General features: G+C 52.8%; 21 protein-coding genes and 1 long non-coding RNA gene across 48 annotated transcripts; 11 read left to right on the plus strand and 11 right to left on the minus strand.

Moving 5' to 3' along the window:
- Positions 1-13173: 13173 nt before the first annotated feature.
- C2 (complement C2) lies at positions 13174-25595 on the plus strand. The gene is made up of 18 exons (XM_061196040.1): positions 13174-13251; positions 13413-13622; positions 14873-15058; positions 16883-17056; positions 17137-17235; positions 17429-17562; positions 18672-18810; positions 19676-19816; positions 20638-20727; positions 23199-23339; positions 23453-23547; positions 23644-23755; positions 23873-24038; positions 24148-24224; positions 24366-24457; positions 24658-24784; positions 24955-25004; positions 25155-25595. Exons 1-18 carry the CDS (start codon positions 13206-13208, stop codon positions 25329-25331), a joined length of 2256 nt encoding a protein of 751 aa, XP_061052023.1. The 5' UTR covers positions 13174-13205; the 3' UTR covers positions 25332-25595.
- A 400-nt stretch (positions 25596-25995) lies between these two features.
- CFB (complement factor B) lies at positions 25996-32149 on the plus strand. Its single transcript, XM_061196041.1, has 18 exons — positions 25996-26207; positions 26304-26537; positions 26966-27151; positions 27299-27472; positions 27693-27794; positions 27906-28042; positions 28347-28485; positions 28804-28935; positions 29215-29316; positions 29407-29544; positions 30056-30153; positions 30290-30407; positions 30627-30780; positions 30889-30965; positions 31172-31284; positions 31385-31517; positions 31598-31647; positions 31949-32149. The coding sequence occupies exons 1-18, from the start codon at positions 26144-26146 to the stop codon at positions 32093-32095; spliced, it is 2298 nt and encodes a 765-aa protein (XP_061052024.1). The 5' UTR covers positions 25996-26143; the 3' UTR covers positions 32096-32149.
- A 2-nt stretch (positions 32150-32151) lies between these two features.
- On the minus strand, positions 32152-38151 carry NELFE (negative elongation factor complex member E). 2 transcript variants are annotated; one of them, XM_061196045.1, is made up of 11 exons: positions 38049-38151; positions 37529-37611; positions 36093-36162; positions 35846-35991; positions 35302-35376; positions 35141-35178; positions 34642-34955; positions 34375-34519; positions 34161-34215; positions 33810-33912; positions 32152-32464 (listed from the first exon to the last, which is right to left on the minus strand). In XM_061196045.1, the coding sequence occupies exons 2-11, from the start codon at positions 37601-37603 to the stop codon at positions 32367-32369; spliced, it is 1119 nt and encodes a 372-aa protein (XP_061052028.1). In that variant the 5' UTR covers positions 37604-37611; positions 38049-38151; the 3' UTR covers positions 32152-32366. The 2 variants fall into 2 exon arrangements, with proteins under 2 accessions (XP_061052028.1, XP_061052027.1); XM_061196044.1 differs by lacking the exon at positions 34161-34215.
- A 135-nt stretch (positions 38152-38286) lies between these two features.
- Positions 38287-48264, plus strand: SKIC2 (SKI2 subunit of superkiller complex). Its single transcript, XM_061196046.1, has 28 exons — positions 38287-38349; positions 38427-38530; positions 39374-39483; positions 39583-39700; positions 39792-39906; positions 40011-40085; positions 40382-40435; positions 40538-40728; positions 40896-41024; positions 41243-41388; positions 41744-41890; positions 42022-42106; positions 42288-42394; positions 42731-42877; positions 42952-43048; positions 43233-43445; positions 43528-43638; positions 44749-44979; positions 45335-45472; positions 45623-45760; positions 45902-46006; positions 46348-46495; positions 46589-46715; positions 46835-47045; positions 47193-47303; positions 47380-47598; positions 47777-47917; positions 48013-48264. The coding sequence occupies exons 1-28, from the start codon at positions 38328-38330 to the stop codon at positions 48211-48213; spliced, it is 3741 nt and encodes a 1246-aa protein (XP_061052029.1). The 5' UTR covers positions 38287-38327; the 3' UTR covers positions 48214-48264.
- A 47-nt stretch (positions 48265-48311) lies between these two features.
- Positions 48312-50659, minus strand: DXO (decapping exoribonuclease). Its single transcript, XM_061196047.1, has 7 exons — positions 50424-50659; positions 49814-50215; positions 49415-49650; positions 49108-49327; positions 48849-48984; positions 48609-48703; positions 48312-48523 (listed from the first exon to the last, which is right to left on the minus strand). The coding sequence occupies exons 2-7, from the start codon at positions 50167-50169 to the stop codon at positions 48373-48375; spliced, it is 1194 nt and encodes a 397-aa protein (XP_061052030.1). The 5' UTR covers positions 50170-50215; positions 50424-50659; the 3' UTR covers positions 48312-48372.
- A 147-nt stretch (positions 50660-50806) lies between these two features.
- STK19 (serine/threonine kinase 19) lies at positions 50807-57312 on the plus strand. Of its 2 annotated transcripts, XM_061194955.1 has the most exons (7): positions 50807-51050; positions 51209-51345; positions 54919-55014; positions 55306-55445; positions 56295-56392; positions 56504-56651; positions 56855-57312. In XM_061194955.1, the coding sequence occupies exons 1-7, from the start codon at positions 50951-50953 to the stop codon at positions 56898-56900; spliced, it is 765 nt and encodes a 254-aa protein (XP_061050938.1). In that variant the 5' UTR covers positions 50807-50950; the 3' UTR covers positions 56901-57312. The 2 variants fall into 2 exon arrangements, with proteins under 2 accessions (XP_061050938.1, XP_061050939.1); XM_061194956.1 differs by lacking the exon at positions 54919-55014.
- A 604-nt stretch (positions 57313-57916) lies between these two features.
- LOC133095133 (complement C4-like) lies at positions 57917-72640 on the plus strand. The gene is made up of 41 exons (XM_061196048.1): positions 57917-58033; positions 58175-58373; positions 58578-58770; positions 58972-59042; positions 59127-59215; positions 59423-59505; positions 59689-59785; positions 59956-60061; positions 60175-60307; positions 61407-61522; positions 61634-61804; positions 61922-62104; positions 62235-62420; positions 62592-62750; positions 63017-63143; positions 63319-63393; positions 63673-63870; positions 63961-64072; positions 64165-64235; positions 64511-64650; positions 64759-64968; positions 65212-65263; positions 65365-65454; positions 65604-65813; positions 65993-66068; positions 66236-66392; positions 66493-66606; positions 66702-66873; positions 67093-67325; positions 67401-67568; positions 67944-68003; positions 68842-68935; positions 69013-69199; positions 69317-69407; positions 69542-69616; positions 71039-71141; positions 71277-71366; positions 71449-71547; positions 71718-71801; positions 72087-72219; positions 72365-72640. The coding sequence occupies exons 1-41, from the start codon at positions 57969-57971 to the stop codon at positions 72504-72506; spliced, it is 5214 nt and encodes a 1737-aa protein (XP_061052031.1). The 5' UTR covers positions 57917-57968; the 3' UTR covers positions 72507-72640.
- Positions 72641-75471: 2831 nt separating this feature from the next.
- Positions 75472-78056, plus strand: LOC133095134 (steroid 21-hydroxylase). Its single transcript, XM_061196049.1, has 10 exons — positions 75472-75679; positions 75766-75855; positions 75972-76126; positions 76212-76307; positions 76414-76515; positions 76618-76704; positions 76871-77071; positions 77332-77510; positions 77592-77695; positions 77791-78056. Exons 1-10 carry the CDS (start codon positions 75472-75474, stop codon positions 78054-78056), a joined length of 1488 nt encoding a protein of 495 aa, XP_061052032.1.
- A 27-nt stretch (positions 78057-78083) lies between these two features.
- Positions 78084-137717, minus strand: TNXB (tenascin XB). Of its 5 annotated transcripts, none has more exons than XM_061196052.1 (42): positions 137546-137717; positions 129204-129614; positions 127085-128680; positions 126499-126614; positions 121735-121891; positions 121288-121551; positions 119725-120477; positions 118219-118587; positions 116787-117080; positions 114856-115146; positions 114198-114503; positions 112209-112568; positions 111470-111817; positions 108174-108479; positions 100926-101225; positions 99354-99641; positions 98779-99075; positions 97926-98240; positions 97479-97802; positions 96725-97072; positions 94696-94992; positions 92636-92968; positions 91897-92244; positions 89418-89750; positions 87259-87582; positions 86520-86867; positions 85613-85900; positions 84970-85248; positions 83373-83660; positions 82034-82357; positions 81380-81715; positions 80974-81096; positions 80714-80857; positions 80401-80520; positions 80153-80296; positions 79927-80057; positions 79670-79802; positions 79423-79574; positions 79236-79332; positions 78983-79144; positions 78729-78892; positions 78084-78376 (listed from the first exon to the last, which is right to left on the minus strand). In XM_061196052.1, the coding sequence occupies exons 2-42, from the start codon at positions 129604-129606 to the stop codon at positions 78275-78277; spliced, it is 12405 nt and encodes a 4134-aa protein (XP_061052035.1). In that variant the 5' UTR covers positions 129607-129614; positions 137546-137717; the 3' UTR covers positions 78084-78274. The 5 variants fall into 5 exon arrangements, with proteins under 5 accessions (XP_061052035.1, XP_061052034.1, XP_061052033.1 ...); XM_061196051.1 differs by having other exon boundaries at positions 100926-101210; positions 127085-128824; XM_061196050.1 differs by having other exon boundaries at positions 127085-128824.
- On the plus strand, positions 136667-140462 carry LOC133095136 (uncharacterized). The gene is made up of 3 exons (XR_009701553.1): positions 136667-136914; positions 139675-140025; positions 140120-140462. It is a non-coding gene; the product is annotated as an uncharacterized LOC133095136 (long non-coding RNA).
- A 3296-nt stretch (positions 140463-143758) lies between these two features.
- Positions 143759-153649, minus strand: ATF6B (activating transcription factor 6 beta). The gene is given in 19 exon segments (XM_061196055.1): positions 143759-144250; positions 144253-144459; positions 144979-145063; positions 145205-145316; positions 145537-145607; positions 145811-145892; positions 146078-146185; positions 146347-146526; positions 146975-147066; positions 147159-147344; positions 148007-148140; positions 148302-148433; positions 148524-148659; positions 148800-148885; positions 151878-152013; positions 152537-152628; positions 152877-152955; positions 153095-153174; positions 153548-153649. Coding segments are annotated over 19 exon segments (2100 nt in total). The 5' UTR covers positions 153630-153649; the 3' UTR covers positions 143759-144230.
- Positions 153650-154204: 555 nt separating this feature from the next.
- Positions 154205-155588, minus strand: FKBPL (FKBP prolyl isomerase like). Its single transcript, XM_061194957.1, has 2 exons — positions 155490-155588; positions 154205-155327 (listed from the first exon to the last, which is right to left on the minus strand). Exon 2 carries the CDS (start codon positions 155240-155242, stop codon positions 154205-154207), a length of 1038 nt encoding a protein of 345 aa, XP_061050940.1. The 5' UTR covers positions 155243-155327; positions 155490-155588.
- Positions 155589-167140: 11552 nt separating this feature from the next.
- Positions 167141-170494, minus strand: PRRT1 (proline rich transmembrane protein 1). Its single transcript, XM_061194958.1, has 4 exons — positions 170366-170494; positions 168926-169461; positions 168378-168563; positions 167141-168199 (listed from the first exon to the last, which is right to left on the minus strand). Exons 1-4 carry the CDS (start codon positions 170382-170384, stop codon positions 168023-168025), a joined length of 918 nt encoding a protein of 305 aa, XP_061050941.1. The 5' UTR covers positions 170385-170494; the 3' UTR covers positions 167141-168022.
- Positions 170495-172247: 1753 nt separating this feature from the next.
- Positions 172248-179670, plus strand: PPT2 (palmitoyl-protein thioesterase 2). 6 transcript variants are annotated; one of them, XM_061196057.1, is made up of 9 exons: positions 172248-172868; positions 173373-173566; positions 173812-173965; positions 174433-174528; positions 174618-174725; positions 175525-175608; positions 175728-175812; positions 178627-178681; positions 178862-179670. In XM_061196057.1, the coding sequence occupies exons 1-9, from the start codon at positions 172730-172732 to the stop codon at positions 179003-179005; spliced, it is 1059 nt and encodes a 352-aa protein (XP_061052040.1). In that variant the 5' UTR covers positions 172248-172729; the 3' UTR covers positions 179006-179670. The 6 variants fall into 6 exon arrangements, with proteins under 6 accessions (XP_061052040.1, XP_061052039.1, XP_061052042.1 ...); XM_061196056.1 differs by having other exon boundaries at positions 172248-172864; positions 173351-173566; XM_061196059.1 differs by having other exon boundaries at positions 172248-172456.
- Positions 179671-180609: 939 nt separating this feature from the next.
- EGFL8 (EGF like domain multiple 8) lies at positions 180610-183445 on the plus strand. Of its 2 annotated transcripts, XM_061196062.1 has the most exons (9): positions 180610-180672; positions 181187-181315; positions 181529-181651; positions 181759-181871; positions 181972-182067; positions 182175-182345; positions 182436-182515; positions 182593-182746; positions 183046-183445. In XM_061196062.1, the coding sequence occupies exons 2-9, from the start codon at positions 181215-181217 to the stop codon at positions 183093-183095; spliced, it is 888 nt and encodes a 295-aa protein (XP_061052045.1). In that variant the 5' UTR covers positions 180610-180672; positions 181187-181214; the 3' UTR covers positions 183096-183445. The 2 variants fall into 2 exon arrangements, with proteins under 2 accessions (XP_061052045.1, XP_061052046.1); XM_061196063.1 differs by lacking the exon at positions 182593-182746 and having other exon boundaries at positions 183046-183444.
- Positions 183353-192919, minus strand: AGPAT1 (1-acylglycerol-3-phosphate O-acyltransferase 1). 7 transcript variants are annotated; one of them, XM_061196066.1, is made up of 7 exons: positions 192752-192919; positions 186394-186590; positions 186033-186166; positions 185542-185717; positions 185291-185386; positions 185094-185166; positions 183353-184581 (listed from the first exon to the last, which is right to left on the minus strand). In XM_061196066.1, exons 2-7 carry the CDS (start codon positions 186579-186581, stop codon positions 184397-184399), a joined length of 852 nt encoding a protein of 283 aa, XP_061052049.1. In that variant the 5' UTR covers positions 186582-186590; positions 192752-192919; the 3' UTR covers positions 183353-184396. The 7 variants fall into 7 exon arrangements, with proteins under 7 accessions (XP_061052049.1, XP_061052050.1, XP_061052052.1 ...); XM_061196067.1 differs by lacking the exon at positions 192752-192919 and adding an exon at positions 192290-192484; XM_061196069.1 differs by lacking the exon at positions 192752-192919 and adding an exon at positions 192290-192484 and having other exon boundaries at positions 186394-186626.
- A 306-nt stretch (positions 192920-193225) lies between these two features.
- On the plus strand, positions 193226-195645 carry RNF5 (ring finger protein 5). Its single transcript, XM_061196071.1, has 6 exons — positions 193226-193402; positions 194365-194383; positions 194480-194592; positions 194702-194756; positions 194833-194950; positions 195057-195645. Exons 1-6 carry the CDS (start codon positions 193263-193265, stop codon positions 195152-195154), a joined length of 543 nt encoding a protein of 180 aa, XP_061052054.1. The 5' UTR covers positions 193226-193262; the 3' UTR covers positions 195155-195645.
- Positions 195646-195801: 156 nt separating this feature from the next.
- AGER (advanced glycosylation end-product specific receptor) lies at positions 195802-198754 on the minus strand. 6 transcript variants are annotated; one of them, XM_061196074.1, is made up of 11 exons: positions 198687-198754; positions 198396-198502; positions 198062-198254; positions 197821-197885; positions 197615-197702; positions 197304-197519; positions 197063-197193; positions 196733-196874; positions 196431-196457; positions 196188-196314; positions 195802-196065 (listed from the first exon to the last, which is right to left on the minus strand). In XM_061196074.1, the coding sequence occupies exons 1-11, from the start codon at positions 198736-198738 to the stop codon at positions 195966-195968; spliced, it is 1248 nt and encodes a 415-aa protein (XP_061052057.1). In that variant the 5' UTR covers positions 198739-198754; the 3' UTR covers positions 195802-195965. The 6 variants fall into 6 exon arrangements, with proteins under 6 accessions (XP_061052057.1, XP_061052056.1, XP_061052055.1 ...); XM_061196073.1 differs by having other exon boundaries at positions 197286-197519; XM_061196072.1 differs by having other exon boundaries at positions 197337-197519; positions 198687-198753.
- A 1585-nt stretch (positions 198755-200339) lies between these two features.
- On the minus strand, positions 200340-204457 carry PBX2 (PBX homeobox 2). Its single transcript, XM_061196079.1, has 9 exons — positions 204237-204457; positions 203156-203229; positions 202670-202917; positions 202380-202570; positions 202051-202186; positions 201778-201931; positions 201304-201392; positions 201095-201181; positions 200340-200972 (listed from the first exon to the last, which is right to left on the minus strand). Exons 1-9 carry the CDS (start codon positions 204455-204457, stop codon positions 200880-200882), a joined length of 1293 nt encoding a protein of 430 aa, XP_061052062.1. The 3' UTR covers positions 200340-200879.
- On the minus strand, positions 203237-207202 carry GPSM3 (G protein signaling modulator 3). Of its 2 annotated transcripts, XR_009701556.1 has the most exons (5): positions 207073-207202; positions 206757-206865; positions 206346-206545; positions 205770-206100; positions 203237-204206 (listed from the first exon to the last, which is right to left on the minus strand). XR_009701556.1 is itself a non-coding variant. In XM_061196080.1 (4 exons), exons 1-4 carry the CDS (start codon positions 207112-207114, stop codon positions 205963-205965), a joined length of 489 nt encoding a protein of 162 aa, XP_061052063.1. In that variant the 5' UTR covers positions 207115-207202; the 3' UTR covers positions 205331-205962. The 2 variants fall into 2 exon arrangements, 1 of the variants encoding a protein (XP_061052063.1); XM_061196080.1 differs by lacking the exon at positions 203237-204206 and having other exon boundaries at positions 205331-206100.
- A 1367-nt stretch (positions 207203-208569) lies between these two features.
- Positions 208570-231599, minus strand: NOTCH4 (notch receptor 4). 3 transcript variants are annotated; one of them, XM_061196082.1, is made up of 30 exons: positions 231407-231599; positions 230517-230598; positions 230038-230330; positions 228100-228447; positions 227878-228000; positions 227531-227767; positions 227251-227406; positions 226596-226790; positions 225030-225143; positions 223839-223952; positions 223630-223752; positions 222626-222785; positions 221863-222008; positions 221302-221454; positions 220964-221081; positions 220630-220717; positions 220116-220269; positions 218224-218408; positions 216227-216479; positions 215865-215977; positions 214351-214874; positions 213392-213775; positions 213107-213282; positions 212349-212568; positions 212086-212167; positions 211853-211991; positions 211043-211338; positions 210650-210797; positions 210028-210125; positions 208570-209856 (listed from the first exon to the last, which is right to left on the minus strand). In XM_061196082.1, exons 1-30 carry the CDS (start codon positions 231471-231473, stop codon positions 209167-209169), a joined length of 5979 nt encoding a protein of 1992 aa, XP_061052065.1. In that variant the 5' UTR covers positions 231474-231599; the 3' UTR covers positions 208570-209166. The 3 variants fall into 3 exon arrangements, with proteins under 3 accessions (XP_061052065.1, XP_061052066.1, XP_061052067.1); XM_061196083.1 differs by lacking the exon at positions 225030-225143; XM_061196084.1 differs by lacking the exon at positions 223630-223752.
- Positions 231600-251271: 19672 nt separating this feature from the next.
- LOC133095677 (butyrophilin-like protein 1) lies at positions 251272-255638 on the plus strand. Its single transcript, XM_061197423.1, has 2 exons — positions 251272-251740; positions 255301-255638. Exons 1-2 carry the CDS (start codon positions 251272-251274, stop codon positions 255636-255638), a joined length of 807 nt encoding a protein of 268 aa, XP_061053406.1.
- The last annotated feature ends 14603 nt before the right edge of the window (positions 255639-270241 follow it).

The following is a 270241-nucleotide window of genomic DNA, read 5'->3' on the forward strand; positions in this document are numbered from 1 at the left end:
TGCCAAACACCCTTTCCTTCCAGCCTCAAGAGTCCTCCTCTGCTACTCCCTGCCTCTGCTTGTTGCCATGAGCAACTGGCTTCTAGGCCTGCCAGTGTCCATGCAAATGACCTAATCCACACCCCAATTAAAATTTCTTTTTGTTTATGTTTTCATAGAATCATTTGTATGGTTCAAAATTCAAAAAGTATAAAAGGGTACATTGTCAAAGGCCTCCCTCCCACCCCGACCCAGACCCCTTCCCTATACTATTGGTTTCTTCAAAGCTTCTTCACTTCCTTCCAACAATTTTTATCTTAACTCCATCTCATCCACTTTCTTCCCAGAATCATACTCTGGCGAATATCAGCACCTGGAACTACATCCTCTCTGAAATTTAAAATGCCAGCATACCATTCTCTGAGTAGCCCTCAGATTGCTCCCTCCTAGAGGGCAGCGAGTTTACCTGCTTCGCTTCCCCAGGGGAACCTCCAGTCACCAGGTCTTTCCTTTTCTTTCAGGCCCTCCTCCCCCTCTCCCTCCCTCCCTTCCTTCCCTGTCCAGCCAAGGTACCACTCACAGTGCATCGCTTCAGCTGGGCTCTGGGTGCCACTTTGTGCACCTGGAAGAGCCCCTCCCCCTCCCACAGCTCCCTTCCAACCCTGTCCTCTCTCCTGAGTCCCCCACCCCACTCCGGATGCCCTTCTCTGCAGGCATCCCGCTCAGCAAGCGGCCCTGTCTCTTAACTGAGGCTCTTGCTTCTTCATCCTGGACCCTCTCCAGCTTCCTCCCCTCTTCCCAGCACAGCCAGCATTCTGAGTTCCTCATTCAGCCTCTTCGCTCTCTCTTCACACTCATCCTCTCTCCTAAAAATATTTGTTGTGAACATATTATACACATAGAAGCACGTATAGAATGAACATGTATAGTTAAGGATGAATGTAACAGAACCCCTGGGTGTCTGATCGCAGCTTAAGAAATAAATTCCCTTAGAGCTGAATCACTGTGCTGTACACCTGAAACCAACACTACATTGTAAATCAACTATACTCCAATATAAAATTTAAAAAAAATCATAATTCACATACACACACGCAAAATGAAATAAATTCCCAGGACCTCAGATGTCCCATGTGCTCCACAATGACTGCATCCCTCTCCCTCCTGGGAGAGTGAACTCCACTCTGAATTCCTTAGGTTCACTTCCTTTGTTTATCTTCATAGTTCCACTATCTATGCATGTTGTAAGTATTCCTAAACAGTATACTGTTCAGTTTTGCCTGTTTGATCTTCACAGGGATAGAATCATAGGAATCATACTCCATGTGTTTTTCTGGGGCTGGCTTTTTTACTCAACATTATGATTTCGTTGACTGTGTAGCTGTAATTCATTCACTTTCTTTCTGTTGCATGCTTACACTGCAATTTATAAATCCCTTGTCCTGTCAATGGACATTCTTTTTGTTTAAACTGGTGCTTATCACCACAATGCTGCTGTGAGCCCTATTTTACTCTTCTCTAGGTAACTTCCTCCAGGGCTACAGCCTTCAAACTAGGCATGTGTATCTCTGACGTGAGAGGACTGTCCAAAGGTCAGGTGGACCTGATATAAGGGAACCGTTCTCAGATCTGACACTCCCATGTGAGTTGGGACACTGGTGGGCCTGAGAGGGCCCCTGAGAAGGAGTAGGTATCCCTTTCCCCTCCCCTTGCCCAACCCTTCCTTACCACAGAAAGAAGGCCCAAGGGGGAATCCAGGAGGGTAAAAATGCCAGGCACCAAAGGGACAGTGTCAAAATCTCACTGAGAAAGTGAGTGACCTAGTGACATCATTTTGCAAGTCAGATACTTTTTCTTAACTTTCAACAAAATTGAAGGAAGCCTCACTGATGGTCAGCCGATTGGTTATTTTTTTCTACCCTTTATGTTATTGAGGTGAAATTCACACAACCTAATTTTTTTTGTTTTGTTTTTTGGCTGCATTGGCTCTTCATTGCTGCGCGCAGGCTTTCTCTAGTTGTAGCGAGTGGAGCTACTCTTCGTTGCGGTTCATGGGCTTCTTATTGTGGTGGCCTCTCCTGTTGAGGAGCACGGGCTCCAGGGCTCTAGGTGTGCAGGCTTCAGTAGTTGTGGCTCACGGGCTCCAGAACGCAGGCTCAGCAGCTGTGGCGCAGGGGCTTAGTTGCTCCGCGGCATGTGGGATCTTCCTGGACCAGGGCTCGAACCCATGTCCCCTGCATTGGCAGGCGGATTCTCAACCACTGCGCCACCAGGGAGGTCCCTAAATTTTTTAAAAATTAATTAATTAATTTATTTTTACAGTAGGTCCTTTTTGGTTATCTATTTTATAACACTATGTTTTTTTTAAATTTATTGATTTATTTATTTTTGGCTGCGTTGTGTCTTCGTTGCTGTGCGCGGGCTTTCTCTAGTTGTGGCGAGTGGGGGCTACTCTTCATTGCGGTGCGCAGGCTTCTCATTGCGGTGGCTTCTCTTGTCGTGGAGCACGGGCTCTAGGTGCACGGGCTTCAGTAGTTGTGGCCTACCGGCTTAGTTGCTCTGTGGCATGTGGGATCTTCCCGGAACACGGATGGAACCTGTGTCCCCTGCATTGGCAGGCGGATTCTTACCAACTGCACCACCAGGGAAGTCCTTATTTCTCACTAATGCTACCTATTGGGTCAGTGGAGTGGTGCTGGGGGGGCTCTGATGGTCATAGTTGTTCGGGGTCCAGATTAAAGGAGGCTCTGTCAGAAGAGGGCGCTGCAGTGTGTCACGCTGCATTGGCAGTGACCGCTTCTGCCAGTAGAAAACAACACATTCGGCTTGTGTTCACGCCTTGTTGGTGAAAGCAAGCTCTGTGGTTATGCCTAACCTCAAGAGCGCTGAGAAATTCATCTACTGTGTGCCTGGAAGGCAGAAAATGGCAAGACTGGTGAACAGCTTCAATGACTACCATGGCCGAGTGCAGTGCTGACTAGCTTACGTGTCTCTCTCCTTGGGGACACAGAGGGATCCCAAGCATGTCCCAGGGTCCCTTGCCTTGAGCAGTTTGTGCTGCAGCAATGTGGAGAGACCAGTAAATCGATGGATCCTAATTCTCTGTGTTAATGTTACAGTCCGGGGGTGACTGGGGTGTTGGTGGGGGAGCCCATGAAGGAAGAGCAATGGGATATGGGAGAGGAGGATCGGAAAGGGACTGTCTTAGTTTGAGTTCCCTGAAAGCAGAGCCTGAGATAGAGGTGTAGGCAGTCAATTTAGATGATTCCCGAAAGCAGAAGTGAGGGAGTGTGAGATCGTGAAGGGGGAAAAGCCATCTTAGGACCGTGACAGCAATTCGATTCCACTGGAACTTTCTGAGGAGAGAAACAGAATGTCTCCAGAAATTGTCCACCTGAAGGATAAGGAAGCAGGAGCATCTATCCTCCCATTTCCATTCTTCGACTGATTGCAGGTTGACTCTGGGGCTTAGTTTCCCTGCCTTTCCCACTCGCGTGTGCCCTTTGGGCATCGATGCGCCGGAGAAGGCCCAGGTTGGGATGATTAGCACAAGGTGAAACTGAGCTGCAAAGAACTGCACACCTCAGCCAGTGTGGAAAACAGAGGTGGGCGAGGAGATGCAGGGTACCGGAAGTGGCTGCTACAGGGGCCTGATGTTGCATGACGGCTTCCTGTCAGTTGCTGTGCTAGGTGCTAATTTAGTACATTTTACCCTCACTTAGTGCAGCAGCCTTATGAGGTAAGTTTTGTGGTAATTTATAGAAAGACAGTAGCATGTCATCTGGAGAAGGACAACAGGTGACTCTGACAGGGTGGTTTTACTTTTCTATGGTCATTTTCCAAAGGGCTTTATGAACTCAGAAACGGGATTTTTAAAATGCCCACAGAATGCCTGGTCCCCAGGGAACCGACTCATGCTAGTAAAACTCACGAAAGACTGACGTGTGAATGGCTCATTTACTAGTTTCAGTGGTAGATGTAACTTGCAAGATGATTCAATACTTATGTTCCCTGAGTTACATTTATCAGCCATTCATTCGATATTTTCGGCAGTGCCTATTGTGTGCCAGGGTCTTGGTGTCTTGTCTGGTCTTTTTAGTTCTGTGTTTAATCTTAGTCACTTAATGGTCAAAGAGTGTTTAAAAATATTTTATTTTTCACTTTTTATTGTGGAAAATTTCAAACATAACAAAAGTAGGGAGAACAATATACAGAACTCTCATGTACAGTCACCTGGCTTCAACAGTTTTCAACAGCTTGCCAACCTTGCTTCATCTGGCCTCCCCCTCCCACTAGAGAATTTTAAAGCAAATGCCAGACATCGTAACAATTAATCTGTAAATACTGCTGTTTGCACACCTAACATCAAAAGAATTTTAAAACAGTATCACCGTGCAGATGTAATATACAGCATAAGGAATATGGTCAATAATACTGTAATAACTTTGCATGGGGACAGATGGTTACTAGACTCATCGTGGCGATCATTTCATAATGTATGCAAATGTTAAATATTTATTTGTATGTGGTATACCTGAAACTAACATAATATTGTATGTCAACTATATTTAAGTTAAAAAAAACCCCACAATGTCACCATTGTACTGTAAGTGGTACTCCTACCATTTTGCTATTTCTTTTGTATAGGCTTTCTGACTTTTCGTCCCTCATTTCCTGCATTACTGTCTTCTTTTGTGTTTAGTTGATTTTTCATAGTGAACTGTTTAAATTCTCATTTCCTTTTGTGTATATTCTATAGCTATTTTCTTTGTGGTTACCATGGGGATTACTTTTAATATCCTAAAGTTATAACACTCCGATTTGAATTTATACCAGCTTACCTTCAATAACATACAAAACCTCTTCTCCTTTCCAACTCTGCCCCCACCCCTTTTGATTGTGGACGCCACAACATTATAAATGTATTTAATACCACTGAGCTGCACACTTAAAAATGGTTTAGATGGTAAATTTTATGTTCTGTGTATTTTACCACAATAAAAAAATTTAAAAAATAGATTTGAGAATGCTGATATTAAAAAATGTGAGAATTGTATTATGATTGTGTTTCAAAAAAGTGTCCTTATCTTATAGAGGTACATACTGATGTATATTTACAGGTAAACTGCAATATGATGTCTTGGATTTGTTTAAAAATAATTCCGGAAGGAGTGGGTGGATATACAGAGATAAACCAGCATTGTCAGTAGGTTGATGATTGTTGAAGCTGGGTGATAGGCACATGGAGGGTCATTATACTATTTTCTCTGCTTTTGCATATGTTTGAAGTTTTACAAAATAAAACTTGAAAAGTCTGCAGAGAGACTGCATCAGGTTCTCCTGTTATTAGTGCAGCAGGGTGCTTCTTTTGTTGCCTGGTTACTTGTAGGCAGATATTCAAGCAGCTTTTTTCTGTAAAAGGCTTTTACAGGGCTTCCACTGGAGACACAGATTGAGGACACAGAAGGTGCCAACTCCCTCAGAAACCTCCTGCCCAGTTCCAGAGCTTTCTCCTGGCCTCCTTGTGTTTCCCTCCATCTATTTAAATAGGAACCATTCATACCCAACAAAAAGCTCAAAGAATAATAAAGGGGATTTAACGAAAAGTAAATCTCTGAGAATTCCCTGGTGGCCCAGTGGTTAGGGCTCGACGCTGTCACTGCTGGGTTCAATTCCTGGTCGGGGAACTAAGGTCCCACGAGCCGCGCAGTGCAACCAAAAAAAAAAAAAAAAAATCTCAGGGGACTTCCCTGGTGGCGCAGTGGTTGGGAGCCCACCCGCCAATGCAGAGGACACGGGTTCGATCCCTGGTCGGCGAAGATCCCAAATGCCGCGGAGCAACTAAGCCCTTGCACCACAACTACTGAGCCTGCAGACCACAACTACTGAGCCCGCATGCCACAACTACTGAGCCCACACGCCACAACTATTGAAGCCTGCGCGCCTAGAGCCCATGCTCCGCAATAAGAGAAGCCACTGCAATGAGAAGCCCGCGCACCACAACGAAGAGTAGCCCCTGCTCATCACAACTAGAGAAAGCCAGCGCACAGCAACGAAGACACAACGCAGCCAAAAAAACAGAAACACAAAAACTCTCTCCTTGCCCCACACCCCATTTTCCAGCCCCCAGTTCTACCCAGAGGCAGCTTTCCTGTCTACTTTCCAGTTGAAACTTCCAGAGAAACGTCACACATATAAAGAGCATATATGGCTACATCCTCTTTTTCCCCCCTTTTGCATACAAGGTGGCATCCCATACACATGGTTTTGAATGCCTACTTAGTTAAAACGTATATGTTATATTACATATAATATCTTGAGACATTCCACTTCGTATGTACAGATAAGCCTTAAGCTTTCAGAGGCTGCAGAGTTTCCATTTTCCGAACCACAACATACTGTGTGTCAGTCCTCTGGTATGGACATGGGTTAGTCTCAGACCTTTCCTCTTGGTCACAGTGAATGCTGCAGTGGCTGTCTTTGTACCTCACCCTTCCACACCTGTAGGGGAGAAGATCCTCTCATTTTGTTAGTCCTAATTTAATTCTCAGAGGTACTCTTAAGGGCAGTGTATTCTGCTGTGTGTGATAGGTGACAAAATAGGGTGAGTAAGGTTATGAAACAGCTAATCAATTTTCCAAGCTGAACCTGAGATTCCAGGCTGTCTTCAATCAAAGCCTGACTTCCTTCCGCCACCCTGGGGCAGGGGCCAAAGGTGGGAGCAGGAGGAGTTCTGCTGGGCTATGACCTTTCATTTGAGTTTGGCAGGAAAGCAAAGCATGAATGTCTGTCCTTTTACACTGGAAAGTTCTCTCCCTGTCCCTTGGCAGCACTGGGGGGTGGGGGCAGGAGGCTGCCCATCTTCCAACCCCAGGGCTGCCCTTTTGGTGGGAGGGACCTGGTATCCAGAGGAGGGAAGGAGGCGGATCATCCTCCCCACACTCCAGGATACAGAGGAAAACATTAGAGAGGCATTTTGAATGAAAGGGCAGAGGAACTGCAGTTAGGTCTCCCCTGCCACCAAAGCTCAGTCCAGACAAGGGGGGAGGATTGTGGGGTTGATAAGAGAGGAACCAGGGATGTTACAGCCAGGGGCCATCCCTCCCCTTGCCCTTTTCCAGCTGACCCCTGACTACATGGGCCATGATCACCTTCTCACCTGGGCTACACAGGGCAGCCTCCCCGTAGGTGGCAAGAAGTGGGGGAGGGGAATGACAGGCACCACTGGCCCCCCAGGACTTGAAGACCCCAGAGGGGTGGGATGGACATGGGTAAGGCAGGGGCTGTATTGTGGGCAGACAGGCACACTGGCAGAACCCAGGCCTAGCTGTTCCCAGGGGCTAAGTTTCATCTGAAGGAGATGTGGCCCCTTATAGAGGTCAGGGACAGGTTTTCTGTTTCTCGGGAGGTCCCCTCTCCCCCCTTGCTTAATTCTCAGGCATTGTTTGTGCAATGGATGGGTGAGTAGAGGAGGTTTAGTGTCCCGACCTAGAGTCTGACCTTGTAGGGTGGCCTCCGGGCCCAGGGGCCTGGAGGACCCTGGGGATGGGGGAGGGGCCAGGGGCTGGGCGTAACCCTTTTCTGAAGCTCTAAGGATGATTTAAGTAAAAGGTTTCTCAAGGTCACATTTGGGCAATTGGTTCAAAGTAAGTAGGTCGATGCATGGTAGGATGGGGGTGGTTGTGTACCTAGTGCTCTAACAGTAGGGTGTGTTAGAAGAAGAGGGTGGGGTCTGACCCAAAGTAAATATTTTTATTCAAAAAGAAATGGAAGGAATAGAAACCAAAGACACTTTTGTTGCTGATCTAAAGGAACTTGGAGTGAGGATAGGGCTGGGGAGGAGGTTTTGCTGGGTATAATCTGGAGTCTAGGGTATAACCATCAGTCTTGACCTTACCCATGGAGCTCATTGTTTCAACAACTCCTGGGATCCTTCCTCTGGAGAGGTTGAGATAAGCACACACATAACTAGAAGGCAGTACAGCCTGTAGACAGGGCCGTAGGAATCTGGAGGACTGAGAGAGCTCCTTGGAGGATGAGGGATTTGAGAAGGATGGAGAAGGTGTTTCAGGAGAAAGGGTAGCAAGAGGCAAGCGCTTAGGGGAGAGAGGGCTGGGGAAGGCACAGAGCAAGGGAGTGGGGGTGGAACTGGGACTTGAGGGAAGTTTGGGGATCTCAGAAGAGCCATTGCAGAGAAGATGTTAGGAAGAGGCACTAAAGCACAGGAGCTGTGAGTGTAGACTCAGGAGCCATGCTGTCTTGGTTTGAATCCAGCTCTACCACTTAGTACCTGTGTGAATCGGTGCGGGGGGGCATCCTTTAACATTTCTATGCCTCAGTTTCCTCATCTGTAAAGTGGGGGTAATGATAAAACCTGTGTCTTAGGCTTATTTGAAGATTAAGTGAGCTCCTACATATAAAGGATTCAGAATAGTGTCTGGCGCACAGTAGTTCCTGTTAATATGACATCTTCCTCCCCCAGAAGCAGCCCCAGGACAAGGATTCAAGTGCACATAGTGCATTTGGGAAGCGCTCCCAGGAAACATGGGTAGAGGAGTGGGAATGTGGGATAGGGAAGGAAGGCAACCAATGAAGTGTGTGTTATCAAGCGAACTTACCATTGCGAGTGAGTGGAGATTAGTCCCACTCAGGAACCCTGGAGTCGTGCAAAATATCAGAGTTATCCTGTGGTGGGAGCGAGCAGGCTGGGATATTTATATACCCATTCCAAGCAGTCACAGCCTGAGGGCTGCTTTCAGGGAGCCTTAATTCTTTGGCATTTCCAGCTTTCTGTGCACACGTGGGACAGGACACGGGAGAAACCCTCAGGCAAAGAGATAGAGATGCTGCTATCGGAAGGCCGAGGCACAACCCAATGGTGAGGCCCAAGGGATGTGAGTGGGGCAAAGATGGATCCACTACAAACACAGAGAGGCTTGTTGAGTAACACTGAATCCTCAGCAGCAGGCTTTGAACCAGGCCAGGTCAGCCTAGTTTCCCAAACTGGGGGTTGATCTGGAAATGGGACTCAGCCCTGCAGTTGCCATGGAAGGTTGAGGGTGGCAGATCCTGGGAGGTCAAGTCCATGTCTAAGTGTCCAGACTGGACAAGGAGTAGACTGTGACCAAGCAGAGACTATACTACAGTAGCTCTGCCTGTCTTAATGACCAACCACTTCTATGAAATTTTCAGCTTCGAGGCACTGAGCTCTCCATGGGAGTAGTAAGGCATCCTGAGAGGCTATCACGCCATCGTTTCCTTTTTCTAACCTGTGAATAGCAGATGAGTTGCAGAATGTGGACGTTGCTTTCTTCTCTTTGGAATTGGTCTCCTGGAAGTAAATATTAGAAGCCTTGAACTGATAAGAAGAAATTTGGACGAGAGGGAAGAAGCTGGCAGGAATGGAAGGTCTGTCATTTTAGGCATTATTTACCTTCCTCCTTTCATCTGGAGTGAAAATACAGGCTGCATTTGCCAGGCTTTTTAATGGGGCAAAAAAATAGATAAGCCACCTTCACCTAATGGGGGTCTACTGAAAATCTACTTGGGAGCCTAGAGAGGGGAATAAAGATCTAGTGTCTTTAGCCCCAGAGTCTCTCAGGTCATGGCCCTTCCACATTGGACTGGGCCCCATGGAGAACTGGACCAGTGGACCAACTCTGGTGACGACTTTCCCTTTGTTCACCTTGATTTGCCACCGTGCAATGTGATGCTCCCTTGGACAGTTTCCCATCAAAGTTGACCTCCTCTTGCACATTGCTTGTTGTCTTCCCAAATCCATTCTCTTCTTATATAGTATCAGAGTTCTAGTTGAGCTCATGATAGACACTAGAGACCACATTTCCCAGCCTCCCCTTTAACCAAGTTTTTGCCAACAGAATATGAGTGGAAGAGTTAAGTGAATTTCCATGTCGTTACTTGCCCCCTGCTTCTTCTTTCATGGCACTTCCTTGGGACTGGAACGCAGACTTGATGGAAACGTGTTTCAGCCACGCAGACAAGGACAATTATCAATGGTTATGGCAAAGCCACAAGATGGAAGGACCCCTGGGGTCTTGAATGATGCTGATGAGCAACACTGCCCTTTCAGCCAGGGCCACCCTTTGCCATGTCAGCCCTGTCTGCTTACACTGAGGCTCTTATTTGAGAGAGAAGTAAACGTCTATCTTATTTTCTTTTTAAGATTTTTTTTGATGTGGACCATTTTTATAGTCTTTATTGGATTTGTTACAATATTGCTTCTGTTTTATGTTTTGGTTTTTTGGCCGCGAGGCATGTGGGATCTTAGCTCCCCAACCATGGATAGAACCCGCACCCCCTGCATTGGAAGGCGAAGTCTTAACCACTGGATCGCCAGGGAAGTCCCCTATCTTATTTAAGTCACTATATTTTGGGTTCTCTTTACTGCAGCAGTTTATTTTTTTTAAAAAAAATTTATTTATTTAGGCTGCACCAGGTCTTATTTGCAGCATGCGGGATCTTTAGTTGCAGCATGCGGGATCTTTAGTTGCAGCATGCAGACTCTTAGTTGTGGTATGCATGCGGGATCTAGTTCCCCGACCAGGTATAGAACCCAGGCCCCCTGCATTGGGAGCATGGAGTCTTACCCACTGGATCACCAGGGGAGTCCCTACTGCAGCAGTTTAGATTATGCCCTGATAAACACATGTCCCTGGGTGTTGCCTTTAGCTCCCATGTTGATTTCTGGCTAAGAATATTAGTTAGGTAAAGGTTTGGCTGCTAAAACAAAGGCTAGAATAACAATAGCTTAAATGGTCTGAGCAAAAAAGTTCCGGGGCATTTATGAGAGCTCTAGAGGACTGGGGAGCAGGGTTTCCGGAACTTTGTTGTTTGTCATTATCAACATGACTTCCACCTTGTTGTCTGGGGTGGCTGTTCCAGCTTCCACCAGTCTGTCTGTATTCCAGCCAGTGGGAAGGGGAGAAGAAAAATTGAGGAGCACACCCCTTTCTCAAGAGCATACTCCATGGGTCCAGCAAAAAACTTGAGAGTTTTATTACTTAAGAAAGAAGGGAGGGACTTTCCTGGCAGTCCAGTGGTTAGGACTTCGCCTTCCAATGCAGGGGGTGTGGGTTCGATCCCTGGTCGGGGAGCTGGGATCCCACATACCTTGTGCCCAAAAAACCAAGACATAAAACAGAAGCAATATTGTGGCAAATTCAGTAAAGACTTTAGAAATGGTCCACATCAAAAAAATCTTTAAAAAAAAAAAAGAAGGGAGAGTGGATTCTGACATGCCCTGCAGAGTTTATTTAACTCAACCAATATTGGGAGAAATTCATGAATTTCTGGCCCTTTCTTTTCAAGGCAGCTATTAGATATGAGCTGGGCGGACGTATTATCCTGCTTGGGCTACCATTAAAAAAAAAAAAGAAAAAAGGACTTCCCTGGTGGTTCAGTGGTTAAGAATCTGCCTGCCAATGCAGGGGACACGGGTTCAAGCCCTGGTCCAGGAAGATCCCACATGCCACGGAGCAACTAAGCCCATGCGCCACAACTACTGAGCCTGCCCTCTAGAGCCCGTGAGCCACAACTACCGAGCCCGTGAGCCACAACTACTGAGCCTGCATGCCACAACTACTGAAGCCCGTGTGCCTAGAGCCCATGCTCCACAAGAGAAGCCACTGAAATGAGAAGCCCGCACACCGCAACGAAGAGTAGCCCCCGCTCGCCACAACTAGAGAAAACCCGCGCGCAGCAACGAAGACCCAACGCAACCATAAATAAATAAATAAATTAATTAATTAAAAAAAAAAACACACCACAGACTGGGTGGCTTAACCAGAAATTTATCTTCTCATAGTTCTGGAGGCTGGAAGGAGGAGATCAAGGTGCCATTGTGGTCAGTTTCTGGTAAGAGCTCTCTTCCTGGCTTGCAGGCAATCCTCTGCATGGGGGCAGGCGGGATGTTATGTGTGTAGAGAGAGAGAGAGAGAGAGAGAGAGAGAGAGAGACAGGAAAGGAGGAAGGGCGAGAGGAAGAAAGAGGGAGGGAGAGAAATCTCTCTGGTATCTCTTTTTTTTTTTTTTTAAGATTTTTTTGATGTGGACCATTTTTTTTTTTTTTAATTTTATTTATTTATTTATTTATTTATTTATGGCTGTGTTGGGTCTTCATTTCTGTGCGAGGGCTTTCTGTAGTTGCGGCAAGCGGGGGCCACTCTTCATCGCGGTGCGCGGGCCTCTCACTATCGCGGCCTCTCTTGTTGCGGAGCACAGGCTCCAGACGCGCAGGCTCAGTAGTTATGGCTCACGGGCTTAGTTGCTCCGCGGCATGTGGGATCTTCCCAGACCAGGGCTCGAACCCGTGTCCCCTGCATTGGCAGGCAGATTCTTAACCACTGCGCCACCAGGGAAGCCCTGTTTGACAAATATTAAAGAGACTTCTGTGGGATGGGGAGGCTAACACACTAGCTTAGAGTTTCTTTGCTTTCTGCATTTCATACAAAAGGCAAGTTGTGATTTAAAGGCACATCCCAAATCCAAAAATACTTTCATTCCTTTGAATAACCAACCCCAGATTTATTTATTTTATAAGTTGGGGATTTTATCTACTGGACTTCCCGTAAAAACATTCTCAATATTTTTCCAGTCTCTAAAACTAAATGTTGATTTCATTTTTCTCCCTAGATTCTCTCTGCGGAAGGACTGCAGGGAAGAAAAAGATGGTGAATCCTCCTAAGTATCAAGAATTTCTAAGAATTTCTAGTTTAATCCCTTGGGGGTTTATGTTCAAGAAGACAGTACTACTCTAGACTTAGAGGAAGTAAAATCCACTTGGGAAAACCCAAAAGAAAACTGAAACTTTACTTAAATAAAACGTTTTGCAATATCTCGGTTGGTTTGTGGGTTTGTGTGCTTTAGGCTCTTTATGTAAGAGCATGCGTGCACCTGTGTCTGTGAGGCGGTGGAAGTGGGGAGCAGTGTGCAGAGCCTGTGGTGCAGATCAGCTGACTCTATGGATGTGTCAGGATTAGGGAGACAGACCGAAAGTTTCACCCCCTCAGCTCAGTCCCCAGTCCCCGATTATTTTTTCTCCTAACGAGAGAACATCCCCCCTACCTTCTGCCACTCCCTAGTTTTCTTTCTCTGGCAGCAAATGAAGCAGCTGCTGAGCCAGCTCTGGTTTTCGGGAAGTCAGATGACCTTTTCCCTCTCCCGGCTCTCTGTGGCTCTCTGCCTCTCCGTGCCCCTAAGGCAGACACCATGGACCCACTGATGGCCGTCCTTTGCCTGCTGCCCCTGTACCCAGGTAGGAGCAGGGGAGGGGGGATGCAGGGGTCCTGTGGGGCAAGGCCAGTGCTACCCAGATTGAGTTTCCATGTGTGAAATGGACAGTCTCTTCTGCTTTCCTTTTCTTATCCATGCCTTCCTTCTTTTCTCCATTTCTGTGTCGTGTCCCCATGCCCACAGGCTTGGCTACGACCACTCCCTCCTGCCCTCAGAACGTGAATATCTCCAGGGGCACTTTCACCCTCAGCAACGGCTGGGCCCCTGGGAGTATCCTCACCTACTCCTGCCCCCTGGGCCTTTACCCATACCCGGTGGCGACAAGCCTATGCAAGAGTGACGGACGGTGGCATTTCCCGAGATCCACCCAGCGGACAAAGGCGGTCTGCAAACGTGAGGCTCCCCGCCAGCGGCCACCCCAGGACTTCTATTTAGTCTGCTCAGGGTGGGGCTTAATATGACTAGATGGGGTGGCAAAGCTTCTTTTCCACAGGGCTTTTCAAAATAGTGGGAAAATGTCAACTGCCCAATAACAAGACATTGGAGGCAGGCTCTGATGTAGATTGTGGGGTACCAAAGCCAGGGATGATTTTTTTTTAAATAAATTTATTTATTTATTTATTTTTGACTGAGTTGGGTCTTAGTTGCTGCACGCGGGCTTTCTCTAGTCGTGGCGAGCGGGGGCTGCTCTTCGTTGTGGTGCGCGGGCTTCTAACTGCGGTGGCTTGTTGCGGAGCATGGGCTCTAGGCGCATGGGCTTCAGTAGTTGTGGCACGCAGGCTCAGTAGTTGTAGCTCACGGGCTTTAGAGCACAGGCTCAGTAGTTGTGGTGCACGGGCTTAGTTGCTCTGCAGCATGTGGGATCTTCCCAGACCAGGGATGGAACACGTGTCCCCTGCATTGGCAGGCGAATTCTTTTTTTTTTTTAAATAAATTTATTTATTTATTTTTGGCTGCATTGGGTCTTAGTTGCTGCACGCGGGCTCTTCTCTAGTTGCAGCGAGCGGGGGCTACTCTTCTTTGTGGTGCGCGGGCTTCTCATTGCAGTGGCTTCTCTTGTGGCAGAGCACAGGCTATAGGCACACGGGCTTCAGTAGTTGTGGCTCGCGGGCTCCAGAGCACAGGCTCAGTAGTTGTGACGCATGGGCTTAGTTGCTCCGTGGTATGTGGGATCTTCCCGGACCAGGGCTTGAACCCGTGTCCCCTGCATTGGCAGGCGGATTCTCAGCCACTGTGCCACCAGGGAAGCCCAGGGATGATTTTTAGAATACTGAACAATTAACTGCACAGTACTGACCATTCTGGATGGATGCTGAATGGTCCTGGCATCCCCTGTTGTACCAGGAGTCACCCCTCTAGTTATCCACTCATGGGACATCTGAGGACCCCAGGGGAGGGGCTGGGGTGGACATGGCCCTCAGGGGGCTGAGAGAAGTGGCTGTTTCTCAATCTATTAGGTTCAACTGTGTGAAATTGCCAATATTCGACCAACTGCCAAAAGTAGCAATTTCACAGGCATCAACCTAATATTTTGACAACCAGCTGGCTCTTCCCATGCATCCAAGCTGAACTTCACCCAGTTGGTGTCCAGCCCAGGTGTTATCCCTCCATCCTTATATTCTCATGCCCTTCTCTCCCTTCAGCTGTTCGCTGTCCGGCCCCTGTTACCTTTGAGAACGGCGTATACACCCCACGGCTGGGGTCCCACCCTGTGGGCGGCAACCTGAGCTTCGAGTGTGAGGATGGCTTCACACTGCGGGGCTCGCCCGTGCGGCACTGTCGCCCCAATGGCATGTGGGATGGGGAGACAGCTGTGTGTGACAATGGCGGTGAGTGCCCTGACAGATGGCTGCATGGGGGCAGGGGTCTCCCAGGAGGCCTGGAGCCAGATATGTGTGCAGGGAGCCTCTGTGGGGACAGGGGCCTGGTGTTCTGGTGCCAAAATCATATTCCTAGATTTTGGTCAGTTGAGGTCTATAATCACACATCTCTGGCCTGTGGGGATCCTGGCTCAAGGAAGTTGGTGCTAAGCTTCAGATCCAACATAAAGGCTCCAAACACTCTGTCCAGCTTTTCCAAATGCCTCAAAGCTAGATTGGTATTTGGGCGCCCTGGGCTACTGTAGGGAAGATATGATGAAGGGAATCAAGTGTTGCGCTTAGGTGCCTTGCCTCGGGAGCAAGTTTGGGTTCCAAGCCCGGCTCTGATTTTGACAGCCTTTGGGCAGGTTATTTAACCTCTCTGTGCCTCAGTCTTCACATCTGTAAAATGGGGATGGTAAGAGTACTGACTGATGGGGTTGCCATGTGGATCAAGTGAGTTGCATCTGGAACAGCCCCTGGAATGTGCTAAGCGCCACATATACTTTTGTCATGGTCATTACTGCCCCTGTGAAAGATGGGGGGCTCTGCTTGACAGAAGTGGGGTTCCTGGGATTCCCTGGAGCCACATTTGCCTGTGGGCTTTGGAAGCTTCCTGGATCACAGTTCTAAATATATAATACAGAAGATTCAGAGTCCACGAGATGGCAGGACCATACCCTCACCTGGTGCCCAGCTGTTGGCTCCCTATTTACATCCTTGATTCTTTGACAATAGCCATTTATTCAAACATAAATATAATTCATTTGAAAATTGAGGTTTAAACTACCTAAAGCGTACAAATCTTAAGTATTCAGCTTGATGAACTTTTATACCCTCAAGTATCCTTTTACGTGTATCCACCCACGTAATCACCACCCAAGACCGAGGGTCCATTCTCTCAGGAGGTTCCTTCCTGTCCCCTCCCACAAGGTAACCACTCTTCGGACTTCTGTCTCCACAGATTCGTTTAGCTTATTCTTACACCTCATAGAAGTGGAATCATACAAAATGTGCTCTTTTGCATCTGTCTTCCTTTATTCAGCATTCTGCCTGTGAGATGTATCCATGTTTTCCTGTGTATCAGTAGTTTGTTATTTTTTATTGCTTTGTAGTTCCATGACATATTACAGTTTATCTATGCATTCTCCTGTTGATGGGCATTTGGGTTATTTCCAGTTTTTGGTTATTATAAGTAAAACTCTATGAACATCCTTATGTGTGATTGGGTGCACTAGACACTTATTTCTCTTGAGCATATTATCTAGGAGTGGAATTACTGGGTCACACGTTGGCATATGTTTTCTTTCAGAAGAGGCTGCAAACAGCTTCCTGATTGACACTCCAGCAATGTAACAGTTCTGGTTGTCTCACATCATCTCTGACACTTGGAATTACCCATCTTTTTAGTTTTAGCTGTTCTGGCGGGTGTGTAGTGATGTCTCATTGTTTGCAGATATTCTCTGTGGAGGGGTAGGGCTCCTTCCCTGAGGAAGCCAGCATCTTTCCTGAGGCTCTGGGACGGATACAGGCAGAGTCCCTGGGTTGGGATTGGTATGCTTTAGCTGGCAACTGGGCCACTGAGTTCTAAATCTTTTTCCCTACTTCAGGATTTCTATCCACACACCTGGGAAGCACAGCTGTGGTGTCTCCCAAGGGAGAGGCCAAGGGACCCGCAGAGGCTCTGAGGGTCTGTAGAGGAGGAAGAGCCTGGCGGGAGAGGGTGTGTGAGCAGCACCCAGAGGCTGAGGAGGCGGGTCCCTGCTCACCTCCATCTTCCTTTGTTCCTCACAGCCGGCCACTGCTCCAACCCGGGCATTGCCGTGGGTGCAGTGCGGACGGGGTCTCGCTTCGGCCTTGGGGACAAGGTCAGCTACCGCTGCTCCTCGAATCTGGTGCTGACGGGGTCTGCGGAGCGAGAATGCCAGGATGATGGGGTCTGGAGTGGGATGGAGCCCATCTGCCGCCGTGAGTAGCTGCTCTGACCCTCCTGAGACTCCTGGGCCCCCACCCTTAGCTCCAGCTGACCCCAGTGGCTCTCCCTACAGAGCCCTACTCTTACGACTTTCCCGAGGATGTGGCCCCGGCCCTGGGCACCTCCTTGTCCCACCTACTTGGAACTACCAATCCCACCCAGAAGAAGAAGGGTGAGTGCTTGAAGTGGGGGTGGCAGGGTGCTGGGTGGGAGCAGGGGAGGGGCAAGCTTCCGAGGGGCCAGGAGCCTCCGGTGGGCTCAGCGGGGCTGAGATGACTGGAGGGGAGGTAGAGGGGCCTGATTGCCTTGGCAAGAGAGTGGGTAGGAGGTGGAGTCTGAATCTTCCCCTTCCACATTTCTTCCAGAAAACGTGGGCCGCAAAATACAAATCCAGCGCTCCGGTCACCTGAACCTCTACATGCTCCTGGACGCATCTCAGAGTGTGAAGGAAGAGGACTTTGAAATCTTCAAGAAGAGCGCTTCCCACCTGGTGGACAGGGTCAGGAAATAGGAGCTCGCACATACCAGCAGCCTTCCTGCACTCACGGTCTCTGTCTCCTTCCCCTCCTCAGAATACCAATCACAGCCCACCTCCTCCAAGAAGTCTTCCCAGATTACACACATGCCATGCAGGAATCACGGATTTAATTTAGAGGATCCTATTTTTCATTCCACAAGCACTGTTGGGGTAGCTACTCTATGTCAGGCACTGTTCTGGGTGTGGGGGGACCCCAAAGATGAACGAGGCTGAGACCCCACTTTCCAGGAATTCATCATCTAGAACAGTGGTCTTCACAGAGGGGTACCCAAAATAATCCTCTGGCGTGTGGCAGGAAAATACTGGTATCCATGGTGAATGATTGTAATTTAACTTAAATTAAGACCTTAATATTTAATAATTTCCTTTTAAAATTTCAATATTTTCTATATGTTTTAAAATGTGTATAATATATTTAAATAGTGATACACTTTATAAGTATGAGTGTACTTTATAAATACATATACCTATATTGAGGTACGTGCTCAGAATGTTTCGACTGACGAGGTGCATGAACAGAAGAGTTTGGAAACACTTGGTTCAGATTCCTTGCCAGGACTTTGCTTGGTAGTTATGCTTTTCACAATAGTTTGTGTAGATATATGTTTTCCCTCCCAGCTACATTTGAAAGAAGGCAGCTTTTGTGCTCCTTAGTGTCTCTCTTAAGACGTAAAGTTAGGTAACTCACTAAGCCGTGAGGCTGCAAAACTCGACAGACAAGGGCCGATACGTTTGAATTCTACCTCCACCTCTTACCAGTGGTGTGATCTGGGGCAAGGTAACAAGCCTCAGCTTCCTCATCTATATAATAGGGACCATCACGACCCTTCACAGCATTGAGGTGAGGATTAAATGAAGAGTGAGCCAGTCAAAGAGAGGAGAGGACCAACAAGTGTCACCTTCCTGGCTTCTTCAAGCAACCGTTTCCCAGGAAGGGACTCTCCAAGGGCCTTGCATCTGTCAGACTCTGTCCAGGCTCTCTGCCTCCTCCAGGGCCTTTTGCTGGCTCCCTTACCAACTCCCCTTTGGTTTGGGAGCCTTTCACACTACCTCTCACTTGTCCTTCACAGATCTTCAGCTTTGAGATCAAGGTTAGTGTCGCCATCATCACTTTTGCATCAAAGCCCAAAGTTATCATGTCTGTCCTGGACAACAAATCCGGGGATGTGACTGAAGTGGCCTACAGTCTGGAAAACACCCACTATAAAGGTATGATGTCATCAAATGAAGGTGATGGAAGTGGGGGCATGGGATGAGCTCTCTGTGCCTGCAGAGATACTGGACAAGTTTGAGAGAGAGTGAGGCTTCTTGGTGGCACTCAAGTCCCAGGGCTCTGGGACTAAGGTTCCTTAGGTGGGGTGGCTTCCAAGTCAGGTTCATGGTCGGGGAGTCCCAGCTCCTACCAACTCCGGGCTTACTCGCACGTGCTACATGTCCAAATGCATCATGCAGGTCTTTGGCTCCTCCCTGAAGCCAGAACCACATGGTCTGGTTTTCATAGTCTCCTCATGTCATTAGGAAACTACCTGGGTGGTAGGTAGCAGATGGCTGAAACAACCCACTTTCTTTGGAAACCCCATCTTTGAATCTTGGGACTTTAGGATGGCCTTTAGTGGGGTTAAGCAATGAGCATTTCTAAAGGGAAAGGCTTTTAATGTCTGAACGGGCAATGATGCCAAATCTCTAACTGGATATCAAAAGTCTGTGTTTACTACCAAATGTAAAATAGATAGCTAGTGGGAAGCAGCCGCATAGCACAGGGAGATCAGCTCGGTGCTTTGTGACCACCTAGAGGGGTGGGATAGGGAGGGTGGGAGGGAGGGAGATGCAAGAGGGAAGAGATATGGGAACATATGTATATGTATAGCTGATTCACTTTGTTATAAAGCAGAAGCTAACACACCATTGTAAAGCAATTATACTTCAATAAAGATGTTTAAAAAAAAAAAAGTCTGTGTTTATCAAATCTATTGATAAATGCATTTCCAGTGTTTGGGGAAAATAGAGTGATTTCCTTCTCCCAGGTGGTAGGTGGGAAGTTTCTAAGAGAGTTTTTCGCCTTCACATATTCCAGACCATGAAAATGGAACCGGGACCAACATCTACGAGGCCCTAAATTGTGTCTATATCATGATGAATAACCAAATGCAACGGCTCAGTATGAACACGGCGGCCTGGCAGGAAATCCGACATGCCATCATCCTTCTGACAGATGGTAGGTATCGTCGTCTCTGTGAGTGAGTCTGGCATAGTAGAAGGAGCAGCAATGTGGGGTCAGAGACCTGCATTCTGGTTCTCTCCCTGCCACTTCGGGCCTTGGTTTCTTATTTATAAAGTAGAAATAGTGTCGATGATGACGGTAATGACAACCACAACAATTATTGATAATGGAAGCTGCCCTCCTTTCCGTACACAGTTTTGTTGTTGTTTATTTTTAAAAATTTTTTTGGCCGCGCCGCACGGCATGTGGGATCTTAGTTCCCTGACCAGGGATTGAACCCTCGCCCCCTGCAGTGGAAGCGTGGAGTCTTAACCACTGGTCTGCCAGGGAAGTCCCCTTACACAGTTTTTATGAAGAGCAATTTAAGTACTTTGTGTAAAAGTGCTTTATGATTATAAGTGTTAGTTATTGTTATTACCTGGGAGGTCACATAGAGGGAGCTGGATGGGGAGGCGTGGCTCTGGACCAGTGATGTCGAGGTCCACCGATGGAAGGGCAGACTGGCTAGTGGATCTGGGCTCTGCCATTTACCTCTTGATTTTGTCCAAATTACATGGCTCCTCTAGAAATCAGATTTCTTGTCTATAAAATGAGTAGACCCACACTTACTGGGGCTTCATGAGAATCAAATGAGATAAAGTGTAGGATGCCCCTGGCCCAGTGCCAAAGAACTTCAGTAAATAATGTATCTTGAAACTCGAGTAGGGAGTGTAGGTGTTGAGGTTCCCAGAATGAATGCTTCCCTTCTCCTCCAGGGCTGCGGGGAATCGTGATACATCACCCAGATGGACAATTCTTTTCCTTCCTTGTTCTAGGAAAGTCCAACATGGGTGGCTCTCCCAAGGTGGCTGTTGACAATATCAAGGAGGTCTTGAACATCAACCAGAAGAGGAAAGACTATCTGGGTGAGCCTCCGCCCCCACCCCATCTGTGCTGCCCTGCAGGGGGCCCAGGGCCCACAGCCAGGGGTTCTAGCATCTTGGCTGTATTTCTATCGAGACCCCAGGCTGTGTTGTTCTGTATGAAGGCAGCCGAGTTTCACACTGAAGAGTAGTCAAACTGCCCGTGGTTTCAAACTTGGGTTCATCTTTGATTGGCTGTGGCCATGGGTTGTTTCCTTACTTGTAAGGATACAGTACAAGGACCTACCCCACTGGCCGATAAGGGCAAATGCTCAAACATTGCCTGGCACAGACAAACACAGTGTGCAGTAGCGGCCACCACCATCGTCATCGTTGTCGTTTTCATTCACCATCTTATGTTCCACAAACCTCTCCAGGAAGAAAAGGTCTGGATTCCTTATAGGGACTGTTCCTGGCCTTTCTTCCCTTAGCAGTGCAGATAACTAAGCCTCTGGCAGTTGCAGTCTCTGAAAGAACAGTTCCTCTAATTCACACTAAACAAAAATTGCACTGACCTTTGACCAGAAAAGAACTTCAAAGAGAAATGCTCCAGATAAGGGAGGGCAGTTGGTTTTGAGGCCCCAAGTTTTACTTTACCCCTGGGTCCTCTCATTTCTGTTCATGCCACCCACTTCACCTGCCCCTTGGAGGTAAGCGTATTCCTCTTGAAAACCCTGGCCTAAGGAAGGCAAAACACAAACTCCACTCCCTAACTCCTTAGCATCACTGGGCCAGAGTTAAATGCTTGAACACACCTCATGAAAAAGAGGCAGGAACTGCAGGGAAATAGAGAAAACACGTGGGGCGTGATAACTGTCCAGTTCCCATCATAACTGCAAAAAAGGCCCATGAGGGGTACAAAGGGTGGGAGAAGACCAGACTCTGTGGTCCACCCCAGGGCAGTTCTGACTGGCACCCACGCTGGCTCAGAGGCTGGTGTGGATGGCTGTGTGGGCCCAGGTTCTCCTGCGGGAAGAGATGGCTCCAGGGCCCTCTCCTAGAGCCGACATTTTGCAGAGGAAGACCAGATCTGAAGTTTTGCTTCCATGCTACATCAGGAGTTCCTTTTATTCATTTAGTCATTTGAAAGTACTCACTGAGAGCCTCTCCTGGGCCAGGCATCACTCTAAGAATACAGCTGTAAACAAAACAGAGGAAAATGCCTGTTACATGGGGATGTCATTCTGGAAGGGGGCAATGTATTAGTTTCCTAGGGCTGTGGCAACAAATTATACAAATTTGGGTGGCTTGAAACAACAGATATTTATTCTCTCATGTTCGGGAGGACAGAAGTCCAAAATCAAGGTATCAGCAGGGCTATGCTCCCTCTGGAGGCTCTAGGGAAGACTCCTTCCTTACCATGTCCAGCTTCTGGTGGCCCCAGGCACTCCTTGGCTTGTTGTAGGATCACTCAATCTTTTCTTTTTTTTAAAATAAATTTATTTATTTTATTTATTTTTGGCTGCATTGGGTCTTCATTGCTGCGCGCGGGCTTTCTCTAGTTGCGGCGAACGGGGGCTGCTCTTCGTTGCGGTGCGCGGGCTTCTCATTGCGGTGGCTTCTCTTGTTGTGGAGCACGGGCTCTAGGCACACGGGCTCAGTAGTTGTGGCACACGGGCTTAGTTGCTCCGCAGCATGTGGGATCTTCCCAGACCAGGGCTCGAACCCATGTCCCTTGCATCGGTAGGCGGATTCTTAACCACAGCACCACCAGGGAAGTCCCGGATCACTCAATCTTTGCCTCTGTCTTCACATCACCTTCTTTCCTGAGTGTATCTCTGTGTTGTCACATGGTTCTCTCTCTCTCTGTGTTTGTGTCCAGATTCCTCTATTGTTATAAAGGCATCAGATTATCCGCCCCTCCCCACCCCTGCCTCCATCCAGTGTGACCTCATTTTAACTGATTATATCCACAAGGACACTATATCCAAATAAGGGCATATTCACAGGTCCTGGGGGTTAGGACTTGAACATATCTTTTGGGGAGACACAATTCTACCCACACTAGGCATTAAACAAAATAAATAAGGAAACCATATGGCATGGTAGATAGTGACACGTGCTAAGGTATAAAATGAAGCAGGGAAGGAATCGAAGTGTCTGGGGCATTGCAGTTTTACACAAGGAGGGCAGGGAAGACCTCCCTGAGATGGTGACATTTGAGTCAAAACTTAAAAAGGTAAGAAAGTGAGGGATGTAGAAGTCTGGGAGGAGGAGTGAACCAGGCAGAGACACAGTTCATGCAAAGGCCCTGAGGTGGGAGTGTGCCTGTCAATTTGAGGAACTTCAAGGAGGCCATGTGGCTGGAAGAGAGTGAAGGGGGAGGAGTGGTAGGGAATGAGGTAGGTAGTGGGGGGAGGGAGGGGGATCCCGCTCATGTAGGGCTTTGTAGGATGCAGCGAGTTCAAAATTACAGTCTTCTGTCACGGAGTAGCCCCTCAGCCACAAGATTCTGGTGATTTCCTCTCCATCAGACATCTATGCCATCGGCGTGGGCAACCTGGATGTGGACTGGAGAGAACTGAATGAGCTGGGGTCCAAGAAGGATGGCGAGAGGCACGCCTTCATTCTGAAGGACGTGAAGGCTCTGAGCCAGGTCTTTGAGCACATGCTGGGTGAGTGTGCTTCGCCCTCTCCAGAGCGCTGTGGCCAGTGTGGAGCCGGCCAAGGGCACCGCTCACAGTGTCCCTCCCCAGCCTCCTTCACCGTCTGCTCCTCACACCCACAGATGTCTCCCAGCTCATGGACACCATCTGTGGGGTAGGGAACATGTCTGCCAATGCCTCTGCCCAGGAGAGGACACCCTGGCATGTCACTATTAAGGTACCAGGAAGGAGGGATGGGGCTTGGATCCCAGAGGTGACAGCAGCCATGAGCCAGAGACACAGCAGTGCCTGAAGATCACCTGTTCCCCTGCAGCCCAAGAGCCAGGAGACCTGCCGAGGGGCCCTCATCTCGGACCAGTGGGTCCTGACAGCCGCTCACTGCTTCCGCAACGCCAAGGACCACTCCCTGTGGAGGGTCAGCGTGGGTAAGGAAGGGCCTGCACCCGCTTCCCGACCCTGTGGGCAGAGCTCCCACCTCTTGTCCCTAGCCTCTGGCTCCTTCAGCAGCCTTGGTCCAGCCTAATCTGCCACATTGTTTCCAGGGGATCCCAACTCCCAGTGGGGCAAAGAATTCCAAATTGAGAAGGCGGTGATCTCCTCGGGGTTCAATGTCTTTGCCAAGAAGAATCAGGGAATCCCGGAGTTCTATGGCGATGACATAGCTCTGCTAAAGCTGGCCCAGAAAGTGAAGATGTCCACCCATGCCAGGTGCCGGAGTCTGGGATGGGAGGGTGCCCTCTGGGTGAGAGTGCTCTGGGGAGCGCTGGAGAAGGGGACGCCAAGGATGGGCCTCTGTGACCCTTGTCCTTCTCCTCAGGCCTATCTGCCTTCCCTGCACGGTGGGGGCCAATCTGGCTCTGCGGAGACTTCCAGGCAGCACCTGCAGAGACCACGGTGAGCGCTGGGCTTAGGGTGCATGAAGAACTGGGATCAGGGCTTGGGGGTTGATGACGTGGGCTGTGCTGCAGTTCCCAAGTCGGGAGTCTGGATGCTGGGTAAAAGGACCAGCACTAACATCCTTTTCCTTGACTGTAGAGAGTGAACTTCTGAACAAATTGAGCATTCCTGCTCATTTCGTGGCTTTGAATGGGAACAAGCTGAACGTTAACCTCAAGACAGGGTCGGAGGTGAGGGTCTTGGGTCCAGTATGCTGTGGGGGGATGGGATCCCCCTGTGGCAACTCCCAGAACGTCTCTCTTCATCCCCTAGCTCTGACTGCTTTCTCCATCTGACTCCAAGTCACCCCTCCTCCAGGCCGAGCTGCACTGCCAGGTGTCCCCTGGGCCTGCTCACTCCATCCTTCTGTCTTATTCCACCCCTACTGCAGTGGACAAACTGTGTCAAGGTCGTCTCCCAAGACAAAACCACGTTCCCCAACTTGACAGACGTCAGAGAGGTGGTGACAGACCAGTTCCTATGCAGTGGGATGCAGGGGGATGACAATCCCTGCAAGGGTGAGCCCCCCACCCACTTCTCACCCCCAGTCCCCACCCTGGAGCCTGGACTCCTGAGGGGAAGGCCACCTGTGTCCCTCTGGCCGGCTTGCATGCCAGGACACCAGTGCACCGCCCTGATGCAGTGATGAGAGTCAGGATGACAGTCTCTTGTCCCTCCTTTCTGGCAGGAGAATCTGGGGGAGCAGTTTTCCTTGAGCGGAGATTCAGGTTTTTTCAGGTGAGGAGAGAGGGGGGAAGCTCGCAGGACTGGAGTTACATGATCTTGGCCTTGTGGAGGCATGAGGCAGGCCTTGGAAGGAACTAAGGAGGTTGGGGCTTGGGGCTGGGACTGGGGCAGCGTCCCCACCCCAACCTCTCCTTCTTCCAGGTGGGCCTGGTGAGCTGGGGTCTCTACAACCCCTGTGGCAGCTCTGATAAGAACTCCCGCAAAAGCGCGCCCCGTGGCAGGGTCCCACCACCACGAGATTTCCACATCAGTCTCTTCCGCCTGCAGCCCTGGCTGAGACAGCACCTGGAGGGCGTCCTGAACTTTTTGCCCCTCTGATCATGGCCACTGAGCCCTTTGCTGTCCCGCCAGGACCCGCCATCTCTCCCATCTCCTACCACCGAACGTCCACCCTCAGCCTCCATGACCCATCTGCATGCCTTGCTCTGAGCGCATCCCTGCTTCCAGGATCCCGAAGCAGCGGCACATCCACACTGGGGAACCCCTGGTTCTCCTGCCAGTGAGGACCCCACCCTCTGCTTTACTTACCTCACTCTCCTTCCACTTTCACAGGGAATTACCCGGTTATGAAATTAATAAAAATCAATGATTTCCACATCTGTCTGTGCCTCTGCCTGGGGGCTGGCCTGGGGGGAGAGAGAGGCCAGAATGATTCCAGGAACGGCAAGAAGGCAGGTCAGAGACCCTGCTGGACAAACAATGGCTGGACTCTGCTCCATAACAGAGTCAACAGGGGAGCCAGTGAGGGCCTTATATCTAGTCCCCAAGGGGGAGGTCTGGGCTTGTTGGGGAGGAACTGGAGCTGAGAGGAGGTGTTGACAGGAAGAGTCCTGGACCTTGGGCAGCAAAAGGTGGGGTTTTGCAGTTTCTGTTTCCTTGATTGGCAGCTCAGTGGGGCCCTCCCGCTTGGACATTCTGGGAAGTGATGTGGGTAGGGTGCGTGGCGCGAACAGCAGGTGCCAGAACACAGATTGCATAAAAGGCTGGAGGCTGTGGGGGCAGGGGAAGGGAGTGTGACCAGGCTCAGGTCTGGAGTTTCAGCTTGGACATCGAGCCAAGCAGACACGCAGCAGAAGCCAGGAGAGGCCATCCTGCCACCAGCCCCCGTTTCTCTCCTGTCTTCCGTCACCATGGGGAGCAATTGCAGCCCCCAACTCTGCCTGGTACCCTTGATCCTGGGCCTCTTGTCTGGAGGTAAGTGAGGTCACAGCTCCCCTCCCCCCACCCCTGCTGCCCCCAGGATCCGTCCTTGGCCTTGTGAGGCTGGGCTTCACCAGCCTTTCTCTTTAGGTGTGAGCATGACGCCATTGCCTGAGGTTGGGCCCCAAAGCCCCTGCTCTCTGGAGGGAGTAGAGATCAAAGGTGGCTCCTTCCAGCTTCTCAAGGCGGGCCAGTCACTGGAGTACTTGTGTCCTTCTGGCTTCTACCCATACCCTGTGCAGATTCGTACCTGCAGATCCACGGGATCCTGGAGCACCCTGCAGACCCAAGACAAAAAGATTGTCAAGAGGGCCGAATGCAAAGGTTGGAGGGCAGTGAGGATGGGCATGGGCCAGCGGAGGGACGAAGCAGGTGGTGGCCAAGGTCCAGACTTGGATAAGATTAGACTTGTGTGGAGACCAGGCAGGCTGACAAGTTGGGCTGAGCAAGGGTAGGAGATGAGCAAGGGCTGGAGGTGGGATGGAGGGAGAATGAAGGGGAGCTAACCTTTACTAAGCGTTTACCCCGTGTCAGGCAGCCCTGGCAGTTCAAAGAACACTCAGAAATGGGGAGGGGGTAGTGGCAGGATTCCTCATGGGTTGAGGTACCCTCCAGGGGTCAAGGGTAGTAGCTGATCCTGTAGGACCGAGAAGGCGCTGTTTCTCAGTGACGGGGTCCCTGAGACCAGGAGGGATATCCTAAAGGGCAGCCCTTCCGTCTCAGTAACTTCTACTTGTTCTCCTCCCCCAAAGCAATTCGCTGTCCCAGACCACAGGACTTTGAGAACGGGGAGTACTGGCCCCGGGCCCCCTACTACAATTTGAGTGACGAGATCTCTTTCCGCTGCTATGATGGTTACAATCTCCGGGGCTCTGCCAATCGCACCTGCCAAGTGACTGGTCGGTGGGATGGGGAAACGGCCATCTGTGATGATGGAGGTGAGAAGCATCCCCTTTTTCCACGACAGTACCTTCTTCCTGACCACCCTCAGCCTGAGGAACTGGCACCATAGCTCTTGTGCTCTACCTTGCCCTTCGGGCCTCAGGCTTTTTTGGCCCTTACCTCCATGTCTCATGCTTCTGCAGCGGGGTACTGCCTGAACCCGGGCATCCCCATTGGCACAAGGAAGGTGGGCAGCCAGTACCGCCTTGAAGACAGTGTCACCTACTATTGCAGCCGGGGACTCACTCTACGTGGCTCCCAGCGGCGAACATGTCAGGAAGGTGGCTCTTGGAGTGGAACGGAGCCTTCTTGCCAAGGTGACCCTTCATCTGTACCCTCACGTCAGATCCTGCTCTCCCATCCTCACATCCCCACACCAGAGCACTGCCTTCTCCCCCTACTGCAACCCAGCTCCTTCCTCACTTCTAAACCTCCCTGAAGAACTTCTGAGCCCTTCCCACCCTGGAAACCCACCATCTCTCGTCACTGTGTCCCTGACCCTCCCAGACATTTGACCTGCTTTCTGACTTCTCCCAGACTCCTTTATGTACGATACCCCTGCAGAGGTGGCCGAAGCCTTCCTGTCTTCCCTGACAGAGACCATAGAAGGAGTTGATGCTGAGGATGGGCACAGCCCAGGTTTGAAGACAGAGAGGGGAGGCAGGGCAGGGAATTGGGGGTGGGGGGAGGATGGAGAAGGGGCAGGAGAACCATGCATCCTGGAGCCTGAGTCTCTCTGGTGGCACCCAGGGGAACAACAGAAGAGGAGGATTATCCTGGACCCCTCGGGCTCCATGAACATCTACCTGGTGCTGGATGGATCAGACAGCATTGGGTCCCGCAACTTCACAGGGGCCAAGAATTGTCTCAGCAACTTCATTGAGAAGGTGGGGCCCCCTCCCCCTGAATGTGGGGACCCTGGATGGACCTCACTGCCCTGCCAGGACTAGCTTCCTGATGCTTCCAGCCCCTCTGAGCCACAGGGTCCCAGAAAATCTCCAGGTCCTATTCTGTCTTCTTTTCCTTTTACTTGAAGCAGTTCCTTGATCTTTAACCCAGACTCCTCCATGAACCCCAGGGTGATGAGTCAGTCCTTGAGTCCTTCCCTGTCTGTCCCAGTAAAGCTGCTGAATTCTCCCAGCCATATATTCTACTTTCAATGCCATGACCCCTTGCTCCCCTCACCCACAGGTGGCAAGTTATGGGGTGAGGCCAAAATATGGTCTAGTGACATATGCCACAGACCCCAAAGTTTTGATCAGAGTGTCTAACCCAAAGAGCAGCGATGCAGACTGGGTCACAGAGCAGCTCAACCAAATCAACTACGAAGGTCAGAGTCAGGGAAGGGAATGGTGGGAGGTTCACTTTGGGGTCAGAGAGGTCCGAAGTTTCAGGAGTGTTGTGGGGAAGGCATTGAGACAAGGAGGACTACTTTTTAATCCATGGATGGGCAGCAGGGTCATTGGAAAATGGGGGTTGGTGGGAACCCTTTGGAACTGAGATGGTCACTTTGTTGTCAAAGGGAAGTCAGTGGGGTGACAGTTAACTCAAAAAGTTGACAGATGTGGATCTCAGTTGCTGCTAGGCCTCTGGGGTCAAGGATGGCTTGGAAGTCCAGGTGAGGTGATGATTTCTTCCCTTTCCACAGACCACAAGTTGAAGGCAGGGACTAACACCAAGAAGGCTCTCCTGGAAGTATACAACATGATGAGCAGGGAAGTGAACAACCTCCCTGAAGCCTGGAACCGCACCCGCCATGTCATCATCCTCATGACTGACGGTCAGAGGGACCTTTCTCCTGCCTCTGACTCCCCACCCTCTACAACCAGCGTGTGGCCCTGAAGTCCACGTGTAACACTGGACTCATGGTTGGGGGCCTGAGTGCTGCTCTTCCTGTGAACCTTTATGAGGAGGGACCCTTCTCTCCACCAGCTCTCACGTCCATCTCCTCCCCACCCTGCTCACTCAGCCGTATATGTCACTCCTTCCAGCCAGTTTATCTTCCTTGACCCTCTTCCTTCCTTGTCTCCCACCTTCATGGTCCTGGTCTCTCCTGCAGGCTTGCACAACATGGGTGGGGATCCAGTCTCTGTCATTCACGATATCCGGGACTTGCTGGACATTGGTAGAAATCGCAAAAACCCCAGGGAGGATTATCTGGGTGAGTTTTATTGCCTAGGACTCAGCACCCCACTTTCTTAGCTCCTGCCCCCCAGAGCCTGGACCCTCACTCTCCCTTTTTCCCTCTCAGACATCTATGTGTTCGGGGTTGGGCCTCTGGTGGACCAAGACAACATCAATGCTTTGGCTTCCAAGAAGGATAAAGAGCAACACGTGTTCAAACTCAAGGACATAGATAACCTGGAGGATGTTTTCATACAAATGCTTGGTAGGAAGATATCAGAAGGGTATAAGGAGATGGTCAGGAAACTCAGCTCTCCCCAGACCCCTCAAGGTCACTCATTCTTCCACCCCTCCTGAAGCCCTGGCAGTCTGGAAGTCCTTTCTCATTCCTCCTTCTCTACCTCCATGTCACTATTCTTGCTTCCTGGTACTGCCCACTCCCTGATCTTAGAATCACAGAGTTCTGAATGATGCAGAGATCTTTCTTAAGTCCCTCGTTTTACAGATGTGGAAACTGGGGCCAAGAGAGGTCAAGGAATGGCAAGTTAGCAAGAGTTGGGCCTGAAAACATCCAGGTCTCTGATCTTTGTCCCCCGTTCTTTTCACGATACCACAGTGGTTCCCTGCCCTCAATGTAAGGAAACAAGTGCCCCTGCCTTCCCTTTCCTCCTATGGGCATCTGGTCCCCATAGACATGTAGGTGTCCCTCCCCAAAAGGCTGCTGCCATTTGGAAATGATGTGTCCCAGCTTTCAGTACAATCTCCTTTCTTGCCAGATGAAACCCGGACTCTGGGTCTTTGTGGCATGGTTTGGGAGCACAAGGAAGGTACTGACTATCACAAGCAACCATGGCAGGCCAAGATCTCAGTCACTGTGAGTGCAGTGTCCTGGTGGCGGGGACTTATGGGAGGGGAGGTCGGGGCGAAACGAAAGTCGGGGGAAGGGCAAAGTGTTCATAGATGGTGTTGTTTGTGAAAGCCAAGCTTTCCCTCTGCCGCTCTCTTCCCAGCGTCCTTTGAAGGGACATGAGAGCTGTATGGGTGCTGTGGTGTCTGAGTACTTTGTGCTGACAGCGGCACACTGTTTCACTGTGGATGACGAGAAACACTCAATCAAGGTCAGCATGGGTAAGGATGCAACCAATCAATCCGGAGCTTCAGCCATGCCCTCTGGGCAGTACCTCCCACTCTTCAAGAGCCCACACTCCACCTGACCTCAACGCAGCCCCTTCCCTTGCACGCTGGACCAGCTAGGGATGGGGAAGACTTGAGTTAGGGATGACATGGAGGCAGCAGACTGCCTACAGAGAAGTGGGTGGTCTAGAGGTACCCACTCTCCTACTTCAGGAGGGAAGAAGCAGGAGTGGGAGATAGAAGAAGTCCTATTTCACCCAAACTACGACCTCAATGCGAAAAAAGCAAAAGGTATTCCTGAATTTTATGACTATGATGTGGCCCTGATCAAGCTCAAGAAGAAGCTCAAGTATGATGAGACCATCAGGTGAGCCACGTGGGTTCCCAAAGAGAAAAGGCTGGGAGAGGTAGGGCTGGAAGACTGGGGCAGGTCCAGGGTTCACCATCCCTGAATTTCCCCGTCTCTCCTCAACAGGCCCATTTGTCTCCCCTGCACTGAGGGATCGAATCAAGCTTTGAGGCTTCCACAGTCAACCACGTGCCGGCAACAGAGTAAGACATATTCAGGGAGAGTAGCATAAGGGTGAGGTTCTGAGAGACAAGGGGGGCATGAGAGGGAGCTGCAGGAAGAGCAGGTGGTGCCCAGCCCAGTCTCTAGCTCACAGGAAGGGGTGGAGGAACATTTGTTGAGTGACAAAGGACAAGGACAATGGGGGAAGGGAGAGTGCTGAAATGACCCAGTCTGTCCATTTGTCCAGTGCAAGAGCTGCTCCCGGCAAAGGATATCAAAGCTCTGTTTGTGTCTGAGTTGTCTAAGGATCATAGGAAGACACTGACTCGGAAGGAGGTCTACATCAAGAATGGGGAAAAGGTGAGGAACGTGGGATCCTGAGGTCCTTTAAGCCCCAATTCTTCCTAAGCAAGCTTTGTTCATCACTCCTCTCCTGCGTGCATCCCCACCTCACCTACAGAAAACTGGCTGCGAGAGGGATGCTCTACATGCCACAGGCTATGACAAAGTCAAGGACGTCTCTGAGGTAGTCACCCCCAGGTTCCTTTGCACCGGAGGGGTGGCTCCCTATGCTGACCCCAACACTTGCAAAGGTGAGAGAAGGCTCTTTGGTTGTGATCTAAGTTGCTGAGGCCCAAGAGTCTTTTCCCCTACAGCTTCTCCCTCCCTGTAGGTGATTCTGGTGGTCCCCTGATTATTCACAAGAAGAGTCGCTTCATTCAAGTGAGTTTCCCCTTTCCTCTCTGTGGGGAGATGCCAAGTGGTCAGCATGGCCCCCAAAGCAGGAAAGCTCACTTCATGTGGCTGGAAAGGGGAGGGTGGAGCTTGCCTCACCTTTGGACTTCTCCTTGAACTGGCCAACTTAGGGCTGTGTGTCTAATCTGTGTGCCAGGGGAAAGGACTGAGCTGGGCCCCTAGTCTAATCCTCCCAGGTCAGCTCAGATGCAGCTGGGAGTAGCTGTGCTCCCTGGGATTAGGAAGGAATTCTACCAAATGGTTCCTGGGACCCCCTCGCCCTCTCCAGGTTGGTGTGATCAGCTGGGGCGTTGTGGATGTCTGCAAGCGGCAGCAACAGGTACCTGCTTATGCCCGAGACTTTCACATCAACCTCTACCAAGTGCTGCCCTGGCTCAAGGAAAAACTCCAAGATGAGGATCTGGGTTTTCTATAAGGGGTTTCCTGTTGGAAAGGGGCATGAGAGCAAATTAAAACAACTACGACAACACCTGTGTTCAAGATCCTTTTGGGGAAAAGGAGCAGGGAGCGTGCACTGACCATGTTGTTACAACTGAGATCAAATCTAACAGCCGTTTTTAAAGGCTCAACCCCAATCCCAAGTGCTGAAAAACCAGAGGCTGAGGGAGATGTGTGAGCTTCCACCTCAGTGTTTTACTGAGACCAGCGTTGGGGCAGATGAGGCACACGGAATCCAGCTCCACTCCCTAGAAACCGTCCACAAGGTTTTCCTTATAGACGTCATCACTGTAGACAATCTGGGTCCTCTTGTCCCGGTGGCAACCCTTAGGGCTATTCTGGACAGCTAGGGAGGGAGGAGAGTATTCATTAAGGTCTGAAGGAGGGCACTGATGAGACCTGAGGCCCAGAGTTTGACCACCTCAACTCTAGCCTCTGGCCCTTGGATGCCCAGTTTCCATGCTGCCCTCTGGTGGCCGGGATGGCCTTTCTATTAATACCTTTAGCCCCCTTAGGCCAATGGCTACCAACCCATGGCCCCAGCAAAAAAGAGTGTACACTGTTATCATGGCACATGCAAATACCGTAATGAGTGTTTTGTTCTAAGAAAAATCCCGAATGTTATTGTTGAGACGTGTGAATAATGTTAACCCACAACTTTCAGTCAGTACACCAAAAATTAAAAAATTAGAAAATCTCTATAGTCCTTTGTTAACGTGCTGGTCCTTTTTGGTTCCTTCTTGTACAGAGGGCCACTCTTGCTCTGAACTCCCTTGTGCCCACTCCTTTACACGAAAATCTATTTCAGGTAAAACGGGTTATCCACTCCATCAGGAGAACTCATTCTGGGTGTAGCTTTGGCCCTCAGCATTCTCCCTCGAGCCGTCCCTTCCCCTCCCTCTTTCCTCCCTACCCCCGGTGTGTCCCTCTCTTCACCCCACCTCCAAGGATTCCATCCCTGCCACTCTGGGCCTGGAGTGAATCCCCCATACAAGCCCCCATTCTCTTGGAGCTTTGTATCTTGACGCCGCTGATCACTTCCTCTTTCCCAAAGCTTGTATCCTTTGGCTGCAATGACCCAGGCCCCTCGGGTGCTGCTCCCGGCCCCATGACCTCTCCTTCTGTCTCCTTTGCAGCATCCTCAACTTCAGCCTAACAAGTCAGGATGGCTGGGGACGTGTGGGGCACGAGGAACGCAGCCCAGCTTCCCACCATATCCTCTGACTATTCCTCAAGCCCAGTCCCGGTTCATTTTCTCTTGAAATTCAGTCTCCCCTGCCAACACTATCGTTTTGCAGCTACCCCGTGATAAGATGACTTTAGTCTACATTTTCATGCCTTACCTCACACCTGAGTTCCATATCCCTAATTTCAAAGGCTTATTTTATAAAACCAACTATACTGCATCTCAAAATGAATAAGGCCGCATGAGATGCTCACCTTCTTCACCAACCTCAGTCACTTCCACTTTTTCCCCGTTCCAGTCAGTGCCTTGGAAATTGTTTTCAATACTTTTCTCTCCTTCTCCTACTTCTAACTGACAGAAGGCCTGACGATTCTCCTTCCAATCCCCACAGCTGCCACAACAAATCCAGACCTCTATCACCTCTACCGAACCCAGGGACATGCAGGGGAACAAAAAGGGGTGAACTGTAGGGCACAGAATGAGAGAGGAAGAATCCCATTCTTACCCAGGGAGCCCCAGACAGACTTGCCAGTGGCAGCGTCCAGCATGGGCTGTTTTCGGGCAATGCTGACTTTGAGCTGTACGGACTCCACTTGGGTCCCGTTGAGCTGGGGCAGAAGAGGGGAGGGGGCAGAGGATGGGGGGAAACATTATAGACAAACCAAAGGAGAATTTCCAGGAGTTGCCATCCTAGGAACAGACTAAGTAGGGACTTGAGAATGCAAGGTTTCCTGCGTAAATAGGGAGAGACCGTCTCTGTCAAGAGGAAATGACTTCCTCCTGGCTCCCAGTATTTTAGAAAGAAAATATAAGGATGGCAGGAGGGATGGGAAGAACAGATCTGGGAAGTCCCAACCTCAGCAACGGCCTGATCTGCTGACTCCATCTTTTCATAGGTGACGAAGGCACAGCTGGGATGAGAAAACACAGGGTCAGTAGAGGGCCTACGGGCTCCTCGGGACCCAATCAAACCCAGTGTTATAGGCTGTGGAGACAGGCTAGCTTCCGCCCTCAGGTCTCATACCCCAGGTCCTCCAAGGACTATCATCCTGCCCCACTGTCATCCTTACTTTCTGGGTGGGTCCATGGAGAGGTCAATGATGTTTCCAAAGGGAGAGAAGGCCCCACGGAGGAGGGTGGGCGTCATGTCTTCTCCATACACATAGAGAGTGTTCCCCTTCCGAGGGGCCCGGCGTTCAGGGAACGAGTCCGACCCTACAGGACAGAAATCAGTAACGAGACATAGTCTAGCTCACCCTCCACTTTAAGAGTCCAGTTTAGTAGGACCCACCTAAACCTTATCTGAAGTCACTTTCCCACCAGCCAAGCTCACTCACTGCGGAAAGGGCCCTCTCGGTCCCGGTCCCTGTCCCGGTCTCGGTCCCGGTCCCTGTCCCGGTCTCGATCGCGGTCTCTGTCCCGCTCCCGCTCCCGGTCTCGGTCTCGATCCCGTTCCCGGTCTCTATCCCGGTTCCGCTCACGGCTGCGGTCCCGGCTGCGGCTTCGGGGAGGGGAGGCTGAGGAGTGGGCACCGCCACGTTCTTCGTAGCCCCAGTCAAAGCTTCGAGGGGGGGCATCACCAGCCCCTGGGCCCTCTGCCTCTTCTCCATCTGGCCCCAGTTCCCGAAGCCGATCACTGGACGACACAAAGCTGGGGAGAGGTAGACAATGAGGATCAAAGGGAGCCTCTACCTTGTCTTCCCAGAGCCTGGGGAGACTCAACAATCCCTCTGTAGCCCCAGCTCCTCCCACTCCAGTCCCAAACCTCCTAAGGACCCAGGCAATCCCCTCGCCCCCGCCCCTCGCCAATGGGACCCAGTCCTATCTTTCTCTAACCTCTCATACAGAGATTTCCTCTGTGGACGTCTAGACGACTGAAAAGGAAACCAAGGACAGTTAAGATGAGTCCTAGTTGCTGGCATGTGGTCCGAAATGTGTGGGTTTCTCATTTTTCTCAATCCCCAGCCCCTCAGAGACAGACAACTGGAAACCATTACCTCCTGCAGATCATCATCGGCAGATATGCTCCTCTGGAACGGTTGGAAAGTGGGGACTGGCCCCTTCTCAGGGTCCTGGGAAGATGGTAGAGACCCACCTCAGTGGGGGAGCAGGAGGCTGCCTAACCACGGGGCAGAAGGAGTTCCTCTTCCCTCACCCTCTTCTTGGCTCCCCTGGCCTATCTTTTTTTTCTTTTATTTCCTTTTACATAAAAGATTTAATACACACTTAAAGCAGTTAGTTTACTTAAAAATGTCTTAAACCTGATGACATTCTCAGCCTGTTCAACTCCTCAGAGCAACACAATCCAGGAGCTCTTCTACATGATGGATTAGAGTCACAGAATGCGTAAAACGGAGGAGAATCTAGGAGTCATCCAGTTTCTTCATTTTACAGATAAGAAACCTGAAGCTCAGAATGGTATAGCAACTTACCCATGATTAAACTGGCGTTACTTTCCCCCTAAACTTACCTCCACTCCAACTTGGAAGGATGCCCTCTGAAGTCAAGGAGTCCCTGAACAATCTTTCTGCCTGTGCTCACCTTTAACTTCCCCTCTAGGGTCCGAGAACGTTTGAAGCCTGAGTTCTTGGTCTCAGCCTTGATGGCACTGATGGCTCCTGACTTCACCAGCTGCTTTGCCTGCTCTGTTGCCGTGGCTGTGTCCACCACAGGCTGCTCTGACAGTGCTGGAGTGGTGAGGGAAAGAGGCATTGTGTTGGCCAGGCTGTGACAGAGGTCAGCCCGTGCTGCTCACTTCCAGTCTATCCCCGCTTCCCCTGTCACTCACAGCGTTTGACACCGCCTTGGCTGGCTGCGCTGCTGCTGCTTTGCTTCTTCAGAGCCAGCAATGCCTTTTTCTGGGAACAAGAGTGAGAAGAGAGGAGTTGGTGAGGGCCAATCCCTGGCCAGGTCCTCTCCCAAGGCCCCTGGGCACATCACTCCGGGGACACCTTTCTGAGAGAAAATAATGCAAATGGTGCCCCTGGAGTGGTACATTGAGGCTGCCCTGCCTCTCACATAGTCCCCCAGATCATCTACAAAGCCAGCCATACCTAATCTATCCAAACCATGGCCTTCAGAGGCTTTCCACAGTCTCATGTTTTTCAAGTTGAAAACAAGGCATTCAATCATAGACCAGAGCCCCCAGATATAAGCTGCAATTAAGTATAAGCCTCCGTGCCTTCTTAGGGACTTCATCCATCCACCCCTATATGTTTAATAAGAACACACCATTGCTTTGAAACAGGGATATGCAAAAGTATGAGACATAGATCCTCCCCTCAAGAAGCTTACAGTCTGAGAAATAAGATGACTAGGTTGAATTTTCAAGACTGATCATAAGTGCAGATTGTAGCTGAGAGCAAGTAAGATTTTTCTGATGCCAAATGGTTATTAAACTGGGTCCTGGATACAATCTGCATAACACAGACTGAGAGGAAAAGGCATTTTAGACAAAGAAAACAGGGTGGCAAAGATGCAGAGATAAGAAAGCTTTGGGAATGCATGTTTTGGGATCAAGGAATAGTTCTATAGAAAGGGATGCCTGATTAAGGCTTTGTTTTATAGACAACGTGAAACCACTGGGTTTTGAGAAAAAGAAGGACAGTGTTTTGTGTTTTCAATGCACCATTTTAATAGGAGTGAAGAAGTCTGTCCAAAAAAAGAAACTTGTTGAGAGGCCATTACGACAGGCTAGGTGAGCATCAGCAAAGAACTGATCTAGGGAATACAGAGGAAAAAGTAAACGGAAGAAATTACTTCAAGGGAAGAATCAAGACGACTTGGCAAATGTTTGGCTATGCAAATTGAGCAGACGACAGAGATAAGATTTTCATTCCAAACACGTGGGAGAAGTAAATGTAGTCAGCCCTATTTGGAAGACCAAGTTTAGAACAGACAAGATGATAGCTTCAATTTTGGATATGTGAAAGTTATCAGTAAAACACTAGATGGAACTGGAAAAACCAAGCTTGGGATCGCCAGCTCTTAGGTGGTACTAAAAGCCACGGAAAAGGAAGACAACTCCATGGCAGACTGCATAGAAAAGAGAGAAAAGAAAGTACACACTTGAGAAGGTCCATTCCTGAAGCTACACTGAGAGGTGGTATGTCTCCAGGTATGAGCTAGCTGAATCCCCACCCCCCCATCCTCTCACACTCACCCCAGGTGTTCTCAGTGTAGAGTCTTTGAAAGTTTGGGTCATACCCGCACACACTCCCTCACCTTTTTCTTGAGTTTGTTGAATTTCTTCTGCAGAGCCTCCTCCTCCTCGCTCAGTCCGGGGGGTATCACCAACATGGTGGCTCCTGGTTCAGGGGCAGGGCCCAAGACATCTTTCTCCACTGTCACCGCCCAGGGTTCACACGCCGTGCACACTGACCCCAGCCCCACCCCTCCAGGCCTGCCTACTCCTGTCTTCTGCCTCTCCCTACCCCTTGCTTAAACCAGGCTGCCGTCCAAACCCCCGCTCGTCGGGATCAACCAGCATTCCCTTCTCTCTTCAGGAATCACGGATACCAGCGCCTAGGGGCACCACGTGGCCCAGGAAGGGAGAAACACCTCCTCCGTCGCCAAGACGATCGCACCAGACCCCCGCTACCTCGCTGGGGTTAGTATGGCAATCGCGGGGTCCGAAAAGCAGAGGAGGCAGTGGAACCCGCGCAGCGCTTTCAGAGCAACCAAAGGGGCAAGAAGACAGAAGGAGCTCGGAAAAAAGGGACGAAGGCTGAGGAAAAGGCCTTACCTGAGGGGGCGGCAACCGGAGCCCCACGGTCTCGGGCGGCGCCCAAGCGGGCAGCGGATCGCGGGCTCGGAGCGATGACGTAGCGAAGGGCGGAGAACGCGGTAACCAAGGCGGCCCGCGGCGCACACACTTCCGCCCGGCATCCCACCAGTTTGGGCCCGCCCCTCGGCAGCGCTCATCCCCGCCCCCGGAGGGGTTGTGCCGGAAGTCGCTTCTACTTCCGCCGTTTCGGCTCCTCCCTACACTTCCGGGCTGCCGGGTAGCTGCCGTGGCTCCAGGATGATGGAGACGGAGCGAATCGGTGAGGGGCAGGGGGTGGAAAGGAGGAGTAGACAGGGAATGACCCTTGACCCCTGACCTGTGACCTTTCCCCCGTAGTGCTACCTCCCCCAGATCCTCTGGACCTGCCCCTTCGGGCAGTAGAGCTGGGATGCACAGGGCGTTGGGAGCTGCTGAATGTGCCTGGGGCTCCAGAGACCACCGTGAGTGACTTTTGACCCTAACCTTGACCCTCATTGAACTTAAAACCTCCTTCACCCTCCTCACAGTAGGATCTAACTTGACCTGGCTCTCCTGTCTCTGGACGCCTGTCATCCGGGCCTAGACTGGTGCTGGACAGACTCCCAACCCAGTGGACCTGCTGTGGGTCAGAGCCCATGAGAGGACAGAGCTGGAAGCCCTGGGGATACCTTAACTCTGAGAACTGCTCTTTCAAATGTGTCTTTTCTCCTTGGAGTCTTTTTCTCTCTCCAGGGCACTTGTTGGTGGCTGAGATGCTAGCCTTTGAGCACCTGGCTCTTCATCCTTAGGTCTGGGACCCCTTTTCCTAAAACTAGTGATTCTGAAATATCAATGTGCCTCATGATTAGTAGGGGACCTTTTTCATTTTTTATTTTTTTTATTGGAATATAATTGCTTTACAATGTTGGGTTAGTTTCTGCTGTACCACGAAGTGAATCAGCTATATGTATACATATAACCCCTCCCTCTTGGACCTCTCTCCCATCCCCCCCCCCATTACGCCCATCTAGGTCATCACAGAGCACCGAGCTGAGTGGGGGAGCTTTTTTAAAATACAAATTCTTAGGTCCATAGGTTCTGAAATCCAAAATCTGTATTATTAACCAGCACCCCAGGTAATTCAGTTGCAGGCCGTTTGTCCTGTAAAGCAGAACCACCTTTGGAAGATAGTCCTTCAGCCTGATTGTCCTAGTCTGTCTGGGACATCTCCCATTTCTGATCTAAGTATGAATCCTATCACCTTCTCTTTGCTGTGTCTTACTCTCTTCTCTTACCTCACGTGTCTCATCTTGCCCTTGTTCCAGCTTCCCCACGGCCTCCCTCCCTGTGCCCCAGATCTGCAGCAAGAAGCAGAGCAGTTGTTTCTGTCATCTCCAGCCTGGCTGCCTCTGCACGGTGTGGAGCACTCAGCCCGGTGAGGGGTCTAGAGGGGCCTGGACTAGGGAGATGGGTCCCTGAAGAAAGCTGGGACAGAGGAGAAAGAAGACCTGAAAATTACTTTCTTTCTGTCCAGAAAATGGCAGAGGAAGATGGATCCTTGGTCTCTCCTGGCCACACTGGGGGCCCCAGTCCCCTCCGACCTACAGGCCCAAAGACACCCAACCACAGGCCAGATACTAGGCTACAAGGAGGTAAGAGGTCACGGGCCACGAGAAGCAGGGTTGGGAAAAGGGGAGTCAGAGGCAAGCTCAGCCTCACTGGCGCTCTGATCTCTTGCGTCAGGTCCTGCTAGAGAATACAAACCTGTCGGCCACTACCTCCTTGTCTCTTCGCCGGCCACCCGGGCCCATCTCCCAGTCCCTGTGGGGGAATCCAACACAGTACCCTTTCTGGCCAGGTGACGCTTGTGGAAATGGGATGGTAGGGAAGGAAGCCCTTAGTCTCCACGCCTCCTGTGTCACTCCCACCCCATGAATCCCTGTTTGTCCAACCTCTCCCCAGGTGGAATGGATGAGCCCACCATAACAGATCTGAGCACTCGGGAGGAGGCTGAGGAGGAGATAGACTTTGAGAAAGGTGAGGTGGTGCCAGGATGGACCCTTGGGAGGTAGGGCTCTGAGTCTGGGCCCTGAGGAAGAGGGGCCCGAGCCTGTCACTGGGTCCTTGCTAGCTCTTCCATTTCTCTGAGCAAATCAGGAAAAGGTACCCCTTCCATAACAACCTTTACTGTCATCTGTTGGAAAATTGTCACAATAAATATCCGCAACTGCAACGTCTATGCTGTGAAGGATGTCCTTTAGGTTTATGTACCATGTGACTTATACAGCAGTGTGCAAGAGCCCAGATTCTCTCTCTCTGTCCCTGTCCTCCAGGTCTTCTTACTGTTCCACCTGGCTTCAAGAAAGGCGTGGACTTTGCACCAGAGGGTGAGTTTTAGTTTTGAGATGGGGGCGTAGGGGAAGTGGTGCCCTTCTTCTTCAGAGCAGAGGTGGACATGACCAGGTCTCCATTTTTGCCTTGCTCCTCAGATCACCCAGCTCCAGCTCCCGGCTTGCTCAGCCTCAGCTGTCTGCTGGAGCCCCTGGATTTGGGCGGGGGCGATGAGGATGAGAGTGAGGCAGTGGGACAACCAGGCGGTCCCAGACGGGACACTGTTTCAGCCTCTCCCTGCAGTGCTCCCCTGGCCCGAGCAAGCAGCTTGGAGAACCTAGTGTTGCAGGTTGGTGGTTCTGGGCGGTTGAGGCAGGAAAGAAGGGTCTTGTCGCAGACAGGGTGGGCTGGCCTGGTTGGGTCCAAGGGGAAGACTGGAGCATCTTTTGGGAGGAGTGGTAACAGAGAGCTTTCTGACTGTATCTTTATTGACCCTACACCCCTTTCCCCTTCCAGGAAGCGTCCACAGCTGTAGCTCCCCCAGAGCCTCCCAAGCCCCCCCCTCAGGAGCAGTGGGCCATTCCCGTGGATGTCACCTCCCCTGTTGATGATTTCTACCGACTCATTCCCCAGCCAGCCTTCCGGGTAGCGTGGCCCAGTCCTCACATGCTCCCCAACCTCCTCCCAGCCCACTCCCTGTCTCCTCTCCCCACCAGAGGCCAGATGCCTTCAGGCCAGCTTGGACCTCAGTCCCAGACTTGCCTCACTCTGGCCTTCTCCCCGCTGCCCTGAATGTCCCATGAGCTGGAGGCAGGAAGACCCCTCTCCCTTCTCCAGCCCCCATCTATTTCTCTCTCCCACAGTGGGCGTTTGAGCCAGATGTGTTTCAGAAACAGGCCATCCTGCACTTGGAACGGCATGACTCGGTCTTTGTCGCGGCTCACACGTCCGCGGGGAAGACGGTTGTGGCTGAATACGCCATTGCCCTTGCCCAGAAACACATGACGCGGTACAGTCCCGTCCCCAGCTTCCCCTTCACCAGCCCTGTTCTCTCCTGCAAACTTTCTAAGTCTCATCTCTTCTCCACCTCCCTACTTCATCCTTTTGATGAGAGTTTTGGGGGAGAAACTGAGGCAGGGGTCCAGAGGGAAATGAGAAAGTGTGGGGAGTTTAGTTAGTTTTGGAAGGGATTGGGGGACAGAATTTTTCCTGGGTAATTCCATGAAGGGGAACATGAGGGAAGTTAGGGTGAAGGGGGGCGCCTGAGCTCTGTGGCATGCTTCTGGGAAGGCTCACGGTGGGAGAGGAGGTGCTGACCACGAGTCAGTGTGGAGGGACCGGCTAACTTCATGCTCTTCTCCCAGCACCATCTATACTTCGCCCATCAAGGCTCTGAGCAACCAGAAGTTCCGGGACTTCCGAAACACATTTGGGGATGTGGGACTTCTCACCGGGGACGTGCAGCTGCACCCAGAGGCCTCTTGCCTCATTATGACAACAGAGATCCTTCGGTGAGAGACGGGCACTCAACACGGGTGGATTTTTGGTCAGGAAGGTGAGGCTGCTCTGTAGAGCATGCTGGCTGAGTTGAGGGTAGAGACAGGAGCCACTGGGAAGTCAGCCTTGGGTCTCTTTCTTCCAGCTCCATGCTGTACAGTGGCTCGGATGTCATCCGAGACCTGGAGTGGGTCATCTTTGATGAGGTTCACTACATCAACGATGCTGAGGTAAGGGGACGGGGTCCCCAGGTCCTGGCAGTCCTCTCCCGTGGGGCTGGTTCAGCAGCTCCTCTATTCCACACACCCCGCGAACCTCACTGTCTCCTTTGCCCCGACACGGAACCCTGTGCCGCTTCCCAGGGGCAGAAGGGCAGCCCCCTCTGAGCTTGTCTGCCCTCCCTGTGCGCAGCGCGGGGTCGTGTGGGAGGAGGTGCTTATCATGCTCCCTGACCACGTCTCCATCATCCTTCTGAGTGCTACTGTCCCCAACGCCCTTGAATTTGCTGACTGGATTGGGTGAGACGTGTGTCCTGGGGTGCTTGGGTGAAGGGGGCTGTAGCATTCCTCAGTCGGGGCGGGGGGCGTAGACTATCACAGCAGGGCGAGTGGTCAGGCCTTGGGGTTGGGGATGAGAAAGGGGTGCGGCCGGGGAACATGTCCAGCTTGGGAGGCTGAGGGATCCCACTGGGTCCAGATCACTTTGCAAGTTGAGAGACAGGATGACGGGGACAGCCTTCCAGTCCGGCTCCCAGAAAAGACTGGGTGAAGCCAGAGTGGCGGAAGATGGTGGGGATGTGGGTTCCTTCCCGCACTCCCACCCCTGATCTTCTCTGTCTTCTCCTCCTCACTCAGGCGGCTAAAGCGTCGCCAGATCTATGTGATCAGCACTGTTGCTCGCCCAGTCCCCCTGGAGCATTATCTCTTCACGGGGAACAGCCCCAAGACGCAGGGGGAGCTCTTCCTGTTGCTGGACTCCCGAGGCACCTTCCACACAAAGGGGTAAGCCTGCGTCGGGAAGAGGCAGGGCTCGGCCCAGCTGGGTGTGACTGATCGCTGCCCCTCCCCTGCCCCAGGTACTATGCGGCTGTGGAGGCCAAGAAGGAGCGGATGAGCAAACACGCCCAGACCTTTGGGGCCAAGCAGCCCACGCATCAGGGGGGGCCTGCACAGGTGAGAGCTGGCAGGCTTTGTACCTGCCACCACCTGTTTCTCCCGTGTCCTGGCTTCCCTCATCCCCCAGGTGTTTGGAGTTGAGCTTTGAGCACTGCCCGCTTTGACTCGGCTTCAGTTCCCGCCACTTCGGCCCCCACTGGTTCAGGGACTCAGTCTCCACTCCCTTCTCCCCACTTCCCAGGACCGTGGTGTGTACCTGTCCCTCCTGGCCTCCCTCCGCACCCGTGCGCAGCTGCCCGTGGTGGTGTTCACCTTCTCCCGTGGCCGCTGTGATGAGCAGGCCTCGGGCCTCACCTCCCTTGACCTCACCACGAGTTCAGAGAAGAGTGAGATTCACCTCTTCCTGCAGCGCTGCCTCGCTCGCCTCCGAGGCTCTGACCGCCAGCTGCCCCAGGTATGGAGGGGGGACTCAGAGACTGGTGGCAATTGGGTGTTCCATGACCCCATCCCTGATCTTGGGCCTCGGCCCCCAACAGGTTCTGCATATGTCTGAACTCCTGCACCGTGGCCTGGGTGTGCACCACAGCGGCATCCTGCCCATCCTCAAGGAGATCGTGGAGATGCTTTTCAGCCGTGGCCTGGTCAAGGTGCACATGCTGGTGGGAGAGGGACTCCCCAAGGCATTCGTTGCCCACTTAGGGGAGGGGCAAGCTTTTAGGCAGGACAGTGCAGTGGTTAAGAACTTGGGCTCTGGATCCAGGCTGCCTGGGTATGAATCCCAGCTCCACCACTTACTCACTGTGTAACCCTGGGCAAATTACTTAAACCTCCCTGAACTGTAGATTTCACATTTTAAGATGGAGGTGTATGAAGTATGAACACACAGTATTCAGAAGAGAAACCCAAAAAGCTAGCAAACTTATGAAGGTCATTAGTCATCAGAAGAATGCAAATTGAAATACTCGCAAGATAGGACTTTACAGTTTTTAGACTGGTAAAATATAGGAAAGTGGCTAATGCCAAGTGTTGCCCAAGATGTAGGAGACTGCAGGATTACAGGAACCCTTGTACAGGTGTGGCCAGTCTGAAGTGCATCCTGGCACTCTGGAGGCAAAAATAAGTATATACATACTCTTTGTCCCTAAATTCCACTCCTGAGTGTAAATCACAATGAAATTCTCACCCTGGTCATTGAGGGAACACGCCTGCTCTTCCTTTGTTGGCTGTAGTCTTGTGGCAGGGTGTTGGTGGTACCCCTTCACTGGGAGAGCCGGTAGGTAGATGTACAACATGCACCCCACAAAGCGTTCTGCAGCAGTTGGAAGCAGTGGATTAGATATAACCACAGGAACGTGGATGGATGTTGAAAACACTACATGGAAGAAAAAAAGAAAACAGAAGGAGACATGTAATCGCCTTTATGGCAAATTGTAAATTATACATAAAACAAGACACATTTTATAAAACACGTTCACGCAAAAAGGTACGCGTTAAATACAGCGGGATGATTGATAGTGGGGGGATGGGAGTGGGATATAGGGGTAAAAGGAAAGGAATAGGTAGCTAAATAAATACAACAAAGAAAACAATAGTACATACTGTAGATTTGCCTTGAGAGTTAAATGAGGTCCTGTGAGTTAACCGTCTGGGACTGTGCCTGGTGCCTTCTTAGCCTTGGCTACAAAGTGAGGTGGGCTTGGCCAGGGCTGGGCCACAGCTGCGTGTAGCCCCTTTGCTGATCCTCTCCCCCGCCCCAGGTCTTGTTTGCCACGGAGACCTTCGCCATGGGTGTAAATATGCCAGCCCGGACAGTGGTGTTTGACTCCACGCGTAAGCACGATGGCTCCACCTTCCGGGACCTGCTCCCTGGGGAGTATGTGCAGATGGCAGGCCGGGCGGGCCGGAGGGGCCTGGACCCCACAGGCACTGTCATCCTGCTCTGCAAGGGCCGTGTGCCCGAGATGGCGGACCTGCACCGCATGATGATGGTGAGCCGGGGCAGCGTGAGGCCAGCTCTGGGCACCTGCTAGATTCTGCCGACCCTCTTCCCTTCTCCCCTCTTTCTACTTTCCTTTTGCCTGGGAGAAGCCAAGGTAGGAGTGAGCAAATCCAAGGATGAGATTGGATCTCCTCTCCTCTAGTCTTTTTCCACTGTGAATATGGAGCTAGATGGGACCTTGGAGAGTCTATTTACTTAGTGTCGCTCCCTTGTTCTGCAGAGGTGAGCGAGCAGTTTAGGGCCCCGTGGTTGCAGAGCTGGGACTAGAGCTGCTGAGCAGCGAGAGCAGAGCGGCCGAGCTGCGGGTCTCCCCTCGCCTCACTGGCGTCTGTGGCCCGGCCCAGGGGAAGCCGTCCCAGCTGCAGTCCCAGTTCCGCCTCACGTACACCATGATCCTCAACCTGCTGCGGGTGGATGCCCTCAGGGTGGAGGACATGATGAAGAGGAGCTTCTCTGAGTTTCCATCCCGCAAGGACAGCAAGGTGAGGAGGTGGGCATGACCAGGCTGCTGCGAAGGATGTGGACAAGGGAAGCCAGGCCTGGATGAGATGGGCATCCAGAGGCCGGTGGGTGAAAGTGGAGGGTTCTGGGCCTGGAGACTCTTGCTGCACACCCACACTGGCTTCTCCCAGGCCCATGAACAGACTCTGGCTGAACTGACCAAGCGGCTGGGGGCCTTGGAGGAGCCTGATGTAACTGGCCAACTCGTTGACCTGCCTGAGTATTACAGCTGCGGGGAGGAACTGACAGAGACCCGGAGCCTGATCCAGGTAAGTGCGTGTGAGTGTTGGGGGCAGGGGTGGCAGACAGGGAGGAAGAGACTGTGACACTTTGGGTACTCCTGAACTTAGTCCTAGTGTCTCTGTGACACTTCCTCCCTTATCCCCTCTCTTCACGTCCCTGCCCTTCAGCGACGCATCATGGAGTCTGTGAATGGGCTGAAATCTCTCTCAGTGGGAAGGGTGGTGATTGTGAAGAATCAGAAGCATCACAACGCACTGGGTGTGATCCTTCAGGTGAGGGCAATGGGAATTTGAAGCCCAGAGGCAGGGAGGGAGGGGCGAGCCCTATCTCCATCTTCCCCACTTGGCGAGGGGCCGGTTGTATTCACCAGTGCTCTCATTTTTCCCTCGAGCCCTCCTTTCCATCCCATCCCCACCACTTCATGCTCACCTCCTTGTCCTTCCCCCAAGCTCTGCCCCCAGAGTCTGCTCCGATCGCTTGACTTGGTTACCAGTCCACACTGGTGGGCTCTGCATGGCTGCACCACAATCCCTGCCTGAGGTTGGTGATCTGGTCTCTACCTTTGATGTCCACTCCTCACACTGCCCTGTCCTGGCCTCCCCGCCTCCCCTAGGTCTCCTCGAGCTCCACCAGCAGAGTATTCACGACTCTGGTCTTGTGTGATAAGCCCATGTCTGAGGACCCGAAGGAGAGGGGGCCAGCCTCCCCCGATGTGCCCTACCCAGATGACCTCGTGGGATTCAAGCTGTTCCTGCCTGAAGGTGAGTGGGACAGACGGCCGAGTTCCTGACAGCAGCACCGTTGGGACGCCTGGGCCCACGGCAAATTCTGACCCTGCTCTCCCCTTTTCACAGGGCCCTGTGACCACACTGTGGCCAAGCTCCAGCCAGGAGACGTGGCTGCCATCGCCACCAAGGTGCTCCGGCTGAATGGGGAGAAGATCTTGGAGGACTTCAGCAAGAGGCAGCAACCAAAGTTCAAGTCAGAGATGCTGGGGAGGGACCATGTGATGGGGGGTGGGGAGGTGTGGTTGGGCAGGCTCCCGCAGCCTGAGGAAGAGAAGCCTCTGCCCCAGGTCCCAAGACCTGCTCCTTTCTCAGGAAGGAGCCTCCCTCTGCGGCCGCGACAACTGCTGTCCAGGAACTACTACGTCTGGCTCAGGCCCACCCAGCAGGACCCCCTACCCTTGACCCTGTCAATGACCTGCAGCTCAAGGATGTGTCGGTGGTAGAGGCGGGGCTCCGGGTCCGGAAGCTGGAGGAGCTGATCCGGGGGGCTCAGTGTGTACACAGTCCCCGTTTCCCTGCCCAGGTAGGTCCCTGGATGCTAGCTTCCAAGCTGGGAGGGCGACTTTTCCTCTCGTCCCCTGTAGACAGGCCACCCCCATCGCAGCCCTTGTCCTCAGTGCGCCCCTGCTGAGGGCGAGGCTAACACGCTCCTGCCGGTGGTTCCCTGTAGTACCTGAAGCTGCGGGAGCGGATGCAGATACAGAAGGAGATGGAGCGGCTGCGCTTCCTGCTGTCGGATCAGTCGCTGCTGCTGCTCCCTGAGTACCACCAGCGAGTAGAGGTGGGAGGGCACAGATGGGGCTGGGGGGCTAGTGAGGAGGAGGTCTGCAGGCTCCCAACACCCACCATCCTTCCAGGTGCTCCGAACCCTGGGGTACGTAGATGAAGCGGGCACCGTGAAGCTGGCAGGGCGGGTGGCTTGTGCCATGAGCAGCCATGAGCTGCTCCTCACTGAACTCATGTTTGACAACGCGCTGAGCGCCCTTCGGCCCGAGGAGATCGCGGCCCTGCTCTCCGGCCTGGTCTGCCAGAGCCCCGGGGACCCTAGTGATCAGCTCCCAAGCACCCTCAAACAGGTAGGGGACGCCCACCCCCGTCCCACCCTCGGCCGTGGCACTCCCAGTCCCCATGTATTCCCCACGTGCCCCATCCAGCCCTGTAAGTGCCCCTAAGAGCTGGAATTGTTTCTTCCTTGATCTGGGCCTCCTTCCTGGAGTAGGAAGGCAGGGCTTAACCTCTCCTCCCCATCTGCAGGGGGTGGAACGTGTCCGGGCTGTGGCCAAGCGGATCGGTGAGGTGCAGATGGCCTGTGGCTTGAACCAGACAGTGGAGGAATTTGTGGGAGAGCTGAATTTTGGCCTGGTCGAGGTTGTGTACGAGTGGGCCCGGGGCATGGTGAGTAGCTGGGGTTTGGGGCTTTGCGGACAGCTGACTGGGGAGAGGCTGCCCAGGCCCTACCGTATTCAGTCCCCACCCTACTTCCCCCACAGCCCTTCTCTGAGTTGGCAGGGCTCTCGGGGACGCCCGAGGGCCTCGTGGTCCGCTGCATCCAACGCCTGGCCGAGATGTGTCGCTCGCTTCGGGGGGCGGCCCGCCTGGTGGGCGAGCCTGTGCTAGGTGCCAAGATGGAGACGGCAGCCACCCTGCTACGGAGGGACATCGTCTTTGCGGCCAGCCTCTACACCCAGTGAATGACCCCTGTGTAATAACGTAACAATAAAACAGCAAACCACCTGTGTGAACCTGAGGTGTTGGGCAGGGATGACTCAGCTCAAAAGACAGCAGGGAGAACCACCTAGAAATATGCCTTTATCTGTGCACACAGAAACAGGACCAGCCCCTGCGAAGCATCAGTCCTTGGGGGAGGGTGTCTTGGGGGGTGACAGGAGGTCCTGGGTCATGGCTTCCACGTACCACGTAGGCAGGAAAGCATGGGGTGCATCTCGATGTTCAGACACTGTGACTGGGCTGCCAGGCTCCCAGGAGAAGAGGTAGACGAGCCTGCGGGGCAGATGGAGTCCCGAGTTGAGGGCTGGAGGCCGAGCTTCTGGGACCCAGAGGGGAGGGGCAGAGCTGAATGCCTCACCTGGGGTCATCCTGGACAACTGTGTTCTGGGCAAAGCTAAGGAAGGCAGCACAGAAGTTCATGCACACGGAGGGATTCCAGCCATCACGGTCATTCTGGAGAAAGCCCAGGAGGAGGCAGAAGACTGGCAGTGAGGGCGAGGGTGGGAGAAGGGGAAGGTGGACTACAGGTCCCTGGACACTGGACCTGTGGTCTTGGCACAGGGGGATACAGGTGGGAGCTGTGACACCATTGCCTTACCCTGACGTATTCAAACATCTCCATGGTACGAAAGGTCTTGAGGGAACAGACAAAACCCTCTGGGTTACGGAAGCCAGCAACAACGTTTGGGACCCCTGGAAGGAACGACTGAGCCCACCATTTCAGGAGCTTCCGTCTGTCAGGAAAGGCGAGGGGTCAGTGGGACCCCTCCACCACCCTCCAGCCTCCTCCTCTTCCCCCAAGTCCCTTTCCCAGCTGTCAATCCTAGGCTCTCAACCTGCCCACCCCCATCCTGAACCTGTAGAAGCTCTTCCGTTGGCCGGGGCTGTGCATCTCCTTGGAGGTCTTGAGCTCCACGTAGCAGCTGGGGGGCTGTGCGGTTGGGGCCTGGGGGTCTATGCAGTCTACCTCCCCGGAGAAGAGCAGAGGATGGTTTCCCAGGCGGCTGCGTAGCACAGAGCAGAAGGCCACGTTGGTGTTGACCTCCCCAGAGGGATCTGTGGAGCCTCCAGGTTTGTCTGCACAAGGGGAGAAAGAGCAGCAGGGCTGGGGTCTCAATCTCTGGGGAAGGGGGAGTGGGCCACAGAGCTGGGGGCAATTCTCACCTGCACACATGTACTGCTCGAACTTGTACCCCATGTACATAAGCTCCTGGAGGAGGGGTGGCCGGGTAAGCCTCTGATCCCGAGCAGCCGGCGTCTCTACCTCACTCAAGTACAGTGTCCCCTGGAACCGGGAGGCCGCCAGCTGCCAGCCTTCCTGCCGCTCATATGGTGTCGTCAGCAATTTTGTCAGGTGCCCCCGCCACGTCACTATGGCCCCTGCCAGCCAGCCTGGACCCCTGAGAGGGAGGAGTTAAGGGCTGAAGGTCTGACACAAGCATTAGTGCACACGGCTCCCCCAAAGAATAGCACAAGGGCTGACCCCACTCCCGCTCTGGCTCTCCTAATTTTAGAGGGTAGGTGTAGGTCTCTAGAGCTACTTGTGTGCTATGCTTTGCTCACCCCTCTAGCCGGCCTCGGTGCTCCAGGACCCAGCATAGCAGGTGGTCCAGCCTCTCTTGGACCTCTTCATCCCGGGGCCGGTATCGATCAGGGTATCCGTCTCTGAGGTCAAAGTTGGGGCTTTGACCATTAGTGGGAGGTGGGCAGTAGTACCGCAAGGCTCGAGCATCTCCATGGTACTGGCGTTGTGCATCCAGGGAAAAGCAGCCCAGTTCAGAAGGGCGCCGGTAGAAAGGAAATGGTCCAGCGTAGAGGGCAGGGTTTGCGGGCAGTGAGGGTGCTAGGAGGGGGAGCTTGTTCCAAGGCTCAGCTACCTCTATCTTTCCGGCTCCTCTCTTGGTCCCTCTGGACTCCATGAGGTCCTGAGAGACGACGGGGAAGTTCCCTTTTTAAAGAGAAGGGCTGGAGAAGAGAGACTTCTAGTCAGGACTAAGCGAGCCTCCTGATGGCCAGGCTCTGGCTTTGAATCATGCAGGCCCCATGTCCTCAAACAGAACCATGGCCAGGTGCACATCACACCTTTTCCCTTGACCTATACCCCCACCCCCAGTTCCTCCAAACGCAGTGAGGTTAGGAAGGATGTTTGGGCTCAGATCAAGGATCTGGTTACCTCAAATCCCGCCAACCTCGACTTCCACCTTCACAGAGCTATGACGTCATGGCAGGTACGTCACATGTCGAAGAGGGACGCAAAGGTAGTCCGACCCCCGCTCTCGATGACGCAATCACTCAGCGACAGTGGCGGTCTAGCCCTTCTGGGGGTGGGGGGGGGGGTCCTGTGCGCTTTACACCAGGAGGGAGATCACAGCGTGGCCACCGGCGCCCCTCCGCACCTCCCAGGCCTCCCCGGATGTGAGGCTCTCAGAGGAAGCCAATCAGCAGCGGACATGGGGCCTCAGCCAATGAGGGTGGCGCTGGTATCTGCATTGGCACCGCCCCTCCCAGCAAGGGCCAAAGGGATGACAAGTTAACGCCCCTTTCGTAACCACGTCGGCCTACTAAGACCGGGCTGACTGGTCTCTAAGGAGGGACGCCCGGGGAGCCCGTGCGTCACTGCTCTGCGCCGGATGACTATTTTCGTGTTCTCTTCCTTCAATATCTATCTACCTCTTCCCCGCATCCATAGGATCCCGGGATATGAGCCGGAAGAGGCATCGCTTGGTCCCGGAGGCCTTCGGACAGAAGCGGCGGCGGGAAGGAGGGGATGTAGAGGCAGATCCTTTGCGGGGAGAGTCAGGTAACTATGGCAACCCCGGGGCGAGGCTAAAGACCCCCAGCCGGGAGCGGGCCTCGCCTCTGGTAACCCTGTATGTTGGGACAACAGCGCCCCCAGAGTCGTACCCCCGCTTCTCCCCGCCCCCGTTCACGTCTCAGTGACCCGGTCTCTCCTCCCAGGGTCTGCGCGCGCGGCAGTTGCGGAGCTAGTGCGGCTGTTCCCGCGAGTCCTGTTTGAGGATGCGCTACCGCCCATCGCGCTGAGGAGCCAGGTGTACAGCCTAGTGCCCGACCGGACGGTGGCTGACCGGCAGCTGGTGAGGGGCGTCAGAGCGACCGACCGAAGGCGCTTCCGTGCCTTGCGGGCACTTACGAGGTTCTCCCAATCACTCACTCGGTCCAACAGCTATTATGCCATTCAGCAAGCGTTGGGTCTTTCTGGGCCAGGCATTGTGCCAGGCACTGCGGTGCCAAGGAGAATGCTACAGAGAGCATGCCAAATCATGAAGGTGGAAGAGCGAAGCTTTTGGGGAAACTGAGTCACCCGGCGTGGTTCGAGGCTACAGCGCTGGGAATGCAGGCAGACGTCAGATTAGGACAGGCCTTGTACATCAGTATTTCCATCTTCCGTTGAAGGCGGTGAGCTGGTAGAGAATGTTCAACAGGAGAGAGAACGGTGTTTTGCATGGATTGGAAGCAGTGAGATGAGGTAGGGAGATCAATTAGGAAGATATTGCAGCTGAGAACAGGTGAAGGCCTAAATTAGGTCAGTGTATAGGGAGGGAGAGGATGGGTGAGGAATGTGGAGAGTGGAAGAGGGAGGAATCCAAAATAACTTTCGGATTTTCTGGATGACTGAGTAGTTGGTGGAGTGAATAGAGTAGGAGAACATTGAATTGTTGGGGGCAGATGATGTGTTTGATTTTGCACAAGTTGAGTTGGAGGTGCTTGTGGGGCATCCAAAGGCAACTGTGCAGTAGACAGCTGGGTGAGGGTTTGGAGAATTCTGGGCCACTGATACAGAACTGGAAGTCATCGAGATGTGAGTAGTTGTTCAGTCTGTGGATGTGGGTGAGATTGGTAGGAAGAGGGAGGAGAGGAGCGGTTTTTAACCTTTTCACAAACTTTAGAAGATAATGAAAGCTATGGCTCTCTCTCCAGAAAAATGCATATATGCCATATATATATATGGTATATGTACAATTTGGGGGGGGCAGGGGGTTGTTTCACAGATCCTCTGAGGCCAAAGGTTAAGGACCCCAGGTTTGCAGTGACAGATAATAGAGCCAAATTCCCAATGCTGGGAGATACCAGCATTTAAGGCAGTGTTTCTCAAAGTTTGTCCTGAGTTCTACATGTACCAAATTACCTGGACTGCTTATTCAAAACTACGGGTTCCTGGGACTCTCTCAGTGCGAATGAATTAAGATTTCTTGAGGCAGGACCTTGGAATCTACATTTTAAAGCTGCTGCCCCAAGTGATTCTTAATGTGCCTTAAAATTTGTGGTTCAGTGGCAGTGTTAGAACCTGTGATTCAAGGCCGTGGTCTGTGATGAGGTCAAGTAAAATAATATCCAGTTGGATTTAGCAATTGGCAACCTGTCAGGAAGAAAGAAGAGAAGAAAAGGAAGATGGAGACTAGCTCCAGTCTCTTAAGGAAGCAAGTCAGAACCACTCCTTATAGAGTATTTGTTGTTTTTAACCTGTTGGTGTTAGCTTAAATTTTAGAGAAGCTTTAAAATTGTACAAAAGAAAATATAAACACACACAATTTAAAGAATGTTTATAAAGCAAATACCCACTTAACCATCACCCAAGTCAGACTGTACAACACAGCCAACAACCCACATATATCGTTCTCTGATCAAAATGTCTTAAGTCCCTGGGAGGTGACATACTTGACTGGTATGATAATCATTCCCATAGTTTTCCTTATACCATCTATATGTTTATCCATAAACAATATAGCTTAGTTACCTACTTTTGAACTTGATATAAACAAAATCATACCATATGTATTTATTTACATCTTGTTTCATTAGATGAATATTTTTGAGATTCATCCAAGTTGTTACATGTAGCTATAGTTAATTCATTTTCATAGATTTCCATTTTATGAATATATCCCATTTTGTCCACTCTAGTGGAAGAAATTGTATTTTTTAAGAATTTGTCAATTTCATCTAAATTTTCAAATTTATTGGCATAAAGTTTGTAATCTCATTTTATTGTCTATAGAATCTTGAGTGATGATCCTTTTTCATTCTTTATATTGGTTATCTGCTTTTTCTAGGTTCCCCTTTCCCCCTTTTTTCTTGGTCAGTCTCACTAGGGTTTATCAATTTTAATAGTCTTTCAAAGAATTATCATTTAGCTTTGTTGCTCTCTCTTGCATGTATGTTTTCCATTTCATTTATGTTTCCCCTCTACTGTTGGGTTTATTTTACTTTTTTCCCCATTAATTTTTATCCTCTATTCTTTTCTAATAGATGCATGTCAGGCTGTAGTTTCCCCCTAAGTACTGAAACATATCTATATCATCTGTCAAGTTTTGGTATATGTTTTCATTATCATTCATTTCAAAATATCTTCTAATTTCCTTTGTGACTTTTTTCTTTGACTTACTGGGTTGATTAGAAATGTATGTCTTACTTCCTAAACATTTTCTAATTACCTTGCTGTTAATGATTTCTGGCATAAATGATATTATGGCCAGAGAATGTACACAATATGATTTCAGTCATTTGAAGCTTATTGAGACATGCTTTGTGCTATATGGTCAGTTTTGCTAAATATTCTATGTATTTGAAAAGAATATGCATTATTCAGTTACTAATTTCTTAGTAACTAAAGTTATTGAAATCTTTCATTTCCTCACTGATTACTGTTTTGTCTGTTCTATGAGTTTATACGAGTTGGATTAATGTACTTTTGTGATTGTGGTTTTGTTATTGGCTCTTCAAATATTTCCCATACCTTATTATCTCTTTTCTTTTATTTTTTTTAAGTTTTGTTTATTTATTTATTTATTTTAGGCTGCGTTGGGTCTTCGTTGCTGTGTGCGGGCTTTCTCTAGTTGCTGCGAGCGGGGGATACTCTTCACTGTGAGCTTCTCATTGCGGTGGCTTCTCTTGTTGTGGAGCACGGGCTCTAGGCGCGCGGGCTTCAGTAGTTGTGGCTCGAGGGCTCTAGAGTGCAGGCTCGATAGTTGTGGTGCATGGGCTTAGTTGCTCCGCGGCATGTGGGATCTTCCTGGACCAGGGCTCGAACCCGTGTCCCCTGCATTGGCAGGCGGATTCTTAACCACCGTGCCACCAGGGAAGTCCCCTAATTACTTCTGTGAGATCTTGTTTTCACTTAGATATTATATTAGTCTGGTAATTCCTTATTATCTTGTGAGCTCTTTAATGCTTAAACAATTTTTAAATAATATTTTATGCAGCATTTTACTTAATTTTCAGTGGGTGAGTTAGTCTTGCTATATTCCTGGAAACACAAGTCCTGGTTTATTTTTATTTGTTTTAAACATTTTATCCCCTATTCCTCTCCACCTTCTCCACCCAAAATGTAGACTGTTAATCCTTGAGGGCAGGGCCCATGTCTTAATCACTATTTTATCTCAGTGTCTGCTTATGATTGGTCTTAGAAAATATGTATTGATTGTTTAACAGATAACTGGTAAGGTGGGTGGGTGAAAGACTAATTGGAAGAGACTATTTGGTGATCCACTTGATTCTCTCCCCATAATTTTTCCTTTACTTAGAGAAAAAACTCCCCAATACTTGCAAACAAAATCTCCCTGCACAGAAGTGTCCAGAGTATGCTATAGCATCTGCTAGAGCATCTTACCCTGACACCCTTCTTTTCATTGTCATCTCTGTGGAGACAGAAGGCGCTTCAAGAGCAGGGGGAGATCAGAATCATCCAACTAGGCTTCGACTTGGACGCCCAAGGAATCATCTTCACTGAGGACTATAGGACCAGAGTGCGTGTGACTGTGTGTGTGTCATGGGGGCCAGGGGAGGGGGTGCAGGGAAATTAGGGAATGGAAATAAAAAGAAGAGAGACAAGTCCCCCACCTCACATCTCACAGAGAGGGCACAGGTCTCTGGTAAGTATTGGTATGAGGGAGAGGAAGAAGAGGAAGAGGAAAAGCATGAGAGGTAGAAGGACCTGAGCAGATGGAAAAACATAGGAAGAGAAATGTTGTCTTGGGGATAGAGGTCAGTGGGGGGTGAAGGTGGGACCAGACCTTGTGTCTCATTTCTGGTTCCAGGTCCTCAAGGCTTGTGATGGCCGCCCATACGCTGGCGCAGTGCAGAAGTTTCTGGCTTCAGTACTTCCAGCCTGTAGTGACCTTAGCTTCCAGCAGGACCAAATGACACAGACCTTTGGCTTCAGGGACCCAGAAATCACGTGAGACCTGCGGGACCAACAGAATCAGGCATCTGGCCCCTCCCTACCTCCCTCCAGTCCCATCCAGCCTTGTCCTCTTTCTTTTGGTGAACCTGTTAAAAACGCTGACTCTTCTTTTTAATAAAATGACCTAAATTTGTGCTCCGCCCCCAAGAGAAGAGGCCTATCCCATCTGGGGCCTTGGAAAGAGCCCTGGACTAAAATTTAAGAGATCTGGGTGGCTAATCAAACAGAGAGAGAGGCCTGGCAGGAGCCATAAACGCCTGATGGGAATCATGCTGAGACCAAGGGAATAGAGAATGGTAGGAGCTGTGATGCCCCAAAAGCATTCACATTCAAAGGAACAACAACCGGGCAAGGGCTAAATAAAAATATCGTTTCAGGCGGCTGGGTCTGGCTCCAGCTCCCTACTTTGTAACCCATGGTATACATGAAAGCGTTTTATAAACTTTTTTTCGGTGAGATTTAGGAAGAGCTATGGTGAGGTGTGCGTAGGTAGTGGCAGGAGCTTGGGAGAAAGGCCTCTGTTTCTCCCCTGGTGGTGGGACTGAGAGAGTGTCAGGGCATGTGGTCAAGGAGGGCTTTGGAGAGAAGGAGCTGTTTTAGTGAACACGTAATAATAACAGGAAAAGAAAGAGTCGGGGGAGGGCAGTCAGGTAGGAGAACAGAGCAAGCAAGGGCACGGGGCACTGAGCAGCGTGGTGTGAGCAGAGAACCGCTCCAGGCTGGGCTTCCATCATCCAGTCCCTTTGCCTGGGTGCCCAGGCTTCTGGAGACTCAGTGTCCACACATTAGTGGGCGGGAGGAGAGAGGGTTCTCAGAGCCAATGCCTCATCTCCCCCTTCTTAGGCAGCTGGTGAATGCCGGGGTCCTCACTGTCCGAGATGCTGGAAGTTGGTGGCTAGCCGTGCCTGGAGCTGGGAGATTCATCAAATATTTTGTTAAAGGTATCCTGTCTGCAGCTCAGGCCCGCAGCCCCTCGAGAACACATTTTGGTGACTCCTCAGGCCTCCAGGCCTTACTCACCTTTCCCCTCTCCCATGCCACCTCTCCTCCAGGGCGCCAGGCTGTACTCGGCATGGTCCGGAAGGCCAAGTACCGGGAGCTACTCCTTTCAGAGCTCCTGGGCCGGCGGGCACCTGCCGCGGCGCGACTCGGCCTCGCTTACCATGTGCATGACCTCATTGGGGCCCAGCTGGTGGACTGGTGAGTCTTGCCCCCCAGCCTCTGGCAGATGACAGCGCAATGACCCAAGGTTGGATCTTCTCCCCGCTCGTGCTTCATTCACTAGCAAAGCCCAGCTCCTCTCTCGTTCTCCAGAACCCGGGAACATCCTCGGCCAGATTCTGAGTTCTCCTCAGACCTTAGGCCTAGGTATCTGGCTCCAGCCTTGTCTTTCTCTTGCACAGTGTCTCCACCACTTCTGGAACCCTCCTCCGCCTGCCAGAGACATGAGGATTCTGCTCGTCGTTGCACAGCTCCCCAGAGTGGGGAGCAAGGGGCCCAGGAGTGCTGGCCGCCCTGGCTGAGACAGGGTCACCTTGGGAAGGCTTGGGAGTCAGGATGAGTGTTGGGCTCGCGTCTGTGCAGAGGGTCAGGTGTGACTGCTGCTGTTTACCTGGGCTCTGACCCAGTGGGGGGTTTGGGCAATGCTTCTCTGCCCTTTCATGGAAGTGGAGCCAGAAATGGTGCCAAGGCCATGGCTGCTGCCTTTCATGCAGCAAGGTGCTGCCACTATCCTGTCTTGGGATAGGAAGGAGGGGTTTCTGGTGAGGCTGCCGAAGGAGGACAGGATTCTTTTCCCTACATGTTGGGTTGAAACTGCCAAATAAAGTACTTCTGCCTGTGATATTTTCTGGATGTCTTTTGTTTAATGTGACACGTGTGTTCGGGCACCTCGTTTTGGGGGTAGAGGTAAAGCCAAAGGTGGGCCTGAGCTTTGCCTCATTGGTCAGAGATTAAAAAGGGACACTGAGGTCAATTACCCCTCTGGGGTGCTGAGGATGTGCCTGATCTCCTAAACTACAGAATTTCTGTTAGAGGCTTACAAAAAGCAAAAACCCAGCGTAGTTCAATTTTTATGGGGGTTATAGTAAGAGGCAAGTCTCTTAGTACCTTGTTTGGTGGGACCAACAAAGGAGCCACGTGTCTCCAGCCGCTTGCTGAGCCACGTGGGGCCCTCCTGCACCTATGTACGTGTGTATATGCTATATGCATACACACGCCCAGATACATGCAGTAGGTGGAGTTGCCCAGGGCGTTGGGATGAGAGGGGTTAACAGGCAAGGACTGAGTCTCTGGGCCATGATTTCTTCAGATTCCCTCAGAGACCCAGGTGTCCAGGGTGCCCCCCTCCCAATACTGGGCCTGGGGCCAGTTGCAATTCTTGGTTGTCACGTGGTTTCCCGGCTTAGCTGGGCCAGGGGAGGGGCAAGGTCCAGAGTCAACTCTGCTCCAAGCCCTAAGTTTACCAGAAAGGAGCAGGCGGACAGACGGGTCTGATCCCTCTTGGGTCCTCCAGCCATGAGGCTCCTCTGGGGGCTGATCTGGGCATCTGGCTTCTTCGCCTTGTCTCTGCAGAAGCCCAGGTCCTGGACACAGGGTGCTGGAGAGCTCGAGCTGGGCCAGGGCTGGCGAGGGGAGAGGAGGCGCAGAGGGACCTGATTCAGGGGTGGTGGTGGAGGGGCCTGAGGGGAGGCCGGCCGCTGACCCTCACCTGTTCTTCCCAGGTTGCTCCTGTTTTCTCCTTCTGTGGTTCACCTAGGGGTCCCCCTGTCAGTCGGGGTGCAGCTCCAGGATGCTCCTTCGGGACAGGTAGTGAGAGGATCAGTGTTCCTGAGAAACCCATCCACAGTTCATGAGCTCTGCTCCCCAAAGGTGGATTTCAGCCTCAGCTCAGACAAAGACTTCATACTCCTCAGCCTCCCGGTAACTGGCCGCCACTGCCTCCTGCTGCTGCCCAGCGCCTCCCCGCTCTCTTCTCCTCTACCTTCTTGTAAACATCTTTGTCTTTTCACCGGTCCCCCTCCCTTCCCCTCCTCCCACCCCAGTTGTCTTTCCTGTTTCTATCTCAGTCTCTGTCTTTTTTCTTCTGCTCTGTCTCTGACCCACTCCTGCTCCCTCTCCTGACAGACCTCCCTGAAAGGCGCGGAGGACTGTCGCCTCCATCTCCTCCACAGAGCCCCCGAGGTCCAGCTGGTCGCCCAGTCGCCATGGCTAACAAACAGACAGACAAACAGGCAGGGTGTCAACCTGTTCTTCTCCTCTCGCCGGGGACACCTCTTTCTGCAGACTGACCAGCCCGTTTATAACCCTGGCCAGCGGGGTGAGTCTCAGCCCCAGGGCCCTCACCTTTCACTTCTTCCCAGCCCCTTGAATGAGAAAACCCGAAGTGCCCCACAGGAAGGCTGCTTTGCAAATATTTGTTCTCTTCCCCATCGCTTCCTGGGAGGGATGGGGGGCCCAGGGCCCCCCCCCCCGCCTTGGCCCATGGCCTCCTGCTCACCTCCTCGCCCTCCATTTCCAGTTCGATACCGAATCTTTGCTCTGAATGAGAAAATGCGCCCGTCCACTGATACCCTCACGGTCACGGTGGAGGTGAGTCCCTGACCTCTGACCTTCCTGATCGGCGAGGGCTGCTGATCTGACCTCTGACCGTGACCCCTTCTACTCCCATCGCAGAACTCTCGTGGCTTCCGCGTGCGGAAGAAGGAGGTGTATGTCCCCTCCTCCATCTTCCAGGATGACTTTGTGATCCCAGACATCTCAGAGTGAGCTCCCCACTCCTGCAGATCGCCCCCACCTACACCTCCCCAGCTCCCACTTCCCCCAGCTGTCTGCCTCCAACACACGGTCCAATCCTGAGCTCCCTGAGCCTCTGGTTCACCCCCGCAGTCCTCTTCCTAGGGACCTGGGTCACTGACTCTCAGTGAGCCTCCTGCACAAGTGGGCTGAGTCCCTCCCTTGTCTGTCCTCAGGCCAGGGACTTGGAAGATCTCAGCCCGATTCTCAGATAGCCTGGATTCCAACAGCAGCACCCAGTTTGAGGTGAAGAAATATGGTGAGAACTGGAGACACGAGGGATAAGCAGCCTCTTTCCTGCAAGGAATAAGGGGTGGGAGGAGAGGAGGGGGGGTTGCAGGGCAGGGGCAGGGCGATGCGGCTGCCACAGCCCAAAGGGGAGGGGAGTTTTAAAGGGTCCTTTCACGAGAGTCTGACCTGCCCTCCATTCGCCCTGGGTCAGTCCTTCCCAACTTTGAGGTGAAGATCATTCCGGAAAAGCCCTACATCCTGACAACGCCTGGCTTTCTTAGTGAAATCCAAGTAGTCATCCAGGCCAGGTAACTCCCCCTCCGGTCCCTCACGCTGGGCCCTGCTCCCAGGGCTCCCCATTCAGTATGAACGTGCTGTGGAGCCCCACTTCCCTCCCTTGCCCCAGGCCTCCTCCCTCTATTCCATTATTTCCTCCAGCCCTCAGCCCAGCCTCCTCCGAATCTCTCTGTGGTGACAGGTACATCTACGGGAAGCCAGTGCAGGGGGTGGCATATGTGCGCTTTGGGCTCCTGGGTGAGGACGGTAAAAAGACTTTCCTTCGGGGGCTGGAGAGTCAGACCAAGGTAGGAAGGAGGGTGGGGGGTGCATGGGGTAGGTGAGGAGAGTGAGGGAGGGTGAGGAGGTGAGGTGGGAGATTCAAGTCTCATTCCCTGTCCTGTCTTCTTCTTTGCCCCAGCTGGTAGATGGCCAGTGCCGAATTTCCCTCCCAAAGGCTGAGTTTCAGGGTGTGCTGGAGAAGCTTAATATTAATATTAACGACCTCCCAGGGCTGCACCTCTATGTTGCAGCAGCGATCATTGAGTCTCCAGGTGAGTGGCTTCCCCTGATTATAAGCCCAGACCCTCGCCTCTGACCTCTGAGCTGACCCTCTGTTCTCCAGCACCAACACCACCCTTCTTCCCTTCATCTGAGACCCAAAGCCAGGAAAGACCCAGGAGACTATCTCTCTACAACTGATTTCTGGGTGGTTTCTGGGGAAGGGGGAACTTCCCCCATCTCAATGTATTTTTTTTCACCCATCCATCTATCCACCCACCCACCCATCCATCCATCATCCACCCATCCATCCACCCATCCCTCCATCCATCCATCATCCAACCATCCATCCATCCATCATCCACCCATCCATCCACCCATCCATCCATCATCCATCCACCCATCCATCCATCCATCCATCCATCATCCATCCATCCATCCGTCCATCCATCCATCATCCATCCATCCATCCACCCATCCATCCATCCATCCATCCATCATCCAACCATCGATCCATCCATCATCCATCCATCATCCACCCAGCCATCCACCCATCCACCCATCCACCCATCCATCCATCCATCCATCATCCATCCATCCATCCATCCATCCACCCATCCATCCCTCCATCCATCCATCATCCAACCATCCATCCATCCATCATCCAACCATCCATCCATCCATCATCCATCCATCATCCACCCATCCATCCACCCATCCATCCACCCATCCATCCATCCATCCATCCATCCATCATCCACCCAGCCATCCACCCATCCACCCATCCATCCATCCATCCATCCATCATCCACCCATCCATCCATCCATCCATCCATCCATCCACCCATCCATCCACCCATCCATCCACCCATCCATCCATCCATCCATCCATCATCCACCCATCCATCCACCCATCCATCCACCCATCCATCCACCCATCCATCCATCCAGCAGACGCATGTTATGCACCATCTGTGTGCTGCGTCCTGTGTTGGCCTCAGCAAACATAGAGATGGATAGGAGGCGGCTTGTGCCCTGAAGAGTTCAGCCTTGTGGGCAGGAAACATTTGAGCGCCAACCCCCGCCCCGGGCTCTCCTTTTCCTCTCTCCCCAGGTCTCTGTCTCCACCTCTGCCCGCCCTATGTCTTGCAGGAGGGGAGTTGGAGGAGGCAGAGCTCACATCCTGGCGTTTCGTGTCATCTCCCTTCTCTTTGGATCTAAGCAAAACCAAGCGACACCTTGTGCCTGGGGCCCCCTTCCTGCTGCAGGTTTCTTCTGGAAGGGGGAGGATGAGCAGTGGGGGGAGGGGGCGGGGGTGGTCAGGAGGGCACAGGGTCTCACTGACTGTGCTCTTCCCATCGCCCCTCCCACCTACCTAGGCCCTGGTCCGTGACATGTCAGGCTCCCCAGCCTCTGGCATTCCTGTCAAAGTTTCTGCTACGTTGTCTTCTGGATCTACTTCTAAAAACTTTCAACAGAACACAGACGAGAGCGGCCAAGTCGTTGTTCCCATTGTTGTCCCTCAGACCACCTCAGAAGTGCAGCTCTTGGTAGGATTCCCCCTCAAGGGAGAGGGTGGGCTAGGAGAGAGGGTTCCCAGGCTGGGGGGAGAAGCTGGGTGCCTGGGTCCTTGCCACTGACCCTGCCACCCCTGCCCCTCTTTCCAGGTGTCTGCAGGCTCCCCCTATTCTGCCATAGGCAGGCTCACCGTGAAAGCCCCCCTGTCCAGAAGATCCGGGTTTCTGTCCATTGAGAGGCTGGATCCTCGACCCCCTAAAGTCAGGGACACTCTTAACCTAAACCTGCGAGCCGTGGGCATCAGTGGGAGCTTCTCTCACTTCTACTACATGGTGTGCATGAGCTGGGTTGTGGAGGGGGACAGGGGCGCAGGAGGGTCTCAGGCAGGAAAGAACCCTTGGCGTGGGGTAGCGGTTTCAGGGCTGAGGATGTGCAGTGAAGAAGACACTGCTCTCGCCCCAGATCCTATCCCGGGGCCAGATCGTGTCTGTACATCGAGAGCCCAGGAGGGACCTGACCTCTGTCTCCGTGTTTGTGGACCATCACCTGGCGCCCTCCTTCCACTTTGTGGCCTTCTACTATCATGAGGGCGTCCCGGTGGCCAACTCCCTGCGAGTGGACGTCCAGGCTGGGGGCTGTGAGGGCAAGGTAACTGGCATCGGGAGAGATGGTGTGTGTATATGCTAGGGGGGTTAAGAGAGAAGGAAGACAGGGTGATTGCAAACAGGGCATGGATTTAGTTTGGGGTACACTGAAGTTGCACGAGACCGAAAGATGTTCTCCCCACTCTGACTGCCCCCCACCTCCTGCCTCTGCCAGCTGGAGCTGAACGTGGATGGTAGCAAGAAGTATCGTCCTGGGGACACTGTAAAGCTCAACCTGCAAACAGATTCTCCAGCCCTTGTGGCCCTGGGAGCTGTGGACACGGCTCTGTATGCTGTGGGTGGCAAGTCCCACAAACCCCTCGACATGGTCAAGGTTTGTCAAGCCCCTCTCCCTAATCCTCCCTCCCCTCCATGGCTCACCCTCCTGCTGCCCTGAGCCCTGGGCCCTGGACCAGCAGGTCGATCTCACTCATGGACTCCTCCCAGTCCTCCCTGAAGCCTTTGCCCCCGTGGCCTCTGTCTCCCCACTCTCTGTGTCTCTCGTACTTGTCCGTACCCTGCCCTCTCACCTGCAGCTGAGTGGCCAATCGTGCCCACAGCCACTCTTGTCTCTGCAACATCTCTGCCTTTTCTCGCCAGGTCTTCGAAGCTATGAACAGCTATGACCTTGGCTGTGGTCCTGGGGGTGGGGACAGTGCCCTTCAGACGTTCGAGGCAGCTGGTCTGGCCTTTTCTGATGGAGACCAACTGACCCCAGTCAGAAAGAGTGAGAACAGAGGAGGAAGGGGAGTGGGTGGTGGGAAGATGAAGAAGAAGGAGGGGCCTGAGGGGGTAAGACAGGAAGAGGAGGGGTGGGAAGGGCTGGGCAGGGAGAGGGGAACAAGGAGGGGAGGTGGGAGGCCCTGCACCCCACACCTGGCTGCAGTCCTGCTCTCCACCAGGTCTGAGATGTCCCAAGGAGACAAAGGCCCGGAAAAAGAGAAACGTGAACTTCCAAAAGGCGATTAATGAGAAGCGTGAGTTGTGGGTGCCTGTGAAGCTCTCCCCTTGGGCCCAAGGGTCAGGATGCGGGTCTGCCTTTTGGCTCCTCTGCTCCTGAGAGAGCCAGGATATGGTGTCGGGGCCAGAGATCCAAGTTCTGGGGTTGAAGGTGGGTGGGCCGGAGGCTCTCTCCTTTGGCCTCTCTTGAGTTCCCAGTCTCTCAGAGTGAGTCCTTGTGTATGTAGAGGTCAGGCTGGGCGAAGAGGTGTGTCTCGTTTTTGTTTCCTTGTGCCCACCCTCACCTGGCCCTGCAGTGGGCCAGTACGCTTCCCCCATAGCCAAGCGCTGCTGCCAGGACGGGCTGACACGGCTGCCCATGGCGCGCACCTGTGAGCAGCGGGTGGCCCGCGTGCAGCAGCCAGCCTGCCGGGAGCCCTTCCTGTCCTGCTGCCAGTTTGCTGAGGCCCTGCGCAAGAAGGCCCGGGCCAGGGGCCAGGTGGGCCTTGCTCGAGGTGAGGGGCTGAGTGGGGCCGGGGGGCTGGCAGGGGCACCTGGAGGGGCAGAGCGGCCCCCTCCTCATCGCCCTCCACTGTGGTCCCTAGCCATGGAGCTCCTGCAGGAGGAGGACCTGATTGATGAGGATGACATCCCCGTGCGCAGCTTCTTCCCTGAGAACTGGCTTTGGAAAGTGGAAGCAGTGGACCACTTCTCCCAGTGAGGGCGTGTGGTGGGCCTGGCCTTGTCTCTGGGCTGTGTCTGGGGCAGCTCAGCGTGTGACAGGGCTTCTCACCTTTCCCACCACGCAGATTGAGACAGCTGCTCCCGGACTCTCTGACCACGTGGGAAATCCATGGCGTGAGCCTGTCCAAAAGCACAGGTGCGGTCACCCTGCCTGGGCCTATGGCCTCCCTCTTCCGTGCCCCCTTGACCCAGGCTCCCTGCTTAGTCCTTTGCTCTTAGTACAGGAAGGAGAAGCAGAGACCTGGAGAAGTCTGCACCCCATGCGCCGGGGCTGCGAGGCCAGAGAGCAGGGGCGGGCAGGGGTGGGGTGAGGGGGCCGGGGGGAGCTGGGGCAGCTCCTGGCCCTGACTCCTGGGATCCCGCGGCTGGGATGCCCCCAGGCCTCTCATATGTGCCCCCTCTCTCCATCAGGCTTGTGTGTGGCCACCCCGGCCCGGCTCCGAGTGTTCCGCGAATTCCACATGCACCTCCGCCTGCCCGTCTCCGTCCGCCGCTTTGAGCAGTTCGAGCTGCGGCCTGTCCTCTACAACTACCTGGATACAGATATGACCGTGAGGCCCCTCGGGGGCTGAGCACACGGTGTTGGTGGAGGTGGGACTCGGGCAGGGGAAGGGTGGGGAGCCTAACTGGGCTGGCCCTTCCTGTCTTCCTGCCCCCAGGTGAGCGTCCATGTGTCCCCAGTGGAGGGGCTGTGCTTGGCTGGGGGCGGAGGGCTCGCCCAGCAGGTGCTGGTCCCTGCGGGCTCTGCCCGGCCCGTTGGCTTCTCTGTGGTGCCCATAGCGGCCGCTGCTGTGTCCCTGAAAGTGGTGGCTCGAGGATCTTCGGATTTCCCTGTGGGGGATGCAGTATCTAAGGTTCTACAAATTGAGGTGAATGGAACACCCCTGATCCAGGTCCCCGGGCTCCCAGATTTATCCCCCACTCTGGCACCCTCCCTGCTGGCCAGGCCGGAGGCTCAACACCCAAACCCAATGCTTTGGTCTGTTTGCACCTTCTACAATTCTGATCCAACTCGGCCCCTGAAGTTCAAACTCTAAGTCCTGAGAGTCTGCACTGGGAGGGGCAGGCTGTAGCCTGTGTGATCTCTCACAGCTATGTTTCCCCCGAGACAGAATGAAGGGGCCATTCACAGGGAGGAGATTGTCTATGAACTCAACCCCCTGGGTGAGTGACACCCACGCCCAGCCATCAGTGTCCTAAGGGGGTTGTAGGGGGCAGGGGATATGGACAGCAGGACAGACTGCCAACTTCCCTCATCTCCCCAGACCCCCGAGGCCGGACCTTGGAAATTCCTGGCATCTCTGATCCCAATATTATCCCTGATGGAGATTTCAGGAGCTTTGTTAGAGTCACAGGTGGGAGTGTCCTCCAATCCCTTCCCTGTGGCCACCCTTGGATTCACGTGAAACCTGCGGACCCCTGTTTGATCCCATGACTCCATGACCCTCTGACCCTGGGCCCCCAGACCTGCTCTCTGATCCTTAACCCTCTCCCTCCCTTACAGCCTCAGATCCATTGGACACTTTGGGCTCTGAGGGGGCCTTGTCACCGGGAGGCGTGGCCTCCCTCCTGAGGCTTCCCCAGGGCTGCGGGGAACAAACCATGGTCCTCTTGGCTCCAACACTGGCTGCTTCCCGCTACCTGGACAAGACAGAGCAGTGGAGCATGCTGCCCCCTGAGATGAAGGACCACGCAGTGGATCTGATCCAGAAAGGTTCTGGGTGCAGTGGCAAGCAGGAATGGGGGCCAGGAGAGGGCGATTAATGGAAGATGGGCAGCCTAGGTGGCTAGAGTGGGGAAGGGAGGGGGTACCCAGTGGAAATGGGGAGCGTGGCCTCGGCACAAGTAGCGGGAGAGTCAGTGTCACCTCAGCAGCTGCCTCTCCTCTCCAAGGCTACACGCGGATCCAGGAGTTTCGAAAACCAGATGGTTCCTATGGGGCTTGGTTAAAGCGGGACAGCAGCACCTGGTGAGGTTGGGAGAGAGGTTCTGGGTTTCTGAGAGGGGCCAGGGCTGGTGGGGGCAGAGGTAGGTACTATGGGGGGGGTAGGTAAATAACCAGGTACCTGGGGGAGCGGGGCCATGTCCCCTAGAGGGACCAGTCCCTATTCCTAGCCCTCCCTTCCTCCCCTCTAGGCTCACGGCCTTTGTGCTGAAGATCCTGAGTTTGGCCCAGGAACAGGTGGGCGGCTCACCTGAAAAGCTGCAGGAGACGGCCAAGTGGCTGCTATTGCAGCAGCTGGCTGATGGGTCATTCCACGACCCCCATCCAGTTATACACAGGGGCATGCAGGTACAGGTCTGGGAGGCTGGGCCACGGAGCACAGGAGGGAAGGCGCTCATTGCCCCTCCCCCTCCTGGTTGACATCTCCTTTTCTCCCCCCTTCAACCAGGGTGGCTTAGTGGGAAATGACGAGACTGTGGCGCTCACAGCTTTTGTGGTCATTGCCCTTCATCACGGGCTGGCTGTCTTCCCGGACAAGAATTCAGAGCAGTTGAAGAAAGTGGTAAGGCCCCCAGCGTGTGTGCCCTTTGCTGATCCCCTTTCTCCTCAGGAACCCAGGTGTCCAGGCCGCAGACCTTCCTCCCCACTTTCTTCTAGGAAAACTCCATCTCAAGCGCAAACACCTTCTTGGGGGCAAAAGTAAGTTCTGGGCTCCTGGGGTCCCACGCAGCCGCCATCACGGCCTACGCCCTGTCGCTGACTGAGGCCCCTGAGGACCTGCGGGATGTTGCCCACAACAACCTCATGGCCATGGCCCAGGAGACTGGCGGTGAGGGGGCCTTGGCAGTGAGCCTGGGGCTTGGAGAACCTTGAGACCCCTGAGTGTGTCCAAAGGGAGAAACTGAATGAGTGAAGACGCCCGGAGGGAATCAGAGCATAAGCAGGGATGGCTGGGGTAGAATCAGGGGAGCCTGATGGGGGGAGCGTCAAAGGGCCAGGCAACTAACATCCTCCCCCTGTTCACCTGTGGGTCTCCTTTCACTCCCAGATAACCTGTACTGGGGCTCAGTCACCAGTTCTCAGAGCAATGTCCTGTCACCCACCCTGGCTCCTCAAAGCCCTGCAGACCCCGTGCCCCAGGCCCCGGCCCTGTGGATTGAAACCACAGCCTACGGCCTGCTACACCTGCTGCTTCGGGAGGGCAAGGGCGAGTTGGCAGACCAGGCTGCATCCTGGCTCGCCCTCCAGGGCAGCTTCCAAGGCGGATTCCGCAGCACCCAGGTAGGGGCTGCCCTGGGGCTCTGGGGGTGGGTGGTCCTGAGACCAAGTGCCTGAGTCCTGGCCCATCCTCCCCAGGACACGGTGATGGCCCTGGACGCCCTGTCTGCGTACTGGATCGCGTCCCACACCACCGAGGAGAAGGGGCTCAACGTGACCCTCAACTCCATGGGCCGCAGTGGACTCAAGTCCCACGTGCTGCAGCTGACCAACCACCAAGTTCAGGGGCTGGAGGAGGAGCTGCAGGTGAACCATTCCCTCACCTGGGTTGCCAGGACACCTGCGCCTACCTCGGCCAGACCAGAAGCCATCCCCTGTCCCCCACCCCTGCAGAAGCCCCACGGCACCTCTTTCTGATATCTTTGTGGGAAGACGTACTGGCTCTGCTACCTGTAGAAAGTCACCTAGCCTCTGCGCTTCATTTTTCTGATCCGAAAATGAAACATGCAGAGTCTACCCAACAGGGGTTTTTAGGAGATGGCAGTGAGATAATGCAGGTGAAGGTCAAACTTTGTGGAAAAGCGAGCTGGGGAGAGGAGGTGGGGTTGTTTTTAGGGAGGAGATAAGTTGGAACAACAGGGTGCCATTCTGACATCTCTTTCCCTTTTCTGTTTCCAAAAGTTTTCCTTGGGCAGCAAGATTAATGTGAAGGTGGGAGGAAACAGCAAAGGAACCTTGAAGGTGAGAGCTGGCAGCACTGGCCGCCCGGGCCCAGCAGGGTGAAGCCGGGCTGTTCAGTGGGAGACCTACCGGCAGACCTCACGGCTGGGGAAGGAGGAAGAGACACCTGGGTTGGCGTTCCCTGTGCTCCGTCCTGGGCATGTCCCTCTCACTCTGGTCTCCACCCTCTCTGGGTGCCTATCGTCCCCTTCACCCCCTCAGTGCTGATGCTTGAACACCTGATGCCTCAGCCCAAGCCTCTCCCCTGAGCTCTGGGGCCCTGTGTCCCACAGCACCTCACACATGGTTGTGCCCCAAACTCCTTCTTCCTCCTGGGTCCCCTTGTCTGGCTGATGGGGTCCCTTCCCTGCAGGAGCCCAGCTGCCACTCTGGGGGCCATCTTAGTGCCCCCGCCATCCCGAGCCCCTCCTTATGACCCCACTAACTCCTCCTCTGCTTTCACCCCAGCCCTGCCCACCTCCCCAGCCAGCCAGATCCACCCGTCTACACAGGTCTCCCGGCCTTGACTGTGCTTCCCCTGCTTCTTGTCCCACGTGACAAACTCATCCTCCTCCTTCAAGCCTCGGTCGGAAGCCTTTCCTGAACTTTCCATTCCAGCCTCCTCTGTGCACCACGTACCGTGCTCACCCCCAGGCCAGGTCCCCGCTCCCCACTCTGTCTCACCGTCTAACCCAACACCTGGGCCCACTCGTATTTCTGGACTGGTCCGGGATGGGGATGAGAAGGGGCTGAGGGCCTCAAATCCCTTAGCCCAGGGAGGTGCCCTTCGGTGTGGCTCTGGAGAGAGGTCTGTGGCCCCAGCTGTCCCGTATCCTCCCCCCACCCCTTGCTGAGCCAGGTCCTTCATACCTACAATGTCATGGACATGAAGAACACGACCTGCCAGGATCTTCAGATTGAAGTGACGGTCGTGGGCCACGTGGAGTACACAAGTGAGTGTCGGGGTCAGAGGCCGTGGGTCCCTGAGGGGCCGGTGCCAGGCCTGAGCCACAGTGCTGTCCCCGCGCAGTGGAAGCAAATGAGGACTACGAGGACTATGAGTACGAGGACCTTCCAGCCAGGGATGAGCCGGGGGCCCGTTCCCAGCCCGTGACGCCCCTGCAGCTCTTCGATGGACGGAGGAGCCGCCGCAGGAGGGAGGCCCCCAAGGTGGCTGAAGAGCAGGAATCCAGGGTGCAGTACACCGTGTGCATCTGGTGAGCTCTGGGGGCCGCACTGGGCGAGTGGGGTGCTGTGGGCTGGCCCAAGGCTGGGGCTGGGTGTCTGCAGCCCGACACAGGGCGACCCAGACGACAGGGCATGTGTCTCCACAGGCGGAATGGCAAGGTGGGGCTATCGGGCATGGCCATTGCAGACATCACCCTCCTGAGTGGATTCCACGCCCTGCGGGCGGACCTGGAGAAGGTGTGGCCAGACACCCAGAGGCGCCTGTGCCCTCAGGAGCCCCGCCCCATCCCCGCAGCACCCCGGCTGCTGAGCCCCCTCAGTGCAGGGGGGCCCAGGGCTACCTCCCTGTGACCAGCTCCCCTTCCCCACAGTTGACCTCCCTCTCTGACCGTTACGTGAGTCACTTTGAGACCGAGGGGCCCCACGTCGTGCTGTACTTCGACTCGGTGAGCAAGGAGGGTGACAGAGGGGGGCACATACGGCACCGGGTTTTCTGAGCTTGCGTTAAGAGGTTTCCCAGGAGGCAGCTGTATCAGCGTCTAGTGCGCTTAGAGAGAACTTGTGATGTGAGCAGGGAGACAGACAGGGAGCAGTGGGCCAGAGCAGAGGCCGGGGAGGCTCCCTGCTGCCTGTCGGCAGGCAGGGGCTGAGCCCCCTGTGGCTTGGGGGCCAGTGCCAGTGCTTGGGGCTGAGCCTTTTGTAAAGCTGAACTTACTCAACATGAGGGGCTGCTTTTGTTTTTTTGTTGTTGTTGTCTCCCTTCCCGGTTTTTGTGTTTGTTTGTTTTGTTTTTGATATTAAAGTGTATTCTGTTTTTTAAAATGATGGTGGTCCTAGACGAGTTGTTTTTGTTTTTCCACGGCCTTATTTGGCTAACACAAAGTTATCAACCCTCTGACGGCCCTCAAAAATTTTTTTTGAACATTTACTGTAACGTCTTGGAGAAACTGTGAAAAAGGCGTGTTAATGCTGTGATACCATTAGCCAAGTGTTTGTGGGTCAGGGGAGACCCTCCCTGCCCTGTGTGTGCAGAGGGGACAGACCCTATTAGCTTGAGAAGCCAGGCAGAGGAGTCTGGTTGAACACAGTGGAAAATGAGGAACCAGGAGGATTTCAAGTCAGGGAGCTGACCATGCAGCTTAGGAGGGAAACCCGCGGGATACCAGGCTGGACTGGACCAGTGTGGGCATGAAGAGAGGGGTCTGGGCCTGGACATGAACGGCTGGGCCACGGAGGACGGGCGGAGTGGTAGCACCTGCTGTCAGGTTATGGCAGATAAGGCAGGCCTCCGTTGTATCAGTGAAGGGAGGCTGTCAAGAGGGTGAGTGGGTTTGGAGGGCAGGCAGAGGGAATTTGGAGAATTTAATACATCCTGCAAAAATCCCAATGCAAGAGTAAGGCTGAAAGTTTGGTTCGGGAATCGCCAGTCTGAAGGGTTTGGGGGAGAGCCAGGGAGTGGTGAGACCTCCAAAGGGGAGTGCAGAGGAGGGGAAGGGCCAGGGCTGGGGACTGTGCTTCTGGGAGGGAGGGAGAGGGGCGTCAGAAGTGACCAGGTCAGAATCAGGGCTGGTCCGGAAGCTAACCCCGAGCTTAGGGAGCGTTTCATGGAGAATGTGTCCATGATGTGAGACTCTGCAGAGGGGCCCAGGGCTCTGGAGACTGGGATGAGGTCACCACGTGGGCAGTGAAGTCACCAGAGACCTTGGGGAGCAGTTTTTAGAAATCCGGAGGCCGGAAGGTAACAAAATGTGAAGGACACTGACGATAAGATCAACTGGAACTGAACAGGCCAAGGAAATACATCAGAGCAGCCTGCAGGGCCCAGAGGTGGGTGCCTGACCTCTCCCCCCTCCCCCCGCCCATGCCAGGTCCCCATGTCCCGGGAGTGCGTGGGCTTCGGAGCTGTGCAGGACGTGGCCGTGGGGCTGGTGCAGCCAGCCAGCGCCGTCCTGTATGACTACTACAACCCTGGTGAGCACACCGGGGACACTCGGGAGGTTTGGGATAGGTGGCAGGGAAGGGTGGCAGGGAAGTCCTGCGGCCCCATGGGACTGGAGAGCAGAGAGGGGGCCTGCGCCCTAACGCCCCGGTCTGCTTTTTCTCCAGAGCACAAATGTTCTGTGTTTTACGGGGCACCAACTAAGAGCAAACTGTTGTCCACTTTGTGCTCCGGTGACGTCTGCCAGTGTGCTGAGGGTGAGACCCAGGGCCCAGGGGCAGGGGTGGGAGGACGGTGTGGTTGGGGGCTGCACTCGCTCATCTGGGCCCCTGACTTCAGGGAAGTGCCCTCGACAGCGCCGGGCCCTGGAGCAGGGGCGGCAGGACATGGATGGTTACAGGATGAAGTTCGCCTGCTACTTCCCCCGAGTGGACTACGGTCAGTCTCCCCGCCTGGGCCCCGGCCCTGACCCTGACCCACCCTCAGGGTCTCTGTGGTTGTGCGTGCTCCTCTCAGGCCCATGGGCAGCCTTTTTGCTCTGCACTGACTTACAGCCCTCTCAGCCTCAGGCTAACTAACCTTCCCTCCCTTCTCCTAAACCCCCATAGGCTTCCAGGTTAAGGTTCTCCGAGAAGACAGCAGAGCTGCTTTCCGCCTCTTTGAGACCAGTATCACCCAAGTCCTGCACTTCAGTAAGAAGGAGACAGATAAGTGGGCGGGGCTGGAGGGATATGGAAGAGCTGAGCTCTGGCTTTAGGGCCTTCACGCCTGGAATAGTGAGAATTCAGCCATTCTGAGCTCAAATCCCCTCAGCCTCTTAGAAGTTCTGGGCTTGTCCATAAACAGGAAAGCAGTCACACCTCCCCATTGGGAGAGGTGAGGGTCAAATGAGAGGCTCGGCGCAAAGCCCCTGGCCCCAGTGCTGTCCAACCCCTTCTCTTCCCCTCTGACAACTCTTGTGGACGCTTTCCCCTCAGCCAAGGACACCAAGGCCACTGCTGGTCAGACCAGAAACTTCCTGGTTCGAGCCTCTTGCCGCCTTCACTTGGAACCTGGGAAAAAATATCTGATCATGGGTCTGGACGGGACCACCCATGACCTCAAGGGAGAGTGAGTTCTCTGGGCCCCTCGGTCTCTTGCTCTCCTCACACCTCACGAGGGAACTGATCCCCTGTCCCCTCAGAAGCCAGGTGCCTCGGGCTCTTCCGCCTGACCATCCTCCTGACCCCTGCTGCCTGCCCCTTCACCCCTGCAGCCCCCAGTACCTGCTGGACTCGAACAGCTGGATCGAGGAGATGCCCTCGGAGCGCCTGTGCCAGAGCACCCGCCAGCGGGCAGCCTGCGCCCAGCTCAGCAGCTTCCTCCAGGAGTACGGCACACAGGGCTGCCAGGTGTAAGGGCTGCTCTCCCATCTTCCCCGGAGGAGCCGGAGCCAGGGAAGGATCATGCCTGGATCGCGGCCGTGCCCGGCCCACCCCCGCATGCAGCCCCAGGCAGCACCAGGGACTCAATAAAGGCCTTTGGCAGCAAAGTGTCAGTGTGTAGCTCCAGGACTGAGACCAGCGTCCCCACTGCCCCTTCCAGGGTCTGGGGGGCCCAGGCCAGGGTTTGCATAATCTTAGGCTCTCAGAGCCTGGGTGACCCTTGCAGTGTCCAGCTCTGCCTGAATCCCCCCCTCCCCCAGATGACCCCCTGGGAGCTCAGTCCCTCATAGTGACCGCCCCAGGCAGATCACCCTGCACTCCGAGGATCCAGTGTCCACACCAAAGCCTCCCTTTCACTGTGCCTGCAGGGCACTCCCCGCGCCCATGCAGCCCGTCACTGTGGCCTCAGGCGGGGCTGGTGCTCAGCCAGCACCTCAGCTCTTCTGCTTCGTGAGCAGCTATCCAGCTACATGTCTCCCACTCTGTCCTCATGCAGTTGGCAGTTCTGGGGTCTTGCTTTTAGCTGAGACCTGGTCTGTTGAAAGCCCGTTTGACACTTGATCCCTTTATCAGCGGTATTAGGTAACTTTCCCAGAATTGTGCAATCCTCACATCTGATGATGTCTTCATCAAAAGGCCGACTGCTGTTCTACTGGGGTCAACCCTCCCCACCCGCCTGCCTAGCTCTCCCCCTTTGGCAGCACCCCTTGGGTCTGCAGGGCTGACCTAGAAATTCATCTAGAGAAATTTGCTGAGATCAGTTTTGATGAAAACTGAGACAGGTCAGCAGCCTGCCATTCAATCATTCAACAGAAATTTGTGGAACTCTCACTCCGTGCCATGCCCTGTGCCAGGCCCCCGTCCTCTGTGAAAGGTGTGATGACGGGGAGCTACATGGTCCTGTGGGGCACATAGTTTGGGCATCTGACCCAGTCTGGGGGAATGTGAGAAGTGGGCAGGGGAGGCTTCCTGGAGGAGGTGACATCTAAGAGGGATTCTGAAGGCTGAGGAGTCAAGCAAAGAGAGTAGGGGTAGATGAGGGTGTTTGAGGTAGAAGAAAGCATATAAAAGACCCAGAGGCTGGCGGCAGGACAGAGCACATTCGGGGGCACTGCATGTCATTCATCATGTCTGGAATTTGGATTTGGAGGTGGTGTGGAAAAGATGGGGCTGGCAAGGTAAATGGTGTCAGTTTACGAAGGGACATTCACAGGCATGCCAGCATTCCAGGTCACTCTCCTTTTGAATGGATCCCCTCCTATTCCATGCAACTTTGAGAAGTTCTGACCTTCCCCAGTATTTCAGAGGCTTCCGAGGGCTATTGTCTACATGCTCTGGTCGTTGCCCATCAGATCTCTCCCAAAAGCTGGTCAGCATGGTGGTGGCATAAACCCACCTATGAGAGCCAGAGAGTCAGCTATAGTTGTCAACCATGAGGAAGGGGCCAGCTGTTGCTGCCCAATCCCAGAAGTCCCATGTTTTCTCCTTCCCAGTCCTGGGCATGGATCCAGGCTGAGCCTGAGCCTCTTCCATCAGGACCCCATCAGAAGTTAACTCTTCAAGCTAGTGGGTAGCACAGCTGGAATCTCGACTCAGGCTCTCTGGCAGCACAGCCTTGCTCTGGTTAAAGCTCTGAGGTTGGTTCACAGAGCCAGGGATGGGGAATTGGGGGATGCGTGGACCTCAGGTCATCTGCCAGCCCTCACCCCATCCCCTAGGTGCCCCAACCTCTCACGGAGCCCTGCCTCCCCTCTTTAGCATGACCTCTCCTAAGCCCCTCAACTGCCTCCTCACCCATAAAAGTGGCCCCTGATAGCCCTACTTGGTCCAGTAGGACCCCACCCCTTGTGGCAACGGCTCCCAGAATAGGGCTGGACCCCTGATCCCAGCTGTGGCTATCAAGTTCCTTCCTGCGGACTTTGGAATCTATGGGGGGCATGTTCAATCATGCCGGGAAACCCCACTTGCCCTGGGGCTAAACCTGTAATCTGTGGACCCTAACCCGGAAGGCAGTCCTGTTCTGCCTGCACCTGGGAGCACAGTCAGCTTGACTGCAGAGTGGGAGGAGACAGCAGACTAAGAGGACGGAGGAACGAAGAGTGAGGAAGCAGTCCCGTCTCTAGGGCTTCTTTGTTCCCTATCCCTGGCCTTCCAAGGCCAGCGAGGTCCCTTCTACTTTCCTGCTCTTGGGTTCCGTGAGATACCCCTGTATTTGTATAACAATTCTTAATTTTGGCTCAAGCCAGCTCAAGTGGGTCTCTTTTCCTTGCAACCAAAGAGCATCAGGTACACGGTAAGAGCTCCAAATTAAGGAACCATTTACTCCTTCATCTTCAACTTTTGAGGGTGAAATGAGGCGCTGTTAGTGATTACACTGGGATTACAGGTATAAACTGGGATAACGCAGGCAAACCAGGACATCTGGTTCCCCTACCTGTAAATGAAAAGAAAAACACACAGACCACTTTCATCTCCTTTTGTTCTTCAGGCAATCTGGGAGGGCGTATTAGGCAGGGGTTGTCATTTTTCTCTCTGAGACAAACTCCGTGGCAGTAAGCTGGTCCCAGGTGGCAGGGTTGGGGGATGCGGTGGGGATCGGGAGAGGGCTCAGGCCCAAGAGTGGACATGTTTTCTTTCTTGCGTGGTTGATGTGGAGGCAGAAAGCTGGTTCTGGCTGTTGAAGAAGGTCAGGGCTGTGTTTCCCTTCCTTTCTTCTTGATAGATGAATGGGAAAAGGCCTCCTCTTTGATATGTGGATTTTCGAAGGCCAAGAGGGCTGGTGCCATTCCAGGAATATACTATTTTGTGGGCGGGACAGTGGGCAAGGACCTGAGGGAAGGAGTCAAGGGAGGCCTCAGAACAGCCCAAGTAGCCAGATGGCTGGAGGTCTCAAGAGCTCTAAGCGGCCAGGCTTGGGCCCCTGCCTGCGTCTCCAGCCATGGTACCCGCAGGGCTGCTACTGCTGCTGCTGCTGCCCCTGCTAGTCGGCACTCGCCTGCTGTGGGGCCAGTGGAAGCTCCGGAGCCTCCACCTCCCACCTCTTGTCCCCGGCTTCCTGCACCTGCTGCAGCCCAACCTCCCCATCTATCTGCTTAGCCTGGCTCAGAAACTCGGGCCCATCTACAGGCTCCGCCTCGGGCTGCAAGGTGAGAGTCCGCTCCCTCCCTCGCCCTACAGCGGTGTGGAGGTGGGGTCCTCTCCCTGCTGACACCCTGCTTTTCCTCTCCCCCAGATGTGGTGGTGCTGAACTCCAAGAGGACCATTGAGGAGGCCCTGATCAGGAAGTGGGTGGACTTTGCCGGCAGACCCCAGATACCGTCCTGTAAGGGGTGGGGGGCATTTCTTGATGGAAGAAGCAGGGGCTATGGGAGGCAGGGAAGGTCAGGCCCATGGCTTCCTTGGTCAGTTCGACCCCCTGCCCCCAACCCCTACTCACAGACCGGCTGGTGTCTCAGCACTGCCAGGACATCTCACTAGGGGACTACTCCCTGCTCTGGAAGGCCCACAAGAAACTCACGCGCTCAGCCCTGCTGCTGGGCGTCCGCAGCTCCATGGAGCCCCGGGTGGAGCAGCTGACCCAGGAGTTCTGTGAGGTGAGGCTCGACTCCCACAGTTGGCCCAGGTCAGCTTCACCCCTCCTGGCAGCCTCCCTATTCAGTTCATGCTCCTTCTCCTCAGCGCATGAAAGCCCAGGCTGGTGCCCCCGTGACCATCCAGAAGGAATTCTCTCTCCTCACCTGCAGCATCATCTGTTACCTCACCTTTGGAGACAAGGTCAAGGCTCTCTTGCCCTCACATAGGCTTGGGCCCCCCCCCACCCCAGCCCCTCCCTGACACTCTCCTGGTCCTGAACCGAAAGGATTCCCTCCTTTTCCGGCAGGAGGACACCTTAGTACATGCCTTTCACGACTGTGTCCAGGACTTGATGAAAACCTGGGACCACTGGTCCATCCAAATTTTGGACATGGTTCCCTTTCTCAGGGTGAGGAGGTGGAGCCCCGACACACCTGGTCCTGGGAGACAGGGTGGAGGTGGGGACGAGGCTCCCTTCCCAGCAGCTACACTCTCTTGCTGTCTGCCCCAGTTCTTCCCCAACCCCGGGCTCTGGAGGCTGAAGCAGGCCATGGAGAACAGGGACCACATTGTAGAGAAGCAGCTGAGGCAGCACAAGGTGGGAACCGTGCGTGCACCGGGCTCCTCCTCAGCTCACAGCGGTGATGCTACTGCCCCCGAGCTAGGCAGCTTCTTTGGCATCCCACCAGTTCTGGACCTGTTGCCACCCGCTGAACCCCGTCCCCAAGCCAGGCACTCAGGCTGGCTCCTCCGCCCCTCGCCAGGAGAGCATGGTGGCCGGCCGGTGGAGGGACATGACAGATTACATGTTCCAGGGGATGGGGAAGCAAAGAGTGGAAGAGGGCCCCGGACAGCTCCTTGAAGGGCACGTGCATATGTCTGTGGTGGACCTTTTCATCGGTGGCACTGAGACCACGGCAAACACCCTTTCCTGGGCTGTGGCGTTCCTGCTTCACCACCCTGAGGTGTGCCCTGGAGGCAGGTGAAAGGCTCCTTCCTGGCAGCCTGGCCAGGGCAGCGGGAACCCAGCTCGCTGAACCCCACGCAGGCTGTGTTGGGAGGGGGTTGGGGGGGAGTGAGTCTGGGGTGGGCTGGGAGGGGGTTCTCCTACTTGGCACAAAGTCTCCGGTGAGTTGCTCCAGAGAATGGTGGGAGGCTGGGCAGCTGTGGGTCGGCTAGCGGCAGGGCTTGGACCCCGGCCCTCGGGCTTGCCCCCCTTTCCCAGATTCAGCGGCGACTGCAGGAGGAGTTGGATCGCGAGCTGGGCCCCGGAGCCTCGGGCTCCCGAGTTCCATACAAGGACCGCGCTCGGCTGCCGTTGCTCAACGCCACCATCGCTGAGGTGCTGCGCCTGCGGCCCGTCGTGCCCCTGGCCTTGCCGCACCGCGCCACGCGGGCGAGCAGGTGACTCCCGAGGGGGGAGGGCCGAGTGGCAAAGGCCCCAGCGGGGTCCTGGCGGACCTCTAACTCAACCCTACCCCTCAGCATCTTCGGCTACGACATCCCCGAGGGCACGGTTGTCATCCCCAACCTCCAAGGTGCCCACCTGGACGAGACTGTGTGGGAGCGGCCGCACGAGTTCCGGCCCGGTGCGTGGCGGGGCGGGTGCCCGCGGCGCGGGGGCGGCGGAGGCCGAGGGCGGGCGGCCGCTGAACCCCGGGTCCGTCCTTCCGCCCGCCCGCAGACCGCTTCCTGGACCCGGGCGCGAACCCCAGCGCGCTGGCCTTCGGCTGCGGGGCGCGCGTGTGCCTCGGCGAGCCGCTGGCGCGCCTCGAGCTCTTCGTGGTGCTGGGGCAACTGCTGCAAGCCTTCACGCTGCTGTCACCCGCGGGAGCCCTGCCCTCGCTGCAGCCCCATCCCTACTGCGGCGTCAACCTCAAGATTCAGCCTTTCCAGGTGCGGCTGCAGCCCCGGGGGAGCGGAGGCCGGGGCGTGGGCGAGCGCCAGTGACCAGTGACGGGGCCGGGACTCACTGGCCTCGGTTTCTCCTTTTATTGCTCCCGTACAAACCCCTTCCCTCCCCCCTGTAAACATGGTGCTGTGAGATCGCGGGTGGAGAAGGCTTCCTCCGGTGGCTGGATGGTGAAGGTGGCCCCTGGCTCTTCTCTGAGCGCAACCCCTCAGTGCTCGGCAGTCATTAGTAGGGCGCTGGAGGGGTGAGCAGCGGCTCAGCCTCCCCTGCCCGGGGGCCGGTAGCTTCTTGGTCTCAGCTTCATTTCCGTGAAGGGCACGGAGAAGTCAAAGCCCTTCCAGTAGTACCAGCTCACTCCCTGGGAAGGGGGTGTTGAGAGAGAGTCAAAGCCTGACATCCCATCTGCTCGCACCTCTGCTCCCCTCTGGCGAGATGGCTCCCAGAAATCAATCAAGGATCCTCCCTCCCTTTATCCTTCTTAAACCCTCAACTACAAAGGACTGAGGCTGAACCCTGAGCTGTCCCTTTACATCCAATAAATCATCTTCTCCTCGAGAAAACTTGCAGAGATTGGCATTACTGTTCCATTTCACAGACGAGGGCCCTGGGGCGCTGGGCGGCTCAGTAACTTGTCACACTGTGCGTCACAAACACCCAGGCAGGCTGAGCCCCGCCAGCCCCAGCTCCGTGCTGCCTCCTGGACCTCTCACCTGGTGGTCCACTGTGCTCCCGTAGAGCCCGTTGAGGTTGGCATAGTGGCAGTTCCTATACCACCAGGCCCCTCGGTAAGAGACGGCACAGGAGATGAGCAAGTTGTTGGGGTCTCGGTCACGGGCAGAGAAGACACTGCCGCTGTGGTAGCTCATGGAGTCCCCTGGGCAGGGCGTGGAAGGAGCAGTGAGGGCCTCTCCTCCCCATTCCCACCCCGTCCCTGCCCCCCCCCCACCCCAGGCCCACCCCTCACCTGCAGTGCCATGGTAGCCTTCCAGGTGGAGGCGGTAGAACTCATCGGCCGAGTCTACTTGGAAGGAGTCGTACTGGGCAAACACGGCCTCGTCCCCATCCCGCAGGTCCACGCGCAAGGAGTAGTCGCCGGCTTTGGTCAGGCCGTGCAGGGCCTCGTTGCCTGGGGGTGGGGAATGTGTGCTCATCAGGGTCCTTGTGTCCACAGGGCCCCCATCCCTTCCCCGGTCCCGCAATCCCTATGAGGCACTAACCCAGCCAGAACTCCTCGGAGATGTTCCCAAAACCGTGGGCATAGTCCTCCCAGTCCCTCCAGAAGTCAGTTTTTCCATCCATGCGGCGCTGGAACACCTGGAAGCAGGTGGGGGCACCATCAGCCTATGGCCCCGGGCACAGCAACCCTGCCCTGTGCAGACCCCTGGGCTTCTGACTGCCACCCACCAGCCAGCCACCCCCATCGGTCTCCATGTCACAAAAGACGTTCAGGGGCCGCTCGCGGTTGCCGTTGAGGAAGACGGTGGTGGTCCTTGAGGTGCTGACCCCGTTCTGCATCTCCTCCCCACAGTCCCGGGGGAAGGGGATCCGAAGTCCACCTGGGGAGAGGAGAGTGAGGGGCCAGTCCCTTTTCCAGATTCTAGACGCCCACTACACACTCAGCCCCCAACCTCAGGTCCCAGCGCCTGAGTACCAGTGGTGAAGGAAGTGGACACGGGTGGAGTGAAGCTGTGGTCCCACATGGCCCGGAGCCACGCGCTATAGGGGGTGGAGGGAAAGAGGCCGTGAAGCTGGTGAGAGGTGACCCCTCCTGGGAGCAGGATCTCCTGTGGAACAGACAAGGGGCAGGTCAGGGGAGAGAGAGGTGGGCCCCACCTGGGAGGCAGAGGCAGCACTTCCCGGACTGGAGCCCAGGGAGGGAGCTGGCTGGAGTGGCAGGGGTGAGGGCACCTGGGTCTGTCCATCGGGGGTGTTGAAGCTGAGCAGGTAGCCAGTTGGGGGGACTTGGGGCGCAGTCCAAGTGAGCAGGGCTGTGCGGGGGGTCACCTCCTTGGCCTCCAAGTCCTGAGGGGCCTCCAACCCTGGGAGGGGGAGGAAGAGAAGATGGAGATGAGGCCCATCCTGGCTCTCTCGCTCCTTCCCCCCCCCGCCCCCCAATGCACCTCACAGACCGTACCTGTGGTGAAGGTGATGCTGGCTGGGGAGGTGAGGTTGGGGCCCCGAAGGCCATGCAGGGTCGCCGTGTAGTTGGTGTGGAGCACAAGGCCTTGCAGGGGGTACTCCATGGTGCTGCCAGGGGCTGAGCCCTGTAGCGAGGGGGCTGGGAGAGGGCGTGGGGCATCAGCGGCTGCCCTGCCGGAGCCCAGCCTGCCCTCTGCTCTCCCACCCTGACCAGTTCCCTCCAGAGGCCTCAGCCCTGCTCACCTCCTGGGGCTGTGACCTTGATGTCATAGGTATCCACCGGGGCCTGGGGGGGCTGCCAAAGCAGCAGGGCGGATCCTTCCGTCAAGTTCAGTGCACGCAGCTGGGTGGGGCCGTCAGGAACTGGGAGAAGGGAGGGGGCCCAGAGCTGTTCCCTGCTGCTCTCCCCACTCCTCGCCTTCCCAAACTCTGCTGGACCTCTCGTCTGCCATTGGCGCCTCCAACACCCCTTTTCCCTTTCCCCATTCACTCTCAACTCCCACCCGCGCCCGCATTTTCTCCCCCTACTTCCTGCCCGGGTCCCAGACTGTCTCACCTGTGGTAAGGAAGCCTGTGAGAGGCTCACTCTCCTCAAAGCCACGGACGGAGACCACGGTCACGTCGTAGTGAGCGCCTGGGACGAGCCCCTCGAGTTTCTGGGTCCGGGCTCGGCCATCCACCTGAACGCTCTGTGGCTCCCCTGAAAACACACCGGGCTGGGGAGGCGGCCAGGGAAGCAAGGAGGAGCTGCAGGGTGGGCAGAGCGCAGGGCGCCGGAGGCATGGAGCAAGTGACACACGGGCAAGAGGGTATCACCTCCATCTGCCAGTTGGTAGGAAACTTTGAAGCTGTCCACTCTGGACGGCGGGGGCATCCAGCTGACCTTGGCTGATGTCTCCCCGATCTCGCTGAACTGGAGGTCACGGGGGCGCTCCAGAGCTGATGGGACAGATGAGCCAAGGAATCATGGTGAGGGCAGAGGGCAGGGAGGCTCCTGCCCCGGGCTTCCCACCCTCTTTCTTCTCCCTGGGCCCCGCGGCCTCCGGACGTGCTCACCACCCCGCCTTTCCTCTAGGCCTAGAAATGGAAGCCGCTCCGCAGACTCCAAGCTCGCCACCACTCACCAACTTCCCCTCTGGCTGAGGCACTAGGTGCCACCCTAGGGAGTACAGAGACCCCCACTTTGGGGCAGCATGTGTATGTGCCCAGCACGGGGCCTTACCGGGGCTGAGGGTCCGGGCTGTGCCCTGGACGCCGTCGGCCTTGTGAGGCCCGCGCAGCCCATACAACGTAAGGGTGTACAGGGTCCCTGGACTCAGGTCCCAGAGCACGGCAGAGCGCCGTGTCCCCGGCACCGTCAGCTCCCGCTGCAGCGGGGAACGCGGATGCAGCTCCAGAGCGCTCGGTGATGGGACCCCAAAGCGGAGCAGGAAGGAGTCAAAGGCCTTGGGTGGGGCCTCCCAGTTGAGCCGCAGCGAATTGGTGGTCACATCAGTCACCGACAGGTGGGATAGGCGGGGCCCTGGCTCTCCGGGTGTCTGACCAGCAGGAGCTGGCCCTGCAGAGTGGGTGGGAAAGAAGGGTTTGGAGACAGAAGCACACCAGCTAGGTGACCTGGGGCTGGATCCCTTCCACCACCCCACCCTGGCCCTCATTTCCTCATCTGCAAAATGGAGCTAATGAGGGGCTGGCACCCACGGGTCAGACATAATGACAATATGTATGTGTAGAGCCGAAGGCTGTGCACGCGCCCCTTCCTCCCTCCACGGCACCCTCGCAGTGCTCTTTCCCTGTGGTCACCGCTTCTGGGTACCCCCTTTCGCCTCTTCAGTCCCAGACAAGAGGCAGGCAAGGCCAGGCCCTACCCTGACGGTACCTGTGGTGCCCTCGGCTGAGACGGGCCCCAGGCGCCTCCCTTCACGCAAGCCGTAGAGGAAGAACTTGTAGGAGGTGCTGGGCTCCAGGGCTGACACGAGGACCTTGTTCTGGTTGCCACCCACGAGCAAGGCCTGGGGCTCCCCACCTGTGCTCTGATACTGGACCACGAAGGAGTCAAAGGGGCCCTGGGCCACGCTCCACGAGAGGCGCAGGGAGTCCGGGGACACGTCCTTCACTGCCAGTGCCCCTAGGCGGGGCGCTTCGGGGGGCTCGGGGGCCTCCGTGGCCAGGTGCCAGGGTGCTGGCATGTCCTCTTCTGGGGCTGCGTGGGAGAAGCCCAGAGAGAAGCTGAGCGGGGTTGGGGGGGGGGCGGGGCGGCGGGGCCCTCCCACTCCATCTCACCCTCCAGAGAGGGGATCGGGGCTGGCCGAGGTGGGGGACCTCATGGTCCCAGCCACGGCAGCGTGGAGAGAAGACAGGGACTGAGGCTCTCCTAGCATCTTCCTTCTCTTGAATCTGCCACATCCCTGCTTGGGCACTGACTCCTGCCACCCCTTGGCCTCTCTGAGTGCCAGCCCAGTGGCCCCAGGACCTCTCTGTGGGGCTCCTTTGCTGTCTGAATCCGGTGCTTGCTCTCTCCTTCTTCACCCCGATGTCTCAGCGCGCCCCACTCTAGATGTCTGCACGGGCCCTGTTCCCTCCCCAACCTGCCAGGGCGCCTGGTGCCATGGCTTGAGGCAGGACTAACTCAGTCCCTCCCTGAGCTCAGGGCACGTGGTCCTCCCTGCTGAAAAGAGCTGAGGATGGAACTGGCTGGTGAACTCGAAGGGCGCATCCTGCCAGCCAGGTCGGCCCCGCCACCGCCAGGCTGATTTGAGGCGGGTGTTAGGAAATCTGGAAGGGAAACTCCATCAGTGCAGCCACTCCTGTTGGTTTCTATGCCCCTGGCCTGCTTTGTTTTCCAGTAATTTTCCATTTGAGAAAATGCTCCTGACTCATCCACGGGAGGGGGTTTGCCCTCATCTGGGCAAGGCCAGCGTGCCAGGAGGTAAGAGCCGCCCCAGTAGAGTAATGGGGAGCAGCTGGCAGCACTGGGGCTGGGCGGGGGTCGCAGATCAGGGACCGCTGCCAGGGCTTTGCCTTGCCACCTGTCCTGGTTCCTGCTTCTGACCGACCCCTCGATCACGCTGGTTCCGAGGCTCTTCCTCCCCTGAGCCCTGTGCAGGGCCCCCTTACCGCTCTACCTCGCCCACTCCTGCCAGACCTTCAGCACAGAGCTGTGAGGACACCCACTCAGGCCGGTTGGCTAGGACCAAGCAGGACAGCCTCCTGCTCACCTGTCATTCCCAGGACAGAGACGGGGCCCAGGTGCTGTCCTCTGAGGAGCCCGTAGAGCAGAAACTTGTATTTCCTGCCAGGCTCCAGGCCCTCTATGGTGACCTCCCTCTGGTCTGCGGCCACAGGCACCACCGAGGGCTGCCCATCTGTGTCCCTGTACTGGACCACAAAGGAGTCAAAGGGGCCCTGGGCCACTGTCCACAAGAGGCGCAGGGAATCCGAGGTCTCATCTGTCACTGTCAGCTCCCCCAGGCGGGGTGAGCGCTGCCGCTCCTTCTTCAGGGGAGCTGTAGGGAGAGCGGGGGCGGAGGGAGAAAACCTTAGTTAAGAGCTGCCTTTACCTCAGCCCTGGCAACTTCTGGGAGGAGGGAGGGTCAGCCACCTGGGGAGACAGGCAGGCTGCTCCAGCCCTGCCTTGTACGAAGGAGCCCAGTTTCCTCCTCTGGAGGTCGCTGCCCAAACTCCTTCCTGCCCCCACTCCCCCACTCTGAGATCAGGGTGCAGTAAATGCATAAAAGAGCACCTCATGAGACAGTTGTGGCTGGGATTGCAGGAAGGGCCTCAGTTTCCCTCTGACCCCCAGCCCCCCAGAGCAGGAGTGTGGCCAGAGCTGAGAAAGGGTCCCAGAGGGTGTCTGGGTTGTCAGGGAGATGCCCCCAAATAGTCAGAGCTGGGCGGGACAGCCAGCCAAGCTCACGGGCTCCCATCGCCCAGCCATAAACTCGCCCTCACTCACCATCAGCCTGGGCCCTCCTTTCCGCCTGCTTCCCCAGCCCTGCACTAACACCACTAGACCAGGGCGGCTGGGTCAGGCAGGGGGAGAAGCCAGGGGCAGAGCTGAGCGGACAAAGGGCAGAGCAGAGCACAAAAGAGACTTGTCTAGGTGGGTGTGGGTACTGACTGATGGGGGTTGGAGAAGCCTGTATCCAGTCTCCACAATGAAGGTCTAGGGAAGAGAATTACAGAGTCTGAGAGCCCCCAGGTCCCAACTGGCCGTGCGCCCCATCCTTGTCTGGCCAGGGTGACTCATGGTCCTGGAGGTGGAGTAAGGGTCAGTGACCCACCTCCACCCCTTCCTCGGGGGCTGAGTCATGGGCACAAGACACCAGATTTTTCCATAGTCTTTTTGCAGCCAAACCCTCCCATATTTTCCACTTCTTGCCATAGAGCTGGAATGAAGGGAGGAGGATGTGAACATTTACTGAACCCCAGTAGATTTTAGTCATAACCGTCATGCAGGTGTGGAAACCGAGGTTCAAGGAAAAGAAGTGGCCTGTTGAAGGCCACACAGCTGGCAATCAGAATTTGAACACAGGTCTGCTTGGCTCCAAAGTCTGAGTTCTTTTTATTATACTGCCAATCACTGAATGAAGGAAATAAATGCTTGCAACAGTGCCTGGCATTCAGTAGGGACTCAATAAATATTTGCTTTTGGTGTTAGGATTGTCAGGCCAAGGCTGAAGAGAGGAGAATAAACTTTGCGGGAAGGCCCCGGGGCCAACTCTGGGGGCTCAGATGAAAGGAAGCTCTGGAAAAGGCGGGGGGTGGGGGGGGGGGGTGGGGGCGGAGTTGGGTGGAGGCAGGGCCAGGGCTCACCCGTGCTGCCTTCAGCAGAGATGGGGCCCAGTCGTTTCCTGCCTGCCAGCCCATAGAGCAGAAACTTGTATTTGCTATTGGGCTCCAGGCCGTGGATGGTGATCTCACGCTGGTCTGAGGCCACAGGCACCACGTGGGGCTGCCCGTCCCTGTCCTTGTACTGAACCACGAAGGAGTCAAATTCGCCCTCGGGGACCGTCCAGGAGAGGCCCACGGAGTCTGGGGTCACGTCCGTCACTGTCAGCTCCCCCAGGCGGAGAGAAGGTTTAGTGTCTGGGACTGGAAAAGAGAGAGGTGCATGGAATGTGACAGAAATGAAGCCGACAGAGCCTCCTCGGGGTGCTAGGGCTCTGGGCGCTGGTTCTGGGTGCTGGGAGGGGGTGACCGGGTCACATGTCAGGAAGAGGGAAGGCAGAGGAGTAGGGATAAAAGAGGAGCCAGGCAAGAAAGCAAGTGTCCCTCGGGATGTAGGAGGAGTAGGATGGGAATGAGGGGGTAACGGGGGTACTCAGGACCTGGATTTCACTGGACCCAGTAAATAAATGGGTCTGGAGTGTGGAGCACAGAAACGTGAAATTCCACAAGGGAGTGGAGGATGGTCAGGGGACTCCAGGGTTAAAGGCGGCCTCCAGCCCTCACTCACGGGTCTTTGCGTCTGCAGAGACTGGACCGTGTTGTTTCTCATCCTGGAGTCCGAAGAGTAGGAACTTGTACTTGTGGCCCGGGGCCAGACCCGAAACCGAGACCTCTCGGAGGTGTCCACCCACGGGCACTGCCTGGGGCTGCCCCTGCACATCCTTGTATTGGACCAGGAAGGAGTCGAAGGGGCCCTGGTCCACTGTCCAGGAGAGGTGCACTGTGTCTGAGGTCACGGCTGCCACAGCCAGCTCCCCCAGGCGGGGTGCCACGGGGGGCTCCGTATTCAGGGAGGCTGGAACAGAGCAGAGGAGGCTGAGGTCAATGGCAGGACCCTGGGCCAGAGAGGGAGGGCTGTCCCCTGGCTATGAAATGAACATTTGTAGCAAACTCTTCTAACTGCTTAACATGTCCCAGGCATTGCTGTAAGCAGTTCACAAACAGTACACTTAATCCTCACACAACAGAAGAAGTAGATGCTTTTATCCTTATCACCCTCATTTGACGGGCATCTGCGGCATAGAGAGGTTAAGAAACATTTGAAAATCACACAGTGCCTTCAGAGCAGGATTCAAACCTAGAGAACCTGATTCTGCAGCCACGCTCCGAGCCACTAAAATGCTTGGCTAGGGAGACTGAGGAAGCCACACACGAACAATTGAGCAAGTTTGAGCTGCCAGATCATGAAGACAGGAAGAAAGCTGAAACGTATGAGGCACAGGCTACTTGCCCAGCTGACCCTGAACACACTGTCTCAGCCCTCACTCAATTCAAGGATGAGGCGGGATCGTCAGCACCACGTGAGAAAAGAAAGGGACCCAGAGGCCCATTTGTGAGGAGTGCTGAGATCCAAAGGGGGAAACAAGAGAGCAACAGAGGGAAACCTGGGAGTCAGGGCCTGCCCCCTCACTCACCGGTCACGCCCACGGTGGACACGGGGCCCACACGCCGCCCCCCGTGCAGGCCGTACAGGTGCATCTTGTACTTGCGCCCGGGCTCCAGGCCCCCAGCGGTCACCTCACTCTCCTCGCCCCCGACACGCACCACCTGGGGCCCGTCCCTGCCCTTGTACTGGACGGTGAAGGAGTCGAAGCGGCCCTGGGGGACGGTCCAGGAGAGGCTCAGCGAGTCCGGCGAGGATCCTGCCACCGTCAGCTCCCCCAGGAGGGGCTCCTCGGGGGCCTCCGAGGCCTCTGTGCTGGGTTCTGTGGGGCTGGGGGTCTCCTCCATCTCTGCGGGGCTGGGGGTGTCTTCCTCTGCAGCTGAGAAGGAGAGACACAGAGAGCGTGAGGCAGGGACCCCAGGTGATGTCCTTGGGTCTCCTCCCAAGCCTTGGCCCCGGCTCCGGGCCCTGAAGTCACTTCAGAGAAGCCCGTCCTTGGGGCTGGGTGGTCCTGCTCAGCTGACATCTCATAAACATGCCTGGAGCCTCCGGGGTCAGCTGTGGGGGACCAGGGCAGCCACCAGCATGGCTCACAGAGGCCCTTCTCTGCCCAGAGGGACACACTGGTCCTCAGGGAGCCTGGAGGAGGCACAAAGGGCACCATGGCTCAGCCTCGAGTGGAGGGGCCTCCTGCACCCCACTCACCCATCACCTGAGAGAGGGTGATCCTCCCACTAGGTCCCACCCTGGGGCTTCCACCGTCCACTCACTTGTCACCCCGATGACAGAGACGGGGCCCACGCGCTGGCTGTCATGGAAGCCGTACAGGTTCATCTTGTACTTGTGGTCTGGCTCCAGGCCTGAGATGGTGACCCCGTCCTCGTACCCCGGCACCCTCACTGCCTTGGGCTGTCCGTCCCCGTTCTTGTACTGGATCAGGAAGTGGTCAAACTGGCCCTCGGGGATGGTCCAGGAGAAGCTCAGGGATTCGGGGGTGGCGTCTGTCACTGCCAGCTCCCCCAGGTGCGGCTTGACAGGAGTCTCGGGGGCCGCAGTGGACGGGGCTTGGGTGGTCATGGCTTTGTAGTCTGGATCTGGACAGAGACATACAGGACAGGTGAGGTCTCCTCAGTCCTCAGTTCAGCATATAAAGTGGTGTATTACAAAAATAAAATAATAAGGAACAGGATGTGTCCACAGTAGCTCTAACTCTTATTCTTTCTGGTCCCTATAATGTCGGCCTTCCTGTCACCGTACCCTCATCCGCCCTGCCCTCACCCCCTACCTACCAGCACCCCTCCTAGGACACAGGCTCACATGGCCACTGTGCTCTGGGCGTCCCTCCACTGGGGTCTCGTTGGCATCTTACTCCCTTTGGCTAATGTCTTGCCTCCCAAACAGCTCAGAACCCCTGCCCCACTTCTCCAATCAGAAACCTGGAGTCTTCCTGGATCTGTTCCTGTCCCCAGCTGCCATCAGACTCAGAGCGTCCAATTCTCTCTCCCAAGTTCCTCCTGTGTCTCCTCACTCCCCACACCTGCAGCCCCACCGTCCCTGTCTGGGCCGCCCTTACCTGTCACCTGGGTTATCACCTCCCCATGGGTCTCTCTGCCTCCCTCCTCCAACTGTTCTTCATAGGAAGCCAGAATGAGCCTTTAGATGCACATCTGATAGTGTCAGTCTCAGCTTAAAACTGTGCAGCAACCCTCTTTATCCCCTGGAGAAATCCCTGGCTTCCTGAGCTCTCCACCCCTATCTCTTCCTACCTCTCCACCCCCATCTCAAGACTATCTCCCCCACTCAGAGGATTTCATACAAAATCCTCTCATGCGCCGTGATGTTCCTAGTTTCCAGGCTTTGTACCAGCTGTGATGTTGGTCTGATGCACCCTTCATCTTATCTCTAGGTGTCACCAAGCAACGCCTGCCCGACCTCAGGTCTCAGCTGTCCCGTGGGAACCCGTGGGCAGGCAGGTGGGCGTAGGCATCTCTGTCCAGTCTTGGTCTGGCCGTGGGGCTTCCTGTCATACACGCATCCCCCTTTGCTCCATTTGCTGGTTCACAGCCTGTCTGTGAGCCCCAAAGGATAAGAACGGGTTTCTCTGCCGTATCCAAGGTTTCTCTTAGTGAACTTCCTCAGTACCTTGGCTCAGGCCACCCACATCTTTGCTGAACCACAGGCGTCATAAGTCTGTTAATACCCAAACGATGAGGCTAGGGGGCGTTTCAGTCAAGACACTGCATTCTGAGCATGCTCTGTCTTCCTCCACAGCCTCCAGTCAACTACATAGAGGCTGAGCCTCTGAGAGGACTCAGGGATGCAAGTATGATTCTGTTCAATAGATTCTAAGAAAGTGTCCAATTCCTTTGTTGTGAGGAGCTTTAGCAAAGTGTGGTCCTTGGACCAGCAGCATCAGCATCATGGAGGATTTTATTTGCTTTTTTTTGGCTGCATCGGGTCTTAGCTCTGGCACGTGGGATCTTGTTGCGGCATGTGGCATCTTTCATTGTGGCACACGGGCTTCTCTCTCTAGTTGTGGTGCACGGCCTCAGTAGTTGTGGCACGCGGGCTCTCTAGTTGTGGCTCGTGTGCTCGGTAGTTGCAGCGCACGGGCTTAGTTGCCCTGCGGCATGTGGGATCTTAGTTCCCCGACCAGGGATTGAACCTGCGTCCCCTGCATTGGAAGGCAGATTCTTAACCACTGGACCACCAAGGAAGTCCCTCATGGAAGATTTTAGAAATGCAGAATCTCTGGCCCCAGCCCAAATCTGAATCTGAATCTGCCCTTTAACAAGATCCCCAGGCCATCTGATGTCCTAAAGAAGACGTGCTGTCTAGAATATTTATGTTTTCACAAAGATGGTAACAAAGGGAAACTCTTCCAGGACCTGTCTTCCCACCCTGCATCCCACTCCCCAAATTCACTTACCAGTCACGCCCACGGTGGACGTGGGGCCCACACGCTGCCCCCCGTGCAGGCCATACAGGTGCATCTTGTACTTGCGCCCGGGCTCCAGGCCCCCAATGGTCACCTCACTCTCTTCGCCCCCGACACGCACCACCTGGGGCCGCCCATCCTTATCCTTGTACTGGACGGTGAAGGAGTTGAAGTGGCCCTGGGGGACAGTCCAGGAGAGGCTCAGCGAGTCTGGGGAGGATCCTGTCACCGTCAGTTCCCCCAGGAGAGGCTCTTTGGGGGGCTCCGGGGCCTCTGTGCTGGGTTCTGTGGGGCTGGGGGTCTCCTCCACAACCTCCTGGAGGGCTGAGAAGAGAGATTGGGGGTAGAGGCTTAGATGGTGACTTGCTTTGCTGGTGATGTCAACAGGGACAACCAGGTGCATCCAGCAAAATACTCCTCAGGCTGCAGGATTGGAGGCTTGTTCAGCCTCTGGGTGCGCCATTTGGTGATTCCATGCTAGAGAGACTGAGACGGGCTTGACCCCATCACATACTGGCTGGCAGGCACCATGAACCTTCAGAAGGCAATTCAGACATACATGTCAGGAGCCAAAATACTGCTCATTTCCTTCGACCCAATAATCTCATTTCTGGGCAGCTATCCTAAGAAAATTATTAAAAAGCAGGAAAAGTTGTATCACAGGAGTTCATTTTGGGATTATTCATGACAGCAAAATGTGTCAGGGCTCCAAAGGAACCACAGAAGATTAATTTTGTTATGGCACTTTCACCATGAAGCATCAAATAACCATTAAAATGATGATTAATGCAGGTTGTGTAGCCACAGGATAAATGCTCTCAGTGTAACTTGCGTACAAAAAAAGTAAGAGCCAAGAATTATATGAATACTCTGCAACCTTAAAACATGCGCTGCATGGAAAATGCAGAAAGAGAGGATGTGTTACGTCCATTGTTATGAATGGTGGTTCTTGGGTCAGAAGGTGGTCCAATAAGAGATTTTTTCCCCTACCTTCCAAACTTTCCATCATGTTGCTATATTCTTTTCACAGAAAAATACAGACTTAAAAAGAAATCCTGGGGCTTCCCTGGTGGCGCAGTGGTTGAGAATCTGCCTGCCAATGCAGGGGACACGGGCTCGAGCCCTGGTCTGGGAAGATCCCACATGCCGCGGAGCAACTAGGCCCGTGAGCCACAACTACTGAGCCTGCGCGTCTGGAGCCTGTGCTCCGCAACAAGAGAGGCTGCGATAGTGAGAGGCCCGCGCACCGCGATGAAGAGTGGCCCCCGCCTGCAGCAACTAGAGAAAGCCCTCGCATAGAAACGAAGACCCAACACAGCCAAAAATAAATAAATAAATAGATAAATTAAAAAAAAAAAAAAAGAAATCCTGAGTTATAAAAATTAGTAAGCTGGTGGAGGATGTGGAGTGGGGACATGGGTCCCTCTGTACTTTGCATGTGCTTGTAATTTGCATGATAGAGGGTTCCTCTGTCTGGAGTATCTTCAGGAGAGGAGAGTGAACCTCACAGAGGCAGCGACTCCCCCCACAAAAGACTGACTCACAGAGGGGCTGTGTTCTTCCACATGCAGAGGAACTCTGGTGAACTACTGTCACCAGGCATAAGAATCTGGCCGACAGTGACTTAGAGAAGCCGGCCTGACTGCAATTTTGGAATTTAATTCACCTTGTGATTTTTTTCTCCTAATTTCGTAGAGACTAGAAATTGTAACTTTCTCATAATCAGAAATGAAATAAGTTGCAAGAATGATGAGGGGGAAAGACAGAAGGAATACAAGAGAGGAGAAGACATTTTGAAAATTTTTTTTTCCTGATTATAAAAGAAACGCTTGTCATTTAAGAAAATGTAAACGACACATAATGGAATAAAACAGAAAAAACAGTACTGGAACATTCTATCCTGTCTCACAAACCATGCATCCCACGAGCGTTTCCTTCCAGTTGTCTTACCATGCAAGTTATTTTCAAGTGGTTGTGATTAGCCTCCTTACAAAAATTTTAAACTCTTTCTTCATTGTAATAATATAAAGTAATTGTCTTATGCTGAAACATTTCAATGATGCCGTAATATGTCATTTTAGAGATGTTGTCTAATTAATCATCTCAATGTGGTTCGATGTTGGGTGGTTTTTTCTTCCTTTTTTTTTGGTTATAACAAAGAATGCTGTGATTTGTGATTAAGATGGAAAGAAAAGAAAACTCTAGTAACGTCACGCTTGGTCTGTGCCTGACACATTTCACCCTTGGAGGGAGCCAGTGACTGACCATCAGAGGAGGCCGCATTACTGTGAACAATGAGGCTGTAGGTTGGCAAAGGCCAGGGCACTACACACGGGTCATGGCCCAGGGCCATGGAGGGAGGGCATAAAAGGGGACCAAAGGCTGGTGAAAGAGCAGAACAGTCAACCAGCTCACCCATGAGGAAAAGGTAGCTCTCCCCCGAGACCGCCTGAGCCCCGCCCTCACTCACCGGTCACGCCCACGGTGGACACGGGGCCCACACGCCGCCCCCCGTGCAGGCCGTACAGGTGCATCTTGTACTTGCGCCCGGGCTCCAGGCCCCCAGCGGTCACCTCACTCTCCTCGCCCCCGACACGCACCACCTGGGGCCCGTCCCTGCCCTTGTACTGGACGGTGAAGGAGTCGAAGCGGCCCTGGGGGACGGTCCAGGAGAGGCTCAGCGAGTCCGGCGAGGATCCTGCCACCGTCAGCTCCCCCAGGAGGGGCTCCTCGGGGGCCTCCGAGGCCTCTGTGCTGGGTTCTGTGGGGCTGGGGGTCTCCTCCATCTCTGCGGGGCTGGGGGTGTCTTCCTCTGCAGCTGAGAAGGAGAGACACAGAGAGCGTGAGGCAGGGACCCCAGGTGATGTCCTTGGGTCTCCTCCCAAGCCTTGGCCCCGGCTCCGGGCCCTGAAGTCACTTCAGAGAAGCCCGTCCTTGGGGCTGGGTGGTCCTGCTCAGCTGACATCTCATAAACATGCCTGGAGCCTCCGGGGTCAGCTGTGGGGGACCAGGGCAGCCACCTGCATGGCTCACAGAGGCCCTTCTCTGCCCAGGGGGACACACGGGTCCTCAGGGAGCCTGGAGGAGGCACAAAGGGCACCATGGCTCAGCCTCGAGTGGAGGGGCCTCCTGCACCCCACTCACGCATCACCTGAGAGAGGGTGATCCTCCCACTAGGTCCCACCCTGGGGCTTCCACCGTCCACTCACTTGTCACCCCGATGACAGAGACGGGGCCCACGCGCTGGCTGTCATGGAAGCCGTACAGGTTCATCTTGTACTTGTGGTCTGGCTCCAGGCCCGAGATGGTGACCCCGTCCTCGTACCCCGGCACCCTCACTGCCTTGGGCTGCCCGTCCCCGTTCTTGTACTGGATCAGGAAGTGGTCAAACTGGCCCTCGGGGATGGTCCAGGAGAGGCTCAGGGATTCGGGGGTGGCGTCTGTCACTGCCAGCTCCCCCAGGCGAGGCTTGACGGGAGGCTCGGGGGCTGTGGTGGGCAGGTCTGTTGGGGCTGGGGTCATTTCTTGGTCTTTTTCTGAGGCTGGATCAAGAGACAAAGAGAATGGGTGGACATGCTTTGTGGGTTCCCTCCTAACAGGGGATGGATTTCTCCCAGACACACCAGGGCCCCTGCAGCCTGGAAGTCAGTGCCCCAGGATTAAGACATCATTTCCAGGACTTCCCCGGTGGCGCAGTGGTTAAGAATCTGCCTGCCAATGCAGGGGACACGGGTTCCAGCCCTGGTCCGGGAAGATCCCACATGCCGCGGAGCAACTAAGCCCGTGCGCCACAACTACTGAGCCTGCGCTCTACAGCCCGCGAGCCACAACTACTGAGCCCGCGTGCCACAACTACTGAAGCCTGCGTGCCTAGAGCCCGCGCTCCTCAACAAGAGAAGCCACCGCAATGAGAAGCCCGCGCACCGCAACAAAGAGTAGCCCCTGCTCACCGCCACTAGAGAAAGCCTGCGTGCAGCAACGGAGACCCAACGCAGCCAAATAAATTAATTAATTAATAATTAATTAATAATTAATTAATTAATTTAAAAAAAAGACATCATTTCCCTGGTTTGAATGTTCAGTTTCTAGGGGACAGAGCACACACTTGTGGAGACGTCAAGATGGTAGGGTGGGACCCCCATGACCTCAACATGCGCAGCATGGAACCTGTAGGAGCTGCTGAGTAAATTCATTTAGTGGGACAGGACTAATGCTTTGTAATAGCACCACACCTAACCGACACGTCGCATCAGGAGGTACATGTGCTCAGGTTCCTATTTTCCTTTAATATCTCCTCTGGTTTAGAAGGCTTTTCTGAGCATTTGAGAAACTAATTTAGATTTCACAGTTGAGGGCAAAGAGATGAGACCACACGAGATCATCTTTGTAGTTGGGTTGCTTTTGGACCTTGTATTAATTCTCTTGCCATCTTACAGCAGGGATGACCCATCACGCCCGCAGATTTTTTTTGTCTTTTCTGTTCTGCATAGGGTTTTATTCTGCCTGAATAGCTGAATTACAAAATCATCGTGTTTCATACCTCCATTGTGTTTGGGAACCAGGTTTTAAGCATGCAGGGGGTAACAGCTACAAAAGAGCTTAACAAAAGCAACCAACAGCCATGTTAGGGAGTAATTAATGAAGAGAAAATGCCTTGTTAAGTTGCACATATGACTAATATTAACTATTGAAGTAATAGTATCCACGTTAGCAGGATTCCATGTTGATACAGCATACATGGGTGTCAGTTCGGGGGTTGGGGAACAAATACAATTGTACCCACTGAAATCAATGATAATTATAAGAATTCACCCCAAGGGTTTTCAAGAACTAATCTTCTTCCTCAGAAGGGGGAGCCTGTAGTTACCAAACATTGTGTGTGAGACAAGCCACATTCATGCCCACCCTGCCAGACAGGTGTGGTTATTCCTTCTGTATGGATAAGGAAAGGGAGGTACAGAGAGGTTGAGTGACTCCCTCGAGGTCACACAGCTCTAACGGGCTGAGGCTAGGGCCAGCCCCAGGTCTGCCTGAGTCTGTGCTATTTCTCTGGCACTCTGCCTCTTCAAGGACTCAAAAAGCCCACGTGTAAAGGGTGAGACAGCTAAGGTGACACCAAAGGCTTGGAGTGCAGACAGGCACAGAACTGCTCCCAGAAGCCTGGGAGGCTCAGTCTCAAGAACAGTGGGAGAAAAACACCTGAGTACTGGCAATAAAAGGGAAACTGAGTCCAGCTCAGGGCAGGGCCAGTGTCCTATTGTACACTCACCAGTTAAACCGACAGTGGAGACAGGGCCCACGCGCTGGCCGCTGTGGAAGCCGTACAGGTTCATCTTGTACTTGTGGTCTGGCTCCAGGCCCGAGACGGTGACCCCGTCCTGGTGCCCCGGCACCCTCACTGCCTTGGGCTGCCCGTCCCCATTCTTGTACTGGACCAGAAAGTGGTCAAACTGGCCCTCGGGGACATTCCAGAAGAGGCTCAGGGAGTCGGGGGTGGCGTCCGTCACAGTCAGCTCTCCCAGCTGTGGCTTCAAAGGGGGGCTGGCAGGGGGCTCCTCTTTAGGGGCTGGGAAGAGATGCAAACAGAATCGTTCCTGTTGCTGGAAGGAACTGTTGAGGCCCTGCTCTCCTGGATTCAGGCCAGAAGGTGGGCCAGCTCTGTGGGCCTAACTTAAGATGCATGTCTGCTTATGAGCATCAAAATCTCTTTGTGGCCTCCTTATGGTCCATCAAATGTGCCAGGCAGCTTCTTGCCTCAAGGCCTTTGCATTGACTGTTCCCTCTTCCTGAATGTTCTTTCCCCAGATGCCTGCATGGCTCATGTTCACACTTCCTTTCATTCAAATGTCACCTTCCCTTTAGGGCCTTCCCTGACCACCCTATTTAAAATCCTAGTTCTCTCAATTGCATCCTATCTTTCTTACTTGGACCTGATTCCAACAACAAATTGCAAAACAACAATTATGACACAATCAGGAAACTGTAGCACTACCTGGATATCTGATTTTTAAAGGTACAATCATTGTATCACAGTTATTTCTAAATAGTCTTTTTGAAAAGAGCAGTACACTTAAATATGTAATAATGGGGACTTCCCTGGTGGCGCAGCGGTTAAGAATCCACCTGCCAATGCAGGGGACACGGGTTCGATCCCTGGTCCGGGAAGATCCCACATGCCGCGGAGCAACTCAGCCCCTGTGCCACAACTACTGAGCCCGCGTGCCACAACCACTGAAGCCCATGCGCCTAGAGTCCCTGCTCTGCAACAAGAGAAGCCACCGCAATGAGAAGCCCATGCACCACAACAAAGCCCACTCGCTGCAACTAGAGAAAGCCCACGCGCAGCAGCGAAGACCCAACGCATCCAAAAAAAAAAAAATGTAATGATGAAGTAAAGAGTGTATGGAGTAAGTTTAAAAATATTGCAGCAGTATATCCATACAATGGAATATTATTTGGCTATAAAGGAATGAAGTACTGCTACATGCTACAACATGGATCAACCTCAAAAACGTGCTTGGTAAAAGAAGCCAGACACAAAAGAACACGTATTGTATGATTCTAGTTATATGATGCGTCCAGAAAAGGCAAATCTACAGAGACAAAAAGTAGATTAGTGGGGACCGGAACTGGGCATGGGAATGGGTCTGGACACCAGGTTTCTTCTTGAGGTGATGGAAAAGTTCTAAAATTAGTTAGTGATGCTGGTTGTACAACTCTGTAAATACACTAAAATTGGTTAAGTTGTATACTTAAAACAGGTGAATTTTATGGTATGTAAATTATACCTCAATAAAGCTGTTAATAAAGAAAACATTCTAGTCGGGGAGGGTGGGAAGTGAGTGGGGTCTGGATGAGCTAGACTGGCCAGGAGTTGATTTTTGGTTGAGGCAGGGTGATTGACACATGGCAGTTCATTATGCTATTCTTTCTCTTTGGGTATATGTTTGAAATTTTATGTAATAAATACTTGTTGAGAATTAGCATTTCATGGCATTTGTCCCAACACCCAAAAAGAGCTCTTTTCAGAGTTCCAGGCAAAGCAGAGAGCCACAAACAGGTCAGTGCGTGACTGACTTGAAGGCCTCAGTCCCCAGTGGCCTCTCTCAAATGGGCAAAGCACTTCCCTGGAACTCATTCTTCCTGCCTCCAGATCACACCTGTCCTGAGGTGTTGAATGGACAATGGATGGGTTAGAGGTTCAGGAGTTTTAGGGTCCTGGGTCTTCAGTGAAAGACACTCAAGAGGCTCTACTATCAGACCTTTTCTGAGACCTCATCCGGAGGGCCCTCACTCACCGGTCACGCCCACGGTGGACACGGGGCCCACACGCCGCCCCCCGTGCAGGCCGTACAGGTGCATCTTGTACTTGCGCCCGGGCTCCAGGCTCCCAACGGTCACCTCACTCTCCTCGCCCCCGACACGCACCACCTGGGGCCCGTCCCTGCCCTTGTACTGGATGGTGAAGGAGTCGAAGCGGCCCTGGGGGACGGTCCAGGAGAGGCTCAGCGAGTCCGGCGAGGATCCTGTCACTGTCAGCTCCCCCAGGAGGGGCTCCTCGGGGGCCTCCGAGGCCTCTGTGCTGGGTTCTGTGGGGCTGGGGGTCTCCTCCATCTCTGCGGGGCTGGGGGTGTCTTCCTCTGCAGCTGAGAAGGAGAGACACAGAGAGCGTGAGGCAGGGACCCCAGGTGATGTCCTTGGGTCTCCTCCCAAGCCTTGGCCCCGGCTCCGGGCCCTGAAGTCACTTCAGAGAAGCCCGTCCTTGGGGCTGAGTGGTCCTGCTCAGCTGACATCTCATAAACATGCCTGGAGCCTCCGGGGTCAGCTGTGGGGGACCAGGGCAGCCACCTGCATGGCTCACAGAGGCCCTTCTCTGCCCAAGAGGACCTGCTGGTCCTCAGGGAGCCTGGAGGCGAGGGGTGGCGGGGAGGCACAAAGGGCACCATGGCTCAGCCTCGAGTGGAGGGGCCTCCTGCAGCCCACTCACCCATCACCTGAGAGAGGGTGATCCTCCCACTAGGTCCCACCCTGGGGCTTCCACCGTCCACTCACTTGTCACCCCGATGACAGAGACGGGGCCCACGCGCTGGCTGTCATGGAAGCCGTACAGGTTCATCTTGTACTTGTGGTCTGGCTCCAGGCCTGAGATGGTGACCCCGTCCTCGTATCCCGGCACCCTCACTGCCTTGGGCTGTCCGTCCCCATTCTTGTACTGGATCAGGAAGTGGTCAAACGGGCCCTCGGGGATGGTCCAGGAGAGGCTCAGGGATTCGGGGGTGGCATCTGTCACTGTCAGCTCCCCCAGGCGAGGCGTGACGTGAGGCTCAGGGTTGGTAGAGGGAGATTCTGAAGGTTCATTCTCTTCCTCATTTTGGGCTGAACACAGACACGGAGAGAGAAGGACCTGAGAGAGGGGCACGGTGTCCACGGGGACTCTGCCCTCCTCTGGGCCCTCACAGCCACCTGGAAGGAAGCCGAGTGGGCAGTTATTTTGCTCACCTGTCAGGGCCTCGACGTGCGCAGGACCCACACGCTGCCCATCGTGGAGACCGTACAGGCTCACCAGGTATCTGTGGTCGGATTCCAGGCCAGAGAGGGTGATGTCATTCTGGTTGCCCCCTAAATGGACTACTTGGAGTTGCCCATCCTCGTCTGTGTACTGGACCTCGAAGGAGTCGAATTCTCCCTCAATCACGGTCCAGGAGAGATGCAGGGTGTGTGGGGTGCCCTCCTCCACAGTCACCTCCCCCAGACGGGGCTCAGATGCTGGAGGGCTGGGGGCCTCAGTCTCGGCTTCGATTTTTTCCGTGGGGGCTGGTTCAGAGAGACAGGTAGAGATGGGTGACTGGTTTGTCACTGCACCAAGACTCTCCAAGAGGATGGAAGGAGGGGAGGAGGTGAAGACAAGAGGTCAGTAATAAAAAGGACCAACTACTGATACACAGTGATGAATTTCAAAAGCACTAAGTGCAAGAAAAACACAAAAAACTGTGTACTGTATGATTCTGTTAAATGAAAAGCTTAAAAAGGAAAATCTATAATGATAGAAAGCAATTAGTGATTGTTAGAAGCTGCGGGTGGGGAAACTGACTGCAAATGAGCATAGGGAAACTTCTGGAGTCAATGTTTTTTATCTTTGTTGTGGTAATGGTTTCATGGCTTATACATCTGCCCAAACTCATTGAATTATGAGCTTAAAATGGGTGAATTTTATTGTATGTAAATTATGCCTCTATGAAGCTGATCCCTTCCCCCAAAAGGAGTGTAGGAAGCTCTGAATTTGTGTGGCTCCACCAGACCAGGAGAGCCAGGCGGGCAGGAGGGACAGTGTGTTCCCCCCAGCTGCACTCACCGGTCATGGCGATGGTGGAGATGGGACCCACACGCTTGCCCTCGTATAGCCCGTAGAGCAGCAGCTTGTACCTGCGGGCAGGGTCCAGGCCTGGGACACTGACCTCCTTGAGGCTGCCCTCCACGGGCACCACCTGGGGTTGCCCATCTCTGTCCTTGTACTGGACCACAAAGGAGTCAAACTGGCCCTCGGGGACCGTCCACGAGAGGCCCACGGAGTCTGATGTCACGCTGGTCACCTGCAGCTCCTCCCCCAGACGTGGTTTTGTTCCAGCCTCGTCCACAGCTCTCCGGGTCTCTGAGATGGAAACACAGAGAGGAAATGGTTGCGTTGTTTCTGGAAGGCTGGGTGATGCTGAAGGGGAGGACTGAGAGATCTATAGACAGGGCTGTGCCATGGCTGCATCCTGCAGGGCTGGATCTTTGGGCTTGTGCAAGGAGAGGGGGCGCTGGATCCCAGCCAGAACAGCTGGAGCCAAACAACAACCGTGATGGCAGCCACCACAACTGACCACAAGGACCTTCCCTGGGGGAGCCTCCAGATCAGAGATGCCCGCCCGCAGGGGCTGCCCTCACCTGTGGTGCCCTCGGCGGTGAGGGGGCCATGGCGCCTCTTGCCCAGGAGGCCGTAGAGGAGGAATCTGTACTTGCGGCTGGCGTCCAGAGGGCCGATGGTGACTGAGCGCTCGTGGCCCTCTGCAGGCACCACCCGGGGCCCGTCCCTGTCCTTGAACTGGACCACAAAGGAGTCAAAGTGGCCCTCGGGGACTGTCCAGGAGAGGCGCAGTGAATCTGAGGAGGGGTCTGTCACCCACAGCTCCCCGAGGCGGGGTGGGGCTCCTGGGCTGGTGTCACCTCGAGCAACTGACAGAGAGAAAAGGTTCTTGTGTTTATTTTTTTTTCCAAAACGACTCCTTGACTGCCTCCCACTTGAGAATGGAAAAACCCAGAACTGCCCAAATGATCAGTGCTTCCCCCAAATATTTCCATCACCCTCCCATGCCTGCCAGCATCCCCAACTGGCCATGCCTCTGTCCACTTAACCAGCGCAGGGAGGGGTCTTCTGTCCTGAGACATCTCTGGGGGAAGAGATTCCCTAGCTACCTATTTATCTTATTCCTCTTGCTGTCCAGGCTCTAACCACCTAGTAGAGACTATTTCCTTAGCAGGGTGCAGCTTATCACAGACTTGGTCTGCTTATTTCCTATGACCAAGGAACCCACTCTTTGTGATCTGACTGGTCCCTGGGGAAATCCAAGGGTCCTGGGGATGTCAGAGGGGGCACAGGATCACTGATGGGGGCAGACAGCTGGTGGGGAGGTAGGATATTATGATGGAGGTGACCCTCATAGGACCCAGTGGAGGAGTGAGGGCTGCCTATGTGTGAGGCGGGTGTGAGGAGAAGAAGGGGAGCTCAGATGGGAGAAGGATCTGGTATCTGCCCAAGAAGCCATCCCGAGGCCTGAGAAGGAGCTGGCCTTCTGCATTCTTGGACAGCAAGGATGCTGACGGCATTGTTATTGTGAGAGTTTTCTGGCAACAGGGAGCCCCCAGGGGCAGGGGAGCGCCTGGACCAAAACCCAGGAAAGGGGCACAGCTGGGCTGGGCCTGACTGGGCAGCCAGTCTTGGGCTCCTCTGGTCCCCAGTTTCTGAGGCTCCAGGAAGAGGGCAGAGGAGGAAACGGGTCCCTCTGGGGAGGCAGATATGGGACCCAGTGTGTCTGGGCCAGTAGGTGGGAAACGGGGTGAGAGTCAGAGGGAAGACTCCTCAGGAGGTGATGGCTACACAGGGCTGAGGACTCACAGGCCAAGGGAGGTGGAACGGCTCCTGGCTCCCTCCCCCATATCTAGCCCTGTTGTTTCTCCTGTTCCACCTTCCAGGAAGGGGTCTGAAGGAGGCTCCCCCGTTCAACAGAAGTAGAAATTATGAGAAGAGGGGAAAAGTCAGCAGGGGAAACTGATCCAGGAACTGGCCCCATTTTCCTGGTTCTCATCTGCCTGGGATCGGGGCAGGCAGTGTGGCTTTTCAAATAAAACAGAAGAGGTGGATGAAGCGGAGACCTGGCGGAAGGGAGAGGTGATAGGGCAGCGTGAGGAAGGGCAGCAGGGCTGGGGCCTCAGGCTCAGCTTCGTGGGGGTCCCTCTCACCTGTCTTTGCCTCCACAGAGACGGGGCTGTGGCGTTTCCCGTCCTGGATCCCAAAGAGCAGGAACTTGTATTTCCTATTGGGCTCCAGGCCGGGGATGGTGACCTCACGCTGGTCTGCAGCCACAGGCACCGCCTGGGGCTGCCTGTCCCTGTCCTTGTACTGGACCACGAAGGAGTCGAATTCACCCTCGGGGACTGTCCAGGAGAGGCCCACGGAGTCCGGGGTCACGTCCGTCACTGTCAGCTCCCCCAGACGTGGCTCAAGGCGGGGCTCTTTGCCTGGGGCTGGAGAGAGGGGAGCTAGGATCCAGGAGGACAAAGAACATGGCTGAGACCTCTGGTGGGAGAAATTCCCCCTCACAGGGCTCCTGGGCTCCGAGGGCCTTAGAGGGCTTTGAACTGAGATGGGAAACAGTTACATCTCTTTTGCACTGATCTCTAAGTGAAATGTAGCATTTCTTTCAATGATGAATATAGGAAACCAACCACGGTGGTACTAGCAGTGCTTGTAACCCTGTCACCAATAGGAATCACAGAGATTGTCACATCACCTTAGAATTACTGCAGAAACTTCAAAATACTTTTTACAGAGATTGGTTCAAGATGGCGGAGTAGAAGGACGTGCTCTCACTCCCTCTGGCGAGAGCACTGGAATCACAACTAGCTGCTGAACAATCATCGACAGGAAGACACTGGAACTCACCAGAAAAGATACCCCACATCCAAAGACAAAGGAGAAGCCACAGTGAGACGGTAGGAGGGGCGCAATCACAATAAAATCAAATCCCATAACTGCTGGGTGGGTGACTCACAAACTGGAGAACACTTATACCACAGAAGTCTACCCACTGGAGTGAAGGTTCTGAGCCCAACGTCAGGCTTCCCAAACTGGGGGTCCGGCAATGGGAGGAGGAATTCCCAGAGAATCAGACTTTGAAGGCTAGTGGGATTTGATTGCAGGACTTTGACAGGACCGGGGGAAACAGAGACCCCACTCTTGGAGGGCATGCACGAAGTAGTGTGCGCATCGGGACCCAGGGGAAGGAGCAGTGACCCCATAGGAGACTGAAGCAGACCTACCTGCTAGTGTTGGAGGATCTCCTGCAGAGGTGGGGGGTGGCTGTGGCTCACCATGAGGACAAGGACACTGGCAGCAGAAGTTCTGGGAAGTACTCCTTGGCATGAGCCCTCCCAGAGTCCTCCATTAGCCCCACCAAAGAGCCGGGTAGTCTCCAGTGCTGGGCCGCCTCAGGCCAAACAATCAACAGGGAGGGAACCCAGCCCCACCCATCAGCAGACAAGTGGATTAAAGTTTTACTGAACTCTGCCCACCACAGCAACACCCAGCTCTACCCACCACCACTCCCTCCCATCAGGAAACTTGCACAAGCCTCTTAGATAGCCTCACCCACCAGAGGGCAGACAGCAGAAGCAAGAAGAACTACAATCCTGCAGCCTGTGGAACAAAAACCACATTCACAGAAAGATAGACGAGATGAAAAGGCAGAGGGCTATGTACCAGATGAAGGAACAAGATAAAACCCCAGAAAAACAACTAAATGAAGTGGAGATAGGCAACCTTCCAGAAAAAGAATTCACAATAATGAGAGTGAAGATGATCCAGGACCTCGGGAAAAGAATGGAGGCAAAGATCAAGAAGATGCAAGAAATGTTTAACAAAGACCTAGAAGAATTAAAGAACAAACAGAGATGAACAATACAATAACTGAAATGAAAGGTACACTAGAAGGAATCAATAGCAGAATAACTGAGGCAGAAGAACAGATAAGTGACCTGGAAGACAGAATGGTGGAATTTACTGCTGCAGAACAGAATAAAGAAAAAAGAATGAAAAGAAATGAAGACAGCTTAAGAGACCTCTGGGACAACATTAAACGCAACAACATTCGCATTATAGGAGTCCCAGAAGGAGAAGAGAGAGAGAAAGGACCCGAGAAAATATTTGAAGAGATTATAGTTGAAAACTTCCCTAACATGGGAAAGGAAAGAGTCACCCAAGTCCAGGAAGTGCAGAGAGTCCCATACAGGATAAAGCCAAGGAAAAACACGCCGAGACACATAGTAATCAAATTGGCAAAAATTAAAGACAAAGAAAAATTATTGAAAGCAGCAAGGGAAAAACGACAAATAACATACAAGGGAACTCCCACAAGGTTAACAGCTGATTTCTCAGCAGAAACTCAGCAGAAGGGGGTGGTATGACATATTTAAAGTGATGAAAGGGAAGAACCTACAACAAACATTACTCTACCCGGCAAGGATCTCATTTAGATTCGATGGAGAAATCAAAAGCTTTACAGACAAGCAAAAGCTAAGAGAATTCAGCACCACCAAACCAGCTCTACAACAAATGCTAAAGGAACTTCTCTAAGTGGGAAACACAAGAGAAGAAAAGGACCTACAAAAACAAATCCAAAACAATTAAGAAAATGGTCATAGGAACATACATATCGATAATTACCTTAAACGTGAATGGATTAAATGCTCCAACCAAAAGACACAGGCTCGTTGAATGGATACAAAAACAAGACCCATATATATGCTGTCTACAAGAGACCCACTTCAGACCTAGGGACACATACAGACTGAAAGTGAGGGGATGGAAAAAGATATTCCATGCAAATGGAAATCAAAAGAAAGCTGGAGTAGCAATACTCCTAACAGATAAAATAGACTTTAAAATAAAGAACGTTACAAGAGACAAGGAAGGACACTACATAATGATCAAGGGATCAATCCAAGAAGAAGATATAACAATTATAAATATATATGCACCCAACATAGGAGCACCTCAATACATAAGGCAACTGCTAACAGCTATAAAAGAGGAAATCGACAGTAACACAATAATAGTGGGGGACTTTAACACCTCACTTACACCAATGGACAGATCAACCAAACAGAAAATTAATAAGGAAACACAAGCTTTAAATGACACAATAGACCAGATAGATTTAATTGATATTTATAGGACATTCCATCCAAAAACCGATTACACTTTCTTCTCAAGTGCACACAGAACCTTCTCCAGGATAGATCACATCCTGGGTCACAAATCAAGCCTCAGTAAATTTAAGAAAATTGAAATCGTATCAAGCATTTTTTCTGACCACAACACTATGAGATTAGAAATCAATTACAGGGAAAAAAACAAAAAAAACACAAACACATGGAGGCTAAACAATACGTTATTAAATAGCCAAGAGATCACTGAAGAAATCAAAGAGGAAATCAAAAAATACCCAGAGACAAATGACAATGAAAACACGATGATCCAAAACCTGTGGGATGCAGCAAAAGCAGTTCTAAGAGGGAAGTTTATAGCTATACAAGCCTACCTCAAGAAACAAGAAAAATCTCAAATAAACAATCCAACCTTACACCTGAAGGAACTAGAGAAAGAAGAACAAACAAAACCCAAAGTTAGTAGAAGGAAAGAAATCATAAAGATCAGAGCAGAAATAAATGAAATAGAAACAAAGAAAACAATAGCAAAGATCAATAAAACTAAAAGCTGGTTCTTTGAGAAGATAAACAAAATTGATAAACCATTAGCCAGACTCATCAAGAAAAAGAGGGAGAGGACTCAAATCAATAAAATTAGAAATGAAAAAGGAGAAGTTACAACAGACACCGCAGAAATACAAACCATCTTAAGAGACTACTACAAGCAACTCTATGCCAATAAAATGGACAACCTGGAAGAAATGGACAAATTCTTAGAAAGGTATAACCTTCCAAGACTGAACCAGGAAGAAATAGAAAATATGAACAGACCAATCACAAGTAAGGAAATTGAAACTGTGATTAAAAATCTTCCAACAAACAAAAGTCCAGGACCAGATGGCTTCACATGTGAATTCTATCAAACATTTAGAGAAGAGCTAACACCCATCCTTCTCAAACTCTTCAAAAAAATCGCAGAGGAAGGAACACTCCCAAACTCATTCTATGAGGCCACCATCACCCTGATACCAAAACCAGACAAAGATGCTACAAGAAAGAAAATTACAGACCAATATCACTGATGAATATAGATGCAAAAATCCTCAACAAAATACTAGCAAACAGAATCCAACAACACATTAAAAGGATTATACACCATGATCAAGTGGGATTTATCCCAGGGCTGCAAGGATTCTTCAACATACGCAAATCAATCAATGTGATACACCATATTAACAAACTGAAGAATAAAAACCATATGATCATCTCAATAGATGCAGAAAAAGCTTTTGACAAAATTCAACAGCCATTTATGATAAAAACTCTCCAGAAAGTGGGCATAGAGGGAACCTACCTCAACATAGTAAAGGCCATATACGACAAACCCACAGCAAACATCATTCTCAATGGTGAAAAACTGAAAGCATTTCCTCTAAGATCAGGAACAAGACAAGGATGTCCACTCTCACCACTATCATTCAACATAGTTTTGGAAGTCCTAGCCATGGCAATCAGAGAAGAAAAAGAAATAAAAGGAATACACATTGGAAAAGAAGAAGTAAAACTGTCACTGTTTGCAGATGACATGATACTATACATAGAGAATCCTAAAGATGCCACCAGAAAACTACTAGAGCTAATCAATGAATTTGGTAAAGATGCAGGATACAAAATTAATGCACAGAAATCTCTTGCATTCCTATACACTAATGATAAAAAATCTGAAAGAGAAATTAAGGAAACACTCCCATTTACCACTGCAACAAAAAGAATAAAATACCTAGGAATAAACCTACCTAGGGAGACAGAAGACCTGTATGCAGAAAACTAGAAGACACTGATGAAAGAAATTAAAGATGATACAAACAGATGGAGAGATATACCATGCTATTGGATTGGAAGAATCAATATTGTGAAAATGACTATACTACCCAAAGCAATCTAGAGATTCAGTGCAATTCCTATTAAATTACCAATGGCATTTTTTACAGAACTAGAACAAAAAATCTTAAAATTTGTATGGAGACACAAAAGACCCCGAATAGCCAAAGCAGTGTTGAGGGAAAAAAACATAACTGGAGGAATCAGACGCCCTGACTTCAGACTATACTACAAAGCTACAGTAATCAAGACAATATGGTACTGGCACAAAAACAGAAATATAGATCAATGGAACAGGATAGAAAGCCCAGAGATAAACTCACACACCTATGGTCAACTAATCTACGACAAAGGAGGCAAGGATATAAAATGCAGAAAAGACAGTCTCTTCAATAAGTGGTGCTGGGAAAACTGGACAGCTACATGTAAAAGAATGAAATTAGAACACTGCCTAACACCATACACAAAAATAAACTCAAAATGGATTAGAGACCTAAATGTAAGACTGGACACTATAAAACTCTTAGAGGAAAACACTCTTTGACATAAATCACAGCAAGATCTTTTTTGATCCACCTCCTAGAGTAATGGAAATAAAAACAAAAATAAACAAATGGGACCTAATGAAACTTAAAAGCTTTTGCAAAGCAAAGAAAACTACAAACAAGACGAAAAGACAACCCTCAGAATGGGAGAAAATATTTGCAAACGAATCAATGGACAAAGGATTAATCTCCAAAATACATAAACAGCTCATGCAGCTCAATATTAAAAAAACAAACAACCCAGTCCAAAAACGGGCAGAAGACCTAAATAGACATTTCTCCAAAGAAGACATACAGATGGCCAAGAAGCACATGAAAAGCTGCTCAACATCACTAATTATTAGAGAAATGCAAATCAAAACTACAATGAGGTATCACCTCACACCAGTTAGAATGGCCATCATCAGAAAATCTACAAACAACAAATGCTGGAAAGGGTGTGGAGAAAAGGCAACCCTCTTGCATTGTTGGTGGAAATGTAAATTGATACAGCCACTATGGAGAACAGTATGGAGGTTCCTTAAAAAACTAAAAATAGAATTACCATATGACCCAGAAATCCCACTACTGGGCATATCCCCAGAGAAAACCATAATTCAAAAAGACACATGCACCCCAATGTTCATTGCAGCACTATTTACAATAGCCAGGTCATGGAAGCAACCAAAAGGCCCATCAACAGACGAATGGATAAAGAAGTTGTGGTACATATATACAATGGAATATTACTCAGCCGTAAGAAAGAACGAAATTGGGTGATTTGTAGAGACGTGGATGGACCTAGAGTCTGTCATACAGAGTGAAGTAAGTCAGAAAAAGAAAAACAAATATTGTATATTAACACATATATGTGGAACCTAGAAAAATGGTGCAGATGAACTGGTTTGCAGGGCAGAAATAGAGACACAGATGTAGAGAACAATGTATGGACACCAAGGGGGGAAAGTGGCGGGGGGGCGGGGTGGTGGTGGTGGGATGAACTGGGAGATTGGGATTGACATGTATACACTAATATGTATAAAATGGATAACTAATAAGAACCTGCTGTATAAAAAGACAAATAAAATAAAATTCAAAAATTCAAAAAAAAATACTCTTTACACTCATCACTGCTTCTAAATGTGGGTAGGTTATTAAACATGCCACTAAGTCTTGCTATTTAATGAACTAATTATGAAGTTACTATATTACTGAATCATAAATTCAAGTTTTAAAATATTTTTGATAATTGGTTAATCAGTAGAATTGGTTACCTTTGTAATCCTATGCGTTTTACTTTATGGATTATTAAGACATTGCTCTGAAAGGGGTTCACTGGTTTCACCAGGTACCATAGCACAAAACTGGTGGCAACCTGTGCCCAGGAAGCATGAGGGGTGGGAGAGGCTGGGAGCCAAGAGCAAGGGCCACTTCCCTGACGGAGGAAGATTCTGGCTTGGCCAGAAGGGAACACAGCTCAGGCCAGGGGGCTGAGGGCCCCTGAGAAGAGATTCAAGGGATGTGTGTTGTTTAACCCCAGTGAAAAAGGGCAGCAGGGGGAGGTGTTAGCTGGGTCCAAGTCACAGCAGGGTTGTAAAGAGAGGGAAGGAAACAGCTGTGGACAGTCAGAGAGATAGCGTTTGGCTAGACTCAGGTCAGATGGGAGGAAGACAATCCTGCCTGGGGGAGGAGACAGAGTGGAGATGGAGACTGGAGGGTAGGGAAGGTTCCAGTTCAGGAGAGGAGCCAAGGGCTCAGGTAATAGACTGGGGAGGACCTGCGGGGGCCACTGAGGCAGGACCTGAGAGAGAGGCTAGGGGAGGGGGTGGCCCCGGGTAACCAGGGATGGGAACTACCTTTACCCACGGTCACTCACCGGTCATGGCTACCACAGAGAGGGGGCCCACGCGCTGCCCACCATGTAGCCCGTAGAAGTTCATCTTGTATTTGCGTGCAGGCTCCAGGCCAGGGACAGTGGCCTCTCGCTGGTCTGCGGCCACAGGCACCGCCTGGGGCTGCCCGTCCCTGTCCTTGTACTGGACCACGAAGGAGTCAAACTGGCCCTCAGGGACTGTCCATGCAAGGCCCACGGAGTTGGGGGTCACATCTGTCACTGTCAGCTCCCCGAGGCGTGGCTCCGTGGGGGGCTCGGTGGCTGGAGGAGTCTCTTCTGGTTGTGGAGCTGAGATAGAAATGGTGGGAGGCTGTTAGGAAAAGCCCCTCTTCCCCTTGTAGTAATTATGTGCGTTGTTTTTGTGGTTCTGATGTAAGACCACACTGATTGGCGACATCTGTCTGGCCAACAACCCTTCACTAAGTCCCTGCCAGAATCCGGGGCTGTGCTTGCGGGGAGGGGTGTCAGCCACCACTGAGACCCTGGGAAAGTGGCTGAAGTTCCATCTGTGCATCTCTGGCTCCAAAGGCCTCCCATCCAGACCTCCCTGCTGACCCCCAGACTTGTGTTTGCTCAGCATCTTCCTTGGGTGCCTAATTGATGTCTCAAACTCAACAAGTCCAAAACCGAGCTCAGGGGCTGCTCCCACACCTGCTCCCTCCCCAGCTTTCCCACCTCAGCAAAACCACAGCTTCATTCTCCGAGTCATCCCTGAGTCCTCTCTTCCACCCCTCAGCCGGCCTGTGAGGAAATCCTGTCCGCACTATCTTCAGAAGCTGACCCCCTTCCCCCTGCCCAACTCCACCGCCACCATCTCTAAGCACACGTGTTCTTACTGGATTATAGCACAGTCTCCTAAATCCCCTCCCTCCTCCACCCTCATCCTCTTTGCTCTGTTCCCCACTGTTAACACATTAGTCAGAGTCTGTTCCCGCAATGGCTTCCATCTCACTCAGAGAAAAAACCAGGTCCTTACAATGACCTCCGAGGCCCCACCTGTTTATCTCTCACGTCACCCTCCCCATTCCAAAACATTCCTCACTGGTCCACAGACATTCAGGCACCTTCCCTCTGCTCCGGATGCTCTTCCCCAGAGGCCTGCGTGGCTTGTCCTCTCCCTCCTGCAGGTCCTTTTCTCAGGGAGGCCCTTGCCTGCCTGCTTCCCGCCCACTCACCATCTCACCTACTGGGCTTTGCTTTTCTCCCCAGCTCTTGTCACTGTCACATATGGTCCCACTGACATATTTGTGCAATTTGGTGCCTGTCTCCCTCTGACAGAATGTGAGCTCTCAGCAGGAGCTTTGCCTTGTTCACTGCTGTGTCCCCAGCACTGGCACCCAGTGGGTGCTCCACAAAGGTTTGTTACATTAATGAATGGTCTGCACGTCTGGAAAAGGCCAAGCTCAGGACCTGCTGGTCCCCATTGCCCCAGAATGAGCTGAGTCTGGGAAGCCCTGCTCATTAGTGACCAGCCTGGAAGGTGGTCCCAAGAGGCAACTGGCAGAGGGGTAGCTGGGTGGGTGAGGTTCCCAAGAGCTTGTTTCTTTGGCTCCTGTGGGAGGACAAGACTAGGCTCTGTACTGATAAAACCTGCTTTAAAAACAGGCTGGCATGGGACTTCCCTGGCGGTCCAGTGGTTAGGGCTCCACGCTTCCACTGTAGGGGGCACGGGTTCAATCCCTGGTCGGGGAACTAAGATCCCACCAGTCGTGTGGTGTGGCCAGGCTGGAGATGAGGCCTCAGGAGGACAGAAATAAGTCTGAGTGGGGAGGGCAGGGATGCAGGCAGCTGAAGGCGGGCCAGAGCAACCATCACGTACTGAGCTTCTCCCAGGTACAGGTGCCAGGCCACGCATTGTGTTCCATTTCATTTGCCTTCTAGCTCTGCTGGTTCCTTTAGCGTCCGTTTCCTGCGTCTCTGTACTTCTTTCCATGAGAGAGAGAAATTGTCCCTCACCATCAAGCCTTATCATTGGTGGTTTGACTTAACTGGGAAAGGTGGAATGATAACTACCCATGAGTACCGCAGGCCCTATGCTGCATTTGGCATAATCCTTTCCCAAGTTAGCCATGTTTCTAAAGCTGCATGTTAGTTCTTCTCCTAGCAACGGTTCACCACGCGCTGTGTGCCAGGGACCGGCCCTGGGTCAGCTCAGCGGGCTCCAGCTGCCTATCACCTTCCTGCTCGGATGATGAGCACCATCGCACAGCTAAGAACTGAGAAGCCAGGAATGGAACTCAGTTTCTCCGATTCCAAGATTCAGTTTTCCTCTACTGCACCACCTCAGTCAGCGCCCGGCACTGTCCATCCTTACCCGGGGACCAGTGTGGCTGCCCCGGACAGATGGACGGACTGAGGGTGACTCCAGAAGAAACCTCGGCCACATTTCCTGGGCCTGGCACGAGCCTCCATCCTGCTACTTCAGGCCTGCAGGAGAGGAACTCAGGGAGGATTTCCCCTCTCCCTACTCTCTGTGCTGACTAAAGAAAGAAGAGAAATCAGGAGTGGAAGCTTCTGGAAACTAAGCCAACCAAGTCCCTTTGAGAAGTACAGAAACCATGCTCTGGAAACCTGTTTCTCTGCTTTTTAAAATCTTTCCCCTTATATTAAAAGTTGCTTTTGAAAAAGCTGTGTCTTTGTTTCAGTGAACAAAGGGGAAAAGAGATGCCCCTTGCTGGGGCCAAGCTGGGCGGATTAGCAGGAGGGTCCCAGAGGCCTGTCTGTGATCTGGCCCCTCACGCTGGGGCTCTGGAGAGTAGGTGCCCAGGCTGGTCCTCTGTGGTGGCTGAGTGGCCCTGTACCCGGGTGGAAGGGACGTTCTTCCTTGCTATAACCACTCGCTGGATGAGTAGTAAAGAAAGCTTCCAGCTGCACTGGTGACGAGGGCAACGTCTCATGCACATTCTCAACATCGAAGCGGAACCAGCCAAAGGGGACAGAGCAGATCCCAGGGTAAGGACAAATACAGTAACCATAGCAGCAAACACTGCCAGCATGTTTACTTGGTGCCAGACCCATTCTTAGGTCTGTTAACTCATTTAATCTCACAACAGTTCTGTGAGGTAGGTGTTACTATCCCCATTTTACAGCCGAGGAAACAGGCACAGAAAGTTTAAGACTTGCTCAAAGTCGTGCAGCTGGTTGTAGCCCAGTCTCCCGTGAACTGTTCTTTCTAGGTCTTCCCCAGGCAGGTGGGGAAGGCAAGGGAGGGCAATGCCACAGGGAGGCTGGGGGCCACTGGTGGGAGGAAAACAAACAAGGCCCCCGCCCTCACTCACCGGTCACGCCCACGGTGGACACGGGGCCCACACGCCGCCCCCCGTGCAGGCCGTACAGGTGCATCTTGTACTTGCGCCCGGGCTCCAGGCCCCCAGCGGTCACCTCACTCTCCTCGCCCCCGACACGCACCACCTGGGGCCCGTCCCTGCCCTTGTACTGGACGGTGAAGGAGTCGAAGCGGCCCTGGGGGACGGTCCAGGAGAGGCTCAGCGAGTCCGGCGAGGATCCTGCCACCGTCAGCTCCCCCAGGAGGGGCTCCTCGGGGGCCTCCGAGGCCTCTGTGCTGGGTTCTGTGGGGCTGGGGGTCTCCTCCATCTCTGCGGGGCTGGGGGTGTCTTCCTCTGCAGCTGAGAAGGAGAGACACAGAGAGCGTGAGGCAGGGACCCCAGGTGATGTCCTTGGGTCTCCTCCCAAGCCTTGGCCCCGGCTCCGGGCCCTGAAGTCACTTCAGAGAAGCCCGTCCTTGGGGCTGGGTGGTCCTGCTCAGCTGACATCTCATAAACATGCCTGGAGCCTCTGGGGTCAGCTGTGGGGGACCAGGGCAGCCACCAGCATGGCTCACAGAGGCCCTTCTCTGCCCAGGGGGACACACGGGTCCTCAGGGAGCCTGGTGGAGGCACAAAGGGCACCATGGCTCAGCCTCGAGTGGAGGGGCCTCCTGCACCCCACTCACCCATCACCTGAGAGAGGGTGATCCTCCCACTAGGTCCCACCCTGGGGCTTCCACCATCTACTCACTTGTCACCCCGATGACAGAGACGGGGCCCACGCGGTGGCCGCTGTGGAAGCCGTACAGGTTCATCTTGTACTTGTGGTCTGGCTCCAGGCCCGAGATGGTGACCCCGTCCTGGTGCCCTGGCACCCGCATCACCTTGGGCTGCCCGTCCCTGTCTCTGTACTGGATGGTGAAAGAGTCGAAGTGGCCCTGGGGGACGGTCCAGGAGAGGCTCAGCGAGTCCGGGGAGGATCCTGTCACCGTCAGCTCCCCCAGGAGGGGCTCCTCGGGGGGCTCTGGTGCCTCTGTGCTGGGCTCTGTGGGGCTGGGGTTCTCCTCCACCTCTGTGGGGCTGGGGGTCTCGTCCACGCCTTCCTGCGGGGCTGAGAGAAGAGATTAGGCTTTACAGGTGATGTGCTTTGTGGTGATGTTAATCGTGACAATAAAGTACATTTGGCAAATATACTCTTCAAGCTGTCAGCTTAGGGGTTCCTGTAGCCTTTGTATTAGCCATTCAGCTGCCCATCAAAGGAGACAGGGCTGAGACAGGCCCCTAAACCTCGTCAGTGCTGGACGACTGCACTGTGGGGGTAAGGGGCCGCCTCTCACGTCTGAGAAAGGAGACGAGATGGGAAGAGAGGGAACACTGAGGGATGCTTCTCTGCTGTGTTCATGGACAGTGCTGACCACAGGAGAGCGAGGGGGCAGTAAGGCTTCTTCCCACTGTGTTCCTCCCTTTCAGCTCCTGCCCCTCCCCAGGGCTTTCCAGCTTCCCCCACCCCACTGACCAGGACAGGAAATGGGATGTGCTCCGCTAAGGCTTCCTGAGGCAACCCTGCCCCTCCCTCCACTTCAGACAAGAGTCGGGGTTGGGGGGTGGGCGGGGGAGATGTTGCGGATGGCGCTGGGGGCTGTGGAGGGCCGTGCTCGTCCGCGGCCTGGGCTAGAGTCACAGCCCCGAGGCATCTGCCCACCGTCTGCAGCAGCTAGGTCTTCACTGAGGCTCCATGGGGCGGGGAGACTGGCACAGGGAAGCCAGCCCTTCTGTGACCCACTCCACGGTCCATGGGGGACTGCTTAGGAGACAGGAGATTGAGGAGGCAGCAGGCAAGAATGATAACCCAGGCAAGGATGGGGAGGGTGGGGAGGTGAGGAGAGAAAAAGGATACTGGGAAGTGAGAGGGTCAGGGAGAAATAGTAGCTCACTCTTCAGTAGCAGTTTTGATGTGCCAGGCACTGTTCTAGGTGCCATATGTATACTAACTCATTTAATTCTAACAACTCTGTGAAGCTGTTACCATTATCATCCCCACTTGACAGATGAGAAAGCTGAGGCCCAGAGAGGTTCAGTAACTTGCACAAGATCCCAGAGCTAGGATTAAAATCCAGGCAGTTGGCTCTAGAGCCCATGCTCCCAACCGCGATGCTACACAGCCATGGAAATGGTGCTGGATGGGGGAGGCTGGGCCCATGGAGGAATGCAGGGCAGCGGGGCTGAAAGTGAGCCCTTTGCCCTGCTCCAAGCTGGATGGGAGTCAGGGAGTCAGGGGGCTGGGAGGAGGCTGGGGAAACACGGAGCTCATGTCCCTTGGATTTGCCAGCTCTGAACAGAGCAGCTATGGTGGGAGGGTGTGGGCAGCAGGCAACAGAAGCTCAGAAATGACCACAGCCTGAGCCAGGGGAAGAAGGCCAGCAAAGACCGCGGGGAAAGAACACAGTGGCTGAGGACATCCATGGGGAGGACAGCCCGGGACGAAGGGGTGATTCCCAGTGCTCAGAATGTGGGAAATGGGGTCTGTTCTTGGAGATGGAGAAGCAGGGCCAAGAAAGTTTGGTCAGGGGCTGGCGGCTGGATGCAAAGTCCTGGGATGTCGGGAAGTAGACTGTGGAGGTTTGGCAGAACTGGAGCCGAGAAAGAGAAGGTGGAGGGAAGTGTGAAGGATCCCGGGTCAGGTCCTGCTCACAGGGCTGGGGGTTGGCCACGGAGGGAGCCCCGTGCAGCCCTGACTCACCTGTGGTGGCCACCACGGACACAGGCCCCACGCGCTGCCTGCCATGAAGCCCGTAGAGGTTCATCTTATACTTCCGGTCGGACTCCAGGCCGGGGATGGTGACCTCATTCTCATGCCCCCTGATGGGCACTGCCTGGGCCCGCCCCTGCGCATCCTTGTACTGGACCGTGAAGGAGTCAAAAGAGCCCTGGGCCACCGTCCAGGACAGGCGCAGGGAGTCTGGGGTGGTGCCGGTCACTGTCAGCTCACCCAGCAGGGGCTGCTCAGGGGACTCTGGGTGGCGGGGCTCCTCTCTCTTCTCTGGGGCTGTAAACAAGAGGATCCAGGCAGGGCTGAACTGGCAGAACCCAGGATTGGGGCCTGGGGTTTGGACAGGTTGTCACACCTGTGGGAGTCTCTACGCAATTAGCATGAGTGATGAACTCTGAGAAATCTGGCACAGCCAGGGTATGACACACCTTCTGGGCCTTGGGGAGCAGCTGAACAGGATGAAAGGGTCCCAGCAGTGCGGGGGAGGCTGGCTGGCCCTGAGCCCAAAAGCAGGGCCAGGATTCGGAGTCAGCCATCTCGCTGGGAGGCCCCAGCTGGTTCCTGGCTGGGGGCAAGCATGTGGAAGACTGGGAGGGGTCACATGGGGGCTTAGGTGGCTGCTACTCACCAGTGGTGCCATCGGCCGTGAGGGGGCCATGCCGCTTCTTGTTGGCAATCCCAAACAGAGTGAATCTGTACTTGTGGTCAGGGTCCAGCGGGGAGACAATGACCGAGCGCTCGGGAGCTTCCACGGGCACCACCTGGGGCCGTCCATCCCTGTCCCTGTATTGGACCACGAAGGAGTCAAACTGGCCCTCAGGGACAGTCCAGGAGAGGTGCAGCGAATCTGGGGTGGGATCTGTCACCCACAGCTTTCCCAGGCGGGGTGGAGTCACCGAGCTGGAATCAGTCAGAGGCACTAGGAAGAGCAGGTAGAGAGAAGGGAGGGACACAGGTCAAAGGATAAGGAGGAATCCATCTCCCACCTGGGGATGCTGTGTGAGGCTGTGCAGGCTGTTCACTACACAAAAGGTGCATGGTGGAGGGAGCACTGAGGGACTGAAATCCAGCCAGCACTCTGCTTGCCAAGCTGTGTATCCTGGCAAAGGGCTATGCCCATCTGGAAGAAGGGGTGCTTTCTTTGATGGGGCACAAAAGCACCGTATGGACTAGTGTGGCCCTGACTCATTCCGCAGCCTGGAAAGGGCTTCAGAGAGAAGGGAGCCCAGCCAGCCCCTTCCACATCTCCATGGCCAGGGAAGTCTTCCAGGACAGCCTCTACTGTTTCCAGGCCTAACAACTAGTTGGTATCTTCTCCAAGAGAGGGAAGCTTGGTCCTTGGCGCGTTTTAACGTGGGAGAGCCCTCCACACCTGTGCTCTGGGCCCCACTTCCTCTTCTCCTACCCTCACTCCCTCGGCTGTGCCATGAGCATTTACACAAGCTCCTCCACTCAGCTGCATCGCCCTCCAGCCTCCACCCTCCCTCTTTGCTCTCTAGTCCCAGCCCAAATTCCAGAAGGAGATGTCTACACTGCTTGTAGTCATGTCCTCACCTACATCACCCTCCCAACCCAGCTCCACCCTCCACCAGCCGCTCTCACCAGGGTGAGTGGTGACCTCGCCATTGCTAAGTTCTGTGGACACTCTGTAGCCTTGAATCACTCTTACGGAATCTGACATGTCTGACCGCGCCCTTCATTTTGGCATCCCGCTCCCCAATTCACCCTGCAGGCACCCCTTCCTCTGCTCTTGCCCTGAGTGTTAGCCATCTCCAGGGTTCCAGTGGCCATGTCTCTTCTCCCTGCCCCCCACCCTGGCTTCTGCCTGTTGGGACACCCACACCCCCTCTTCAGGCCTTTCTTCTGCTCTCCAGGCCCATGAGGGCAGCAGGATGACCCTATGGCCCCATCACTTTCTGCTTGAGTGACCTTGCCCTCTCTGCGCCTCAGTTCTCCTCATCTGTGAAATGAGCATGCCTCACAGGGCTGCTTATGAGGATTAAGTGCGATGATACACTTAGAACATCTTGAACACATTTGACACTTAACGAATGCTCGAAAGATGTTTAACTAAGTGTCCCCCGCTGCACTGCTCCTCACATCCGTTGCTCCTTGCCTCAGGGAATAGGACTGCCTTCTGCAACTATCCTCTGCAGCAGTCTCAGTGTTATTTGTAAGATAAATATTGAATTATGTCACTCTCTCACGTAAAGCCCTTTGGCGGCCCCCTAGGGTCCTCAGATGAGGTCCAAGTGACTCAGTCGGACACATGAGATCAGTGAGATCAGTGCCCTCAGCTCCCAGGTGCCCTGACCCTCGCCCAGAGGAAAGAGACTTTGATTCTCTTACAGGGCCACACTCTCTCCTGCCTCACTCTCCCTCTGTTTGCTCTACCCTCCTCAACCTCCCTGCCTGACCACCACAATTTTCCCTTCGGGATTCATCTCCGGCACCACTGCCTCCAGGGAGCCTTCCTGGAGTTGCGGAAGCACTGGGCAGACCCCCTTCAGAACTGTGCAGAGGGCAGAGGCAGGGGTGTGTGTGAAGCCTCTCACTTACAGATCTTGGCTTCAGCCACCAGGGGGCCATGCCTCTTCTTGCCCGCGAGCCCGTACAGGACGAATTTGTACTTGCAGCCAACGTCCAGGTTGGAGATGAGGGCTGAGCGCTGGGGTCCCTCTACAGGCACCACCTGGGGCCTGTCCCTGTCTTTGTATTGGATCACGAAGGAGTCAAACTCGCCCTCAGGGACCGTCCAGTGCAGAAGCAGGGAGTTGGAAGTCATGTCCGTCACTGTCAGCTTGCCCAGGCGTGGCGGGGCCGAGGGCTGCCCAGGCTTCTCCCCATCCCTGTCTGGGGTGTGGGGCAAAGCAAAGCACATGGGCTCAAGCACTGCCTTGTCCCCAGTCTCCTTCCCTCTCCTCTGCCCACTGGCTCACTCCATCCTGGACAGCTCCCTTCCTGGAAGCCTCCATTCCCCGCCCTCTGTTCTCTGGGACCAGCCTTTCTAAGAAGGTGGGCATTTCTCCCCAATCTCTGCTCTGGAGTGAAAGCTTTGGCTCTTCCCTTGCGATAACTTCCTCCCCACTCACAAAGGTCCCAGTCCCTCTTCACACCAAGGTCTCTGGGGGAGTTTCAGGTCCCCTGTGGTTTTCCCTGAGAGTTCAGAACCTTGCCATTGCTGTTTCAGAGCAGTCTCAAGACGCCTCGGTCCACCTGAACTTCTCTCTCCCTTACCGCCCTCTCCCCAGTGGTGAGCTTGATCTGGAGTTGCAGGGAGAGCTGGCTACCCTAGTCCCATAAAGAGGGACCAGAAGGAAATGTGAGAGCCAGGAAGCCCAGGCTCCTGCACTGGTTCCACAAACCTCACCCGTCTCTGAAGTCCTGATGGCCGTGGAGCGCCCTACCACAAGGAACCTCCACCCCTAGTGGAAATGGCTAATGGGACCATGGGGTGCTGTCCACTGCAGGCTGGGCTCGCAGGGTGAGGGGCAGCACCACTGTCCTAGCCTGTCCAGTGAGGGGATGGCAGGGGCTTGGGAGAAGGGAAAGGGAGGAGAGGGCTGAGGGTCAGGATCCTCAGGGCCAGAGGCCTTCCCACACCCACCCTGAGAGACACACTGGGCGGGCTGGGGCAGAGGAGTAACCAGGAAGTGGGGGCAGGGCGAGTCTGCACAAAGAAAGCTGTAAGCGGAGAGCAAGGGGGCCAACAGCCTCTCTCCTTGAATCCTTGTCCCATCCTTTGACTTTTGCCCTCTCATCTACTTTGCCTGGAGTACTCCCCTCCCCGGCCCACCCGACCATTGTGCTAAGACCCCCTCGATCCCTCTTGCCTCTGAACCCTCAACTCCTTTTCTCTCCTTGTTCCTCCTACCACCCTGACCCAAACACCAGCCCTGCCCTTCAATCTCCACCCCACCTCTGAAATCCTAATGGCCCAGCCCCTCCCCCAACCTCAGGACATTGGTCTTGAGCAGAATCCAGGATGTACCCATAATGCCTTGGTAGATGAGAGGGGCAGAGGGCTCGCCCCCGGGGGGGACCCCACGAAGTGACAGCTCATAGGGGGATCCAGGAGGGGGTGAGGGCACCAGAGCCTGACGGGCATCCCCTGGCAGTAGTTCCTCATGTGCCCCAGGCCCTTCGGGCACCCGTAGGCGCAGCTGGAAGTGGGCAAAGGTGTCAGGCTGGGCGGTCCAGGCCACGCGGAGGTGCCCTGTCTTGTCTCTGCCCAGCACCCTCAACTCTGCCAGCTCCTGGGGTCGCTGCTGCAGGACAGGGGCCTGAGCCCCTTGAGTCGTTGAAGGGCCTGAGGGAGGAGGCTCATCAGTGGCCCCCAGGAGGTCTGAGGGGGAGGACCCTGGGAAGAAGCAAGGGGAGAAAAACAGGAGAGTGGAGTATGAGAGTCAGAAAGGAAACCCTGGCCCCCAGGCTCTGCCCTCTAGCCTCTAAGAGCCTACAGACCCTCCCTTTTCTGCTCCCGGATCACCCCCTGGGTCACCTCATCGTCCCAAAGGTGCACCACAGTCCTGCACAGACAGGCCCGCAGGTAATAAAGAAAAGAAATAAAGTCTGCCATCCCTCCTCCCACAAGGCTCCTGTGACCTCCAGCCCCGACAGACTACCATGTCCCTCCCCACAGGAACCCCTTCCCCACTGGGTGGTGGTCGTGACTTCCAGTAGTGCTGCAGGGACAAGCCTGGAAGAAAGGAGGAGACGGTAGTGTTAGGGGAGGAGGGTAGAGAGAGAGTGGCTAGTGAGAAGAGAGGGGAGAGGGGATGGGGGGGGTGGACATCCAGCTCAGGTGGCATCTGGGCCCTATGGGGGAAGAAGAGGTCCAGAACCCTCCCCATGACAGCCACAGAGCGCCCCTTCCCCGAGCCGGGACATCGTTCCTGTGGGAGAGACAAGTGTGAAGTGAGCCAGGAGGTCTGGAAAGGCAGCTCAAGAAGCAGTGGTTTCACCTCTCACACACACATGCTGCCTGATGGCTTCAAGGCCACCTGCAAGCAGTTCCGATGTGTCCCTTTGAGGTTGGGGCCAAATTGTGGAAAATAGTAACCACTGACCACAGTCTTCAGCCACTCTCACCACAGTGAGTCAGAGTGGGGAACCACTAGTTTCTCTCCCGACCCCACCCAAACTGCTCCAGACACTGCCCCTCCCACCAGATGCCCCTTCTGTTGCCTAGAACAGGATTCCTGGCAGAAGTGTCCTAGGAACCCAAGTGAAAATCAGACAGTCCCAAAGAACAGGTCTCCTTGACCTTGGGTATCCACCAGGACCCTGAGGGTGGAGGTGGCGTCTAGGGACACGAGAAAGTGCGCTTTGTTGGGGGGTTCTCTTGGAGCCTGGGCCAGGTAGGGCTTGAAGACAGAGCGTGTGGTGGGGTGGCAGCCTGAGCAGTGAGGCAGCGGGAGGAACTCATGGATGCTGACTCCAGTGGCAGGTGAGACTGGGCAGGAGATGGGTGGTCCCGCGGCCCCACCCACACTACCTGTGGTGGTGATGAAGGCGTAGGACTTGGAGGTCTGCCCTGCCCGCACCCCGTGGACCTCCACGTGGTAGGTGGTGCCGGGCTTGAGATCTGGCAGGCTGACGGTGCGCGTGGTGCCCGGCACGGTCAGCTCCCCGCCGGGGCCCTCTGCGGGCGGCTGGGGCCGCCAGCGCAGCACCACGCGCTCGAAGTGGCCGCGGAGCCCGTCGAGGGACACGAGAAGTGCGCCGTCGGCGGAACTGCCCAGCACCTCGGGCTTGGGGTGGCGGGGCGCAGCCTCCCGGTCGACGCCTTCGGGCGAGAGGCCGTAGGTGCCCTTGTTGGAATCCCGCTTCCAGGTGCCCGAGTCGGGGCTGGAGGTGGGGTGGGGGCGACGGGCCGGGGGTGCGGGGGAGCTGGTGGGGACGGCCGCCGCCAGGCGACGCCGCTGCAAGTATTCGTGGATGTGGCGCGCCACCGACGTGTAGGTCTGGTTGGCCCGCAGTGGGTAGCCGTGAGCCCGCAGGTGGTGCTCCAGGTCCTGCGCGGTGCCGCGGAAGCGGCCCAGCTCGGCCGTCAGGTTGCCCCACGCCCGCCGAGGGGGCTGGGGTAGGCTCGGCCCGGGCCGAGACTCCGCCTCCCCCTCCTCCGCCGGCCGCGAGGGCCGAGGGGGGACTGGTGGACGCGGGGGCCGCGGGGCCGGGACCGGCCGGGGCCGGGGCTTGGGGGACGGGGCTGGGGCGTGCGCCTCCGGGTGACTGTAGTGGCCTGGTGCTGCCGGGGCGGAAAAAGGGGGAGGGGGAGAGCCGGTCAGTGGCAGCCCCCCACCAATCCCTGCACTCCTCCCCGTGGCAGTTCCTCCCACCGTCCCTCCCACCGGAGCCAGAGGCCTCCTCCTGTGCCCCAGCCCCACCTGGAAAGAGAATCGAGAGAAAGGAGTTAGTGTCCCAGGACTCCCTCACCCCTTGCCCTCCAAGCCCGCCACTGTTGGTGCCCTAGAGAGAAGAAACCAGCGGGTGGGGCCCTGTGTCTGAAGGAGAGAAAGGGGCGTGGGAGGAGAGACTGTGAGCTACAGCGAGGTGGGCGTCCCTCTGTCACAGGAAAAGAAAAGAAAGATCCAGGCATCTGTTAAGAGACCTTGAGGGTTAGTGGAAAATTACTGCTGAGACCTAAGTCTCCCAATCCCCAATCCTAAAGTCAACAGGAGTGCTGATCTCTAATCTGCCTAATTCCAATCTCTCCAAGATCTGACCACTGACTGAGCTCAAGGGCTGTCCCTGTGTCCAAGTTTGGATCAGAACCTCCCCCATCCGGGTGGGTCGGACAGCATCTCCTATTTACTGCTTCTCTCCATGAGGCAGCTGCTCCCAAACTCCAGCCCACAGCCTTCCTACAGTACTCCAAGCACCTGAGAACTCCATCTCCGCAGAGCCCTTGGTGCACAGCAAGGGCCCCCAGCAGGTGCTTTGGGACTGCCACACGCCCTGTCAAGTGCGTTCAGAGCAGCCTGTGAGCCGGACATGTGGGCTCCCTAGGAAGTGGCTCCTACGCTCAGAAACTTCCCTAACCCTTGGCCAGCCATACCTGTGTTGGCCCTGACAGAAGCCGGGTAGCTTACTGCCCGGCCCCGCTCGGCAGTGACGGTCACCACGTATTCTACGCCTGGCATCAGGCCGGTCAGCAGCGTCCCGTCTGCCTCAGAGGGCACTTCCAGCCGCACCCTCTGGTTGCCGGCACTGACGTAGGACACCACGAACTGGTCCACCTCAGCCTGGGGGCGCAGCCAGTTGAGCTCCAGCGTGGTTGGTGTCACAGCCGCCACTCGGAGGTCCTGGGGGCCGTCGATCACTAGCCAGGTCAGAGAGAGGAGGGATCAGGTGGGAGTCTGGATCTGCAGTCACCAGCTTTCCTTCTACGAGCCTTGCCCCCAGCCAATCCCTCCCCTCTGCCCTCTTGGAGGGCATATTCCCAGCCACCCCTCTCAAATCCAGATCTCCACCCAGGACCCCACCCCACAGCCCCAGCTCTCACTGGTGGTGATGGTCTTGGAGGCAGGAGGGCCCCAGCTAGTCCCTCGAAGGGCACGGACAGTGACCTGGTACTCCTGACCGGGGGCCAGTCCTCTCTGGTCATAGGCTGAGGCAGAGCTGGGCACTCGTGCTGTGAATGGGGGGCTCGGCCCCTCTGTCTGCAAGAGAGAAAGCACCAGGTGGATCAGGGCTGCCACTCTCACCCCTGCCGCTCAAGCCCCCTTATCCCTTCTTTCTCCAGTTCCAGGCAGGGTCAACATGGGACTGTGTAGAACTGGGCCCTATACAGCTGGGGAGCGTGGGTGGTATCAGCAAACACATCTAGAACACCTACCCCATGCCACGTACTGTTCAAGGCGATTTATATACATGAACTCACGTAATCTGCTTAAGAATCTGACGAGGTAGGTCGTATTATTCCCAACGGACAGATGAGGAAACTGAGGTACAGAAGGATTAAGTGGCTTGCCCAAGGTCACCAACACCAAGAAAGTGGCAGGGATTTAAACCCAGGCAGTGTGACCTCAGAGTCCCCTCTCATGGGCACTACCTTTTTGAGCCTGTTCATCAGCTGTCTGCCAGAATTCTGACACATGCCAGGACTCTTCTTCTGGCTTCCCCCCGGCAACCCTGACTCCCTGGGCACGAGGAGGCTTCTCCTAAGCCCATTCCTGTCATAACAGGTGAAGTAGATGAGGGATGCCACTTCAAGTCTCACTTCCTCCTTAAAGCAGCTGCCCCAGCCTGAGCCTCCCCACAGACACCTGCCCCTGTGACCCACGTCATGGCATTTCCTTTCAGGTACTTTTCTTGGGTGTGACCCATGTCATGGCATTTCCTTTTAGGTACTTTTCTTGTATCCTCAGCAGGGTTGTAGGCCCCTCAAAAACAAGGCCCACCTGCTCAAAGTTCCACAAATATGTTCCCTGATTTTGTGCCTGGGATCATTCTGGGCACTGGAGACATAAAAATAAAAGATATGATCCCTGTCCTCAGATAGCTCATGCCCTAGTAGCTAAATGTGTGGCCACGTCTTAAGTTTTATTAGATCCCTAACCCAAATCTCTATGTGTAGTACATGCCTGTGAGAAAACAACCCTCCTTCAAGTATACATGTAAAGTATTATGATTATTTGTGGTGACCCCATAGAAAATCTGCCAGCCCCTGCTCCAGGCAGGGTCTCCTGGAGTGCCAGCCACTGGGGAAACAGGAGGAATGGACATTTGTGAGCAGTCTAACAGCCCAGCATTTCGCCGGGCTGTCCATCTAGGACAGCTAATAAAGACGTTCTGTTCTGTTTAGCTATGTTGGCAGTTATGGGGACACCTCCATTCAGCCAAGTAGGATTGGAAATTTCAAAAGGTACTCTCCTAAACCAAGAGAATTGTGGGGAAATCGGCATAGGAAACACCAAAGTATAAAACCAGATGAGAGTCCACGTAGAGACTTCTGGGTTGAGGATGAAGTAAAGCTTTGTCAGAGTTTTCTTGGCTGAGAAGTTTTCCTGGGCACACAGGATCCCCGTCCCTCTCCTACTCACTCTGCCCTAGGATACCCCATCCTGGGAGGCCTTGGACTGGTCTCAACTCAAGACCTGTGTGCTCCTCCTCCTTCCCAGAACTTATTCTCTGTCCCCTTATTCCCCCAACCCAACACACACACACACACACACACACACACACACACACTTTGAGTGCTCCCTGATGATGTCTGGTCCTTTCAGCAAGACAAGCCCATCCCCAGAGTCCTCCTTCTCCCTTCAGACCACCTACATGAACCGTTTAAACGCTTTGTAGTCCCTCCTGAGATCCATTTGGGAACAGTCCCCTGAAAAGTCCCACTGTCAGTCTAACCCACATCTCTCAGCACCATCTGTCTGGTCTGAGGCAGGCTCTCTAGCCAGATGCTAGCAGCTGGTTCTGCCCCTTGGTGAGAGTTTTGGCTGCTTCACTGATGTCCTTGGCAAGATTCTAACTCTATTCTCGATACCCCAGAGAATAACCTCATGGCCCCAGGTGGGCGACTCCACTTTGGCTGGTCCCTCCCTGGAGCTTACCTCATCCTCACCCTGCTTTTCAGACCAGACCAAACAAACTTTTCTCAGGCTGCAAGGGCCTGTGTCCCAATGAAAACGTGGCATAGCCCCAGTTTCCAGGCTGCAGAATACACCCAGACAGGGAATACTTGAACGTCTTTCTGTTCGGGGGTTCACCTCCCTCAGTTTCTTCATGCTTTCTCTCACATTCATAGAAGACCTTGCCTTTTGCAAAATAGCAACATTTCTTAAGTTAGTGGTCCTTGGGCTTGGGGTGCATCAGAACCACCTGGAGGGCTTGTTACAACACAGCTTACTGGGCTCTACCCCCTAGAGCTTCTGATTCAGTAGATCTGGGGGTGGAGTCTGACAATTAGCATGTCTAGTGCTCCAGGTGACGCTGATGCTGGAGGTCCAGGGAACACACTTTGAGAACCACTGAGTCAGAGGAACAATGCCACGTATGCAGGGAAAGCAGGAATGTTCCTCTTCTGTGTTCTGAAAATCATTCCAATAACTAGGTGTGTCCCTTAGCCAGGAATAGTAGAGTTTGGGCTTTGAGAGAGAAGTGGTTCTAGAAAAGGGGTGGGGATAAGGTAGAGAGAGGCTTCTAGGAAGATGGCAGTGGCCAGAGGACAGCCAGCTACTGAATGTACTCTGTGCCAACAGAAATGGATAGAAAGTGCTGGCCAAGGCAAGAGGCACAATCCCAGGGGCCAGCCACAAAAAGCATAGAAAGCACAGTCAGAGGGCCACTAGCACAGGCTGATGTGGAGTCCAAGGGAGGTGTCTGGGGACCAATCTTACGGGAGCATTTTCCACATCCAGGCTCACAGAGAACCCAGAATGTGACAGAGGCCCATACCCAGAGCAAAGCAGATGAGCTAAGAGCATGGCCAAGCTGGACCCAGGCCAGCTCAACACCACCCCGGCCCCACGGAGAGGGAGAAAGCCTAGGGCTTCAGCTGGGAGGCTGCACCCCCTGAGAACACCAAGGATAAGTTCATATTTACTAAGAGCAGGAGATGATGCTACCCTGTAAGCTCCTTCTATCTCAAGTGTTTATTTTACTTCTTCTTTCCCTGAAGTTCCTTAGGAAAGTTCTGTTTAAAAGTCCTACCCTCTCAAGATTAAAACGATGCAAATAATATACACACTCTCCACAGAGAGTGGGAGAAACACTTTACAACGTTAACAGTGCTTGTTTTAGTGCGCAACAGCCAAGGATTATTTGTTTTTTTCTCTAGTTGCCAAATTCTTGTCTTGTGATTACATTATTTTTATAACTGAAAATAATTTTTTTTTAAACAGAAGAAAAATCCAAGCTCTCTTGGTTACGCAGCAAAGTAGGGATTTCTGCCTCTGCTTCTACCATGGCGTAAGGAGAGACAGAATATGGCAGGGGTCTGGGCTTGAGGGGATAATAAGACTTAGAATGACTAGGCCAGTTGGGGTGGGGGTGACAGCCAGCATCTCTGAGCTGTCCCTTCTGTCCTAGAGGCTTCCTAGGTTTAGGCCCTGGGACTTACTTATTTTTCCAGAGTCCTGACTGGGTAGAGATGAGAATGACATGGCCTACACACCAATGGCACTTGTGGGATGATGCAGGAAAACATTTGGACAGTAGAAATGTCAGATGATTTGAAACTAGGAGACCAAACACATCATAAAAGCCCAATCTGCATAAAGGGAAATCTCTAATGAGAGGCCACAGTCTTTGTCCTTAGGGTGCCCCCAAATATTTTAAGAGTGAGTTGGAAGGAGACAGAGAAAGGAGGCTTTGCAATGCACCGATGACACGGAGGTAGGGGAACCAGCTCACAGACTCAGAGTGTTGCAACAGCCTGGACAGGTTGGCCCAAAGCAAAAATGATAACACTGAAGAGAGCCAGATGCAAAGGCTTATATTTAGGCTTAAAAAAAGGGTATGTAGTTGAATGTCTTCTTTTTTCCTTCCTTCTTTTCTTCCTTCCTTCTTTCTTTTTTCCTTGTTTATATTTTCTAAAGTTTCTACACTGAGCCTATATGACTTTTATCATTAAAAGTTACTTAAAAAATCAAATGTGATCAAAATAACTGACAGTTTGTCAGTTATGAACTGACCACAAGTTCCTATATGTCAACTCTGAGAAAAGTGCCAGGGTAGCCAGAGCTAGCCAGGGGAACGACTGGGCTCCTCTTTGCTCCCACATTTTGATGGGGGGGGTGGGGCACATGCAAAAAGCAGGAGGCATTAGAGGAGGAAAACCAAAAAGTGAAGGATTCAGAGAACAATGCATTAAGGAAAAGGGGAGAAGAAACCAGTGGGTTTGGTCTGGAGGGAATGAAGGGTGACGTGATGGCTGATGTCTCCAAATACTTTAAAGCCTATGGTGTAAGACGCAGGGAAAGCAAAAAACACGTTCTGACGGCTGGCGAAGGCCCAGCTAGGGCCAAGGGATGGATGTTAGAATGGGGCAGATTTGGATCCAGCAATAACAAAAAGAACTGACTACAGTGATGGACAAAAATGGAGTCGGCAGCCTGAGCTGCCAGCAGCAGTGGGCCAATGCTGCAAAGGCTTCTGCACTGGGGGTGGGGCAGAATGAACAGGCCTTTAGAACAGCTTCGGGAATCAGCCAGCTGGACGCAACCACTGGTTACCTGGGACTCCTGCTTGAGGTGAGCAGGAGGGACCCCCCTCCCCGCAGTCCTGCCCACTCAGCCCCCTCTTGGAGCTTGGCTCTCACCGTGGGGATGAACTGAATTTCGTAGGCATCCACATTGCCAGGAGCCCGGGTCCACTCTGTCCGAACCATCGTCTCCTCCAGGAGGTGCATCCTCATGCCCTCAACGGCTGGCACCTCTGCCCAGGAGAATAGGATATGAGAAGCTGCTTAGCCCAAGGCACCCCGACCTTCACCATCACAGGCTCCTCCTACTCAGGGCCGCTCTGAGAGATCCACCCAAGCTCTGACTCCTCTCTGGGGGTGGGGCAAAGCCGGCAGCGGCCTGAACAGACCTTGGGTCTCCTTTACCGCCCCCCATCTCCAGGAACACGAAATCTCCCTAAAAGCAACTAAAGGGGCCCCCAATCTGCTCATCAGAGATCTGAAGGCAGGTCCCGCCTGCAGGCATGCCCCCCTCGGTTCTGCAGCCCCTGGTGGACACTGGCTCCCTGGCTCCTCCGACTGCCCCGCCCCCCACCCCAATATATGACCCCCCCTTCACTCTTCCTCCAATTCCCTGGGCTCCTAGGCCTCAGACTCAGGCTTTCCCACTGGCTCCAGTTTTCCAGTCCCTGACCCAGCACTTTGGGAAAGGCTGCCCGCTCACCTTCCCCGCAGTCCTCCCCTGCATAGCCATCTTGGCAGACGCAGCTGCCCTCACGACACTCTCCCCGACCGCGGCAGTCCCCGGGGCACGTCTGGATGGCGCAGTCGGGGCCTCGGAAGCCCTCGACGCATACACACTGGCCTGCGCGGCACAGTTCCCGAGGCCCGCAGCCCCCGGGGCAGGCGCTGGCGGGAGGCTCTTCCTGCCCACAGTCCTCGCCGCTGTAGCCCGCGTGGCACACGCACACGCCCTGCACACAGCGTCCACGGCCCCGGCAGTCCGCCGGGCAGGTTCGGGTGGCGCAGTAGGGGCCGGTGTAGCCGGAGTCGCACACGCAGCGCCCGTCCTCACAGCGGCCGCGCCGGTGACAGTTGGAGGGGCAGGTACGGAGGCTGCAGTCCTCGCCCGTGTAGCCCTCCCAACAGGCGCACACGCCGTCCTGGCAGACGCCGCGCTGGCTGCAGTCGCGCGGGCACCGTCTCACGCCGCAGTCCTCACCCTCGTAGCCGTCGTCGCACACGCATCGCCCCTCCAGGCACTGCCCGCGACCTTGGCAACCCCTGGGGCAGCTGCGCCCGCCGCAGTCTTCGCCCTCGTAGCCCACGTCGCACAAGCACACGCCATCCTCGCAGCGGCCGCGACCGCGGCAGTCCCCGGGACACCGTCGGCTCCCGCAGTCCTCGCCTGTGAAGCCCGGGTTACACACGCAGCGGCCGTCCACGCAGCGCCCGCGACAGTCGCCAGGGCAGGCGCGCGTGCCGCAGTCCCGGCCTGTGTACCCGGGCCAACACACGCAGCGGCCGCTCTCGCAACGGCCCCGGCCGCGACAGTCCCCGGGACAGCTGCGCACGCCGCAGTCCTCGCCGCTGTAGCCCGCGTTGCACACGCACACGCCGTTCTCGCAGCGCCCGCGGCCCCGACAGTCGCGCGGGCAAGCGCGGGCGCCGCAGTCGGGCCCCGAGTACCCAGGCCAGCACACGCAGCGGCCGTCCTCGCAGCGGCCCCTTTGGTTGCAGTCGCCCGGGCAGCTGCGCACTCCGCAATCGTCCCCGCTGTAGCCTGGGTCGCAGATGCATTCGCCTTCCTCACAGCGCCCTCGGCCCCGACAGTCGCGGGGACAGGTCCGCGTGCTGCAGTCCTCGCCCGCGTACCCGGGCCAGCACACGCAGCGGCCGTCCACACAGCGCCCGCCCTCGCCACAGTCCCACGTGCAGCTCCGAGAGCCGCAGTCCTCGCCAGCGTAGCCAGGGTCACAGACGCAGCGCCCGTCCTCGCAGCGCCCCTTCTGGCTGCAACCTCGGGGGCAGCTCCTCACCCCACAGTCGTCGCCAGTGTAGCCTGGGTTGCACACGCAGCGCCCGTTCTCGCAGCGTCCCCTCTGGCTGCAGCCCCGAGGGCAGGAGCGCAGGCTGCAGTCGTCCCCGGAGAAGCCCGCGCGGCACATGCACACGCCCTGCACGCAGCGCCCGCGGCCGTGGCAGTCCCCCGGGCAGGAGGGCCAGCTACAGCTGGGGCCGGTGTAGCCAGGGAAGCACACGCAGCGACCGCGGACGCAGCGACCCTGATCATTGCAGTCATCTGGGCAGGACCGGGAAGCTGAGGGGGGAGAGGAGGGGGGCGCCACAGCATCTGTGGGGTCTGAGCAGGTGGGCCCACCCCAGCCTGGCTCGCAGGAGCAGGCACAGCGGCTCAGGTCAAACACGCCACGGAGACTGCAGAGGCTCCGCACGTCTGTCTGGCCTGGAGTAAGAGCAAGAGGTGGGCCTCAGTCTCTCTGGGGGAGCGGCTGACCCTGTATAATGCTTCCTCTGAGTCAGCTTCTCCAGCAGAGCCACCCTCATTTCCTAAGGCCATCTTAGTTTCCAGCTGCAACTTGTCAATATATGTGGCCTCCCAGTGCCCTAACATATGCTGGGGAGGAGAGGGCTGACATCTAGTCACGTGGCTCCTCTCTCAGAGTTGTGCCCTGGGCTGCACTCACCGCCCCCAAGGGGGAGGCAGGCATGCCTTTTTCTAACTCATACCGAGGTCCTTTATGGACTAGCGATGCCCACCCAACCCTAACCCACTCCTCCACCTTCCTCTTTTTCTGTGCCCCTTCCTGGGATCATCTGCTCACCTGTGCCAGCCTGGGCAGCAGCAGGACAACATCCCCCAGTGCACTGTTCCTTGAGCCCCTTCACCAGCTCCTCCAGGATCTCCAGCCGGACCCTCAGGGCCTGCACCTCTGAAGCAGGGACAGGGGGCTCAGTGCCTGGGGGACAGCCACAGCTACCTGAAGTGGGCAGGTTAATGCGGTGGGTGAACACCACCTGCTTCTCCCCTCCTTCCACGGTGTGCTCATAAAGCTGAGAAGAAGGGCCTCCCCCTCCTGGCTGCTCTGTGTGGCCTCCTGGCTGGGGAGGAGGCCGTGGGGCTGGGAGTGTCACATTGGACCGTGGAGAGAAAGGGCCTGCTCTGATTGTGCCCAGCAGCACCAGGAGGGCCAGGTTGGAGGTTAGGGAACCTTGGGCTGGCATCATTCAGGAGGCTGCAGAGAGAGAGGGCACATATGAGAGCAGCTTCACAGAGAAGGAGACAAGATGAATGCCCTCCTTCCCCAACACACACACCCATAGTCCCACCACCCACAACTAATCTACCCAACTCACATGCTTGGAAAATCCACGTTCAGCCCAACCCTAACGGATACCCTCCTTGGGCAGATCTGTCTCTACCATGCTTTCTGATATCATTTGGTCACCCTGCTCCACCCCCTCCACCTACACTGGTCTTTTTTGTTTGTTCCACAGACACTACAAGATTACATTAGACTAAAGGGCCTTTGCACTGTATGTTTCCTCTGTCTGGGATGTTCTTCACTCAGCTCTCGGAGGCTGTCTCCTTCTTGTTCAAATCTTAACTCACATGTCATTGACCCCCAGAGGTCTTCCTTGATGCCCAGTTGGAGCAGTCTTTCATCACTCTCCAGCACAGGGTCCTGCTTATGTTCTTCACGGCATTTACTGCTGCCTGAATCAACTGTTTGTGTGGCTACTTGTTTGTTATCTTTCTCCCACTGCTACGATGGGAACTCCGTAAGAACAGGGACCTCATCTGTCCTGGCACTGCTGTACGCCTGTGCCTGGCACACGGGGGCTATTCAACACATTTTTGTTGAATGGATCAGTGGATGAATATAAAAGACTAATCCTTCCACAAGCACCTGGATCCCAGCTCCTATTGTCTTTCAGAAACCTTAAGGTGTAGATTATCCTCTCTCTCTTTTATTCAGCCCCTTACTCTCAACTAGATCCTTCCCATCAGCTTCCCGTATGAGCTCAAAAAGCTCCTGTTTAAAACAAAAAACAAAAAACAAAAAAACCCTCTTCCTCAGGACTTACATTACCAAATACCAAAAATCAAAACATTACAAAGGTGCAAGGATAGAGAGAACAGAATAGGGTCCAGAAACAGACCTACACATATGTGGTCACCTGATTAATGAAAAAGGTACCACTGCAATTAAGAGGAGAATGAATTGTCTTTGTGATAAATGGTCCTGGGTCAAATGAAGATCCACATGGGAAAAAAAATCTATCTCGACCTTACGTCCACCTACAGAAATTAATTTAAAATGAATATATAGGGACTTCCCTGGTGGCGCAGTGGTTAAGAATCCGCCTGCCAACGCAGGGGACACAAGTTCGAGCCCTGGTCTGGGAAGATCCCACATGCCGCGGAGCAACGAAGCCTGTGCGCCACAACTACTGAGCCTGCGCTCTAGAGACCATGAGCCACAACTACTGAGCCCACACACCACAACTACTGAAGCCTGCGCACCTAGAGCCCGTGCTTCGCAACAAAGAGAAGCCACCGCAATGAGAAGCCCACGCACCACAACGAAGAGTAGCCCCCACTCACTGCAACTAGAGAAAGCCCGCGCGCAGCAGCGAAGACCCAACGCAGCCAAAATGAAAAAAAAAAAAAAAGGATTTCTTAAAACCTAACCGCAAAACTTAACCATAGAGGTCATCAAAAGACACCATTAAGAGAATAAGAAGGCAAGCTACAGAGTGGGAGAAAATAGGTGAGATATGTCAGAATATGAATATATATGTATATAAATTATATATGAAGGGGGGAGAGAGTGGGACACAGTTATTGAGAGTGAGAGAGAGGATTAAAATCGAAAGAATTCCTTCAAAACAAAGACAACAAACAAAAGGCAGCCAACCCAGTTTTTTAAAGTGGCAAAAGAAGCAGTCTCTCCAGTAAAGAATATAGCCAAAGGGCCAATTACTGTATGAAAAATAAACATATGTATGTGCAGAACAAAACCAGTAATCAGGGAAAGGCAAATGAAAACCGCAACAGGATGCCATTAAGTATCCACCAGAACGGCTAAAATTAAAGGGACTGTTGTTGCTGGATATTGGCAAGAATGTGAGGCTACTGGAACTCTCATTTATTGCAAGCAGGAGCAGATAGTAGTGCAACCGGACTTCCCTGGTGGCGCGGTCGTTAAGAATCTGCCTGCCAATTCAGGGGACACGGGTTCGAGTCCTGATCCGGGAAGATCCCACATGCTGCGGAGCAACTGAGCCTGTGCGTCACAACCACTGAGCCTGCGCTCTAGAGCCCTCGAGCCACAACTACGGAGCCCATGCGCCACAACTACTGAAGCCTGCACGCCTAGAGCCCATGCTCTGCAACAAGAGAAGCCACCACAATGAGAAGCCCGCGCACCACAACGAAGAGTAGGCCCCACTCGCCACAACTAGAGAAAGCCTGTGCGCAGCAATGAAGACCCAACGCAGCCAAAAATAAATAAATAAATAAATAAATATAATTTAAAAAAAAAAAAAGAAAGAAATTAGTGCAACCACTTTGGAAAACCGGTAAGCAGTTTCTACTCAGGCATACAGCCTACAACTTAGCAATTCCACTTCTTGGTAAATATTCAACAGAAACGACTGCGTACATCCTCCAAAAGACATGTACAAGAATGTTCATGGGATTTTTTTCATATTAGCCCAAACTGGAAGCACCTCAAGTGTCCATTAATAGTAGAATGGATAAATAAATCGGGGCATAGTCATAAAATAGAATACTATACAAAAACACCCTCTTGGGACTTCCCTGGTGGTACAGTGGTTAGGACTCAGCACTTTCACTGCTGGGCCCCAGGTTCAATCCCTGGTCGAGGAAGATCTGCAAGGCGCACGGTGAGGCCAAAACCAAAACAAAACAAATAAACAAACAAACAAAATGAAAAAACACCCTCTTGTTACATGCAACAACATGGACAAATTTCGCACACATAACGCTAAGCAAAAGAAACCATACACAAAAAAAGAACGTTGTGAATGATGCTATTTATATGAGGTTCAAAAACAGGCAGAGCTAATACAAGATAGGATAGAATTACTAGAAATATTTTGTACCTGGAACTGGGTGGTGGTTAAACATACGTATACATAATCAAAAATTAATTGAGCTATACGCTTAAGATATGTGCATTTCACTATATGCACAAAAATATACTTAATACACAAAATATACAAAAATATACTCAAAAATTTTTTTCCCCAATCTCACACTCCCTCCAACCACCACATATTTTTCTTCTCTACTTCATGGCCATAGTTGTCAAAAGATTTATCTGTACTCGCTATTTCTATTTCCCCATATCCCATGCATGCCTCAATCTGTTCCCACCTGACTTCTCGATCTCCTTTCAACCCAAAGCTTACCAAATAGCCCTCCCAAAGGTCTCCCAATGATCTCAGTGTCACAAAATCTAAAAGACGTTTGTCTTCACCTTACTTGATCTCTCTCAAAATCACTGGATACTGTTGACTACATCCTCCATTTTAGAGCATTCTGTATCTGTGCTGTCAATAAGGTAGACAGGAGAGATCATTGACTCTCGAACACTTGAAATGTGGCTAGAGTGACTGAATTTTCTTTAGTATTTTTAACAGCTCCCCAGGTGACTGCAGTGTGCAGCCAGAGTTGAGACCTACTGCAGCAGTCATCCACCCAGGTACCTTCATCCAGACCCATGACTTTAATTTCCAAACTATACCCCAACATACAAACTCTCTCCTCTTAACTCCAAGCAATATATCCAACCTCCTATTTGGCATCTCCTCTTGGGCACCTCAAATTCAACATGTCTAAAACTGAACTCAACGTTCACCCTTCCTGCACTGCATCCCCTCTCAGTGTTCTCTACTGCAGCTCACGGCCCCATCAGTCATCCAGCCTCACAAGCCAGAAACCCAACAGCCTGTTCAACACCACTGTATTTCATCATATTTACCCATATTTTATTGTAAATGTCTCTTTAATCTGCTTATATCTCTCCCTCTAAGCATCATTATAGTCCAAGCTACTATCTACCTTTTGCTTGACAACTGCAATTGCCTCCTAGCTGGTCGCTCTGCTTCCATTCTTGCCTCCTTATAATCTTGCGAAGGCAACTAGAATGTCCCTCTCCCCCTAAAACTCTTCAGTGTCTCCTTTCCGAATACTCTTCAAACACTGACAGACAGCCCTGCATCATTCGGCCTCTGCTGACCTCTCCCACCTCATCCCCCGTAAGACTTCCCTCCCTCTCTCCACTCCAGTCTCACTGGCCTTAAGTCCCCCACACTCTTCACAGCCCCAGACCTTTGTATCTATGGTTTCCTCTATGTGGAATGCTCTTCCCTTTTTTCTTGGCTTCCTCATCCTTCAGGTCTCAACCCCACATCACTTCCTCAGGAAACCTTTCCTGCCCAGGTCAGGTTCCCCCTATCACGTGACATCACAGCATTGTGTAACTCCCATTTGTAGTATTTATGACAATTTATAATCATATATTTATTTGCGGGATTATTTTATTACTTTCTTGCCCACACTCAATCTTGCCTGCTAGACTGTAAGGTCCATGGGGGCAGGCATAGCACCTGCTTCTTTTCTTGGCTGCTATATCCTTGCATCTGGCACATAGTAAGTGCTCGATAAATACTTATTGACTCTATAAATATTTAGTCAATTTACATAGCTCAACTTAAACCCAGGACTAGCATCAGGGCTGGAACCAAGGACAGGACCAAGGTCAGGGCTAGGACCACGGACAGTGTCCGGGGCTGAAAGTTGGTTAGAAAGAGCAGCTGGGGCAGATGCTGACCAGGGAGCAGGCCATGTGTGGATCCTGGCAGGGCTGCATGGTACAAGCACTTTGGAAAACCATTTGGCACAATCTACCAACTCTACTAGAGCTATATGCCAACCCTATGACCTGGCACTTCCACTCCGAGGAATATACCCACCACAGCAGTACTACTCATAATAGCCTCAAACTGGGAACTACCCAAATGTCTCACATCGGTAGAATGGATTAAATAAAGTGTGGTTTGTTCACACAGTGGAATAAAATAAAGCAACGAGAACAAACTACAACTATATGCAGTAACGTGGATGGGTCTCACTAACATGGGGTGGAGCAAAGAAGTCAGACACAAAAGAGAATGTGCTGAAACATTCTATTTATGTGAGGTTGGAGTCTAGACAACGTTAATCGTCAACTGGTAGTGTTACAAGTCAGAAGTGTGGCACTCTCGGGGGAGTAGTGACCAGAAGGGGCATGGTGGGGAAATTCTGGGGTGCTAAGAACATCCTGTTTCTTGATCTCAGTGCTGGTTACCAAGTTGTGTTTGTTTGTGGAATCCACTGAGGCAAGAATTGGGGGGGACAGGGAGACAAGGGTTAGAGAGGAAAGGTAGTGGGGCACTTGGGGTGAACCAGGAGAGGGGGCTATGGTAACAGAGGAGTGTGCAGGGGGCAGGTTCAGGCGAAGGGTTAAGGAGAGGTGTTAGCAGGTGCCCAGTTCTTCCAGACCAGAGAGGCTGGAGTGGGAAGGAGGGCAGGGTGAGTGGTGGGAATGCTGACTGGTGAGGAGGGAAGGGACGGCGACCGGCAGGCTTCCTACACTTAAAATTCTCCTCTGAGTCTGAGAAAAAGGAGTTTTTGGGGCTACCAGCCATCACACCCCGCCACCACCCCACGAGAGATGGAAGGGAGCTGGACTAAGGGACAGAGCGTTTCCACACTGAGAGGCACCCTGCCCGACAAAGCCTGGGCAGAGAGACCTGGCAGGCAGAGAGCTGCCCTTCCCTCGGCCCCTCAGCCCTTCTCTCAGCTTGGAGCGTAGCCTTGGGCATGAGGTGGGCTCTGACCTACCTTCAAATCCTGTTGCCCTGTGTCTAAGGCCGTGCACATCACCGGGTGCGTGCACACACAAATATACGTACACAGACAAATGTACTCATGTGCGCTCCTCCACAAATACAAATATGAACACACTTCTTGTATATGTACACTCATATTTATCCAAAGAAGCTTGCATCTTTGCAGGCACACACATTTGAGCATGTGCATGGGCACACACACATAATCTTCTCTTCACATTTCCTCCACACCTAGTCATTGGGTGATGCCTAAAAAAAGCTGATTTCTCATTGGCTCAGAGGGCAGCTATGTGAGTCAAAGAACTTAGTTGGAGTGAGGGGAACCACACAGGAGGCCCTTCTCCAGATACAGGGTGCCCCACACCCCTGGAGGCCTTTGGGAGCTGTCCAGTCTCCCTACCCTGACAATCAAATCCTGCATCTCTCCCCACGTGGTGGGGGGAAGGGGGAGGGTCTCTGCAGCAGGAAGGAAAGAAGCAGGAAAGTAGTGAAGCTGGTCTGAGAGGAGAGGAGTGGCCCCCACAGGCCACACCCCCAGAGCCTCCTTCCCAGTACCCCTCTCCGGCTGGGTCTCCACCACCCCCCAGCTCCCCATTCCCAAGTCTTGGAAGAATCCCGCTCTTCTCTCAGCACTAAGAAAGCAGAAAACTTGGGTGTCCCTTGTGTTTCCCCCTCATCACCCTCCCCTACCGCTGCATCTGGGGTGCCTGTGTGCTGTGGGGAAGGAGGGAGCACGTGGCCTCATCTTCTCGGCATCCTCCCCAGAGTTGGAGGGCTGGCAGGGATGGGGGGCATCTTCCCAAGCTATGACTCAGCGTGCAGGCTATACATGTTGTGGCCAACTTTGACACTTCGCTCATCAGGGACTGTAGGTCCCAAGAAGTGGGGAGAGGGGCTGGCTTCCGTGAGGGATGTTCCAAAAGTGGGGGATTTTGGCCCCATCCCCGTGCTTTTCTCTGCTCCTCATGGCACAAGAGGAGTGAAGGTAGGATTCCAGGACCGCGAGATGAAGGAGGGAGATGAGGGCGGGCTCCAGATACTGGGTTGGAACCAGGTGGCAAGGAGATACCGGGAGAGGGGGGAGTTGGAGGATCCAGATGCCCCTTATTCTGGGGAGCTAATGGGCCGGAGAAATGGGAAAATTAAAAGAAAGGACTTCCGGACCCCCAGTGGGAAAGAGTTTTGGGGGCAGTGAGAGATAGAAGGTGGGTTCTGGTCCTGCACTGAGAGACCAGGACAGAAGGGAAAGGAAGGTTGAGGAATTGAGGTGCTGGGTCCCCAGGGGTTTGGAGGCAGGGCCAGGGAAAGAGGGGAGGGGCCGAGGGTCTGGGAAGTGGGCGGGGATTGGAAGCCGACAGCCGGCAGCTGCGGTGTTTCCATGTTTCCGAGTTGCCTCCCAGTAGTTCCTCTCAGTTCCATTTCCAGTTGTTTTCAAGCCATTAAATTCTTTCCAGGCGAGATAAGGGTCCCGCCCGTCCCACCCAGGGTGTGTCACGTGTAGGGGGGAGGTTCAGACGAACAGAAGCAGGAGAGCCTGGAAGGGGGATGGAGCGAAGACGGAGCCCCTGTGCCCCTGGAGGCATCTCTCAGTCATCACAGCCCCGCTGAACCGTGAGTCATGGGTGCAAAGCTCTCTGCCAAGAACAAGTTTTAGGATTCTCTCTGCAGACTCCATGCCCTTCCCAGACCTGAGAGTCCTGACTCTGCTTCATTTCAGCACTTCCTAAAGGCTCCAGACCCCCAGAACTCCCTCCTGGGCCTTGCAATCCACGTGCTGCCACCTGGGGAGTCCCCATCTGGGTGCTCAAAGAAGCTCCCTCGGGCACCTTCCCGGAGCTCTGGCTCAGCGGCTCCAGCCAGAGCACTTGGGGTTCCACCAGCGCTTTCCCCCTGAGGTTCAGCTGGCCACCAGCTCCACCTGGGCCCTGGCTTCTCCAGCCCCAGCAACTCCAGGGCCCAGAGCCCTGGCTCACCAATAACCACCTCCACCTTGGTGCCACGCCTGGTCCTGTCCAAACCCCAGCATCCACCCCCACCCCTCACCAACACTCACACTGACTTGCCCTCCCAGACACACCCTCCACAGGGAGTCCAGTCCCCAGCGCATGGTCCTATTCCTTCTGCCCCAACGGAAAGTCCCCGCTCTGGGAGGCTCTCCTGCCAACCTTCACCTGGGGTGTGGGGATAGAAGTCCCCGCCTCTCCCGGCTCTTCCTTCCTTCTCCCAGAGTGCTGTTTCTTACCTGAGTAACAAGCGGCTGCAGTGTCTCTGCACCTGCTCTGTCCCCGACCTTGGGAAGGGGGTTCTCGGGGCAGGGTGGGTGCGCGCCCCTTGGCAGCCCTGGGCTCCTGGATGTCCCTTTGCTTGTTCCCTGCAGCAGGGGCTCACTAAGCCGCCACCCGACCGTCGATCTGGGCTGCGACAGTGAGAAGGAGGGAGTCTGCAGCGAGCAGGGGGAGGAGAAGGGGAGGACCAGCATGAGGTCAGGGAGGGGAGCGGAGATAGGGCAGGTCCTCCCACCCTCCCGCCCCTGCCAGGCCCTCCCAACGTCATCACATGCCACCCCTCCTCGCCTCCCGTCATCCCGACACCCCCCCCGACCCCCCCCATCTGGAATCTCTGGTCCCACAATACCCTCATCTCACCCCCTCCAGCCCTCGTCCAACCTCCCACATCCTTTCCTTATCCCATTTTTACCCTTCCTCCTCACCCTAATTTCTGTGCAACTTGACAGCCCCATCCTCATGCCATTTCTCCTTTTCCTCCACCATTTCTCCACCTGTTGCCCCTGTTCTCTGACCTGTTTTCTCCTCTCTTGCAACACCCTTTCCCATGTCCAGGCCCTCTCCCTCCTCCCTCCCCTGCACCTCCCTACCTCTTCCCAGCTGCCACATTGCTCCAGCTTGGATCTTGCCCCATCTGTCTGTTGCCCAGCACCCACTCCTTCATCCCCCAACCAATTATCTCCCGGCAGGGCAGGGAGCATAGGGGATGGGTGGCAGGAGGAAACCTCCCTCCCAAGCCTACATCTCTCTCCAACAGGGGCCTTCTCCTTGTCCCCACCTCTGCCCCTGCCCGGCCCCATCGCTGCCACCTGCACTCTCCCCTTTTCTTGCCTTGTCCCCGTGCTGCCTCTCCCCATCTGTACTGTTCAGTCTATCTCTGGTTCTCAGCTCGGGATCAATGACCCCTTTTCATTCTCTCACCTCAGCAAATTCCTAGAGAAATGAGGGATGAGGCTTGGGCACTGGCTGGACAAGGGCTTGGCTGAAGACCAGGACATAGAAGACTTGGGAAAGGTGGGGTTCAGGGGAGACAGGGAAGGGAAGCCTGAAAGTTAGGAGGTTTAGGGATGGAGAAAGAGCGAAAGGCAGGCGCAGATATGGGGGTGGGGGCACAAATGGTGAGGTGACGTTCCGGAAAGTAGAAGAGGGCTAATGTCTGGGTGCTGCAGGGGAGCAGGAGCAGGGCTAGGGAGAGAGTCATGGGCTGGAGGAAGAGGTCACTTTGATATCGGGCAGAGACAGGAAGACTGACCAGAGGGCAGGGTGGCAGACACACCCACATCAGGTTGCTGGGCTGCTTCTCTGGTCTCATTTCCCCATGTGCTTTGCCACCCTGACAAGGGGCTGAAAAGGAGACTTTGGCCAGATGAGAAATATCCAGGCGGAGGGAGACCCCATCCCAGGCTTCACACTGAGGATAAAGTTCTTGCCACCCAGCTACAATCCTCACCATTGAGGAGTAGCTTGGTCAAGTCACAGGTCATGGGTGAAAGGGACGTGCAGGAGCCTGTGTGTGCCCGAATCTGCCGCTTGTGTTGGGGCACAGGTGTCCGTACCCTGGTCAGGTCCCCAGGGTCGTGGGTGTGGTGATCCTGGGTCAGGGCGCGCTGGTCCAGCACATGGCTGTGCCCTATGCCCCGTGAACTCCCAGTGGCTGAGGGCGAAGGCTCGCATGTTCCCTCGCGTGGGTGTCCCCGTGTCCGTGTGTCTGGGTGTGTGTGTGGCTGTTTTTTTTTTTTCCTGGCTTTGATGGGGAGGATGAAGTCAGCTTCTTGGATAGAGTTGGGCTCAGCTTCCTTCCTCTGCCTTGGCCCGAAGCCCCCAGAGCCTGGAATAGGTAACAGCTTCCCTCAGATCTCCAGGCAGGGGTTGGGGGAAAGTAGATGAAAGGATGAAGGAGGGTCTGAAACAGCATTATGTGGAGAGAGCAGACTGCAGAGAACAGATATTCTCTGATACCCCCAGATTCTAGTAATTCTAATGGTCATATCTTTTTTTTTTTTTTTTTTTTCCTTTTTGGTCCTATACCCTGTCTTTGTTTTATTTATTTTTTGTTTATTTTTATTTAAATTTTTATTTTATTTAGTTTTTTGGCCACACCACACGGCACGTGGGATCCTAGTTCCCCAACCAGGGATCGAACCCACGCCCCCTACAGTGGGAGCACGGAGTCTTAACCACTGGACCGCCAGAGAAGTCCCTTGGTTTTATTATTTAGGAAGTATGGTCACCATAGGTATACTTGGCCCAGACAGTGGCCAGAAGACCCTGGAGAGAAAGAAGCAAGAGCTGAAACGATGGCCCTGGGGTGTTTTGGAAGTCCACTTCTGGGGAGAGACGGGATGCCAGAGTCAGAGAAGGGTGCGGGATTCCAGACATTCACAAGCTCACAGGGCATTTGAAGAAGCCACTGGAGGCCTGACAGACATAATTCCAGGTTCTGAGATAATCATTATCTAAAATGTTATCCACACCCTGGATTTCAGGCTCTTGGAGGAGCTTATGTCTTATATATGTCTGCATTTTATCAGAAAAGCACTGGGCCTCGCATAGAGCAGCTGCTTCATAAACGCCTGTCAAGGGCTTCCCTGGTGGCGCAGTGGTTAAGAATCCGCCTGCCATTGCAGGGGACACGGGTTCAAGCCCTGGTCCAGGAAGATCCCACATGCCGTGGAGCGACTAAGCCCGTGCGCCACAACTACTGAAGCCCGCGTGCCTAGAGCCCATGCTCCACCACAAGAGAAGCCACCGCAGTGAGAAGCTCACCCACCGCAACGAAGAGTAGCCCCCGCTCTCCACAACTAGAGAAAGCCCGCGCGCAGCAACGAAGACCCAATGCAGCCAAAAATTTTATAACTAAAATAAATAAATAAATGCCTGTCAATACTGAGTTGTGAAATGACTGGGAGAGGAGGGTGTGGCAAGAGTGCCTGGCAGGGAGCCCCAGGGCGAAGGCAGGGAAGTCCAGTGGTCAGAGCCAGCTTGCCTTCACTGAGGTGTCCCAGGCGATGGGCAGAAAGAAAGGCTGGGGTCTTATCAAGAGCTGTCTGCATGCTCTGGCTATTCTCTGAATCCTCAGTCCAGGTGTCTTCAGCTCTGGGCCTCCATCCTTGAATGAAGCTCCAAGTTCCTGTCCTACCCTCAGGAGGATAAGGGATAAAAGGTACAGCAAGGAAGGAAAGGGAAAGCCAAGGAGGAGTCAAGGAAGACAAAGAAGAGTAAGGGCAATTGAGGGCAAGGGCCTGAAGGATAGAGAGAGGGAGCAAAGAGAGGCCAGGGGCTGCGATCCAAGGAAGCAGTCCCAGACAGGGGAAGATAGAAAACAGTTGTACTGGGCTTCCGTTTACAAAGCCCTTCCTACACCGCAGCACTTTATTAATCCCACTTTGTGCTGAGGAAACAGAGGCTCTTAGACATTAAGGGACTTGTCCTGGGGACTTTACTAGTGGTGGTGAAGGTGGGCCTCAGCCCAGGTTTTCTGATTTCAAAGCCTGTATTCCTCCCCTCCCGCAAGAACAGCCCCAGAGAGACTGAAGACTTAGGGAAGAAATAAATGAAGGGGCTCCCGGTGGACTTGTTTGAGAAGAAAGGGTGGGTGATGTGGATTTCTGAAACTTCTTTCCGCATCCAGTTATTATGTAGATTCAGAAGAAATTGCCAAGTATAAGTCAGGGGGCGGGCAACGCTCCATTATTGAGATCTGGGGGGAGGGAGGTGGTGAGGAAGGGGAATGTGGAGAGAAAAGATTGAGCCTGAGATGAAAGATGGGAGAGAACTAAGAGGCTGGGGCTGAAAAGGGGGCAAGAGAGCCACAGGAGGAAGGGTTTGGACCCTTAGAACTTCCTTTGCCTGGAGACATGGGTGTAGGGAAAAGGGAGGGGGGAGGACATTTCTATCTCATGACAAAAGAAAGTCACACAATTATTTTGTTCTCTGCTTTGGGGCGGGTGGGCGCCCATATTTACCAGAGGGACCGAGGTCGCTGTAGCAACCACACATCTGGGCCCCGGAATCCAGATGTGCTATATCCAGAAGCCATAGCAGAACGATGAGGCAAATGTGTGAGGCTCTCCAGTGCTGGCCCCACAGCTGGGAAGAGGACAGAGGACCGGAGTGGGGAGGTGAAGGGAGAAGGGGGGGCAGGAGGAGGAGGAGAGGGCTGAGGCGGGGGAGAAGAGAGGAAGTCATGGAAGGGGACAGGGAATGTGGACAAAGGAGTGGAAAGGGCCATGGAAACGGGGTGGTGCACACAGGGTTAGCAGCAGGAGGAGATGAGAAGACCCAGAAAAAAGAAAGGGAGCAGACAGTGAAGCAGAGGGGGAGGAAGGGAAAAATACAAAAACCAGGAGAAACAAACAGGTGAACAAAGAATAAAGGGTCTGAAAGAGAAAGTGATGACTCGTGGTGGGTAGAGGGCAAAGAAAGGCAGGAAAGAAGTCTAGAGAAAAAGAAGAGGGAGAGACAGTGGGTCAGGGGTGATAAGAGGAACGAAGGGCAGACTCTGAGGAAGGAAAGCAGCAGAACTGAAAGATAAAGAGGGTCTGAGCCAGGAAGGGGCCAACAGGAGGTGCAGGAGTGACAATGGCTGGCATGCCGCAGTGGCCTTCGATGGGGCTGCAGCTGGAGATCCACGTGGGCCTGGAGGGCGGCAGACTGACCTGCCTTCCCCCTCCACAGCACACCCACTCGCCACACCTCTCCTGATCCTTCCCACCACCCATGCCCTTGGCCAAGAGAGTCTGACTCCCGGTTCACACCACAGCGCCAGCTGTCCCTTGCCACTAAGCCAGAGGAGCTGTATGCCCCACCCCAGAGCCCCCAGTCTGAGATGCCAGTACTTCAAGCACTTTCCTGAGCTGGGGTCAGGAAACAGAAAAAGCGATCGGACAACAAAACAGTGATGGACCCAGATGGGAGAAAAGCAAAACTGAGGAGAATAGGACAATGTAAATGGAGGGAGAAAGGAGCAGGGGAGGAGAGAAAGGTGTGTCCACTAAGGACCAGGCACCCTGCACATCATCTTTCCTCCCCGCATCAACCCTGAGAAGTAGGTAGGAGTACCCCATTTTACAGATGAGGAAACTAAGGCTCAGAGTGTTTGTTACCTACCAAGGACACCCACTAACAAAAGGCAAAGCAGGGACCCCAACTCAGGTGCTCTGCCTCCAAAATCCCTGTTCTCCTTGCACTCACTGCCTGGATAAGGCTGGGAACGGCTTGAGGGACCTTGGGATAGGAAGTGCTGGCGGAGGAGCCAGGGTTGCCCTCTGGAGGGAGGAGAGGCCTAGTTCCTGGGGGCCCTAGGTTCCAGGTTGCCATAGTTACTTGGTCTGTTTTCACCCCAAACAGAGTAATTGGGAAGCGGGGGAGCCTGGCTGAACACGTGAGGTTCTTCCCGCTTTCAGCCCTCGGCTTGTGGCCCGGGCAGCCCCTGTCCAGCCATCTGGGCGTTGAGCCCAGGCCTAGCCCACACCCTCCCGCTGACCCAGGACACTCTTGCAGGGCCAGGCCCATGGTGCTGCCGGACAGGAGCTGCTGATGGGGTCCCCCCCAGGTTGAGTGAGACTCGGCCCCTCACCCATTGCCCTGTTCCCCTTCCTCCTAGTTAGAAAGCACAGCCTTTCCTGCTGGTCCCGTGCTCCTCCTTTTCTTTCAACTGGACTCTCAAGTTTCAGTCTCCTCCAGTTTAGGGCTAAGGAGATGCTCCTCAACGTGCCCCTTCCCTCCAAACACTGCCCCCTTCTCCACCGTGGCTCCTCCTTTCTGGGCTCACAGCCCCTGGCCCCAGCTCCACTGTTAGTTCAAGCTGCTAGTCCTGGAAAGCAAGGGGGGGAGAACCTGCAAGAATGCAGAGGACCCAGGGAGGACGCTCACCCTGAAGGGCGTGGGGCCCCCTGTCCTTCCTGTTTACTCAGACACATTCCGGGATCTGCATCCTCCAGCCTGTCACGCCATGGGACAGCCCTCCCCCACTCCCCCGCTCCCCCCCTAGACACCAGACATACCCGCGTTGCAGGGGTGGGGATGAGGGGATGACGTGAGCTCTGCGATCGCACACCCACCCCACCCCAGAGCCAGCCATGTCTTCAGTACTTGATTCTCTGAACACTGGCCCTACGCCAGTCACTTTCCCCCAAATTCCCTGTCATGAGCCAGTTAGGCAGGCACCATTCCTTCAACTCCCTCCAAGTTGTTTATTTAATAATAAAAAAGAAGATATGCACATACATACACCTGACCTCCCTCCACCTCTCCTCCTTGACTCTCAGGAACTAGCTCCAAAATGTAAAAACTTCCCTAGTCCCGCCTGGGGACTAAATTCCCACCTCCACCCCCCAAACAGAAACAAAAGAATAAAGAGTGTACAGGAGCCCACCTACCCCAAAACTTAAGCTCATTCAACACCCTCAAAGAAAGAAGCAGGGACACGGGGTTCACAGAAATGAGAGGAGCCCTATATTCCAAAAAGGGGTGAGAAGAGAGGAAAACTTCCCCCCACCTCCAAATAAGTGCTTAACCCCCATACCCTGTCTTTCCTTTACCAATTGCCCCAAGCCCAGGGATCAGGAAAATTCGAAACAGTCCCACTTGGTCGCCCCCACCCCCTGCCCCCCAGTTCTAAGTCAGTGTGAGTCGTAGAGGTCAGGGATGATTGAGGTAGAGGGCTGACGGGCGGCCTGGTGGGCCTGGCTGGCTGCAGAAGCTGGCAAGGGGCCACCTGTGGCATTGCCCGGGGTTGAGGACGGCTGTTTTCGGAGCGAGGGGGGCACTGTGGAGGTCTTGATGTGAATCACCCTGGTGTCCATGACCTCACACTCGATCTGCATCATCTCCTCATAGTCCCCCGGGGGCCCCCGGCCTGACAGGGTCTCTGTGAGAAGGGGAGAGTTAAGGAAGAGGAGAAGGGGGAGGCAAACGGAGAGGAGGGGTCAGAACAGTAGAGGTGGACAGGGAGGAAAGGGCAGTGATTAGGAGGCAGAGCCCCAGTGGGAGTTAAATGAGAGGGGAGGGAGGGAGTTGGTGCAGGGAGAAGGAAGGAAGTAGGGGAAAAAATGACATCGATGAGTGTGAGGTCACAGAGGAGAGGACAGCAAGAGAAAAAAAAGAAGAGTCTGGCAGGTTCCCAGCCCACACTCCTCTGCCCAGCACACCCTAAGCAGCTTCACCTAGGGAGGACCTGCACCCTCATCTTCCTCCCAGCAGTCTCCTGCATTTTGTTTTTCTCTCCAGTCATTTCTGGCTTCTTCTCACCCATGCATCTAGCATCTCTCTAGAATTACCGCTCCTGTCCCCATCTCCCCCCTCAACTCCTCATGCTGGGTCTCCCCACTGAACTTCCTTATTCCTCAATTTCAGGACCCCTCCCCACACTGGGCAGAGAAAGAATTACCATTGGGGGCCATGGCGGGCATCACCAGGGACATCTTGGGCCGAGAGGTCTTGTTGTGGCTGATGGCTGGGAGCAGCAAGTGGTCCTGGGAAAAAGAGGGGCCAGGCTGGGAGGGTGGAGGAGAAGATGCTGACAGGCTCCCCGGCCCTACTCTACAGCCTCAACCTGCAGACAGACTGCTGGGGAACCCAGGGTGATGGGGATGGGGCCAGGAGGAGAAACTCACCCTTCGGAAGGAGACAACATAAAATGTGTCTTCCCGTCGGTCAATTGCATCCAGGAACTCCGGCTGCGAACGATCTGGTTGGCGATATAGCTGCAGCTGGCCCACAGAATCCCTAGGCGGGCAGGGAAACGGGATTGGCGAGGAACTAAGCCCAGTGCCCAGTTCCCAGTGGGGAAGGGGGGAGAGGATGAGAGAAAGACAGGAGACCCCCAGGGGATAAGGGAAGCATCATGCCATTGGTGGCAATGATGATGAGCACAGGACAGCTCCTGAGGGTACAGCTCTTTAGAGTGGAACCTCAGTTAATAAATAAGTGCCTCCCCAAGACTCACCTTTCTGGGGGCCCAGGGGGTTGGGTGGGGACTGCCTTAACTGGAGGCGACTTCTTCCATAGCTGAGACTTCTGGAAGGAGAAGTATCTAAGGATTTGAAGAGGGTGAAGGGAAAAGGGAAAAGAGACAGACAGCCCCTGGAAGCTGACGCCACCTCACACCCACCCTTCTACTGCCCCCAAACCCCCATAACAAGATGCCCACTTAAAATCCCCAGGACATTTAGCCCTTGTTTTCAAGTGGCCTTCCTTGAACCAGTCCCACCCCCTCCTACCTGTCTCTCCTGGGGCCTCTGGGGGATCTTCCGCCGGCCTCTCTGGTGGCGCTGGACCCAGCCACTCAGCTCATCAGCAAGCCTGGGGAAGCAGAGGACGGGTAAAACCTCTGTGCCAGGCCAAGACTCCCACTCTCCTCGCCCACACATAGGAGGGAAGAGAGAGGGCCCGGAGAGCTGGTGCTTCAGCACACAAGGAGAGCCAGGCCTTCTGGGGAGGGGCCTCGGGACAAGAGGGAAGACGCCCCAGTTGTGAATGCCCCACACCTCAGGGACTCGGTTCGGTTGAAGTGCCGGCAATCAGAGGAGAGGAAGAGCTGGTCCAGGTCTCTCAGCAGCAGCTCCTTGGTGCCCCCAGGGAAGGCTGTCAGGTTCCTGGAGTGAGGCAGGGATGAGGCAATGACCTGAGGCTGCCCAGTGCTCTCCCATCAACGGAGAAGGTCATGCTGGCAAGAGAGCAACTCCAGCTCCCCTCAAAAGGAAAGGTAACTCTGGGGGAGAAGACACACTCAAAAGAGAGAGGGCCCTCTCCTCACCTGAAACTTGGGGGGCCTGTGGAGCTGGGCTGGGTCTCCTTGGGACCCTGGGAGGGATGCTGGGGGTGCTCGACTCCGTGAACTGGCTCTTGCGCCGAGAACTCCAGCAAGTGTCTCTGGGGTCGAGGCTCCTCTCTGCTCATCCGAGGAGAGATGGGAGCTGGAGGAGGCTCACTGATGCTGTGGATAGGAAAGGACAGAGCACGAGGAAGAATTCCAGCTTTACTGAGGGGCTAGTTAAGAGGGAGGGCTCTACAGATAGCCCACCTGGTTCCGATCTGTTCTACAAGACTGAATCTCTTCATCTGTAGGACGGAATGAGAACAGTCCCTACTCATCGAGCCAGAAAACATGAGAAAAGGAGAGTGCTTAACCGAGGGCCCAGAACTCACTAAGCACTTAATAGTCACTATTTTTATCAATGTTCTCACCACCATCTCCTCCAGGACATAACACTTATGAGAGAAATGATGGAACAAGAAGGGACTGGATACACCCACCATCAGTGCCAAGGACACCAGAGCTGTCTGTGTGCAAGTAATGAAAGTGACTGTGCCAGAGCAGGCAATCAGGCAGCCGGGGGGTGGGCTCCACCCAGAAGGCTCTGGGGAGGCAACGAGGGTCTCACCTGACAGGCCCAAAGTTGAAGGCAATGAAGAGAAGGAAGACCATGATGCAGACCACCTTCCTGTTTCCAGACCCTAACTTGAGCTCGCTGTTCTAAGATGCAGAGAAAGAGAGAAGCCAGAGAGGGTGAGTCATCCCAAGGAGCCCGTACCCCCACGGGTCTCCCAAGGACACCCAGGTCTTACCTCAGCCAGCAGGGCCTCCAGCCGCCGGCGGAGGGCAGCATTCTCCCGCCGGAGCTGCTGGTTGTCGGCCAGCACCGCCTGCAGCCGAGCTTCCAGCCCCTGCAGATACTCTTTCTTCTTCCTCCGGGACTGGCAGGCCGACTCCCGGTTCTTGATCATTCGCTGCTGCCGCTTCAGCAGCTTTGCCTAGGCACAAAAGGGTCAGAGAGCGAGGGAAAGAGGGGCGGGAGAGGGGCATCACACCCTCCAACTCCAGGGACCAATTACCCAAAGCTCACACGGGCCACTCTCCTGCCTTCCTAACCTCTACCTACAGAGCCAGAGAGAGGTTCTTCCTCTCTGCCAAAACATTCCAGGGAAGGGGCCCTTCTCTCAACCACTCCCTAATCCTGTTCCTCAGAGCTGAGAGAAGTCAGACTATAGGAGGAACTTCCCCCATCCTGGTTCTTGGTGGAACCTCAGTTCCTTTCCTTGATGGGTGGTCTTCCTTCTCCTCAATTCTCCTTTTTAGGACCCGAAGTTGAAGCTTGCTAAAATTAGAGAACAGTTTACCTGGTTTTCCCCTAGGAAGCAGCCTCCCTCTTCTATAACACAGTAGGACTCCCCTGCCTTTGATTTACTAAGACCATGCCCACTTCTCCATCTGCAGGGATAGTAAACCTAAGGATCCTAAAACTACATGAAGTAGATACTCATACATAAAAGAGGTCCACTCTAACCTTCAGGATCATCTTACGGGCCTGCTTCCTCACTTTTCTCTCCCTTCTCACTCCACAGTTCTCTCCCACGACAGTTCTCTTCCCTTCCCATTACTAGCCCTACTCCTCTCCTCCCCAGTAAATGCTTACATCCACCTCAGGTGGGCAGGAGTTCCCAGGCATAGGAGCTGGAACAATGCTCTTCCTCTCAGGCCGTGGAGCAGGGGGGGTCAGTCCCTCAGGCTGGACTCGAATAGCACCTTGGATGAGAACAACTGGGGACACTGGGGCAAGTGGACAGGAGAAGGAGGTCAGAGAGCTGGAAGTCAGGTGGGTTCCTTGTGTCCACACCCACACCTGAGCACCCAAGCGTCGGGAGGCTCAATGGCTGTGAGCCCCCTGAGAAGGTCAATCCAGGCCACCTCCTTCTCTCCTTCTTTAGTACCTGGGGGTGGCTGGACAAGGGGCTGCAAAAGGACAGTGGTGCTGGGAGGCACGGCTCTCGGTGGCATCGGGACAGTGGTTATCACCACAGGTTTGGGCTGCAGTGGTGGCTTCCGGGCGGGCAGGGGTTTGCCTGAAGGAAGGTGAAAGGAAGGAAGGAAGAAGAAATGTCAGGACTATAGGCCTCTAGCGAGGGACTCCAGGTGTCAGGAGGCCTCATTACCTGAGGAGCCATCAGAGGACAGGCCCATGCTGATCTGGACAGCTCCAAGTGGGGGGCCTGAGACATCCCGCAAGAGACACCCTTGAGGGGATGGGGACTCTGTCTTCACTTCCAGTACCTCCTCTCCTATAAAAGCCTACGTGGGGCATTCCAGAAGATATGTGAGTCAGGAGGAGTGCTGAGGAGACGGAGCTGAAGAAGAGAAAGCTCTCACACCTCTGAGAGTCAGAAGGAACGCACCGGCGTGCTGGAGGGGGGAAGGAAGTGGACGCTCACCTGGCTGGGGGACTCCGCAGAGAGCAGGGAAGCCTCTGAGTTGATGGAGGAAGATGGAGAGACAGGTTCTATCTTAATCTGGACATCTGCGGGACAGTGGGATGAGACAGAAAGCTGGATATCAGACAAACACTGAAGGAGAGGAGGGCTAAGATGGGGAAACGGGAGACGTGGTCATCTCTCCTTGTACCTGCAAGGAAAACTCTTCTGGCCCAGGAGGGCAATCCAGAGGAGGGGCACCATGGAGCTGCTAATCTGCTGCCTCTCCTCCTGCCTCTTTACCCAGGACTCCCTTTCTCCTTCCGTGGCCCCATCAGTTGTTTTCACCACTGCTCAGTTTCCCTCAAGGCTGTCCTTGTGCTTCTGTTCTCCCTCTTTCTTCCTCACACACCTTGTCCATTCACATGGAGGAGGCCCAAGCAGGGGGATTTGGCAGCATTCGTATGGGCCCAGATTCCTGTCTGGCTGGATTTCCACCTCATCCTGGCCCAACGCGATCACGCATCGCCACACTGACAACTGCCCAGTCTGCATCTCTACCCTTGACTGCTCCCCTGCACCCTGATCCTGACTCCCAAGCTGCCTGCTGGTCACTTCCATTCTCATGCCTCACCGTTCACCTAAATTCAACTGGGCTTAAACAGGGCTCACTGCTTGTCCCTTCATACAGATTCTCTTCCTACTGTCAGCCTTCAAAGCTCAGTCACCTCTGAGCCTTCATGGCTTCTGTTAAACCTATCTATAAAAAACAAAACAAAACAAACAAACAAAAAAAACCTATCTATAAGACTTGTTGATTGCCCCATGGAGGTGAACCCGTCTGAGGGCCAGATTCAGCCCCGAGGTCAATGGTCCGCTACTATCTCTGGTCCACAGCACGCATTTTGATACTTAATTATATGATTGCCAATACTGCTATTTCAAAATTTCATATCTACTTATATATTTCGATAGGTAATACAGTCATATGGTACAAAATCCCAAAGGAAGGAAGGGGAATTCAGTGAAAAGGGAATTTCATTCCCTTCCTTGTCAACCAGACACCCAGATCCCCTCCTCAGAGGTGACCACTGTTTGAGCTATTAACCAGGTGTTATAATCCTCATGAAACTCTCCAAAAGCAAGGACTATGTCTTATGCTTCATGTCTATCAAAGTGATGGGTAAAATACAGGCCCTCAAAAAATACCTAAATACCAGGGGAGAATCTGACTCCAAAAACACTATCCTTTACAAAATCATCAAAAACCTTTTCGCTGTTATAGATTTTTCAATCCCTATTTTGTTTGTCCTCTTTGTAACATTTAATCGTATGCTTGGTATGAGCTGTTTGGCTCTCCAAACCCACTCTCCATCTTTCCCTGCCCTACTCTGAGGCCCGGGGGGAAACATGAATGGAGTGCACCATGGGGCTCTCTTGCCTTCTAGCTTCTGGTTAAAGTTCAACCAAAGGGAGGCGGCGCTAGGAAACCCTGAAGTCGCTTTGAAATCAATAATCAACACGTCCCACACTGAATTCACCATGCTCCCTGACCAGGGGGCTCCTGCTCCTGCAGTCTCTATCCAGCGATCGGTACCCTCACCCACCGGGTGGCTGCCCTAGCCAGAAACCCAGGCACACTCTTTCACCCCTATCTCTCTTCAACGCCCAGGGGGGGGTCACTGCACTCATCCATTCTAATTCATGCTTCCTCAAATCTGCCTTCTTCTCGGCAGCTGAGTATCTTACTTGATTAACCGCATGAACCTCCTTCTGCCTCCAGTCCTGTGTCTCTGCAATCCACTCTCTACTCTGCCACCAGAGTCCTCTTCCTAATCAGATTGCTCTCCTGCTTGACTCTTCAAAGGCTCCCAACTGCCCACAGGAAGAAAGCTGAGTCCCTTAGCAGGGTTCCTACCTGGCCCTGCAGCCTCTGCATCTCCTGGCCCTTCTCTACTCCCCCTCCTCACGTCCTCTCTAAAGAGATGCAGGTTCCTTACAAACACAACCAGTGTCCACGTTCTTCTTCTGGCTGATTCCTATGTGTCCTTTGAAACTCGGCTCAGGAAGCCTCTCCGCCAAGAGTACACCCTTAAGCCAGCTCCAATCGGGTGAGAGGCCCCCTCCTGTGAGCTTTCAGGGCGCCTGTGACAGTCTCTACCCTAGAATTAGCACACCTTGCTTGGCTTTCTTCCCCCCACCACACTACAGGAGCCTCAAGTCAGTGTGGTGGTAACGTGTTCTGCACCTTTGCAATTCCAGCACCCTGTCCCGTATCTGGCATGGAGTAGCTGCTCAATAAACATATAAGAGTAACTAAACTTAATAACGCTTTTCAAAATAGCACAAATAACGTTACTTGTAGAATCCAGGAGTTGGGTATATGGTATTCCAACTTTTCTGTATGTTTGAAAATTTTTATAATAAAACCTTCGGGGGGGGGGCTTCCCTGGTGGCGCAGTGGTTGAGAATCCGCCTGCCAATGCAGGGGACACGGGTTCGAGCCCTGGTCTGGGAGGATCCCACATGCCGCGGAGCAACTGGGCCCGTGAGCCACAACTACTAAGCCTGCGCGTCTGGAGCTTGTGCTCCGCGACAAGAGAGGCCACGACAGTGAGAGGCCCGCGCACCGCGATGAAGAGTGGCCCCCGCTCGCCGCAACTAGAGAAAGTCCTCGCACAGAAACGAAGACCCAACACAGCCATAAATAAATAAATAAATAAATAAATAAATAAATAAATAATAATTAAAAAAAAAACACGTTCAGGGGGAAAGTCACATAGATAAAAATGCCCTAAACTGTCTGCAAGTTTATGCAAAGCAACAGGAAGCTAAATCACACAACAGGTGACTAGGAACAAGAAAAGAAAGAAAAATCATTCCCATTTCTTCCGTGCTTCCCTGGCTGTGATTTCCTGAAATCCTCCCTCCTGCTCCTGGCCTCTCTCCTGGTTATCTGCCATTTCTCCTCCCCACCTTTTCTTCCTCGTCCTGTTGACTGCACTCCCGCTTCCCATACACACATGCGCATACACGCGTGTACACGCATACATACACTCTACCTTGGTAAAGCCTGAGGATGGTGCAGGCTGTTATTACCTGAGGGATCATCAGAGGTGGGGCCCACATTGATCTGGACAGTTTCAAATGGGGATGTTGGATCATCTCCCAGGAGGCAGAGTGAGGGTGTCAAGGACTCTGACTTCACGACCAGCACCTCCCCTACACCAGAGGCCTGGGTAAGAGTGGGGGTAAAGCAGGGGGGACAGAAACAAGGAAAGAAAACAAAGGACATGTTGAGAGTAAGAGCAAGAACAAAAGCTTTCGAGCTTACAAACCACCAATTACTTGACATTCATACTCAGCATCTCCCTAGGCTGTGTCTGGCCTCTTGTTCTCTCTTTCTATTTTATTCCTGGGAGGGGTGATGAAGTCTCATGATTTCAAATATTGCCTTAGAGTGGACAACTTGGACAAGAACAGTTCCAGAATTCTCAGCAGTTAACAACTCTCTTCTTCCCAGGCTTCCCATGGCTGCCACATTTCTCTGTGTATTAAAAAACTCCACCTTCAATTCTAGATAACCGAAGAACGGAAATGTGAAAAATGAGGATATAAAAGAAACGGCAAAGGCAGAAAAGAAGCCCCCCACCAACACCCCATGACTCACAGCACACAAATCATTCCCTCAGCATCTATAGGTGAAGTCAAGGGAGCTGAGTCCCTACCACAGACAGTAGGAGGGAGATGACTCTCACCTGGCTGGAGGGCTCTGTAGAAAGGCGCGACGATTCAGAGCTGAGGGAGGAGGAAGAGCAGGGGGAGGATGGCTCAGACTTCACCTGAAGATCTGGAGGGAAAGGGGTTAGAAAATAACCTGGAAGCAGAGCCTGACAAGAGTCCAAAGAGTGCCCAAGATTATGGGGTAAGGACCCCTCACTGGGGCAAGGGGGAACGAGCACATATAAAGAATCAAAGAGGGAGAAGAGTACACAGGCAATCAGGTGGAGGAGGCGTGAGGATAAGAGGAATTGCAGTTTCTGGGAAACAACGGAAGACCAGGGTTTCTGGATGAGGGAATCACACACGGTAGCTTACCTGGGAAGATAGGCAGAGAGTCCCAGGGGGGTTCAGGAGGGCTGACATCCATCCCCAAGTCCAGGGAACTGCTGCCAAACTGAATAAGGGAGGATATTAGATGGCAGGAGTGTGAGGATGAAGGGGTGGCTCCAGATGAGCTCAGGCCTGGGGATGAGTCCTGGTTCTGGGACCACCCTCACCCACCAAGCGTAAAAGACAAGGCTGGGGAGCGATACCGGGACATCCTGCTCCGGGCAAAGGAAGAGCTGCGTCTGCTCCTCGGCCGCTTCATCCAGGCCAGCGTATAAGGTGCTGTCTGCAAGAGGTGCGGAGGGTCGGGGGGTCTTCCGGTAGCGCAGCCTTCGGATCCACACAAAGCCCTCGACCCATCCCTCATTGGCTCGGCTCGGCCAGACCCACCGCCCGCCCACTTGAAAAGTGATATAGCCAAAGAACTTCAGCCCCTCCCTCCCCGACCCCGGAACAGCTCCATATTTCCGCAGGAGCGGAGGTCTTCCCCAGCTCCCGCATCCCCCGAAAGCACAACTAGCCTCCCGTTCCGCCCTCCTTCAGATGGTGCATTCCGTATTTGCCCAGCCTTCCTCTTTGCGTCTCCGCTTCCTCCTGCGTGCCTCAGGGTCACAGTACGCCACAGCCCTCTCCCCTCCCCGAGGCCTCACTCCGCGCACCCCAGTCCTCCGGGCTCAGCAAATTGTCGGTGAAAAAGCGCGTCGGGTCCGCAATCTCGCTGAGGAGCATCAGCTCCGCCATCTTTCCCCCCCGCCCCCCCAACCATGCGACGGCTCCCAAGGCCCGCCTCTCCCCATCATCAACTAATCAGTTGACTCTTAAAAAAAAGGGGACGTCCCGGAAGCTCTACCGACCAGTAAGAGACCTGGGCACTGAGCACATGAGTCAATAGAAGAGGAGGCTGTACAGGCCGGGCCAATGGGAGTGCGGCAGGAGGCTAGCACCGCCGCAGCACCGGGCAGTGAAATTTGCGCATGCGCCAAACAGGACCCAGCCAGAAAGCGCCTAAGAAATGTAGCTCACAGGTTTTGAAGTTCAGCCGTCTCCCCCAGCGTGTCCTAAATTTAGAAGTGTAGACGACTTCTATTCATCTTCGGAGATGGATAAGCCACCCAAAACATAGCACACGTGACCATATGGCTTTTTAATGGTAAAAGTGTAAAGAGGGACACTGAGACCACTGCTACCTCCCCTAGGAAGGCAAAAGCTGGGAGTGGGATATGGGTGAAACCCTCCCTCTGGGCCCCCCCCCCCCAAATCTCACAGCATAGACCACACTTCACAGGTTCCTATTTCTTTTAAGGTGTAACTTTTAATCAGCCAAACATCTTGCGCAGTCCCTGAGCCAGCCCTGCATCCTGTTTCTTTCCCTGAATGATCACCTTTCCCAGCTCCTCCTGGGCTGCCCGGTTTTTTGGGTCTACCGCCAGCACCTTCTTGAGGTCAGCAGTTGCTTTTTCCAGGTTCCCAAGAGCAGCCTGGGCAACCCCCCTTCGGTACAAGGCCTTTAAATGGCCAGGCTCCCGTTCCAGAACCCGGTCACAACTCTGGGCTGCCAAATGGGGCTGCCCTAGCAGCAACTGACAGGCAGCCAGGTTGGCATGAAGGACAGTTCGTTCCGGAGAGCCAGGTGGGGGTAAAGTCAGCAACAGCCGAAGAGCCCGTCCATAGCATCGGGCAGCCAATTCAGGGTTCCCGGCTCGGAATAATTCTGTGCCTCTTGCACGTTCTTCCCTGGCCAGGGCCTCCTTCTCAGTGGCCTCCAGTTCCCAGGAGTCCCGGCCCTGGGTGAAGGAGGCCAGTGTGAGCCTGATAGGAGGTCCAGAGCGCCCAGGGAGCTGAAGCTCTGCCTGCTCGCCTTGACACATGGACTCCAAGCATTTCTCTATGAGCTCCCCCCAGCTTTCTTCCCTCCATGGGCCTAACCCCACAGTTAGCTCTGTCCAGCCCTCTGGCAGCCCTGACCCCAAAGTAAATCCAAAAGCCTGTACCCGGCAGCGGGAGCCCAGCTTGGGTTTGTCCAAGCCATGGCCACGGATTATGATCTTCTTGACAAAGCTCCCATCCGGACAGTACCAGAGATCAGAGGCTTGAAGGGGCTCTGGCACCTCACTGGCTGATCCATGAGACTTATCAGAGTCTCCTTCAAGTCCAGTGGCCAGTTTTTCAGTTTCTTGAGGATTCTCTAGAATTTGGCTGTCTGGATCTGGGCTCACTCTCAGCTCAAGGATTTCAGTAGGAGGGGCTCGGGGCTGCTGCCTAATCTGAGTAGTTAAATCAAGGTTCTTTTCCCATTGTTGTTGCGGTTGAGAGGTGTCCTTCTCTCCCACTGGATTGACTGGTGGAGTCTCCATTTAGGTGCCTGGTCCCTTCCAATGTGGGTAAACAGTTTTGGTCAGAAAGGGATGGACCAGGTTCAGGTCCGCACCTGATTAAAAACTAAAAATAAAAACAATGTCATTGGCAGGAATCTTATTTAGATTCCTTTCCCGGCTCGAGCCTCCGTTCCAACCCCGAACTAACCCAGAACTATAAGTTCCACAATTCCCTGCGGCTTGGGTAGCCGTCCCAACTACGGACACCGATCGAGTCAAAAAGTACCTGGGCGGTCGAAGCGCCTCGCCTGGCGGCAATAGCCGGACCCTTCGAATCACCTCTCTTTCCGAAGCTAAGTGCTACTGAGGTACTGTCCTCGGAGTCTTGCCCCAGGCGGAGAGGACGGTCGTGGGGGGGTGGGGTGGGCAGGGGACAGCTGGACAGAGACACTGACGGCTAACCCTGGAGCCCGCGAGACAGCGAATCTAGTTAAAATCCTGGCAGCCAATCGGGAGGAGGGAGAAGTCTGGTTAGCCCGCCTTTCGGACGTGACGTCATTTCCCCCACACGCTCACCCGCCACACCCCCGCAACCGGGAAGCTCCAGGCCTTAGCAACCGAGCTAGGCCAAATCAAACCTAACTAGGCGAGGTACGGCTGGCCAGGCTACTGAGAGTGAAAATCTAGGGAAGGCCTGGAATGGGAGATAGGGGCGAATGAGAATATAGCGGGGAATGGTGGAGCTGGTGTCACACGGCAGCGACCAGTCCTTATATCTGGCGACCTCAGGCCCCCCTGTGCTATTCTCCTTATTCCTACATTCGGGGCTCCCAGCCAGAGTCAACCCGCCTGCTTCTTCGCCCATTCAATCCAGGGTGCTTCAAAATAAAACCTTTCTCCCCAACCGGCCCTATTCCCTTAGGGGACCACCTGAGGCTTGCCTTACCTTTCCCCTCATATTCATTAATGCCTTTCGAGCTCTTCTTCCTCAAGAAATCTTAGACAGTGCTTTTCAAACTTTGATGTGCCTACACACTATCTGGGGAGCTTGTTAAATTGCAGGTTCTGAATTAGGGGGTCTAAGGTGGGCCCTGCAATTCTGCATTTCTAACAAGCTCTTGGCTGCTGCTGCTGCTGGTCCATGGACCACAGTGTGCATAGTATGATTCTAGGATAACCTCATCCCATTCTCTTCACCCTTCGGTCTGTGCCCCCTTAGTTTGTCATATATTTTGTACATATAACTGGTATAACCTGCTCCACTGGGCGTACCCGTGGAAAACTTGTCCTCCTCTTCCTAATAAAAGATGTAGGTCCGCTTTGTGATTCAGGCTTGCTCATCCAGCTCCCTGCACAGGCCGGGCTACCACAGCTCTTCAGGGAAGGAGAATCCCACTCTCCGTCCTCACTTTGGCTCCCTCTTCAGTTTGCTCTCTAACACCCTGCCATTGTGCCCCAGACTACAAGGACCATGCCAGGACAGCCAGGAGGGGAGGTAATTTCATCATTAGCCACAGACTTGTGTCAAAACAGTCCTCTCCGTTTTGTTTTGCGTCTCAGATCACTAACTTAGACTTTTTTTTCTCAAGTTTTATTTCTAGGTTCTGTACTCTAGTAACCTTAGTCCATTGCAACTAAGGCTTAATACTCTGATTCTTGGAATCCTTATATTCCTATTGAAAATTAATCTACCTTTTCTCCCTCCCTTTTCCCTGTTCCATTTCAGGGATTTCTGGGAAAGGCAGATAGTCTAGAATGAGTCGCAAAAGATTTGATTACATCCTAATCCCTGGACAAAGATTGCTAATTTTTATTATGTGTGCCTTAACTGAGAGGTCCACTCCAATGACCCTTCAAAGATTAGCTTCTCTCAATTAAAAGAAACTGTACTCTGCTACAAATGTATTGCTTTGTAATGTCTCTTACTCTTTTGTGTGTGTATGTTTCAGTTCCAACTGAACTGAAGAGGCAAGGACCTTGCCTCTATTTCTTTTATGTTTTATCTCCTTCTTCATTCATTCATTCAACAAATATTTATTGAGCACCTGCTATGTTCCAGGCAGGATGTTAGGAACTGGCGATACATAGATGAATGAGACAGAGACAGTCCCTGCTCTCACGGAACTTATAGTTTGGCCATGGAGAATAAGTAATTACAGTGGTATGAAGAAGCGTGAGATGCTATGAGAGTGAATGAAGGATGAGGGAATATCCCTTGAGGATGAGACATTTTTGCTGCCATCTAAAGAATGAGTTAGAACTGAACCTCTGAGAACACACCAATAGACCCCATACTGAGAAACGCTGAATTAGATGATCAACTTTGTCTCCTTAGGTAACCCCTTGTCACCATTTGTGACTATATATAAAAACAAACATAGGCACCAAACCCCTAAAGCCAGTAATCCAGGGACTTCCCTGGTGGTTAAGACCCCATGCTTTCAATGCAGTGGGGCGCGGGTTTGATCCCTGGCTGGGGAACTAAGATCCCACATGACTGTGCGGTGCTAAGCATGCCATGCGGTGTCGGGGGAAAGGGGGGCGGGGGGAAGACAGTAATCCAAATCATCTAGAATGGAAATATTTTTATTTTTAAAACGATGACCCAGGGACTTCCCTTGTGGTCCAGTGGCTACTAAGACTCCACGCTCCCAATGCAGGGGGCCCGGGTTTGATCTTTGGTCAGGGAAATAGATCCCACATGCCGCAACTAAAGACTCCACATGCCACAACTAAAAGATCCCACACGTGGCAACAAAGATCCTGAGTGCCACAACTAAGACCTGGCACAGCCAAATAAATAAATAAATAAAACAAAACAAACAATAAAAAGACGACCCATTAAAATGAAAACACAAAAGTTAAGTTTTATAAGAGGACTGAATAGTCCCCAGAGATGACATTCATGGATCTGTAGATTCCCCCGGGTCTCAGCTTGAGAAACACAGGTCTAGGAAGGGGCCAAGATGTGAAAACTCAGGAATGGGAAATAGCATAGGCTGTACCCCCAAAGTGTTAACTGCATGAATGTTGACTGACTCACACTGTTTGCTCTTTCCCAGTTCCCTGCCCCTGAGTCCTAGTATTCTACGGCTCAGTTCTCTGGAGATAGCCAACAAGGAATCAAAAAAAAAAAAAAAAAAAAGAAGGGAAACAAGCCTGGAGGATTATATTCCCCAGGCCTGTCTAGAGAACATGGGATCTCAGAGGATCTGGCCATATTCTGCTGCCCTCCTTGCCCTACCCCATAAAGGCATTGTTTTGCCTTCATTAAAGATCTAATCTGGGGACTTCCCTGGCAGTCCAGTGGTTAAGACTTCACACTCCCAATGCAGGGGGCACAGGTTCGATCCCTGTTCAGGGAACTAAGATCCCACATGCATGCCGGTGCAGCCGAAAGAAAGAAAGGAAGGAGGGAAGGAAGGAAGGAAGGAAGGAAGATCTAATCTGATGGCAGAACCCAAGGAGAGGTTCAGGAGCTGGTGCAAGGTAATTTGTGAGCTGGTGGTTGTTCCATGTTGTCTCAGCACACACAGAGCATATGACACTTGCACTCTAAATGGGTGACGTAACATTCTGTAAGCAGATAGAGTGGGGGGGGGATTCCCGAAGAAAAGAACCAGATAATAGCTTTTTAACGTAAGAGAAGCCATTTTAGGCCTAAGCCATTTTGTGATCTAAGCCTTGCCACAATGCTTGCCCTTGAACAGGTCTCAGTATTAATGATCTTAAGAAGTAACAATACTTGGACTTCCCTGGTGGCGCAGTGGTTAAGAATCCGCCTGCCAATGCAGGGGACACGGGTTCGAGCCCTGGTCTGGGAAGATCCCACATGCCGCGGAGCAACTAGGCCCGTGAGCCACAATTACTGAGCCTGCGCGTCTGGAGCCTGTGCTCTGCAACAAGAGAGGCCGCGATAGTGAGAGGCCCGCGCACCGCGATGAAGAGTGGCCCCCACTTGCCGCAACTAGAGAAAGCCCTCGCACAGAAACAAAGACCCAACACAGCCATAAATAAATAAAGAATCCGCCTGCAATGCAGGGGACACGGGTTCGAGCCCTGGTCCGGGAAGATCCCACATGCCGCGGAGCAACTAGGCCCGTGCACCGCAACTACTGAGCCTGCGCTCTAGAGCCTGCGAGCCACAACTACTGAAGCCCGCGCGCCTAGAGCCCGTGCTCTGCAACAAGAGAAGCCACCGCAAGGAGAAGCCCATGCACCGCAATGAAGAGTAGCCCCCCGCTCGCGCAACTAGAGAAAGCCAGCGCGCAGCAACAAAGACCCAACGCAGCCAAAAATAAATAAATAAATAAATAAATAAATTTAAAATAAAAGGAAGTAACAATAGCAAAGATAATAAATCAGTTGTAAAGACTCCCAGTTCTGTTTCAATGATAAGAATTAGCCAGAAGCACTTTCTTGAGCCGTTTTGCGGAATTTAACACCCCTCATAAGCGCTCAACCACCAGATAAACTAGAACCTGAAGGATGCTGATGTTTCTGACCCTGATGACTTCAAACTAAAGCTTGGACTCTGTCGACCTTTGCCCCAGTTCTGTGCTCCTCTGCTCAAGCCCCTTCAAGAATATGCGTACTATGCCCAAGCCCCTTCATGAGTATGCACCCTTAGCTGAAAACTTCCACAGTGTTGCTGTTTGAGAAGACACTGCTTTGGGAAAGATCCCTGGTGTTCTCCTTACTTGCTGTAAGTAATAAATCCTTCCTTCTACCTCTCCTTGGCTTGGTTGTGTCTTTTGGCTCAACACACCAAGAGGTGAACCCAGTTTGGGGGTAATAAGTCTTTTCTTATCTATTCAGTAACCCTTACTGAGTACTCAGGATTAGCCAGTGAGACATGGAAATAAATACAGAACTCCCCATCAGTAGGCTAACAAGGGTAAAGAGTTATAGTTAACAAAACTCCAGACGCAAGGGCAAAATTGATAAGTGGAAGGGAAGCTATTTCCAACTGGGGGTGATCTGAAAAGGACTCCAAAGGGTTGAGCCTTGGAGGATGGCCATAATTTTGACATGTAGAGATGGAAGGGATTTATTGCAGGTGGAGGAAGCAGCACAAAGCAGGATATATAAGGAAAGGAAAGGAAAGCCACTTTATACCCATGTTATTCATCTCTGGCTTGTCAGTTTCAGCTTCTCCTATACCCATTCGTGCTGCCCTGTCACCAGGCATCAAGCTGGTTGGAACTTTTTACACCCTCACATTCCCCTGAATTCCATACTCACCACATGGAACCATATGCTGCACTTATTTTCTGCCATTTATCATCAGCATAAGAGACAAAAATTCTAGCTTTCCAAAGGCTAAATAAATTTCCCCTTCTGTTTAGCTTTGGTGGTTTCTGTGGTTTTTAGTTCTGCTGGGATTTATGTCAGAATAGTTCCTCTCCCCTCTTTTCCCAAACCATTTTGCTTGTGCTTCCCTTATATGCAGGGTTTTCAGGCAGGATGAGGTAGTGAAAGGCAGCCTTTTCCACAGTGAAATGTTTAATTATAAGAGCTGGTCTTTACCAACCCCTGACCATGCATTATGACCACAATACCAGACATTTCTTTAAGTGTCTTATGTATATTACCTCATTTCTCTTCATACAACTCCATGAGCTACTTATTCAGTCATTCAGCAAATCTTTACTGAGGGCCTCCTCTGTGCCAAGCACTGTGCTAGGTTCTGGGAATAAGGCAGTGGAAAAAAGCCCTAGATCTCTTGCAGCTTATATTCTAGTGAAGATAATAGGCAATAAAAATCAACCAATAAAATATAATGTCAATTTTGTACAAGGTGGTATTAGATAAATAAGTACACCAGAAAGGAAAAAATAAAGTAGCAAGTGCTATGAACACAATGAAGCAGGGTAAGGGAATGGACAGAAAACGCCCCCAGGTGTGCACGGTGCTGTTTTTAATCATATGACAAGGGAAAGTCTCCTTGTGGAGGTGATATTTGTGCAAAGACATAAATGATGTAAGGGAGCAGGCGTGCAGATATCTGAGGGAAGAATGTCTAGAGTGAGAAAAACACAAGTGCAGAGGCCCTGAGGCAGGAAGGAATTAGATTTTTATGCTAAATCATAGCAGCTAGAAGAGCAGCAAGGGGGCCAGAGTGGGTGAATCAGAGTAAGCAAGGGAAAGAGTAGGAGGGGATGAAGTCAGAGAGGTGGGGAGAAGGAAGGTCAGGTAGGCCTCATGAGCCAAGGTAAGGGTTTTGTTCTAAGTGTGATTGGGAGCCATCAGAGGGTTTGAGCAAGGTGAGTGATATCATGTGGTAAGTTAAAAGATTACTGTGGTTTCTTCATATACAGGTTTTGCCTGTATAAGGCAAAAACCCAATTAAGCAGAAAATCCAATTAAGGGGCTAGCCAAGGGACAATGGTAGCACAGGAGCTTGGATTAGGGTAGAGGAGAGGGCCAAGGGCAGAGTCCTGAGGCCCTCTAATATTTAGGAGCCTGAAAGAGTCAATGAAAACTGAGAAGTAGCAGCAAATAAGGAACTAGGGAATACTTTCTTAAGCTGGATCCAGAAAGAGTAGAAGTGAAGAAAGCATTTCAAGGAGGAGGGAGTGATCAACTGTGTCAAATGTTGCTAATGGTTCTAGACCAGAGTTTCTCAACCCCCTGCACGTATATATTTCAAAGTAATTAAATGAATATCTTGCAGCTTAAGAAATAAAATCTTTCTGCTATTGTTGACGCTCTCTGTGTATCCCTCCCACTCAGAATTCTCCTGGGGGAGGGGCAGGTGGGAGAGGGATGGATTGGGAATTTGGGGTTAGCAGATGCAAACTATTATATATAGAATGGATAAACAACAAGATCCTACTGTATAGCACAGGGAACTATACTCAATATTCTATGATAAACCATAATGGATAAAAATATTTAAAAAAGAATGTATATATATGTATAACTGAATCATTTTGCTGTACAGCAGAAATTAACACAAAATCAACTATATTTCAATTAAAAAATTGAAAAACAAAAGAATTCTCCTCCTGTCATGAGGTAACCACTATTTTGAACATTGTGCTTTTACTACATAGGTGAGTAGCAAAAGAGTTTTTGGGACTTCCCTGGTGGTCCAGTGGTTAAGACTCCGCGCTCCCAATGCAGGGGCCCTGGGTTCAGTCCCTGGTCAGGGAACTAGATCCTGCATGCCGCAAAGGAGATCCCGCACGTGGCAACTAAGACCCGTCACAGCCAAATATATATATATATATATTTTTTAAAAAAGAGTTTTTTTCCCTTCTTCTCAAACATGAGCTGTATTATTGCAGCATGTTTGTATGGTGATGGGAATGTTTCAGTAATGAGGGGAAAGCTGATTATGTGGGCGAGATAGGGGATAATTTCAAGAGTCCCATTTCTGTGCAGGTGAGAAGGGATGGGATCCCAGTGCACAGATGGGGTGGGGACCGTGAGCAGGTCAGCTTCTCTGCAGTAACAAGGGGAAGGCATTGAATTCAATAGAGATGCAGGTGGCCTGGGAGATTTGGGGGTGGGACCATGAGGAAGTTCTTTTCTGAGAGTTTCTATTTTCTCACTGAGATAGGAAGAAAGGTTGTCATCTTATGAAATTGTGGTCTCAGATTTGGGGAATGTGGGAAAATGCAGGCCTGCAGGCCACACTGAAGGCTGAAAGGAAGCGAGACCAGTCGGTATGACTGTGTGTTTTTCCCCCAGACACATTCAGCTCTTGGGTGCAGGTGTGGTGCAGGCAGAGTTGGATTTAACCAGGGATAAAATGTGTTGAAGGGAGAGGGACCAAGAATACAGTGCAAGGCCTGAGAGGCAATTACAGTGTTGAAACTTGGGATCTGCTATTGAGGTAGGTATTGAGGTATTGAGTAGGTATTGAGGTAAGTAAAAAATGAGGGTATCTAGCGGCAAAGAAGAGTGAGAGGGTCAATGAATGGGAGGTCCAGGTGGGGTTGAAGAATTTTTGGAACAGGGGTACTGGGTGAAGGAGGAGGGGTGACATGAAAAGACTGAAGAGATTTTGGAGGGGAGGCAATTATTTGTGGTAACCAAGTCTCAAAGATGTGACACAGGGAGACAGTGGCTGGGGAGGGGGGAAACATCATTGGAGGTGAGGAAGGGAAGGAACTGACGAGGGTGCTGTATGGTTATCTACGTGGATATTGAAGCCACCAAAAATAATGAAATGGCAGAGGTAGATGGTAGAGAGGAATGGTAGAGAGTAGATGGCAGAGAGAAAGGCAGTAAGCTAGATACTGAATCTTCAATGAGGATTCAACAAGAGAGTGATGATCCAGAATCGAATCATGGGGGAATCAGAGCTCCCAATAGCTGTTAGAGGGTCCAAAGACTCTCCTCCTGGAGGATGGAATCTCTGTTGATAGGAGGACAAGAGGCACTGTCATCCTTGCTCTTGGAGGGAGTTGAGGTAAGGTAGGAGGAGAAATGAATTGGAATACACCTCCCGAGGGAGGAATCTGAGTGAGGTGATGAGATCTTGGAGAAGTCATTTTCATTCACTTCTTTCTCTGCTTAATTCCTTTCCATTCAATTGAGTTCAAAGATTGGTAGAAGAGGTTTTATCTGTGAGGGTCTGAAAACCAGAGATAAGCCAGATTTGGCTCCTGCCTTCAAGTAGCAGACAAGGTAAGGTGAGTACATCAAGATCTCAGTGGGAAGAGATGGGAAAAAATCCAGATAAAGTGAACAATGGGTATGTTTTAGACCCAGATACTTTCTCCTAAAGAAATTTGCTCTGGTTGAAGCCACACCTTTCGGCCTCTCCTCTCTGCGGTGGTCCCTAAAGTGCCTCCAAGCTTGTGATTCCCAACCTTGGCTGGGATCCCGACCTTTGGAATCACCTGGGGATGTCTTTAAAAATATTGACGCCTGAGTCTCAAGAGATTGTGATTTAATTGGTTTAGGATGCGACCTGGGGTTTGGGATTTTTAAATGCTCCCCAGATGACTATAATGTACAGCCAGGGGTAAAAATCATGGCTCCAAGGAATGCCTGGAGCTATGTTTAGAAACCCACTGCTTTAGTCCAACCTGTAATAGAGAGAGATTCCTTCTTGCTGGAGTGAAGGGGTCAATTGATCTGAGCCTTGAAGGATAGGTACATTTTAGCCAAGTGAAGAAGCAGATGTGAAGGGAAGGAGAATATCATGAGCAAAAGCTTAGATGTGGTCTGAAAGACATGACAAGCAGCAAAACAATTTGGTTTGTAACAGGCAGAGATTGGAGTAAGAGGTCTTAGATTTGAAGAACAGCTGGGTAAAGACCTGAAGTGGGAATGATGAATAATACAGTTTGGTTCCAGAGAAAGCTGGATGATTTCAAATTATGGCAGAGATTGAAGGCCAGATTAAAATTTTGTAAACAGCTGAGTAAACAATAGGGAATATTGAATGGCTTTTGAGCAGTGTGTTAAGGGGCTATGAGAAGTGTATTTAGGGAGGATAACCTGACAGCAGTGTCACGGGAGACTTGGGGTAGGGAGAGGTAGGAAAGAGGGAGACCTGTTAGGGGAGCTGTTGCAATAATCTTAGATGAGGTCATTTTTCCAGCAAGAGTTGGGAAAAAGTTACAGATTCAAAAGACATTGTGATGGCAGAATTGACTGGGCTTGACAGCTCACCAAAAGTAAAGGCAGGAAGGAGATGGAAGAGGCGTCACATTTTCAGATAAGGGCGCCCGGGAAATGGTGCTGTCTACAAAGGTAGGGAAGCAGGTTTTCAGCGGCATTTCATCTGTTTGGTTTGGAACCTGCTGAGTTTAGAGAACCGGCAGCATTGTCCAACCAGCCGTGTTCCACAGGCACCAGAAGAATGTCTGCCTATAAATACATAGGTTGGAGAATGTCTTAGTCAACTTGGGCTGCTGTAACAGAATACCACAAACTGGCTGTCTTATAAACAACAGAAATCGATTTCTCACAGTCCTGGAGGCTGGAAATTCCAAGATTAAGGTGCTGGCAGATTCAGTGTCTGGTGAGAGCTCCTTCTGGTTCATAGACAGCCTTCTTCTAGCTATGTCCTCACATGGTGGAAGGAGCAAGAGAGCTCTCTGGAGTCTCTTTTATAAGGGCACTAATACCATCCATGAGGGCCTACCTTCAAGACCTAATCATCTCCCAAATGCCCCATCATCACATTGGGGATTAGGCTTCAACATATGAATTTTGGGAAAACACAAACGTTCAGTCTGTAGCAAAGAAGCATCTGGTTACAAATGACGTCTGAGTTTGCAGTGGATGAGATTTTTTCAAGGGAAATTCTCAGAGAAAGGAAAAGAAATCCAGATATAGATACTTAGGGCACGGGAGGTGAAAAAACAGGCCAGGAGAGAGGAGGAGGGATGACTTGAGGTGTGCGTATAGGTAGAGGCGGAGGAGATAACATGTCCCTGAACCTGGGAAAGTGGGGAATCCAGGGTCAAGGGACAAACGTGGGAGGGTTCAGAGAGGCAGTGTACTGTGAAAATGCCATTGATTTTGGCTCCTGGTAACTTTTGGTCATTGCGTACTGTTTGAAAGAACAATTTCAGTAGAGTTGGGAATGGAAGCGTATTTCAAAGGGTTAAGAAGCAGTGGGTATGAAAGAAAGACATTTCTGACAACAATACACCCTATTCAACAGGGGAAAAGTGAGTAGGTAGTGAGGAAGTGCAAGCTGCAGATGTCAGTTCTTTTTTCACGAAATTGGGTAAGGAAGGCACATGAAACCTGAAACATCCAAAGGAGAACCCATGATTTCCATACTCCATCCCATCCTCATCCCATGTCTCCTATCACAGTGCATGGCTTTCCGTTTAGATTATAAACTTCATGAGCTTCAGTGTTCACACCTGCTGTCTCAGACGATGTCTCACCAGTATCCTGCATGGAATACAGGATAGGACCCTGTCCTGCAGGTGTACAACTGAAGATACCAAGTCCACCGCTTGTGCCCCCTCCCCCTCCCCAAGAGGTCTCCTGGTTGACCTCAGGATAGGAGAGAGCAACTAGCCCCAGGCAGACTTGAGAGGCTATGGACTTCCTCCCTGGCACTCAGCTTTGGTCAGAATGTTTGTGTGCCCTCCTCTCTCCCCCAATTCATATGTTGAAATTCTAATGTGCAATACAATGGTATTAGGAGGTGAGGCCTTTGGGAGGTACTTAGGTTATGAGAGTAGAGCCCTCATGAATGGGATTAGTGCTCTTATAAAAGAGACCCCACAGAGCTCCCTAACCCTTTCCGCCAAGTGAGGATACAGTGAGAGGTCTACAACCCGGAAGAGGGCCTGCACCTGACTGTGCTGGCACCCTGATCTCAGACTTGCAGTAAATTTCTGTTCTTTATAAGCCATCCAGTGATGGTATTTTTGTTATAGCAGCCCGACTCCCACAGCTCTTTGCTCCCTTTGCCTTCCCTACACTGGTACAACACACCAAGTAGGGCTAATCCAAGTTGTCTGCCACCCTTCAGCCTGCAAGCAGGAACAGCTGTGGGCAGCTGGCATCTTTTCCCTGCCCCATGCCACCCTATCCCTGGCCATCTTTTTCAGAACGGTCTGCCTTCTTTCCTCCTGACTTCCTGGAGTTCTGGGGATAGATCCCTGGGTCTGCTTGTAAATCTTCCCTCTCCAAAGCCTTAAGCCCAGTCTGGTAGGGAGTGGAAAAGGTGTGCTGGGTAAAGAAATCCCTACCAACGATGGATCCCAAGGTCTTCCCCAGTAGGATTCCCAGGGAGGCCCCTTTCCCCCGTATTTGTGTTTGTCTCTCTGGTGTCCTGGGAATCTGCCTCCTCTCACTTTTGTCTCTGTCAGTTTTCTTCCCCCACCTTCCCCACGCCCCCAGAAGGGGAGATGAGGGGAGGTGAAAGGGGAAACCAAAAAAGCAGGGTCTTTGCAAGGCTGCAGTCTTCGGAGTTGCGGGTGATAAATCTACTTAATCTATTTAATATTGGCTTTCAGAAATTCACACACACACTCACACACAGATCAGAACAAGGTGAGGACTACCGAGGGGACGGGGAGGGACCGGCTCCCTCCGGACACTGGAAGGTTTGTACCCTAGGTTCCCTTCTGCCCGGCTGCCCAGGAGTTGGGATAGGAGGAAGGGAGTATTTACAGAGAACGGGGACGTAATCTTCATCCCACGGTGAAGGTTCTGAAACCGGTAACCTCCCAAATCTCATTCCAAACAAATCAAAAGTAGACAGAGGTTCCGGGATTAGCAAGAAAAGAGGCGGGGATGAGGTGGAGGAGAAACGGAACTGTACTCGCAAAAATGAGAGTGAGCGTGGGGGCGTGGCTACCCTGGGGCTCGGCTCTCGCGCCGGGCGAAGGGGAGGAGTCTGTCAGTAAGCGGGCGAGGCCTGGCGCCACAAACCCAATCACCGGACTGAATCACCCCGCAGGGACGAAAAGAAGGCGGAGCCTGCCGACCTGGAGGCGGGGCTTTATCAGAGCCGGGGCGGAGCCTATACAGGAGGCGGGGCTTTAGGGACAAGTTTCCAGGCTGGGGAGCAGTGACCAAGGGAGTTCGGCTGGGGGCGCTGTATTTAGAGGGGGTGGGGGCCTGGAGCGACTGAGGGGCCCGGCATTTGGCCGGAATCCCAGGAAGCGGCGTCCTTGTTAGTGTGGGTTTTGGCGGGGTTCCTGAGGAACTGGATTCGGAGCGTGCTCGCAAGGCGAGAGTTTCCGTAGAGGCCTAGTTTAGGATGTAACCAAGTCCGGTGGCCCCAGAAGCGGGTGTGCAGGGCGCCCGCTGGATCCGCGGCTTGACGGCAAAACGCGCTTGGGAGGTCGAGGGGCGCAGAGTGGGGCCGGGCCGTAGGCGTCCTTACGGATCCCAATAGTTCTCGTGGTGCTGTGCAGCAATGATGATGACTACGGTGAGGATGGTACAGAGCACCATGGCTGCTATGCCCACGGCCAGGGAGATGAAGGAGAAGTTCCGGGCCTCGCGTGAAGCGATCTCGGCTGACACCATGTCTCCGCGGGCCAAGGCCGTGCGCACCTGCGGGGGAGGGTGGGGGAGAGCAGATCAGAGAGCTGCTACCTCGGCCGCACGCCTCAGCCTCCCTCTAAGGTGCTCCCCAAAACGTCCAACACTCCCTGGGACTAAGAAAGACCCAGTGAGCCCTCCTCTGTATACTCCGCCTCCATTCCCTCCCCCACCCTACCCCCCCACACACCTGCACTGCCTTGAAGATGGCAATGATGCCTGTAGGCCAGAAGCAGCAGATGGTGGTCAGCACCGCGATGGGCATGTAGTCATGGGGCGGGCGCCTCGGCTCCAGCAGGGCCAGCCCTGGGCCTTGGGGCGGCGGGGGGAGCGTGGAGGTTACTCCCGTTCCCCCCGGGGTCCCGCCGGCATAGGGCTGTGGAAGGAAGGTTGTGGGGAGAGGACGTCACTCTTACCCTCCTTGAGCCCACCAACTTTCCACGTCTGGCAGAGAAAGAGGGTTGTTTCCTTCTTTCAAACCTCCTCTGGACTTTTAGGCTGTTTCCCCTGCCAGGCCTTGATCTTTGACTCCAGCTGACCACCAGACCACTCCCTCCCCCCCGTCCCCCCGCCCCCCCATTCCCAGGCTTTTCCTTAGTCTCTCCTCTCCCTTGGCCCCAGAACGCCGCCTGGTCCCCTGGCCCTGTTTCTCTATCCCACCAGCCCCCAGTGTGTCCCCAATTCCAGGTCCTGTTCCATCCCCCCCTCCCCCCAGGCCCCTGTCCGCCCCGTACTCACCGCGCCCACCGGGTAGACTGGCACGTAGGCAGTGCAAGGCTGCAGCTGTAAGGGGTAACCGGGGGCTACGTAGCCCCCCAGTGGCAGCGTGCCTACCGCTCCAGTGTGCGTGGGCACCACGAAGCCCGGGGCCTGGGCAGTGTGAGCGGGCGGCGGCGGGGGCGGGGCGGCGGCGGCGGGCGGCGGCGGGGGTAGTGGGCCCTCGAAGCGAGTCTCCTGCAGGTAAGGGTCGGGTGGCATGCGGGGCAAGGTAGCGCAGCCGGGTGGGGGTACCCCAGCGGCCGGGCCGGGCGGGACGTGATGTGGAGGCCTCGGCAAGGTGGCGGAGGACGAGGGACCGCGCTGAGCGGCGGCCCCGGAAGCCAGGCCCCCTGCCCCTAAGCGCGGGAGGGTGGCCGTGCCAGACTGGTGGTAGTGGTGGTGGTGGTGATGGTGCGAGGAAGGGGCTGTCTGTTGGGGCGGGGCGGGAGGTTCGGCCGGGGGCTGGGGGGCATTGTAGGGTGGTGGAGAGGTGTGAGGGACTGAGTCGGGGAGGCCTGGGGGTGGTGAGCAGAGGTGTGGGGAGAGATAAGACAGACGAGATAAGGAGGGGCAGGGGGAGACACAGAGGGTCAGGGATGGAGGAAGATAATGGGAGAGACAGAGAGGAGATGGGTGAGAAGCCATCTCTCATTCTTGGGGCAGCAGAGAGGTTGTATCTAGGCCATCAGCTCCCCCCCCCGCCCCCGCTTTTCAATCTAGTTTTGAGGTCATAACTCTCTTCTGCTCCTCTCCCTTCTTCAGCAATGGGCACACAGCTTTAACCTGCAGACCCAAACTCATATGCTCCTTGGCTTATGGCTGCCTTTGGGCTAGCCTATGCGAGCTAGTCCTGTGTGTGCACGTGTGTAGACATGCAACACTGTGTTAACATGTGCTCAGTTCAACAGTTGTATAAACACATGTAGGATAACATGTTCCTCTCTGCCCTTCCTTCAGTGGGGAGGGGGTTCCCTAGTCTCTTTGGCAGTCTCAGTACCACTTTTAGGACAGATTAAAGAAGGGTCCTCTGGATTTTACTCCCCTGGCAACCCCCATCTGATCATCTCTCCATATTTCCCCATTGGATGTCTCCATGCGAGCCAGTGTCATCTGTCCATCTGTCACTTGCAATGATGCTACCCATGCAGTACCTGGCTGATGCTAATCCACTCTTGTACTTCCCTCACCCTCTCAACCTGCCCCCCTAACCCATGTTGTTGGCAAGGGACTGAGGCTGAGACTGGCAGGAGGAAAGGAAGAGAAGGGAGGGATATAAAAAGAGGAGGGGGTTTGGGGGTCGGGGTGTGGAGAGCTGGATACAAGGGGAATGAAACAGAACCAACCGCTAGGGAGGGGTAAGGGGGGGGGGAGAGTCAGGAGACACTGGAGAGGGCTGGAGGTTTTGTTGTTGTTTTCTACCTGACTTTTCGGATGACATGCCTGCTGTCTCGCTGGGACAGGATCCGTGCAACCGGAGTCTGGAGTCAGGGTCCCTGGCTAGCACCGGAGTCTGGGTGCGCAGATTGCGCAGCCGGCAGCAGCGCAGAGATGGAGAGATGAAGACTGTGGCGGCGGGGGGCGGAGGGAAAGCAGGGAGGGGGGGAGCTTAAAGGGACCGAGGCGAGGGAGGGGGAAACCTCCAGACGTATCCCCACTCGGTCTCTCTCCGCTTTTGGACTACATCTCGCCTCCTCTCACCCCGGCATTCAAGCCCCCAGTTTGGGCTCCTTTGGAGTTGTCATGGAAACTGGGAGGCAAGCAAGACCAGGCAAGGCGGGTGGTACTAAGGGAAGGAAGGAGGGAGAAAGAACTCTCTAGAGTCTTCCCCTCCAAGACTGGCCGTAGTGATTATATTGTGGGAGGCAGCGAGCAGGTGCTCAGTGGCTTCAATACCCCAGTTCCCTCTGGATCTTGTTCACCCCAGTCAGGCCTCCCCCTCCTCAGCTTCCCTCAGAGTCCCTGTAAGATCTCAGGATCTTCTCCCAAATCCTTGGCTCTTAGTTTTCCCCCTGTAGGAGAGATGACTGAATGAGAGAGAACCGTAAAAACAAAAACAAACAAACAACAAAACAAAACAAAACAAAATAGAGAGAGAGAGAAAACCGTGTGCAGAGTTGAGGCCGGCCATGGCCTGAAAAGTTCCCAGGGTTATGACCTCGACCTGCCACCCTGGCCTGGGATGAATCGGGAGGTAAAGTGAGAGGCTCTGGTCTATAGCAGTTCAGAGGTAGGAGGCCTGTGGTGTGTTGGGGGCTGGGGGTTGCAGGGTAGGACGAAGAGGAAGCTTGGGGGATAAATAGATACCTTTCCTCTCCAGGATGAAGGAGCTGAAGCCCGCTGGGAGGAGGGGATGGATCAACTGCTCATTGCTGGCAGCTCGGTTTGGGAATACGTGCTTGGTCCCCCTTCCCCCCTTTACTTATTGGGCTTCTTAGGGTTTCCAGGGCCCTCAGTGTTCAGATCCATTCCTGAAATCCCACCCACCCACCACCCCCGCCAAGACGCAGCGCCATTGCCTGAGTCGACCTGGGGGCACAGCAGTAACTGCAGTCTTTTTATTTTGCTTATTGTATCTTGGGAGCTTGTCCGTGGGGATGGGGGCTGAAGATCAGCAGTCAGCCAAGATTGACCAGAGTTGGGCTTTTTGCAAAAACGTAACTGGGAGTCATTATTACCCACCCCACCTTCCCCCTTTAGACTAGTACTTCCCGGCCCCCGTCTGAGGCAGTCGCTCTCCGGAGCTCTGTCCTTCCCCTCCGACTCCAGGCAGAAACTACAGAGCTGTAAGAGAGGCGCTTGCCAGGGCGATTCCCAGGCCCCAGAGATTTAGATCACAGCCCCATACCGCTCACTCTGGCTTCTAAGGCGTTCGCGTGAGCCCCTAACCCACTACCGCCACCCCATCCTCTACACAACTCGGGGCGAAAGTTGGTTTTATTGGGAGAGACTTAGACTGGCAAAGACCTTGTGAATAGAGAGAGGAATTCAGAGAAGCTGCGATTTTTTATTTTTATTTTTTAAATCAAGGGAAACGTCTTTAAATGCTAAGTAAAAGCCCTAACCCGGGCACCTGGGTATCGGTAGGGGTCACAGGTGGAGAGGTGCGGGACGCCTGGAGTTCAGAAGTCCAGACCGGGTGGGAGCTGTGGCTTTGCAGTGCCCGGGTCCTGTTCTGGGAAGCCTTGTTAGCTGTGGCTCCTGAGAGAATCCCCCGGAGGACGCCTCTGAGTAAGGAGCCGCCCACAAGGAGTTCCAAGTTCAGGGCGGGGTTGTGGAGTCGCTCTGGTGGAAAGACTCATCCGAAAGCAAACAAGCCCGAGTCAGCGCTGCCCTAGGGGCCCTCCGCCTCTGGGGGGCGGGGTGTGTGTGTCACAGATGGGCCCCGGAGTAGAGTAGGGCAGAAGAAACTGGGCCAAGCTGCACTTTTACCTCGAGGGGCCTCGAGGGGCCTCGAGGGCTCTCCGTGTCTCTGGAGACAAGGGCACTACACGCACTTCAGGATGAAGAGTTGTAAGACGCAGATCCGGCGCGGGCGGGAGGGAAGGGCTTAGGAGTAGGGTCCGCCTGGGCTACCTTCAGCCCTCATCAGACGGACGACGAAATGCGAAGGACTGCCTTTCCCCAGTCTGTTCTCCCAGCGCCTCCCTGGGGAAAGAGAACTCCGTGTTCCGTTGCGGAGCCGGACGCCTGAATTGGGAAGTAGGGCGAATCAAGGCCGGGAAATGGGACCTTGGGTCGCTGCTGCCGCAGGGACTGAAGAGGCAGTCTCTCAATTCCCAGGACATGTTTGCTGCTTCTGCCTCTCCCCGCCGGTCTAAATGGATCGCTCCACCTATTTCCTCCCCCGCTCTTTGGGCGGAATGGATTGTTCCATTGCCCCTCCAGTCTCCGGCCTGCGTTGCGGGGGACACAGGCATGGTTGGTAGGGAAAGCCCCGGACGTGACGGCTGAGTGCGACCCTGAGCAGCCTCCCCTCTCCCATCTGGTCATTCCCCTGCGCGCGTTCTCCTTACACCCTTCCCCTCCCCCACGTGGGTTCCAAGCTGCATGGAAGTAAACAGCGGGCAGAGCGAGGCTCACGGACCCAGGCCTGGTGGGAGTTTGCACTCTCCAGGGGTCCTGCGCTGCTGCTCAGGGGTCTTTCTTGCAAAACCCCGGTCTTGCATGGCTGGGATGATGCATTAGGAAGATGCTGGCCTGGGGACAGAGTCCCCGCTGAGTTAGGGACGGGGCTTGGGTGAGCGTCAGTGCGTCTACAATGTGGTTGTGGGGTGTGTTTGTGGGGAGAGGACTAGAGTAAAAGTAGGATATTTTGTGACAAGGACCTGGTGTGGGAACGGGCAGGGGAGGCTTGATTGCCGGCGTCTGTTCGGAAGGCAGGGGGTGTTGTCATCTCTCTCACAGGCCCTCATCGCCCCCTTCTCAGGCGGGAGCATGCTGGGGCTCCCGGGGCTGCGGCTCCCCCCGGCGGGGTTCCTGCTCCTGTTGCCATTCCTGCTGCTGCTGCTGCTGCCCGCAGCCCCCGCGCCCCATCGGGCTTCCTACAAGCCGGTCATCGTGGTGCATGGGCTCTTTGACAGCTCGTACAGCTTCCGCCACCTGCTGGAATACATCAACGAGGTCTGACAGGGGACCCACGGTTGTGGGGCGTTGGTGGCGTCTTCAGAGGCTGGGGAAGGAGAATGGGGAACTGAATGCTGGGCCTGCCAACTTCCTCGGGGAGCTGGTGCTGGCGTGGGGAAAGTCTGGGGACGAGAGATCCTTGGTTCTAGCAGGGCACAGTAGGCATGTGGGCGCTGGCCAGGGGGCGGTGTGGAGGGGCTTCATCGTCCATCCCCGGTTGGGGCATTGCCCCCTTTCCACAGACACACCCTGGGACTGTGGTGACAGTGCTCGATCTCTTCGATGGGAGAGAGAGTTTGCGGCCCCTGTGGGAACAGGTGCAAGGGTTCCGAGAGGCTGTGGCCCCCATCATGGCAAAGGCCCCTCAAGGGGTGCATCTCATCTGCTACTCGCAGGGTAGGCACCCTCCCCCACCCCAGCTCCTAAGCCCTATCTGAGGCTTGATCCTTATCTGAGGGACACTGCCTAGTGTTCCCTTTTTTGAGCCACATTGCTTCAGCCAGAGCCCTGATACTTGAGCCCTCCTTTTCTGACTTCCCTCAGTACCTGGGTCTTATCTCTGTGTGTGTCCTGAGTGGGAGGGAGGCTCCCTGCACTGCTGCCCCTTTCTTTGCCCATTACCCATGGTTCTTGGGCACAAAAGGTAGTGGGACAGTAAAAAGCACCCTACAGTTAGGCGGGACACCCAGTATCGAATTCTGGCTCTGTCACTTACATGACGTGGATGTTTTGACACAGGGTGTGTGCCTTCTCTGGGCCTCAGTTTCCTTTAGGTACACTGTGTGTGTGTGGGGTGCGGACGGGGGGGCAATGTTGGCCCGGCTGTCCCTAAGTCCCTGCCCAATGTGGTGTTCTGCCTGCAGGGGGCCTGGTATGCCGGGCACTGCTCTCTGTGATGGATGAACACAATGTGGATTCTTTCATCTCTCTCTCCTCTCCACAGATGGGACAGTATGGAGGTGAGTGGGCACTGTGGGCTCCATAGGGGGGGCCCTGAGTCTTGAGGGCACAAGTTTGGAGCCACCTGGCACTGCTGTTCTCTTGCCAGACACGGACTATTTGAAGTGGCTGTTCCCCACCTCCATGAGGTCTAACCTCTACCGCATCTGCTATAGCCCCTGGGGCCAGGAATTCTCCATCTGCAACTACTGGCATGGTGAGTAGGACCTGCCAAACTGGGGCCTCCATGGAAAGGGCATCCTGGAGGATAGGGCCTGCTGCTCCCACCTCTACCATAACCAACAGCAGTGATAATGATAACTTAACCGTTATTGAGCGCTTACTATGTGAACAGGCATTGTTCAAAATGCTTTACGTGTATCACCTTATTTGCCTTAGAGAGTATAGCCTGCTGCAGGGGTTGGTCGACTGTATCATTAAAGGGCCAGATAGTAAATATTTTGGGTTTTGCAGGCCGTACAGTCTCTGTCACAACCACTCAGTTCTGCCACAGTCATGTGAAAGCAGCCATATATCGTATGTAAATGAATGAGTGTGTCTGTGTTGGCGATAAAATTTATTTACAGAAACAAGCAGTGAACTGGATTTGGCTAATGAGTCATAGTTTGCAAACGCCTGGTATAGTTCTTAAGACCATGGATGCTGCTGGGTCCAGACTGCTTGGGTTTGAAGCCTGGCCCTGCGGCATGACTTTGGGCAAGTTACTCAACATTTCTGTGACTCAATTTTCCTCATCTGTATAATGATATAGTACATACATTATAGGGTGGTTATGAGGATTAAATAAATTAATGAATGTAATGTACTTGGAACAGTATCTGGCTCATAGTAGGTGTTAGAAAAAGATGTTTGCTATTATGTTTACAATTATGGCTACTATTATATTACTATTCACCTTGTCTATTACTTTAGCCTCCTGATTGGTCTTCCAGCCTCTGGTCTTGCCTCTTCTCCCTGCTTCTCTGACAACCTTTCTAACTGCTGTTTGTACCCAGACCCCCACCATGATGACTTGTACCTCAATGCCAGCAGCTTCCTGGCCCTGATCAATGGGGAAAGAGACCATCCCAATGCCACTGGTAAGACCCCAGGCTCCTACCCTGGTCCCATTTTCTGCTTCTCTGACCCCCTGTGTTCCCCTCTCCAACCTGGCCTGACCCCTGTGACTGACTCAGGCTCTCTTCTTCCCACCCTGCAGCTTGGCGGAAGAACTTTCTTCGTGTGGGCCGCCTGGTGCTGATTGGGGGCCCTGATGATGGTGTCATTACCCCCTGGCAGTCCAGGTAATAAGGGACTGTGTGGCCTGAAGATTGGCTAAGGACACCCCAGCCCCCACCAATCTTTATCTCATTTCTAAAACTGGCCTGCTCCTTCCACTGTTCAGTTAATACCCCTACCCTCCATTCATCTTGTCACCCAAGACCAAAACCTGGGAGTCATCTCCTAGCCTCTTATATGTAGCCAGTCACTAAGCCCTGCTGACTCTACTAGGTGGAGTCTGCTTGCTCTCCATCCCTACCAACCCCTCTTTGTAAAAACTTTTAACTTTGAAGTATTTACAGATTCATAGGAAGCTGCAAAGATAGTTTAGAGAGGTCCCGTGTATCCTTCACCCAGTTCCCCCCAATGGTTGCATCCTGTGTAACTATAGCACAATATCAAAACCAGGAATATGACATTGGTACGTGTATATAATTCCATATGCCATGTAATCACATTTCCTACCACCTCTTTTACTTACCTGGTCTACTGTAATAGCCTCCAGCCTCGTCCTCTCTATCCTATTCCTCAGGAAAATCCATGGCTTCATGGCACTATGTGCCTGCCTTTGATCATCATGAGTGATCTGAAATGTCACCTGATCTACTTTAGTCACTCAACAAATACTCTGTGTGCCTAGGCACTGTTCTGGGTCCTGGGGGTGCAGTAGTAAATGAAAGAGAAGTCCATGGTGTTATGTAGCTTACATTCTTGTGGGGGAGACAGATAATAAATGTAAATCTATATGCCAAAGGGTGATAAAAGAAGGCAGGGGAAGGGATTAGAGGATGGCCAGGGCCTATATTAGCTGGTGGCCAGAGAAGTCCTTCTGGAAGAGTTGCCATTTGAGCAGAGACTGAAGGAAGTGAGGGAAAAGAGTTGTGCATCAAACTGGGGGAAGAACAACCCAGGGGAGAGGAGTAGCACCTGCAAAGGCCCTGGGGCAGGTCTGAGGAATAAGGAGGCCCATGTGGCTAGAGTGCAGGGAGCTATGGAGAGGGTGGGAGAGGAGGTGAAAGAGGTAGCAGGGACCAGTTACAGAGAGCCTTTGTGGGGCAAAGTAAGCCCACCCCCTTTTTTCCTGAAATATACACAACATGAAATTTTACCATTTTTAAGTGTATAGTTCGGTGGCATCAAGTCCATTCACATTCTTGTGTAAGCATCACCACTATTTATCTCCAGAACCTTTTTTTTCTTCAAATTGAAACCTCATACCCTTTAAAGAATGGTAAATCCCTCATCCCTGCCACTCCCTGGCCCCTGGCAACCATGGCCCTTGATTTTTGAAAACTCTGAATGAGACGGGAACACATTGGAAGGTTTTAAGTGAATGAGTAACATGCCTTATAATAGTTAGAGATGGGATTTATTTTTATCTCATTTCAAACTATCCTGTGAAGATAATAATGGCTCAAGGTTATATAGCACCTTTTATGTCCCAAAGCATTATGCTAAGTACTTTTCAAATAAAGCTCATTTAATTCTCACAACAACCCTATAGGGTGATTACTATTATCCTCTTCTGACATATAAGGAAACTTAAGTACAAAGAGATTAAATAACCTGCCTACATTCATAGAGTTAGTAAGTGGTGAAGTCAGGCTGTCTGACTTAACCACAATGTTTTGCTTCCTCTCTACAAAGGAGGTATTCTTATACAGGGCAAAGAAGATAAGCAACATGATCAACCACACACAGTGGGGAGTGTGTGGCAGAGCTGGAGTTTAAATCCAGGTCTTTGTGCCCCTACTGCTTTCCTACCGTATGAAATCCAGCCCTTCAACAAGGCCTCCAGGCCTCCAACCCAGCACCCCACGCACCCAGCTGTGCCTTACCTCTGTGCTGCTCTTGCTGTTCCATTTGCCTGGGACAGCCTTCCTTAGTCCAGGGTAATCGCTGGGAAGCCTTTGTTGATGCTCTAAAACTAGGGTAGTAGCCTCTCCTCTTTGCTCCCATAGCCCATATTGGCATTTGTTCAGTTATTTATGGCCTGTGTCCACTCAGTGCCCATGCCAGTTAAATATTCTTAATTTAAAAAAAATTAAGAACTTTTTATTTTGAAATAATTTCATACTCAAGAAATTACCAAAGTGGTACAAAGCAATCTTGTATCCTCTTCACCTAGATTTCCCAAATGTTAACATCTTACCGAGTTTACATTAGCATCCTCTCTCTCTCCCTCCTTCTCTCTCTCTCTCCATATATATATATACACACATATATATGTACGGAGTATGTGTGTGAACCATTTGAGAGCAGGTTGCATGGTATCTCTTCACCCTTGAAAACTTCAGTATGTGTCTATTTTCTATGTACAGTACATTCTTTTACATATCCACAATACAATGATCAAAATCAGGAAATTAACATTGATACAGTGCTCTGTAGACCTTATTCAAATTTTCCCAATTGTCCTTATAGAAAAAAATCCAGTGCAAGATCCAACCCAGGATCCCGTGTTGCATTTAGTTGTCATGTCTCTTTAGTCTCTTTTAATCTGGAATACTTCCTTGGTCTTTGTACACGACCTTGATATTTTTGAAGCGTATGAGCCAGCTATTTTATAGAATGTCCCTCAGTTTGGGTTTGTTGGCTATTTCCTCATGATTAGATTCAGATTATGCATTTTTGATGGGAATTCTGCAGAAGTGATGCTGTACCCTCAGTGCATCACCTCATGAGGTACATGATACCCAGTTAAATATTGGTATTTTGAGTGTCCTCCTTGCTGCTTGTGTCCTCAACAGGCCATGAGTTCCTGAAGAACCCTAGCCCACCTTGATTTTCTCCAGCTCTCCTGATAACCTCCCCCTTACCCCCCAATCTTTTTGTAGCTTCTTTGGTTTCTATGATGCAAATGAGACGGTCTTGGAGATGGAGGAGCAACTGGTGAGTTCATTGGAATTACTTTCCCTTTCTGCGCGCACTGTCCCAGCTGTCTGTGGCTCTCTCTGCCACTGACACGGGAGTTGAAAGGTTCACCCTGTGGGGAGGGGGTCTGGGACACGAGCAGGAACTTACTTTGTCCTCCCTATGTCTTTCTTCCATGCCCCTTTGCCCACCTTGAAGGTTTATCTGCGGGATTCTTTTGGGTTGAAGACTCTCCTGGCTCGGGGGGCCATAGTGAGGTGTCCAATGGCTGGGATCTCCCACACGGCCTGGCACTCCAACCGTACCCTTTATGAGACCTGCATTGAACCTTGGCTCTCCTGAGGGATCCCTCAGGAACCCCCCAGCCCAGAGACCAAGTGGTAGCCTTGGATGTCAGGCCCTGGTGTGCCCGTGACCACCTCATTGCTCCCCCACTGCCCCCACCAACCAGGGCTCCCAGGGCCCCTTCCTCCGCTCCTCTGTGAACGACAAATCCTGGTTTCCGCCATCTTGTGTCCTCTCGTCTGGGGCTTGCTCCGAGCTCTCCCATCCTCTTAAGGCCAAGCGTGGCGAGTGAGAAAGCGGGTTAACTCGTGGCTGCTCCTACTGCTGCTCTGCGTCTCTGGCTGGAGATGGAGGACCCAGCCCCTGCCCACCACAGGGGTCTCCTTCCAGGCCACTCAGGACATTTTTAGCTTCTGTTTTCCCCATGTTCGCTGTTCGTCTGAACTCCCCTGTTGTGAGCCCTCCCAACCCCCAGGAAGGACCACCCATGAGAGTGGGGTTCCGAGGCTCCCCTATGGGGACATTTCCGTTCTTGAAGTGTCAGTGTTGGGGAATATCTGTGGCCTGTGAGGCCCATCTCAGGTTTGGGGATCCCCCAGTCCCTATGTTCAGTATTGGGGTGCCCTTGGGGAGCCCAGTTTCCTTGAGGCTCCAGCCCCTCTTTTAGCTACCCTTGAATGGGTGTTACCCTGTATTTATGGAAATAAAGTTCCATTTACTCAGTTTGGCTTGACTCATTTCCAGGTGAGGGAGACCTGGCTCCCCAAGGAGGGTGGGGATGGAGAGCCTGAGGCCCGGGTGCCCGGATGCCTGGTCTGGGGTGGGACCCCCTTGGTGTTTCCGCTCTCTCAATGCCCATTCTGTGTGGGTTCCTGATTCTCTGCGGGTTCTTTCCTGCTGAGGACAATTCTCTTCCTGTCCCAGCCTGTGATTGGGGGGCTGAGCCCAGGGCTCTAGTGGTTTGGGCCCCAGCCTCATGGGTGGAATGCGCCAGCCACCCCCAGGCTAGACGAGGGGGCTAAGGGTCAGGGTGGGCATTTGTGGTGCCCCTTTTTGACCTTTGTAGGCCAGAGCTGGGTGAGGGGCTGGACAATGAGCCTCCTCTTCCTCGAAAGAAGGAATCTTGGTGGAGACAATAAGGCCCTGTCTGCTCTGGCATGGGGGGCGGTGGCTGACTCAACTTTGCATACCCCCCACCAGGCCCTAACAAATGTCATCAAGAAATGGGGGCAATTTTCCCTTTACTTCCCTGGACAGTCCCCACCACACGCTTCTTTCTCTCCTCATCTGATCTTGCCTTTTCTCCCATGACTTGACCCCACTTTGTTCTCTGCCAGCTCTGCCTTTTCCTGCCCCTCAGCTCTTCCCTAGTCTGTGTTGGGTTGAAGGGTGGAGGGCAAGGGCCAGGGGTACTGCTGGTGTTTAAAGCTAGTAGTCTCTGCTGATTTGGGGGAGTTCCAAAAATAAGGGGCCTCATAGGGTTGAGAAGAGACTTCTAAGGGGCCCTTTGCTTGGCTGCGGGGGGTGAAGGTAGTGGGATCTGGACCCCACTGAACTGACCAAGCTCTAGCTGTGGAGGAGGCTTGTGGGAGGGGGCAGGAATGGGAGGGCTCTGTCTGGCCCGCCCCTCCTCTCCTTTGCAGCCCGCCCAGCCCGCCCACCAGTCTGAGCTGCTGCTTCTGAGGCTGGTGGCCTGAAGTCTCCAGGAGAGGGGGAAAAGACAGGTGGGGAGAGAACGTCAAGGGGGAAAGACTGGGGGTCACTCAGAGTCTTAGAGTGAGTGTGAGTTGGGTGTGTTGTCTGAGTGAGGGGAGTGGGTCCAGGGTGTATGTGGTGGTGTGGGTGCGTGAGGGTAGCAGGAATGTGTTTAAGGTGGGGTTTCCAGGTGTGTGTGTACAAGGTGTAAAGGGGTGTAATGGTGCATATCTGATATTTTGAAGGTAGGAGGATTAGGATGGAAGAGGGCATGTCAGAGACAGGAGGGTCATGAGGGGAGGTGGAGGGAGTGTGTCGGGCTGTGAGCTTGTATGGTGCCGCACGGACCATGATGTGCTAGAGGAAGGGGGGTGTTATTTAAATGTACCTGCAGGTGTAGACAATCCTGGTGGCTAGTGCAAGCGTGCAAATGAATGTCCTGCCCCACTTAAAGGGCACCAGCAGACTGCCCTTGGAAGGGTTGGAACTGGAGAAATTCACAGGAGAGGGGAAGGGCCTCCATTAACCTCTTCTTGCCTGCAGCTGGCAGAGTCTGAAGTCAAGGAGAAACATGGGGTCCAGGGCTGAGCTGTGCACTGTCTTAGGCGGACTCTCATTCCTCCTGCTACTGATGACAGGCGAGGGGGCCAAGGGTGGATCCCTCAAAGAGAGGTGATAACAGAGGGGGCAGGGCCAGGGGTGAGGTCTTCATGAAACCTGCTGGGGGTGGGGCTTCACAGGCGGCAAAACAAAGTTTAGAATGGCGGGGAGGCTGTCATTTTTAGGGAGGGTGGGGCCTCAGTGGAGCCTGAAGGGAAGTGGGGCTCCTGGCTCCCCAGGGCCTGGCCCACTCAATGCCTCTCACTTTCCCCCGCATGGGTGCAGTCAGGGGGTCTGCTCCAAGCAGACGCTGGTGGTCCCACTCCGTTACAACGAGTCCTACAGCCAACCCGTATATAAGCCCTACTTGACTCTGTGCTCTGGAAGGCGTGTCTGCAGCACCTACAGGTGAGGGGTGGGGAGCCTGGGCTCTGGGGTCTCTCGAGAGGAACGAACCCCCAAAACCGGGACCAGGACCCATATGCCAATGTCCAGAGCCCGGCGCTGTGTTCCAGGACCACGTACCATGTGGCCTGGCGGGAGGTGAGGAGGGAGGTGCAGCAGACCCACGCCGTGTGCTGCCAGGGCTGGAAAAAGCGGCATCCCGGGGCGCTCACCTGTGATGAAGGTGAGGCTGGGTCTTCCCAGGCCTCGGGGGAGGTGCGCCCCGCCGGGCTGGAGAGCCAGGCCTTCCGCTCGGTTCTGAACCCCGCTTCCTGCGCCCGCAGCCATCTGCGCCAAGCCCTGCCAGAACGGAGGCGTCTGCGTTCGGCCAGACCAGTGCGAGTGCGCCCCGGGCTGGGGTGGGAAGCACTGTCACGTGGGTGAGTTGGCTCGCCCTCCCTCGGGGTGGCGCCAGGACCTCCCTACCCGCCGTGGCGCCCCCCCTCCGCCCCGCCCCCCTCAGCCCCCTCCTCTTTCCGGTAACTAGACGTGGATGAATGCAGGACTGGCGTCACTCTCTGCTCGCACGGATGCTTCAATACAGCAGGCAGCTTCACCTGCGGCTGCCCCCGGGGCCTGGTGCTGGGCCCGGACGGGCGCACTTGCGCAGAAGGGGCCCCAGAGCCCCCAACCAGTGCCAGCATCCTCAGCGTGGCCGGTGAGTGGGTGGGTGCGTGGGGCATGCGGAGGGCCGGACCAGAGGCAGGGCCAGGGCAGTGGTCACGCTCGGCTCGCTCCTTTGTCCCAGTTCGGGAGGCTGGACACGATGAGCGTGCCCTGAGGCGGGAGATTCGCGAGCTGCGAGGGCGCCTGGAGCGGCTGGAGCAGGTGAGTGCAGATGCCTGGGGCCAGGTCTGGGTGGCAGACCCCACCCCCAACACCCTGAGGTGTCTCTTCCTTTGTAGTGGGCCAGTCAGGCTGGGGCCTGGGTCCGAGCAGTGCTGCCCATGCCCCCAGAAGAGCTGCAGCCCGAACAGGTGGCAGAGCTGTGGGGCCGAGGCGACAGGATTGAGTCTCTCAGTGACCAGGTTCTGCTGCTGGAGGAGAGGCTAGGTGCCTGTGAGTCCCCATGCCCCTCTCTGTGGGGACCCCCATCTCCCAACAGCTGCCCCCAGCTCTTCCAGACACCTTTTCCCAACTCAGTTTTCTCTTGTCCAAAATCTCTTCTCCTCCACTCACTCACCCCATACCTTCCCCAGATTTCCGCACTTTACCACCCCTTCTCCTGGTCTGTCTCCAACTTGGTGGTTCCACTTATTGGTGAGTGAGACTGTCAATCCTTCAGTGTCCAGGGCCCACTCCAGGCATCCAGGAAGTCCACAGTCAATGTGTCTGCCTGTCTCCTTGTCATTAACCAGGCTCCTGTGAGGACAACAGCCTGGGCCGAGGCCTCAATCGGCGGAGCTAAGGAGCCTCTGCAGAGCCCCTGCCCCACTAATTTATACAGAAACTGGACCCACTAATCCTCTGGGATTGGCCTGCTGGGGAGCTGCAGATAAGGTAATCTGCCACTAAGGAGCAATGAACAATGGAAACTTTGGAAAGCTGAAGAAAGGAGGAAGGCGGGTTGTCTTGGCCTGCCCCTGAGTCTTCCGGCTGGGGCAGAGGCCTGGATGAGAACTGCTTTTTTAACTCCTTAACAAACGCAGCCAGAAAGTGCCCAGATCTCTCTCAATCTTTATTCTCGGTTTCTTGCTGTTATCCAGATAATTAATAAAAATCAACCACGCAAAACTGGGTCCCACCCTCTCCTTTTGCTCCCAGCCCACCTCCGTGGTTGTGAGCACAGATCTGGGGTGGGAGGCAGGGAGTGGCTAATGCCACAGGGAGGAAATGAAAACTGGCTCAGAGAGGGGAAGCCTCAAAAGAAAGAGAAATAAATTAAAAGCCCTCCCATCCCCTCCAGCCAGGGTTCAGTTCCTTTCCCCAACTCCCCAGGGTGAAGTGAGTGCAGCACCTGATGTCTGCCTCTTCCCCTTGTGTCTGGTTAGAATGGTACAGCAGGGCTGTAGGGGGCTTGGTGGGGCCAGGACCACTGAACAACTATACCCAGGGGATGAGGGGAGGCAGAAATGTGGCATCCAAGAGTGTGCTCAACCCTGGGCACTTGGACGAGGGCAGGGATGAGACCTCTGAGTGACAGAGTCCAGCCCCCACTGACAGGAGGCTCCACGGGAAGGAGGGAGAAGGTGCTGAGGAATGTTTCCAGGATGAGCCTGGGAGAAGTATTCCAGGCATCAGCTTCCAGCCACAGCGTGAGGAGTCGCCCTCACAAATGGATGAGTCCACTGAATCCGTGGACATGGGAGTGAGAAATTGTTCCACAGAATGGATGAATCCACTGGCCAATGTGGGGTGGAGAGGTAGAGAAGACCACAAAGGAAGAGGGTCCACTGGGGACAGAATGGAGTGTTCCTACCCTTGTGTAGGCTGAACCACTGAAGATGAGGGGGAGGCAACTGTCCCACAGACAGGATGGCACAGAAGGTGGGGTTCAGGGTGGAGGTTGCACCTAGGCAAGAGTCTGTTGGGGGGCGGTGCTGGGAAGGGGGCAGGGAGCGGTGCTGTAACCACATTCACTTCAGAAGTTGAAGATTCCAAAGAAGAGAACAAGTGGGGAGAGGGGAAATGAGGAAGAGGGCTTGGCCCAGCTTCAGGCCCACTGGGCTGGCAGGTGTGGAGACGGTGGGGGGTAGATGGGAAGGGAGCTCAGAGCTGGGCCTCGCCCACCCCTCCAGGCTTCTTCAGATAGTCACCACCACCCCTGCCATCAGTGGAGATTTCCCGGAAAACGGTGAGCATGGAGTGTCGGACTGTGTCGGCCAGAGCTGGGACGTCATCTGGTGTCAGCCCTTCTGTGGGCACTGGGGGCAGCACCCGTACCTGACATCGCCCTGGGAGAGGGGTGAGCACCATCATGGCCTGTCTACCGGGAGTCTGCCCACAGGTTTCTGAGCTCTCCTGATACTTACTCCCCTCCTCAACCTTTCAGTTCTCTGCCCTGGACAACTCCCCCTCAGCTTACCAGCTGCCACCTGTTCTCTGCGGCCCTCCCACACAAAGCCTTCCCCAGCCCCAGTCCAGACACCTCAGCACCCTGCCAGCCCCACTGTCTGGGTTTAGTGTTTACCGCCAAATGCTGTAACTGCACACACAGGCTTTATCTTTCCGGCTAGACAGTAATGGCCTCTCTTGGAGGGACCAAGTGTTACCCATCTAGCAGGGTATAGGGGGTGCTTAATAAATAATAAATACTTATTGGCTGATGTGGGGTCACATCAGATGATCCTGTGGACATCTCAGTGCTGACGCTGACTGAAGCTCCTGCCCCATGGGGATGTCCCTCTAGCCTCTCCCATGGCCCTTCTGGCCACCCCCCAACCCCAGATCTGCACAGAGCCCTCACCTGAAGTGAAGCGGCGCTCCTTCTTGCAGTAGAAGTCTTGATAGGAGGACATGACTATAGGAACGATGGGAACCTGAGGGAGAGGAAGAGCGATCAGCCCACGGCTCCCTTCTGAGGTCCCAAGGACCAGCCTCTGCCAAGAGAGGAAGGGATGGTGGGGGCTTGAGGGTCAGTAGTAGACGGGAAGGAGTAATCACCTGGGCCTGCACTGCGAGGTGGAAGGCGCCACGTTTGAAGGGCAGCATGGAGCCATTGTGGTTTCTCGTGCCCTCAGGAAAAACCCAGACCCGTACCTGGGAAAGAAAGAGAGTCAAGGAAGACACACATATGGAGGGATCAGAGAATGGTTGTGATGCTGTAATGGGACTTCCGAGGCCTGGTGGCCCTGCACGTCAGTTTATTTACAACTATTCTACTCCATAACCCCCATTTCCCCAGGGTGACTCACATCCTGTGTGATCAGGGTCTGGGCGACCTCAGACATGACACTGATGGCATCCCCAGTGCGCTTCCGGTCAATGAAGATGACTCCCGCCAGCCAGCAGGCCAGCCCGGCAGAGCCGGCCCACAGTAGCTCGCGCTTGGCAATGGGCACACAGCGGCCTGGCAGTACCTCCATCATCCCTAGGGCAGAGGTGGGGGCGGGGTGAGGATCAGTGTCACAGGAAGCAGCCCACCTCACCCAGGTCATCACCCAGGGACTAGAGCTAAAGGAAGAGGCAGACCTCGGGGCGAGGGGTGGGGGAAGCCCCCGAAAGTAAGAGAAGGTGACTAAAGGTGTATTATCTTGCTTATGAGGGCAGCTCTACCCCAGGGAAAGAGGCCTGCAGAGGGAGCAAGGGGGCAACGCCCCAGACGAGGGAGGGTGGAGGACCTCTAGGGGAGGCGATCCCAGGGAGGGCTGCAGGAGGATGGGCGTGGCTAGGGGAGGCGGCTCACCAAGCAGGTCGAGGGAGCTCTGGTGGTTGGAGACGACCACATAGGGCTGTGAAGGAGGGAAGTGGTGAGCCCCTCGTACCTCCACTCGGATCCCGTACAGGTATTTGATGTGGAGCAGCATCAGACGCAAGATCCTGTGGAGGTTCCACATGGCAAGGGGTTCCAGCGGGACCTGCTGACGTCCACCTGCAGGCCTCAGCCCCCCTCCCCCACCCCTGTCTTCCTGGGCATCTTTGCAGTCTGCTCCGCCTCCTTGTCCCTGGGCTCGCTCAGTGTCTCCTGCACACTCAGTGCCCTCCCCATCCACTGCTTGCATCTGACCCTAAGGTTCCCTCATCACCCAAAACCCCTTGCCCCTCACTTCATGTTCTCGACGTTGCGTCCTCGCACGGCACACACAGGGATGGCGAGCACAGCCAGGAAGAGGATCCAGCCGTTGTAGAAGGCCATCTTGAAGAAGTACTTGGCACTGGGGCTGCAGAACCACAGAGTGGGCAGCAGGAGGGCGAGCAGCAGCAGGAGAGTCCACAGCCCTGGCCACAGCTCCATTCTGGTCACCTGCAGGGGACGGGGCAAGGGCAGTGGGCCTGGTTCCTGGATGGGGGATGGGGCGGGCAAGGTGCAGAAGGCAGGGTTTGGGGGGGCTCTGGGGGCCAGGGCTCCCATTAAAACCTGTCCAGAAAGCCTCTCGAGGATGGGGGCGGTGGGGATGGGAGCTCAGGACTGCTCTCCCACCCCTCTCCCTGAAGGATCCAGATACATTCAGACATGAGACACAAGATATGGACATCCACAACTCACAGACACATGACAACAACAGGACGTTAATAATAGCTAACGCTTGTAGCTGGTAAGGATCTTAAAATGGTCTATCCCTCTGCCGTCCAATATGGTAGCCACCAGCCACATATGGCAACTGAGCACTTGAAATGTGGCCTAGTCTGCATTGAGGGGTGCTTAGAGATATAAAATACACATCAGATTTCAAAGACTTTCAATGAAAAACAGAATGTAAACTATCCCATTAATAATCTTTTATATTGATTACATTGTGAAATTATAACCTTTTGGACATACTGGGTTCAATACACTAAAATTAATTTTACCGTGCTTTTACCTTTTTAATGTAGCTACCAGAAAATTAAAAATTACATATGTGGCTTGCATTATAGTTCTGTTGGACAGGGCTGGTCTATATACTATGTTAAGTCCTTAAATATGAAACACACGATTTACGTTTTAAAGGAGATAGGCCCAGAAAGGTTAAAAAACTTACTTGAGGTGATATGACTCCTAAGAGGCACTTCCTAGCTTAAAGCTAAGCCGCTTGTGCTCCTAACCACTTGGTTATGCTGCTGCCTGTATATATACACACAAGTGCACACATAGCACGCAGCAGATACAGTGGAAATGACAAAACACTCACAGACATTCTCCAGGGGCTGACTGGCAAGAATAAAGGCTCTGTCACTAACTCAAACTCAGACACACACAGTCATACAAAGACTGACCTGTTCACACACATACGCAAATTTACAATCACACCCATGACCGGTAAAGGATGGTAAATTCATACCCAGTAAAACCCCTCTCCACCCAGGCAGGCTCCCTGTTCCCAGATAAACCCATGGACATACCTGTATCTATTAATCCTGCTTCCACAAACAGGCAAACAAATCCGACCACCCACTTCCCTCCCTCCCAGCAACACTGCAGGCAATGTGGTCAGGCATGCAGTGTGTAAGGCTTCACCAAGCGAAAAAAGGAGGGCAGAGAGTAAAAGGGTCATTACACCACCTGCCCTGGGAGAGGAAAGAGCTCGGGAGGAAGAGGCACAGGCATGCAGAATCTGCTTTTTAGGCTCTTCCTCCTTCCTCCACTCTGCCCCACGGTTTGGGGCAGGGTCACAATTCACAAAAACGGTGTTCAGGCAAATATCTGTCACTCGTATTAAGGCCAAAGGCACTCCCTTCCAATGACAGAAGGGCTGTGCTCCAAGGTAAGTCCATTGCCAAGGGCGAAGGTAACAGGTGATAGAGGAAATGGGACTCTGCCAGCTCTAGGACAATAGGCTTTCTGAGTTGCTTCATCCTACTGCCCCCGCAAGTTGGAACAAGCGTTTCTCCCCTGGACTATTTGCAACAGGCTCCTAACTCTTCCCCTTCAATCCATCTTCCACATGGCAACCACAGATGTTTCTGTGACACAAATGTGAGCATCTCTCTTGCCCAAAGGCCCTTCTTGACAAGTTGACTTCTGCTTACACCTTTGGCCACATCCCTACAAAAGCCTTTTCGCTCTAGTCAAACTGATTTACTTCAGTTCCTCAGACACACCATTATCTTTCATGCTTCTGTGCCATGAACATGCTGTTCCCTTTGGCTGGAATGTTCTTCTGCCTCTTCACTTGCCTTATACAGTTCAGTGTCACTTTTTGGAGGTCTTCCTGAACCCCTCCAGGCCTGTGTTTTCATTTCACTTTTACCTTGATCACTGATTCTCCAAGTGCAGAAAAATAAATTCTTGGACCTCACCCCAGACTATTGAATCAGAAGATTTGGCCATTGGCCCCATGAATCTGTATACTATTTTAAACAAGCCATCCAGGTGAGTCTGATGTGCACATAAGTTTGAGAACCACCTGTCTTGACACTAGACAGGGTGTAACCACTTGAGGTTATCTTTGTTTCCCTCCCTAACGTGTAAGCAGCTTGAGGACAGGGATTGTCTTATTCCCAATGCCCAGGATGGAAGGAAGCAGAGAAGATGCTCAATAAACATTTGCTGAACAGATTATAAGGCTGTGTACATACCCACATAGCCGTAATTAAGGAGACAACAGTTCTGAACACCAATCAGAGAGCTACCCTCTTGAGAACTATTAACTATGAAAAGAAAAGCCACCAAAAAAGCAATGAACACACCAGGACTAACAGTAACCTACTCTGGATATACACACACAATACAGGGTCACGGTGAAGGCAGAGTGACAGCAATCTAGACAAGATGGCACATACCATCTTGCACACAAGAGAAACATACAGAAAGGGGATTAACATGCCACAGGGGAAAGATGCCGCTGTCATCAAATACATGCCAACAGTGCAAAGAGCGGGGGACAGATAATGTACATGGCAGAGGTGACGCTGTGCTATGCACTGAGCTCCATGGACAGACTGTTCACAGGCACTCGATGTAACATGTGTGAAGAGACACAGGCCAGCGGGGTCGGCAAGGTAAGGCATATGGGGATGGTTCTTTAGGGACATGGAGGCCCAGTTACCTTTTTCTCTAATATGTGACATTAAGTGACTCTCTCCAGAGCAGGGATGTCCGAGGATTTATAAGCACAATGGAGTGCCAAGTGAGTTAATGAGCATACGGCTCACAAAATATATTGGCAATAAAATTATGAAATAAATAGTGTATGTAACCAGAAGCACACAAGCTGTGGACGTGTCACATCAGCACATCATGCGAAGGGGCACACGTGTGCGGTGTGAATTGGGACTGGGAAAACACATGCAATAAACAGGCCAATCCGATCACAACATGAGTGTGTGCTAGTCAGCTAAGCCACGAGATCCCACACACGAAGATGACTGCATATGGTGGGACTATGCACATAACCCGTGAGCCCAAACAAAATAAGGTATGATCTCTACATGCTAAAGTAAACATGCAAAGTAAACATAAGATGTGCAAGAAACATGAAACCACATAACAGATGCAACAGATGAGAACACACACATGTGAACACGTCAAGACTGGACAAGAGACACAGACATATGAGAAAAGGCAATTCTGATGGAAGATAACACATCATTTCTCCACAACCCATGGAGAGCACAGGACAAACTAGCCGCACACAAGCCATTAAACACATCAAAGGCACACCCACTCAATGTAGAAAACATGGCCCCCCACAAGGCATCTGTATGTCAGTAAGGGTCGAACACAGCATGGAAGGCCAGTGAGAAACAAGAGGTCCTGTGCCTTGAGAGAAACAGGTGTCTCAGGGCATCCCTAGGAAGCAAATTCTGCTCGGGAAAGGAGGGCACTAAACTGCCTTCTGCCTGCCACTACCCCCCAAGGGTCACGTGGGGCCAAAGGGCAAGAAAAGGAACTGGGGAAGGTGTTGGGGCTTTCCTCTCCAAGATTCCCTGTCCACACCCTCATCTCAAGTTCACAGGGTCTCCATCTCTCCTGCCTCGTATCTCTTCCATCCTTCTTCCCTCTCAGGCCCCCTCTCCTTTCCCCAGCAACCCTCTCCCAAGTCGGCCCGTATCCTTTTCCCACCAAGCCTCTCCCCAGCCCGCCCTCCCAGACCCAATCTTTCCCCCATCCCCTCCTCCACATCCCTTTTAGCCCCCTCCTCCCCCCTCCTCCCATCCCTTTCCTGCCCCCACCTCAGTGGGGTGGGGGGCCTGGGGGGCTGGCCCCCTCCCCAGCCAGGCTGCGGCAGCGGTGGTGGCGGGTGGCTGTGTCTCTGCCTCAGTCGGGGTGTCGGTGCCAAGGGGGCGACAGGATTTGGGGATGTCCTAGCCCCGGCCGATGGAGGGGAGGTGAGAGTGGGAGGCTGGGCCCATAGCGGTAGGAATGGTGGGGGGTTGTCCCCCCAGCTCCCTCCCTCCCTCCCTCCCGTCTCTCTGAGGGCTGGGGCTGCTACTGCCGCTATCCCCCGCCACCCCTCCCCACGCCCGCTGGTTTCCGGGGCTGGCCAGGAAGTAGGGGGCGGTGATGGGCGCCCTGTTTTGCCAATCGCCTCCCGGGGACCCAGGCATCTCCTCCCCACATCTTTCAGTCTCCTCTTGCTAGCTCCACCCCACGAGAGCTCAGCTGGGCTCCGTCTCGGTCTCTTTGGCCTTTTCTGGCTCCAGCTGCATCTTCTTTTCTCCAACTTCCTTTCAGCACACATGGCTTGCGTGTCCCTTGGTGCTGTATTCCTTCCTTGGCCCGTTCCTTCTCATTCTCCATCAGCTCTCCTCTTATTGTCAACTTGTTTCTTTTTTTCTCCTTAACTCCCACATCTGCTGCTTATTCCCTCCAACTCCAGCCCTTTTCCATCTCCCTCTTCCTGTTCCCCCATTCAAGTCCAAATATTTATCAAGCACCTACTATATGCCAAGCTCTGAGTTCTTCACCTCTCTTCTTTTTCTCTCCAGGACTCCATCTCACCCCACCTCACCTTCCAGCCCTCTTGTCTGGTTTCTGCCCTTTGTCCCTGCCACTATCTCCCAGCAGTCCAGCTCCCTCCTCCACTGACCTCCCCCCACCCTCCCCCTTCCTGGTCTTTGGAGAGAAGGGACACTCTCAGGCCCTCTCCCTGCCCTTTTCCTTCTGTGATGTACTTTAACCTCAGTACCTTTTCTTTTCTAGTTCCTTCCTTCCTATCAGTCTCCTTACTCACCCAAGCTGAGACTACCCCTCTCCTCAACATAGAAAAAATATACTCTTCTTCCAATGGAAACTGGGCATTAGGGTTGCTTTCTTGAAAAAATAAGTGAGGAAGAATGCTGATTCCTCTGGGATAAGCATGCCTCCTTAATTTTGTAGTATGTACCTAGCTCTCTCTCCAGCCCCTGCTGCCCTCTCCCCCATACGCCCATCATCCCCTTATCAGGATCATTCCATCACTCCTCCCTTCTTGGTCTCCACTTCTGCCTCTCAATAAGGTTTTTCCCTAAACCTCTACACGCTTCCCGAACACTAACCTCCCCTGCCGTAGGCAGCTCCTAACTTCTCACCGTCCCTCACTGAGTCACGTAGGAACTTTTATCAGGATGTTGTTGAAGAACCCTCAGCTTGTGTCTGGCCTCCACCCCCACTAGACACCTTTGCCCTGAAAGAGTTTACACGCCCTGAGGAACAAGATGTAAAGAACACTGGTAATGGGAGAACTGTTACCTAGTTCTGCTCCTTGAGCCACAGTGAGGGCCACTGACTGTAGAAAAGGCCCAAACTCGTACGAAAGGCCCAAACTCTGAAGCAGCTTGCCCAAGTCCCAGGGGTCCAGCCCAGGAGGAAGACCCCAGTTCTGCGGGGCACAGTACAAGAAGGAAGGGGCGGGCCTAACCCCTTTCCGCCGCGGGTCGCCTAAAAGGGGGTGGATCTTGCCTCTTCACCCACTCACAAAGGGGTGGAGCTAGACCTTTTCTGCTCTTTAAGGTTTAAAACGGTGTCTAGGGCAACTCTGTTCTACTCTGTCACATTAAAAAGGGGATGGGCCTTTACTTCATTTCTGCTCTGTAAATCACCTAAAGAGGAGCGGGCTGAGTCGTCCAGCCGAGGGAGATGGGTTAACACCAGCGCCGCAGATCGATGTTCGCACCATCCAAACGTCGGGCTAATCCCAGTTCTGCTCCTTTCTTCACTAAGAGAGAGGGGTGGACCCAAGTTCTGCTCTTTACGTCACCGAAGGAGGCTGGAGCCATTTTGAACCCTGCGACCCTAGCGTTTGTCCTCTTTTCCGAACTCTTCGCCGTCTTTTCCGACCTCGGCCAATCAGGTGCGAAAAAAACGGCCCAATCAGTCGAGAGAGACCGCAGTCGGAGGACCCGGATGAGGCCGAGACAAGGCCTTTGAACCCCAAACCCCGCCAATTGTAGAGCAGTCACCATGGCGACAATATAGCGGTGAAGGGGTGGGACCAGAGAAAGCTCAACTCTCATAGGATTGGCCCACCCCTTCCCTCCGCCTACCGCGCACGCGCGCTTTACCTCGCCTCCATTTTCCGTCGAGTTCTAGCCAATTAGTTGCTTTGGAGCTATACGCTCCAAAGTCCAAAGGAATCCGGACGGTCTCTGAAAGAGGAAGTAAAAGAAAGACAGGGGCTTGTAGTGGGCGAGGTCTAAGTAGTCTTGAGCCAATTGCTTCTGGCCTTTGGTTATGACTGGCAGCTACTCAGACGAATAAAGCCCTCCCTAGCCGGGGCGACAGGACGTATGGAATATTTACCAATCCCATGGCATTGCAAACTGACTGTGACTGTATTAGCCAATAGTCATTGTGCAAGGGCGGGACCGCGTAAACCTCTTTCCTCCCCCGCCCTTTGGACCAGTCCTTTATTACGATTCTGTTTGATTGGCAGGCACTGAGACCAATAGTGATTAGAAAACCTTGAAGCCTGCCGAAAGATCGTGGGCAGGAGGCGGTTTCTCGTTTGTTGCGGCGTCTGTATGTGTGTTTCGGGGGATTAAGGGGCACGCGGGGGGCGAAACAGTACCGGCCATGGCAGCAGCGGAGGAGGAGGACGGGGGCCCCGAAGGGCCAAACCGCGAGCGGGGCGGGGCGGGCGCGACCTTCGAATGTAATATATGTCTGGAGACTGCTCGGGAAGCTGTGGTCAGTGTGTGTGGCCACCTGTACTGGTGAGAATCTGAGAGGGGTGCGAAAAGGAGTGGGGCTCAGCTTTATACTGCGGAGGCTGGGGGCGTGGGGGACCATACAGTCATACAAATAATCGGAGGGCACATTCTCATAGGTGAGGCCTGAAGGGGGGTTCTTACGTGTTTTTGGGTATGTGTGGGCGAGAGGGTCACGTCTGTACAGAGGAGAACTGTGGAAAGGAAAGTCATAGCAACTAGGAGCCAACCTAGTTGTGTTAAGAGGTGCGTTAAGAGGAAGTGGGACGCAGGGGGTGGGCACTGCACATCTGTGCAGGTGAGACGCGAGCCACCTTACCCCAGGGAAGGGAGGGGTCTTAGCTGTACAGGTAGGATCGGATTAGACTCAAAGGTTAGGGGAGGCACGCATCAGTTGAGTAGGGGGAGATCTAGGGAAGGTGGGATCACATGCAGGTGAGATATGGCAAGGGGTGGTATGAGAAACTTGGGGACAAGGGCACTGTGGAGGGGCAGCCCCCAAAGGTTAAGGAGTTGTGGAAATAGGGACTTTGTTAGGCATAGGAGAGAGGAAAAGGAGTAGCGGTAGAAGGTGCTGGTAAAGGGGCTTTGGTCTGGGAGTGATGGGGGCAAGGATAGGGCTGGGGCTGAAAGAGGAGACCTGGAAATGGGTGGTTGAACAGGACTGGAAATTAAGTCGAAAGGCAGAGAAGGGAGGGGTGAGGATTTGTGTGTGTGTGTGTGTGTGTGTGTGTTTGCTGGGGGAGAGGAGAGGGGAGAGGGTTGAGCATGTTGAGGATGGATGTAGCTTTAGGTGTTGGAAGATCAGAGAAGCAGCAAGGCCAAGTTGGCTAGTATGGTAGTGGTTGTGAAAATATGAAAAGAAACAGCAGGTAACACCTGGTAAGAGGGGGAAAGATGGGACTCTGAGGTTGGGTCTGTGTCTCTCTTTTGTGTAACTGGTTTGACCTTTCTCGTTCCCCTTCCAGTTGGCCCTGTCTCCATCAGGTGCGTACGCAGAGGAGATGAAGAGGGAGATGGGGAGGTCTGAGGAGCTGGAAGACCCTTCTGTGTACTGGAAACCACTACATTTTTTTCCCCCAGTGGCTGGAGGCACGGCCAGAGCGGCAAGAGTGCCCAGTGTGTAAAGCTGGGATCAGCAGAGAAAAGGTTGTCCCCCTTTACGGGCGAGGGAGCCAGAAGCCCCGGGATCCCAGGTGAGAGAGGGGAGGTGGTGCTGAGGGAAGGTGGAAGGTTCTGCTTGGGGAGTGGGCTATGGAAGAGGAGGGACTACTTCCTGCTGATAGTCCCTCTCCTCTTCCTCAGATTGAAAACCCCACCCCGCCCCCAGGGCCAGCGACCCGCTCCAGAGAGCAGAGGGGTGAGTCTTGTCTGATTGTATTCCTTCCTTGCCAAAGACTTGCCCCATTCCTCACTGACTTTCTTCACCTCCCTAGGGATTCCAGCCATTTGGCGATACTGGGGGCTTTCACTTCTCATTTGGTGTTGGTGCTTTTCCCTTTGGCTTTTTCACCACCGTCTTCAATACCCACGAGCCATTCCGTCGGGGTACAGGTAAGAGCCTTCCCTCAGCTACTACCAGCGAGCCCTCTGAATCTCCTCAGACCCGCTTCCAGCCTACGAGTGGATACTTCTTCCACAGCTTTCCTCTCTTCCACAGGTGTGGATCTGGGACAGGGTCACCCGGCCTCCAGCTGGCAGGACTCCCTCTTCCTGTTTCTCGCCATCTTTTTCTTTTTCTGGCTGCTCAGTATTTGAGCTGTGTCTCCTTCCTGCCCACCTCCAGCCAGAGGAAAATCAGTATTGGGGGTCCCTGCTGACCCTTCCTTACTCCCGGACCCTCCCCTGTAAGCCCTCCATTTTTGTTGGCTAAGGCCAACGCTGGCCACTTTCCAGGAGGGTGTGGGGAGGAGGAGTGACACCTGTGCATAGAATGGGAGAACCTTTGCTCTGAACTGTTCGCTCAGTAGCATCGTAACTCCCAGCTCTGAGAGAGGAGGACGGACTGAAGACAAGGTCTGTCTCCCCTCTCTGCTGATCCTTTGCTTTCCCCCACATTTCTTGATTTGATGTTGAAAGGTGGGCAAGGCTCCCTCTGACTCTCCCCCATATTCCCCTTGTTGATTTAATTTAATTTTTCTCTCCCCGGTGTCTAATGTGGGTCCTGACTCTTAAGTGCTTCTTTTCCCTCACTACCTCCTTTATTACAAATTCAATAAACAAGGTGAGATGTATTCACGGGAACTCTGCCCACCTTTGTCCATCCCTCCTTCTTTCCAAGACAGGAGCATTTCTCTCCAACTTCAGTAGATGTTGGTGTGGTGTGGCGAAGCATGGGGGTGAGACCCTCTCCTTCAGGGCTCTCGAGGGTGCAGGGGGTGAGGGCATCACACATACACAAGAGCAAATGTGTCAGGTGTTTACTCATCACTGTTTGTGAGAGGCTCTGGTTGTGGAAGAAAGTTTGGGGAGGTGGGGTAGAGATTATACAGAGGAGAATTGGTCTGGGGCCAGAAAAGAGGGTGGGAAAAAAAAGGGAGCTGATGGATGGGGTCCGGCTGTGGGCTTCTCAAGGCCCTCCCGCACTGCTTTCTGCCGCCTCAGGCTCCTCGGGCTGATTCAGCTCTGTGCGCTCCTCCTCTTCCTCCTCCTGGTTTTCTGGGTCCTTCCTGGGGAGGAGGATTGGGGAGAATTCTGCACATGGTTCCCAGCACTCCGTCATTTCTCCCCCCACACCCCTCCTTGCTGCCTGGAAGCCCTTAGTCTGAGGTGTCTGGCTTCCTCCACTCACCTCTCCTCTCCTCTGCGTTGCCGCCTTTGCCACATGATGACCCCAATGAGCAGGGCGGCTGTCCCCAGGCCTCCCAGGATCCCCAGGGCCAGGGCTAGAGTTCCCAGCTCCGGCCCTTCCACAGAGCCTGTAGGGAGACGGGGAGAATTGAGGGCACAGCCCTCATAGTTCCTTTCTTGTTGACCATCCCCTCAGTCATGCTGAGGTCTGTCTGCTTCTCTCTGACTTTATCCAACCCCTCACCTGCAGTCAGCCCCTCCTCGCCTGTTTCTGGAAAACAAAATCAGAAGGGAAGGCTTCAGTTTGGGAGAAGGCTAGTGGGAGCCCCGGCGGAGCCTCTCCCTTTCTTCAGTTTAGAGGGGAGAGGGGACAGGTGGGGCTGTTCTCTTGGGTTGTGTGGGGCAGAGAAGGCCTGGGTGTGGCTGCCCTGAGGGAAGCGTGGGGTGGCTCTCGGGGACAGTGTTAGCGTAGGGTAGGGAATTGGAGCCTGCACTGTCCCTCAGCCGCCCCCAGGGTCCCTGGGATTTGGAGAGAGGTCTCCTCACCGATGATGCTGACGCTGACAGCATGGCTCTCCTGGGGCCCATGGCTGGGGTGGGTGGCCACACAACTGTAGGTTCCCTGGTCCTCAGGCCCTACCTCAGGGAGGAGCAGCACGGAGCTGGGGGTAAGGGGCAGGGGCATGCCCTGGTGGGGAAAAGGGGACAGGAGACTATTAAAACCCCTGCCAACACATCCCATACTGCTGGCTTTGCCTCCACATCATCAGGTACCCTTGTACCGCCTTGCCTGCCTCGCTCTCCATGAACCCCCTGCCCTCCTAGTTGCCAATGATGTATCTTGCTACCTGCCAGCCCCCTCTCCAGGTCACTCACATCCTTGATCCAGTGGATTTGAGGAGGGGGCTGGGCAGGGGCTTCACAGGTCAAGGTCACGGTACCACCAGGAGCTACTGCTCCACCTTCTGGCTCCACCATCAACAGGACTTCCTCCAGTGGCGCAGGCTCTGGGGGTGGGGAGGGGCATGAGGTTGAGGGTTACACCTGTTTATGGTCCCCGTGGCCATGGGCTTAACCCTCTCCTTCCTGAGGGTCATACCTTCTGACAGGTGCTCACCCAAGTTGGGGCCCTCCCCAGTTCTGCGCTCACCCCAGACCCTGAGCTGGATGGGGGCTGTGTGCAGGGCTCGGCGCCGGGGAAGGCCAGGGCTGAAGCTACAGGAGAAGGTGGGGTGGGGAGCTCCTCCCCGGGCTGGGGTCACCATCAGCTCTGAACGGAGTGTGAAAAGCCCTGTCTCAGGGTGTCTCTTGGTCTCTTCCTTCACAGACACTCCTATGGTGGGGGGAGGACAAGGCAAGACATTCCAGGGTGGGTATGGGAGAGCGATCAGAAAGAAGGCAGCCAGGAGGGGAGACGCTGGGACTCACCTTTGCCATCAGGTATTAGGGTTTTCCCATCCAAGTGCCAGCTAAGAGTCCCTGCAGGGTAGCCCCCCTTGGACACACATATCCCCACCTGGGGAAAAAGTGATCTCATCATCTTTGAAAATAAGAGAATCCATACACATACACACAGCTACACTTCCCTCCCATTCTCAGGATCCCTTTCCACATCTCGCCTTTTCTTCTCCTACCTTATCGGGGACACCAGCCATGAGTTCAGAGGCAGGATCAACAATTTTTGGCTTCCCAGGAATCTCTGAAAGAGGAAAAATTCCAATCAGAGGCTGCAGCTTTGAAGATACACCCCAGCTGTGGGAATGGGGGCAGCTGAAGTCAAGTTCTCACATGCCAGGGCCCAGGAGTCAAGGGCTGGGGTAGAAGGCTTTTCCTTAGATGAGAGGTGGGCTGTGAACAAGGCCCTGGAACCCTTACGATAGACTCGGACTCGGTAGTTGGACTTGGTCTCCTTTCCCTTCCGGCTCATTGCCCGGCACCGGAAAGTCCCCTCATCCTGGATCCCAACAGCCGGCAGGAGGAGGGAGCCGTTGGGGAGGACACGAGCCACGCTATCCCAGGGGCCTCCCTGGGGAGATAGGACCTTCCAAGCTTCTGTCCGGCCTGTGTTCTGGGGACAGAGGAGAGGGGCCTCAACAGTGCAAGCCCTTTGGGAAAGGGCTGATGAGGTAGGGAGGTAGGGAGGTGGGGAGGAGGGGATGCGAATCGTCACTGGTCTCTCCGGAAGTGGGGAGACAGGAGCCCCACTTACCAGTTTCCATTCCAGCTGCTGGGGTGGTTTCTTGGGGGCCCCCTTACAGTTCAGCACCAGTGGCTTCCCGATCCTGGCTGTGATGTTTTGATCCCCTACTACTGCCCCTGGGAGACAGCACCACAATGGAGGAGCAGGAAGGGAGATGGGAGCTAATAAAACTAGAACAGGGTGGATGAGGGAGACTGAAAAGCAGTACCCAGGTTCCTGGAAAGTTGTGGGGAGTTTCGGGGACAGGGGCAGAGTGCTTTCTGCGGGGAGGATTGGTGTGGGGGGTGGGGCAGGGCTCACCCCACAGACTGAGGACCAGCACCCAGGCTCCAGCTGCTGCCCCTGCTGCCATCCTGCTTCCTTCCCAGGCTCCTGGCTCTGTCTGCCCCTTGCTGCTGTGGCCACCACCCTAGGTGGGGCTTGTACCCTCTCCCCTGCCCCCATCTCCCCCGTCTTGTCCCGTCACAGGGAATGCTAGGAATTCATGCCTCTCTCGGACAAGAGTCCTTCAGGTACTGGGAGAAACAGCTGTCACCCCACCCCTGGGCACTGCCAGCCTCCGGGTACAGCCACATCCATGGGGGTGGGGAGTGCATCTCCTAGGGTCTCTCATCCCCTCAGGACCCCCAACCTATTGCACCAGACCACCCAGGGCTACTGGACGACTAGGTGAGGTTGCTAGGCAACAGGGTTCAGGTCTGGCTGTTTCCCATGGAGAGGAGGCAGGGGTGAAACCTGGGGCCTGGGTGGTGAGGGCAAGGCTGGGGAACCTGGGCGGGGGGGGGGGGGAACCCGTTTGGGGCTTTATGAGAGAAAAAAAGTTCTCATGTTTTTGAAAAGAATTCTCAACTAAACCCAGGGAAAAAAGAAATTTCTTTATTTAAAACTGCGTTTTTTGTTTTTTGTTTTTTTCTGTGAAACTACAAGTTTACAAGTGAGGAGAGAACTGCCCCCGGCCCATGCCTCCCGCCCCCACCCATCACACTCCCAACCTGCCCCCCAGTCCTGCCTGGATCTTTGACGGGAGGGGTTCCCTACTGACAGTCTTGTGAAATCCTGAGGATATTTGAGGGGTTCAGATAGTAGGGTTCAGGGCCGAGGGTGGGACAGTGGTGATTTTACCTTCCCTCATACCTGGCTTTTTGCAGCCTCCCTCCTCTCTCTCCCCACCCTCTCGATTTTGGACTGAGAAAAAAAAAAAAAAATGATACCTCGTTTCTGGGGAAACTGAGGGAGATACATACACAAACACCCCAACCCATATTTAATATATTTGGCAATAACCCCCTCCCCATTCTTCCCCATCCAATCTGCAAATAGTGGTTTAAAAGAAAGATTTTAGACGTGTCACTCACAGGGAAAGGTGACATTTGCTCAAAATTACCGAGTCTAGCCCTGCCTAAGGGTGGTGGGGAACAGGCTGGCAGAGCAAGCCCTGACTGCTTCCACACCAAATGCAGCAGAAAGCTGCCTGCACAAGCAAAGAACACCTCAGTGACTTTGGAAGCAAAGGAGGACACCTAAGTGATTTCAGGGGGGCAGGCTTGGTGCCCTGCTAAATGTACTTCCTGACGAACAGGAGTGGAGCCAGGCAGGCTCTTCACCAGTTCTATTTGTTCCCCTTTCTCTTATCATGACCCCTTTGGCTATCACCCTTAATGTGGGAAAGCAAGAAATGAAAAAAAAAAACAACATATTTATAAAAACATCTACTTCCCCAAACTAAATTAAAAATTAAGAACCACCACCACCACCAAAAATCCCCGAAATAAAAATTAAAAAAAATACAGATGGATCCCAGGGTTAATTTTTCTTTCCTTAAAAAAAAAGTTCAACCCCAAAGCCCAGTCAACAATTCCCTAAAGTAGCAGAAACTCCCTCCGAGGTAGATATCTGAGTCAGACACTCCCGTCCACCGAGCGATTCTATTGGTTTAAGATGAGCTGCGTATGAGGTAATAAAGCCGTCTGGAGGGGCAGGGGGTGGGGAGGCACAGGGGGCGTGGCCCACGTCCTCTGTCCAGAAGTCATGTCCCCATTTTTGGCATCTCTGGCTGGGCAGGGCTGGCATCTCCACAGATCCCAGAGCAGATAAGTGGGGTGAGGGAAGGAGAGTGGGGGAGCCCAGAGAGAGAGAGAGAGAAACAGAATAGTTGTACGTGCGTGTATGAGAGAGGAGGAGAGGAAAGATCTGAAAAATAGGATTCTGGGTGCGTGTGTTTCTATGTGAGAGAAAAAGGGGGAGAAAAAAAAAGAATGAAAAAAGGAAAAAAGGGGGAGACAGACCCCACTTTCCCCTTAAGGGGCCCCATCTTCCCTGCCATGTAGTCAGCACCCCCAGCACTGAGAGAGTCTGGCCAGGGAGGGGATTGACTCCGTTTGCCCTTCTCTATCTTGTGCTTCTCCTTTGTCTGGGTTTTGTCCTCCGGATGCCTGCGTCCTCTTCAAGAGGTGCCTTGTGAGCCCCTAACCCCTGTGGCCCTGAGGGGCGAGATCAGTTGGAAGTGTCAGAATGAACGCTCCCTGGTCCCTCTGTCGGGGATGTCACTGAGGACGGGGTCACAGCCTCCTGCCAGCCACCGTTTGCCTGGAAAAAGAGGCAGACAGTTGGGGTAGGGCTTTAGGAAACCCAGCACAGGGGACAGCGCTGCCAGGGAAAAGGCCCTCCCATCCTGGTGAGAGGTGGAGAGAGGGGCTTCAGGTACTCACCCTCATTTCCCGAGGGCTATACATCTGGCCTCCCCCGAGGTTATCCCCGTAGCCCCCTGGCCCCATCGAGTGTCGGAGTGATTCCACCTGCAGGCAACAAAGGAGGATAGGACAAAGTGAGAAGCCTCAAAAGAAAAAAAGTCTCATATCCTAAAGTAGGGAAACTGAGTTTGGGAAAGCCCTACTCAAGGCGAGATGGACCACCTGACCTGGGAGGCAGAGTAGGAATCTCCGTTGAGCCCGGGCATCCCCAGAAACATGTCACCGGATCCTGAGAGATTGAAAGAGCCGCCAGAGCCTTGGGGGAGCAGAGGGGGAATTAGGGAAGAGTGTAACAGAGCCTGTGATGGCAGACGGGAGACTCACCACAGCTCTCAGTTTTCAAAAAGCCCCCTGAACTAGCTCTCTGGGGGTGGGCCACCATACGCAAATTCTCCACCAAACAACATTGCAACACTCAGAAAGAGCGGGCTGTTCCTGAGCCTCCCCTGGCCACTTGCTGGAAGAAAGGCAGAAGTAACTTCACTAGGGTGGCCTCTGTCCCCTGATATTCCCACCCCATCTCAGCTTGGTCCCTCTCACCCCAGAAGGCCCCCTCTCTGCTATGATCCTGCCTAGATAGGAAGCTGGAACAAAAGCAGGAAGCGTGCAGAACAGCCAGCCAGGGTGGCAGCGGGATCCACCTGCGGAGGAAGGGGGTGTCGGGGAGCTGGTGCGGCTGTGGCCTCCCTGGGTGACTGACACAGCGGTCTTGACGGCATAGATGTTTGCCTCCTCTTGGAACTTTCCAATATTTTTCTTATAGCGAATCCGCTTGTTGCCAAACCAGTTGGAGACCTGTGGGGTGTGGGGCAGAAAGGAGGGTCAGGTGGGAACCTGCCCCTCTGTAAACACCTTAGTCAACAGGATGGGAGAGTGCTGTGCCCCCAAAACTCCTCCCCTTGCCTCCCCAGTACCTGAGAGACAGTGATTCCGCACTTCTTGGCGAGCTCCTCCTTAGCCTCCTCACTAGGATATGGGTTACTCAGGTGGGAGTAGAAATACTCATTCAGGACCTCAGTGGCCTGTTTGCTGAAGTTACGGCGTTTCCGTCTACAGAGGAGAGAGGGGGTGGTGAGGAGGATGTGGGTGTCCCGGCAGGGCCACCACGCTGATTGACTCCAGAGAGCGCCGCTGTCACGGAGTATAGTGCTGTGCTGCGCAGCGCAACCTGGGGGCCCAGAGGCTTGGAGAAGAACGTGAAGGAGCTGGGTGCTGGGGGCTGGCCTGGGGCCCTGAGCCCCACCTGGCGTCCAGGAAGCGGGAACGCAGGATCATGACGGCCTCGCAGGTGCTCTGCTTGAGCTGCATCTGGATGGCGCTGAACTTCCGGTGGATGATGCTCACCATGCGCTCCATCTCCTTGGGTGCCACAGGCCGCGTGCGGCTCTGCTCCCTCAGCAGGTTCATGACGTGGGTTGTGAACTCGTTACATGCCTGCAGTGGGGGCCCGTGGCCTGGTGAGGAGGAGCCCCCTGGCCTTGGGATTCCCCCTAAGGGCCTCTCCCTCCACCCACTCCAGCTTCCTCTCCTCACCTGCTCATACTTCTCCAGCTCCGAGTGGTAAATGTGGCGGATCTGGGCAAGTTTGCTGCGATAGTCCGAGTGTTCAATGGAGTTGTCAGGGGACACGCCGCCTCCGGAGGCTGCGGCGGCCGCAGCTGCTGCCGCTGAGCCACCCCCTTTCTCAGGCCCAGCCACACCCTCTGCCAGAAGCATGTTGTCCAAGCGCATCAGCTGTGGGTCCACAGGCTCCTCCTCTTGGGAGCTTCGAATGCTGAGGCCTAGCGTGCAGGCGAGTGGACTTAGGGACCCCGGGACCCCACACCCAGCTCTCAGCCCTCCTGGTGCCTCCTGGAGACCCAAGTCTCCAGGCCTGGGTTCCCTCCCAGGCCCCCCTTAGCAATCTTCCTGACCCACACTTTCCTCAGGGCCCCAAGTTGTCAAACTCGTAGCCCCAGTTCTGTAGTGAACAGAGTTCTGTCCCCGGAGCTGAGGAACCAGAAGGGGGGACCCACGTACCGGTTTTCTCCTTGATTTCACACAGGACGCTAAAGAGAGCAGGCTTCATTCGGTGGCAGTTTAGGGCGTGTTTCCTTGGGAGGAATGGGAGAGAAAAATTGAGAGGCTACAGAAATGGGGGAGTGGGAAAGACAACCACAAAACGACACACCCATGAGGGTAAGAGAGGGGAGCCTGGGAATAAGGGAGGTGGTGGGTAAATCTGTGGCGGGGGAAAGCAGGATTGGAGGCCGAATGGAGTTGGGGGGTTCTTGGGAAGAGCTCAGCTCCCAGAGTGTGGAGACGTGGGGAAGCTGCTTGGCTGTGGCTGGACGGAGGAGGGAAGGTGCAGTAGGCTAAAGGCACCATGGCCGGGTGGAGGCTGTGGGAGATGGTCTAGAAGGGTACAGAGGGGATTTGGGGAATGGCTGCAGAAATGAGAGTGACTAGGTAAATTTCAGCGGAAGACAGGAGGAGGCTGGGGAGAAGAGTCAGAGCTTGAGGTGCCAGAGGGGGTTAGGGGTGCTGAGCTTAAGTGGGGAGTTCAGTATAGAGGTGTGTGAAGGGTCCTGGGACTGAGCAGGCTGGGAGGCTCTGATGCTCCTAGTGTCAGCTGAGCAGGGGCAAAGGGTGAGTGAGGACCCTTGGAGGCTGGGCCATGCATGGAGAGAAAGGGTCACAGTCCTGGGAAGGGGTGTGGAGGCCCCTAGGATGAGGGTGGGCTGGAGAGTTAGGGGAGAAGACAGCATAGCTGTTTCTTAGTCTGGGAGCCAGAAGAGGGCTCTGGAGATGGAAAGATGTTCCAGGGGAGTGTGTGTGTGTGTGTGTGTGTGTGTGTATGTGTGTGTGTGTGGGCGGGGGTCAGTGAGAGACTGGGGGGGAGACCACCTAGCGTTCCCCTTTTTGAAGGTTTCAGGGACTGGGGGTGAAGGAAGGTTTGAGAGGGATCACTTATCTTGGGGCTCTCCCGGGAGTAAGGAGAAGAGAGAAGAGCTGTAGTATCCTGGGGAGGGTCCTGGAGTTGGGGGGCTCCCAGAAGATTCAGAGCTTGTGAATGGGGCTTCTGCTGGGTCTGTGTGGGGACCGGGTTGGGGGCACTCACTTGGCCTGGGCCTCGTCCAGGCTCTGGTCGGTGATGGTCATTATCTGCTGCAGAATGTCCCCGATGTCTTGCTTCCCTCGGCCTCCCGGGACCCCCCCGCTACCCCCACCGGGGTCTCCACCACCGGGAGGTTCGCCAGGGCCCCCAGGCTCCCCACCCACCAATCCAAGGCCCCCCCGGCCCCCGCCTGGAGGGGGCGGCCCCAGCAGCCGCTCGTCCATGGTTGGGGGGGGGCCCTGAGGCCCCCTCCCTGCTCCGCCCCTCCCCCCCCCGCGCCTGGTTACTTCCCCCCCAAACTCGCTGGGGCCGCTGCTCCCTCCACCCCAACCCCCGCCCGTCTCCCCCCCTCCCGGCTCTCCCGGGGGTTCACCCCGGCCCTGAAGGGAGACCTGGGGTACCGTCTGGGCCCCCCACAGGAGACCCCGGCCCCCGGCGGCGGAGAAAATGGAGCCGGAGAGAGAGAGAGAGAGAGGGAGAGAGAGAGAGAGGAGGCCCAAGCGGGGGTGTGTGTGAGAGAGAGGGAGGAGGGAGGAGAGAGAAGGAGGGGAGAGAGGGAGGGAGGCTGGGGGAGGGGAGCCGGGGAGGAAGAGGAGGGGAGAAGAGAGGAGGAACAGGGAGGAGCTGGGGGCGGAGAGAGACACACAGAAACGGAGGAACGGAGACGAGTGGAGGAGGGGAGAGGGGACGAGGGGAGGAGACTAGCCCGTGGGGAAAATAAGGGAAGGTCCCAGGGGCTGGACTTCTGTGGCCTTGAAGCGGGGGGCGTGTTGGAGGCTGGGGGGCCTTGCACCTGGGTTCTGAATCCGGGATCTAGCTGATGAGGACTCTGGCCGCTGGAATGCCTGGGTTCACAGACAGCTTAGTTCATATTTCTTATCCTAATGACTCCCCTCCCTGTTCTACTTAATTAAAACCAGGAGAGGGGGGCTGGGGGAGATAATTAGGGAGGTCTCCAGCCGCTGCTTAATGAGCCAGTAATTAACCAGCCAGGGAGGGAAGCTGGCCTCTGGCCAGACTGGGGAGAGTGGTGGCCTCCGGCCTCACCCTCCTACCCTCCACCCCGCCACCCTCGAGACACCAGTCTTCAGTCCAGAGGAGAATTACATTTATTCATATAACCAAACATCAGACAGCTCAGAACAGCAGTGGGAAGGGAGGGTGGGCAGGGCTAAATGTCCATTCACAGCCTGTAGGCCCCTCAGTCCAGGGGCTGGGTGTGCCGGTGATGGAGGTGGGAGAACAGTTTTTATGTCTTTGCTGTGCCCTCTCTTCCTTTCTTCTTACTGAGAAGGAGGGTGGAACTGCCTCTCAGGTGAAAACCTTGGGAGATTTGCCTTTCCTCTGGGAAATGAGCCCCTCAGATCCTGCCTGGTGGCTTGACTACTGGGGGTGTCCCCACAGTTCAGGACCAAGACTCCCAGCCACTCCCTGAGATCAGAGGAGAGGGTGAGGTGTCCCACTGTGGCTGGGATCCTCTCATGGCCTCAAGCTCCTACATACTTGGTCATGGAGGGAGTTAAATGTCCATCCTACCTTGACTATTCCCAGGGTTTGAGGACTTTCACCCGCTCCAGTTCCCAGGAAAGGTGGATGAGGGCGATGAATATTGAGATTTCTGCTGGGTCTTCCAGTCTCTGGTGCCCCTGCCTGGCAGGGTTGAGGGCATGCAGTGGGCTGCCCAGCTTTTGAGCCCCAGGAGTGCAGAGGGGCTGGTGGGGCTCAAGTCTCAGCAGGTGTGTGTGGGGGGCTGGGATCTTTGCTCCTCCATTCGACCCCCACCCTGAACTCTCAGCAGCAACTCCAGGAGCTCCTGTCCCCCTGGGGGTAAGGGAGGCTCTGACCGCTGGGCTTCCATCCGCTGGCTCTGGAGGAGTGGAGGGAGGGGAAGTTGTTGGTGAGGTTCTAAGAGGAGCAGGGCTTGAAAGGAGCCAGGGCTGGTGTGAGGGGCATATAGGACACCTGTGATGCGGGTAGGGGGAGTAGGACCTGGCGGGGCGGGGGGGCAGATGCCTGGGGAGAAGGAGGGGTAGGACCCCCAAAGAGAACAGGGGCCAAGAGACCAAGAAGCCTGGGTCTTGCCTCCTGGAGGGGAGGGGATGGGTGTCTCACCTGGTGACTGAGGATGGTGCTGTAGAGCTGTTCTCTGTCCTCAAGAGGCCGGGGCGGGGCTCGGCCTAGGCTTGGACGGTTCTGGGGGGGATGGAAGGTGGCCCTCTGCTCTTCTAGGCGGCGGGACTGGGCCTCAGCCACCAGGTCCAGAAGGAGCTCAGTCTGCAGGGAGAGCAGGGAGGCCGAGCGGGGCCCCAGCGCTGGGGAGAGGAGGGGGAGGGCTCAGAGACCCAGAGAATTTGGCAGACAGCAGTGGTGGGTGTGTGTGTATGGGGGCGTCAGAGCTAAGGGGGTGTGATGGGGAGTCCGGAGGAGGTGGGGAGAGAGCCCATGATGGATTGAGCCTTGGTCATGGGATCAGGAAGGATGTGGGCACCAGGGTCAGGGAGCTCCTTGGGTGGGTGGGGGTACCTGTGTGGCGGGACCCTGGAGGAGGAGGGGACGGAGGAGCAGATCGCCAAGGCCGATTGCTGGTGTTCACAGGGGGCCAGCCATGCTCATCCTGATGGGGGCCCTGATGCTGAGAGACATCCGTTCCAGTCAAGTGGGGGTGGGGTGGGCAGAGGGCTAGGCCAGCAGCCCATTTCCTCTCTCTGCGTCTCTGTTCCTGCCTCTGTGCCCAAGCCTGTCCAAGTCCCTTGAGTCCACCATTACTCAGTCTCTGCCTCAGGTCCTCTCGCCTCCCTCTCTCCCAATGCCAGCCTCCCCAACCCGGTGCCGAGCTCACCTGCTCACCATCCTCTTCTTCCTGGGGTCTCTCAGCCTCCATCCCCTGGAGGGGAGAAACCGATGGGGGAGGGGTAGCTGGGATTTGGGAGGAGGGCCGGAACCCTGAGTTCCTGAGGGGAGTAGGGGCTGAAAGGGGTGGGGGTGAGCCGGGGGCTGGATGCCTGGGTACTGAGCAGGAAGCTGGGTTCCTGGTCAGCACCCCCCCCGGGCCCCGCCCATCCCTGTCAACTTCCTCCAGTTCTCTTTTCCCACCCAACGGCTTGCTTGACCTCTCTCGCCCCAGGGGAGCACAGAGACTGGAAGAACTCCTCCAGCTGCAGTAGGGATGGGGGTTCAGAGGGGGAAGGACTTTTGGCTTTCTCATCTCCAGAGCCTCAGGAGCCCCCTAACCCCCTGATCTGTTCCCTCCACCCACCTCCTCCCCTTCAGTTCTGTCAACACAGGAACTAGCTACAGAGGAAGTGGTTTCACTCCTCAGAATCCCCCCCACTCCCCCACTCCTTACCCCAGGTACCTTCCCTAAGAAGGACCTGCCCCCTGCTTCCCAGCTTCCCTCAGACTTATTGGGTTGGGGCGGGGCATGTTTCCAGTGGGAAGCAGAGGACTCAGATCCAAGGATGTCAGGCCCTCAAACATACATATACCCCTAGCACTGTGTCTAACAAATATGTGTTGAATAGTTATCATTGCCCTATATGTGCTTAGAGTCTATTTAGGGCACAAAATATGCACCAAATGTAAGAGATGCAGGGGAAGCTTTCCTCTCGTCATGAAATGGAAAAGGGAGAGGACCACAACCTGTCTTGGTCTTTGATCAATGCTGGTCAGGCTGGCTGGAACCAAGGTGGGAACAGGACAGAGACATTTGGGACCTCTAAATGGCAGCCTGTCATGTTAGCTGAGTGACTTTGAGCATGAAATATGATGAAGAGGTCAGGTTCTGCCACTTAATGCTTTGCAATCTTGGGCAAATACAATCTCTGTGCCTCAGTTTCTGAAAGAGTAAAATGGAGGTTTTTTTTAATAGCGTTGATATGAGGATCAAATGTGACAAAGCATTTGGCACATAGTGAATGCTCATAAATGGTAGTTATTATTAGTTTTCAATATGCTTCATGTCTCCGTGTCTCAGGTCTATCGCCATGAAAGAGGTATAACCATATTGCTGAATGGTGGTTAAAGTTTGAGATGCTCTCTCCATCTCCCTCTACATGAGGCCTCAGGAATCTCCCAAGTGGCTATAAAAAAATGCCCTTGGAAGAGGGACAAAGGATATGCATGGTTTAGTGTGTGTGTGGTTTCTCATTGGGCTACTAGAGACTCCTGCCTTTAGATGATACCCTAAGTTAACATAGGACCCCAAATCTACTTATTCCTGCTCTTAAAACCATACTCAAAGCTTCCATCCAAATGTTGAACCTAGGGCACAAAATTCTGAAAACACTCTGCAGTCAACCTCGTGTTTTTTCCATTCCCCAACCCCTCCAAAAGATGGTAACACTTCAAATCAGCTTTATTATGGGGTGACAGATTTGGGGTTCTTAGATATAGTGGTGGCTAGAAGAGTGGCACTTCATCCCTGCAGTGGTTTGTTTGGGGGTGGGGTGAGGTGGGGAGAATGCAAGGAGTCATCAGCTGGAGTGACCCTTGGCCCTGCCTTCTGTGCCTACACAGTGCCTGGCACACAGGAGGTGCTCAATAAATATTTGTCAGCCGTTCGTGGGTAGTGGGGGTTACAGGCGATAGAGGCTCCCTTTGGGAACAATGTACAGGAAAGAACATCTTACATTCTATCTGTCTGCAGTTCTTGGTTCAGGGGTACTTCTCCCATTCCACTCCATCCTCCTGTAACACCTCATCCTTATTTTCTGTGAGAGGCTGGGCCTGCTTCATCCCAGCACCCCGAACCCTCTTTCCAGGGCTGCAGTTTCTCCACGTGGAAGACGATGTGGCATACACCATTTTGGGAGAGACACTACACTCATGACCCCTCACTTTTGAGGCTCAAGGATCTTAAAATCTGGAGGCCTTCCATACTGCTTGTCATTTAATGAGTACTCACTTTTAGAATCCCTCCCTGACATGCAGCCTTTTATTTCTGACCCTCGCCTCCCGCATTTAAGGGTATTACTTGGTGGGCTGGGGGACCCCATGCAACTTGAGGGGATCCCCGCTCAGGGGACGGAGTGAGGCAAGGAGGCGGGATTGGAGTGTTGGAGGCGGGGCCGCAGGCTCCTAGAGCCACCCAATCGCAGGGCCAGTCAACAGCTGAGGCCACACCCCCGCTCCCGGCCGCGACGCCGGATCTTCCTCGCACTATTGCAGGGTTGGACGGAGGCCCGCGCATGCCTGCAGAAAACCTACGGCCGCGGAGGGGCGGGCCTTCTCCTGCTCCTTTCGATAGGCTGCGGCAGTGCGAATAGGCCCCGCCCCCATGGGCGGCCAAGTCTACGGACAAAGTCCGGGCTTGAGGATAGGCTCCGGCTGACAGCGTCCGGCAGCGCGGCTGAGCCCCGCCCCCACGCGGGGGCACGCTTCCTGATGCGGTCCGCGCGCGCTGCAAGGCGCCGGCGCCGCGGCCCGGCGTGGCTTTGTGACGAGCCTCCGGTGGTCCCGCCCCTTCCAGCAGCGTCAGCAGATCCCAGTGGTTGCGCTGGCGGGCGATGTCCCCGGGCGCTAGCCCGGCTTGGTCCCGCAGCCCTCGGGCGGCTCCCAGCCCCAGCAGCAGCTGGGCTACCTCCATGGCTCCTTCTCGGGCCGCCAGGAACAGCGGCGTCTGCTCCTGCCCGGGAGGAAACGGCCAGGGGGGGCGGTCAGGGAAGGCCACGCCCACAGGATTGGCCCTCCTACTTGACCGGTGGTCCCTCCCCCTTCAGGTTTTTCGGAGTTCCGGCGCTTTGCACCTCTCCCGCGTCAGCTTAATTGTTGGGGGGGGCCCGCTACCCGGTCTAACCCTGCCGTCCAGTGCGTCTTTATCGGCTCCGGCCTGGAGAAGGGAGCGGGCGGCCCGGGCGTTGTTCACGGCGGCGGCCCAGTGCAGCGCGGTTTTTCCTAGGGCACCACGTGAGAGGTTGTTACCCCGAGGCTGGGGGCCCGACGCCTGTGTTCCTGTTTCCCACGGATTCTGGACTTGGGGGAAGGGCTATTCAGCCCGCCGGGTCCCTCCAAGGCGGAAGCGTTGCCCGGGTGACCGCCGGCTTGCAGGAAGCGTTGCTCCAGTGACGTCACCGGCGCGCGGGAGGGACAATGGGGCATTGTTCTGGGGTCGATGGGACCGGCAGATCACGTCCCTCCCACGAGACCCCTTCCCTTCTCACACTCTTCCACCATCCTAGTTACCAGTGGACTAGGGTAGTGTGTGTGTGTGTGTGTGTTTGTGTTTGAGGATGATGAGGGAAGACTCACGTGCTGCCTACTGCCGCCGTACTGCAGATTTACCACCTTGACAGCAGGGTGGGAGGGAATGCCCCAGCTTCCAGTTGGTCCCTCTGCTGACCCCCCTTTTTTGCATCTAATCTCACACCCCATTTGCTCAACTTCTTGATAGCACAACATCAACTTCCCCAGATCCATACCCCATTTGTCTCTGGCCCCCACATCTGCTTGGGCTGCAATCAGTTCTTCAACCAGGTCCTCAACAGCTAGCTTGGCAGCCAGCATCAGGGCTGTGGTCCCATCCTCTGTCCGCGCATCTACTGCAGTCTGTCTGCTGCGGAGTAAGAGCTGGGGCGGGGTGGGGGATGGGGGGCGGCAGAGAGGGCCAGTGACCCTTGGTATATCTAGACTGCTAGCTAAGGTCCCTCACACTGTTAACCACCTCCCAATCCATATTCATCCATCTGTTCTTGTTTCTCTTTCAGTCCCCAGTCTCACATCACCTTCCTCTCTGCCAAACCCAGAGGATGCTATTGCCCAGCCTTACTTGCAAGTTTGCCCCGTTTCCTTTAGCAACCCCAGTGGGCACTGACCTGGCAAACCTCCCGAGCATCAGCAGCCACAGCGGTGTGAAGCGGGGTGCGCCCTGCCCGGTCTGGCTGGTTGGGGTCGGCTCCTGCCTCAAGGAGGCGGCGGGCAGCGGTTGGCCGGGAGAATCGAGCAGCGAGGTGCAGGGGGGTCTCCCCAGTGCCCACGGTGTGAACCTGGGGACAGGCCCCTCCACCCAGCAGAGGTTCCCAGGGCTCAGGGCTTCCCAACCATGTCTCCTGATAGGTCCTGGACTCCACTCCCCCACAGCAGACTGCTGACATCAGGGGTGTCACCCCATCTGTGGGTGAGAGACATGAAGAATGGGAAACAACTGGGGAAGGGGGAGAACATGGAGGCTCAGGGAGAATCACAGCTTGAGGTGTCAGGAAGCCCAGCTTGGGTTCTTGATTCTGTGTGGCTTTAGTCAAGTGACTTTCTACTTTATTTTTCTCTGGGCTTTGGTTTCCTCATCTGTAAAAGGAAGCATCAGGCCTTAATACTCTAACATTCTAGGGCAGTGATTCTCAAACTTGAGTCCTGGATCAGACTCACCTGCGGAGCTTGTTAAAACACAGATTCCCCAATATTTTGAATTTCTGAATCAGTAGCTCTGGAGTGGAACCTGAGAATTTATATTTCTAACAATTTCCCTGGTGATGCTGATTCTTCTGTCCTGGGACCACTCTTTGAGAATGGCTGTTTGAAGCACTCACTCTAATATTACTTTCTCCAGTTCTGATATCAAAGGACTTTCTGATTCTAAAAGGGTCAAAGGGAGTTTTCATTTTCTTAGTCTGGGTTGGCTTACATACCAGGTCCACGGGTGTCCACATCAGGGACATCCATCTCAGGATCCTGGGGAGGAGTCAGCATGGCTGCCTGGGGGAGCTCCTGACAGTCACTACTCAGAGGCCAGAGCTGGCACTTGGAGGGTGAGGCCATTTCTTCAGCCTTGGGGATCAGAACAAGGATCAGTGAAGGAAGGTTGACTTGTCCCTTCAAGCCCTCCATCACTTTAGGACCATTCCTGCCCCAGTGCTTTCACCTGGTCCGCCTCTTCTCCTTCCTTGGGGCCTGAGCACATCACAACTCCATCCTCATCAACTTCTGCCTCTGGTTTCAGTGCTCTGGAAGGGGGTGGGTGGGTAGAGGACCTTCAGGGTCCCTAAGACTTCCAGCAGGCTTCCCACCCCTCTCCCCTTCCCGTGTCTTCAACTTCTGCATAGCATCTCTTATTGCTTCTGATCATAAATATATCTCCACAGGAACGAGTCCCCTCCCTGAGCCCCAGTTCTTTCTCACTCTCACTTGAGGCCGATGCTGTCCTCGCCCAGGGGGGGCCGGCGTCGGCGGGGAACTGGCTGAGTCTGAGACCTTCGAGTGAACCCAGGGGGCAGCCAGAGGGCCCCATGCTCTCGGCGCTTCCGGCGGATGAGCTGGAGGACGAGAAGAGCCCCGAGGGCCAGGAGAAGCACCCCGGCCACCGGCGAGCACAGTACAGGCCAGGGAAGCTGGTTGGCGGGGGGCTCTGGTGGAAGAGACACAGTCAGAAAAAGAGGCCATTCCTGGTGAAGCTGGGTACTCTGGTAAGACCTTTGGGCAAGTGCAGTAACCTCTTTTTGCCTCAGTTTCCTCAACTGTAAAATGGGAATAATAATAGTACTTGCCTCATAGGGGTCGTTGGGAGGATTAAATAAGTTAATACTGTAAAATGCTTAGAGCAAGGCCTGGTACATAGTAAGTGGTAATATAAGAGCTATTATTCTTTCATGTGCTGTGAATTGTTTGATACGGGGATGGCTGGATACTCTCGGCTTAGTAGAATAGACCAGAACCCAAGGTTTGTGGGCGGTCTGTGATAGAGGTTAGAATAAAGTACTGAGGGAAGTAAAGGAGATTGCAGAGCAAATGGGCCATGAGGAGATCTAGCTGGAGAAGAAGGTTAACAAGTCTCCACAAAGAACATTTGGGGTTCCAGTGCTTCTGTTTCATTTGACTTCATTGCTGGTTGCTGGCCTGAAAGCTGACCTGGGAACAAACTCAGGGGAAATGACGGGGCCACCTACCGGTGCCTGCACGAGGGTGGGCAGCCAGCAGGGGTCCTGGCAGTAGGGGCTCCAGGGCCCCCACTGCGGCCATCGCAGCAAGGAAGCGGAGCAGGAGCCCAGGGTCCCAGGGACAGCGGGATGCAGGATGGTCGGGGCCACAGCGGGACAAGTCCACATCCATCACCACCACAAACCTGCGGGGAAGGCACCTCAGAGACCCCTCGGTTGGTCCCTGGTTCCCTTCCCTCTGCTGGTTAAAAAACTAATGTCTGCCCCCTCTCCCCCGCCTCCCAGCCTTCTTACCCAGTGCTGAGGGAGTCCGTCTCCTTGCCTGTAGGCTGTGTTTGAGGGGCTGCTCTCTCATGGTGAGAGGGGTCTGGGGTTCCTCCTAGCTCCTCTTCGGCCTGGGCTCCAGGATAGGGGTACACCATGTTCCTGCCATCACTATCCTTCCTTACCCAAAGCCCTACCCTCAGAGTCAGGGACAGCACCCGGGCCAGGGCAAGCAGCTGCTGGTCCAGGGTTGAGGGGCTCAGCACCACCAGCAGGGCCAGGGAGGGCCCCCACTCCGAATCCCCATCTTCGGGCCTGCAGTCGCCCCCATCCCAGCCACATTCTGCAGTGTTGCAGCCCTTCTCACAGTGTCCATTGTGGAAGTGATCACGGCAGTACTGGTCATAGGCTGGACTGTGGGTTGAGGAGACGGGGACTCAGGACCCCAGAAGAAACCTGACTTCCTCATCCCAGAGAGGATTCCTGGTATTCCACAGCCTCTAGGGCTCTGGTTGCTAAGTGGGGGCAGCTCTGGAGTAATGGGCTTAGACCCTGGATGGTAGGTAGTCCAGACACCGTAATGTCTACTGACACCTTTGTTTCCTAACACTGTCCCCACTCTCTACCCTCCCAAACTCCTGTCTCCCTGAAGGGAAGCCCTTTTCCCTCAGGGATGCTGGTTGCTAGGGGAGATACTCCATGGCAACAGGGCTTAGAGAGAGAAGCTTGAGGCCAGAGATCCCACAGCTCTCAGAGGGTAGCTCTGAAAGAGGCAGTGCCCTCTTTCTTGGTCCCCACATTAAATATTCATGCTGCCCCATTCCTCTGGGTTGGAGTCTAGCGTCTTATACCCCTAATTAGCAATGGTTATTAGAGTGGAAACTCCCTGAAGCTTGAGGCTGTGGTCATGCTGTAACTCGAGAGACATCTATGTCCTTCCTTCTGCCCTCACCCTGCCCCCGCCCAGCCCGTCAGGGTTTCAGACTCACGTGCAGGCTGGAGGAGTCTCACAGTCATAGCCATCAAACAAACACTCTTCAGAGTCACATTGCGGATGGCACTGCCCATCCCGGAAGAGAAGCCAGCACCGAGAATGGGAGGGGCAGCCCTTCCAGGGGTCTGGGACTCCCAGGGAGCAGTCCCCACCATCCCAATTTCCTCCTGGGCCACTGCAGCCAGCGTCGCAGGCCCCATCTCCAATTCTGCCCTCACATCCCTTTGCTCCAGGCCTCTGACACCGGGGCCCTGGAGAGCTGGGAGGGCAGGAGCATCGAAAGCCTGGGCCCCCCAGCCCAGGGGTCTCTGAGCAGCTGCCATTGTGTAGGCATGGAGAAGGAGGGCCACAGCCTGGAGGAGCGGGTGGGGTCAGACAGTCAGGGCCCCCATAGCCATTGAGGCAGGCACAGCGGGGTGGGAATCCAGGCTTGGGGGAGGGCAGACACAGGCCACCGTGGTGGCAGTGATGGAGACCGCAGGAGGGGGCTCTGTGGCTGCAGGTGGGGCCTTCAAAACCCTGCGGAGAGGAGGAGAGAGATTGGGGGAAGGACCTTGTATTATTCTCCCCACCTCTCCTTTAAGCTAACCCCTGCATTAAGATAACTCAGAGGGTCCTAGATTCTCATATCTGGAAGGGGCCTCAGAGAACATCAAATTCATCATTTTACGGTAGTTGAAACCACGTCCCCCCTTTTTTTTATTTTTCACGCAGTGACACATTGCATAGTGGGGAGAATGGATGAACCACAGCTGTTCGCAAGAACGTGGGTGAAAGAATGAATATATGTACATGTATAACTGAATCACTTTGCTGTACACCTGAAGCTAACACAACATTGTAAATCAGCTATACGCCAATTTAAAAAAAAAACAAAACAAAACATGGGTGAACTGTCATCATGATGTGAGTCCTGGAAGACGAAACTGTTAATAGAGTAATAGTAATTGAACTAATACTATATTATCTTGATCCTTGGAGATAGGATTATGTACTTTCTCTTCCTCTGGAAGGGGAACAGGATACAGGAGGACATAAGTACATGAAAGTTATTATTAATATTGTAATTCTTATTTTAGGTTCATGGGTGTTATCTTGTAAGGATAATTAAAAGGCGGCAGTACATAAACTAATGTTAGTTTGTATGTTCGTGTATCATGAACCAAGGCTTAAGATTAACCCATTTTCATGCATCTGAGGTCTATAAACAAATACACACACGGAGTTAAAAGAACTTATCCAAGCTCACCCAGCTGGCCTTGGGGACCTTCCCAAATCCCATGATTTGGGGATCTTCCCAAATCCCATGATTTCTGAAAGTTCCATTCATGCTACTACCTGATCCTGCCTTTCCCCATGACTGCTGCTGAGAACCACTTACCACTGTGGACATGAGATGGCTTTCTCCAATAATTCCCACTCCAGTGCTACCCCAGGTTCCTGGCTCAGGCATTCTCACCTTGCGTCAGCGTTGGGGGCAACAGAGAAAGCAGCTTTGTGGTCACTCACCTGGGGGCAGTGGCAGGTGAATCCTGGGGGTGGTCCTGCTGTGGCCTCACAAGACCCTCCGTGGGAGCAGGGCTGGCTCTGGCAGGGGTCTAGCTCCACTTCACACCACTGGCCTGTGGCAGGGGTGGGGTTAAACATAACACTCTGTTTCAGTCGCTGCCTCCTTCCGAGCTCATTCCTGGGAGACGGCCCAGCACTAGCCGCACAGGCAAAGGGGTGGTGGGCATGTTCTCTGGCGTGGGGCGTAGAGGCAGGGGGATGGACCAGATGACTAGGCTGCCTCATGGGTGGGGATTGTCTTGGTTTCCATGGTCAATTCAGCTGTGCCCAGAAATGCCCATACCCCCTCTCTCAGACCTTACCTGTGTGTCCAGGCAGACACTGGCAGTAGAAGGCATTGGCCAGAGAGTGGCAGGCTGCAGTGCCTGTGGGGTGACAGGGCTGGTCCAGACACTCATCTACGTCCCCCTCACAGCGCAGCCCCACAAAGCCTGGAGGGCAGGCACAGTGGAAGCCTCCAGGTTTGGGGGTGCACGTTCCATGGTTGTGACAGGGCTGGGATTGACAAGCGTCAGGTTCCTTTGAGCAGTTCTGTCCACTGTAGCCTGGTGTACACTTGTAGGCAAAGAGGGTCAGACAGGGAACCAGTAAATGAGCCCATCCTGGCACTCTAGGGGACCCAGCTCCAGATAGTCTGCAAGCACCCCACCTTCCAACTCAAAGCATCACTCAACTCACCATCCATCACAGCCACGTGTAGCTTAACCCTTTTATCTCAACTCCACATGAGACACAATTATTTGATAATACACAACTTAACCACTTCCCAGTCCCAAACAATCTCTTTGATTCATTGCCACTAGATATAGCTCCGTTTTTGAAAAAACCTTCTTCCCCCAACCACACATCCACTGGGTTCTGTCACGCTTAATTAATTTATAAGCATTTATTGAATGCGTGCTTTGTGCCAGGCACCTTTTCAGGCTCTAGGAATACAGAGAAAATTAAAACTCATCCCTGCTTCCATGAAATTCTCAGTCAACCAGAGGAGAGACAGCTGGCATTGATTGCATGATTTATATACATAACCTCATAAAACCCTCCTAACAACCCTCTATATGGATCATCTCATTTGAGTCTCACTTTGCAGAAAAGGAAACTGATTCCTTGAAAGATGAGTGACTTGCACAAGCCACACAGCTGGTAGGTGGCAGAGCTGGGATTCGATGCAAGTCTATGACTCCATAACTGATGACCTTAACCATTTTCTGATTTTTTCATATCATTTTGCTAGTGAGAGAAGAGTTATTGATGAGGTCTGTATCATGTGCCAAGTTCTTCCAGGAGGAAGGAGAGTATGCAAGAATGGAGTACCAGGAAGGCTTCAGAAAAATGGAGGAAAAGGGATTCACAAAGCATCCGAGGAATGGCCAGAGGGCTGGAAGAAGCAGACGAGGGGCGTGTTTGGAAACTTCTGGAGGAAGGAGTTTCGTGAAAGAGGAAATAGAGCTGAGTAATGGGTACACGGGGGTTCACTACTAATCAGTACGCTGCTTTTGTGTATGTTTGAAAATGCTCGTAATAAAAAGTTAAAAAATAAAATTTAAAAGTTAAAGAAAGAGGGTGGTTAAAGGATCATGCCTTCTATCCAAACTCGTGGTTGTGAGTACAGGGATCAGGCTGCTTGGACTTGGATCCCAGCTTTGCCTTCCTGTCCTGCTCAGTGACCTGAACCACCAAGGTAAGGCCCTGACCCAGTCTGGAGAGAAGTTAGGGACATTCCCCTGAGGCAGACGCCTCCTGGGCCCCATCCAGTGGCAGAGGGGTGAGGAAAGCCCCCAGAGAGCTAGTCTGGGGTGTAGGGAAGTCGGCTGCAGTTTTGTGTTGCTGGAGCAGGGTTAGGGGTTGGCGGGGAGAGATGAGACCTGAGAGGCAGGCAGGGCTGGGTCGCGCCGGGCTTGGGACTTCATTGTGAAAGAGGTGGGCAGCCACTGAAGGGTTTTAAGCAGGAGAGTGACAGGCCAGCTTAATATTTTCAACAGAACACCCTTGTGGTGGAGTAGAGGCTGAACCTTTAGGAAGACAAGTGTGGAGGCAGGGATGATAGTTAGGAGGCTGATGCAGGTGTCCGGGTGGAATGCAGCGAAGCCCTGGACTAAGGCAGTGGGATGAGGGTGAAGGGGCAAGGACAGAGTTGAGAAATATTTAGGAGGTAAAATAACTTGACTTGGTGGTTGGTTGGATGTGTGGGGTAAATGAAAAGAAAATGCCCTCTCCCCCTCCCCTTTCTGCCCCATGACTGCTGTTTCCCACATCCAGCCCAACTTCGTCTTCCCCCACCTCCTCTAGACCCTCTCACCTGGCAGAGATAACCATTAGGTTGGGCCACGCAGGTGGCCCCGTGCTGGCAGGGCCTGGACTCACAGGGGTTCACCCTCTCCTGGCATATACTGCCTTGGAATCCAGGGGGACAGTGGCAGAAATGGGAGGGGCCGCTGTCGATGCAGATGCCTCCATTCTGGCACAGGGAAGAGACTTCTGTGCCTGGGAAGAGAGACACACAGGGATTGATAAAGCTAAGTGGGGTGGAAGGATGCTCAGGGGCTCCAGACCATGAGCAGAGAGGTCCATGGAGGGGCCGCTAACATTCCTGGGGTGGGTGGAGGCCACTCAGAGCCTGAGGAGTCAGTAACTCTTGACCCTGAGGAGATTAAAACATCAAGTTCCCGACATGGATGGACCTAGAGATTGTCATACTGAGTGAAGTAAGTCAGACAGAGAAAGACAAATATCGTATGATATTGCTTATATGTGGAATGTAAAAAAAAGGGTACAAATGAACTTATCTACAAAACGGAAATAGATTTACAGATGTAGAAAACAAACTTATGGTTACGAGGGGGTAAGTGGGGGAGCGATAAACTGGGAGACTGGGACTGACATATACACACTGCTCTATATAAAATAGATAACTAGGGCTTCCCTGGTGGCACAGTGGTTAAGAATCCGCCTGCCAGTGCAGGGGACACGGGTTCGAGCCCTGGGCCGGGAAGATCCCACATGCCGTGGAGCAACTAAGCCTGTGGGCCGCAATTGCGGAGCCTGCGCTCTAGAGCCCACGAGCCACAACTACTGAGTCCGCGTGCCACAACTACTGAAGCCCACGTGCCACAACTACTGAAGCCTGTGCGCCTAGAGCCCGTGCTCCACAACAAGAGAAGCCACCGCAATGAGAAGCCCGCGCACCGCAACAAAAAGCAGCCCACGCTCACCGCAACTAGAGAAAGCCCGCGTGCAGCAACAAAGACCCAATGCAGCCAAAAATAATTAATTAATTAATTAATTAATTTAAAAAAATCGATAACTAATAAGGACCTACTGTATAGCACAGGGAGTTCTACTCAATATAGTAATGGCCTATATGGGAAAAGAATCTAAAAAAGAGTGGCTATATGTATATGTGTAACTGATTCACTTTGCTGTACACCTGAAACTAACACAACATTGTAAATCAACTATACCCCAACTAAAAAAAAAAAAAATCAAGTTCCTCCTCCTGCTTGTTTTGTCAGAATGGAGAGAAATACCTCTTCTTTGGCTTATCAGGGCATTATAAGCAACTATATTCTTGGCTTTAAATATCTCAAGCAAGAAAGAACTCAAGAGAAACTTCAGGTGGGGACACCTGAAGTGGCTTAACTAATGGTCTAAGTCCATCCCCTGGGTTTTGCAGCCTCTGATGTTCTCTCACAGTGAGTCCCATCAGCCATCCCCTAACCTCACAATGGTCTCTTTCCTAAGTTCTTCTCATAACAAAACTTATTTGAACAAGGAGGGTATTCTTTTACCCGGGGGTTGGCATAACATCCGAGTGAGTGGGGCATGGCGAAGTGTGTTGAGTGTAGTTGGTTAAGCGTGGTTCACTCTAGTTGAGTTATGATGGTAAAGACAGTGCTGAGTTGTTCCACACTGGATCACTGGGTTATGTCCCTGGTGGTTGTGTTCAACTGGAGTCTGGTTGACTGGGCTGGGTGGTGTTGCTTGTGTTGTGTTGAACGTGGTGCTAGGAGTTGAGTTGTGTTAGGCTGTCCTGGGTGTTGAGCTGCAGCATCAGTAACTGGTTGTCTGTGTTGCTTTGACTCTTGGTCCACTGTTTGTCCAGATGTTGTGTGTGGATGTCCTTAGGTGTGGGGTAGGGGAGGACACTCTTTTGCTCTTCATCTGCTCCACAGTCGGTCCTTGGGTCAGTACCTTGGCTCAGAGCAGCCTTCTGGCAGGAGGACAGCGGCAGGTTGCAGAGAGGTCCAGTCCATCCCTGGAGGCACAGGCACTGGAAGGAGGGCCCAGTCTGGAGGCAGTGGGAATTGTGTGGACAGGGCTTCTGAGCGCATGAGTCCATTAGCGTCTGAGGGTTAGAAGGGAGTGTGAGGCAGGAAAGAGCATCAGGTTCCCAGGCCTAGAGATGCTCCTCTGCCAGTGTCTCAAAATCCCTTACCTTGAAAACTCTCTCCTGAATGGTCCGGGACTAGGTCACCCTCCCTGGTTTCCTTGGATACCCACATCCCAGAACAGTCGCTGGGATCAGAAATCCTTTCAGTGAACCATACAAATCTCAAGCTAGACCTCAACTCCTAGGCTTCCAAACCTCCTTTCACGTGGATACCTCTCCTAAGCTTCCCTGCTGCCACCTTTTAATACCCGAGGCCCTCTCACTAGAGCTCTCCTGCCCCTCCCTCCTCAGCACACCTGGCTCAGTGCCCCTCACCTGGCAGCTGCCTCCTGTGTAGCCAGGGGGACAGAGGCAGCGGGGACCCTGAGGGCCGTCTTGGCAGGTTGCCCTGTTCCTACAGGGGCTGGATAAGAAAGAGAGAGGGCACAGTAGGAGGAAGGCCAGGGCAACAAGTGGAGGGAGTGTGTGATGTGGTGGCAGGCAACCACTGGGGAGATGGGAAAGCAGGTGGGAAGGCAGAGTGAAAGGATGTGGGATGTGGGATGAGAGGCAGCATGGCGCCCCAGAGGAGATGGAGAGGAAGGGTGGGGAGGGCTCCCTCCCGGGAGGGCGCCCTCCCTCCCTCCAGGGGTCTTTGTGCCCTGCTCACCTGTCCGCACAGCTGGGACGGATCCTTCCCTCGCAGCGTGGGCCCTGGAAGCCCGTGGTGCAGAGGCAGGAGGAGGCGCTGGGCCTGTTCACACAGGTGCCCCCATGGAGGCACGGTGCTGGAGAGAGGAGACTGTGAGAGGTTGGGTTCCTTGCCTGTAACCTGGCCTGCGGCCTCAGTCACACCCCACACGGGGCACCCCCCGCCCCCCGCAACTTCCCCACCCAAACAACAGCTCACTGTGTCCAGTTAATTTTTTTTTAAATGTGGTACAAACATACCCTGACCAGTTTCTCCATCCTCCTGTGGCCCAGCCCCAGGACATGGTGGGCACTCACCAGAGGCGCAGTGGTCAATGCTGGTCTGGCAGCGGAGCCCGGTGTGGCTCGGAGGGCAGGTGCAGGAGTAGCCCTCAGGGCTGGGGCTACAGGAACCACCGTTGAGACAGGGCCCTGAGTGACAAGCTGTCAGCTCCTCGCTGCAGGTGGGCCCTGAGGGAAGCGGGTGGGGTCTGAGAAAAGGAAACCTCCTTTTCCTTCTTTTCCTCCTCTTCCCTTTCCTTCCCTTCCTCATCCCCATCCCCCAACCTCTTTTCTTTTCTCACCACCTCCTGCACGTCACCCGTGCCCTCTGTAGCCCGTGCCCAGTTCTTTTTTTTTTTTTGCCGCACCGTGGGGCATGTGGGATCTTAGTTCCCTGACCAGGGATGGAACCTGCACCCCCTGCAGTGGAAGTGTGGAGTCTTAACCACTGGGCCACCAGGGAAGTCCCAGCCCGTGCCCAGTTCTTCTTGGTGGTGACTGAGACCCAGAGCCCTTTGGACACATGTCTCCACTGGCCTTGCCCTTGATTTAGATGGTGGTCAGCCCAGGGTATATATGGTTTAGGGAGCGCCTCACCTGTGTAACCTGTGGCGCAGGTGCAGTTGTAGCCAAAGGGCTGGGGGTGGCAGGTCCCTCCGTGGGCACAGGGTGTGGAGAAGCAACCCCCCAGCTCTGTGTCACACTCTGGTCCTGTCCAACCCACATCACACACACACGAAGATCTGGTCATAAAAAGAAAGGGGGGTTTTCTCTTCTCCCCTCCCCATTGGTCAGACCCCTATGACTTTTTTTTTGGCCCTGAGACTCTGGCCCCTTTCTCAGCGTCTTTGCTCTCAGCATTGTCCCCTTTCTGCCCTACCTGCCCCACTCATTTTCTCCAACTAGATCTGTCTATCTATCTATTCATCCATCCCTTCTATAACTTGTTTATTGTCTGTCTTTCCTCATTAGAACCAAAGCTTCATGAGAGTAGATACTTTGTCTCTTTTGTTCTGTGTTGCTACCCCAATGCCTGGAAATGTATCCACACATAGTAGATGCTCAATAAATATTTGTCTAATGAATGATGAGATGAATTGGTCCTGGGATTTAATACTCTTCTTTCTGCTTTGACCTCCCTAGTCCTCTGTTTCCCTCTTTATTTATGAACTGTCCCCTCATTGGATAACACTCACCAGTCAAACCCTCCCATTGGTTGTGATCTCAGAACTTTGCCATCTTCTTCCTATTCCCCATTGGTCATTTCCTACAGACTCACCCCTCACTGGCTCTTTTCTCCTGCCCTAGCTGAGGAGGACCCAGAGGAGACTATAAATGGGGAGGGCCTGGAAGATGTTACCTCTGGCAGTGCCCATGGTGGCAGGTGCAGTTGTCTTCAGCTGGGACACAGCCAGGGCTTCCACTGGGGCAGAGGCAGTGGGCCTCTTCCTCCGGATCCTGGCATCTTTGCTTGTGCTGGCACAGGTTGGGGGCACACAGGGGAATTTCACAGAGATGACCTGGGGTGGGGAGATGGGTCACAGAGAAAACAGAGTCCCTCCCTGTCCTTGATGGGGCCAAAGGCCGCTTCTTATGCATGACTTGCTCACTCCCCATGAACCTGTCCTTCAGTGGCTCCCTAATGCCTCAGGATACCAACTTCTTCAGAATGACACATGGGGTCCTGCCTGTCATGGCCTTACTACAATTGCTATGTTTCTGACCTCTGCCCCATTGTAGCCTAAGCTCTGGATGTCCTACACTCCCTTAAGCGGGGTGTGCTTTTCTTCCCTCCATGCCTTTGCACATGCTGTTATCTGCAGTTAAAACACGCTGCCTAGCATTCTGTCTTGACAAACTCCTACTCAGTCTTTAAGACTCTGTTCAGCCAGTCTTTCTCATCTCTAGTCTGGGTTGGCCAGTCCTTTGTGTTCCTATAGGATCCTGTGCATTCCTCTCTCAGAGCACGTCTCTGGGCCATAATCAACTTGTTGGTCTCTCTACAGTAGATTTAAATCCACTTGAGGATAGCAACTCTTACTCAACTTTGTGTCTGTGTCTGGCATAGTAGACACTTAATAAATGTTTGCTAAATAAGCAAATGAATGGCTTGCCTTTGAACCTCATCCTCTGGTCCTGATCCCCCCAGTCATACCACTCATGTTGGGCCTGATGTGGGTCCTACAGTAACACTCACCCTCAGCTCCTGTACGGTTGTGCAGGTTTTGCACTGCATAAATTTAAGGGATTCCATTCTCATTCTGTTCTCACATCCCAATCCTCAAATGCCCATCAGTGACCTCTACTGTACCCCAAATGGACTCAAATACCCCTCCAGTTCTTTCCAATGCCTCCCCTGCTGACCTGTGAAGCCAGATGGGCAGAGGCAAAGGAAAGCTCCTGGGAGGTCAAGGCAGCTGGCTCCAGTGGGGCATGGGCCACTCAGACACTCGTCCACCTCCACCTGACAGCGTGGGCCTTCAAAGCCTATGGCACAGCAGGAGGGTCAAGGACCTGCACGGAAGTCTGCCCCTGCCCTCACTCTCGCCTCCAGTGTTTGAGCCCCAGTTTACCTGGGAGACACTTGCAATGGAAGGATCCAGGCTGGTCCTGGCACTGCCCACCGTTGGCACAGGGAGAGCTTCTGCACTCGTTGATGTCCTCCTCACACTGGGAGCCGGTGAATCCTGGTGGGGTTGGGAGTGAGAGGGGAGAGATGACCAAGGTCTCTTTTTTTTTCTTCTTTTCTTGACTTTCTCTAGATTTATGAGGGAGTTTGTTACAAATATTTGAGCTTTACAGGCATGATTTCATGGATTCAAACAAGAAATTAAGAGTTAACACTGGTATTTAGCCTTCTCTTTACAAATACAGAAATAACATTGCTACAAATTGCAAGGGAGAGAATCTTGTTTCAGATGGTTTGGTTTGGGCTTTTGTCTAAACGTGTCATTATATAATGAAGGCACCAATATGGGGGCTTCTCAAATAGTGATTTGGATTTCAGGACAAAATAGAGCATAACTTGGTAACTTTAGTCTTTATATAAATAAGGCATAACTGGATATGTGTACTAATGCTGAAAATACATTTTATCAAAAGAATAGATACAAGTCCTGGCCCTTTCCCTTGCTAAGAAAGGTGAACCTGGAGGACTTCCAGAGGAGACACCTGGGGCAGGTGGAGATGACAGGAGGGTGATGCATAAAGGTGAAACAGCCACCTGCCAGCCGTGTGACTTTGGGCAAGCTACCCAACCTCTCTAGGCTCCACTTTATTCCCCTGTAAAAGGGAAATGATAATATAAACTACTCATGGTACCACTGAGAGGATTAAATGAGATAATGCCTGAAAAGTACATAGCCAAGTGCCTGGCTTAGAGTAAATATTCAATAAACATCAGTTATTATCATAACAGGGAATAGAGGGATGTCCCGTGAAGCTGGAGAAGGAAGGCCTGGGGCGACTTTCCCTGCATCCATGCCGAACAGTGCCAAGACCAGCCGGGGACCCCCGGCATGCAGGGGGAGAGTACAGAGGACTCTGCAGGAGGGCTGGAGAGGAGGGATATTTGGGTGACTTAGCAGGACACAGATGAGGGTGGGCGAGTAAGCAGGGGAAGATTTGGAGGACGTAACAGAAGAGAGTTTGGAGAACAGAGAAGGAGTTGGAGAAACGGGGCGCTCCTCGGTCTGGCCCGAGAGAGCTTCAAGAGGCCACGGGCGATTGCCAGGCTGGAACCGTGGAGTGGAATCTGCACTCACCGGGCCGGCAGACGCACCGGAAGCCATTGAGCAGGTCGTGGCAGTCAGCCTCATTCAGGCAAGGGGCAGAGGCGCACTCGTCTGTCTCTACCTCACAGAGCTGCCCTTCTAAGCCTGAGGAGGGGTCAAGGGCGAGGCTCAGCCAGGCCAGCCTTGCCTTAGCTGCTCACCCCTTCTGCCCAGGAGGCCCGGGTTCTAGAACCAGCCCTGTCCCTGACCTGACCTGTGCCCCTCCCAGGGGGCCGTCTGCGTGTGGGTTGGAGAGACGAACCCGAGGCCCTGCTGCTCTGCTGTGTTTGGCTCTGCCCCCCTCAGGTGTGAAAGCTCAGGGAGCAGGGCACCTGCCAGGACATGTGGGAGGGCTCTGGGGAAGTGCCTTTTGGGGCCATTCCTCTGTGCACAGAAGGCAGGGCTCACCCGGGAGGGCTGATCAGCCTGGAGGTCCTCGAGGTACCAATGTGACAAATGGGCATCTGCTTGGAGGTGATTCACTCCTCTTGTTCTACCTGGGCAGACCTCTGTGCCAGGGAGACCAGGGATCCCCAAGGTGGGGATTTGAAGGGCGTTTGGGGACCTGTGTCACTCCCATACTTGTCCTGCTTCTTCGGCCTCCTCCTGGTCTCCACTGTCTCACCCTGAACTGAAGCTGGATCAGACTCTGGACCTCGGCTGCCTCCCTCTTCTTGCCTGGGGAACCTGCCTCTGAAGCTCCTTGAGATCTACAACCTTGTCCCTTGGATTACTGGATAGTTTTCTCAGCATTTTTCTTTGGATGCTTCTCAGCTTAGGAAGGCTGTGTAGTATAGTGGGTAAAACTATCAAAGCTCTGGGGTTGAATACTGGCTCTGCCACTTACAAGCTGGGCAACCTTCAACAAGTCACTTAACCTCTCTGTGCCTCAGTTTCTTCATTTATAAAATGGGCACAGTGACAATGCTGACTTCATAGGGTTATTGTAAAGATTAGATAATGCATGTAAGATGCTCAGGCACAAAGTAAGCTGTTATTTTTCTGGTTTTATTCAGTTCCCTGATATTGGCTCTATCACTGTCTCCCTGGGGAGATGTTTACCCCTCTTAACACTAACTTGTAGGTAGGTGCAGCCTTGCAGCATTCCTTTCCCGTTGTACCAAATTCAAGCACACAGACCCTTTGGGATTTTAAAGGTTTACTCTCAATCTCTACAGGGGAGAGTTTCTGTGATTAGGAGGAGCATTCTGGCTTGGCATAAGCAGAGGCTGCAGCATGAAAAGTTTATTAACTGCTGCTCTGCTCTCCCTTGATGGGCCTCTGTGTACAGTGGACCAGTTTGTGTACCCTGCGGTGTCTATGAAATGAATGCAGAGTTGAGCAGTGCACAGCCTCACTACCGTCTGTGGCAGCCCTTCTCCCAGCGGCCGTCGGTTTCCCAGAGTTTTCGTCTGGGGGGTGAGGGGAGGAGGAGAAGCATTCTTTGCTGTCTGACCCCAACCGGCCTGAGGCTATCTGTGCTCTGGAGGGGTCACGTCCAATGGGTTCGGGATTAGTCTCCCGTCTCCTCTACCCGAGGGCCCATTCAGCTGGTACCTGGTGGGCAGAGGCACTGGAAGGTGGCGAGCAAGTCCAGGCAGGTGCTGCCAGGGTGGCAGGGCTGCGACAGGCACTCATTGTGATCGGCCTCGCAGCGCGATCCCGTGTAGCCAGGGGGACAGAGGCACTCAAAGGAGCCGGGCGTGTTGAGGCAGGAGCCGCCATGTTCACAGGGACTGGGGCCTTGCTGGGCTAGGAGGAGAGAAGATCCAGGAGTCCGCAGGGGTCAGTGGTGGAAGGGCGAGGAGGCCAGAGTGGCAGGGAAGGTGTGGGGAACCCTGTTTGTGGCTGATGAGATCAAAGTGGGGAAAGGGATCGTGGCTTTAAAATGGAGGAGGACTAAATGGGGCCTCAAGGGCTGAGGATTGGTGAGAAGACCGTGTGAGGCAGAGATGCCAAAGATGGACAAATTCAGGAAAAAGAGATGTTTATTTATTTACGTGGCCACTGTGTGGCTTGCGGGATCTTAGTTTCCCAACCAGGGATCGAACCCAGGCCCTTGGCAGTGAAAGTGCGGAGTCCTAACCACTGGACCTCCAGGGAATCCCCAAGATGTTTATATTTTTAATTGGGAAAACAATTTGCCTGTTTCTCTCTTCAGTGCAGAGGCTGTCTGGGGGCTCAGAGAGGGTCTCATGTGGAGGTGCCTCACCCATCTGACACTCGTCCAGGTCCTGGTGGCAAGTGGGCCCCGTGTAGCCAGGCTGACACACGCAGAATGTGGAGCCCCTCAGGGGGTTGGTGTTGCACTGGGCTTCCTGGTGGCACGGCTGGCTCAGACACATGTCCTCCATGTGGCACAGGAGGCCTGGAGGGCAGGGTGGAGGCGAGGCTCTCAGAGGCCGCTTGAAGCTCCCAGCTGCCCTCCTGGTGCTTCTGTCACGTACCATCTCCACCTCCCACCTCCCGCCTCCCTGTACCCCGTGTCACACCTGTGCGGCCAGGTGGGCAGAGGCAGGAGAAGGAGCCCACACGGTCGATGCAGGTGGATCCTGGGGCACAGGTGGCGGCAACACAGTCGTCCAGGTTCTCCTCGCAGCCCGTGCCTCCCCAGCCGCTCACACACACACAGTGGAAGCCGCCAGCTGAGTTCTGGCAGGTACCCCCATTTCTGCAGCGAGGGGGACCCTGAACGTCACATTCGTCCACATCTTCAGAGCAATCCCAGCCTGCCAAGGGGAAGGGGACAGATGCTGGAGCTGGGGGCCCTGTGAGGAGTGGAGAACGGGGGCTGACCATCTGGGCCACTGGTGCCATCAACTTGGCTGAAACGACTCACCTGTCCAGGCCTCTGGGCAGAGGCAGGTGTAGGTGCCCAGCCCATCCTGACAGGTGCCCCCGTTCTGACACTGGTGCCCGACACAGTCATCTGGATTCACCTCACAGCTTGGGCCTGTGAAACCTGACAGGGTCATGCGATCAGCTGAGGGAAGGGGACCCATGGGAGACAACCTCCGTGCCCAGAGAGAGGGGCTGCAGGAAGACCCCTGCGAGGACACACCTGGGGGACACAGGCAGAGGTGGAAGGTGGAGTCTCTCCCTGGAACCACTTGACAGGTGCCCCCATTGGGACAGCCCCTGGGGGGGCAGGGTCCTGGCCGGAGCTCACAGCGTGGACCCCCCCACCCAGCGGGGCAGAGGCACTGGAAGGACCCCAGGGTGTTATGGCAGGAGGTGCCCTTGGGGCAGGGTCCTGGGTCCAGGAAACACTCGTTGACATCGCGTTCGCAGGCGTGGCCCTCGAAGCCAGGTGGGCAGCGGCACTGGATCTGGGGGTATGTGGCCAGACACACCCCTCCGTTGACGCAGGGGTTGGCTGAGCAGAAGTCCCGGAGCTGGCAGTGCTCACCTGAGGCAGAGGACAGGGGGCGCATTTTCCTAGCACTGCACAAGTTCCAGCTCCTCTGAGATGACCCAGCTCTCACTCTGGATTATCTCTGTGTCTAACTTACATATTCTCTTCCCTTCCCTTGCATACCCTCTCTGCCCTATTCCATCACCCTCACTTATATCGTTCTTTGGGAGGGTTATATCTGGAGTGACCACATTTTTCAAGCTGAAAACTGAACATGTAGCTGTTGGTGGGAATATTGTGAATCAGCCCTGCTTGGGAAAATCTGGGACGTAGGGTTCCATTAGTGGTGACCGTGGTGGCGAATTAGAAAGCATGCAGCCTCTGTAAGCAGGAGACTTAGCCCCTTGCCTTGCCCTGGCCAGCTGGGTGCCCTCGGGCAGTCGTCTTGCCTCTCTTATCCTGACTTCCTGATCTTCAGGTGGGTGTAATGGTCCGGATAACGGTAAAGAGACTCACTTCACAGCCGTGTGCACCAGTGGGAATGGCGGCGGTGGCGGCGGTGGCGCTGCTACTGAGCTAAGTAAGCACTTCCTGAGCATCGCCCCCTTTCTTCCCCACACCAGCCTTATGAAGTGTGGACATCGGCTGACAACCGAGGACCCAGACAGCTTAAATATCTTACGCAAGGTCACATGTCTAGTCAGTGGCAGAGCTGGCAATGGACCCGAGGAGGGGGCCGCCCAGAGCCCCTACTCTGAAGCACAAGGCCTGGCAAGTTGCCACTGACCATCCTTCTTGTTGTCACGTACGCTGGTCTCTCACACCCAGTCTCAGGCCCAGTTTCCTCAGAATTTCCTCGTCAGTTAAAAAATCTCCATGTCCTGGGCCCACCCCAGATGCACTAGGGCAGGCTCTCTGGGACAGGGCACCGGTATGTTTAAGGCTTTCCAGGTGACTGCTGTGCCTACCCAAGTTTGAGAAACTGTCTCTAGTCCACCGCCTCCTGGATGCACCCACATCCCAAGCACTCTCTGACCGCGTGGCCCTTGCTGCCTGGTCCAGCCCTCCCCATCCTGGTGAGGTGCTATGGAACCTTTCTCTCCAGGGCCTCGCAGCTCTGTCCAGGCACCCCTGACCACTTCCTCATGGTAGCACACCCTGCCCGTCATGTGTCCTGCTCTCTCGCTCCAGGGCTGCACCCCCTCCCCATCACACCGCCCACCACTGCAGTCTTCCCAGGTGACAGTATGGGCTCCCACCACTCAGAATAGAAGCCATTCAGGTGCTCACAATGCAGAGTCCTGGAAGTCACCTGCTGTGCTAGGCATTAACCCTCTAGCTAGTGGACCGAGGGGAGGTTGAGGGGCTGGGAAAGGGGTCAGGGTGGTGTGTGAAGGGGGCTGTGGCAGTAGCTATTTACCAGCTGGCTTGGAAATACCTCAACATCTTAGCAATCAGTACTATCCTGTCGGTGAATGTCAATGTTGGGTAAATGGTTCACCAAGAATTGGCTTGTTGATTCTCTCGGCCTCTCTCCTCAAAGGGCTCGCAGTCGCTCAGGCTCTAGTTCCATCTTTCCTACCCCACAGCCCAGCCCGTGGCCCCTGCCTGTCCCCCTTCCTCGCCGCTCCCATCAATGCTCACCTGTCCATCCCGGCATGCAGGAGCACTGTGGGCGGCCCGAGGCCTGGATGTGGCAGCGGCCCATTTTGGAACAGAAGGAAGAACAGGGGTCCTTGAGCTGGGCCTGGCACCTGTCACCAGTGAAGCCAGAGGCGCAGGTGCAGAAGAAGCTGGGGGCCAAGGGAGAGGGAGGGCTGGGGGAGCTGGGAAGGGTGGGAAGCAGGGCTTGACAGCTGCCTCCATTCTGGCAGAGCTGGGCATCCTGGCAGGGGTCCAGAAACTGGCATGTCTCACCCAGGAAGCCAGGGGCACACCTGGGCAGGGGAGGAGACAGGAGAGCTTACTTCCTGGCCCTCTGCTTTCTCTCCTCCCTCCCTCCTTTGCCTTCATTTGTTTCCCTTCATCTGCTTCACCTCCTCCCTTTCTCCTTTCTTCCCATATCTCCCCGTCCCCTCCCCTACTCCCCTTCCCAGTCTCCCACTCCCACCAGGTACACTCACTGGCAGGTCCCTTGCCCCTGAGATAGGCTCAGGCAGGTGCCTCCGTTGGCACAGGGTTCTGGGAAACTCCCGCACTGCAGCCCTAGAGATGGAGATGAGGATGAGATGGGAGCAGGGAGCACTACGCTCCACTCTTCCTCCCCTGGACGCTCCGGAGGGACCTGCCTGCAGCAGCCCCGCACAGGTGCTCTAAACCACCATCGCCTTGATACTCCCGTCCCTAGTCCCCACGTGGTGCTCACTCCCCAGCCCCCTAGATCCCAGGCCTCTCAGTTACTAATCCCCACCCCTCCTTTCCTGTTTATTCTCTGGCCTCCCAAGTCCAGCTTCAGGCTCCATCCCTCGGAAGCAAGACAACAGGGATCAGGAGGGGGGCTGAGGGGACTCCTGGGAGGTGAATGGCTGAAACATTGAAGGGATTTCCTCCCGGAAGGGCCCAGCATTGAGCCATCGGGGGGTGGGGGTGGGTGGGGACAGCTGGACCGGGAAAGGGACTTGGTGGGCCCTTGACCTTCCCGTGTCTCCATCTCCTGTTCCCTCTCATCTCTTCCCCTAGCAGGTGGTCCCTCTTTTCCCTCTCTTCCTCCTAAACGTGACTGTAAGAGCACGCTGTCCCCCAGTTCCAGGGCCAACTTGGTTCTCCCTGGGGGTGGGCACCTTCTCACCCATCCCCCCTACCGTCACCACCCCTGGCACGGGGCCCATAGCCTGGGTCTGTGTAGCTGCAGGGGCAGAGTTGTCTCTCCCTGCCGGCAGTCCCATTTGGGGGGGTGAGAATCTTCTCCATCCGGTGTCGCCTCAAAGCATGGGGCTTGACCCTCTGTCCCCAACCCACTGGACATCCTCCTAAGGAAGGTGGGTCCCCTCACTTCTCCCACCCCACGCCTCACCTCTGGTCTGGACGACTGACCGACACAGCAGCAGCAGCAGCGGCAGCAGCAGTGAAGGGGGCTGCATTCCAGAGCCCCTGCCCAAGCCCAGATCCCCCCTGCCTCTTCCAGTGGGACCCTCAGAGCCCTCACTGAGGCAATAACCACCTCCTCTGCTCCCACGGCCCCTTCTTCCTCCTCTTCGGCCTGCTGCGAACCTCACGTCTGAGCTGTTTCCTGAGTCACACAATGTCCTGGACACCCTAGTGATGGGGGGGGGCGGAGTGGAGGAACATTGAGGGGGATGAGGGAGGGGCCTTCTGTCCCTGACAACCCCTGGGGAGGTGGCGAGGAAGAAGGACAGAGTGGCTGGAGTGCAAGTGATAGACGGGGGAACGGGGCCCCTGGAGCAGTCCCAGTCCTTCTGTTGTGGTCTCCCCTTTCTAGAGACGGGAACTGCAAGGTGGCTGCCCTATGCCCTCGGGGTGGGGTGGGGTCAGGACCTGGAAACAGAGGTGTGGGGTGATGAGACATCTCCTATTCCTCTTGCATGGAGAGGATGCTTGTTTTGCGAGGTCAGTACAGATGCTTCTCAGAGAATCTGCACGCTTCCACCCACTCATCTTGGCAGAAGGAACACAGGGGACTTCTGGGTCTACCCTTGGCCCTTGCTGGGCTGTTAGTTTTCTCCTTCTGGGAAATGGGGAAGATGCTGGGCTGGTTTGGGGGGAAATCTCGGCCTTCTTCTGGAGGGGAATGTGTAAGATCGTCATCGATGATAAATGAACATTGTCTCCACTAAATTTTGCAGTCTGGATTATCCATAGCAAACACTGCGTTTGTGTGGGTTCCCCTCCTCCCATGTCTCCCTCCCTCCACTGCAGAGGTCCCTGGGATGCAAGGAATGCCAGTCACTGAATTAAAAATTGGAGTAAATAAAATCACAAAAGAGAGAATGCAGGGCCCTGACTCATTCAACCTTCTTGAGTCAACCCAGGACAGCTTTGGGGTCAGCCACACACCCAGTTCCTCAAGTAGCTCAGAGAACTGAGAGTCCAGGGTGGTTCGAGGTGTCATCAGCAGCTGTGCACAGCCCCAGCATTGAGGCACTCACAGCCCAGCCTGGTGCAGCCTGAGTACCTTTCCATGCCAATGAGTATACTTTGCCAGCACAATTTTTTTTAATTACTAACTTTTTATTTTGAAATAATTTAAAACTCACAGAAAAGAGGCAAGAATACTAAAAATTATTCCAGGATATTCTTCACTCAGATTCACCAGTTGATATCATTTGACCACATATGCTTTATCATTATTTTTCTAAATACACATTAGTATTTTTTTCTGAACCATTTGACAGTAAGTTGCACACAATATATCCCTTTCCTCATAAATACATCGGTGTGAATTTCTTAAGAACAGGAACCTTCTTTTTTTTTTTTTTAGAGATTTTATTTTTATTTCTTTTAAAGAAGGTTTATTAATTAGTTAATTAATTAATTAATTATTTTTGCCTGCGTTGGGTCTTCGTTGCTGCACGCGAGCTTCCTCTAGTTGCGGCAAGCGGGTCTTTCTCCTCCTTGCAGTGCGTGGGCTTCTCATTGCGGGGGCTTCTCTTGTTGCGGAGCATGGGCTCTAGGCGTGCGGGCTTCCGTAGTTGTGGCTCGTGGGCTCTAGAGCGCAGGCTCAGTAGTTGTGGTGCACGGGCTTAGTTGCTCCGCGGCATGTGGGATCTTCCCGGAGCAGGGCTCGAACCCGTGTCCCCTGCATTGGCAGGCAGACTTAACCACTGCACCACCAGGGAAGTCGGAGCTAACTTCATTCTTAATGGTTGCCTAGTATTCCACTGTTTGGTGAACTCTAGTTCACTGAAACCAGTTTCCTATTGTAGGGCGGCGCTTAGGTGGCTCTCAATCTTTACAAATATGAGAAACTATGCTGCAATAAATATTCTTGAACTTACATACTTGAGTGGTTGTCTAGTTATTTCCTTAGGCTAAATTCCTAGAAGAGAATACTGAGTCAAAGTGTCAAAGGATAGACTTAAAAATTTTTTTTGGCTTTGAGAAGAATTAGGACATATATCTACTTGTAAGTCCCCTCCATTTTTCAATACGACATATTTTAAACATTCACTGTAGTTAAATACACAGTGTCTAGCACTAGTTACATCTTTGTAAAACTACAGTCATTCGTGACCACCCACACCATACCTGCACACGACAAGTACTATAATTTGTTTTATATATTTAAACAGTCTACTCCCTTTATTTTTTTTTTTTTTTGGCTTCACTGCGCGGCTTGTGGGATCTTAATTCCCTGACCAGGGATCGAACCCGGGCCCTCGGCAGTGAAAGCGCCAAGTCCTAACAACTGGACCACCAGGGAATTGCGCCTATTTTTAAACTTAGATTTTAAAGGGAATCTTTTTCTGTCTGATTGTAAATAGAGAGTAGGCATCAAAAAACGTCAGTGAAAGCAAAACAATGTTAGTAAATTCCAGACTGATTCTCTTCCCTGCAGAAGGAGGCTCCAAGTGAGGATAGACTTATTTTTAAAGCTTTTGGTACCAAAGTGTCATTCTCCAGAAAGCAGTGCGGGACTTTATATTCTTGGTAGTAGTGTCTGCACATGCCCTTACTCTCACCAACCCTGAGAATCAGGGTTGCCATCTTCCTGACCTCACACTTTTTGTAGAAAAGTAGGCTGGGGCACTAGGCTGGGACTTGAGAGAAAGAAGAGGAAATGGTAACGGAGACAGAGAAGGAGTGGTTAGGTAGCAGGGCAATCCAGAGAGTGGTGGGCAGAAACTAAGTTTAAGGACAATGTCAGGAAGGTGCAGAGCCCACGTCGTGCCTTATCTCTGCCTAAGATCTTGGGTCAGACAATGATTTCTTACATATGACACCAAATGCACAAGCAACAAAATAAATTGGACTTCATCAAAATTAAAAACATTTGCTCTCCAAATGGCACCTCAAGAAGGTGAAAAGACAAGCAACAGAATGAGAGCAAATATTTGAAAATCATATATCAGATAAAGGACTTGTATCCAGAATATATAAAGAACTCTTATAACTTGGGACTTCCCTGGTAGCGCAGTGGATAGGAGTCTGCCTGCCAATGCAGGGGACACGGGTTCGAGCCCTGGTCTGGGAAGATCCCACGTGCCGCGGAGCAACTAAGCCTGTGCACCACAACTACTGAGACTGTGCTCTCCAGCCCGCGAACCACAACTACTGAGACCGTGTGCCACAACTACTGAAGCCCGCGCACCTAGAGCCCATGCTCTGCAACAAGAGAAGCCGCAGCAATGAGAGGCCCGCGCACCTCAACGAAGAGTAGGCCCCGCTCTCCGCAACTATAGAAAGCCCGCACACAGCAACGAAGACCCAATGCAGCCAAAAATAAATAAATATAAATTAAATTAAAAAAAAGAATTCTTATAACTCAATAATGACAATTTAAAAGTGGGTTACAGTCCCATAAATCTCTGAACCTCTGCTCATTTTTTAGTCTATTTTTTCTCAGTTGCCAAGATTGAGTAATTTCTGTTCATCTACTTTTAAGTTCACTGAATCTTTCCTCTGTCTTCTCCACTTTCCTGTTAAGCCAATCCATTGAGTTTTGAATTTTGATTATTGTATTTTTAAGTTCTAAAGTTTCTGTTTGGTTCTTCTTTATAACTTCTATTTCTTTGCTAAAACTATTAATTTTTTCATCTGTTTCAAGAAAGTTTGTCCTAGGGACTTCCCTGGTGGTCCAGTGGCTAAGACTCCACACTCCCAATGCAGGGGGCCCGGGTTCAATCCCTGGTCAGGAAACTAGATCCTACATGCTGCAACTAAGAGTTTGCATGCCTCAACTAAAGATCCTGCATGCTGCAACTAAAAATATTCCACATGCCACAACTAAAGATCCCGCATGCCACAACGAAGATCCTGCATGCCGCAACTAAGACCCGATGTAGCCAAGTAAATATATAAATAAGTAAATAAATATTAAAAAAAAATAGAGAGGTTGTCCTTGCTTGTTGCAGCATTTTAAATACTTACTTTAAAATACTTGTCTGTTGTAAACATGTGTCATATATTCCAACATTTAGGTCATCTTGAGTGTTGGTGTCTGTTGAGTGTCTTTTCTTATTCAATTTGAGATTTGCCTGGTTCTTGGTATAAGTGCTTTTCTATTGTATCCTAGACATTTTGGGTATTACGTGATGAGACTCTGGATTTTATCTAAATCTATTTTAACAGATATCCTCTGATGCTGTGCCAGTGGGGGAAAGAGGGCGCTGCCTCATTGTTGTCAGGTGGAGGTAGAAGCCCAGTTTCCTCACTTGGCTTCTGTTGACATCTTGTTACTGCTGGATAGGGTTGGGAGTTCAGGCTCCCTGCTAGGCCTCTTCTAACACACATTGGCTGGGAGAGTGTGAAACACATTATTACTGCTTCCATTTGGTTTCCAGTGACATTGTGATGGAGAGCTGAAAGTCCCAGGTAAAAGTCCCAGCTCACCAACAAGGAATAAACCTACCTAAGGGGGTAAAAGACCTGTACACAGAAAACTATAAGACACTGATGACAAGAAATTGAAGATGACACAAATAAATGGAAAGATATACTGTTCTCATGGGTTGGAAGAATTAATGTTGTTAAAATGACCATACTCCCAAGGCAATCTACAGATTGCAAACTCTATCAAAATACCAATGGCATTTTTCAAAGAACTAGAAAAAATAATTCTAGAAGTTGTAGAGAGACACAAAAGATCCTGGATATTCAAAACAATCTCGAGAAGGAAGAACAAGCTGGAGGTATCATAATCCTTGATTTCAGACTATACGACAAAGCTACAGTAATCAAAACATAATGGTACTGGCACAAAAACAGACACATAGATCAATGGAACAGCATAGAGACACCAGAAATAAACCTATGCTTATGTGATCAATTAACCTATGACAAAGGAGGCAAGAACATACAGTGGGGAAAAGGCAGTTTCTTCAATGAACTGGGAATAAGATGACACAGGAGTTACTGTTAATGCTGTGATCTGGACATTGTGATTATGTCAGAAAATTTACTATTTTTTAGAATAGTATACTGAAGTTTGTGGGGGTAAAATGACAAAATGACCAGGATTTGCTTTAAAATACTTCAGGGAAAAAAGAGGGATGGATAAAGCAAAAATAACAAAGTTGAAAATTCTAGAATCTGGGTATGAAGAGTTGATTATATTGTTTTTATCTATTTTTATGTTAGAAAAATTTTTCATAATTATAAAAAGGAACCAGATTAGAAAGAACCCAGATACCAAAACGGTAGTTTTCAAACTAGCAGCATTGGCATCACCTGGGAGCAGGAATATCAGACTTAGCAAATAACAATACAGGATGCTCAGTAAAATTTGAATTTCAGGTAAACAATAAATAATTTTTAGTATCAGTATGTATGTTCTATGCAATATTTTACTTACACTAAAAAATTGTGAAAATAGTTTGGCAGGTTTTTTTGGTTTTTTTTAAATAAAACTAAACATGTAATTACGACCCAGAAATTGCACTCCTGGGCATTTATTCCAGAGAAATGGAGACTTACTTACACTCAGACAAAAACCTGTACAAGAATGTTTATAGCAGGACTTCCCTGGTGGTCCAATGGTAAAGAATCCGCCTTCCAATGCAGGGGATGCCGGTTCGATCCCAGGTCGGGGAACTAGTTTCCCACATGCTGCCGGGCAGCTAAGTCCGTGTGCCAGAACTATTGAGCTTGTGCGCCTCAACTAGAGAGCCCACTGGCCGCAAACTACAGATTCCACGCGCTCTGGAGCCCGCGCACCACAACTAGAGAAGAGAAAACCCGCTCACCACAGCTAGAGAGAAGCCTGCGCACCACAAGGAAGAGCCTGCACGGTGCAACAAATGATCCTGCATGCCTCAACGCAGATCCCGCGTGCTGCAACAAAGACCCAACGCAGTCAGAAATAAATAAATAAATTAAAAAAAAATAATTAAAAAGAAAAATCCAGTAGGAAGGGGAAGTGGGTGAGAGTACATATGGTTGAAGCTGGGAGATGGGTAAGTGGCTATTTATTATACTGTCATCTTTATACTATTCTGTCTACTTTTTACATGTTTAAAAATTTTATAATAAAGGTAAAATAAAGCAATCCAATACAATGATATAAATCTGATTTAAAAACTTCAAAAGGCTCTCCATCTCTCTGAGGACAAAAACTTCAGGCCATGAGGTGTAGAAAGCCCCCATCTTTGTGCCCAGGGCCCACCCAGACCAGTTAAGTCTGAATCTCTGTGGGTGGAAGCTTCAGCAGTGGTCCCCAAAGGGTGGTCCTCAGCCCAGCAGTATCAGCATCACCTTGAAACTTGTTAGAAATGCACATTCTTGGGCTCTGCCCCAGACCTGCTGAATCAGAACCTCTGGGGTTGGAGTCCAGCAACCCGTTTTTTCAAAAACTCTGCAGGTGATTTGGTTGCTGATGCAGAGCTGGAGGGTCCAAGAGTCAGGCCTGAGGAAGCTGACGGAGGTGGTCTTGAAGGACAAGCTGGTGAAGGAAGCGCAGGTCTGGGGTCCACAGATCCCGGGAGAGAGACTAAGGTCATGGCCCTGCGCCCTCTGCTCCCACCATTGTCAGTGTGGATGGTGGAGCCGGTGGGGCTGACTGGCTTGCACTCTCTTCAGAGAAGGAGGCTGGGTGTGCACAGAACTGTGGTGGGTTGGGGATCCCCATGGCCAAACAGGCTGGGAAAAAGAAGAGCGCCTTCTCCCCCGTGAAGGTTTATAGGGTGCTAATGAGACCCCTCAGGGTGATGGCTCTCGCACCAGGTCCTAGAGCAATGACCTGAAGGCCAGGGTTTCCACCTGAGTCTCCTGATTCCATGCCCAGGGCTGCTCCTCTCTGCATTCTTGTGCTTGTCTACTGGATCCCATTATTAGTACCCTCTACATCCTGTGTTCTGGTTTCAAGGGGAGTGGGATGGGGGTTCATACGTCTGGGGACCTTAGATTTTTAAAAAACAACTCTAGGTTCACTCCACCCATCTTTTAATTTTACTTCTTTAATTTATTTTTTTTTAATAAGTCTTTCCCACAGACAGATGTTTCCTTGCTGGTCTCTCCTTGGCTCTGCCTCCCACCTCTTTTTTCCATTTCTCCATTTTTGATGACTAAGTCTCTACTATGGAGACCACCTCTCTCTGGGGCATTGAGCCTTCCACAGAGGAGGTGGGAGTAGTGGAGAGACCCCTTCTCCCCAAAGGAGTGCTCTAGGCTGGAAGTGGGCAGAGGTTTCCTGAATCTTGCTCCTCTGGGTGCAGGAGCTCCTTGGATGCATTTGAAGCCTGATGACCCTCCCCTTCTGTGACTTGGAAGATTGGGGAGACCCCTAGGAAGGTTCTAGAAGACTTCCCACCCTCACTCCCATCCTATGCTTTGGTGAATGTGACCTGGCACCCACTCCCTGGGGGAAAGGCCTTTTTTTTTTAAATTGAAACACCTGATCCTTAGGTCATTTGCATTCTTCATTAATTAATTAATTTATTTTTGGCTGTGTTGGGTCTTCGTTTCTGTGCGAGGGCTTTCTCTAGTTGTGGCAAGCAGGGGCCACTCTTCATCGCGGTGCGCGGGCCTCTCACTATCGCGGCCTCTCTTGTTGCGGAGCACAGGCTCCAGACGCACAGGCTCAGTAGTCGTGGCTCACGGGCCCAGTTGCTCCGCGGCATGTGGGATCTTCCCAGACCAGGGCTTGAACCCGTGTCCCCTGCATTGGCAGGCGGATTCTCAACCACTGCGCCACCAGGGAAGCCCGGAAAGGCCTCTTTGATGTGTGGACACTGGACTTCCACCCACCTAGGATGTCCAACTCTTGGTTGTGGGAAGGGAGGAGCAGGCTGACCCCTTCCTGCCAGGAGGTGGAAGTGTGGCTCTTCAGAAGCAATGGCGGAGCCTGGCCCCTGGGAGAGGAGCTGCATACATGTGCTGGGTGCAGCTCCAGGGTGAGACGGGACCCTCACTCTGCAGTGAGGAAAGCAAATGGGAAAGACCAAGGCCAGGGAAGGCCAGGTCGCCTTGGGGCGAGGCAGCCTGCTCTCCTGCATTTTTAGCCAAGGAGAAGGTATCACTTCCGAGGAGGGAAAGGATAGAGTGGGAAATGGTGACCAGGGGCAGTGGACAACTTGAACCTCTGGATGTGAACTAGAATTTTCTAGTACCCCTTTGGGTCTCCTACCTGACACCTGATAGCAGAGGGCTGAGGCACTGGGCTTCCCTGAGCAGGCAGGTGGGGCAGGGAGGTCCTCAGGCGACAGAGGGACACCTGCAGAGAGAAATGAGGAAGAGCCTGGGAGTTCACTGGAGTCAGCTATTCGGGGAAAGGAGTATGTCCATATCTCTGTGGGGGGAGGGTTGTCTTCTGGCAGAAGCAATAGGTGGGTCACCTGGGAAGGTGCTTGTGGTAGAGACATCAGGGTGGGAATTCTCATGTTACCCCCTCCCCCAGGCCCCTTTGTCCTTTGTTGTGTTACTCTCCATCTGCACCCACCCACCCCCATCCTTTCTCACTTTTCCGTGCCCTGCTTTGTAACCTGGGAGACTGACCTCCTTGGATTGATCACTGGGAGGGGGATGAGGGAGGGGGACTTGCTGGCGGCGTCTCATTGGGTTTGGCTAGTGGGAGGCACTAGGGGGAGACCTGCTGTGGAAGGAGAGAGGATGCGATGCTTCTCTCACATTCCTTCCCTGTCAGTGTCGGGGTCCTCCCCTTGTCCCCTCCGGTCTGGTGTGTGTGTGTGTGTGTGTGTGTATGGGTAAAGGCTCCCCAGTGCCTCAGAATCCCCCGCTGTTCCCTTCACCCAGTCCTCACCCATATAAATAGCCCCCTCTTCACAGCTCTGTCCTGGAACCGTCTCAGTGGAATTCTGCTTCCCGCTGGGACCCTCCATCCCTCGTTCCTCTCTTCTCCTCCCTGTCCTCACAGGGGCTGGATGAGAACTGAGTTTCTCATGGGCTGGGGGCGCCGGGTGAGGGTGGGGTGGGGAGGCCCTCCCCCCTCACTCAGGGCCGTGCTCTTCCTCAGCGCAAGCTGGAGGGTGGAGTCTTCAGCTTCACCCTCACCTTCCAGCCTCCTGGGATTCAGCCTTCAACTCCTCCCTCTACCTTTGGACCCCTGGTTCCAGCTCTCTGAGTCAATGCCTTCTCAGCGAGGAAGACGTCTCCTCAGAGAGGTCAGGCTCCGACCAGCCATTTTCAGCTTCGTTCCAGGAATTCAGAATTTCCCCAGGGGAGCCAAAGCTGAAACTGAGGGCACTTCTCCAGCAACTCTGCCCAGGGCCTCCCTTAGCTGTGTTTTATCTTTGGTGTACCTGAGGGGTCTCTTGTTTTGTGATTTTCTCCACTTCTTCTGTCCTGTCAGGTGGGCCAGGCTGTGAGGCTGCCTGTAGCAAGAGACTTTCTTTTTCTTCCCGAGATGCTGTCAATAAATGCCCACTGAACCAGTGAGTGTAGGGAGTGTCCTATAACCTTTTAGTACGGATGCCAGGAGAGGTGAAAGGGGAGGGGGCAGGTGGAAGAGGAAAGCTTTTGATTTGGGGGAAATGGCAGAGCCGAGGCTGGGCCTTTTGCAAAGTTGGGGTGTGTGTGTGTGTGTGTGTCTGTGTGTGCGTGCGTACAAGGTTAGTGGGGAGGGGTCCATGAAGGGGGAGAGCCTCACCTTCTCAGGCTTCAGGGAGCAATGAGGTTGGGGAGCGTCGTGGGATAGACGAGTGAGTGGGGTCTGGGTTGGGCGGAGATGCTGATGTTGTCCCAGCACTGTCCTGTGGGAACTCAGTTTTGTTCTTAAAACGAACACTATTTTATTAAAAAAAAAAAAAAAAAAAAAAAAATAATAGACAAAACGAATAAGAGCTAACTCTTCAGTAAGGCAGTAAATATTTGAATTAAGTCCCCCCACCCCAGGACACTCCCTGGTGTCCCTTCCTGTCCTAACTACCCTTTAGCAAGGCAGGGAACCCCTCATCTGACTTCTGCCACCACAGACGCATTTGCCTGTGCTTTAACTTCGTATATCAGGGATCCTGTAGCATGCAGTCTTTTGTGTCTGGTTTCCTGTGTCCCGGTCCACTTTTCTAAGATTCCTTGTCTGCTTCTCGTTCCTTCCCTCAGTGTCTCCACCCGGGAAGCGCTGTGCCAGTCCACCCCGCTGGCCACAAGGGGGCAGCAGAACCCGATGGAATCTGGGCTGACCCAGCGGGTCAACCCTTCTCTTGGCCCCTGGGCTCCTCCTCCCACCCAGGTAGCACCCTCTTTCTGGGCTGCCTCCCAGGCAGCTGCTGCAGATGGTCCTGCTGCTTCCCTCTCTGACACCTGCTGCTTTAGAGAGGATTTCTAGACTGGAAGTTTGCAGCTTGGGTCTCCAAACTCTTTGGATCACCCACTCCTTCTGGTAATGTATTATGAACATGCAGCTATCAAATACACGCAAATGTTGTACAGATTATAAAAACAAACACAAGTAACACATGAAAAGAGATAAGACTAAAGCATTTATAACAGAACTTCGAATATTTCTTCTGCCTCCCCTCCTGCCCCCAGATCCCTGGAGCACCCCTGGGGCTGGTTCACCCCTACCTGGTGGCCCCTGTTTAGAGCTCAGCTGAGCTTTGTTGGTGCGGGGGGGGGTGTGTGTGGAGCCTGTGGGTTTGACACACAAAGGTCTGACCCTGGGCAGGTCCCCTCATATTGTTGAACCTCTATTTCCCAGCTGTAAAATGAGGAAAGTTAAACTTTCCTCTGAGGATTATAATAAAGTATGTAACGTTCAGAGTAAAATGGCCCTGGGTGAACAGCGTGCCTGAGTATTTGGTGACACTCATTAGAGAGCAGGGCCCGGCCTCAGGGCTTCAGCCTACAGCTCAGCCTGTGGAGACAAGTCTCCTGACACGAAGGAACAGGGCGGGCATCCTGGGGGCTGTTAGAATCGGCCTCTGAGGGTTGGTCAGGGCCTCTCCTGCCTTTACTGCCCAGGTCTCTCTCCTCGGATTCTCTCAGGGACAGAGGCCAAAGTGCCAGAACTCCAGGCCTTTCCTGTAAGTTGGCACTCAAATCCCTCCGAGCAAGACTTGCCTGGTTAACTCTTGACTGTGGGTGGGCCTGACCTATGGGATTGAGAGAGTGAGTAAATACTTCCCAGGTTGCTGAGTGGGTCACCCATGTGGGCAGTACAATAACTTTCTCTGCAAAATTCACTGACGTCTCAGTGACTGGGGAACGTGCTTGAGACACTCTGGGCAGATGTGGCCATTCAGGTGTCCTGTCCCAGATGTGCCAGGGCTGAATGCCAGGGGGATCCTACCCCTTCCTTTTTCCCCCTCCCTCCCTCCCTCCCTCCCTTCCTTCCTTCCTTCCTTCCTTCCTTCCTTCTTTCCTTCCTTCCTTCCTTCTCTTTCCTTTCTTATACTATCTTTTTGTTTCCTTTCCTTTTAATCTCTTATTATCTTTTGTTTATTCATTAATGTAATAAAATTTATTACATTTTCCGTAAGAATGTCTTTCTCCCCAGTCTCCCTCCTTTACCTTTACACATCTCAGGGCTTGGGTGGGAGTGATGCCTCTTCATGTCCCCAGGAATCTCAGACTTTGGAAGCAGAGTGGATTGTCTACTCAGAGGGTGGTGGGGTAGGTGCTATGTTCCAGGTGGGCTCTGCAGCCAACCTCTGGGTGGGCCCGGGCAGCACCCACTCTTGGGAATGAGTAAGGGGCCTAAGGAAGTCTGTGAGCCACCTTTGGTTGGATATTTCAGTTTTGGAGATGACAGCCTATTCTGGGAGGGGCTGTCCTTCCTCAGCAGAGGGGCAGAAGTGCAGGTTCAGAGGAAGGTCATGGCCCCAATTGTGCCCTTGGGGGTCTGCTCAGCAGGCTTCCAGGGCAGAGCTTAGCCCACCAGCCAGGGTCATTGTGGTTAGAGAAGGAAGGAAGCACTTTAACGTTGAAATAAAATCATTGCCTCGTGTGTGTGTGTGTGTGTGTGTGTGTATGTGTGTGTTCCTATTTTTCAAAAAAATAAGTATCAAAGGAGTTGTTTAAACTTTTCCTACAGTGTAAATTAATCCAGTGAATGCTTCAACTTAACAGTGTCCAGTAAAATAAGCTTTACCAGATTGCATGTTTAAAAAAAAGGGGGATTAATTCTTTCCATCCACTGTGACATTTTTAAAATTAATTTTTATTGGAGTATATTTACTTTACAATGTTGTGTTAGTTTCTTGCTGTACAGCAAAGTGAATCAGGCATACGTATACATATATCCACTCTTTTTTAGACTTCCTTCCCACTTAGGTCACTACCGAGTAATGAGTAGAGTTCCCTGTGCTGTACAGTGGGTTCTCATTAGTTATCTATTTTGAACATAGTAGTATATATATGTCAGTCCCAATCTCCCAGTTCATCTCACCCCGACTTCCCTTCTTGGTAACCATAAATGTATTCTCTACATCTGTGACTCTATTTCTGCTTTGCAAATAAGTTTATCTCTACCATTTTTCTAGATTCTACATATAAGCAATATTATAAGATATTTGTTTTTCTCTTTCTGACTTACTTCACTCTGTATGACAATCTCTAGGTCCATCCACGTCTCTGCAAATGGCACTATTTCATTCCTTTTTATGGCTGAGTAATATTCCATTGTATATATGTACCACATCTTCTTTATCCATTCATCTGTCGATGGACATTTAGGTTGCTTCCATGTCTTGGCTATTGTAAATAGTGCTGCAATGAACATTGGGGTACATGTATCCTTTCGGATTATGTTTTTCTCCGGATATGTGCCTAGGAGTGGGATTGCTGGATCATACAGTAATTCTATTTTTAGTTTTTTAAGGAACCTCCATACTGGCTGTACCAATTTACATTCCCACCAACAGTGTAAGAGGGTTGCCTTTTCCCCACACCCTCTCCAGCATTTATTGTTTGTAGATTTTTTGATGATGGCCATTCGGAGCAGTGTGAGGTGATACCTCATTGTAGTTTTGATCTACATTTCTCTAATAATTAGTGATGTTGAGCAGCTTTTCAGGTGCCTCTGGGACATCTGTATGTCTTCTTTAGAGAAATGCCTATTTAGGTCTTCCACCCATTTTTTGATTGGGTTGTTTGTTTTTTTGATATTGAGCTGCATGAGCTGCTTGTAAATTTTGGGAATTAATCCTTTGTCAGTTGCTTCATTTGCAAATATTTTCTCGCATTCTGAGGGTTGTCTTTTCACCTTGTTTATGGTTTCCTTTGCTGTGCAAAAGCTTTGAAGTTTCATTAGGTCCCATTTGTTTATTTTTGTTTTTATTTTCATTACTCTAGGCAGTGGGTTGAAAACGATCTTGCTGTGATTTATGCACTGTAACATTTTAAGAATCACAGTTCATTTTACATCACCGTTGTTTTATGGCTTAGGTGTTTATCTGAAACTCTTCTGAAAGCACTTGAAGCAAATAAAAGATAAGAGGTACTATGTGGCTGTTAAAGAAGAAAGTAAAATATTAAGCCCATTAGCATTAGGATAATTTATACTTTGAGAAAGAAAAATCATTTGTGGCTAGTGAGCAGTCTTTCTTGTTAAAGCAGCTGGAACATGACCCTGATGTCTGGGAGAGGGCAGTGAAGTATGTTGTTTGATATCCATCTTGCCAGTGTGTTCCAGTGTCCGTCCAGCGTGCTTGCAGAAAATCTTCCCTGTACTTTGTCATCCCTACTGCTTTTCCCCTCCCAGTATGGAATCAAAGGCTGGCATTCAGGGTGAGATAAGCTTTCTGGCCAGATCATCTTGTGGCATTACGGAGTCCAAGGTCCCTTCTTGCTCCTGCTTCCTGTGGAGTTGTGTGTGGAGCTGGGGGCTGGGCTGGGCTGGGTTTGAGGGCTGGAGGTGGGGGGCGGGGCAGCCTCCCTGCAGCTCTAGCACCCCCTCCTCTGTGAGGGGCCTGGACTAAGTGTCCTCAGTGGCAGTGCTCTTGTCTTACTTCATGTCTGTGTGCATGTGTGAAAATGAAGTGGCATAAATTCGATTTGTATGGCTCAGTTCCTGGCACTTAGTAGGTATTCAGTAAAATTTGGTTTTCATAAAATTCCTCTAATGTTTCTCAGGCCTTGAAAAATCTCCTTGTGGGGAAGGGATTGGTGGAGGTAGTGGGGGGTGAAGGTTAGGCAGACCCGGAGGCTAATATTTGTTCTCGTCTAATTAGGTACTTTTGTGTTAATGTGGATTTTCCAAATATTCCTGAGTGTTAAGTAGATATTAGCAAAAATGGGCTTTTGGGGGATGACAAAGTGGGCTGTGTTTGGGTATATCCAGAAGTTCTGGGTAATGGCTCACGCCAGACTTCGGGCGGAAACAAAGCATCCCAGACATCAGCGGGTTGGTCAGTCCTTGTTCCATGAAGACAAATATAACAGGCCGTTCAGAATAACCCAGAGTGAACACAGGTTGAGAGAGATTTGCTCGGTGTGTGGTTGTCAATCTGAGATTTGATTTCCTCGACTGTAGAATGAGGATAATAATGCCAACCACCAGGCAGAAGTGAGGTGGGAGAGACACTAGGAAAGTCACTTTACTGGGAAGCCCCGACACTGGGCAGGCTTGAGGAAGCATCAGAAGTGGTTGAAGCTGATGTTTCTGGCCAGGGCTGTGCTCAGTGATGCGTTTATTTCTGGGGTAGATAAGAAAAAAGAGGGGCAGATGGTGTGGCTCTTGCATCTGCCCAGGGGCTGACTTTCAGGGTTAACAGTCTTTGTGTTTCTGTGGACTAAAATGTTTTCCGAAAATGGGCGAGGCTGAGTAGCCCATGCGCTGCTGAAGAGACTCCTGAAAATGAGCTTAAGTAATGTTTATTGAGTATTTACTACGTGCTGGACAGGTGAACAGGACACACAGTGGCTCCTCTCCTGGATTCCCCAGACATTCCTCACCTGAGCACAGGTCAGGGCTGTGGAGGAGACAGGGTGCCACCAAAACCCTAGAAGCATGTGTATGGGACACATAATGGGGATCAGGAAATCAGCAAAGGGTCCCCTGAACAAGGTCATTTTAGGTGAGAGCTGGGCAGTGAGGAGTTTGGGGGAGGAGGGGGAGGGCAGGAGCATCAAGTGGCTGGTGAGGAGGTCCTCGGCTGGGAAGGCTCGGGGAACTGGAGGATCTCACCTGAGGCCAGTAAGGGAGCACCTGGGAGAACCACGGGATGAGGTCAGAGAGGACGTTGGAGGCCTGGGAGCCACAGAGGAGAGGTTAAGCAGGGAGGTCCCTTGAGGGGTGAGCCAGAGAGTTGACAAAAGACGATGTGAGAGGATCATGACCTTGGAAGGCAAATGCACTGGAGGAGGTGAGGCTGGAGGTGGGGTGGGGAGACCCATGAGGAGACCGCTGCTTGAGCCAGCTGAGAAATGAGGGTGGCTTGGAAGTCGGTGCTGGCCATTGATGTGAATTTGTGAAAAATCTTGAACTTTTTGGAAGTGGACTGGGTGGGAGAGTGGGATATGAAGAATGCCTCTCAAGTTTCTGGCAGAGAAAACTGGGTGAACACAGGTGCCCTTTACTAAGTAAGGAAACTGCAGGTAAGGGAGGGGCAGGAGAGGAAGAGCCAGTCTCCCTGGTTTTTCTTTGGAGACCAGCCTTTCCTGGTGTTCACTGCAGCCTGTCAGGTAGGGGGTCTGAATGGCTGTACCCAGGCCACGGGTGATATAAAACCTTAACAAGCCTTAGGGCACTGTCCATTCAGCATGGGCAGGGCCAGGGTCCTGGAGCTGGCCCTGGAAGCTCCTGAGGCCTGGGGTTAACCCCTGGGTTGCCAGGTTGTGGGGAGCTCCTGGGTCATCTGTTGGGGAAGAAGAGGAAACAGCCACACTGGGGGCTGTGTTCCGGTGCAGTTTACCAGCTGACGTTGATCGTCTCCGCAGTGAGCCCCTGGTGCAGACAGGCCAGGCAGGGGGCCAGCGAGTAGTCCTGGCTGTGCCACACACATAGTCCCCACTCCCGGGGTTAGGAGCCAACCTGGAGGGCAGCACTTGTCCAAATTATGGTTATCGAGCCTGTGAGTCTATCTGTCCCCCTCAGGGTGGTTTCAGCTTACTTGTATCTACTCTCTTTTGCTGCTCTGATCATGCTGTTTCCTTCTTGATCACTGGGTGACTGTCCAGAGGACAGGGCAGAGTCTGCTGGGATTGCTTTTTCCAAGTTTCACTTTCAAATCGTGGAAGGAACCAGAGGAAGGTGGACTCAGCTGTCTGGGATCGTTTCAGCGGGGTCCCCACGGTCTGGTCTCTGCAGACACCCCTGTGCCAGGCGCCGCTGCTTCTGCACTCTCCTGGGAGCCACCTGCCCCTCAGACGTGAAGAACTCAGATTTGGATCTGGAATTAGGGTTTGGGGCTCAGAGTGACTAACTTCAGGTGCAAATTTTGAGGGCAGATTTTGGGTCTGCTGGGGTCCCTGAACCTTCTCATGCTGCTGAGTTTAGAGACGCTTCAGAAGCCCCAGCCTTTCAAAGCAGGTAGGTTGGTTTTGAAGACACTTGTGGGCCAAGAAGAGAAAGCAGGGAGCAGCTGGCAGTGAGGAGGCGGATGAGCAGGAGGTGGGGCTGGGGGCAGGGGTGGGTGGCGCTGGATGACCGTGTGGTTCTAGGAAGACCCAGGACAACTGCGGTGAGGGGTGTGCCTTCCTTCCTTCATTTAAATGTTGTATCTCTAGCACTTACTAGTAATAGGCCCCGTTCTAATTACATGTAGTGACTCTAGAAATATAAATTCGTGTGATTCTCATTAAAACTTTGGGATCTAGATGCTGTTAACATGGACATTTTGTAGATGAGGAAACAGGCAGAGAAGGTTGAGAAACTTGGTTAACGTCGTCACACAGACAGTGCCCCAGCTTTCGGGGACTCAGCAGTCAGCCCCAAGAATCTGTCCTTCCCAGGACCCTAAGCTGCCTCGTCCCCCAACCTGAACACTAAGTCATTTCTCTGACCAGGACTCATTTATCTCCTTGGCTGCTCTGTTTCCACTGGGATCTTCTACCCCAATGCAGAAATCTTCTTCAAAGACAGTGAGGATGAGGATTAAGCTGTCAGTGGGGATTGACTGGGCACCTGGGTGCAGGGCCATGTCCTTGGTCCCTCTCAGGAAAGGGCTGGGTGGGATTGAAGTTCAGGTCAACTAAACAAGCAGCAAAGGCATCACAGGGTATCTGTGATGGACCCACTGTCTCCTTGAGGAGGACGTAGTTTGTCTCTGAGGCGTCTCAGTCATTCCTGGTCACTCTGGGGGCCACAGAAGGACAACAAGTGGGAGCTGGCCTGTCCTTCGTGGTGAGGGGCCCGAGTATGGGTCTCTGACCCGGGGCATCACCGGTGGTTGTGAATAATGGGGAGATGGAGGACGTTTCCACCACGGGGCCCCTGGTGCTGAGAAAGGAAGCACCTGGTTTTCTGGGCAGAGTGTGTTGTGCTGCAGGTGCCATTGGGGTGGGAAGGGAAGGACTGTGTTTTTCCCAAGCAAACCTAGTGGTTGTCTAGCCCCACAGAGACTTGCTACAGGGGTGGGAAGCTCCAGACCCAGGGCTTTCTTGGTGTCAGGGTTGTGGGAGGCCACCGCCTCACCAGCATAGTGATCCAGTAGGGGGGGCTCTGCTCCTGGGGGGACTGTTGCTGGCCCTGAGCCCTGCCTCCCCTCTGGGCCCCCAGAGCTCCGGACTGGCCCTGCCTCCTGCCCTGTCTCTCCAGCTCTGAGGAGATGGAGGATTTCTCCAGCTGCTGTGGGCTCTGCCACCTCACCTCCCTGCTCCTCCTCATCCAGCTGCCCACTGGGGAGTCCACAGGTGAGTGTACCCCACCCCTCATCCTGTGTCCTCTTGGGTGAGTGGATCCCCGGGAGCTGGGCTGGTTCAACTCCACCAACCATCAGGAGTTGGTTGCTATTTGAGGAGTCCCTTGTCTAGAAAAATCATGATGCTTCCCCAACCAGTAATTGTTATTAAATATTTAACAAGAGTCTCTAAACCATATAATAAGGGTAAGGGACCTTGGCAGTTGTTCAGTTATGAACTTATGATGTTTTAAAACATCAACTGTCAAAAATATGACCATACTTTTCCACTTAATTTTTGTTTCCCAGCTTTATTGGTATTGAAGTTCTTATTCATCCATTAATTCATTTCATTCTACATATATTTATAAGGTATCGACTACGTGTTAGGTGCTATACTTGAATAAAACAGAGAGAATCCCTGCCTTTTTAGAGCTTACACTCTGGCAGGAGGCCATGAATAATAAGTGCAAGAAACAGCTATACTAGACAGTTTGTTAAAAGAGATGAGAAGAGGACTTCCCCGGTGATACAGTGGTTAAGAATCTGCCTGCCAATGCAGGGGACTCGGGTTTGATCCCTGGTCCGGGAAGATCCCACATGCCGCGGAGCAGCTAGGCCCGTGCACCACAACTACTGAGCCTGTGCTCGGGAGCCCGCGAGTCACAACTACTGAAGCCCGTGCGCCTAGAGCCTGTGCTCCGCAGCAAGAGCAGCCACCGCAATGAGAAGCCCGCGCACATCAACGAAGAGTAGCCCCCGCTCACCACAACTAGAGAAAGCCCGTGCTCAGCAACAAAGACCCAACGCAGCCAAAAATAAACAAACAAAAAAAAAAGAGAAAAGGGGGGCAGTGAAGCCGTGTGCGGGGGTGGGGGGGAGTCAGGGGTGTGGAGGTGGGAAGCGGGCAGCAGCGTGTTCAGTGAGGTGGTCAGTGAAGACAAGGAGATGAGAGCAAAGACCTGGAGGAGGGTGTGAGCCTGTGAGGGGTCCCTTGGAAGGATGGTTTCTGCAGGAGAGAACAGCCAGTGCAAAGCTGCCCGTGTGCCTGGGATGTTCAAGGGACTGTGGAGGCAAGTGTTGGCTGGAGCAGGGTGAGCGAGAGGGAGAGAAGCAGGAGTTGGGGTCAGAGAGGCCCTGGGGGTCATCCCCACCCAGCCTGTGGTCCACTGGGGGGACGAGAAGCCATGGCAAGGCTTTGAGCAGAGTAAGGCCATGGTTTCCGGGTTGAAGAGCCGCAGACGTGGGAGTGGGGAGAGGAAGACACAGGGAGGGAGTCTACTGCCATCCTCCAGGTGAGAGACGATGGTGACCCAGACCAAGTCTGAGCAGCTCAGGAGTGAGAAGTCGTTCTCTGGAGATCCAGCGGGGCTGTGCTGCAGAAGGGTCGTGCCGTGGCCCATCCACGAGGCCTCAGAAGGCCAATGGCTCTGAGAAGATATCGGTGGGGTGAATATGGGCTCCTGTGGGCGACGAAGAGTAAAGGCAGGTTTTTAATGAAAATAGCATTTGCGTCTAGTTTTCAGTGCACTTGTAGTTCAGCTGAGGAGAAAGTCATGAGCACAAATAATAAAGTTAGGGCTGGCAGTGGGGATGTTTCTCGGTGTGGCTGAGTGATCAAGGAGTTCTGTCCTAGGCCACAGGGATTCTCTTTGGTCAGGGTTCAGTCCTGTCCAAGAGGGGCCAGGATAGAGCTATGGTTCTCAAAGTGATGTCCCTGGAACATCAATATTAGCATCTCCGGGAATTCTTTAGAATGCAGATCCTTGGGCCCACCCCAGACCTACTGAATCAGAAGCTCAGGGCGGGGGTGAGGGGGCAGCACTGTGTGTTTTATAAGCCCTCTTGCTGATTTTGCTGCATGCTGAAGGTTGCCAAACACTGACTTGGAGTTTTCCATGAAAGAGTGTGAAAGCAGCAGTACAGATGGATGAAGGATTCTCTGTGACATCACTTCTGGGTCATAAAATTGTGGTCAGAATGTCTTGCCGAGATTCAGAATCATCACAGCTCAGTCCCTCAGGTCATGATGGCTCATGTTATCCAACACCTGTCCCCAGCCTGCCCGGGCCTTCCCACCAGACTGTGTGTGTTTCCGGCCCTCCCTCTGTGTCTCTCTTCCTTTCTCACTCCTATGTCTGGGTCCACAGAGGAGTTCTCCGTGACTGGCCCCTCGGATCCCATTGTGGCAGTGCTGGGCGGAGACACCGTGCTGCCCTGTCGTGTGTTCCCACCCATAAGTGCAGAAGACATGGAGCTGAGGTGGTTCCGCTCCAAGTTTTCAGAAGCCGTGTTCAGCTATCAAAACCGAGTCGAGCGGAATGAGGAACAGATGGCGCATTACGTAGGGCGGACCTCGCTGGTGAGGGACCTCCTTGCCCAGGGGGCGGCTGCCGTACACATCCAGAAGGTCCAGGTTTCAGACAATGGGCTGTACACCTGCTTCTTCAGAAAGGGAGGCTTCTACGAAGAGGCGAGTTTGGAGCTGAAGGTGGCAGGTTGGTGACTTGAGTTATGTTTTTGATCCGGGAATATTGAAGTTGGGAGGAACTTCAGGGACCATGTAAATCAGCCCCTCATTTTACAGATAACAGGAGGCTCATCCACTCATTCCATTATTCAGTACAAATATATCGAAAGCCTACTCTGTGCCACATCCTATTTTGGGCACCTGGGATACATCAGTGAACCAAACAATGTTCCCTGCTCTGTGGAGTTTATATTCTAGAGGCAATCCATAAATACTAGATAAATAGGTTATAGAGGATGTTAGGAAGTGGTAAGTATTTGGGATAAGAGGCCAGGAAAAAAGTGGAAGGGGACCAGGGGTGAGGAGGGCTTCAGTGTTGCACGGGGCCTCAGGTTGGGCTTTTTTGACTATTTGAGCAGAAGCTCAAAGGAAGTAGGAATTTAGCCATGTGGATATCTGTGGGACCAGAGTTCCCAGCAGAGGAAACACCCGGCATGAAACCCTGAGGTAGGAGTGTGGCTGGTGTGTTCTGAGCACACAAGCCGGCCCTCATGGTTGAGAAGATGAGTGAATGGGAAGGTGGTAAGAGGTGACGATAATGGAACGAAGAGATGTTCCTGGCCGAGGGTGCACAGAGAAGGGGTTGGTTAATGCTCTCTGGGGCGATCAGGAGGAGTTCATAGATAATACACACTTGAGCAGGCACTTGAGTTCACCAGACCAGGCTCCAAAAAGCCCTTGATGCTGATGGACTGGAACATGAGAAGGCAGGGGCCACAGAGAGCATGGTCATCGCAGTTACTCGCAGTTAATCAAAGGGTCCTTGGGGCTGGAGTGTGTGGTCCCTGAGGGGCATAGGTAGTGGAAATTGGGGGGAAGAGGAGAGGAGTCTGGGGGGGAAGGCAAATTCCAGATCATAGAAGAGTTTGCATGCTGTGCTATGGGGTGTTGATGGATTGCTGAGGAAATTTTAAACAGAGCAGTGCCTGGAACGTTCCCTTTGTCAGCTGTGAGGAGGATGGATGAAAGGTGAGCCAGGCTGGAGGCATGGATGCAGTGATGAGGTCAAGAGGATGACCTCACACAGAGGCGATGGGATCACATAGAGGGACCGGGGGATCAGACATCAGTGGGGTTTAGAAAGCCGACCCAACTGAGTGAGTGGATTTGGGTACACAGTTTGGAGGGGAAGAGGGGACTGCAGAAGCTCCCAGGGTTTTGCCTTGGCTGTTTGTTGTTTAGTGGTAGGAATATTGAAAATTTTGTGTGTCGACTGAGGAAACACACACAACCTAAGAGCTGTGAGCTGAGTTTTATTCAGGGTCTTACTGAGGGCTATATAATCCGGGAAACAGTCTCTCAGTAGCTCTGAGAAACTGCTCCAAAGAGGTAGGAGGAGAAGCCAGTTTATACAGGATTTTGGCTATGAAATGTGTGCAGACAAGCATACATCTCGGTGAACGTTTACTGCTGGTCACGAGGATCAGACACCTCAGTTAATGATTTTAGTGCTTTTCTGTGTGTGAGAAGATGCAAGAACCTGGGTTCATTAAATTTTTTTTCCCTGAGGTATCTCTAACTATCTAAGGGACCTGTTTTTCCAAAGCACAGAGTCTTATCCTATTTTTTTGTCCTGAATTCCTTTTGGGGTGTACTGTCAGTGAGTGGCTACAGTGCTAATGACTTGATCCTTGTAGAATTGCGTGGTGGGCAACATTCTTTGCTTTATCTGTTGTATTTGTGTATTATTTGTGTTATCTGTTGCCATGATAATGCTGTGTAACAAACAGCCACAAAAATCACAGTGGCATATAACAATAACCATTTATGTAATTCAGGCATGAAGGGAGTACAGCTAATCTGGACTGTATTTGACTAATCTTACTTGGGATTATTTATACATCTTTGGTGACATTGGGGAAATACAATTAAAAACAAAATCTCCCAAACCAGAAATCGTCCTCACAAAGTTAGTAGAGAAAGAATACAGTTTTATTACTGAATGGGCATTAAACCAGAGTCTGATACACATCACAGGCAATCTACTAAGAGATCGCAAAGACAGAGAGAAAGCTCCCCCTTTTATAAAGTCAAGCAGATACATCCCATTACATACATGTTTTCAAGGTAAACACTAACTAATCCTCAGGTCAGAGGACTTGATAGCACCATCTGTCACATAGTTCACCCTAAATTTTCCTGGTAATTGAGGTGACTATCTATGTTAGCTAATTGGCTTTATCCAGAGGAAAAACAATTTCTTATGCCTTTATGACAGAAGGTGGTTTTACAGCTTGGAGTTCAGTGTCCACTGAAGTTAGGCTCCTACCCTTCCACAGGGAAGGCAAAAGTTGGGTGCTATCTCCCTTAACGTTTATATTTCAAAGAGATGGCTCCCAGGTCCTAGAGAAAGGCGTTCGTGGGTCCCAAAGCTGGCAAGAGGCCTATCTAGTTTTCAAAAAGGATTTATATACATTTCAAAGTGGAGGGGGGGACTTCCCTGGCGGTCCAGAGGTTAGAACTCCACCCTTCAAATGGAGGGGCTGCAGGTTCGATCCTGGGTTGGTGAACTAGGATCCCACATGCCGCGTGGCGTGTGGCCAAAAAATTAAAAAAAAAAAAAAAAAAGGAAGTAGGGAGAAAATACCTACAATTACAGGTTTTCTAAAGCAAGTGTTCTAAGGAAAAGGATGGGAGAGGAATCTCTTCCTTTATTTTCAACGCGGAGAATGACGCCTCTTAATTTTAATTCTTATTTGTCCTTACAGTCAGCTGAGGAGGTCACCATAAGGACCTTTGCTGGGTTTGTTCAACTGGGTATTGGTTGATCTAGGAAAGCTTCAGCTGGAAAGGCTGCACCAGACCAAACACGTCCTCCCTGTGGCAGAGGGTAGCCCAATGGCACAAGGATGTTACAACCTCTGCTTGAGTCACATGGCCTAGTCTCTCACTGGCTAGTTGAGTCACCTGACCCTGCCCAGAGGCAGAGTGTGAAGGCATCAAAAAGTGTGTGGCCGAGGGCCAGCTGGATATAAAGAGGGAGTGAAGATTTGGGAATCTTTTTACAATCAATCTATCACAGATGGGGCAAAATCACGTATTCAGTTCTGGAATTTTAAGTTTGAAGTGTATGTGAGGAATCCTGGCGGAAATAACCCACTGGATGTGGATATACGGGAGGGGAGTTCAGGGGATAGGGTTGTCATCTGATCTAATTTTGGTGGTGATTTTCAAAGAGAGGCAGTGGGTGTGGAAGCCGGTGCCCTGGGAGAGTGTGTGAGGTGAAGAGAGTGGAGGATAAGGATGGGACCTGGGACCACATTCCTCCTGTTTCCACTGGGCGTCAGCCCTTGCACCTGCATGACTGGGGAGAAGAGCCCCAGCCCTCCGAGCCCCCGGAGGTCCCCACACTCCTTCCTTGTGTTCCCCGTGGCAGGGCGGCTGCCTTTCTCCCTGCAGGGGACAGCCTCCCCCAGAGCCCCAGAATGCAAGGCGAAGGGCTCCCACTGGAGTTGTGCACACGTAGGCACTGCTGGGGCCCCCAGGACCCAGGCGGCCCCCCTGGGCTCTACATCTTGCCTCCCGCAGGTGTGGGCTCTGCCCCTCAGGTGCGCATCACAGGGCCCGAGGAGGATGGGGTCCGTGTGGTGTGCACGTCCTCGGGGTGGTTCCCGAAGCCCCAGGTGCGGTGGAGAGACCTCAGAGGAGAGGAGTCCCTGGTGTTCTCCGAGGCGCACACCCAGGACGCTGAAGGGCTGTTCGGCGTGGAGGCGGCTCTGGTGGTGAGAGACAGCTCTGCAGGGAACGTGACCTGCTCCGTCCTCAACACTGTCCTGGGCCAGGAGAAGGCCATGGCCATCTTCATCCCAGGTCAGCGCTGCTCCCTGCTCCCCGCAGGGCTGGCGGAGCGGACCGGGCGCTCCTGAGTGTGCTGGGCTTGGGTGTCCCGGGTGGTGGCCCTGACGGGGTCTCTGGCCGGGCCGCAGAGCCCTTCTTCCCCCAGGCCTCTCCCTGGAAGCTGGCTTTCTCAGTGAGCCTGTCTGTGCTGATGGTCCTGCTGCTTGGGGCTGGATGTTACACCAAGAGAGAACATTCCATGAAGTTGCTGGTGATGCGAGCAAAGGAGAGTCTGCGCCCGTTGAAGGAGCAGGACCGGTGGGCAAAGGAGGAGGCGCTGAAGGAGGCAGGTAAGGCAGGACAGTGGCCAGGGCTGGAGAGCACGGCAGCCGCGCTGAGATGGATGACCGACCGCAGGGCCTGCCTGAGTCCAGGGCTCCGGGGAAATCCGGGCCCTGGGCCGGTGGCTGGGGAGACCCAGGGTGGATGGCTGGAGCCAGGGAGGCCCCGATGGGTCTGGGGTTGGAAGCTCCTCCAGGTTACACACAGAGAGGTGGTGTTTTGTGGACTCTTTCTTAGGGGTGGGAGCTCATGCTTCTTCTGCACTCTCTTTCAGATGAACTCCAGGCAGAACTCGGTAAGTTCTGCTTTTCCCCCTGAGCTCTCTGCATCCCCTTCGTAGGAGACATTCTGGTTCTTAGTTCACCTGCTTCCTGTGTGTTGCCTTTCAGACTGGAGGAAATCCGCTTACCTGGCTGGTGAGTGACTCTCCTGATGTCCTTGGGTTTCCTGTCCTCCTGTGACAGGGCGTCCCTCTCCTTGCTTCTGTCCAGACACAGCCGTGTGGACCCCCTCCCTGGGGCGGAAGTGGAGGCTGCTGGGAGGCAGAACCCAGCTGCAAAGGCTCTCCCAGATCTGGGCCGCTGATTCCCACCCAGTGCTTGGGAGCCTGGGTGTGACGGTGACCCCAGGGTCCATCATGCACCCTGGGTCTTATTCCAGCCTTGACTGACCCACTATATTGATAGTTTTCTAGCTTTCTAGCCTTGAATGCCCCTGGTTTTCAGACAGTACCTGGAAGCAAAAGTCATGTGCTCTGAGATTGCATTAAAGGAGCTATCCAAATCAGCGGGGTGATTCAGTTTAGGAGTGTGACCTCCTGTCTCCACCCCAAAACAGCATCCAAAGAAGGTCTGTTCCCTTTAGTTTCTTCGGGTGATGATCAAAAAGTTATGGGGGCATAGCTGGGCTGACCATGCATGGGAATGTGATGGGAAGGGCTGTCAATGCCCCAGAATAGTGATGTTTATCTCTAGAAATATTTCATCTGAGAAAGATTAGCCACTTTTACCCCAGAACTCATCTCACATTCCTGTCCTTAAATAGTTCCCATTTCAAGTTATTTCCCAAATATATCTTTGCCAGAAAAAAACTGAATATGATGATGCTTTCTTAAAATTATAGAATAATTTCTATTGTATTCCCTAAAATGTTTTCACACATAGTAGAAGTTTTGATCCTTAGCGGCAAAAGTCAATGTAAGTAGAATAAGAATTTTTGAGGTTTTTGAGGCACAGAACAGCTAAGTGACTTGCCAAACATCACACAGCAGCAGCGGGACAGTGGTGTAAGTCAGCCTGTAATGCAGGGCTCCTGACCTGTGGTCCAGGGAAATTCCCACAACACCCGCTGTCTGCACATAGCAGGGGGTCACCTCCTCTCCAGCCTCTCCACGACTGTAGTTAGTCTCACCTGCAGAGCAGAGGGGAGGCACGGGCCAGTGGATTCACAGCGAGCAGGCTTGTTCTGGCTGAGGTCTCACCAGGGTGTGTTCCCTTTCAGCCTGGAGGAAGGCCCAGCTGTATGCAGGTAAGTGGCTCTGAGTTCCTGTAGCCTCCCCTCCCCAACCTGGACTCTGCCCTCTTCTCTATCAGGGGACACATGAGGGTGGGGTTGGTGTCCCTGGTCTCCTTGTCACTTTTGTAGCCTCCTTGGAACACAGATCTGCCTCCATTCCGGCCTGTCCTCTACTGCAGGGCACTGTCAGGGTTAGCCACGCCCTCCCCAAACACCTGGCCCAACTGGAACTGCTCACTGGTGCAGTGACCATGGAGAGGTCAGTTGTGAGGAGGGACGGCAGCAGGGAACGACTGAGTGGATCAGGGATCGCTCAGCCCTGGAAGATTTCAGAAGTCATGCTTGCCTGCTTAGGACTCAGGCCTTCCCAAGGGGGCCCTTGGTTCTTGATCCCTCTTGCTCCAAAACTCCTACCCCTTTCGGCTCTAGTTTTGGTTTTCCTGCTTCTTCCCGGTCCTCTGGGATATTGGTCTTCTCTCTGCTTCCTCGTGCTCTGACTCCCTGTCCAGACTCAGTTTCTTCCTCCAAGCCTCCTTGGTTGCTGAGGAATTAGTTGCTCTAGAGCAGGTGTTCTGGATCTGGGGTCCAGAACTTCTGGGATGTTGATGGACTCCTGGGGTGAGGGTCTGTGAAAGATCTGAAATTATATGAAAAATCCTGTGTATATGTTTGTGTAATAGGAACAAAAATGTAACAACCATTATCTCTCTTTTTCAGAGAACTCTGTGTTTGCTGATAGGCTCATTCCTGGTTAGGTTTATTAGGGGCAATGTAGGAAGAAACATAGAGGAGTCACAATTGTTTCCCAGAGAAAGGGTGTGGAGCAAATCAAGGAAGACAAGACCAGGAGGAGGAAGAGAGGAGGAGATGAGGAGGAAGTAGTGTGTCTGAGATTTGTCTTATAGAGATTGGGGTTGCTTGTAGTGGTGGAAGAGAGACCACAAGGCACAACCATGGTGGTTTGAGTTGGGGAGCACACAGAGGTTGTGCGAGTTATTTGGGTGCATGAAGTGTAATCAACTCCTTGATACCGCTTTGAGAAATTTCAGTCAAGACACATTTATTTTTAAGCCATTTTGAGGTAACCCTCGAATTGAGTTGGCCTCTGATAACGAGACCATCTCAACCTTCCCGTAGTGGTCAGGGCAGGAGTGTGGTATGGGGCATCCTAGTGCAATGTAAGGTTGTCCCAAGGACCCTTTAGCTTTGGGGTGAGTTAAAGATCTATACCCTCAAAGCCTGTGTAACATGCCCTTTCCCTGCTTGGAATGTTTTTGTTTACAGTCAGGAATATAGATCGTGAGAGACAGAGAGGGGTAAACCAAGGGGTGAAAAAAGCATGAGGAGTGAGGATCTCGTCTTAGGGATTCTGACCGATTCTCCCTGGGATTTATATGTTAAACATGAGGATCAGATAGTCCTCTTTTACCATCTCCCCTGCACCTGCTAGATTGAAGAGCATGTGTTTTAATGTGTATCTTGTATACCCTTCTATTTTGTAAGGACAAATCCCATTACACTAGAATCAACATTTTCATATTGACAGGTTCATAGTGTGAGGTGGACAAATGTTTGATCTCTTTTTATTCATAAAATTGGAAAAACAATTTATAATTTAATGATTTGTTGTGGAAATTAAGTGAAGAATAGCATCACACTCGATGCATTGTGGAGTCTCACAAATGCCAACTCTCTTTTCTCCTCCTCCCCCTTCTTCTTGTTAATCTCGATCACTTGTGATACAGAAATTTATAGCTGGGTGTCAACTAGTGTCTTGGTGAAGAACAAGTAAATTAAAGTTCATTTTTTTCCTCAAAGGGTCACATGGGTCAGGCCAGTTTTTGTGATCTTATTTCCATCAACCAAATCAACAGAGACGGAAATGCCAATTTCTGCATGAACCTGTATTACGTGGGGATGGTGGTCACAAATATGCACCCCAAATGTGCACGGAAATGTCATTTACTTACTTCTACAAATGTTCTAATCTTGTTCCCGAGTCTTCACCCTGTTGGAGGCAACAACTCTCCCCGTGCAGACATTTCAGGGTCCCATGACTCATACAGGCTCTGCTTTGGTTGGCGGCGAGCTTCCTTTCTTCTTCCCAAAAGGGAATATGGAGGTTGGAAGAGATTATGTGGCCTTGGGTCAGTGGAGAAAGGGGTCCCTCTGCCCTCCCTTAGTCATATCAGGCCATCACCCTGGAGGGACTAGCCTGACCTGGTCCTTAAGATCCTTGGTCTGGGGTCAGCTGAGGAGCGGCAGGTCCTGTCTAGCTATTTAGGCACTGTTGTTTCCCGCCTATCCTTGACCCCATCCCAAGGTTCTTAATACATCCATAAAGTTCCCTTTACCACAAGATATTTACACATTTTGGGGTTTAGAACATGGACATCTTTGGGGGCCTCTCACTGAGGTTCTCCTGGAAGCTTACAACCTCTCTGGGTAACTATAGGGGGAAGCAGATGACTAGATCCAGTATTTTGGGTTCTCCCTCACATATAGGGATGTTTTTGCTTCACTAACCCTGTGAAAAGGGGGAAGAGAATTCATTAGTGTCTTTCCTCTTACTGAATGTATGTCTTCCTCACTTTGAACACCTGTCTCCCTTCCTTGAAACCTTTCCGTTGCCTCCTAACTGGGCAAGATTTCTCTGATGCTGTATCCCGAATTCTCTCCACTAATGGTTTATAGTCATTCTTTGAGTTCAGTTAAGCCAAGTTGTATTCTCTCTACCGCTGGCTTAGAGGTAACCTGCATGTTCGGCTCAATTAACTCTTTTTTTTTTTTTTTTAATTATGCCATATTTTACTTCATAAAAATAAAATACTTCCCTCATCAAAACACCATAATACAACAACAAAATACAAACAAAAATGGCAAAAAGGAAGAATACTTGCCCTGGATGTGATATACAAAGGCTTAAAATGCTAAATAGAGAAAGACCTAGTGTAAGTCAGTATAAAATTACCCCCCCGCACTGGAACTGGCACAAACATGCAATTCATAAAAGAAGAAATTCCAAATCAATAAACACATGAACAAACATATATCTTCACTACCTATCAAAAGATGGGATGAAAAGGCAGTTTTATAACTGATGAAAGGAAATAATTAAGTACAACATTCTAGAGGGAAACTTGACATTCCATGTCATAAGCTCTGTTTTTTAAATTTTTATTGGGGTATAGTTGTTTTACAACGTTGTGTTAGTTTCTACTGTAGCTCAATTAACTCTTTTTTTTTTAATTAATTTATTTATTTTTGGCTGTGTTGGTTTTTCGTCTCTGTGTGCAGGCTTTTGTTGCAGCGAGCAGGTGCTACTCTTCCTTTCTGTGTGCGGGCTTCTCATTGCAGTGCCTTCTCTTCTTGCAGAGCACAGGCTCTAGGTGCGCGGGCTTTGTTAGCTGTGGAACATGGGCTCAGTAGTTGTGACTCGTGGGTTCTAGGGCACAGGCTCAGTAGTTGTGGTGCACGGGCTTAGTTGCTCCGTGGCATGTGGGATCTTCCCGGACCAGAGCTCGAACCTGTGTCCCCTTCATTGGCAGGAGGATTCTTAACCACTGTGCCACCAGGGAAGCCCCTCAATTAATTCTTGATAATTACATGAAAGCCTTGGAAATTTTGATATCCCCAATTCTTTCTCCAGAAAACCTAGTTTTCAGGATGGATGAGTGGCTAGGGACTTGAGAAAGCTTTATTTTATAGTGAAATCTGGGCAGTCACCTTTATGTTCAAATTGATATCAAGCCTCTCAATCCCTCAGTATTATGGTCTATGGCTTAGCCTTCAAGGGAGGCTGAAGCATGATGGTTCTGTGTGTGTGTGTGTGTGTGTGTGTGTGTGTGAGAGAGAGAGAGAGAGAGAGAGAGAAAAGAAATACATGCATCAGCTGAAAGTTTCCAAAACATATTCCTCTATAACTCTCACATCAGTATGCTTCAGAAGACTAAGCACTGACCCTGATATGTACAGTCTCTGCAAACCCCTGATACGAAACGTGTGGTTCTCTTGTAGATTGGCGGAAGGAGAAGTTCCAGGCCTGTGAGTGACTTCGTGTTCTTTCTGGATGTTCCTACTGCTGCCCCCGTGGCCTCTCCTTCAGTTCTCAGTGGTGATGTAGATGCTGGCACCATCAATGGTGGTGGGGCGTTGTGGTGCTGATAGTCACATAGGTGGGGCTGGTGGGTGTGGCTGATATTGGATGCTAAATAGATATTTTTCAGTCTTTGAAGTCCAGGCTGGTCCTCAGGGCCCTGTGACATATGTAACTCTGAAATTAGTCTTGTGGATCCTTTTCCTGCTTGGAAGGCTGTGAACTTGAGTCACAAGTTTCTAATCTCGGGGGGTTTAGCCTTCTCCCCATGCAGCTGAGAGTCCAGGTTGGGGGGTGGTTGTGTGCTCTTATTATGGGGCAGGGGAGGGCCTTGCATGATAGGCAACTTCCTCTGCAGGGCCTGTCACTCTGGATCCAAGATCTGCCCATTCAGACCTTGTCGTCTCTCATGAAAACACGACTGTGGCCTGGAAGGACACCAGTGTGAGCTTAGGAGACACCTGCAGCGTATTGGGCTTTGAGAGCATCACGTCAGGGTGCTGTTACTGGGAGGTGGAGATCAGGGCTCGAGGCCGAAGCGAGTGGGCTCTGGGGGTCTGTAGGGAAAATGTGAACAGGAACGGCTGGCATGTAGAATCCCCAGGTAAGGGGTTCTGGCTTGTGGGGCAGTATGAAGCTGGATATTGTGCCCTTACTCTACCTCAGACTAAGCTATCCCTCAGACAGGCTCCCCGCAGGGTAGGGGTGTTCCTGGACCACAAGGAAGGGGATGTCTCCTTCTACAACATGACTGATGGCTCCCACATTTTCTCCTTCCCTCGGGCTTCCTTCTTTGGGACCGTCTTTCCATACTTCAGGATCAGGTCAGGAGATGTGTCCCTGACCGTCTGTTCCAAGGAGGGATGGTCTGAGGGGAACCATGTGCTCCATAACAGTTCTTTTCTGGAGGAGGCTGTGAGCCTCCCAGGGGAGGGGTTCAGCTCAGGCTCAGGTGCTAATGCTCTCCCAGTGGCTGAGTCTCCATTACTCCCCTGCAAACCGGAGGCTGTGTCCCCATAGGGCCCGTCACTGTCCTGGACCCCTCGCTGTGGGTCTTCATGGAGCTGCAGACTCCATGTGACAGAGGCCTCTGCGGTGAGTCCTGGATGGCTGGGAGTCTTGCCCTGTTGCTGTGGAGGCAGACTCCTGGGTGTGTGGTTATGAGAATCATCAGTTCCTGCCTTGTGCTCGGGAAGCAGATTATAAAAGCTGACTCTGGGCGCGTTTCGGGGTAGCCTGAATTTTACTATGGGAAGTTGTTTTTCTTTCGGTAATAAAAAATATTTCATGAGGTTTTTATACTGTTTGGATGTGATAGATTGAATTACTCTGCAGAATAAAGTGGTGTTTACTTTATCCAATTTGAGTTTGTGCAGAAGAACCCAGAGGCTGATGGTTGGTCCCCAGATCTGTTTTGGGGGATCTGTACTATTAAGCCAGAAAAGGTGGTCATCCAAAAATTTCCAGGGAAATGGGTGGCTGATGGACTTCTAAGAAGTCTAGTATTTTATTTTATGTATTTCATATTCTGAGATGGATAAAACACACCCATTTCCCCAAACCTCAGTAAATTTCTGTTACCTGTGAAAAACTTGTGTTGTGTTCATTTAAGGAATTAAGGAGAAGGATCTGGGTTTTTCATTTCTGCCAACAGCAGATGGAAGTAAAAGAATTGCTATCCGAATTAAGATGTAAATGAAGAAGAGAATTTTCAGGGGCAGGGTGAATTGTAGAAAGCTTTGACTATGAGCATGGAGCCGGTTATCAATGTATTGCCTCACAGTACTTCCAAGTCCAATGGGAAAGGTTAATGGAAAACCACAGCAAACAAAGGGAAGCAGGACTATTAAGGACCCAGACCTTTGGGAATGAAGTTGCGGTCACTCGACCAGGTAGAGAATCTGACCTGTGGTTCCGGGTGAGAAGACAGAGAGTAGGAAGTGGAAGAAGGCAGTCATGGATATTGATCTACCCTGTGATCAATTACAGAAAGAGGACTTTAATAGCTTTGCATATTTTCTCTTTCTCGTCATGTGTATGTGTGCGTGTGTGTGTTGATTTCTATTTATTATCCATTTTCTTCCTCTTTCTTCTTCTTACCCTTGTGCTTTTATTCAAGTTGTTGGAGGTTATGTTTGTAAAACAGTCTTCAGGTAACAGAAGAGTCAAAGGTATTATGATTGCATTTGAGGAGCAGTGTGGATCCAATGTCTGGGACTGTCTGTCTCCTCGTTTGGGGGAAAGGGTGAGAACGTCTTCCCTTGCAAGGCTAGCTTTGTCTTGACGGGTGAGAAGGCAGAGCTGTGGTGCTGTTACGTGGAAGTTCAATTGTGTATAAAACGGTGTGCGGGGAAGCTGAGTGGCCAAAGGTGCAGGGTCTGCCTCAGCCCTAGAGGTAGTGTGTTTTCCCCATATCTGCTATTTCTGTGTTCCTTAGAGCTTTCTTTCACTTCTTTATAAGCTAACTAGCTTTTGGTAGTTAATAGTTCTTTATCTCAATTTTCCCCTTTCAATGACTGATGTGGTTTTTGTCTCCTGACTGGACTCTGATATAAACATCTCAACTGCAGTGTGGCTTGGAGGAGGGCCCTGCCCCGCCCCCAGTGTGTGGGAAAGAGTAGTTGAGGCATTGGCAGATTCATTATAATGGTTACCCTAACACTGAAGTCACACAAATGTAGTCTTTGGGGTCCTCATGTGGATTTTAAGTATTCTTTATGTTAATATATTTTCTGTTATATTTATCCCCACTTCCATTTATCTTATACCTTTGCGACACTATATTACTTTTGGATGAGCTACGGGCATATTTCCTTTGAAATAGAGAGAAAAGGAAGGTGTTCGTGTGATACAAATTATCCACACAACAGAGGAGTAATTTTTTAAACAAGGGGACCAGCTGCCTAAGTATTTCCAGAAAGAATGATTAAGGTCATCAGTATGGTAGAGCTTTGTCAGAATTGACTGATATAAATGTTATGTAGATGTATAATTTTGTTATCAGATTTTTTGAAGTTATATTGGTCAAAGTTGCAAAGTGCTTTTCTGGGCCTTTTATTATGTTGTTTAGGAAGACATTTAATTAAACAGAAAGGGGTTTTTTTCTTGGCTAATTTAAAAAAAAAAATAAATTTACTTATTTGTTTTTGGTAACGTTGGGTCTTCGTTGCTGCGCGCGGGCTTTCTCTAGTTGAGGCGAGTGGGGGCTACTTTTTGTTGCGATGCACAGGCTTCTCATTGCGGTGGCTTCTCTTGTTGCGGAGCACGGGCTCTAGGCTGCGTGGGCTTCAGTAGTTGTGGCACGCAGGCTCAGTAGTTGTGGCTCGCGGGCTCTAGAGCGCAGGCTCAGTAGTTGTGGTGCACGGGCTTAGTTGCTCCGCGGCATGTGGGATCTTCCCGGACCAGGGTTCGAACACGTGTCCCCTGCATTGGTAGGCGGATTCTTAACCACTGCGCCACCAGGGAAGTCCCCCCTTCCCCATTTTATTAGCTTGCTCATCCACACAGCTGAGTACTGTCCAGCATCCATTTAATCAAAGAGTCCTTGGCTGGCATTTCCATTGCCTCATTCTCTCTATTTGATTTGATTGTTGCCTATCACCTTCTACACTCACCTGTCTGACTCTGTGTGGTCTCAGTGAAGACTGTATGTGATGGAGTGCGGAGTTCTTTAGCCAGAGGGAGAGGAGCCCCCAGAAGGAAGGTCAGGGTGTTTCCGCATGAGGCCACGTCCCCAAATGACTTCTGCTTCTCCTTATTGAGACACCCTGTGTGTCCTCCCACCACACAAAGCTCTGTGGGGAAAAACTCTCTCTCTCAGGTTAGGCTCAGACTGGACATCTCTTCCTCGGCACTGGGGGAGTTCCCTGGCTTATCTTTCAATTACGGAGTCCCACCTTCTTTCCTCTTTTCTTTCTCTCGTTTTCTTCCTCTAATTTTCCACCCCTCTAATTTTCCATACCAAATGGCTTTTCCCATGGAGGTGGAGGGATGCTGTAATAATCCTGTGTTGATCAAGATTATCACCCATGTGTCAGCTAAAATCATCCTCTCAGGTACCACCAGAGACATGAATCCCACATTTGGGAATGACTGGGAATACTGCCACTCAGTACTTTACAAAAGCTCCTCTGAGAGGAGCACTGTGATGAAGGGCATACACCTATCTGGTCCTCTATACACTTACGTCTGATCAAGCCAGGTTAGTAGAAAGCTAGGTCCCTGGTCCACTTCCTTTCATTCTGTCTGGAGATTGCTCCTGTGACCTGGCTTTTGGCATTTGCCCTGGTCCACACCAGGGAATGTCATAAAGGATGACCTGACTGGACTTATGGCTGGGCTTAGTGTAGGGATTTTTAAAGGTACCTTTCTCAACCTATTAACTGGTATGTCCTCTTTCTGAGGAACCACTAGGGTTTCTCTGGCCTCAGAGTTTGGAAGCAATGGTTGAATATCATAGGAATGCGAAGAAGTTCAACTATGAATTTTCTGCAAAAGAAAAGAAAAAAGAACCAAGCAGAACAAGGCAGCAATGTAAATGGAAAACTATTTCACTTGACTCAGGACATGTCAACCTTCGTTTGAGTGTGAAAAGGGAGATGTTAACTCTTGTTTGCTAATGAGACCTCTGTTCCCCAGGGTATCTCACCATTTGAGCCTGTTCAAGCACTGAGTGTGATTTCAATGTTTAAAATGCATTTTTTCACTTACTGCAACCCTGTTTATAATATTATGTCTATTATTGTGAAATTATACATTCACATGTTTACTTTATGCATAGGGTAGTCCAAACCTAGCCATGGAGCTGTACTTGATGAGTAATATAAAGGATTTTCAAGGGTTATTTTGAACATGCATAAGTTTTACCTTCCTGAGAACCAAACTCTTTGTGTAAGATGGGGCTACATACTAGTGGCATTGCTATGGAGAAACAAATTTATTTTTTAATCTTACTGTCTCCTCTGAACTCCTTCTCTGGTTCATTGCTACTTATTCAGTTGATCCTCAGGCTCTCTCTCCAGTCTAAATGGAATGCATTCATTATTCGGTCTCACAGAATCCCTTTCCTTAATTTTGGAGCTGTTCTTTCAATTTCTAGTTAGTCCTGGTTACTTGATTGATGCCCAAGTCTCTTCCAGAGTATAAGTCCCATAAGGGATATGGATCCCCAAAGCCTGGGGTTTCAATGCCTTTTATATCATGGCTGCTTATTAAATATTTATTGAATAAATATAATTGATCATGTTTCCCTCCTTGTATTCACTGCTAGAAGTTCAGGTCCATTTGTGGCTTATATATTTCTAATAATTGTGCATTTTGGATATAAACTCTCTTGATTTTATTTTACATTTTAATTCTTGTTCTTCATTTTTCTTAATTTCATTTCTTTAGTACTGTATTGTTGTTTTGAAAGAATTGTTAGATTGTTTATTTGAGATTTTTCTTGTTTCTTGAGGTAGGCTTGTATAGCTATAAACTTCCCACTTAGAACTGCTTTTGCTGCATCCCATAGGTTTTGGATCGTTGTGTTTTCGTTATCATTTGTCTCTAGGTATTTTTTTATTTCCTCTTTGATTTCTTCAGTGACCTCTTGGTTATTTAGTAACATATTGTTTAGCCTCGATGTGTTTGGTTTTTTTTTACGTTTTTTCCCCTGTAATTGATTTCTAATCTCATAGCATTGTGGTTGGAAAAGATGCTTGATGTGATTTCAATTTTCTTAAATGTACCAAGGCTTGATTTGTGACCCAAGATGTGATCTATCTTGGAGAAGTTCCGTGTGCACTTGAGAAGAAAGTGTAGTCTGCTGTTTTCGGATGGAATGTCCTACAAATACCAATTAAATCTATCTGGTCTATTGTGTTATTTAAAGATTGTGTTTCCTTATTAATTTTCTGTTTGGATGATCTGTCCATTGGTGTAAGTGAGGTGTTAAAGTCCCCCACTATTATTGTGTTACTGTCGATTTCCTCTTTTATAGCTGTTAGCAGTTGCCTTATGTATTGAGATGCTCCTATGTTGGGTGCGTATATACTTATAATTGTTATATCTTCTTCTTGGATTGATCCCTTGATCATTATGTAGGGTCCTTTCTTGTCTCTTGTAACATTCTTTATTTTAAAGTCTATTTTATCTGATATGAGTATTGCTACTCCAGCTTTCTTTTGATTTCCATTTGCATTTCCCTTTTCCTCTGAAATATTATTTCCTATCCACACCCTAGAAATCAGGTCTCACCCACATATTCATGACTTCTACATCTACATTTCCTGTTCAATCTCTTTCTTGAACTACAGAACACCATTTCTGTTTAACTTTTAGACACCTGAGGCATCATGTGGCCCAAGATATTGTTTGTGTTTTTCATTAAAAGAGGAGGTAATTAATTGGCAAATAATTTCCAAATTACATTTTAATTTTGAAATTTAAAATCACCTCCTCATACCACAAGTAAGTCACACTTAACTTGTTCAAAACATAACATGTTACTCCCTCTCCTGATTCCAGAAAACTACTTTTTTTCCCCCCTGAATTCTTTCTTGATTCATGTTCTTACTAGCAACCCAGATGTCCATGTCAGAAACCTGGGAATTTTCCTCATCCCCAGTAGCCACAATCTTGAGAAAGAAGAACAAATCTGGAAGTATCACAGTCCCTGATTTCAAACTATACTACAAAGCTACAGTAATCAAAACAGTATAGTACTGGCACAAAAACAGACTCATAGATCAATGTAACAGAATAGAGAGCTCAGAAATGAACCCACACTTATATGGTCAATTAATCTATAACAAGGGAGGCAAGAACATACAATGGGAAAAGACAGGCTCTTCAATACATGGTGTTGGGAAAACTGGACAACTACATGCAAAAGAATCAAACTGGACTACTTTCTCACATCATATACACAAATAAACTCAAAATGGATTAAAGACCTAAATATAAGACCTGAAGCCATAAAACTCCTAGAAGAAAACATAAGCACTAATCTCTTTGACACTGGTCTTAGTAATATTTTTTTGGATATATCTCCTCAGGCAGGGAAACAAAAGCAAAAATAAACAAATGGGATTATATTAAACTAAAAAACTTTTGCACAATGAAGAAAACCATCAAAAAAAATGAAAAGGCCACCTACTGAATGGGAGAAGATAATTTCAGACTATATAAATATGTGATAAGGGGCTAATATCCAAAATATATAAAGAACTCATAGAACTCAACATCAAAAAGCAAACAACCCAAATAAATATTGGGCAGAGGACCTTAATAAACACTTTTCCAAAGAAGACATACAGATGGCCTACAGACACATGAAAAGATGCTCAACATCACTAATCTTCAGGGAAATGCAAATCCAAACTCCAATGAGAAAGCACCTCATGCATGTCAGAATGGCTATTATCAAAAATATAACAAATAACAAGTGTTTGCAAGGATGTAGAGAAAAGGGAACCCTTGTACACTGTTGGTGGGAATGTAAATTGGTGCATCCATTGTAGAAAATGGCATGGAGGTTCCTCAAAAAATTAAAAATAGAACTAACATACAATCCAGCAATTTCACTCCTGGGTATTTATCCAAGGAAAACAAAAACACTAATCCAAAGAAAACAAAAACACTAATTCAAAAAAATATATGCTACCTTATTCTCATTGAGGCATTATTTACAGTAGCCAAGATATGGAAGCAACCTAAGTGTCCACTGATAGATAAATGGATAAAGAAGATGTGATATATATATATATATATATATATACACAAATATATATGGAATATTACTTAACCATAAGAAAGGATGAAATAAGTCAGACTGAGAAAGACACATACTGTATGATTTCACTTATATGTGGGAGTCTAAAAAACATATGAACAAATATAAAACAGAATAAAACAGAAACAGAATACTAGATGCAGAGAATAAACAGGTGGTTGCCAGAGGGGAAGAGGGTGTGGGGGAGGAGAGAAATAAGTGAGGGAGATTAAGAGGTACTAACTTCCATTTACAAAATATGTGAGTCATAGGTATGAAATGTACAGTGTGGGGAATACAGTCAGTAATAATGTAATATTTTTGTATGATGACAGATGGTAACTAGACTCATTGTGGTGATCATTTTGAAATGTATAGAAATATCCAATCACTGTGTTGTGCACCAGGAACTAACGTAATGTTACAGGTAAATTGTACTTCAAAAACAAACAAACTCATAGAAAAAGAGATCAGATTTGTGGTTACCAGAGGCAGGGGTGGGGCGGGGAGAGGGGGAATTGGATGAAGGTAGTCAAAAGATATAAACTTCCACTTACAAGATAAATAAGTACCAGAGCTGTAATTTACAATATGGTAAATATAATGAACACTGCTGTATGTTATATATGAAAGTTGTGAAGAGAGTAAATCCTGAGTTCTCATCACAAGGAAAACATTTTTTTTCTATTTCTTTAATTTTGTATCTACATGAGATAATGGATGTTCACTAAACTTGTGGTGATCGTTTCATGATGTATGTAAGTCAAATCATTATGCTGTACATCTTAAAGTTATACATTGTGTATATCAATTATATCTCAATAAAAGTGGAAAAAAAAGAAACCTGGGAATTATCCTGAATCCTTCCTCAGTCATCTCCTTCAGTAATTTCATAGAGTTCTGTCAATCTGTTTTCCAAATATCATATACTTCCTTCCATACAGTTTTTCACCAATTGAGAAACAGAAAGTAGGAGCCAAATGGGA

Source organism: Eubalaena glacialis, chromosome 7 (assembly GCF_028564815.1).
Source record: "Eubalaena glacialis isolate mEubGla1 chromosome 7, mEubGla1.1.hap2.+ XY, whole genome shotgun sequence".
Classification (NCBI taxonomy): domain Eukaryota; kingdom Metazoa; phylum Chordata; class Mammalia; order Artiodactyla; family Balaenidae; genus Eubalaena; species Eubalaena glacialis.

Coding starts and splice junctions, on each gene's coding strand:
- C2 (XM_061196040.1), top strand. CDS start 13,206: ATGGACCCACTGATGGCCGTCCTTTGCCTGCTGCCCCTGTACCCAG. Junction 24,039..24,147: donor AAGATGTCCACCCATGCCAG/GTGCCGGAGTCT, acceptor CCTTCTCCTCAG/GCCTATCTGCCTTCCCTGCA. Junction 24,225..24,365: donor CAGCACCTGCAGAGACCACG/GTGAGCGCTGGG, acceptor CCTTGACTGTAG/AGAGTGAACTTCTGAACAAA.
- CFB (XM_061196041.1), top strand. CDS start 26,144: ATGGGGAGCAATTGCAGCCCCCAACTCTGCCTGGTACCCTTGATCCTG. Junction 27,473..27,692: donor AACGGAGCCTTCTTGCCAAG/GTGACCCTTCAT, acceptor GACTTCTCCCAG/ACTCCTTTATGTACGATACC. Junction 29,545..30,055: donor TGTTTTCATACAAATGCTTG/GTAGGAAGATAT, acceptor CTTTCTTGCCAG/ATGAAACCCGGACTCTGGGT.
- NELFE (XM_061196044.1), bottom strand. CDS start 37,603: ATGTTGGTGATACCCCCCGGACTGAGCGAGGAGGAGGAGGCTCTGCAG. Junction 35,179..35,301: donor CCGATGATGATCTGCAGGAG/GTAATGGTTTCC, acceptor TTTCCTTTTCAG/TCGTCTAGACGTCCACAGAG. Junction 32,465..33,809: donor GTCTGTCTGGGGCTCCCTGG/GTAAGAATGGGA, acceptor CTCCCTCCCTAG/CTGTCCAGAATAGCCCTAAG.
- SKIC2 (XM_061196046.1), top strand. CDS start 38,328: ATGATGGAGACGGAGCGAATCG. Junction 41,025..41,242: donor TTCCCCAGCCAGCCTTCCGG/GTAGCGTGGCCC, acceptor TCTCTCCCACAG/TGGGCGTTTGAGCCAGATGT. Junction 41,891..42,021: donor ATGACAACAGAGATCCTTCG/GTGAGAGACGGG, acceptor TCTTTCTTCCAG/CTCCATGCTGTACAGTGGCT.
- DXO (XM_061196047.1), bottom strand. CDS start 50,169: ATGGAGTCCAGAGGGACCAAGAGAGGAGCCGGAAAGATAGAGGTAGCT. Junction 48,985..49,107: donor CAACGGAAGAGCTTCTACAG/GTTCAGGATGGG, acceptor CTTTCCTGACAG/ACGGAAGCTCCTGAAATGGT. Junction 48,704..48,848: donor AGATGTTTGAATACGTCAGG/GTAAGGCAATGG, acceptor GGCTTTCTCCAG/AATGACCGTGATGGCTGGAA.
- STK19 (XM_061194955.1), top strand. CDS start 50,951: ATGAGCCGGAAGAGGCATCGCTTGGTCCCGGAGGCCTTCGGACAGAAG. Junction 51,346..54,918: donor CGGTGGCTGACCGGCAGCTG/GTGAGGGGCGTC, acceptor CTGTGGAGACAG/AAGGCGCTTCAAGAGCAGGG. Junction 55,015..55,305: donor CTGAGGACTATAGGACCAGA/GTGCGTGTGACT, acceptor TTCTGGTTCCAG/GTCCTCAAGGCTTGTGATGG.
- LOC133095133 (XM_061196048.1), top strand. CDS start 57,969: ATGAGGCTCCTCTGGGGGCTGATCTGGGCATCTGGCTTCTTCGCCTTG. Junction 62,751..63,016: donor AACCCCTCGACATGGTCAAG/GTTTGTCAAGCC, acceptor TTTTCTCGCCAG/GTCTTCGAAGCTATGAACAG. Junction 63,394..63,672: donor AAAGGCGATTAATGAGAAGC/GTGAGTTGTGGG, acceptor CTGGCCCTGCAG/TGGGCCAGTACGCTTCCCCC.
- LOC133095134 (XM_061196049.1), top strand. CDS start 75,472: ATGGTACCCGCAGGGCTGCTACTGCTGCTGCTGCTGCCCCTGCTAGTC. Junction 76,127..76,211: donor TGACCCAGGAGTTCTGTGAG/GTGAGGCTCGAC, acceptor CCTTCTCCTCAG/CGCATGAAAGCCCAGGCTGG. Junction 76,516..76,617: donor ACATGGTTCCCTTTCTCAGG/GTGAGGAGGTGG, acceptor TGTCTGCCCCAG/TTCTTCCCCAACCCCGGGCT.
- TNXB (XM_061196050.1), bottom strand. CDS start 129,606: ATGATGCCAGCCCAAGGTTCCCTAACCTCCAACCTGGCCCTCCTGGTG. Junction 120,478..121,287: donor TTCTGTCAGGGCCAACACAG/GTATGGCTGGCC, acceptor CCGCCCCGGCAG/CACCAGGCCACTACAGTCAC. Junction 114,504..114,855: donor CACGGCCGATGGCACCACTG/GTGAGTAGCAGC, acceptor TCTTGTTTACAG/CCCCAGAGAAGAGAGAGGAG.
- FKBPL (XM_061194957.1), bottom strand. CDS start 155,242: ATGGAGACTCCACCAGTCAATCCAGTGGGAGAGAAGGACACCTCTCAA.
- PRRT1 (XM_061194958.1), bottom strand. Junction 168,564..168,925: donor CAGTCTACCCGGTGGGCGCG/GTGAGTACGGGG, acceptor TTCCTTCCACAG/CCCTATGCCGGCGGGACCCC. Junction 168,200..168,377: donor CCATCTTCAAGGCAGTGCAG/GTGTGTGGGGGG, acceptor CCTCCCCCGCAG/GTGCGCACGGCCTTGGCCCG.
- PPT2 (XM_061196056.1), top strand. CDS start 172,730: ATGTTTGCTGCTTCTGCCTCTCCCCGCCGGTCTAAATGGATCGCTCCA. Junction 173,567..173,811: donor TGCTGGAATACATCAACGAG/GTCTGACAGGGG, acceptor CCCTTTCCACAG/ACACACCCTGGGACTGTGGT. Junction 174,726..175,524: donor CATCTGCAACTACTGGCATG/GTGAGTAGGACC, acceptor GTTTGTACCCAG/ACCCCCACCATGATGACTTG.
- EGFL8 (XM_061196062.1), top strand. CDS start 181,215: ATGGGGTCCAGGGCTGAGCTGTGCACTGTCTTAGGCGGACTCTCATTC. Junction 181,316..181,528: donor GGTGGATCCCTCAAAGAGAG/GTGATAACAGAG, acceptor GCATGGGTGCAG/TCAGGGGGTCTGCTCCAAGC. Junction 182,516..182,592: donor GCCTGGAGCGGCTGGAGCAG/GTGAGTGCAGAT, acceptor CTTCCTTTGTAG/TGGGCCAGTCAGGCTGGGGC.
- AGPAT1 (XM_061196066.1), bottom strand. CDS start 186,581: ATGGAGCTGTGGCCAGGGCTGTGGACTCTCCTGCTGCTGCTCGCCCTC. Junction 186,167..186,393: donor CGCAACGTCGAGAACATGAA/GTGAGGGGCAAG, acceptor GAACCTCCACAG/GATCTTGCGTCTGATGCTGC. Junction 185,387..185,541: donor AGACCCTGATCACACAGGAT/GTGAGTCACCCT, acceptor TTTCTTTCCCAG/GTACGGGTCTGGGTTTTTCC.
- RNF5 (XM_061196071.1), top strand. CDS start 193,263: ATGGCAGCAGCGGAGGAGGAGGACGGGGGCCCCGAAGGGCCAAACCGC. Junction 194,593..194,701: donor CAGAAGCCCCGGGATCCCAG/GTGAGAGAGGGG, acceptor CCTCTTCCTCAG/ATTGAAAACCCCACCCCGCC. Junction 194,757..194,832: donor CCGCTCCAGAGAGCAGAGGG/GTGAGTCTTGTC, acceptor TCACCTCCCTAG/GGATTCCAGCCATTTGGCGA.
- AGER (XM_061196073.1), bottom strand. CDS start 198,738: ATGGCAGCAGGGGCAGCAGCTGGAGCCTGGGTGCTGGTCCTCAGTCTG. Junction 198,503..198,686: donor GCTGGTCCTCAGTCTGTGGG/GTGAGCCCTGCC, acceptor GCTGTCTCCCAG/GGGCAGTAGTAGGGGATCAA. Junction 196,458..196,732: donor TGTCAGCGTCAGCATCATCG/GTGAGGAGACCT, acceptor TTTGTTTTCCAG/AAACAGGCGAGGAGGGGCTG.
- PBX2 (XM_061196079.1), bottom strand. CDS start 204,457: ATGGACGAGCGGCTGCTGGGGCCGCCCCCTCCAGGCGGGGGCCGGGGG. Junction 201,932..202,050: donor GCGGAATCACTGTCTCTCAG/GTACTGGGGAGG, acceptor CACACCCCACAG/GTCTCCAACTGGTTTGGCAA. Junction 201,182..201,303: donor ATTCCTACTCTGCCTCCCAG/GTCAGGTGGTCC, acceptor TGTTGCCTGCAG/GTGGAATCACTCCGACACTC.
- GPSM3 (XM_061196080.1), bottom strand. CDS start 207,114: ATGGAGGCTGAGAGACCCCAGGAAGAAGAGGATGGTGAGCAG. Junction 206,866..207,072: donor AAGAAGAGGATGGTGAGCAG/GTGAGCTCGGCA, acceptor GATGTCTCTCAG/CATCAGGGCCCCCATCAGGA. Junction 206,101..206,345: donor GCACCATCCTCAGTCACCAG/GTGAGACACCCA, acceptor CCACTCCTCCAG/AGCCAGCGGATGGAAGCCCA.
- NOTCH4 (XM_061196082.1), bottom strand. CDS start 231,473: ATGCAGCCCCCTTCACTGCTGCTGCCGCTGCTGCTGCTGCTGTGTCGG. Junction 223,953..225,029: donor CCGGTGCGTCTGCCGGCCCG/GTGAGTGCAGAT, acceptor CAACCCCACCAG/GATTCACCGGCTCCCAGTGT. Junction 215,978..216,226: donor GTGTCTGCCTGGACACACAG/GTAAGGTCTGAG, acceptor CCCCTGCCACAG/GCCAGTGGTGTGAAGTGGAG.
- LOC133095677 (XM_061197423.1), top strand. CDS start 251,272: ATGGCTCATGTTATCCAACACCTGTCCCCAGCCTGCCCGGGCCTTCCC. Junction 251,741..255,300: donor TTTGGAGCTGAAGGTGGCAG/GTTGGTGACTTG, acceptor TGCCTCCCGCAG/GTGTGGGCTCTGCCCCTCAG.